Source organism: Bubalus kerabau, chromosome 18 (genome assembly GCF_029407905.1).
Source record: "Bubalus kerabau isolate K-KA32 ecotype Philippines breed swamp buffalo chromosome 18, PCC_UOA_SB_1v2, whole genome shotgun sequence".
Classification (NCBI taxonomy): domain Eukaryota; kingdom Metazoa; phylum Chordata; class Mammalia; order Artiodactyla; family Bovidae; genus Bubalus; species Bubalus kerabau.
Genome location: NC_073641.1, coordinates 17483567 through 17771924, shown reverse-complemented (window position 1 = coordinate 17771924; position 288358 = coordinate 17483567). Strand labels below are relative to the sequence as shown.

Sequence of the window (288358 nt, the reverse complement as noted above, 5' to 3'; positions counted from 1 at the left end):
CCTGCTTATTTGAAACCCTTTTGCCACATGAAAAATTTTAAACCATTATAAGGATATTATCTGAAAGTCTTTAAAATCTTTCTATAATTTAGAAGTAAATTTTATGTTAGGAAGTATTTCTAAAAATGAGGACCTTATAACAGCATTCATTTTAGACTCTCCTCCACCTCTGTTCTCAATGGTCTCTGAAGAATGATGACTCGCAAGACATCTTGCTTTCTGGGAAGCTGAAGCCATTCGCCTGATGCATTTAAAGCTGACTGTATTAAAGCTGAAAATCTAAACCTCACGCTGTCAGTTATTGTGCAAAGTGATTACTTATTACTATACTATTACCAACATAAAACATTTGAAGTCAAAACCCTATTTACAGGTTACCCTTATGAGCCAAAATTAATGTTTATCTTTTTGAGATTTTAAAATTCTTGTTCACTGAAAAACTATGCATTTTATGATGCTTCCATTAATTTATCCATCCATCAAATGTTTGCCACAAAGTCCCGTTATACATCCAGACCTTATGGAAATGAGAAACTGTTGCTTCAGCCCCTGATCCTCATGTAAGTGCCTCACACAAAATTGCTTAAATAAGGATTATTGGACAAAAAGAGGTGACAATGAGATGGGCACCATTAAATGTAAATCCAGATGTCTCTTGGGCTCCTTCTTTTATTTATGATCAAGGTAAGATTATCTTAAAATCCCATGTTGAATACCCTGTAAAATGTCTAATGCCATCTTTTTTAATAAAACTATCTAGAGTCTGAAGGTCTTATGATCATTTTTTCTGTCTCAAATTCTGGTCTTCACTGAATTCTCCTTCTCTGATCTGTATTGCAAAATCCAAAACTTGAATTTGGAATTCAGTCTCTAAACATGGTCTATGCACTCTGCTTAAATTAGTTGTCCATATTTAAAAATCAGGAAAGTTTACGTAAATACCATCAATTTGAAATTATTTTGAAAAATCATAATAAGAGTCTTCATTGAACTCTTATCTTCCAAGGCAAGAATCTGCTAGAGTGGATAAAGTTCTTTTCCAGTGAAGCGTCTTCTAAATCACCACTGCCTCTCTTATCCTGTCTACACAGGCTTCATCCACCTTTATTACCTCTCTGAGTCACAGAAGAAGATGGGTTTGCAAGTCTATTTATACCTCATCTAGTGTTGATCTCAATGTGCATATTAGTTTCCTCGCCTGAACACATTTACACATGTAGTATTTAGATAACCTACGTGTGTAAATATAGCATATTTACATTTACATAGCACATTTACATTTGCACTGCAGCAAGTGACCTAAACTTAGAAATTAACTTTTTAAAAAATCTTTAATTCATAGGCCATGGTTATCCCTAACTATGAACTCACAAATTCTTATTTGCTTTTATTTTTTAAAGTCTTTTTTTTAAATACTCTGCTAGCCTCTTCCCACAAGGTCTCACTCTACAGTAAAAGCAGCATTCAAAATTATTTTCTAAACAAAGGTGGTTTCCTTCCTAAGTGGAACTATCTTGTTGACTATAAAGATAACTTTTTTTTTTCATTCTCTACAGATACAAATGCTAGTTTCCTACTGGCTTTTTTTTTGTTGTTGTTGTTAAAGCCATAACTGAATCCCATAGTGTTGAAAGTGAAAGTTGCTCAGTCATGTCCAACTGTTTGCGACCCCATGGACTATACAGTCCATGCACAATACAGTCCATGGAATTCTCCAGGCCAGCATACTCGAGTGAGTAGCCTGTCCTTTCTCCAGGGGATCTTCCCAACCCAGGAATTGAACCCAGGTCTCCTAAATTGCAGAAAGATCCTTTACCAGCTGAGCCATGAGGGAAGTCCATAATGTTAAAGCCCAGGAAAATAGAAAGACTATTTTCAAGTTGGTGCATGAATTCTAAGTTCTGTAATGCATCCTTATTGCCATCTGACTAAACTTTGAGTCAGCCAACTTAGGCAAAAGCACCAAGAACAGTAACTCTTTTTCCAAGCCCTTCAGTTTAGAAGAGAGATAACTTAGTATATCAGAAACTATTATAATATAAATGATATTCCTGGCATTCATCATTCTAACTATAGAAAAGGTCAAGGTGGGAAGAGGGAGTTTTGCTAGTTTGCTCAGACCATAACTAAAGGAGTCAGATTAGATTAAGATCTGCCCTCATGACCTTATGTTAACTTGATTATCTCTTGAAACATCCTGTCTGGGGTCTAAATACAGTTGTCTTCTGAGATTCTGAGGGTTAGGACTTCAACATATAAATGCTAGGGACACAATCCAGCCCATTTCAGGAGTTATACATATAACCCTGTGTTCTTGTCAAAATTATTGTCAAATGGGATGGAGTCTGTTGTTATTTTCCTGAATGTGAATTTGATCAGAAGACTGACATTTTTATGACTTAGCTAAATAACAAAGCCAGAGTAAGGAAAGCAACAGCTGCGTTGAGGTAAATTTGGGGGTCATTGGTGAGTCACACAAGTACTCCAGGGCTCCCCACTTTGCATGACATAGTAGGATTGCCTTTTCCAGTTCAACACGATCATGTGATTTTCTTGGGACAATGATTGTGAGCAAATGTGACATACATACAATGATGTAACAGCCAATATGCAATTTTTCACATTCTTTTCACTCATTGAAGCTATCATGTTAGTTCCTGCCATGATGTCAAGAGGGTATGCATTAACCTGAGACCCTAAAAAGCCAGTTAACAGAGGGCCCTGCTGACCTACAACTAATATATAGGGTGAGAAAGAAATAAACTTTTAGTGTTAAGAACTGAGATTTTGGGGTTGCTTTTTATTAGAGCACAACCAGTCCATCTTGATCAGTTCAATGGGAAAAACACAGAATACAGTATCTTTAATAGCGATGATAAACCAGCCTCAGAAGCTTAACTAATTTCACTTAAGTATTTCAATATGAAACAAAGACTTCATCTATAATATTTCATTGTATCTAAAATGATACAATGGTAAAATACATGTCAATTTCAAAGGTATGAATGTATGGAAGCTTGCATCTTAGAACTGATAAAATGTAGAAAGCAAAAATAGAGGCATTTTTACATACACACTAAGTTGGTGTCTCATTGTGGCTGATGTACTTTTTATCATATGTAGGGCTGATAAAATCTTCATGTATATTTAAATCCAAATGAATTTTGCTTTCCCGTGATTTGTTCACATTATTTGCACAGCCTCCTATTGGGATCTCAGTGTTCTCAAACTATGTGAGTGTTTTATTGATTAAGGTTTATAGCAAGTTAAATAGATTATTAAAACTATTCAGTCCCAGTATTGAGATAGCAGAACAAAGAAGAAAATACCAAGGCTATGCATGGCTAGGATTGGCAAGGGGCGAAGATGCTTTAGCATCTTTGTCATGGGTGCTTTTAGTATTACATTTCTCTATCATTTGGTAAGTTAACGTTGTAAAGAACTCAGCATGTAAGTGATTCCACTTAATTTGTTTTATAAATTAGCAAATCTCTCAGCAATACGGGATGACCCTGTTACATGGAGACCAATGTAAATAGAGAACCTTTATTTACTTAACATTGTTATCACATTTAAATCTGGAATGTTAATTAAAATACACTTCACAATACAGCATGAATTTAATCATTTTCTCTTTGTTTTCTGTCTTGTTCTTGTCCTTTTCTCTTTTTATTTTGTGTCACCATTTACTTATAGATACAACATTCTACCATTCATTCCATCTCTCAATATCCCCATCACTTTCTTATAGTTATTTGTCTTCTCTTGTGGGTAGATCAATGATTAACTATACCTTCTATTCATTCTTTTACTTATCACCTCAGTAAATATTTTATCTCCGGGAGATCGTGAAGGACAGGGAAGCCTGGCATGTTGCAGTCCATGGAGTTGCAAAGAGTCAGACATGACTGAGTGACTGAACAACAAAGTATCTAATGAATCGATACATTTTCCTGCTAAACTCAGGTTCTTTTGTAGTCACTTGTTGCTCAGTCATACCTGTGAGTATGGCCACAGGTGAAGGTCCAGCTGAAAAAGATCACATAGTAATGGGAAGAGAAGACATAGGTTCTTAAGAGCCTGAGAACGAGTCACATAAATTCACATAAATTTTGGCTCTTTCTATCCTAATAGACACAACATTTAGAGAAGCTGATATAACACAGCCTTCCTAGCTAGGCATGACACAGACTATGTAAAGCAAGAATCTTACTTATGTTCTGTAGAGAGACAGACCATAGCTGTGTTACCTTTGAAAGTCCTGGCACGTAGACGTGTCTGGAAAAACAGTGAAAGCAACAAATATTCTCCTACTTGTCAGTGCCTACAAAGATGTATTCCCTGACTTGGTCTTGGGGCCTTACCAGTCAAATCGGCCAGTATATTTTGATGTCAAGCTACATTAGGATGAATGTTGTCGTCTCTATAGCCAGGACTTTTAAAGCTCAGGCTATTAAACATGGTCTCCATCTGTGATAATCCCTGGTGGTCCAGCAGTTCGGGCTCTGTACTTGCATTGCAAGTCTCACAGGTTCGATCCCTGGTTGGAAACCAAGATCCTGCAAACAGTGCCATACAGCAAAAACAAACAAACAATGGTCTCCATCTGTAAACAGCTGCCAAAATCACCTGTTATAATCCACCACAGTCTAGATGACTTTACTCACGAAAGCCTAAGAACTAAGCCACCTGCCCTGAGCAGCAGCAATTTCCTTTATCTCCACATTTAATCCACCAATTCCTTTTCTATTTCTGAGTGTTTTTAACTCATAAATTAAATGATGGAGTTCTAGGAGTCATTGAATAACATCCCAGACTTTACCACACAATTTAGAATAAAGACCACTGGAGTCTCAGCAGCAGGGATAACACATAGCCTCTGTTATTTTAATACAAAGCTCTTTGGATAATATATTTTATTTATAAATCAAATGGAGTGTCTAACATCTATTCAGCTTTACTGAAGATATTCCCACATGAGAGGATATTTGGGTTTAAAGATTGCAATTACCAAGAATTGCTACTTTGCAGTCACTTGCCATAGAAAAAAAGAAATAAAGGAGATTGAATACCAAGCACTTATAATCATTTATCAGTTAGCTGCACCAAACCGAGAAACATGAACCAATGGTCTTCCCTTCAGTAGTCAGTCCAGTCTTCCTCTTTGAGGAGTAGCAAGTAAGGAATTGGAAATGTCCTGGCTGATATCTTTTCACATGGAAACAGGAGGAGTGGGAGAAGCCAACTCCAACAATATCTGCATGGTTTAGGGTTATAGATATAACCTCGAGGGGCTGTGTATCACTCTCAACAATTAAAATCCAAGTCAGTTTGGGCCTTTTCTTCCATGGATATAAAGATATAAAGATCATTTTTAATGTTACTCCCTGTTATAATTGCCTTCTTTTATTTTTAAGAATAGCAGCATATACTGTAATTATGCTATAGTCTATTGCGGTAAAATACATTAAATTAACCGAGTTTTCTATTATTGACTTTACAAGTCAACTTTATAAGATGCGTTTATTTACTTTCCTGAAGTATCTTTTTTTTTTTTCCAGAACACAGTTATTTTGCTACTCTATCTATTGTATAAATTCTACAAATAAATATACACTTTTTAGTTATGAGCCTCTGCATATTACAGGATATTGTCAAAGTAGGAAATCAAGGTAAATCAGAGCTATATTATTCTCTAAAAGGGTATCTAAATAATATTTGTCAGCTATTTTTTTTAATACAACAGCATATTGGGATAATACATTGTACCCTATTTTGTGAGATCTGAAGTTTACACAAGTGTTTAAATAAAAGGAATACAGATTAGAAAAGATGAAATAAAGCTGTTTCACTTCTCAGATAGCATTGTCATCTATGTAGAGAACCAAAAATAACCTACCCAGAGCTCCTAAAACTAATAAATATGACTTCAAGTTCACAAGACTAAAGTCAACAAAATCAATTGCATTCTAAATACTAATAATGATGAATTAGAGCTTGAAATTTCTTTTGTTAAAAAAAGGAACATTTAATGAAACAAAATATGTGCAGGAACTATATTCCCCAAATCTCAAAACCATTATGAAATAAATCAAACTAGACATAAAATACAGAGAATTATAAAGTATTCATGTATTAGAATTCAATAAAGATTTTCTCAGCATAATTTATGAATTCAAAAATAATCCATATTAAAAAAAAAACTAGATGCCTTTTTTAGATATTGATGAGGCAAAACTATTTTGAAAAAGAAAAAAAGAATTGGAAGCTCACTCTATCCACTACAAAGTTATAATAATCATGACAATGTGGTATTTTTGAAAAGACAGAACACTGATCAAGGAACAGCATACAGTACCCTCAATCAAGTCTCACAAATACAAATCAAATTATTTTAAACACAGATATGCAGGCAATTCAAAGGGGAAAAAATTAGTCTTTTTGACAAATGTGCTAGAACAATTGAACATATATATTAAAATATATATACCTGGGTCTATAATTCATACCTTATTTTCACAAAAAGCTCATCATAGATTATGGATCTAAGTGTATAATCTAAAACTATAATATTCTATACGAAAATAGAAAGAATCTGAATGACCTTGGGTTAGGGATAGAGTTGTTTTTTGTTTTTTGTTTTTTTTTTGGGGATAGAGATTTTGATAGACATAAAGCCATCCTTTTCTCTCTCTCTCTCTCTCTCTCTCTCTTTATGTATGTGTGCGTGTGCATGTGTATGTTGCTGTTTAGTTGCTAAGTTGTGGCCGACTCTTTGAACGTGCATGGACTGTAGCCCACCAGGTTCCTCTGTCCACAGGATTTCCCAGGCAAGAATACTGGTATGAGTTATATGAGTTACCATTTCCTTCTCCATGGGATCTTCTATATTTAAGTTGGATTTTAGTAAAATAAGACCATTTGCTCTTTGAAAAGACACTTGGAAACAATAACAATAGATGCCACAGATTTTACAAATCTTATTTCTGACAAAGAATGTGTAACAAAGGTATAGAGGAAACACAAAACAACTAAAAAAATTAACAAAAGATTTGAACAGACAAAAGATTTTAACAGATCCAAATAAGATGCCAAATATGCTTATGAAAATATTCTCAGTATCATTAATCATTAGTGAGATACAAGTTAAAACCATAAATGATTTTGGCTTCAATTCAATATCTAAACATCTCAGAAGCCACTACTCCTAGCCTTACAATAAGAAAAATTGGAACAAACTGAAAAACATGGTTGTCTCTCAGAACCATCAGAGAATTGAGGTCACAGAGCAAACTTTCATACTGAAATTTGGAGAGAGGCAAACACAGAACTGCAGCAGCTGAGATCAGCTTACCCAGAAAAGAAGCCACTGAAACCATAGAGGGGCAGGGACACATAAATGGCAATTGTGATGAATTGCCATGGCTACATGTAGATGAGCATACAGTGAAAAACCAACCCACTGTGGGCACCACAGTCTTAGGGAGCTGCTCACACTTTCATGCATTTCATCTTCAGAAACACCATCAAGTGTTATGGTGAAGAACCATGAAAAACCTCCATGTGTCTCCATCAGGGGAAGAGGAAGAAGAACCAGTCTGAAGTATATCCGAGTATTCTCCTAACAAAGATCTACACTGAATTCAGAGGAAATATATTGTCAGAGCCTCATCCCACAAGTTGAGAGGGTGATTACCTAACTCCAGCGCCTCTAGCCTTGCTGTCATAAGATAGAGAGTAAGGAACACTTGGGAATTCGTAACCCAGGAACACAGGCTTATTAAATATGAATTAGCCATAAGATTATAAATAACTACCTTCCCTTACACTCTACCACCACCACAATAGAGCTCCAGTATAATAAAAGTGTATGAAGCTGAAATAGCTACTAGATGTCAACTCTCTCTGAGGAGAAGTATGTACGGAACAGTCAAGAAGAGAGACTAGTCAGAAAAAGAAAAAAACACACACACAAATAATATGTATTAACACATATATATGGAATCTAGAAAGATGTTACAGATGAGCCTGTTTGCAGGGCAGGAGTACAGATGTAGACATGTAGACGTGGACACAGTGGGGAAGGGGAGGGTGAGACGAACTGGGAGAGTAGGACTGACATATATATACTCTGTTGTTTAGTTGTAAGTCGTGTCCAACTCTTTTGCAACCCCCTGGACTATAGCCTGCCAGGCTCCTCTGCCCATGAGATTTCCCAGGTAAGAATATTGGGTGGGTTGCCATTTCCCTCTCCAGAGGATCTTCCTGACCCTGGGATCAAACCCATGTCTCCTGCATTGGCAGGTCAGAGCCACTGAGCCAGGGAACCTGAGTGTAAAGTAGATAGCTAGTGGGAATCTTCTGTAAAGCATAGGGAGCTCAGTTAGGTGTTCTGTGATGACCTAGATGGGTAGGATGAGGTTACTGGGAGGGAGGCTCCGGATGGAGGGGGTATATGTATACTTATAGCTGTACTTCACTGTACAGAGGAAACTAACACAACATTGGAAAGCAAGTATACTCCAATTTGAAAAAAAAAAAAAAATAAGGGTGACAAAAGCAAGGACACTAAAGGAATCTGGAGAATAGAATCTAAGGCTATGTATGTATGTGCTCATAGTCCAACTCTGCAACCCTCTGGCTATAGCAAATGTTAGCCACAGCCCATCTCCTAGTTAGATTAACTTAAAATCTTTTGCTGAGGGCCTATTCACCTCAATTTCAGCTATCAAATACACGAGGTCCAGCCTCAAGAAGAAAAAATATAAGCCATGATAAAAGAAAGAAAAAAAACAAAGTCTGAATAGATAAAACACACATCAACCTGACTCAAATGTCATATAGATTTTAAAATTATCAGACAAGGAATTTAAAATACGTGTTTAATAGTTTAAGGGCTCTAATTGCAAATGTAAACAACAGGCAGAAACAGATAAATAATGTAAATAGAGAGAAGGAAATTCTAAGAAACATTTAAAAAGAAACACTACAAATTAAAAGTTCTATAACAGAACTGAAGAATGACTTTTATGGGCTCACTGATAGATTGGACTTGGCATAGAAAATAATCAGTGAGCTTGAGGATACATCAATAGAAAATTTTCCACTGACTATACAAAGATATTTTTAAAAAAGAAGAAGAAAGAAAAATCACAATGTCTAACAACTGGGGAAAGATTGTAAAAGATGTGACATAGTACCAGGGGAAGAGAAGGAGGAAACAAATCACAAGAAATACTTGAAGTAATAATGGCTGAGAATTTTTTCAAAATAAAGTACAGACACCAAACCACAGATCCAGGAACTTAAAAAGCATCAAGCAGGAACAACAGACAGGTTCCAAATAGGAAAAGGAGTACATCGAGGCTGTATATTGTCACCCTGCTTATTTAACTTATATGCAGAATACATCATGAGAAACGCTGGACTGGAAGAAGCACAAGCTGGAATCAAGATTGCCAGGAGAAATATCAATAACCTCAGATATGCAGAGGACACCACCCTTATGGCAGAAAGTGAAGAGGATCTAAAAAGCCTCTTGATGAAAGTGAAAGTGGAGAGTGAAAAAGTTGGCTTAAAGATCAACATTCAGAAAATGAAGATCATGGCATCTGGTCTCATTATTTCATGGGAAATAGATGGGGAAACAGTGGAAACAGTGGCAGACTTTATTTTGGGGGCTCCAAAATCACTACAGATGGTGACTGCAGCCATGAAATTAAAAGACGCTTACTCCTTGGAAGGAAAGTTATGACCAACCTAGATAGCATATTCAAGAGCAGAGACATTACTTTGAGAACAAAGGTCCGTATAGTCAAGGCTATGGTTTTTCCTTTGGTTAAGTATGGATGTTAGAGTTGGACTGTGAAGAAAGCTGAGTGCTGAAGAATTGATGCTTTTGAACTGTGGTGTGTTGGAGAAGACTTGAGAGTCCCTTGGACTGCAAGGAGATCCAATCGGTCCATTCTAAAGATCAGTCCTGGGTGTTCATTGGAAGGACTGATGCTAAAGCTGAAACTCCAATCGTTTGGCCACCTCATGTGAAGAGCTGACTCATTGGAAAAGACTCTGATGCTTGGAGGGATTGGGGGCAGGAGGAGAAGGGGACGACAGAGGATGAGATGGCTGGATGGCATCACTGACTCGATGGATGTGAGTTTGAGTGAACTCCGGGAGTTGGTGATGGACAGGGAGGCCTGGTGTGCTGTGATTCGTGGGGTCGCAAACAGTCGGACACGACTGAACAACTGAACTGAACTGAACCAAAAGTCTGCATCTAAGCATGTCATATTCAAACTGCAAAAGAACTAAGACAAAGAGAAAAATCTTGAAAAAAGTCAGAGGAAAAATTAACACCTTATCTATAGAGGAACAAGCATGCTGCTGCTGCTGCTGCTGCTGCTAAGTCGCTTCAGTTGTGTCCGACTCTGTGCGATCCCTTAGACAGAAGCCCACCAGGCTCCCCCGTCCCTGGGATTCTCCAGGCAAAAACACTGGAGTGGGTTGCCATTTCCTTCTCCAATGCATGAAAGTGAAAAGTGAAAATGAAGTCGCTCAGTTGTGTCCGACTCTTAGCGACCCCATGGACTGCAGCCTACCAGGTTCCTCCATCCATGGGATTTTCCAGGCAAGAGTACTGGAGTGGGGTGCCATTGCCTTCTCCGAGGAACAAGCATAAGACTTTCATTAACCTTCTTGTCCAAAATCAAACAAACAAGAAGAGAGTAGTTAAATATTGAAGGTGTTGAAGGAAAGATCCACCCACCTAAAATTCTGCATCCAGTAAGACCATTCTTTAAAAGTCAAAAAGAAATAAAGACTTTCTCATTACAAACTAAAACTTAGGACTATTGACTATAGCACATCTCTCATATGTCCTCTCAACTGTTTCAAAACTAGTTGCTTCTCTGTAGACAGAATGGGATGGAGAAGGGTGGTGAGGGAAGTTCCCATATTGTTTTAATTTCCCACCACCTGTCCCTTTCCCTTGATGTAATTGCCCCCTCTACAGTCTTCTACTCTGTGTATTTAGATACACATACAAGTAACATATGTATATGTAGAGAGAGAGAGAGAGAGATATTTATATATCTGTATGTATTTTCAAAAATTGAACCCAAACTATCCTTAATAAGATTTTAATCCATTGTTATAATGCCATTATTCAAGTGAAGTTTCCTCTTGACTGTTTTATACTTTAAATATTTGTCTACTTTGCACTTTAACTGCCTCCTGAGAAATCTGTATGCAGGTCAAGAAGCAACAGTTAGAACCGGACATCGAACAAGGGACTGGTTCCAAATTGAGAAAGGAGTACGTCAAGGCTGTATATTGTCACCCTGCTTATTTAACTTATATGCAGAGTACATCATGAGAAACGCTGGACTGGAAGAAGCACAAGCTGGAATCCAGATTGCTGGGAGAAATATCAGTAACCTCAGATACGCAGATGATACCACCTTATGGCAGAAAGCAAAGAACTAAAGAGGCTCTTGATGAAAGTGAAAGATGACAGTGAAAAAGTTGGCTTAAGACTCAATATTCAAAAAATGAAGATCATGGCATCTGGTCCATCAGTTCATGCAAATAGATGGGGAAACAATGCAAACAGGGAGAGACTTTATTTTTTTGGGCTCCAAAATCACTGCAGATGGTGACTGCAGCCATAAAATTAAAAGATTCTTGCTCCTTGGAAGAAAAGCAATGACCAACATAGACAGCATATTAAAAAGCAGAGATATTACTTTGCCAACAAAGGTCCATCTAGTCAAAGCTATGGTTTTTCTAGTAGTCATGTATGGATGTTAGAGTTGGACTATAAAGAAATCTGAGCACCAAAGAATTGATGCTTTTGAACTGTGGTGTTGGAGAAGACTCTTGCTAGTCCCTTGGACTGCAAGGAGATCAAACCAGTCAACTCTAAAGGAAATCAGTCCTGAATATTCATTGAAAGGACTGATATTGAAGTTGAAACTCCAATACTTTGGCCACTTGATGTGAAGAACTAACTCATTGGAAAAGACCCTGATGCTGGGAAAGATTGAAGGCAGGAAAAGGGGACAATCAGAGGATGAGATGGTTGGATGGCATCACTGACTCAATGGACATGAGTTTGAGCAAGCTCTGGGAGTCGGTGATGGACAGAGAAGCCTGGCATGCTGCAGTCCATGGGGTCGCGAAGAGTCAAATGTGACTGAGTGACTGAACTGACTACTTTGTACCATTTTAAAATTAATCAAACATTTTAATTCTATTCTTTTAAGTTTTATTTTGCATTAAACTTATACCATGTTTAAAATATTTACTCTATTCTTCCTCTTCTGCTCCTCTTCTCCAGCCCATGAAGGCAACTGATCCTCTGTCTTCCCCTAAGCTATTGTGCTAGCTATTCCTCTTCAGTTATTCCTCAACCTGTAATGAATCATTCACTCTTTAGGGAAGGTCCTTAAAGTAATCCTTTCCTCAGATCCACCTAGCTTCCTTTGTGGCTCAGCTGGTAAAGAATCTGCCTGCATCACAGGAAGGTCCTTAAAGTAATCCTTTCCTCAGATCCACCTAGCTTCCTTTGTGGCTCAGCTGGTAAAGAATCTGCCTGCAACTTGGGTTTGATCCCTGGGTTGGGAAGATCCCCTGGAGAAGGGAAAGGCTACCCACTCCAGCATTCTGGCCTGGAGAATTCCATGGACTGTATAGTCCATGGGGTCACAAAGAGTCAGACACAACTGAGTGACTTTCACTCAGAGCCACAGTATACCATTTTAGATAGTTCCTTTGTTTTACCAGGGGAAAAAAAAATAGTGGTGCTTTGAGACAAAAAAGTTGCAAATCCATAAGTGAGGCCACAAAAAGAACATAAAAACAATCATGCAAGAAAAAAAAAATTCAGAGATTTAGACTAAATGAGTAGAAAATAGAAAGAATTGTGGCAACAATCAAAATAAGAATTTAGAAATAACTTAGAAAATAAACAGAAATAACATTGGAGAAATAAACCTAGAGAGAAGCAATAGACAAGAAATCCAAATCAGGATAAAAGGATGTTGTTGCCAAGGCAGTGAGAGGGGATGTGAAAAAACATCTATATTTAGGTCAGTGGTAGCTCTGTTTTTCCCTTTGGTTCAGATCTGATGGAAACAGGTTTTTCTCTGGCATATATGTTGAAGAGAGTTCGTATCTGTTGGTGATGGTTCACCCCGTCCAATCCCACATGTTTTAGCAGCCTTAGGCAAACAGTGTCTTTACCTGCTGGCCTCAGGGATGCTATATTGGCATTGCTCAAATATTCTGAAGTATATCATTTCATTATAAAGAATTACGGTCGTGTTTCTTCAGGGCTAAAAGCATTCTTGTTGCTGTACACAGCATACCAAGTCCTTTCTCCATATCTGGAGCTCTTACTTTAGGAAGATAGGCACAGACTTGACTAATGTTATCCCAAAACAAACAAAAAATATTACAAATGTGTTTAGGAGACAAGAAGATTTCTTTGGAATCAGAGATCTTATTGGAAATAGTTTAGTTGGTAATAGGTGTCCCAGGATCTACTTAATAGAAATCTCTGGTGAACACTTTGAAAACTAGTTTTTCAATCCTATGTAAAACTTCCAATTTCATTATTGCTTCAGTACTTATTCAAATATTTCTGTCCTCTTTTTATAACCTACTAGCTATTTTCATACACAGGGAAATAGTTTAGAGTATCAGAGTCCTTAGTATATATAAAGGATCATTTATTCTTTACATAAAAATTTTGGCATGTAAAATTAGAAATGTCCAAATCAACTAAGATGTCAGGCTGGAAATTAGGTGAAGGAAGAAAGGAACAGGCCGAGCTGACTCCATCTTAAAAAAGAAGGAAACTCCATCTTACATTCCCAGTGAACTTTGAACTATGTGCCTGGTAGCCATGGAGATGCCTATGGCGGAAGAGGCCTCCTGGACTGATAGACACCAGATTCCATACAGAGATTTCCCTTCAACAGAAAGAATGTAATAATCCCCTAGGTAGTCAATCACCTTTGTAATCTTTATGGAACCCATTGGTGTGGGTTACAATGTATAACCACTGGACTCTTCTGATTATGAATCATAGCTGTAACCTGACTGTGTCTCCCTTTAACATTTTCCAGGCTAGGTTTTGGAGAAGGCAATGGCACCCCACTCCAGTACTCTTGCCTGGAAAATCCCATGGATGGAGGAGCCTGGTAGCCTGCAGTCCATGAGGTTGCGAAGAGTCAGACACAACTGAGCCGACTTGCCTTTCACTTTTCACTTTCATGCATTGGAGAAGGAAATGGCAACCCACTCCAGTGTTCTTGCCTGGAGAATCCCAGGGACGGGGGAGCCTGGTGGGCTGCCGTCTATGGGGCCGCACAGAGTCGGACACGACTGAAGCGACTTAGCAGCAGCAGCAGCAGCAGCAGGCTAGGTTTAAGGAATTTGGGGATGTGGGCTTGAGCATGTAACACTTAAGGTATATAAGGTTTTCATAAAAGTCAGTCGAGGTCGCTGGCTAAAGAGGAAATTCTTCCTCGGACCCACCGGTGTAATAAACTGCACTCCACTATCCACACTGTCCTTCTGAGTGAGTTTGTTTCCTGGAGTGGCTATAACAATAGAGAAAATTCAAAATGAATTTTCTAATCAAAGACAAGTTCCAAATCTATCCTCTCTGTGAGATGTCTTAAAGAATCATATGATGAAAAATTAGTAACAACAGTTTTGGTCAATGTTTCAACAGTTTACTCAACAATTAGGTAATCCCTGCTGCTTCCCCAAAAGAATTGACAGATAGAGAAATTTAAATATAAACAACATTTAAACAGTTAATGTGACTTTCAATATGTCTAACTTACGAAGATCCCTTGTTAACATCCATGTGTTATGATATGAATTTATTAAAGATACATTCCTGAAAAAGTCACAGGAGAACGTTGTGTCTCATGGGTATGCATGATCAGTGAAAACATTTGGTACTTAGGAGAGTACTGTTTATCACATTTCTCACTAGAACCCACAATTACTCTTAGGGCTGACTTGATTATAAGAAACTCAGATGCCTATGGAATTTTTAAAATTCTATGCAGGAATCTCAACATCAAATACAAATGTTTTAAAGGTTTTGAGTCAGGACTCATTCAAATGTTTGTTGTTGATGGTCTTTAAGTCATGTCTGAACCTTTTTCAACTCCACAGATTCTAGCCTGCCAGGCTCCTCTGTCCACAGGGTTTTCCAGGCAAGAATATTGGAGTGAGTTGCCAATTCCTTCTCCAGGGCATCTTCCTGACCCAATGACTGAATCCATGACTCCTGCGTTGGCAGGCAGGTTCTTTATTACTGAGCGACATGGGCAGTCCCATTCAAATACAAACACTTATCAACAGGAAACTTCCCTTCCTTCTCTCTCTCTCCCTGTTTACCCTTCTCAGTTCCTTCCCTCTCACCTTCTTCCTTTCTACTTTGCTTCCTTTAATGTAAAATTAATCTTATTTTTTGCATATATGATAAATTCAAATAATAAAGTTATTACCCAGAAAGGATTTCTATCTAATGCATTGTGTAAAGTATGCTGGGTTAGAATTATGGTGCTGATTTTTTCTTCTTTTCTGACTCAAAATAGTCCGAGCTAGTGTGAAAGAAGAAGGTCTTCATTCTTAGCTGAACAAATAAGAATGATAAATTCACAGAACACTCATATTCAAAATTCTAGGCTAATGCATCTTTAGGGCCCTAAATAAAAAGAGATGGATCCCAAAATCTGGAGAGAAAATCATGTTTCACTTTCTTGGGCCAAAAATGGAAGAAAACTATCCACCTGCAAAAAATTACATCTGCTTTTACATGCTCCAAATAGAGAATTTTCCCATGTTTTTCTTTCCTCCTAGTATATTCTTGTTGGGTACATTTTAGAAATTAATTAATAAAGCATCTAAACATAAGCAGAATCCTACATTTATATATCAATCAGAAAGTACCTTAAACTCTTGCCCAAAACCAAGAGTTAAGGAATAGTTGTAACACTTTAGGGTTGTAATTCATGCTTCCACCAAACATTTATAAGTTATATAATATATTCAAAGTACTAATCTAGATGTCGCAGGGGTTTCGAAAAACAAGATGAATCTCTAGCTTCAGCATCCTTAGGTTTAGTAGGGGAAACAAAAAAGATACATAAATGTTATATTATATTTCAAGAATTAATAAAGAATTTTAGCTGATTAAAGAAAAAGAGCATATCTGGTGGAAGAAATCATGGAAAGCTCATTGAGGAGCTAACATTTCAACTGGTCCTTGATATACTGAAGTTGGAACTCTGAGATAGAAAAGAAGGTGGTTTCAAGGAGAGAGAATGAAGAACATTCTGTTGAGAAGGCTTCTTGACTCATCTAAGAAGGGTGCCTGATTAACTAATCATCTGCCATGGAATGAAAAAAGAGTGTTGGCATACATTATTTATCAAATTTGGACAAAAAAATAAATTTTTACAGAAGTTAACTCAGGGAGACATTTTTGGAGAGAAGGATGAGCAAAGTAGTAAATCCTGTTTCTCTGATTTTTCTTTTGCCTAATCCATTGGAATTAGATGAAAAATTGTTTTGATGAAAATGTCCAGATATTCATACTGAGGCCTTTAGTGAACTGATGTTAACATACCCCTACAGCCTCAACTCTTATCACCACAGTCTCTCATGACAAAGCCCCTGTTAAACAAAACTATTTCCTTTGGACAGCAAGTCTCCCATCATGCTTTGGATTTTTCAAGTGCTGTTGATATCAGTTATTTGTTGCTACATAAAGACCAATGTAAACTCTGTAACTTGTAACAGTGAAAATATATTCTTATAGTTCTCTCATCTATGCATTGGCTGGGGACCAGCTGATCTAGACTGGGTTCAACTGGTCTCAGTTTGGTGCAGTTGTGCATTTGCAGGTGGGTGGGGTATGACCTAGGCTGGGTGTGGCTGATGAACCTTATATGTGGTGGCTCTGTTCCATGTGTCTTTTATATTTGTTCTGCAACTAGTGGACTATTCTGGACATATCCTTCTCTCTGTGATAACAGCAGCTCAATATGACAAGCAAACGCTAAGGCTTAAAGCAAATATCAAGTCACTAAGTCACATGGCATTAGCACAGGGAGGGCTGAAGATCCGGACCCTGAATAGAATTGGCCAAACTGTTTTTAAATCGAGTACTCCAGTATAAGATAAACTGCTCAAACACATCATCAATGGTTTCCTTTCCTATTGTCTAAATATATACAAACACATTTCTGTCTAAAGGAGGCCAGCCATGTGTTACAGGTCCTGTGTGCAACACAGAATAAGGCAAACATAAAAAACAAAGATAGAATAGGATTCTGCAAAGAGAGAATGGGCAACAATGTGGACAAAGAATAGGTCAAGGGAGAAGCTAATGCAAAGAGACTAAAGGTACCAAACGGGAAGCTGTAAGGAAAGAAAGAGCTGTAAAGACCTAAGCTGAAAAAAGGAGAGAAATATAGCCAGTCCCACTTTACCTGAGAAGAGGAGATTAGGGCAGAACTACTTGCTAAGCTCAGACTGAATAGATGATTAATAACTGTGCAGGAAGAATTTTTAAGTAGCAATTTCTAGAGAAACAATGAACACATTAATAGCAACAACTATGTATTTGGTCTCAATATTTGCACACTCCACCATTAGCAAAGTCACTTACATTCTCAAAATGACAACCAAAACAGGAAAGAAACAGTAAAGAGGAAACTACATTGTACAAATCTTTTCAGAAAATATCCATAGTAGCAGCACATCCATGCCCCGGAAATATCCCTATGAGAAGAATTTTAACTACAAATTGAAATAGTGAAGTTTTATAAGAAATACTTTACTACTTAGATATCTACATCATTTTTCAGAAATGTGGACTTTTTTTTTTTTAGAGAAACTTGGCAGATTCATGTTGATGTATACCAAAACCAATATTGTAAAGTAATTAGCCTCTAATTAAAATAAATACATTTATATTAAAATAATTTAAAAAAAGAAAAAGAAAAGAAACTTGCCTGAAAAAAAAAAGAGAGACAAATTCAAGCTCTAGATAGAGATAATAGATATTGTGGCAATCTGAAAAAAATAATTGTGCCAAGCTCCATTCATCCAGAAGATGGTTAACTTTCCAAAGTACCTGCAACTCAGCAGCATGGATATATTACAAATCCAGAAATAGAATAAAGACAGAGCAATTGAAAAGCTGTGCCAATAAATTTATGAGATGCCTTTGAGAAAGAACAAGATATTTATAAGCCAGCATAATATCCAACTGTTTCATAGGAAAACTCTCTTAGATTTTAATACATATAATTTTTAATAGAAAATTATAGACAATTAAGTAAATACAATAAATAGAGCCCACATCCTTAGTGGTGATTCCCTTGTGGCTCAGCTGATAGAGAACCCACCTGCAATGCAGGAGACCTGGGTTCAATCCCTAGGTTGGGAAGATCCCCTGGAGAAGGGAAAGGCTACCCATTCCAGTATTCTTGCCTAGAGAATTCCTTGGACTGTATAGTCCATGGGGTCGCAAAGAGTTGGACATGACTGAGCGACTTTCTACATCCTTAGTGGTGCAATGAAATTTCAGGACACTTAGGCATGATTATTAATTCCATATCTGAAATCCCACAGAAGTTGTTACAGGATCAGGTTTGTCCATAACCTACTCACATAGTTTCTATCCCTTTGTGATATGTTACCACCCTCAGGATGAGTTCAGCAGTGGCAGAATTTTATTCAGCATGCCGCCTTTAAGAAGGTAAGGTGGGACATAAATGATAAATAGGTTTGGTTGTGGAAAAGTGTAACAAGCTGAACTCCCTGGAATTACCCCCTCCCTCTTTATAGAACCCCATTATGTCTTTATTTTTTATTCCATTACAAATTCTTGCTATTTGGTTTCAAATACATCTGCAAATATGCCTTATAAAACATTTCTTAAAATCTCTAGTAGGAGAACTCCCTCCATAAGCTGACTATATTTCCTTTACTAAACTTTTGCATCTATCTCTATTTTCCCTTTATGTAATTTTTGGCTACTCTCCCTTTATAACTTATCATCTATATAAATACTCATGTTGCTGTATTGATAGATAAAGCCTACAAAGCTATGGAGGTGCATTTTAAGTGGCCTAATAGTTATATCTAACAAGACATCTGGCACTTACTTCAAATGCACCAATTCACAGTAAAACTCATTTGGTCTCTCTACTTTTTAACTTATATCTGTACTGATGATTGGAGAAGGCAATGGCACCCCACTCAAGTACTCTTGCCTGGAAAATCCCATGGACAGAGGAGCCTGGTAGGCTGCAGTTCATGAGGTCGCTAAGAGTCGGACACGACTGAGAGACTTCACTCTGACTTTTCACTTTAATGCACTGGGGAAGGAAACGGCAACCCACTCCAGTATTCTTGCCTGGAGAATCCCAGGGATGGGGGAGCCTGGTGGGCTGCCGTCTATGGGGTCTCACAGAGTCAGACACGACTGAAGTGACTTAGCAGCAGCAGCAGCAGTACTGATGATACTACCTATTAGAGCAAGAAAACCATAAATACTTGAAATAAACATTTTTTTTCTTTTACCCCCTGAACCAAAGATTGTGAGGGTCTTTGATTCTACTTCTAGAATGGTTCTTTGGCCTTTTCTTCCTTTCTGGTCTCACTACCACCATGCTGTACAAGCTTCTGTGATTTCTTCTTCAATGATGTAAAAGTCTCCCAGTTAGCCTCTATTCCTTGCTTCTCCACTCCTGATAAATCCCGATACCAGAATAGCGTTTCAGAACTGATCTTATTATGCCACCTCCCTGAAAACCTTCAATGGTTTTTTCATCACCCACTCAATTATTTTTAAATGGTTTTCTTACCAAAGGCTTTGTTTCTTAAAAAATAAAGAACTTGAGCTACTCTTTTTGAAGTGAGTGTCTTAATCACCTGTTCCCTCTCCCTCAACTAAGGTAATTTCTAAAGTACTGCTGTGGAATCCATTGGCTCTATCAAATTTAACTTGACCTACAGAAAAGAGGTTTACTTTGGCAAGATGGCTGCATTTTTCCTTTCAAATGTGTTTTTACAGTGTTTCATGTCATGGATCCTCCATTGAAACAAACAGTATTAGCAAAACTTCCCTGGGGTTTCCTTCCCTCTTTGCTGTCTCTAATGCCAGTAACATTCTATTGTTATACTGTGGTGAACAGGGTACCCAAAGATCTTCATATGAGTGCCATAAGATGGTGATTAATGCACAAAATTTTATTTTTTCTCAAATGAGGATAAGTGCTTTTCATAAAATCTGTTAGACAGGACATCTTGTGCTCTTCAGTGTAGAAAGCTGAGAGTGAGAAGGAAAAAAATGGCATCACCACAAGATCTTACTAGATCATGTCAAAACATTTCTATATGAGAGAACATTCAGGAAAACAGAAAATTCTACTCAGTAGAGCCAAAGTACTGATTTGAAGGCTGATTCATGGGTACAATACCTGTGGATCGGTGTAAACCTTACAACTCTGCTGCCAAAATTTGAGCATTTGAAAATATGTTATATGTATAACAATTGGCTACAGCTGCCTTAAATGGTGCTCCCTGTTTCATTATACTTTCTCTAAGTATATCCATTCTGCCCCATTCAATGAAACCCATCTTATATGCTACTTTGATTCCATAAAGTCTCCCCTGATCACTTCAGCAAAATGTAAACTCTTCCTTCTCTAGAATTTTCTGGATTCTTTAAACTACTTTGTTTAAAAGGATCCCAATCTGTATTGGCTTATCCCAGGGTCATTCTTTCTAGTTGGTGCAGTGGTCAAGAATCTGCCTACCAATGCAGGAAATACAGGAGATGCAGATTTGATCCCTTTGTCGGGAGGATCCCTTGGAGGAGGTAATGATAACCTACTTCAATATTTCTCGCCCTGGAAATCCCATGGATAGAGGATCCTGGTAGGCTATAGTTCATGGAGTCCAAAAGAGTTGGAGAAAACTCAGTGACTGAGCATCCATGCATGATTGCATTATATTTGTGAACAAGACTGATACCCTTAAAGAAACTGCAAACATCTTGAAAAGAGTTATATTTTGATTAGTATTATACCTCCCACTGCACTTAACATTGGGACTAAGACAGGGGAAGCCCAACAATATATAGATAATAAATGATCAAATAAGGAAGAATGACTCTGCGGTGGTCAGGTATATAGGCTTCTCTAGTGGCTCAGATGGTAAAGAATCTGCCTTTAATGCAAGAGACCTGAGTTTGATTCCTGGGTTGGGAAGATCCCCTGGAGAAGGGAATGACTACCCACTCCAGGATTCTTGCCTGGAGAATTCCATGCACAGAGGAAACTGGTGGGCTATAGTCCATGGGGTTACAAAGAGTTGGACGCAACTGAGTGACTAACACTTTCACTTTCAGACAGGTATATGATTAATAACTAAATAGCAAACAAACTTAAGAGAGAAACCATTGGTTCAATCCCAAACAAATGATTTACTGAGAATTCTTCATGGCTTTTTTGCCCTACTTATTGCTATATTCACACCCTAAATAATGTAACTCCAAAGATGTCTAAGGGAGAGGTTGTAATTCACAGGCTATACTGCTCAGTCTGTAGCTTCAATATGGAACAGGAATGAAGTAAAGGCGCTATTAAAACCTCAGACAATCATTAAAAAATATAGATGGCTAATCTGGTTGCCAGGACTGAAATTGAATATACTCAGTTGGAAACTTGGGTACTTGTGAACAATTGTGTGTTTTGAACTCTGGCTTTCAAGTTCTTCCTTTATCTCCATCAAACTCTCTCTGCCAAATGCTGTGGTTTTGAGATATTGTAGCTTATCCATTCACACTAAAACAAGTCTATGGATTGTTTTTCCCTTTCTTTCTTTTCCTTTGCATTCAAATTCTTGGTTGAAAAAAAAAAAAGAAAGAAATGGATCCCACCGTGGGATTTTTGGCTTGTTTGTTGTGGTAACTGATCACGAGGAGAAAAACTTCGTCTTTCACCAACGCGTATGATGTTTTCTGCTGAGTTTTCACATACATTTTATCATGTTAAGGAAGCTTATTTATATTCCTAGTTTGTTGAGTGGTTTTATGTATTTTTGTTATGAAAAGGTATTGAATTTTGTCGTGTTTTTTCTGCATCAATCTAGCTTATGTTTTTGTTTTTTCATTCTATAATGTGGTATGTAATACTGATTTATTTTCATATTTTGAATCACCCTTCCATTTCTGGAATCATTGTGGATTTATAGTACAAACATTTTTACTCCCTTTCCAATAAAGTAAAAGTAAATTCATGAATTGAGTTTTTATAATTGATTTAAAGATAGGTTATAAGACATGGGTTTTTGCTATGAATTGTCAGAAAGTATTGAACAAGTTATTTTCTTTTTTTCCCCTTCTTTGTTTGATGGGTTTTCTCTATCTATGAAAAAATAGCTAATTAAATCAGCAGCTCTGCAAGAACACTTCCCAACTTTGACTCTCTGTGAATTTATTACTAGCATTCAATTACTAATTACTTTAGTAGTATAATCAATATAGTGTTGTGCCCAGAAGATCACTGCCTAAGAGTGAAATACTCAATTTAATTGGGCAATGATCAAATATAGTCTAAGGAAGAAAGTATTCTCCAGGGAAACTGTCTGCACCAGCAATGGTCTATGTGTGACAGCAGGAAGTTCAAGGTTGTGAAGGCAGCCTAGAATAACATATATTCCAAGGACACAACTTGTCCTGTGTTTCCAACATCATGCAAGGAAGAGACTGTGTTAGATCTAAGATGTGGCATCAGAGCTCAGTGACAGTGACTGTTACTATAAAATTAACTACCCTTGTACTAGATTCCCTGGTGGCTCAATCAGTAAAGAATCCACCTGCAATTCAGGAGACCCAGGTTTAATCCTAGGGTTGGGAAGATCCTCTGGAGGAGGAAATGGCAACCCTGTCCAGTATTCTTGCTTGGAGAACCCCATGGACAGAGGAGCCTGGTGGGCACAGTCCATGGGGTCACGAATCGGATATAGCTTCACAACTAAATCACCACCACCCTTGATCTGACTCTATGCTTATGAAATAACTATGTAATTATCATTTGGCCCTCATTTATATAGGCATGGGCTTCTCTGGTGGCTCACCTGGTAAAGAATCTGCCTGCAATGCAGGAGACTCCAGTTCAATCCCTGGGTTGGGAAGATCCCCTGTAGAAGGGATAAGCTACCCACTTAAGTATTCTTGGGCTTCTCTGGTGGCTCAGAAGGTAAAGAATCTGCCTGCATTGCAGGACACCTGGGTTCGATCCCTGGGTTGGGAAGATCCCCTGGAGAAGGGAATGGCTGGCTACCTACTCCAGTATTCTGGCCTGGAGAATTCCATGGACAGAGGAACCTGGCAGGCTACAGCCCATGGGGTTCCAAAGAGTCAGACATGATTGAGTGACTTTCACTTTATATAGGCATATGTGTTTTTGCATAAATATAAATATATATATATATCGGAGAAGGCAATGGCACCCCACTCCAGTACTCTTGCCTGGAAAACCCATGGACCGAGGAGCCTGGTAGCCTGCAGTCCATGGGGTCGCTAAGAGTCGGACAAGACTGAGCGACTTCACTTGCACTTTTTACTTTCACTCATTGGAGAAGGAAATGGCAACCCACTCCAGTATTCTTGGCTGGAGAATCGCAGGGACAGAGGAGCCTAAAGGGGTGCTGTCTATGGGGTCGCACAGAGTCGGACACGACTAAAGCGACTTAGCAGCAGCAGCATATACATACACACACACACACACACATATACTACACATACACATACACAAGAGAAAATCAGTGCTTACTGGAGTTAGCGAATACCTGCTTAGTGGGGTCTATTGTTAAATTTTTAAAAAATTTCAAGTCATCTGACATATTGGTAGATTGAAATCTGTTCTGATTGAAGTAATTTACACATAAAAATCAGTTAATGCTACAAATAAGTTCTTTCCCTCTAACCTCTGGAAAACCCAATTATTACACATTTATCAGCATACTACTTCTAAGATAAAACATGCTAGGTTTATGTACCTGCTGATAATTTCTGAGGACACTAAGGTAATTGAGATCTGTAAAACTGAGACCTGACACCACGTGTGAAGAGTCTAATAGAGTAATACGATAATAAAATTCACCACTTATCTAAGAACTATTATGTGCCAGGGCCTCAAGATATATTCCCTTTTAGTCAGCATAACCCAGCAGTTAGATGTCAAAATATCTCTACTTTACATCTGGGAGAGATAGGAAACTTAAACAATAGGCTACTAGAGTTCATATATTGTCTCCAAGAGAGTCCATGCCTGAACCATCAACAGGCCTCCATCTTTGACAATTCTGTCTTTCTTTTATTAAAAGAGTTAAGAGTAAGCTATAGGGAATAAAATTTAATCATTTAATATTGGTCACCATTTTGTTTCTTGGAACATTTATAAATTACCATTAGGAATATCACATATCTTTTCTGGTCTGCATTTCCCTAATTTTTCAAATGAAAATTTGGGCTAAGATAGCACTTTTAGCTCTAAAGGCAATATGGTTTTGTAATGGTAGTATGTGTATATGGGAATGCTAATTCCAGAGGGATCCTTTTAATATAAATATTAGTCTTAAAGATTCTATTTTGCCTTAGTTATATAACTTACTGGTCAAGAGAATAAATTTTAAAGTTAGATAACCTTCTATTTCAATATGCTCATTTCTAGTTAGATGGCTTAGTAGGCAAGTTGCTTAGTCCCAAAGACCTTCAGTTATTTTATCTCTTCAGTAACAATAATCATTAACATGTACCCTAATCTCATCCCAAGGTTGCTCTAAGGATTTAACGTAGTAATGAATTGCTCAACAAAGTGCCTGATATTGAGTAAATGTTAATTATTTTCTTAGTTTGACTATTTAGGGAAACACATTGTTTTTTCCAGCCATAGAACAAAAGAATATCACTTAGGTGTTTTCCTTATGATATAACTAAATCATATGTTTTGTCAGCAACTTAGTGTTTGGAAACAGCAGCATATACTTTTTAAATAATTTGGAACTTATCCAGCTAAAATGACAATTGTATATTGGGATACAATATAAAAATGACTGTTGACATGTTACAAATTTATGTAAGTAATAATTCAAAAACAAGTATGCTTTGATAGTCTTTTCTTAGTGCTTGAATGCCTCAGTTAAAAGGGCTTGAACTGAAATGTCTTTACAACAACAAGAAAATGATTAACCAGATTATTTAAAAAATACACTGCATATCATATGTTATTCTTGCTCTTATTCTTTCTTCATTACAACATAAATGCTTTGGAACATAGTGCTTTATGTAAGCTATAAAAAAGGCAGACTAAATATCTACCTCAAGAAGTGAGCTAAGAAGCTATATGTAATGTATTTGTGGCCAGTACCTCAATAGCTTTAATAGCTTGACAAAAGTATTTAGAGATACAGTAAAGGGCCACATTCTACCGAATTATCTCTGAATTACCAAATGAACCTAAGAGAGGATTTTAAAAGCTTTCAGAGAAACACCCAATATAGCTCTGTGTATTTAAACACCCACTATACAAACTGCAAAACTGTTTCAGCATAAAGCTGCTGTCTGAGCAAGAATATGAATAGAGGAATAATACCTTAGTATTATCACTAGAGTATACTCTTCTGATCCAGTACTCTTGCCTGGAAAATCCCATGGACGGAGGAGCCTGGTGGGCTGCAGTCCATGGGGTCGCTGAGAGTTGGACACAACTGAAGCGACTTAGCAGCAGCATACTCTTCTGAATCATATGCTCTAAAATATAGTGTAGACCAGTCTGCTAGGATCATGAGGTAGTTTTCTTAAGATTCATACCACATGAATTTCTCTAAAGTTAGGAATAGGCTGTATAGGTGATCCCCAGTCCAAAACATGAGAGCCAATAGAGCCTAATGGGTAAGCACGTGGATTTAGAAATCAGACAGATCTGGGTTCAAATCTGAAGTCTGTAACTCACCAGTTTTCTGATTTGGGGCAAATTGTTTCAGTGCTCTAAGCTTCAAGTTCTCATCTGTAAAATGGATATAAGCTATACTCTACCTCATAGAACACTTAGGATTAAATGTGATAATGAATACAGTATATAGCAAAATGCTTTTACAGATAAATGAGTTCATAAATAATGGTTACTTTTTAAAAAATATTTTTTCTCTCCATCTATAATAAGTCAATTTTGATAAATACCAAATTAAAAAAATAAACATCCTTGGGAGGGGTCAATATTAAAGCCCTTCCCATATAAGACTTTATTTAGCAACAATTCAGCAGATGGTGTGAAAGCTGAGACTGTGTAAACTGTGCATCTGAAAGATACCTAGCAAACAGCTACAGAGAAGATAGATGCATGCATGCGTGCTCACTTGTGTCTGCTTCTTTGCAACCCTATGGACTGTAATCCATCAGGCTCCCCTCTGCATGGGATTTCTCAGGCAGGAACACTCGAGTGGGTTGTCATTTCCTACTCCAGGGGATATTCCCAACTCAGGGATTGAACCCATATCTGTTGCCTCTCCTGCATTGGCAGGCAGATTCTTTACCACTCCACCATCTGGGAAGCAAAGATAGATTGGGGGACTGCAGAGCCTGGTAGGCTCCAGTGAGAATCTTGGCATATTTCACAATTTTGCTTGAGGCAAGCTTTGACAACACCTTTAAAATTTTCTCCACTTTTTATCTCTGGCTCACTCTAAATATATCCACATCTGAAGATCTTACGTCTTGGACTATCTGCAGAATCCAAACACCCGTGACATCCCTCACCACAGCCAAACACAACAAGACGATCTATACATATATAAGCCTAGATAAAGACGAGAGGGAGATGCATGGAAAACCAGCAGACTCTCTTCTCTACTTCGTGATATTGCAAATGCAAAGAAAGGAATGGATCTTAATGTGTTATCTGATGCACTGATACAATTGAATACCAGATGAATTACTGTCTAATGTAATGCTCAAAAACATTTAAAGAAATGTACGATTTAAATATAAAACATTAAGCATCAACCCAAACTAATGACAACTTTTGTTCTAGAAAACCAAGTGTCTCTAACTACATCACGGAGGATTACTGAATCTCAAAGTAAGGTATGTTTCTATTCCATTTTCCATTAAAAAAATAAATATACCCACTTGGAACATCACAAGTGGGTACTGCAATGTTCTGTAAACCGAGAACAGCTATAGTATAGCTCTCTACAAGCAACTCTAAAAGAACATAGCATTTGCATCCATTCACCAAGTAAATGCTCGGCATAAATCCATCATCAGAATCCCTGCTGAATGAAACAAAGACAGGCCCATAATTAGAATTCTTCTAGTTGCAAGCAATGGTCTTAATGAACTGTTGCTCCTTGCCCAGCAGTTCTCCATCCTGGCTTCTTGTTAGAGTCATCTGAGGTTCTTTGAAAAATGTTTCCATTCTCAGAGATCCTGTTGTAATTCTGTGTGAGTGGGGACACAGACATTATTTTGCACTCTTTTAGTTTGTAGGAATTTCAAACTTACAAAATAAAAGTGCTAGGAATACAAAGAAATCCCATATACCCTTCTTCCCATTTAGATTTTTGCCAACCATCCCAATAACATCCTTCATAGCAGAATGATCCAAACCAGAATGAAGTGTTGGCAATGGACTGTTCCATCTCTTTAGTTTCCATAAGTCTGGAAGAGTTCCACAATTCTTCTGTGCCCTTACCAACCTTAATATTTTTGAATCTATAACAGTTGCCCTGTAGAATATTTTTCAAATTGGATTTGTCTGTTTCCTTATGACTAGATTCAGGCTATACAATTTGGCAGAAAGATCACCAAGACTGTCTCTTCTCACTGTGTTCCATCACCATGATACACAATGTCAGAGTGTCCCATCACTGGTGATAACTTTGATAACTTGTTGGAGGTTTTGATCAGAGTCTACTAAAGGTACTGTTTCTCCACTGTATGTATAATTATGTGGGGAGAAACTCTGAGGCTATGTAAATATCCTTTTGTCATTAAATTTTCACCCATATATTCTATATCCATGAGTGTTCTTTGTTGGCCAAATTATTATTACATTAGTTTCTAAATTGTGATTTTTTTTCCAATTCTACCATTACTTTTACATTTACTGTTTGGCATTCTGCAAGTAAAAACTTTCTCTTCTCCACAGTGATATGCTCAGTTATTTCACCATAGATTGATTCAACACTATCCATCATTATTAGTATTTATTTAGATTCCCAAATTGTTCTAGATTTTGTAGTGGAGCCCCTTCAAACCGACATCTATATTTTTTGACATGACTCCATTGTTGTTTGAACACTTCCTTATTTCAATCACAGCAAATGACTAGAGATATGGAATACATACATCTTTTATTTTTGTATTTAATTTCTATATCTGTGCTTAGTTGCTCAGTCATGTCTGACTCTTTGTGACCCCATGGACTATAACCTGCCAGACTCCTCTGTCCATAGGGATTCTCCAGGCAAGAATACTGGAGTGGGTTGCCATGCCCTTCTCCAGGGGATCTTCCCAACCCAGGGACTGAACTCAGGTCTCCTGCATTGCAGGTGGATTCTTTACGATCTGAGTCATCAGGGAAGACTCTGTCCCTCTACATTGAGATATAAAAAGCGATGCATTCACATACATACTACTAAGTCCAATGCAAGATTACAGTGCTCATTTCAACTTTCTCCCATTCCATATTTGTAATTTCCTTTTCTAACAGTGAGAAATTTAGCTCCGGTGTCCTCAATATGTTTACTTTGTCTCAGTCTCCCTGAAACCTGTCTAGATCCTCTGAGGCTGCTGCTGTCCTCATTCAACCCTTCCTAATTTCTTATAGCCTGGAGCAAAGAAGGAAGACTCACAGGGATGGAGTTAAGTGGGTGGGGAAGAAAGGAAGTTATTAACATTTTAAAAATTCCTCAGGTAAAACTCATATCCAGCTTTGAAATCATGAATACTATTCTTTTTACAATCAATCGTGCCTGAATTTGGCTAACAGTATTTTCTTCCCAGATCTGCACTGGGAAATGAGATCAGATTTCAACAAATTTTACTTGTGATTATCACCTTGGTGACTTACTATAGTGTTCAATGCCATTATAATATGAGTCAGTAATAAGAAAATTTATTTTTGCCAGTAAGAATGTTCTACCTAAAGATAACCAGATCAGTGTCTTACAAATCTAAGAACTTGCTTTCTCTCTCTGGGCAAATGATATACAAATGGATACATCTCCAGTGAGCCCTAGCCTTTCTACTTAAAAGTAGAACAAATCTCTAAATGCAGATCAGGGACTTACACTCTTCCAGTATGGATCACAAGCATATCCTTCTTTTTCTTCTCTGATAAGTGGAATATAATTCTTCATTTCCCTGTTTCCAGAGAAGGATAGAGAACAAATTGTGACTTGGACTATAATCAAGACTATTTATTTTCTATTTGTTCCTCTTTAAAAAAAAAAAAAAAGCCTGACAAGCTAGATTTGAATTTTTACTCAACAAAATATATACAGGGTTAAAAAAATGTCATTTTCTTTTCACTGAAGACACAAATCCTGAAACATTCTGACATATTATCAAGAAAATATTTCTCTAAAGAAAACCTGTGTCCGGGAGAAAGATTCATAGCATATCTCAACTTTCTGAAAAATCAACATAGAGTTGAACAGATGCTAAACCACATCTTGCTTATTATAATCCACAAGGGGGATGCGGAACATTGATTTTCATTTGCAGTTCAAAACATTTCAAGTGTTATGTCAATAAAATATCTTTGCCATCGTGGTGGGTGTTCTGAAGCCTCAGAGCACTTCATGCTTCACAGCTCTGCATAGTGTCATAACTCAATGCAGGTGATGGCTAATGTTAGGGCATCGTTTTCTCCTACTGTTCCTGCCCAACCAGACTACAACTACTATTACATGACTCAGTTCTCTTCCAGGAGTGTCAGTGATTCTGACTCAATATTCTGTCAGTGATTAAAGGCTCCAATCAATTGTCATTTGCTCCATAGTCTCACCTGACCCTCCCCACACTTCCTACTAGTGGGCAGTGACCGGCCTTACTCGTAACTCTTTATCCTCAATTATTTTATTTGCCTCAATTATTTCATTTATAGACCCTCTAGATGGTCTTCTGAATGTTAGCACAAAATCTGGCATAGTGTTGAAAACAGTGAAAACCAACAGCTAATTCAGGAATAAAGATGGATGCAAATGCTGACAAGTCATTTTCCTCCCTCATCTCTGAGTTAAAGCAAAGATTCATAGTGTCATGATCTTTTATTTTTTTACAGTTCTAAACCAGACAACTGAAGGGAAGCAAAAAAGAGCAAGAAGAGTGCTGACAAAGAGTTTGGTCAAGTAATTTTCAAAAGAGATAAAAGTGTTGGGTGATATTAAGTTTCATTTTAACTTTTCTGTTTCATTGCCCAGTGAAGCATGAGGTGCTATGTAATAAGAAGTTTTAACCATCTCTGGTAACACCTGCCTGCATAGACAAAGAAGGCACAAAAGCAAGCACATTGCCCCAATAAAGGAATTTAAAAATATCACTTTCTAAAGGCCAAATCATTACTGAAATTTATCTAGTGCAGAAAATGTAAGATGCTCCCACAACCCTTCCTTCTCTATAAAGCCTTCACAAAATGATAAAAAAATGATGATTTCCTCTTATTTTGATGGACATGACATTCCCTCTTTACTGACTTCTCCCTGAGTCCTTATCTTGCCAAAATATGTTAGTAAATACAGCACTACCTTTGGGTAGCTCCTTAATATTTACCCATACATATTACCTCAGTCTCTGCCATTTAGAATTATACCTAGAGATCATGGCTACCTCATACAGAATGTATGTTTATAACACATGCACGCACGTGTGCACACACACATACAACCTAGTCAACAGCTAGAGTGCACAGAGTCACTCTCTGACACTATGGAGAATTTCAGTGCTCTATGGAAGTAGACTACAGTTTTGTGATGAATATAAAGCTAGACTTTGCACATGTATAGATGCTTCCACTGGGTGTTCCTCAATGAAAGAACCGGTACATGTTGATGCGACTAGCCCAGATTCTCCAAACAGGTAAGATGAATACACTGCAAGGATATAGAAGCTGCTGCTTTTTATTATGCATGTTTTATCTTTAATGAAAATGAACAATTAAAATGTATTCCCGAGATTATAAGATAATGTAAAACATTACTATATTACACTAACATCCATATAGCTGGGTAAACAATACACAAATTGAAAGGGTAGAAACCTATTCACTTCCTGCTCAGGTAGAAAATAGTAATGGGACGTGTGCAGGTGCAGGAAAAGTTCCTTGGGTAGAGACAAGCAGGCCTGGTGAAGCTTCGTAGGTGGCTGTGATGCCCTGAGTCTATGCCTCTGGGCCCTGTTACAGGACTGCAAGTGTCTTTATTTGTAAATCTATGGCTGTTTCACCTACTTCCACTCTATTTCATACCAACTCTCTGCCTTTAACTTAGGTACATCCCAAATCATTGTGAAAATACAGACTGACCTATGTGTTCATGTCAACAAAATCAGTTTGGGCTTAACAAACAGAAGACAGCATAGCTTAAACATTTCTCAGCACAAAAAGTATCTCATGAAGAAAAACATTGAAATCTTAGTAAACCTCACTCTGAGTCCCGACCCCAATTTTGACCTGCTGTGTTACCCTGGACAAGTCACAGTGTTTCTAACACACACTACCACAGTCTAATTTTTCATTAGAAAAGTGCTAGCCAGTGGTATTCTCATTTTATCCTACCACATGCTAATCTTATTCAAGTCTCTAACCTACTGAGGGAGATAATGTTGGGTTGGCCAAGGAGTTCATTCGTAAGATGATACAGAAAAATCCAAGTGAACTTTTTAGCCAGCCCAATATTTTAACTTGTAGATTTTATGTAAGAAGAAAATAAGATGTTGAAAGGTTTTATTAAAAAAAAAAAAAAAAAAAAACTTGACTATAGAGCTATTAAGGGACAGAACTCGGATTTAGAACTGGTGATCCTGTTGGGTAAGTCAGGGTGCTTAACTATTATACTAATATCAGTTTTCTCAGCTCTAAAGTATAAGCATTAAGCATAACAAATTCACCGGATTATGAGACACAAAGGAAAAGCACATGAAGGTGACTGGAAAATATTATTTGTTCAACAGAGCCATTGGTTACGATTCATTCTCCTTCATGCTCCTTGTGTTACATGTTGGGGTAATATATTTTGAGTCCCAATTACTAGGTGAAGGTGAAAAGTATACATCCTTTTATATTAATGACACAGGGGTCAGTACAAGAACACTGGGCCAAGGAAGCAGCTGATGTGATTACATGAATGACTGTCAGCAGGGCCAAAACATTTTACAGGCCTGTCAAAATTTTTGACAGGCTAATGATTTTTGAAAAATATCTTCAATGCCAACCTGAAACCTAGGACTAGTCTAATGACTGTTTTTCTGAAATCTAACTATGAGGTCATGTATTAGAGTGATTTAGGGTCAAATATAAATGAATATATAAAAGATCCACAAACATGACATTCTAATTGCACATTGCTATTTGATCAGAAACAAAAGAGCTGGGACTAGACATTGTGAAATGATTCTTTTTTCCTCTTAGGGTTCAATCATCTTATTTCATAGAAAATTTCCTATTTGATCTCCGAGAGAAAAATCAATTTGAATGTTGCCTATTTCTAGGATATATATTTCTGGTTCCTAAACTGCATTTAAATGTTAGAGGCTAATGAAATAGTTGAAGTAGTTTGAGGCACTTGAAAGGTAACTTTGAAAAACTCATGTAAAAGTATAAACACTCAATAGGTAATTGTATCTGTAATTCTCTTTGTATAAGTCACACAGATTTAAGAAGAGCTTCATCTCTGTCTATATAGTATAGATGCATTTCCAAAGATGTACTTTTTCTTTTGTGCAAGAATTGAGAACTGATTCCAATTTCTATGATACACTCCACCTCCAGAAACAATAAAAACATGCCTATTGAGTGAAAACACAAGGATTTAGGCATCAAGTGATGACAGTTTGTACCTGGAAACATTCTGTGGCTTTTAGGAGAAATACTTCAAAGAAACTTGGCTTTCTTTGTATCCTGATATACATATCAGTATATATCACAGTTCTGTTCAACTCTGCAAACCCTAGGACTATAGCCCACCAGGTTCCCCTGTCCATGGGATTCTCCAGGTAAAAACTGGAGTGGGTTGCCACTCCCTCCCCCAGGAGATTTTCCCAACCTAGAGATTGAATCCATGTCTCTTACGTCTCCTGCATTGGTAGGTGGGTTCTTTACCATTAGTTCCACCTAGGAAGCCTATATTATATGTATATATACACATAAAGTATATTTATAAAGAACATGTATACAATATAACAAAGTACACAAATTATATAAAGTGTGTGTATATATAATATTACAGAAATATTGTTGAGGACAAAATTATGTTTCACGAATTTTTGTATTCCTAATTAATTTAAGGTTTATTCTATTCAGTACCACCACACCTTGTGTATGCTAGTCCATGTCATCCATCTGCTTTTTCCACACTCACAAAGGATTTTGATTATGGGTTCCTCGCAACCAAAGCCAGTAACTGGCTTGCATCACACATCTAGCAGTAAAGGGTGCTCTGTCTGTGACCTATCCAGGTTCAAGTCAGCAAGAGAATGAATTGTGTTCCCCCAAAAGTCATATGTTGAAGCCCAAACACCCCAAAATGCCTGTATTTGGAGATAGGGCTTTTAAGAGGCAGTCAAGCTGAAGTGAGGTCTAAAGGGTAGAGTCTTTAGAGAATCCAGCAGGACTGGTGACTTTATGGGGAAGAAAGAGAATTCTCTCCCCCATCTCCATGTACACCCACTGGAGAAATGCCGCACGAACCCACAGTGAGAAGGTGGCCTTCTATAAGCCAAGAAGAGAGCTCTCACCAGAATCCAACCATACTGACACCCTGATCTTGGACTTCAAGCTTCTACAACTGTGAGAAAAGTCTATCCATCCTGTTTATGGTATTTTTTCATGTCAGTCCAATCAGATTAATACATCCACCATGTTAATGATATTCTTAGAAAAAATAATTAACATCTCTCTGCTAGAGTTTTTGTCACTTTAAAGTAAAGAATAATATCACCATCATCCGGAGAAGATAGCTGTGAAGACGATATGGAGCAATACATGTAAAACAGAGGATTTCTTTTTCTCAGCCTAGATACAACTTGTTATAATGATTTCTGGATCTGTATCTCTAGCCAACAATTATTTTCTAAGCTCTACTTCCCTATTTCTAAGCTCCCAACGATATCTTCTTTCAAAGTAATTCAAAGTCAATCTTTCCCCAAACCAAAATCCTTTCCCCTTCAGTTCAGTCACTCAGTCATGTCCGACTCTTTGCGACCCCATGAATCACAGCACACCAGGCCTCCCTGTCCATCACCAACTCCCAGAGTTCACCCGGACTCACATCCATCGAGTCAGTGATGCCATCCAGCCATCTCATCCTCTGTCGTCCCCTTCTCCTCCTTCCCCCAATCCCTCCCAGCATCAGAGTCTTTTCCAATGAGTCAACTCTTCACATGAGGTGGCCAAAGTACTGGAGTTTCAGCTTTAGCATCATTCCTTCCAAAGAAATCCCAGGGCTGATCTCCTTCAGAATGGACTGGTTGGATCCTCTTGCAGTCTAAGGGACTCTCAACAGTCTTTTCCAACACCAGATGCTATAAAAAAATTCTGCACATTGTCCCATTATCCTCTCCTGATTCAGAGTCTTGATCTGTACTGAGAAGAAAATTATTCTTGGAGTGGTGCTCAAAAGCGCAAGTAACAGGGAGCTCCATCTTAACTGTCCCAGAGAGACTTTACTTCATACAAGAATTAAAAGATCAAATTAGATTGACCCCATGGCCCCTCTCATCCAACAAATCCTGGATTCAGGTCATTAGCTTTTGGCAGGAACTAACAGGTGCCCATTCATTCACTTCTTGTTCAATGGCCAAGAACTATAATGTACAAAATTAAACTGTCCCATTTCATGTACTACTTAGAATTTATTTCCCCAGTGGCAGAATAGACCTACTTTTATATTTCCTTGAAGAGATGTAATTTATACCCTGTTTCCATGTTATATTACTTACAGACATTTCTATTGGTGGGCATTTTTCACCTCTCATTTGTAGTATAGTAATGTTGGGATTACAAATTGCTCAAATAAAATTAGTTGAGGCATTTTTTCAGACATACATTTTGTTAGATGAGAAAAATGTGTGCAAAAATAACTTGTTTTGCTTTCCTTCCTGTATCCAAAGAAATAATTACCTAATGGAGACTGAAACAGCATGAAACGTTTTAAAACAAACGGAATGAGTGCAAATACACAGGTACTGGATTAATATTGATTTGAAATGCAAATGTGAAGTGAGAAAAGCAGGGAGAAACTAGACTTGACACACAGAGAAAGAAATTGAAGAGAGCTAGATATGTATACACATACTTATTAACTGGTATATTCATTCATTTGTGCATTCATTTAAAATGAGCTGCTCACTGTGGTAGAAGTAGAGAATAAAAGAATAATCAGAAAGAAAACCTGATCTCAGGGACTTAAATGGTAACAAAATAGATACATACAAAAATTATCAGGGATAGAAGATGGTGAGTGCTCTAATAGAAGTAGACTATGTTGGTAGGATCTCAAATGAGGCAGAGTTATGGCTCTTTATCACACCAAATATAGTTATTTAAATCATCTTTGATAATCTTGGTTCAATTAAATTCTCTGAAGGTTACAGAAATATATTGTAATTTTCGAGGAATAGAAAATAAACCTAATATGACATTGTAAATCAACTATACTTCTATAAAATTTAAAAATGAAATAAATGTATTTTAAATCCCATTCAAACTGATCCTTGAATATTTTCTCCTACAACATGAGAATATCACATGTGCTGCTCTATTTACCAACATGGCTGAATACAGCATTTGCAGTGTTTGTCTTGAAATCATATATTGATTCACTGTTACACTATTTATCTTACTTTAGTTCCCTATTCAATTCATCTACTCATTATACCTTTAATACCCACTCTGGGAAAAGTTTGCAAAGATTTATAAAGGTGTTAAGAAGCAGTCCATTAGTTTTAAAGTCCTTTGGAGAGCTGTCATTCTGAATGTTGTTCCTCTCCTGGGCTGTAAAATTACATTGTTACCAATATCCTCATTCACATCAAATAGTCCAGTTAATTTAAGTGAGAGAGATAGCAGCTTCAGAATTGAACTGCATATACTAAGTCTTGCTATCTGTTGCAGTCTTCTAAATTTTATTACTGATTTTGTGTTGACTTATGTTCCAACAATATGAAAAACTGAGTTAACTTTTCTTGCATAGTTTATTTCTTTCAAATAATAATTTTGCTCCTTTTTAAAGATCAGCTGACAACATTTATGTGGATCTATTGCTTGGCTTGACTATGATGGCTACTCCATTTCTTTTAAGGGATTCTTGCCCACAGTAGTAGATGTAATGGTCATCTGAGTTAAATTCACCCATTCCCATCCATTTTAGTTCACTGATTCCTATAGCATATTAAAAAGCAGGGACATTACTTTGCCAACAAAGGTCCATCTAGTCAAGGCTATGGTTTTTCCAGTAGTCATGTATGGATGTGAAAGTTGGACTATAAAGAAAGCTGAGCGCCAAAGAATTGATGCTTTTGAACTGTGGTGTTGGAGAAGACTCTTGAGAGTCCCTTGGACTGCAAGAAGATCCAACCAGTCCATCCTAAAGGAGATAAGTCCTGGGTGTTCATTGGAAGGACTGATGTTGAAGTTGAAACTCCAATACTTTGGCCAACTGATGCGAAGAACTGACTCACTGGAAAAGACCCTGATGCTGGGAGGGATTGGGGACAGGAGGAGAAGGGAACAACAGAGGATAAGATGGTTGGATGGCATCACCAGCTCAATGGATACGAGTTTGGGTGGACTCCGGGAGTTAGTGATGGACAGAGAGGCCTGGCATGCTGAAGTCCGTGGGGTTACAAAGAGTTGGACATGACCGAGCGACTGAACTGAACCGATTGCTTGGCTCTCTTTCTGTTGCATTGATCTAGTTTTCTACTGTTCTACCAATATCATAACATCTTGATTACTGTAGCATTGAATAGTGAGTCTTAAACTTAGGTGATGTCAATCAATCAACTTTTTCCTCTTTCAATATTGTATTGGCTATTCTGGATCCTTTCCCATCCCATATAAACTTTAGAATCAGTTTGTTGATAGCCACAGAATAACCTGATATGATTTTGTCTAGGATTGAATTTCTACATCATGCTGGAAAAAACTGACATCTTGACAATGCTGAGTTTTCCCATCCACAAATCTGGAATATCTTTATTTAGTTCTGCTTTGATTTCATATTTCAGAATTTTGTAGTTTCACTCACATAGAAATTATCCATATTTTACTACATTTATACCTAAGAATTTCATGTTTGGTGCTAATGTAAATGGTATTGTGTTATTAATTTCAAATGCCATGCATTCATTGTTAGTATATAGGAAAGTGATAGACCTTTGTATAATAACTTGGTATCCTGCAACTTTGCTATTGTTAGTGAATCTTACTCTTCACAGGAATCATATAGGTTAGTATACATGAGAAAACCAAGGCACAGAAAATGAAGTACATTGGCCAAAGTAACAAAGGACTAAAACCATATTTTTCTGCTGCTAAAGCCTAAGTTTTTACTAGGTCATGTTACCAAGCAGCATTTAAAGAGTTCATTAACATTTCTTCAAAAAGAGTACTAAATTCATCATTTTGATGAGCTCAAATACATTAAATTCACACTAGGACACTACTAAGACTGTTTTATGCTAAGAACTATAAACTAAACACAATCATTGTCCTCAAACTTGTAGTACAGTATATGAGCAACAAATAAAGAAAAATTAAATGACAATGTATCATGTAAGTAAGACACATTGCTTATATCTATACAGAAATATGGATAGCTGGATAGATGTATTATAAAGAAAGTTTAGTAATTTTTTAAGAATCAGGTGGTTTTATACTAGATATTTGGCTATTCACTATAAAATTATCTCATCTTTTTCTCATTGATAGTAAAATTTTATAATAAAATTTGAGAAGTTAGTTTTAACATAAGTGATACTCCAAGTCATTGATGTCATAATAAAGATAATGCAAAATATTATTTTTTTAATGGAGATGATTTACCTGCTTACATTTTGTTGATTAGAGCAAAAATATTTCTCCTAGATTTTATAATCAGGGAGAAATATAACATCAAAAAATAAGAGATAAGAGAGATTATGTAAATACCCAGTGTGGATTCATGTTGATATATGGCAAAAACCATCAAAATATTGTAAAGTAATTATCTTATAATGAAAAAAAGTAAAAAAGAATGGATATGATTCAGATTAAAAAAAAGCGGAAGTAGTAAGATACAGAACTCACTTCCCCTCATGAACACATCTAAAACACATCTGCATGTGGAACAATTCTCACTGAAAACTAACTGGAGGCTGTCAGAAAGACACTCATACAACTGAAGGTGTATGAAAGATCCATGAGGAGTTGGATAGAAAGGGAAAAGAAGCAATCAGGCCGGGACCTGTGCTCCAGGGAGAGGACAAGGAAGAGAAGCAGCATCACAAGGGAGCTGAGATCCTCCCTGAGAAGGCAAGTTTCAAGCCACATATTGGGCACCCTGACCCTGGGGTCTGACACTGGGAAAATGAGTCCCCTTCGCTGGTTGGAAAGTGAGTAGGTAACTAGAAGGGATAAAAGAAACTTAGACTACGTTTGTGAAGAGCATACACGCACCTGTGCACCCTGAAAACAAGGAAACCACTAGAGGAAGTCATCAATTCACAAGGGAAGAAATTTAGAGAAGACAAGAACAAAGAAGAAATACAAAAATAACTGAAAAAGAAGTAACAAAATGGCAATAAGTATACACCTATCAATAATTAAGTGTCAATGGACTAAGTGCTCCAATCATAAGACATAGGGTGGGTGGGAGTCAAGATGGCAGAAAAGAAAGCTCACCCCTTCTCACGAACACACCAACATCTGAAAAACAACCATCAATAAAAAAAGAGTTAAACCTACCAAAAAAGATACTGTACAACTAAAGAGATAAAGAACAAAAGACTTGTGACATAGTCAAGTCACATAACCCTGGTGGGCAGCCCAAAAACAGAAAAATAATTATATTAAGACCTTTTCCCACAGGATTGAGACCTCTGAACCTCATGTTAGGCTCCCCAGCCTGAGTGTCTTGCACAGGGAAGATGAGCCCCCAGAATATTTGGCTTTGAAGGCTAGTGGAACTTAATTTGGAGAGGCCCACAGGACTGGAGAAAATAGATACTTCACTCCTGAAGGGCACACACAAAATCTCACATGTACTGGGACCCAGGCAGAAGCAGTAATTGGATAGGATCCTGGGCAGGCCTCCTGCTGGTCTTGGAGAACATCCCACAGAAGTGGAGGCAGCTCCAATTTGCCCTGGGGACATCACATACCCTGACAGGAGCCACTCATGGGAGCTTTCTACAGCATGGATGCTGGTGCAGACAGGTGCCATTGTGGGCTCCATCCTTTAGTTCTCAAGTACCAAGACCTGTCCCACCCAATAGCCTGTAGGCATGAGTGCTGGAATACCTAAGGTGAAGCAACCGAGTGGAGAAATAGCCCCACCCATCAGCAAACAGGCTGCCTATAGCCATCCTGAGCCTACTGCTACCTCTAGACATGCCTCTAGATTGCCCTCAAGGAGGTCTAGGACCCAACTCTGCATGCCAGTGGGCAGGCATCAGCTCCAGAATCCCCTGGTCTCTACCCTGCCCCCTGGAAAGCCTGCTCTAGCCTCTGAACCAGCCTTATCCAGCAGGGGGCAAACACAAGAAACAAGAAGACCACAATTCCACAACCTGAATACCCAACCAGCCCACAATAGACCAGACCATGCCCTGAGACCAGCTGGCCCTGGCCCTACCCACTAGCAAGCCAACACAAACTTTAAGATACCTCAGACTCTGTATCCATATGTTTCGATAACCTCCTCCTCCACCAATGACAAGGTTTCTTAAACCCTGCAACTAGACTCCAGGACCTGCCTGCCTGCCAGTAGGCTTCTGGATCCTGACTGCATCCACCAGTGAGCCAACATCAGCACCAGGGCCCCTGGGTTTCTGTAGTAGGTCATTTTGTGACTCAGGCCTGCCAACCAGTGGTTGGCAGCTTCCACACAAGGCAGACACTAGAACTGGGGCCAACCAAGCCTGCCAGACTACACACATAGTCATCATGCCCCCGCAGAAGGACCTATACAACTCCCATAAGAAACCTCTAGAACACACAGCTTGGGTGGTGAGAGGGGAGTGCCCTGCTGGGACATACGGAAGTCTCCTAGAAAAGACCACTTCCTCAAGGTCGGGAAATGTAACCAACCTATGAGAGACATAAAAATAAATATAGCAACTTATGTAAAATGAGGTGACAGAGAAGCATGTTCTAGACAAAGGAACAAAATAAAACACCAGCAGAAGAACTGAGTGAAGTGGAGATAGAACCCAGAAAAGGAGTTCAATCTGGGAGAAGAATGGATACACCTAGCTTGAGGTTATAAGTTTTTTTTTAGCAAAGTGTTAGAATATATAAAGAACAACCAAACAGAGATGAAGAACACAACAACTGAAATGAAAAATAAACTAGATGGAATCAACAATAGATTGAAAATAAATCAATGTGATATACCACTTTAACAAACTGAACAATAAAATCCATATGGTTGTCTCAGTAGATGCAGAGAAAGCTTTTGATAAAATTCAACATCCATTTAAGATAAAGATTCTCCAGAAAGTGAGTAGAGAGGGAACATGGCCTCAAAATAATAAAGTCCATGTGTGACAAATGCACGGCTAACTTCATACTCAGTGGTGGAAAACTGAAAGAATTTCCTCTAAGATTAGGAACCAAAGAGGATGTTCAATCTCACCACTTTTATTCAACATAGCTTTGAAAGTCCTAGCCACAGCAGTCAGAGAAGAAAAAGAAATAAAAGAAATCTAAGCTGGAAAACAGTAGTAAAAGTGTCACTGTTTGCAGATGAAATAATAATAATGAAAATGCTAAAGACACTACCAATGAATAGCAGAGCTCATCAATGAATTTGGTTAAGTTGCAGGATACATAATTAATATACAAAAACCTGAATTTCTATCCACTAACAATGAAAGATCAGAAAAAAAAAATTAAGGAAACAATTCCAGTCACCATCAAAAAGAATAAAATACCTAGGAGAAAACCCAGCTAAGGAAGCAAAAGACCTGTACTCCAAAAACTATGACACTGATGAAAGAAATCAAAGAATACAAATAGATGGAAAAATATACTGTGTTTTTGGATTGGAAGAATCAGTATTGTTAAAATGACCATACTGTCCAAGGCAATGTAGAGATTCAATGTAATTCCTATCAAATTACCAATAGCATTTTTCATAGAACTAGAAAAAGTTTTAAATTGTATGGAAAAACAAAAGACTCCAATAGCCAAACAATCTTGAGAGAGAAAATGAAACTGGAACAATCAGGCTCTCCCATTTCAGACTATAATGAAGTACAGCAATCAAAACAGTGTGGTGATGCCACAGAAATACCACAATGACTAGGATTTTAAAGCTCTGAGTAGTTTTTGTGAGGAAGCACATAAAAATAATTACCACGGTCATTGTCTTGCCTCTCGAATCCAAACAACTGTCATTGTTGCTGAAGCCCAGAGACGTTCAACGTTGGATACCCAAAAGTAGTGTCCATATCACCTGGGAACTTGTTAGAAATGAAAATTGTCTGGCCTCAATCTAGAAGCGCTAGATCAAACACTCACAGAATGGGAAAGCATTCTTTTTCACAACTACTTCAGTAATCCCAAGGGTTAATAAGGTTTGAGAAACACTGCTTTACATTTGGAGTCAACCACTTTTCAATGCAAGTTGGAGTGGTGGGAACAGGCAAAAACCCCATTGCATGAATGTTGCTCTTCTGCAATCTGCTTCCCACCCACATTAATTATGAGAAGCCAGCTCTTTTCATCAGCTATTACTTCCTCCTAGAAGCTACCAGTGATGTTTTCAGACACAAAGAGAGAGGATTTCATGACTAAGGATACCTTTTAATATTAGTGTCTAAGAAGTTTTCCTTTTAATGAATGGTGACAAAATTAGATGCATTTCCCTCTCTATTAATGTGCTATGATACTCTCCTTTAATCTATGAATGTGAAGAACCATAACAATTGATTTTCCAATGTGAAACAAACATTCAAACTTTGTTTTCCTGGAATAAAGCCAGGATTTTTATATTGGTATAATCAATATACTGCTGCTGCTGCTGCTAAGTCGCTTCAGTCATGTCCGACTCTGTGCAACCCCATAGACGGCAGCCCACCAGGCTTCCTGTCCCTGGGACTCTCCAGGCAAGAACACTGGAGTGGGTTGCCATTTCCTTCTCCAATGCATGAAAGTGAAAAGTGAAAGTGAAGTCGCTCAGTCGCGTCCGACTCTTAGCGACCCCATGGATTGCAGCCTACCAGGCTCCTCCATCCATGGGATTTTCTAGGCAACAGTACTGCAGTGGGGTGCCATTGCCTTCTCCAAATATACTGCTAGATTATGTTTGTTAACTTTGTTGAGGAATTTGACTCTCTTCTGTTGAGGAATTTGACTCTCTTCTACACTTGAGACTGGTAGTATTTCTTTCTCATACTATTCTTTTTACCTTTGTTATCAAGCTAGTTTTTTTTCCTACTGTCCAGACAAATTGTGTATATTGGAATTATTTCTTTATTTAATGATGTTTAGCTCACCAGTAAAGCCTTCTGTGTGGGGCATTTCCCTGTGTGGTTTTAGAAGAGGAAGAGCAAAGATCATTCTGATATCATTCCAGAAACCTTTCTTTCCCTTACCACCTGGGCCAGGTATGGCAGATTACAATGAAGTATATAAAAAGCATATGTTCTGAAAGACACATTTTCTATAGCACTGAAAAACAGATAATATGAGGCACTGAGAAACTTGGACACTTTAAAAATGAAAACTTAGCAGAAAGTGTTTTTGTGGCTTGTAATCATTTTTAATATCACTCTTCTAGAATTTATTGCCATGTAAGTATATGAAATACCTGCCTTATTTGGAATAATATTGGCATTCTTGCAAAAGAATTACAAACATATAATACATGATATATACACACTATACTGTGTCATTTGTGGAACTCTACCATCTGGGAAATAACCTGTCTCTCTCACTTGTGAAGATAGAAATCAGCAATTATAAAATACATGACTGCCAGTCTGGGTTATTACACTGACTTTCATCAAGGAAGAAAAGTATTAGTCATGAGAGGCATGGACAGGAGAGAATAGGGTCATATTTTTCATGATCAAGAGATTTATATTTTTATCTATTTTCTCAGTCCCTAAACCCTTCATAAATACTTACTCAAATGTCATCACTTGGAAATTATGTAACTATCACATATAGAATTTTCATTAGCTTAAAAATGACTTAAAACAAGAGTAATGCTCACAGTATATCTTTTAAAACTCTAAATAATACAGTTTAAAAATAGCCATTTTAAATTTTAACATTTGAAACATTTGGAGGGGCTTAATGCACTTGCACCTACTCCCTTTCAATACAAACTGGTATAGGCTAAGATCAACAATGTTTTCCAGAAATGAGTGAACATTTGTGTACTTGGTAAATTGATCAGAATGGCATTGTTTATCATTTCCAGACCTCCACAGTATATCACAGTAACAAAATCACACACACACAGAGTAAATACTAAGTAAGACTCCAAATGTTGCTTTTTTGCAAAGATGTTCTTATAAAATCCATCTAGCATCAAAAGTAATGATCAAGACACTGATTATTTATGGACTGATGTCCCTGAAACATGTACGAGAGTATCTAAAGATGGTCTTGAATATTCATTGGAAAGACCGATGCTGAAGTAGAAACTCCAATACTTTGGCCACCTGATGCGAAGAACTGACTCATTGGAAAAGACCCTGATCGGGAAAGATTGAAGACAGGAGGATAAGGGGATGACAGAGGATGAGATGGTTGGATGGCATCACCAACTAGATGGACATGATTTGATTAAACTCTGGGAGTTGGTGATGGACAGAGAAGACTGGTGTGCTGCAGTCCATGGAGTTACAAAGAGTCAGACATGACTGAGCAACTGAACTGAAAGACTGTCATTCATCTACATGAAATTCTCCTATCTGAGAAAAAGTAGGGATGTCTGAGGTCCCCTGGAATAAGGTAGATTCTTGAACTGATGCCCGAACTTCATTCCAAATGGCAACAATTCCCCATTGCAAGAGATAAGTACTGGTCTTGTCTTCCTTCTGGTTTATAATGTGTGGCAATCCCTGGTGCTGAAATGCTACTCTAAATGGAAGAAGCATTATCCATCTTTTCCCCACAAATCTCATAGCATTTGATGTAAGATGCTATGGTTTCAACTCTTGCATGAAATATAAAAGAAAGAATATGTCATGTTCAAGAAATGTGTCATATTTAAGAAATATGACATGCAAAGTACACTATAGAATTTTATACTAGTATTGTGACTTCCCTGGTGGCTCAGACAGTAAAGCATCTGCCTACGATGCAGGAGACCCAGGTTCAATCCCTGGGTCAGGAAGATCCCCTGGAGAAGGAAATGGCACCCCACTCCAGTACTCTTGCCTGGAAAAATCCCATGGATGGAGGATCCTGGTAGGCTATGGTCCATGGGGCCGCAAAGAGTCGGACATGACTGAGCAACTTCATTTTCACTATTGTGACCAGAAATAAATAAGCTCCATTTGAATGTCACATATTATCAGGAAATAATTCAAGCAACAAGAAAAAGGGAGGCATTATTTTAAAAGTCCAAAGCTGTACCTTCATATGTACTGCTTCCCATATAATCAAATCATCTCAGACACATCCAAAACATCTTTAAATGTTATTTTCTCTAGCAGGATGATCTCAATTATGTGATGGTAGAGCTTTCTCTCTCATTTGTTTATGATGTCTCAAAAATACTATTAGATGATAAGCACCCAGGATGGAGTGAGTCCACTTAGCCTATGTCTACCAATAATTATCACTAAAATTTCCAGAAAAAAATGGAAAAAACAACAAGGGGACACTGAAAAGTAAACAAAAGCAGGCCAACTAGGGACCTCGGTGCAAAAAATATATTAGGACAATAAAAGTACAAACTATAACAGAAAAAACCTACAATTTTAGGGGAAAAAAAAGATTTTACCAAATCTAAAACCATTTAGTCTTTGAAATGCTTAAGGAAACTCAAATGTAAGCCAGACTGGAAGGAAACATTCACAGTATCTAAGTCTGATATTAAGCTTGCATCTAGAATATAAAGAAATTTTACTGGTTAATAATAACACCAGTTAATAATAAAGAAAACTGAGTGCTGAAGAATTGATGCTCTTGAACTGCGGTGTTGGAGAAGACTCTTGAGAGTCCCTTGGACTGCAAGGAGATCCAACCAGTCCATCCTAAAGGAAATCAGTCCTGGGTGTTCATTGGAAGGACTGATGCTGAAGCTGAAACTCCAATACTTTGGCCACCTGATGCAAAGAACTGACTCAACGGAAGAGACCCTGATGCTAGGAAAGATTGAAGGCAGGAGGATAAGGGGACAATGGAGGATGAAATGGTAGGATGGCATCACCAATTCAATGGACTTGAGTTTGAGTAAGCTCTGGGAGTTTGTGATGGACAGAGAAGCCTGGTGTGCTGCAGCCCATGGGGTTGCAAAGAGTCAGACATGACTGAGTGACTGGACTGAACTGAACTGAATAATAAGACAAACAACTGAATAAAGATGGGCAAAAGATTTGAGAAGGTTTTCACAGAAGTGAAATCTACAGATAGAAAATAGTGCATGAAAAGATATGCATTATTAGGATCAGGGAAACACACATTAAAACTATCATGTGCTTCCCAGGTGGTGCTAGTGGTAAGGAACCCACCTACCAATGCAGGAGACATAAGACAGACGCATTTTGGATCCCTGGGTCAGGAAGATCCCCTAGAGGAAGGCATGGCAACCCACTCCAGTATTCTTGCCTGGAGAATCCCAAGGACAGAGGAGCCTGGTGGCTACAGTCCATAGGTTCACAAAGGGTCGAATACTACTGAAATGACTTAGCACACAAGCACGAGATAATACTACACACTGCTGCTGCTGCTGCTAAGTCGCTTCAGTCGTGTCCAACTCTGTGCGACCCCATAGACAGCAGCCCACCAGGCTCCCCCGTCCCTGGGATTCTCCAGGCAAGAACACTGGAGTGGGTTGCCATTTCCTTCTCCAATGCATGCAAGTGAAAAGTGAAAGTGAAGTCGCTCAGTCGTGTCTGACTCTTAGCGACTCCATGGACTGCAGTCTACCAGGCTCCTCTGTCCATTGGGTTTTCCAGGCAAGAGTATTCACTAGAATACTAATTTTTGAAAAAATCCACAATACTAAATTCAAGATGTGGAGAAACTGGAACTCTCATACACTGCTCAAAGAAATAGAAAATGGTGCAGTCCCTTTGGAAAACGATTTGGCAGTTCTATAAAAATTGAAACATACACTTAGTATATGACTCGGCCATTCTACATCTATATATTATGCAACAGATATAAAAAAATGCATATACACACAGAGACTCATTTATATTAATAAAAAAATCAGAGACAACTAAAATATCCATTAGCAGGAGACTTGGATAAAAAATACAATGGAATGATAATTACCAATAAAAGCCAATGAATGACTTATGTACACAAGCATACAGATGACTTTCAAAGTATTCATGCTAGTAAAAAGAAGTCAAATTAAGAGTAAACACTGTATTATCACTTGTATATACAATTCTAGATGATACAAGCTAGTCTAAAAGACACAAGCAGATGCGGGGTTGCCCAGGACAGAAGAAGTGATGGACTGAAAAAGGGCACAGAGATTCAGTCTGGGATGGCTGAAATGTTTTCTGTCTTAATTGTAATCATGACTTCAATAGCTATTTACAGCTCTTAAAACTCATTGAATTTTACACTTTAAATAAATGACATAAAAATTAACTGAAATTAAAAGACATTAGTGTAAATTTAATGCTAGGAAAGAAAAGTTGCAGTTTATTTCAATGTTATTATATTTGTATATGAGATTATGGATATTGTATAAAAAATACAATTATAGAATATCAAGAGAGAGAAAGATAACAATGAAAGTGTACATGTATATGTAAATTGAGATCAAGCATATTGACCATAATAATACACACAAATCAGATTAATTACCTTATAAAATAATTTTCAAAAAATTTCCAGATTACCTAGAGGAGCAAATTTATCCTTTAGCATACTTAAAGCTACTTTTAGTATGGGGTCTAAGTTTTTAATAAACCACTATACTATTTATTCAGTGAATACATCTGCATTTTGGTGTTCCAATGATTTCCCAAAATGTTTACTTTACCCTTAGTTAAGAATACATATAGCTAAAAATGCAATAAAAATAGTCTTTCTTGCATGGTCAACATTTTCTTCCCCCTGGGTATCTCTGGATACTATTTGCTTCTGTAACTGACAATCACACATTATTTTGTGCTCCTTCAGCATGACAGAGCAAGTTCACCGGGGAAAGAGCAAGCTGGGTTTCCTTTTCACCATATTTCAGTGAGAAAACTGTCAGCTCAAATCTGCTGAATTTTTATAACTGGTTCCACAGTAAGTTACAAAAAGAATAGAGAATGTTTAAGCAAATACCATGTTAACTGAATATTCACTGGTAGGGAAACTTGTAAAAAATAAGACATCTGTGATATTTAGCAAGATTCCATCACCTGTTATCCTGTCAACAAAAATGACTTGCAAGACATAGATCCTGTTTTCTAGTTTTATGAGAACAGGTCTTCTGCATTTGGTTGTATGTCCTTGATAGGACTGATTGTTCCGTTTACAAAAATAAGTACTATTAAAACTAAAAATGGCTGTCATTACAAAATAAATGATTGGTATTAGGGTGATGGTGGCCTCATGAATGAATCTGGAAGTTGACCTACCTCTGCAATTTTCTGGAAGAGTTTGAGCAGGATAGGTGTTAGCTCTTCTCTAAATTTTTGGTAGAATTCAGCTGTAAAGCCGTCTGGACCTGGGCTTTTGTTTGCTGGAAGATTTTTGATTACAGTTTCAATTTCCGTGCTTGTGATGGGTCTGTTAAGATTTTCTATTTCTTCCTGGTCCAGTTTTGGAAAGTTGTACTTTTCTAAGAATTTGTCCATTTCTTCCACGTTGTCCATTTTATTGGCATATAATTGTTGATAGTAGTCTCTTATGATCCTTTGTATTTCTGTGTTGTCTGTTGTGATCTCTCCATTTTCATTTCTAATGTTATTGATTTGATTTTTCTCCCTTTGTTTCTTGATGAGTCTGGCTAATGGTTTGTCAATTTTATTTATCCTTTCAAAAAACCAGCTTTTGGTTTTGTTGATTTTTGCTATGATCTCTTTTGTTTCTTTTGCATTTATTTCTGCTCTAAGTTTTAAGATTTCTTTCCTTCTACTAACCCTGGGGTTCTTCATTTCTTCCTTTTCTAGTTGCTTTAGGTGTAGAGTTAGGTTATTTATTTGACTTTTTTCTTGTTTCTTGAGGTATGCCTGTATTGCTATGAACTTTCCCCTTAGGACTGCTTTTATAGTGTCCCACAGGTTATGGGTTGTTGTGTTTTCATTTTCATTCATTTCTATGCAAATTTTGATTTCTTTTTTGATTTCTTCTGTGATTTGTTGGTTATTCAGCAGCGTGTTGTTCAGCCTCCATATGTTGGATTTTTTAATAGTTTTTCTCCTGTAATTGAGATCTAATCTTACTGCATTGTGGTCAGAAAAGATGCTTGGAATGATTTCTATTTTTTTGAATTTACCAAGGCTAGCTTTATGGCCCAGGATGTGATCTATCCTGGAGAAGGTTCCATGTGCGCTTGAGAAAAAGGTGAAATTCATTGTTTTGGGATGAAATGTCCTATAGATATCAATTAGGTCTAACTGGTCTATTGTATCATTTAAAGTTTGTGTTTCCTTGTTAATTTTCTGTTTAGTTGATCTATCCATAGGTGTGAGTGGGGTATTAAAGTCTCCCACTATTATTGTGTTATTGTTAATTTCTCCTTTCATACTTGTTAGCATTTGTCTTACATACTGCGGTGCTCCCACAAGGACAGAAATATAGATCAATGGAACAAAATAGAAAGCCCCGAGATAAATCCACGCACATATGGACACCTTATCTTTGACAAAGGAGGCAAGAATATACAATGGATTAAAGACAATCTCTTTAACAAGTGGTGCTGGGAAATCTGGTCAACCACTTGTGAAAGAATGAAACTAGAACACTTTCTAACACCACACACAAAAATAAACTCAAAATGGATTAAAGACCTAAACGTAAGACCAGAAACTATAAAACTCCTAGAGGAGAATATAGGCAAAACACTCTCCAACATACATCACAGCAGGATCCTCTATGACCCACCTCCCAGAATATTGGAAATAAAAGCAAAAATAAACAAATGGGACCTAATTAACCTTAAAAGCTTCTGCACATCAAAGGAAACTATTAGCAAGGTGAAAAGACTGACAAACAACTAATCTCAAAAATATACAAGCAACTCCTACAGCTCAACTCCAGAAAAATAAATGACCCAATCAAAAAATGGGCCAAAGAACTAAATAGACATTTCTCCAAAGAAGACATACAGATGGCTAACAAACACATGAAAAGATGCTCAACATCACTCATTATCAGAGAAATGCAAATCAAAACCACCATGAGGTACCATTTCACACCAGTCAGAATGGCTGCGATCCAAAAGTCTACAAGCAATAAATGCTGGAGAGGGTGTGGAGAAAAGGGAACCCTCTTACACTGTTGGTGGGAATGCAAACTGGTCAGCCACTATGGAGAACAGTGTGGAGATTCCTTAAAAAACTGGAAATAGAACTGCCTTATGATTCAGCAATCCCACTGCCGGCCATACACACTGAGGAAACCAGAAGGGAAAGAGACACGTGTACCCCAATGTTCATCGCAGCACTGTTTATAATAGCCAGGACATGGAAGCAACCTAGATGTCCATCAGCAGATGAATGGATAAGCAAGCTGTGGTACATATACACAATGGAGTATTACTCAGCCATTAAAAAGAATACATTTGAATCAGTTCTAATGAGGTGGATGAAACTGGAGCCTATTATACAGAGTGAAGTAAGCCAGAAAGAAAAACACCAATACAGTATACTAATGCATATATATGGAATTTAGAAAGATGGTAACAATAACCCTGTGTACGAGACAGCAAAAGAGACACTGATGTATAGAACAGTCTTATGGACTCTGTGGGAGAGGGAGAGGGTGGGAAGATTTGGGAGAATGGCATTGAAACATGTAAAATATCATGTATGAAACAAGTTGCCAGTCCAGGTTCGATGCACGATACTGGATGCTTGGGGCTGGTGCACTGGGACGACCCAGAGGGATGGAATGGGGAGGGAGGAGGGTTCAGGATGGGGAACACATGTATACTTGTGGTGGATTCATTTTGATATTTGGCATAACTAATACAATTTTGTAAAGTTTAAAAATAAAATAAAATAAAAAAAAATGATTGTCAATTCATCATACTATAGAGACTTGTCTACTTCTAGCCCTGGTGTATATGTTAAATTTTCAAGGTTAACAGTATGAACCTTTAAAATACTATTTTTATAAAATGTCAAATAGACTTTTAATTTCAGAGAAGTTCCTCCAGTAGAATATTACAAAGGTTTAGATATTTCTAGTCAAGTTTTTAATTTCTACCTTTCAAATGATTTGATATGAATGAGGACAAAATAGAAATAATACAAAAACAAATTCCAAATAAGGAAATTGGCTTTTAATTTTGACCAAAATTCTGGTGAGAGTGACTATCATAATATTTTCATAAAAATGCTGGTAATCCAAGAGTTTATGAGTGACATTTCATGCTTTTTGTTTTCCTGTACTTAAAATTGTTGTACTTGATTTATGTTGTAGAGTTATTTCATAAATCTTTAAAAGAATTCCTAAAAACTTGCATAATTCTGCATTGAAAGTGAAAGTCACTCAGTCATGTTTGACTCTTTGCAACCCCAGTCCATGGAATTCTCCAGGCCAGAATACTGGAGTGGGTAGACTTTCCCTTCTCCAGGAGTTCTTCCCAACCCAGGGACTGAACCCAGGTCTCCTGCATTGCAGGCAGATTCTTTACCAGCTGAGCCACAAGGGAAGCCCAAGAATACTGGAGTGGGTAGCGATTCCTTCTCCAGTGGATCTTCCAGACCCAGGAATTGAATCGGGGTCTCCTGCATCGCAGGCAGATTCTTTACCAATTGAGCTATCAGAGGGGTTAGATACAAAACAAAAAAAATAATTAATGTAATCACACTATTTGCAGCATCTAACTTTAAATTTCTCTCTCACATTTTTACTTCATTATAAATGAATAGCTTCTATATGCAAAGCACTTAAGTAATGGGGAATGTAAACTATTTAGAACAAAGTTCCTGTTTTTAAAAGATTATAATAATTATGAAATAACAGAGAGACAATAAATATGAAACTAAGCATTCTTTACAAAAATTTATGCATATTACATATATTAGGTCAAAAATTATACATACTACATAGAATCATAGATCATTTTCTTTCTTTCAAAGTGTGCTTTAATGATGAAACAGCCATAATAGGGTTTATGGCATTTAGGCTGATTGTTTCAATATATGTGATTCTGATGAGAGATATTAGAAATGCAATAGACTTCAAGTAGTAGTAATGGTATTAGCCAAGACATGGACATAGTTCCAGTTTACAAAGAGCATTTCAAAAGTGGTAGACCTTTATCACTCTGTTGAGACTGAGTAATTTATTTAGGAGAGAAAAGAAATGCAGGCTAAGTCTACAGGAGGAATCTGATACATGAGTAGTCTTTCCAGTAAAAAACTATTTAGATCATTTTCAAAGTAAGTACAAATTCTTTTTTGAAAAAAGTTTGATAAAATCCTAAAGAATACACACCACATTTCTGCATAAAAATACTATGGTAAATTTGCTTTACACTCTGCTTAAGAAATGATAGATAGCTCACACATTCTATTTAGGATATATGAAGCCTACTTATATCCTTGTTAAGTCTTGAAAGCCACTGGAATCTTATGATGTTTCAAAAAATGGTTCATAATTGATTAGGAAAGATAAGAGCATCAGCACAAAAATAATCTCTAAGAATTGTTGGAATTGTATGTAGGGAAAACAAAGACGTTATGTAGTTTCATGCTGACAAAAAAAGTGAGATTCATTGCAATGTGGTCTCTTCTTATTGAAAACTGAGTATGAGATGCCTATTTATAACTGCAATAGATAAGTTTACATCAGATCAACCCTTCCACCAAAACAACTAAAAAATAAGACTAAAAGATGTAAAACACCTGTTTAGAGAAACTGAAAAGCTAGAATAAAGGAAAACATCAAGTTGAGATTAACATTTTGTTGTTGTTGTTGTTGTTGATAGTTTTTTTTTTTTAATTTATTTTTAAACTTTACAATATTGTATTGGTTTTGCCAAATATCGAAATGAATCCACCACAGGTATACATTTGAATCAACGTTAACAAAAGACTGGTTCTAAAATTGCCCCTGAGATGTTTAGACATTGAACAGATCATTTAACAATCACACAAGACTGTGAAAATTAAAACTGGAGATCTAGATATGCCAAGAAGGAAAAGTTTTCTAAACTACAGTCATTCAGCTGGGATGTCCAAAGAGCTATGTGATAGAAACAAGAGCATATTGATACACATTAATGCCCACAAAAATTAAATCTGAAATACTTGGATTACAGTGATTTTCTACTTCCCTAAATATCCTCATACAAAAATACAAATCCTCTGTAGATAATATAACATTAAAGAAAGTCTCAACTTTTCTCAAAAACACTTTTACGTAAAAACCTTGGCTTTCATTTAATAAAAAATCAAAAAAGCAAAGAGAAGGGACCATTCTTCAAGAGAATAAAATAGGATGTAGAAAAACTTAGGAGATTTGAGTGGGTTTTGGAGGTATCGGACTCAGATTTTCTATGAAGCAGAAAAATAAATTTAAGAGATTATATGAATTGGAGAAGTCGTTAGAAAACTTGAACCTACAAAGAAGAATCAAAAGGAAATTTTATGACTAAATTATTTAACTAAAATTAAGAGTCCATTATGTTAGCTTAATAGCAGCTAAGCAGAAGGCTAGTGACATGGAAGTCAGAAAAAACTGCGAAATATTAATAAAGAAAAAATGCTTCAGCAAAGAAAAGAAAGAAGAAGGAAATAGTAAAAAGACATCTATAAGGTTTAATTGAAATCCCTGAAGGAGATAATGAAGAGAAAGGAAGAAATAATAGGTAAGATACTGTAAGATAGATTTCTAATATATTAAGTCACAGATTCATGAAGAAACATGAATGAAGCTCAATCTAAAAGCAAATAAATAAGGTAACGTTTAAACACATCAAATAAAGTTACTTAAAACTAAAACCAAAAAGAAAATCCTAAAGGTAGCCAGAGGCAAATGATATAGCTTTCCCAAAGTGATCTTAATAATTACAGCTATCTTCCGAAAAGAAATAATGAAAGTCAGTTGAGAGTGGAATGATATTTTAAAGGCTAAAAAAGTAACTGGGAACTCAGAATTTTATGTGAAGAAAAAATACCATTCATTTAAGAGTGAGATATAAAAATATTTTAAAAGAAAAAAGCTATTTAGCAGCAGAACTACACAAAAGGAAATACTAAAAGAAGTTCTAAGAAAAAAGAAAAAGGAAAAGAAGAAACATAAGCAAGGAGAGAGGGAGGGAGAGAAAGAATAAAAGAGAGAGGAAAAGAGAAAAACCATATCTACATATACAAAAAATTACATTTGTATGTTTATTACAACCATATGGGAAAGATCAGGAAAAATATATACATATATATAAGTATATGGGTAAATTTGAGTAAATGTTCATAAAAGCCAATAATATCTTGACACAAAAATTAAAGGGAAAGTTGTACTTTTCTAAGAATTTGTCCATTTCTTCCTTGTTGTCCATTTTATTGGCATATAATTGTTGATAGTAGTCTCTTATGATCCTTTGTATTTCTGTGTTGTCTGTTGTGATCTCTCCATTTTCATTTCTAATTTTATTGATTTGATTTTTCTCCCTTTGTTTCTTGATGAGTCTGGCTAATGGTTTGTCAATTTTATTTATCCTTTCAAAGAACCAGCTTTTGGTTTTGTTGATTTTTGCTATGGTCTCTTTTGTTTCTTTTGCATTTATTTCTGCTCTAATTTTTAAGATTTCTTTCCTTCTACTAACCCTGGGGTTCTTCATTTCTTCCTTTTCTAGTTGCTTTAGGTGTAGAGTTAGGTTATTTATTTGACTTTTTTCTTGTTTCTTGAGGTGTGCCTGTATTGCTATGAACTTTCCCCTTAGGACTCCTTTTACCGTGTCCCACAGGTTTTGGGTTGTTGTGTTTTCATTTTCATTCGTTTCTATGCAAATTTTGATTTCTTCTGTGATTTGTTGGTTATTCAGCAGCGTGTTGTTCAGCCTCCATATGTTGGATTTTTTAATAGTTTTTCTCCTGTAATTGAGATCTAATCTTACTGCATTGTGGTCAGAAAAGATGCTTGGAATGAACAGTGTGGAGATTCCTTAAAAAACTGGAAATAGACCTGCCTTATGATCCAGCAATCCCACTGCTGGGCATACACACTGAGGAAACCAGAAGGGAAAGAGACACGAGTACCCCAATGTTCATCGCAGCACTGTTTATAATAGCCAGGACATGGAAGCAACCTAGATGTCCATCAGCAGATGAATGGATAAGAAAGCAGTGGTACATATACACAATGGAGTATTATTCAGCCATTAAAAAGAATACATTTGAATCAGTTCTAATGAGGTGGATGAAACTGGAGCCTATTATACAGAGTGAAGTAAGCCAGAAAGAAAAACACCAATACAGTATACTAACACATATATATGGAATTTAGAAAGATGGTAACAATAACCCTGTGTACGAGACAGCAAAAGAGACACTGATGTATAGAACAGTCTTATGGACTCTGTGGGAGAGGGAGAGGGTGGGAAGATTTGGGAGAATGAAATTGAAACATGTAAAATATCATGTATGAAACAAGTTGCCAGTCCAGGTTCGATGCACGATACTGGATGCTTGGGGCTGGTGCACTGGGACGACCCAGAGGGATGGAATGGGGAGGGAGGAGGGAGGAGGGTTCAGGATGGGGAACACATGTATACCTGTGGTGGATTCATTTTGATATTTGGCAAAACTAATACAGTTATATAAAGTTTAAAAATAAAATAAAATTTAAAAATAAAATAAAAAAAAAAATTAAAGGGAAGTGGAACACAGGTGTGGGTTGCCATTTCCTTCTCCAAAAGGGAAGTAGTTGGAATTAATTTTTCTAAGGTCCTTACTTTGGCATTGAAATGGTTATTAAACATAATAAATTATGATTCATGTTTTAATCTCTATTGTGCCAAAAAACTAAAATGATTAATAGGCTAATAGAAAATAATGCAATAAAAAGCATTTAATTTAATTCAAAAGAAGTCAGTAAAGGAGAGAATGATAGACCAGATAACAAAATAGCAGATTTAGACAGTGATTATATTATATATAAACTGATTAGATATTGCAATTAGAGGAAAATATAGAATCTGGTTAAATAAAATTATAGCTATTTTTTATATTTTAAATACAGGGACAAAGACTGATTGAAAGTAAAAGGATGAGTGGGGATGGGACAAGGCTCAAACACTAATTAAAAAAAAAAAATAAGTATTACGTTTCAAAGGTCATAAAGTATCCAAAATGGAAAAGCCTGTTATCTGCCCACGGTGGAAATAGCTTGAAAAAAAATAAAAATTAGCTAGAAAGTTTCCAAATATTTGAAAATGAAACAAAACATTTCTAAATGGCTTATGAAGAAGAAATCACAAGGAAACTTAGGAAGTATTTTGTACTAAACGAGAGTGAAAATACAACATATCAAAACATGTGGGTCACAGATAAAGCCATGATTACAGAGATATTATACCTTCGTAAGTGTTTATTAGGTAAATATATAACATTCTCTAGGATTTCTCACATGTGAGGTATTGATCAATTGATCACACAGATCACAAAACACTTCTCAGCAAATTCAAGAAGACTAAAATCATACCAAGTATCTTTTCCAACTAAAATGGTATGAAATTAGAAATCAACAACAAGAGGAAAGCTGGAAAAGGTACAAGCATGTGGAAACTAAACAACACACTCTTGAACAATCAATGGAGCAAAAAAGCAATCAAAAGGGAAATTAAAAAATATTGAAACAAATGAAAATTGAAACACAACATCCCAAAACCTATGGGATGATGCAAAAATAGTTCTTAGAGGGATGTGGAGAGCAATAAACACATATATTAATAAAATAAAAATATTTAAAAGCACCAATCTAAATTTATATCTCAAGGAACTAGAAAAAAGAATGAACTAAGCCCAAAATTAGCAGAAGGAAGAAAGCAAAAAAGAGCTAGGGTAGAAATAAATGAAAGAGAGAACAGAAAAACAATAGGAAAGATCAATGTAACAAAGAGCTGTTTTTTAAAAGATAAACAAAATTGACAAAACTTTTAGTTAGACCAAAAAGAGAGAGAGAAAGGACTCTAATAAAAAATCAGAAGAAACAGGAAACATTACAACTGACACCATGAATATGTAGAATGATAAAGCATTATCGCACCCAATTATATGCCAACAATTAGATAACCTAGAGGAAATGGATAAATTTTTAGACTCATACAGCTTACCAAGATTGAATTATGAAGAAACAGAATATATGAATAAATCAATAAAAGTAAGAATTTTGAGTGAGTAATCAAAAATTTCCCAACACAAAAAACTTAGGACCAGATGGTATTACAGGTGAATTTTACCAAATATTTACAGAATGAATAACAAACTTTTAATAGCTTCCAAAAAACTGAAATGGAAGAAATACTCCCAAATTCATTTTATGAGATCAACATTAACCTGATACCAAAGCCATATAAAGCTGTACAGAAAACTATATAGACCAATATTCCTAATGAATATAGTTGCAAAAATTCTCAACAAAATATTAGCAAACCAAAATAAAAAACACATGGAAGGCATCATACACCATGATCAAATGAGATTTATCCCTGGGTACAGGATGACTCAACATGCAAATCAATAAATGTGACATCACATTAACAGAATAAAAGACAAATCATACGATCATTTCAATAAGATACAGAAAAAAGCATTTGACAAAACACAACATTTTTTTAATCATAAGAACCCCCAACAAATTAGGTATAGAAAAAGTGTAACTGAACATAATAAAAGCCATATAAGACAATCCCATAGCTAACCTACTTATTGATGAAAGTTTGAAGACTTTTCTTCTAAGGTCAGAGACGAGAGTGTCCAGCCTCACCATTCTTATTCAACATAATGCTGGAAATCCTAGCAGTCACAACATAAAATGCATCCAAATTCCAAATAAATAAAAATGTCTTTATTCATTGACAATATAGTTTTATATACAGAAAATATTACAGACTACCAAAAAATTGAACTAATCAACAAATTCAGTACAGTCACATGATATAAAAGTTCAATATACTGTAATCAGTTGTATTTCTATACACTAGCAAAAAAAAATGTGAAAAAAATTTAAAAACTGCCCCATGCACAATAGCATCAAAAATATAAAATACTAAGGAATAAATTTAACCAAGGACATGAAAGATTGGTACAATAAAAACTATTTCTTCAATGAAAAAAATTAAATAGTATACAAAAGAGAATAACTCATACATAGATTGTTAAAATGTCCATACCACCAAAGTCATCTATAAATTCAATGTAATTTTCTATTCAAATTAAAATGATAGTTTTTATTAAAAATATCTATTAAAATTTCAATGATATTTTTCACAGATCACACCCCCTGATTTCAAACTACACTATAAAGCTCTGGTAACTAAAACAGTATAGTACTGATCTAAAAACAGATACATTGACCAGTGGAACAGAATTGTTACCCTATATGGCCAATTGATATTTGACAAAGGGGCCAAGAACACTCAATGTGGCATGGATTCTATTGGGAAAACTAGATTACCACATGCAGAAAAGTAAATCAGAACTTAATTTTACATCTCACAAAAATTAACTCAAAATGAATTAAACAATTAAACATAAGTCCTGAGATTGTTAAATTCCTAGAATAAAACAAAGGGAAGAATGCTTTTTTCAATATGACATCAAAAGCAAAAAACCAAATTCAATCATTGAGACTATATCATATCATAAAGCTTCTAAACAGCAGAAGAAACAGTCAATAAAGTGAAAAGACAATGTAACAGAATGAGAGAAAATATCCACAAACTATATGTTGGATAAAGGGTTAATATCCAAAATATGTAAGAAACTCATATTTAAAGTCACTCCGTCGTGTCCAACTCTTTGCAAACCCATGAACTATACAGTCCATGGAATTCTCCAGGCCAGAATACTGGAGTGGGTAGCCTTTCCCTTCTCCAGGGGATCTTCTCAATCCAGGGATCAAACCCAGGTCTACTGCATTGCAGGCGGATTCCTTACCAGCTGAGCCACAAGGGAAGCCCAAGAAACTCATACAACTCAATATGATAACAACAACAAACGATCCAATTTTAAAATGGGCATAGGAACTAAATAGATATTTTTTCCCAAAAAGAAATCCCAAATGAACAACAGGTATATAAAAAAAGATACTCAATAGTACTAATCATCAGGGAAATGCAAATTAAAGCCACAAGGAGATTATCTGCCTAATCTGTTAAAGCAGCTGTCTTCCAGAAGACAAGAGATAGCAAGTATTGGCAAGAATGTGGAGAAAAGGGGAACCTGGTACACTGTTAGTGGGAATGAAAACTGGCACAGTCACTGTGGAAAACAGTATAGAGTTTCCTCAGAAAAACAATAATAGAAACTCTCACATGATCCAGCAATTCTGCTGGATATATATCCAAAGGAAGAGTACACTGAAAATACACCTCCTTTCCCATGTTTGCTGTGCTCTGCTTAGTCGCTCAGGGATATCTGACTCTTTTTGGACCCCATGGACTGTAGCCCACCAGGCTCCTCTGTCCATGGGGATTCTCCAGGGAAGAATACTAGAGTGGGTTGCCATGCCCTCCTCCAGGGGATCTTCGCAACCCAGGGATCAAACCCAGGTCTCCCACACTTATCATCTGAGCCACCAGGGAAGCCCAATGCTTACTGTATGTTTTTTGTAGCACGTTTATGGCAGCATTATTCACAATAGACAAGATATGGAAACACAAGCGTCTGTCAATGGATGAGTGGATAAAGATGATTTTATCTTTTATACATACACACACACACATATGTACAAAATGGAATATTATCCAGCCATGTTAAAGAAAACCATGCCATTTGTGAAAATAAGGATGGCTTTTGAGGGCATTATGCTAAGTCAGACACAAGTCAAATTGAGAGTATCAAATACTGTGTAATTAATTATAACTTGTATGCAGAATTAAAAAGCTTTCAGACAACAGAGTAGAATGGCGGTTATTAGTGACTGGGGGTGGGGGAATTGGGGAGTTGTTATTCAAGAGCACAAGCCTGTGAGTAGGAAATAAAAGGTTTTGGAGCTCTAATGTTTAGCATAGTGATTTTGGGGTGACGATACTATTTTATAAATGTCAAAACTGTTAATGAAGTATTTATTAATTATTTTCACTGCAAAAATTATAACTATATGACATGATAGAGCTATTAACTAGTGCTATAGAGATAATCCTTCTGCAATATGTAAATGCATTGTCAATATATTGTACACCTTAAACATATACAATGTTATGTATAGATTTATTGTTGTTCTTGTTTAGTCACCAAGTTGTGTCCGACTCTTTGAGACCCCATGGACTGTAGCCCGCCAGGCTCCTCTGTTCATGGGATTTCCCAGGCAAGAGTACTGGAGTTAGTTGCCATTTTCTTCTCTAGGGAATCTTCCCAACTTAGGGATGGAAGCTGTGTGTCCTGCATTGGCAGGCAGATTCTTCACCACTGAGCCACCAGGGAAGGACATTATATATCAAGTAAATCTCAATAAAAATAAAGATGATATACTATTTTCTAATAAATACTGGATGAAATTTCATATATTTCTTATCTTTTTGACAAAGAGAAATCAAAATGGAATTACTAATTCCAATCTCATACCAGCAGCTATGCAGGATAGTATAGTGAGTTGCCAAATAGGAAGAATGAAAGGAAAGAAGAGGGAGTAAGGGAGTCACTGGCTTCAAATATGAGTTTGTCTTTCAAATATTCAGAAGCTACAAGATGCCTGTAAGTTTAATGTAACATCTCAAAGAGCCAAATAAACAACCCTTACAATATAAACCAGAACTCTTTGAAGAGAATATGCCTTACTTTTAAAATATTAAGGCAGTTAGTCAACTAAATCATTACTCTTTTGTATATGCAAAATATGCACAGAATAATCCTCCAGCTCGAACACCCTTCTCGTTACTGTTTCTTTAACTCTTTTTTAATATAAGTTGGTTTTTTTTTAAAGTCTGTGTAGAATTTTATATTAGAACTTCAAGTAAATTCAAAATAACTAGAGAAGTCAGTCAGAATCTTTTCTATTCCCCATTTCCTTCAGATAATCTTACAATTAATATTTTGCATCATGATGTCTAAAGAAAGAACATTCCATGAATTCAACATACTGCTGCTGCTGCTAAGTCACTTCAGTCGTGTCCAACTCTGTGCGACCCCATAGATGGCAGTCCACCAGGCTCCCCCATCCCTGGGATTCTCCAGGCAAGAACACTGGAGTGGGTTGCCATTTTCTTCTGCAATGCATGAAAGTGAAAAGTGAAAGTGAAGTCACTCAGTCATGTCCGACTCTTAGCAACCCCATGGACTGCAGCCTACCAGGCTCCTCAATCCATGGGATTTTCCAGGCAAGAGTACTGGAGTGGGGTGCCATTGACTTCTCCGCAACATACTGCTGCTGCTGCTGCTGCTAAGTCACTTCAGTCGTGTCTGACTCTATGCGACCCCATAGACGGCAGCCCACCAGGCTCCGCCGTCCCTGGGATTCTCCAGGCAAGAACACTGGAGTGGGTTGCCATTTCCTTCTCCAATGCATGAAAGTGAAAAGTCAAAGGAAGTCGTTCAGTCGTGTCCGACTCTTCACAACCCCATGGACTGCAGCCTACCAGGCTCCTCCGTCCATGGGATTTTCCAGGCAAGAGTACTGGAGTGGGGTGCCATCACCTTCTCCAAACATACTGCTACATTCTTAATAAACTAGGAACAGAAGTATGTATTGTTAATATAGATGTCACCAAAAAGTTTCATAGGAAATATCTTCAATAATGAAACAATATTACTACTGATATTCTCAGATATTAACCATAAAAAAAAAAAAGTAAAGAATGCTTGCCACCTCAGCTAACTTGTTTAAGTGGCCATAGATTTCTAAAACATCTTGACTGGGGACTCAGTTTTTCTCCACTTGGTGGATGGGTAGGAATATCCTAGGTGGCCCCTTCCTTTTCATGTCTAGAGGCTGGGCTAACTGTAATTGCTTGAAGATTTCTTCATTGCTCTCTTTTCATGAGCCCTTCACATGGCTATCTTGGATTTCCTTACATTGTGAGCATCTTGGTGTAGTCACACTTAGGATGTAGCTGCTGGCTTCACCTAGAAAGAATGTTTCAAGAAATGTTTCAAGGCAGAAGTTGCAAGACTTAGATATAGCCTCAAGTGTTATGCAGCATCACTTTTGCCTGATTCAAGTACCAGAAGGTTTAATTCATTTATGGGCCATCCAAAGATGGTTAAATACTTTTTTTGGAACTTGGAAGTAACTTATTTAGTATCCAGTGCTTTTAATAAGAAATGTAATATGTCTGATTTCCTCTTTCTTCATAGAATATTCTTAAAGTTGAGTATTTTTTTCTAATTGTGTCTATGGAATTTAATACAGGCATCGTTATGAAAAAGTATCCAAATTTTGATGTACAGTTACAGTTGATTGCAGTTCTGCTTTTGATCTTCTTTATTTTAGACTGGGTACTTAAAAATTAATGTTTCAATGTCTCAATGATATTATTACATAATCTTGCTGTTTATTATGTTAAGAGCCACAGCATTTCAAACTAACCTTTTTTCTTGTTTATCAGAGTTGTCAGTCTAGCCCCCTTATAGTCTTTGGAGAAATATCATTTCTACTGGTTCTTCTGTTCAGGCAAAAAGTTCAAATTTATCTCTCAAAAAACAAAGCAGCATACCAACGAACAACCCTTTCTCTTGTTGACATTTATACTGAGGTCTGCTGTTATTGCAATCAGTTGTTCCAATTAAGTTTCCCAGGCTGTTGCTGGGTAAATGAGTAAACATCTTGCTTTTTAAAATGGCTTTAAATCTTTTAAACATCAACTGATCTGATATAAACTATAGTTGCTGCATTAAATTGTTTAAGCAGATATTTTTTCACTAACATGACTTTTATCTTAACTTCTTGTTTTACCTCATCCCATTCAGACTAATGTTACACCAATTACATTTTTAGTGGTTTTAATATTCAACCTATGTAATAAACAAATATGATTTTTTATATAATTTCATATGGTACTTTTTCATCGTAAGACATTAGTAAATTTAGTTATAAACTACAGAATATTTGAATAAAGTAAGAAAATTCTTGAAATAGATTTCCTTTTCATTTTGAAATGTATTTCCTCATTGGGATGCAACATCTCATTTACAGGAGCAGCCTGTTATAACCCACAGTGGGTGTTCAGGGGCTGATAAATTCATTCCAATAATTCTGTGCTCAAATTAGCATAAAAAAGAGCAATTGCAATAATTTAGCAGAATACTCTCTTTTGTGTACAGAAGCACCAAGAATACCAACATAGTTGTATAGTTCAAAAATATCATTTGAAAATAATGGCCCTTAGGCTCTCCTTAAGGTCCAAAAAAAAAAAAAAAAAAAATGCGGGCTGTCAAAAGAAATTAGAAATCCTCCAATGGAGGAAACTAAGCTTACAGGCTAAATAAATTGAAAAAAAAAAATCTGAATGCAGCTGATTATAGACAGAGACATTAAGAAGATTAGATTTTTATTTGTAAATAAAGAGAATTATAGAATACATAAAAAATATCCAAAGTGAATTCAAGTATCTCTGAGTTAAAGAGCTAGTTGTGGCCTTCAAGAAAGGGACAGGCTGGCTATCTGCTGAATTCAGTGAAATTACAAGAAGAGACAATAGGAAAGCATCTGCCTTCAAGGTGGGAAAACACCATCCACATGATCTACGATGTCTTTTTTGTTTCTATATGCCAAAGCTGAACACTAAAGTTTCTGGCATGGGTTCAAGTACACTTCAACAGGAGCAAAGCACTGTCATATTCATATTTTCATTACTGAAAAATAATAATGACAGACCTAGATGGCATATTAAAAAGAAGAGACATCACTTTGCCAACAAAGGCCCATCTAGTCAAAGCTATGATTTTTCCAATAGTCATCTATGGATGTGAGGGTTGGGCCATAAAGAAAGCTGAGTGCAGATGAACTGGTGCTTTTGAACTGTGTTGTTAGAGAAGACTCTTGAGAGTCCCTTGGACAGCAAGGAGGTCAAATCAGTTAATCTTAAGGGAAATCAACCCTGAATATTCATTGGAAGGACTAATGCTGATGCTGAAACTCCAATACTTTGGCCACCTGATGCGAAGAACTGACTCATTTGAAAAGACCCTGATTCTGGGAATGATTGAAGGCAGGAGGAGAAGGGGATGACAGAGGATGAGATGGTTGGATGGCATCACCAACTCAATGGATATGAGTTTGAGCAAGCTTCATGAGACGGTAAAGGACAGGAAAGCCTGGCATGCTGCAGTCCATGGGGTTGTGAAGAGTCAGACACGACTGAGTGACTAAACAAAAATAATATTCAGATAAAGAATTGAAGTTTTGTTTTGTTTTTTTTTTTCCTCCAGCTTTGGAAACAGTGGTCAATATATCATATGCTACCTAAAGTTACAAATGTTGTAAGCAGCAGAATTAGGACATAAACCCAGATATTCTGACTTAACTAAACTTTCTTAGTTCCCAGTAGTTGCATATAAACCTGAGAAATGCATGCCTTCTTGTCAAATGTGGCAACAGAGAATCCAGTGAAATTGGGAAATTGCCTCTTTACTTATTGAGGCTAAGTGGTGTGTAGACTATGCCTCTTAGATGCAGAAAGTCTATACATTTTGATCACAAGGACAAATTCTAATACTCATTATTCTTTATCTGCAGGATTGTTAGTCCTGGCAAGGTTCATGTGGATTGTCTGGCTTTTTACAACAAGAAAACTGAGATCAGGTAGGATAAGTTATCTGATACCACAAATTAGTAGAAAATCCTGAACCATAATATGTACCTAATTACTTCTCATTTCATCACACTTTTGTCTTGCTTTCATTCAGAGAAATTTAGAGAGTAAAACTAAAATTATAGTTCAGATAGTAACTTTTAAATTGAGAAGGAAACTTTTGTGACATTTTAATCTACGTAAATGAAAATATATCAGTCAGAGACATTTGTTCCAAGTTCTATGCTTCCTCTAAACAGGATGAACCTTGAAGCTTCATGACTACAGAGTTATTCATTATATGAGATAGACAACTATCTTTCTATCAACCATTCAACAATGATTAAGCATTTATTCTAATTGGAGGTTAATATAGAAAAGAGTGAAGGAAACATTTGAAAAACTATACTCTAAACCAGTTTTATAATATGTTTTCCAACAGCACAAATGAGACAGGAAACTCTCACTTGAAAAACATTAATGTGACAGAAAATTAATGTAATATTATTAATGTGTAATTTCTATAGGAAAGATGAGCAGATAAAATTTAAGATAAAATGCTTAGGCTATAAGAGGCAGAAATGGAAACCTGGAACATAGCCTTGCTGTAATAAGTGTGTATTAAAATAATTATTAACAAAAATTAAACTTTAATTTTAAAGTTAATTTTTTAATTTTAAAGTTTAATTTTAAAAATTAAACTTTAATATGACTTTAACAAAAATTAAAGTATAAAGCCAAGGATTGCCTCAAATTTCATCCAAAAAATAAGAACACTGACACATAATTTAGAAGGATCACAAAATGTCCTTAGCCTTTGTATACCCCTATTTTACTGATGCAGCAACAGGTCAAAAGATGTTATCAACATCAAGTATGTATGTGTGCCTATAAATGAATGAATATCATCAACATTTAGTCAAATTCATTAAGGTATTTGCCAACTTGGAGGACCTCTTGACTAGGAAAGCAAAAAGTCTGTTTCAGGCACAGCTCAAACTAGATTGCAAGATCGATCTATTTTTGAGCTCAACTTCTTCTTTGTGTCTTTAGCCTTAGGCAGGATGACAGAATCCTGATAGCAAGATGCGGTGGTTGCCTGAAATCCTGAACCACATGATCACTTGTTCTAGAGGAAGAAAGTCTCTTTTTATAGCTCCTCTGGGAGCCAATGAAGCTTATGTTCACAGCAACCCCAGCAAGTTTCTGCAAATTTCACTGTATCTCATTTTACACCCAGCCCTTCACAGTGGACAATGGGATAGGATATATCGATTAGCTTAATCTAATGAGGATCATTGACTGGAACTGGAGGTAGATCAATTCAAGGGAACCATGTGGCCAAAATGTTGTTTTTGTTCAATTACTCGTCATGTCTGACTCTTTGTGACCCCATAGACTACAACATGCCAGGCTTCCCTGTCCTTCATCATTTCCTGGAGCTTGTTCAAACTCATGTCCATTGAGTCAGTGATACCATCCAACCATCTCATCCAAAAATGAGGAATAGGTAAACTCATGTAGGAAGATGAGAATACTGTTGAAAATAAAGGGGGGAGAACAGTTAATGGGAAAACATTTAGCATAATGCTAGTAACTTAAACTTACTCCTTGGAAGGAAAATTATGACCAACCTAGACAGCATATTAAAAAGCAGAGACATTACTTTGCCAATAAAGGTCCATCTAGTCAAGGCTATGGTTTTTCCAGTAGTCATGTATGAATGTGAGAGTTGGACTAAAAAGAAAGCTGAGGACCGAAGAACTGATGCTTTTGAACTGTGGTGTTGGAGAAGACTCTTGAGAGTCCCTTGGACTGCAAGGAGATCCAACCAGTCCATCCTAAAGGAGATCAGTCCTGTGTGTTCATTGGAAGGACTGATGTTGAAGCTAATACTTTGGCCATATGATATGAGGAGCTAACTCATTTGAAAAGATCCTGATGCTGGGAAAGATTGAGGATGAGAGGAGAAGGGGGTGACAGAGGATGATATGGTTGGATGATATCACTGACTCAATGGACATGAGTTTGGTAAACTCTGGGAGTTGGTGATGGACAGGGAAGCCTGGCATGATTCAGGGGGTCCATGGGGTCGCAAAGAGTCAGACACGACTGAACGACTGATCTGAACTGAACTGGAGAAGGAAATGGCAACCCACTCCAGTATTCTTGCCTTGAGAATGCTATGGACATAGGAGCCTGGCAGGTGACAGTCCATGGGGTTGCAAGTGGCAGACGTGACCACCACCACCAGTAACTTAAACAAAAAAGTGCAACATGGCTCAAATCCACTCTAGTGTATAGAAGAACAGACAGGTGGGACAGCTCTCAGAGACCCAGGCCAGTAAAGACTGCCAACTTCAACACATGCTTCTCTGGCTGTTCCTAAATATCTTTTTTTTTTTTTTTTTTTTTCTATCACAGCCTACCAAAAGGGAAAAAAACTTGGAAAAAGGCCATGAAGAGAGATTTTTCATTCTTTCCATTGACATGTAATATAAAAAGATACATTTATAAAGCAACATGAATTATCACCCATATAACCAGCATTCAGGTCAAAGAATATCTTCAAGAATCATTCTTTTTGTCTTCTCCTTATTACTACCTCTTCCCTCTGACCCAAAAGCAACCCCATTCTTGACTTCTAATGCCATAGATTAATTTTGCCTTGTTAATGGACTTTAGATAAGTGGATATGAGAGCATTTTATGGCCAGACCTAAAGTGATGTTAGGTACTTTTGTTTGAACTCCATTAACATGTCACATGGCAGTCACATGGACATATTGTCCACTCAGATTGTGGTGAGCAGCTAGCTATAGGGGAAAGCCAGCAAATATCCACTGCAGTCTTTCTGAGTGGCTTCTAATCACCGCCCCTCACTGTGAGAATTTTAGCACGATCAGGGCCCAGGGGCCAAACGGTAAGAACACATCATATTCCTTACAAAGTTGCGGAAAAGATGTCTGTAAATATTGTTTTGGTACTTTTTCCCTATTAAAAACTGAGTTTCTTTTAGGTAAATCCAAGCAGAATCAAGATTATCTCTACAACATCACTCTCATACATTTTTCAAGAGAAAGGTGGAGAGAAAAGGAGAAGGGTGCCAGCTAATCTGCCCTGAATCACCCAGTAGTACTAGCCACATATGTGAATATCATTGCTTATGGGTATCTAGTCAGGAGACACAGGATATGGAATATTGCCTGAGCAATTTCCTTGACAATCTTGGCCAAACTTCTCTTTCAAGTGTTATATTCACCTTTACAGCTGTTTGTGTGTGTGTGTGTGTGTGTGTGTGTGTGTGTGTGTGTGTGTGTATGTGTGTGTGTGTTTAGTCGCTCAGTCATGTCCAACTCTTTTCGACTCCATGGACTGTAGCCCGCCAGTCTCCTCAGTCCATGGGGATTTTCCAGGCAAGAGTACTGGAGTGGGTTGCCATTTCCTTCTCCATTTACAGCTGTAATGGACTGAATTTTGTTCCCCTCAGATTCATAAGTTGAAATCCTCACTCCCAATGTTACTATATTTGGAAATAGGACCTTTAAAGAAGTAATTAAGATGAAATGAGGTTGCAAAAGACTGAGGCCCTAATCCAAAAGCTCTGCTCTTAAAGGAAGAGGAAGAGATAACAGAGTGTGCAGGCACAGAAGGCCACGTGAGGACTCTGCAGGCAGGTGGCTGCCTGCAAGCCAGAAAGGCCTTGCCAAAAACTAATGCTGGCAGCACCTTGATCTTGAATTTCCAGGCTCCAGCACTGTGAGAAAATCAGTGTCTGTTGTTTAGCCATACTCAATCTGTAGTTGCCTGTTTCTGCAGCCCAACATACTAATATAACAGTCCTCTGGCAAGATAAAGTGAAGTTACTATTTCTTTTTACTTCTCTTTAAAGACTTCTTGATGTGGAATATTTCTAAAGTCTTTATTGAATTTATTACAATATTGCTTCTGTTTCATATATACATATATATATATATATATATATATATATATATATATATTTCTTGTTTTGGCCACTAGACATGGAGGATCTTAGCTCCACTACCAGGGATGGAACCTGTACCCCCTACATTGGAAAGTGAAGTCTTAACCACTGGACTACCAAGGAAGTCCCAAAATTACTGTTTGACACATATTCACTCACCTTTTCCCCTTTCGCACCCCCATTTATAATTCCCTCCACTTTTCTCTTTGCTTACAGAAATCTTTCCCCATTTAACCCAAGATCTATTTGTGAAGCCTCCTAGAACTTGGACTTTACAGTTCACCATGAGCTTACTTGATATCTCTGCTATTTTATCAACATATTTTATGCTAAACTGGCCATAATCCCATAACTCTCCATGTCTACCTTTCTGTATATGAGCCACTCTAACCAGCTTAAGCTTTTTGAGTTCATGAACATTTTTTAATCACTAAAGGCAAAACAGATTCACAGAAATTCTACTTTAGTAGAGTAAGAAACATCATTGGACCTTGAAGGAAATAGAACTTTCAAAAACAGAGGCTTTTGGAAATAATAACTATCAGTCATACTATATTATTTTCTTATTTAAGACTCCAATGTTATAAGCTATACTACTTCAGTGTGGCAGACTATTTCGTATACCACACCGTCTCTTTTGAAATGTTTGCCAGACAAATAGAGTATATGGACCCTTCATTCTTTGCTTTGCCTTTAATGTCACTAGATTGATTTAAGATTAAGTGACAAATGGATTTATATATTTGTATATCAGCATTTTTAAAAACTTGGCAAAATAGAATTTAAAATAGTGGCTTCCCCAGGAACAGAACAAACTTATCCCTTAGTAAACAGAGTCTTTTTCCTCACTTGCTTGAAGTGTTTCATCATTTCACTGAATTATCAACAAATATCTTTATAACAATGTATTTTCAAGGTTCAAAATTCTGGTTCTTAACTAAGGATGCCCTAGGGAAATGGTCTCATCGTGGAATGGCTTTCATTAACACAGCCTTTCTAACTGTCTTATAGCAGAACATGTACACTGGGTTTTCAGTTTAAAGAACACTTTTCTTTAGGGAAAAAAAAAATTGCTAGTTGTGTATGATGTGGAATTGTAGACAATGATCCTAGGCTTAACTGAAATCGAATTTTATATTTCTGTTCAATTGATTTAGCTCACTGCAAGCAGAGAATTATTAGCTGCTATGCCTTTCAGCTTAATTTTGGTGGTGTGGGCTGTAATTCTATGGCTAGATTAACTCTCTATCCTAGGATAAAGGGAAAATTTGAGGAATTACATCATATTTTTCACTTCCCATGACTTGTACCTACAAATTTCCCTTTGATAAAAAAAAGACTCAGTGGCTCTACATTACAAACAAGGATGAAGGACATAATTGCAATGGTCTAGTCTAGGAGATCTGTGGCCAAATAGCTTCTAGATTACAAGCTTCTGCATTTGGAGTTGTATGGAAAATACAAGGCCAATATTTTTCCTTTTCCTTAAAACTACATTCTAACATTAACATTCTTCTTATTCATTTGACATTTGTCTATAAAAAAAACTTTCCTGCATCAAAAGACCACTTGGAAAAAATTGTAAAGTCTCAGAGCTTCAGAGGCCCATTAGTTTACAACTGTGCTATTTCTATCATGGCTGGTACTTTTGGCTTCTAAAATGTGATGACCCCAATTTCTTTGCACACCAAACTTTCCAATCCATTCAAAGCTCTCTTTGCATCTTTTTTATTCTACTACTATCAGTTATTGTCAGAGAGTTGCTGTTCCACTGAGACGACAGACAATTATATTTATTTATAAGAAATCAAACATTTGCAATGACAAAGAATGCTCAAACTACTGTACAATTGCACTCATCTCATACACTGGTAAAGTAATGCTCAAAATTCTCCAAGCCAGTCTTCAACAGTACGTGAATCATGAACTTCTAGATGTTCAAGCTGGATTTAGAAAAGGCTGAACATAGATTAAATTGCCAACATCTGTTGGATCATCAAAAAAGCAAGAGAGTTCCAGAAAAACATCTATTTCTGCTTTACTGACTATGTCAAAGCCTTTGACTGTGTGGATCACAACAAACTGTGGGAAATTCTGAAAGAGGTGGGAATACCAGACCACCTTACCTGCCTCTTGAGAAACCTGTAGGCAGGTCAGGAAGCAACAGTTAGAACTGGACATGGAACAACAGACTGGTTCCAAATTGGGAAAGGAGTACGCCAAGGCTGTATATTGTCACTCTGCTTATTTAACTTATATGCAGAGTACATCATGAGAAATGCTGGGCTGGATTAAGCACAAGGTGAAATAAAATTACTGAGAGAAATACCAATAATCTCAGATATGCAGATGACACCACTGTTATGGCAGAAAGTGAAGAAGAACTAAAGAGTCTCTTGATGAAAGTGAAAGAGGAGAGTGAAAAAGTTGGCTTAAAGCTCAACATTCAGAAAACTAAGATCATGGCATCTGGTCCCATCACTTCATGGCAAATAGATGGGAAAACAGTGGAAACAGTGGCAGACTTTATTTTTGGGGGCTCCAAAATCACTGCAGATGGTGATTGCAGCCATGAAATTAAAAGACACTTACTCCTTGGAAGAAAAGTTATGATCAACCTAGACAGCATATTCAAAATCAGAGACATTACTTTGCCAACAAAGGCCCATCTAGTCAAAGCTATGATTTTCCCAGTACTCATGTATGGATGCGAGAGTTGGACTAAAGAAAGCTGAGTGCCAAAGAATTGGTGCTTTTGAATTGTGGTGTTGGAGAAGACTCTTGAGAGTCCCTTGGACTGCAAGGAGGTCCAACCAGTCCATCCTAAAGGAGATCAGTCCTGAATATTCATTGGAAGGACTGATGCTAAAGGTGAAATTCCAATAATTTGGCTACCTGATGCAAAGAACTGACTCACTGAAAAAGACCATTATGCTGGGAAAGATTGAAGGCAGGAGGAGAAGGGAATGACAGAGGATGAGATGGTTGGTTGGTATTACTGACTCAATGGACATGAGTTTGAGTAAACTCTGGGAGTTGGTGATGGACAAGGAGGCCTGGTGTGCTGCAGTCCATGGGGTCACAGAGAGTCAGACATGACTGAGCCACTCAACTGAAGTGAAATATCTGTAAACAAAAAGAGTTGCTATTCCTTATATGTAATCCTGAGTTTCACAGTAATTCCCAATAGACTCAAAGATTGAGTTTTACTTGGATGCAACACTCATGTTCTTACCTGTTGCCTCTGGACTTTACCTATTTTTCCCATATAACTGCAATTTGCTCTGAAATGTTAAATAGATAAATCAATATCTGACAGTTCTAATTTAGTGCTTTTTAGCATAATAATTAACTCTGCCATAATCACATGTAAGGAATCTTTTTTCAGAACAATTAGTTTATGTAGTACTCTAGGAACTAATGCCACCTCTGAAACACATCTTGGCATCTTTGTTTGGCCCTTGGTTACAACTAAGCAGCCATATGCCTTTATTACAGATGAGAACCCTGTATGCCTCAGTTGTCCTTAATTAGGTTACACTGTCTCTCCAAGTGGCTGATTAAACATGACTCAGCTTTTCCAAATTGATTTTTTTTTTTTTAAGAAAAGCAGCTATTTTTTTTCATTCCCAAAATTATGCTGACCAACTTAAAAAAAAAAAAATCAGTTCTGTTCAGGACCACTAAATAGATTTAATCAAAATTTATTAATCAATTTGAACAATCTCATGAAATACAGACACAAAACATTTTTTTAAATTTTATCAGTAATTGCTACTAATGGTGCTTTGAGAATTTTCTTTTATTGTTTATGGTGAGTTTCATTAATAAAAGCTTAGAAACTTTCCATCACTTCAGGGCTAATTTGTTATTAAATACTTTAGTACAGATAATACTTTAATTTTGTATTGGATGCAAAGACCTCTTCATACTGCCTACCAATACAGGTTTATTAGTCTTGCTAACCTTCTTACTCACAAACTTGGGCTGAGATGGATGCAAATATAGCAGGATATTTCCCCTCCTAGCTGCCTAGGTTTGCCTCTCTGTCACTGTGGCAGAAAAGGAGGAATAACCCTTGTTAATTTGCCTGTCCTTTCTTGTAGTTGTAAATGCTGTTTCTTTACCTGAGCATCCTATATACTCACACATCATATGATCAGAGAAGTATCAAGGGAATTAAAAAAAAAAATCTACTTCTGCTTCATTGACTAAGCTAAAGCCTTTGACTGTGTGGATCACAACAAAATGTGGAAAATTCTTAAAGAGATGGGAATATCAGACCACCTCACCTGTCTTCTGAGAAACCTGAATGCAGGTCAAGAAGCAACAGTTAAAACCAGACATGGAAAACAGACTGGTTCAAAATTGGGAAAGGTGTACATCAAGGCTGTATATTGTCAGCTTTTGTATTTAATTTCTATGCAGAATACATCATGTGAAATGCCAGGCTGGATGAGGCACAAGGTGGAATCAAGATTGCTGGGAGAAGTATCAATAACCTCAGATATATAGATGACACCACTCCTATGGCAGAAAGTGAAGAGGAACTAAAGAGCCTCTTTATGAAGATGAAAGAAGAGAGTGAAAAAGCTGGCTTAAAACTGAACATTCAAAAAACAAAAATCATGGCATCTGGTCCCATCATTTTATGGCAAATAGATGGGGAAACAATGGAAAAAGTAACAAATTTTATTTTCTTGGGCTAAAAATCACTGTGGATGATTCATGTAGCCATGAAATTAAAAGATGCTTGTTCCTTGGAAGGAAAGCTATGACAAATCTAGATGGCATATTAAAAAGCAGAGGCATCACTTTGCCAACAAAGGTCCATATAGTCAAAGCTATTGTTTTTCCAGTAGTTATGATGTGAGAGTACAGATGTGAGAGTTGGACCATAAGGAAGGCTGAGTGCTGAAGAATTGATGCTTTCGAACTGTGGTGTTGAGTAGACTCTTTAGAGTCCCTTGGACAACAGGGAGATCAAACCAGTCAATCGTAAAGGGAATCCACTCTGAATATTCACTGGAAGGACTGATGTTGAAACTGAAGCTCCAGTACTTTGACTTCCTGATGCAAAGAGCTGACTCACTGGAAAAGACCCTGATTCTTGGAAAGATTGAGGGCAGGAGGAGCAGAGGATAACAGGGATGAGATGGTTGGATGGCATCACTGACTCAGTGGACATGAGTCTGAGCAAACTCTGAGAGATAGTGAAGGACAGGGAAGCCTGATGTGCTGCAGTCAATGGGGTCACAAAGAGTTTTATGTGACTTAGTGAATGAACAACAACAAATATACATGGTAGTAAGGTTGTTGTTCCCTTTCTACTGGTTATAAGCTCTTTCTAAGTTCATTATCTGCATGGGGAATATATCCCAAGTGCCTCTCAAATGCATTTTTTAACCTTGAGATTCAGCTTCATCTCCAGAATGAGAAATGATGCTGCAATCTCAGGTGAAAATCAATTTTGTTCATATTGTTGAAATTTCCAGTAACTTCTAAGCTCATCTGCTTCCAAAGCCCAGCTTCGAGTCTAAGAAAAAAATATATAGAATTTCTCAGCAACCCAGAAGCTGCAAAGTAGTTCTTTTCACCTCACTATATGACCATATCACCATGCCATCCCTCATTAGAACTTTCTCTAGAATCAGAGATTTTGGACAAGTTCAACAAGCTGAGATAGCATCCTTGGGGTTATGAGGTGTCTGTCACCCCAGTATTACGGAGTCCTACAACTCAGACATATTCTCTCTCTGTATCTCTTGTTCCATTAGAAACTATTCCAAATTCATCCCAAAGAGTAGTCATTCATTATCACTCACACAAAATTTTGGTCTAAATATAGTGCTATTTCCACTGTAATTTCTGCGTGATTTGCTAACTTTCAGTTATAAAAAACAATCTCAAACAGCATTTCACAACATCTTGTTGTAAGTCACAATGGAGATTCATCTAACTAGAACTTTTTCCTCTATTGAAATGATTTCTAATAAAAACCAAGACTACTAGTGATACAGATAAATATAATTTAAGATAGTGCTTCTCAAAATACTAATCTGTCATCACACATCATTAACGCTCCCCCTAGTCAAACACTTCTGGAATAGAGTTGATAAGATACTTCTCCTGTGTGAAGATTGATAAACCATAAATGTGCAGTTGGGCCTCTGAGAAGTCTTCTAGTGAAGACATAGAGTTGTACATGCTCAGCTGAATTCTTGGCACTACCATTCATTACCTAGGAATTCTTCAAAATCTTCATCTGTAAGACTGGTAATAACTTTTGCTTCATGGGAACATTGAAAATTAAATTATATATACAAAACTCTAAAGTTGACCTATACATACACTTAGTAAATGCTCACTAGATGTTCTGAAACTTATTTGACCATGGAAACATATTTTGAAAAGTTTTGGATTAAGAATATATTGTACTTAATGAAAAACAATACTGTGCTTGTTTTTCTTTGACTCAGTTGCTGCTGGACCGTAAACATGTCACTTTCCAGCCTTGCCTTGAATTTGAGGGCATTGAGATTGCTGAGAGGTCAAACATAATCTGCTTAATTGAAAAGCAATTTTTTTATGTAAGTGAACACAGAAGACTCTAAGTTCGCATTCTCAGATAGCCAATAATTATATTAAGTAAGGCTGACAGATAAAGTAAATACTCATGACCTCAGAAAAGAATAAAGGGGTAGCTGCATAAAAATTAGGTGATAGAATTTGGGAATTATATTAATGATAAGATGGTCCCAAAGCAGCTAAGAAGTAATATGGAAAAAAATGTTTGTGAGATTTCACTAACAAAGTCATCCATTAGTAATTTTTTAACAAATACATTCATTTTTAATTGAAGGATAATTGCTTTTCAATATCATGTTGGTTTCTGCCATTCAACTACATGAATCAGCCATAGGTATACATATGCTACCCCCCTCTTGAACTCCCTACCACCCTATCCCACCCCTCTAAGTTGTCACAGAGCATAGGTTTGAGCTCCCTAAGTCACAGAGCAAATTGGCTATCTATTTTAAATATGGCAATGTGTATGTTTCCTTGCTACACTCTGTTTGTCCCACCGCCTCCTCGCCCCACCTCCCTGAGTCCACAGGTCAGTTCTCTATGTCTGCGTCTCCACTGCTAATTAACAGGTGAATGTGGGCTTCTTTTCTTCCTTCTCTGTGTATTATCCTATGATAAACAAAAGGAAATGAGAGGTCTAGAAAGGATGCAATGGTACTATCTATTTATTCTAGGGTGACCATAACGTTGGAATGAACCTTAAAAGTGACAAATCCATATTCCTTGCCAGATCAACAGTTCTCCTTGCAATATCCCTGGCAGATTGTCATCCAGAGTCTAAAATATTCTCAATAACAGAGACTGACTGCTAGTGCAGACAGAGTTGCAGGATACTAATTATTTAGATTTTTTATGAAGCTGAACTCAGTATCCAATAACCTTCCACAATCAGGTATGGTTTACATACCCTCTGAAGCAAAATAAAGTATATCTAACCCTTCTTTCAGTGGGCAATCCCTTGAAAACAGATACCATGGCTCTCTAGTCTTTGTTTTTTTGTTTTTTTTTTTTTTTAATTTTTATTTTATTTTTAAACTTTACATAACTGTATTAGTTTTGCCAAATATCAAAATGAATCCGCCACAGGTATACATGTGTTCCCCATCCTGAACCCTCCTCCCTCCTCCCTCCCCATTCCATCCCTCTGGGTCGTCCCAGTGCACCAGCCCCAAGCATCCAGTATCGTGCATCGAACCTGGACTGGCAACTCATTTCATACATGATATTTTACATGTTTCAATGCCATTCTCCCAAATCTTCCCACCCTCTCCCTCTCCCACAGAGTCCATAAGACTGATCTATACATCAGTGTCTCTTTTGCTGTCTTGCATACAGGGTTATTGTTACCATCTTTCTAAATTCCATATATATGCATTAGTATACTGTATTGGTGTTTTTCTTTCTGGCTTACTTCACTCTGTATAATAGGCTCCAGTTTCATCCACCTCATTAGAACTGATTCAAATGTATTCTTTTTAATGGCTGAGTAATACTCCATTGTGTATATGTACCACAGCTTGCTTATCCATTCATCTGCTGATGGACATCTAGGTTGCTTCCATGTCCTGGCTATTATAAACAGTGCTGCGATGAACATTGGGGTACACATGTCTCTTTCCCTTCTGGTTTCCTCAGTGTGTATGCCCAGCAGTGGGATTGCTGGATCATAAGGCAGGTCTATTTCCAGTTTTTTAAGGAATCTCCACACTGTTCTCCATAGTGGCTGTACTAGTTTGCATTCCCACCAACAGTGTAAGAGGGTTCCCTTTTCTCCACACCCTCTCCAGCATTTATTACTTGCAGACTTTTGGATCGCAGCCATTCTGACTGGTGTGAAATGGTACCTCACAGTGGTTTTGATTTGCATTTCTCTGATAATGAGTGATGTTGAGCATCTTTTCATGTGTTTGTTAGCCATCTGTATGTCTTCTTTGGAGAAATGTCTATTTAGTTCTTTGGCCCATTTTTTGATTGGGTCATTTATTTTTCTGGAGTTGAGCTGTAGGAGTTGCTTGTATATTCTCGAGATTAGTTGTTTGTCAGTTGCTTCATTTGCTATTATCTTCTCCCATTCTGAAGGCTGTCTAGTCTTTGTTTCTCTAGGTTTAATGTACTCTGTAATCCAGTTTTTACAGAGTCCACATGAACTTCTAGATAATCACTAATCTGAATTTCATCTAGTGACTGCAGTGTCATTAAGTATTTCATTTAAACTTTTACATTGAGAATAAGTGTGATGTTGTGAATATATTTGCTTTTCTTATTTTGTACTCTATCATGAATTCTGAGTCTGTCTTCAGATATAGATAACAGAAATTTATATATGAGGATTTTACCACTGGACGTGAGTCAGAGAAGAATCTGAATATAATCCTTGATATTTGTCCCGGTTGATGCTGATTTGTGAATTTCATTTCTATATAAGTAGGTCATACAATGGGAAATTATATTTTTCTGTCTGGTACATAGAGTGCATGACAATCAGTCTAAGGCAGTGGTGACTGGTTTGCCCATGGCACTTACATCATGAGAATTTTCCTGACTTATATTGTGAAGACTTCTGAACTTTACTCGATTAGGAAAATGCAGTAATCTGAAGGACAAGATGATTTAAAAATCTAAGCAGACATGAATAGTTGATCATTAAGAAAAAAGAAGCAAACAGAAACATAACCATCATTTCAGTTTTGGTGCTAATCGGTCTTTGAGTCAATGAAGTCAAGGGCAAGGTAGGTTGTGTTGCCTTAACTCTTCGTTCACATATTTTTGAGGGCCTGACTCCTTATGCTCTAGCAAATAAGCATCAAAACAGTTAAAAGCAAAAGTCTATTTTTGTAGCTTTAAAGAATTGCAAGAGCAAATGCTCATCAACTCTACCTTGACCACACTCCTGAAATGTTTTGTCTCATTGGAAAGGGGAAAAAATTCCTCATAATTCAAGAACTCTATTGATAGCATGATTAGTGATTCAAAGATGAGTATTATGAGTTTCAGAATTTTTCAGGGAAAGCATTTTCCTTGTTTTTTTAATTGGTGATTCGAAAGTAACCATGACAAATTTACACACAGAATAATGCCTTTGTTTTTCAGTTCAAGGTTCGTACAAAGGAAAACTTGCTAATTACATGAGGATAGAACTAATATCACTGACATTTCTCTGTATACACTTGTATCTTTTAGCCAGAATGTATCTATCATGCTTGCACTGATTTTTTGTATTATAGAAAGAAAAATACTAAAACCATCACTAAAATCAGGCCCAGTCCCAGGTTCCATCACTCAGCAACACTTGAAAAACCACTGCTTTTCATATCTACTTTAGTCCTCAGGCTGCACTCAAGCTAAGCAAATTTCAAAGCCCTGTAAAGTACCTCACTAAAACTGAAAAACACATAAAGTGTACTAATAAAATGACCTTAACTGGAATATCTTAGTTTTCTGCTACTATCAAATGAAAAGGAAATTAAATTTCAAGAACGCATTTGAAAAAGACCTGAAGGTTCATTGTTGAATCTCGACTGAGGAAATTACAACGAGACTACAGTTTCCACAATATACTATCTTAGCTCCTTATTTTATTGGCAGGCTAAGGTTTCTCATGTGATTACAAAATTAATAAAAACTAAAGGCAACACAAGAAACTAAAAGCTAAAATTCTAAAAAAGTGAATAGCACAAAAGTTTACATTTTTCTTAAAAAGTTGAAGGGAAATAGGAGACAGAGGAACTATCTTATGTTACAGCATAAAATAGGGTTTAGAGATATATCCGTGATCAAAAAATGGAGGCTTGTCTATTTAGGAAATATTTACAGTTATTGGTTTTTTAACAAAGGTAGCATTGCTAAGAACTCTTTCATGTTTCTTTAGAAATGCTGCCAAGTAAAATGCTGTTGAATTTACTGGGTTTAAACTAGCAAGTATTCAGGGTTTTTCAGGCGCTGAAAAGATGAAAGCAAAGAAATTGTTGAGAGGCTCCTCCTGAGCATCAATTTCAATTCCTCTTTTTGACTGAATTTATTGCTTTATTGGTGTATGCATTTTTTTTTAACATAAGTTTTTCCTGAATGGTGATGTAAGTCTGTGTCTTTCTTGCACTGAACATGATTCTTTCTGAGCTTTTATGTGCCCCAAAAGGACCCAAAGTTATGAAGTCTAACAGATATGCTCCATTGGCTCCTGCTTATTGGTGCTACATTGCTTTCATCATGTTTAAGATCCTTGACAAAATAAATTTGGAACTTACAGCAGATTTCCCCCCATCCTTTACCTATCTGCAAAGCTGCAGAACTTTGTAATGGAAGTTTCCTTTCCAGTGAATAAGAGGTTAATAGCAGCAGCAGTAGGCACTGTTGACCTATTTGCTTATATACTGGGTGAGAGAAAGTCAGAAATCTTTGGATATATCTCCAACACACTTCAAGAAGTCACATACAAGAATATAAGAATTGAATGTCAGTCAGTAGGAGACCAAGGTGACAAAAGGAACAAAGTTCTGAAACATAAAGAGTGATTGGTCTGAAAAGAAGCATTGAAGATATTTGTTTATCTACCTCAATGTAAAAAGCTATTCAAAACATATTGCGGATTCTTGAAAGTCTACCAACTCTCAAAGATGTAGATAGTTTTCCATTCAGTTTTCATGAACTGAAAGACAAGTTTGTCAGGTCTGAAGAGTAGGATTTTAGGTATCTTACAGAGACTAGATCTTTAAAAAAGAAGTCCACTCAAATCTCTGAGTCATCCATAAAGTATACGCATTATTATTTTCATTTGCATTACCCCATGCTCACTTCAGCAGCACACATACTAATTTACATTATCTTGATGACTCATGATCTTAGGCATCTTTTCATATTATTCCACACATATGGTGCACGTGTGTATATTGCCTTACAGTACAATGTTGAGTAGAAGACATTATTACAAGGGTCATTTTTGCCTTGTTCCTTATCTTAGCATGAAAATATTCAATATTACCATTAATTATAATATGAACTGTAAGATCTTTGCTCTGATTGTCAAATGTTAAACAACTCTTGTATTCTTTGCATTAACCACAGCTATTCTGATGAATTAATCTTTATCTACATTGCTGAATTCAGTTACAAATATGTTGTTATGGATTATTGTATCTAAGTTCAAGAGCGATATTAGTCTAAATTTATTTTCTGTAATGTCCTCATCAGGTTTTAGGATCAATGTTATACTGGCTTTATGAAAGAAATTGGGAAGTGTTCTCTTCATTTTACAAAAGAGTTTATATATGGTTGAGAAGGGTTAAATCAGGTTTTTAAACATGGAATTGTAACTTTTAACTGACCTCATTGTATTATGTTTAGAATGGTTCCTTTTTAGATTAATATAATATTCTTTAATTTATCACCATCTGCTTATAATTAATATTATCTCTACATGTATAATACAAGAATCTTCCAACAGTGTAATTAAAGGTATCCCTCTTTTTTATAATTTCTATCCCACCTCCATTCTATGTGCCATATATTTTAATATATGCTATAACTCCATAAAAATAAGTTTTCATATCCCTTTTAAAATTTTACTTCTTTACCCATTATGTCTATTCATTGCTGTGATATATTTTTTTAACATTTTCATGTTAATTCCACCATAGTAGTCATCAATAGGTCTCTTTCTACTAACGTCTTATGAATGCACATGTATAATGAATTTTATATTATACTGATGTTAAGGATAATATGTTATAGCCAATTTTCTGTTACCTTCTTTTGAGAAGTATTGTTATGATCGAATGTGCAATTAAGTTACTGATAAAGTCATCTCATCTTATGGGGCTTCATTTTAGGTTTTATTATGAGAGGTCTATTATTTCTGTTTGCCCTTAGTCATGGCTGGTGCTATAGAGATAATTGTAAGAGATACATCTCACAGAGCTATTAGTCTATTATGAGAAATACGTGTTAAACAAGTGCTTCCACAAGGTATATAGTTATAATTGTGAGACAAAGCACTGTGAAACTATATGCAAGGAATACCAAATAAAAAGACTTTGTCATGTCTTCTGCCTATGCTTCTATTGGAGTGTTGTTTTTAAAATCACTTATAGCTTATTTTTCATGTTAAATTTGTTTTTACACTTCTATGCAATTATTCATTTTTAAAGGAAAAAATAAATATGACAGAAAATCAAAACACATAAATACTAGAAGTTACTGAACTGCTTCAACCACTGTGCCCTTTTTAACAAGTATTGAGAGTGTTGAAAATAAAGTATAACACTGGCTATTCTTCATTCCACTGACTTCTACCAACTCACTTGAGCTAGTGATTATTTAATAATCGCTTTGTGATTATTAATGGTTACATTGACAGCTGCCCCGATATTCTGTGTGTAGGATTTAAATATCCTGTTGAAGAAGTCTGGGGGATTTATAAGGAGAATCATTAACTAGTTGAGTTGCACAAAGGGGCACACAATTATTTGCAGTCCCATAGCATCCTAGATTATCTAATCAACAGATAACTAACACCTATACAGTAATCTAATCTTCATGGTCTTCTCTGCTTGTTCATTCTCTAGGAAAGATAAGTACCAAGAACTAAAGTATATATTACTGGAAGTCTTGCCACTTTAGGTCATATCAAAATATAGGGAAAACCTATTATTTTACATATTTCTTAACACAAAAATTTAGTTCTATGTGTAATTTGCTGCCAGAAGAGAGACATAAAAATGAATGATGAGCTAAAACTCAATTAACATTGCTTGATAGAGGCATCAAACAATAACACAGCTATTAAGAATAATTAGAATCATAACAGCCTAGAGGGACTACACACAAAGTTTAGAGAAGGACAGAGCTGCCATTTTTCAGAAATGCCAACTCACACTGCACATTAAAGGAAGCCTAGGATGTCAAATTTGTGGGAGAAATAGCCTGGTCCAATAGGCTACACCCTATTAATCCCATTAATCCACTGTGTTAAAATTTATTATGACATTCAATAAACATTCCATGAAGATTTTTTGAAGCACAAAACAGGCCAATTTGAAAAAAAAAAAAAAAAAAAACAGATGATACAATTTAGGTAACGTCATTAACATTGCTCTGTCTAAGCTTTCTTTCTAAAATGTTGACAAGTTGTGCCAAGGTGACTATTGACCAAAGACTCAAAACTTGAGGCAACCCTTGGCTTTGCCACCTCATTTCATTCCCGTGATAGGTAGAATTCTAGAGTGCATCTCAAGACTTCCCATCCATGGTGGACACAACCTGTATAATCCATGGGACTGAATGGGACAGATTCTACTTCAACTTTATGATCACATCATAAAGTTGAATTTGAAAAAAAGAGATTACTTAAGTGGGCCTGATGTAATCACACCAGTCTATTAAAGAAACAGTTTTTTTCCCAGTTGGTGGTAGAAGAAGGAGTTGTTGATTTCCAGAATCAGGATTTGGTATGTTGTCGCTGGACTAGAGAAAGAGAGAACCAAATAGTTGGGGATGTGGACAGCTTCCAGAAGCTGAGAGCAGCCCCTGGCTGACTGCCAGCAAAAGCAGAAAACAAAAAAAGAGAGCCTCAGTCCTACAAATTCAAGGAGCTGAATTATTCCAACTATGGATAAAACCCTAATGCTGGGAAAGATACAAGGCAAGAAGAGAAAGGGACAACAGAGGACAAGATGGTTGGATGGCATCACCAACTCAATGGACATGAGTTTGAACAAGCTCTGGGAGATGAAGGACAGGGGAGCCTGATGTGCTGCAGTCCATGGGGTTGCAAAGGGTTGGACACAACTGAGTGCCTGAACAACAACAACAACAATGAATAAGCTTGGAAGTAGATTTTTTTTTTCTCAACCCTTCGGAAGAAACGCAACCCAGTTGACATCTTGATTCCAGACTTTGAAGCTCTAAACAGAGAACCAAGTAAATGTTACCCAGACTTTTAACCTACAGGATTTTAAACTAATAAAAAGTTGTTTTAAGCCACTAAGTCTATAGTTCTTTATTACATAGCAAAGGAAATGAATAGGAGATCTGTTTGGGTCTGTGGGTCATCCTTGGAGAGGAGGATTAAGAGGTTATAAAGGGTCTTTTGAACTGTGGTGTTGGAGAAGACTCTTGAGAGTCCCTTGGACTGCAAGGAGATCCAACCAGTCCATCCTAAAAGAAATCAGTCCTGGGTGTTCATTGGAAGGACTGATGCTGAAGCTGAAACTTCAATACTTTGGCCACCTCATGTGAAGAGTTGACTCATTGGAAAAGACCCTGATGCTGGGAGGGATTGAGGGCAGGAGGAGAAGGGGACAATGGCTGGATGGCATCACTGACTTGATGGACATGGGTTTGGGTGAACTCCGGGAGTTGGTGATGGACAGGGAGGCCTGGCGTGCTGCGATTAATGGGGTTGCAAACAGTCGGACAAGACTGAGTGACTGAACTGAACTAAAAGCAATTTCATTTTTAAAGCAAGGCTTAAGAGAATATTATTTCTTCAGTTCATGTGGCTTTTAAGACCCTTGCTTCTGTTGACTCTCCTGCCTACAACTTTTGTTGATGTCTAGGGTGGGAAAGCTGAATTTCAGCCGACATATCTTAATGACTGGTGAGCTGGTTGTCCTTTGAAGCCTATCCCTGGTGGTGTTTCTGAAGACTGGATAGAAAAGCATTTGTGATGGTCATGCCATCAGGAAAAGAAGCTCTTTGGATATTTCCCAGGAGACCTCATAAATTGATAACTCACTGCATTCAGGATTTGGCCCTATGTCTTCCAGTTTAAGGAAACCAATGTTTATGGAGCCCCAAAATCTGAGCCATTACTCAAGAACAAATTCACATTAAATAAACCCAAGGAGACAGATGTGTATCTCTATGCTGCTGCTACTGCTGCTAAGTCCCTTCAGTCATGTCTGACTCTGTGCGACCCATAGACAGCAGCCCACCAGGCTCCCCCATCCCTGGGATTCTCCAGGCAAGAACACTGGAGTGGGTTGCCATTTCCTTCTCCAAGTGTATCTCTATAGGCAGAAGTACAGTTGACATGATTTTTAAAAAATCAGTTTTACTGACTAGTTCACTTTCTCTCCATAGTTGTGTCTAAATGTAAATGCAATATTAATCAGAAAATAACTATATATCAGAATAAAAAGAGTTAAATCTACGAGCCAATGATAAATAGCATAAAACTCAAAGTGGTATAGTATTTAAAAGTATAGACTCTGAAACCAGACTGATGGTGTTCAAACCCTGACTTTCCACTAATTAGTTATATGACCTTGACTTTATTACTTAAGCTACATGTCTTAGTTTCATCATATGTAAAATGTGTATGATAAGAAATACCTACCTTCCAGAGAACAGTCTTAGGTAAGGAGGATAGTGTATTGTATCAATGCATTTTTCTCCTTTCAGTTTCATCTAGTAAAATATTTTAAGCAGTTATAATTATGCCTTTTATATAGTAAGCTCTATTATATTATCCAGCTAGACAGGATGTGTCAGCTTACATTCTTCCTGTGCAATGTTTCAAGTGACAATACCAGCATCCCTCTACTCTGAGTAATACATATATTCTTTATTTAAATGTGGTAATAGGGTGGAGGAGATACCTCTCATCATTCAATAATAAAAGTAATAGCATTAGCTAATGTGCACTGGTTGCCCACCATGTCTAAATCTTTACAAATACTACATAAGTTATACCTCAAACATCCCTCTGAAGTAGATACTACATATTATCTCCATTTTAAAACAAAGTGACTAAGGCACAAAGAGGCTGAGTAATTTGCATAAAATCCCACAGCTAACAAAAGGCAGGGCTAGGATTCTATTTAATCTCTGCAACACTCAAAAAAGCTTCCTTGGCAGCTCAGCTGGTAAAGAATCCGCCTGCAATGCAGGAGACCCTGGTTCCATCCCTGGGTCGGGAAGATCCCCTGGAGAAGGAATAGGCTACCCACTTCAGTATTCTTAGGCTTTCCTGGTGGCTCAGATGGTAAAGAATCTGCATGCAATGCGGGAGACCTGGATTTGATCCTTGGGTTGGGAAGATCCCCTGGAGGAGGGCATGGCAACTCACTCTGGTATTCTTGCCTGGAGAATCCCCATGGACAGAAGAGCCTGGAGGGCTATAGCCCATGGAGTCACAAAGAGTTGGACACGATGGAGTGATTAAACACAGCACCAATCAAAACGTGGTCTGTGGAACAGCAGCTTCAATACCCATGGGAGACTGTTAGAAAGGCAAGACTGCATGCCTCAGCCCAGATCTATTGGATCAGGATTGTCATTTGAATAGAATCCCCTTGGGATCTATATACATACTAATGATCCAGAAGCACAGATCTAACTACATCCTGCCTTTCCACGTATTAACTTATTAAACTTTCACAATAATGATGTAAGATTCCAATATGCCTATATTATATATGAGAAAAAATTAGACCCAAGCAAATACCTAATATCTCATGCCTAGTGACTGGCACTGCAGTGATTTCAGACTTAGGTTGAGCCCAGAGTCTGAGCTCTGCCTGAACAACCATTCTGACACAAGTTTTGGGTTGTTGGTTTGTAGTTGAGAATTGATTGCAAATTGGTGCTTGCTCTTTTGTCTGTTTTGCTTTGGGAACATGGGCAGCCCCATAAGGCAGGTCCTGGGTAACTGCCTCAAGATATTTAGATGATGTTCATAAATACTTCAGTAGAAAAATTACCCAATATAGGAAGGGGTGCCCAACCCTCATGCAATTAACCATCTTGAGTTTCCAGCTTCTACAGCCAATTATGTCCTATGCGGGGAAAATGGCTTCCCTTACATTATGCTTGCTCTCACTTGGAGAGAGAGAGAAGCATACACCATTCACCTGAAAGCAAAAAAACTATAGAATTCCATTCTTAGAATAATCAGGTGGCCCCTTTCCAAACCCCATCCACCATACACAATCCTTATGTGTTCCTGAATTCTAAAGAGAAAGTTTAGATAAGCAGCAAAGAATTGTGCCAGAGTTCTTTACCCATTCATGTTTTACCTAAAGAAGGAAGCATAAAATGTTGGGATATATGAGCTGAGTTTAAGTTAAGTATGTGTATCTTCTTTCAAAAGACATTTATTTCCACAAAGGAAACAATTTACCCACTTTGCACAGTACTTTATGTGTATTATCCAATTTAATCCTTAACCAGGATGCTATGCTGCTGCTGCTGTTGTTGCTAAGTCGCTTCAGTCGTGTCCGACTCTGTGCGACCCCATGGACTGCAGCCCACCAGGCTCCTCTGTCCCTGGGATTCTCCAGGCAAAAACACTGGAGTGGGTTGCCATTTCCTCCTCCAATGCATGAAAGTGAAAAGTCAAAGTGAACTCGCTCAGTCGTGTCTTAGCGACCTCATGGACTGCAGCCTACCAGGCTCCTCCATCCATGGGATTTTCCAGGCAAGAGTATTGAAGTGGGGTGCCATTGCCTTCTCCAGGATGCTATGAAGGCCCTCTTATCATTGTAAATAGCCAGTAAGTGGGAAAAACCAGTTTAAACCCTCTTGCTCTTACTCCAGAACCCAAACTCTAAACCTTAACAACAGATTCCAGCTATGACCCCATTAACTTTTTATCTCTGTTAAGAACATGAATCAGATCACACTGGAAGGTAAATCATAATTGTGGATAAGCTCATGGGTTCTGGAGTTAGGCTTTCTGGGTTTGAATCTTGGTTCCATCTCTAATAGCTTATATCTTAGAAAAATTATCTCAACTGCCTATGTCTCAGTTTCCTTATCTGAAGATTTAGGATAGTAACTTTAGGTCCCTTAGATGATCTAAGTGAGACAACACATATAATGCCTTAGAATAATGCTGGGCAAATAGTAAATGTTCAGTATATTGTGCTATTGTTATCACTAATATTCTCTAAGCAACTACAGAATTAGAGTCACATTATTCTACTAACCAGTCTTTTGAGTAAATTGAGTGGTAACAATAGTAGAGTGTATCAGCATTGTCAAAAAGTACAGTATAATAATGGTTCCCAAACCAGCGGTAATAATTTTCAAGTGTCTATAAACGTAGCTACCCTAGGATGGCAGCATCAGCCAAACTGTACTGTGGGATCCTGGCACTGCAGCTGCAGAGAACAGTCTGCGAATCAGTGGTTCTGTGCTTCTGGATGCACATTACGGCACTCGGAGTGGCTTTTGAAATACTTTCTCTGGGTTAAGGCCTGGTTCATAAAGCTTCCCAGTTTAATTCTAGTGCACAGCGTTGCGAGTCATCATCAGGATTTCCCAAACATATGAATTACCAGGGTCTTTGTTAAAAGTACAAATTTCTAATCCCTTTTGCTGGAGATTCTGATCCACAAATCGAGAAAGAAGGCAGGAATTTGTATTTTTAAGAAGGACTGAAGTGATTCTTATGTTCTCATTACATTTGGGAAACTGCTAAGAGCAACACCTCCTGGCCATCTCAATTTGCCCTTGTTTTATTGGAAATCTATATAATTATATGCACTAGGGTGATAAAAGACTCTATATGATATTTTCAACCATATACAATATACAGTCATCATTTTTAACAAAACTTTTAAAATTATAAATGACACAAATTTGAAAAACAAAACGAAACCACCACAACCTCGGTTAGCACTCTGGATAGCAACATTTTCTTCTATGCAAATATTTTACGTATAGTTATGATAATTGTATACATTCTATATTCTGCTTTTTTTAAACCTAACTCTGCATCACCCTTTTAACTATCAATATCTTCATAACCATCACATTTAATGATTGTCTAATGATAGTTTAAATCATTAATTGACTTGAGGACAGGGCCTATGTCTTAGGCAACTATTTATCTCAAGTAACTTGTGTAGCATCTTTCATATAATAGGCTCTAATGAAGAGTTGATGGTAATATAGAATTCCCTCTGTGGTTCTCCAGTATCACAAAGTGTTCAAAGTGTAACTGTTCAGCAGTTATTATTAATATTCTCAGTACTTATAGGATTTGAGTCACATTATTCTACCTAACCAGTTTTCAGAGTTAAAATAGTTTAATGTTAAATTTTAATTTAACTTACATTACAAATGTAAAATCACATTTAGCAGTGTTTAAGATATTTATCCTTTGAGTATTTAGAATTAATATACTTCCTAATTATTTTATATGGGGTAATTTCCCAGAGATAAACTTACTGAACAAAAGTCAGGATGTTCTTATGAGCCAAGTGACTTTCCCAATTGTTATCTTAATTGTCATCATTATCAGAAATGTATTAAGAGATCCATTTTCATAGTACACTTAGCAGTAGTAGGTATTATCTTGTTAAACTATATATTTGGGTATTATCTTTATAAAAGATTTTAACTGGTAGACCAACAATATTTTAAACATCTTCCATCTTAACATTGGGCTTCCTTTCTGGTTCAGCTGGTAAGGAATCCACCTGCAATGCAGGAGACCTGGGTTCGACCCCTGGGTTGGGATGATCCCCTGGAGAAATCCATGAGCTGTATTGTCCATGGGGTCACAAAGAGTCGGACACGACTGAGCGACTTTCACTTTCATCTTAATATCCATCAGATTCATACTTTGTTTAGGAGCTATGTCCTTTAGAAGCAGCATCTAAAACTGGCTGTGCATGACCTCAAAGATTACTCATTATTGCTTTTAACCACTCAGATACAATTGAAAATAAAATAGTCTGGAATTAAAATCCATGGTCTTGTTTGCCCATTCTCTACCATTTCTGTCCCCTTTTCCCCAAATGAAATTTAGCCACTACCTAAGAGTGGCCTTCAGAGAATATAGTTTGTTAGATAGTGTGCTCATGAGACAGGTGTGAAAAGTGCAGAAAAGGAGGAAAGAGCTTGAAATGACCAAAAGATCTAAAGTTCCATAAATAACACAGTTCCATAAGTGCCATGGACAGAGGCAGACCTAGGATAGTATAGGGGCTTATACGAGGCCCACCCAACTTAAACTTGGCAGAAGTTGGACAAAGGACAAGACTATGGTTCTGTCTATAGTTGTGGAAAGTGTCATAGCAGAAGTGATGTCTGATTTGTGTATGTAAATATAAGCTAAAAAGTAACCATGTGAAGAATTAGATGTGCATATTCTTGCCTTTTCTTGTTCAAAATTAAAAAAAAATGACAACATTGTATGTTCAGAAAACTTTATTAATTCAGCAGCACTAAAGCACAGTGAAAATGGATATGGCCAGAAATGAAATTACACAAGCAGGCAAGGATGAAATTGTAAAAATCCCTCCACTCCATGCTAAGTTTGCATAATACCATGAAGGAAATGGGAAGCCATTAAATCATAGAAATGATATAACAAAGTTTTTGGTTTAGAAAAGTCTTTCTGTAACTACATGAGAAATGAGATAGAGGGAAGTAAAATAAGAGGCAATTTAAGTGAACAATGGCAAGAACCCCAAGAAAGAGTAACATACATCTTTTCAAATTGTTTTTTTTTTTTTTCCAGATATGTACCAGGAGTAGAATTATTGGGTCATAGGGTAACTCTGTTTTTATTCTGAGAAACTGCCATATTGTTTTCCACAGTGGTGGCACCAATTTACATTTCCAAAATTGTACTAGGGTTCCCTGTTCTCCACATCCCTTGCCAACATTTGTTTTGTGGTCTTTTTGAAGACAGTCATTCTAATAGGTGTAAGGTAATATTTCATTGTGATTTTGATTTGCATTTCCAGATGATTAGTAGTGTTGAGCATCTTTCCATGTGCCTATTGTCCATCTGCATGTTCTCTTTGAAGAAATATCTATTCAGTTCTTCTGCCCATTTTTAATTGAGTTGCTTTTCTTATGTTGAGTTGTATGACCTGCTTACGTATTTTGAATATTAACCCCTTGTTGTCATTCAGTTGCTAAGTTGTGTCTGTCTGGCTCTTTGTGACTCCATGGACTGCAACACACCAGGCTTCCCTGTCCTTCACTGTCTTCCAGAATTTGTTCAAATTCATGTTCATTGAGTCAGTGATGCTATACAACCACCTCATCCTCTGACACCCTCTTCTCCTGTTGCCTTCAGTCTTTCCCAGCATCAAGGTCTTTTCCAATGAGTGGGCTCTTCACATCAGGTGGCCAAAGTACTAGAACTTCAACATCAATTCCTCCAGTGAATATTCAAGGTTGATTTTTTTTAGGATTGACTGGTTTGATCTCTTTACAGTCCAAGGGACTTTCAAGAATCTTCTCCAGCACCATAATTCAAAAGCATCAATTCTTTGGTGCTCAGCCTTCTTTAAGGTTCAATTCTCATATCCTACATGACTACTTTAAAAACCATAGCTTTGACTATACAGACCTTTGTTGGAAAAGTGTTGTCTTTTCTTTTTAATATGCTGTTTAGGTTTGTAATAGCTTTCCTTCCAATCAGCAAGTGTGTGGTTTTTGTGTTTTTTTTTTGTTTTTTTTTTTTTATTTCATGGGTGCACTCACTGCAGAAACCATCCACAGTGATCTTGGAGCCGAAGAAAATAAAATCTGTCACTGCTTCTACTTTTTCCCTTCTATTTGCCATTAAGTGATAGGACCAGATGCCATGATCTCAGTTTTTTGAATATTGAATTTAAGCCAGCTTAAAAGTCATATTATTTATAAATATTTTCTCTCATTTAGAGGATGTCTTTCCTTTCTGTTGATCGTTTCTTTTTCTGTGTGAAAGATTTGAAGTTTAATTAGGTTTCAATTGTTTATTTTTTGCCCTTAATTCCTTTGCCTTAGGAAATGTCCAAAAGATAAAATATTGCTATGATTTATGTTAGAGTGTTCTATTTTCTTCTAGGAGTTTTATGGTTTCCAGTCTTATATTTATATCTTTAATCCATTTTGAGTTTTTTTAACATGTGAGAGAAAATGTTCTAATTTCAATTTTTTATATATAACTGTCCAATTTTTCTAGCATCACTTATTGAAGAGATTGTCTTTTTGCCATTGTACGTTCTTGCCTCCTTTGTCATAGATCAATTGGCCATGAGTATGTGTGTTTATTTATGGCTTTCTATTATTTTCCATTGACCTATATGTCTGTCTTTGTGCTCATAGCATATTGTTTTGTTTACTGTTGCTTTGTAGTATAATCTAAAGTCAGGGAGTATCATTCCTTCAATTCTGTCTTTCTCAAGATTGTTTTGGCTGTTCAGGGTCTTACGTATTTCCATACAAATTTTAAGATTATTTTCTATAGTTTGGTGAAAAGGCACATGCACCACAATGTTCCTAGCAGCATTATTAGCAATTGCCAAGCTATGGAAGCAACCCAAATGTCTATCAACAGATGAATGGATAAAGATGTGGTATATACACACAATATAATACTGCTGCTACTGCTAAGTCACTTCAGTCGTGTCCGACTGTGTGTGACCCCATAGATGGCAGCCTACCAGGCTTCCCTGTCCCTGGGATTCTCCAGGCAAGAACACTGGAGTGGGTTGCCATTTCCTTCTCCAATGCATGAAAGTGAAAAGTGAAAGTGAAGCCACTCAGTCATGTCCGACTCTAGCGACCTCATGGACTGCAGCCTACCAGGCTCCTCTGTCCATGGGATTTTCTAGGCAAAAGTACTGGAGTGGGGTGCCATTGCCTTCTCCATGTAATACTAGTCAGTCATAAATAAGAATGAAATTTTGCCATTTGGAAAAACATGGGTGGAATTGGAGAGTATTATGCTAAATTAAATAAGTCAGACAAAGACAGATACTGTATGATATCGTTTATATGTAAAATCTAAAAAAAAAAAATACAACAAACTAGTGAATATAACAGAAAAGAAATGGACTCTTAGACATAGAGAACAAGCCAGTGTTATTAACAGGGATAGGAGATTAAGAGGTACAAACCACTTTGTATAAAATAGGCTACAAAGATATATTGTATAACACAAGGAATAGAGCCAACATTTTATAATAACTATAAATGGAATATAATCTTTAAAAATTGTAATTGCTATGCTGAACACTTGTAACGTATAGTATTGTACACCAATTAAACTTCAATTTGAAAAAAAAAAAACAAAACAAAGAGTAACAGAGTACATGGCAAGAAAGGAACACACTTTTATGGTATATAACAGCTTATAGGGCTGTCGTGTGTTGAGCTGATTTTCTCCAAATCCCAAACTAGATTAGGTCTCCAGGTATATTCTTTCCTATTATCCTACACTATTTCTTAACAGTAGGAATTTTCCTAATGTCTATATAAGTCCTAATACATTTTCCTAAAATGTGTGTGATTAAATTATTTTATCATTTGCCTTCACAAACACTGTACAAAAATAAGAACTTTATCTTTTTTGCTTCCTGCTACATCTTTGGTACCTGCAGTGGTCCTGTAACATAGGTTTTCAATAAATGCCTTAATGTTGATAGTAGAAAGGAAAATCCTAGAAAACTCTCACTGTTTTGGCTTGGGATGCTATATGTCTTAAAGTTGCATTTGCCAAGACAGGGAACAACCAGAGAAGAAAAAAGTTTGTGGGGGACATAAAGTAGGGTCAGTTCAATTTTGGAAATTTTGAACTTGAGATGTCTGAAAAATACCTACCAAAAACTGCTTAGGCAAAATTTTGCTTTCTAGCCAGCTTTGTTGTAGAACAACCACCCCTCAAAAATCACAATGGTTCACAAAAATAATGTTTAGTTATTGGTCATATCACAGGATGGGCTGAGGCTCTTTCCAAAATGCAGTCAGAAGGAGCAGCCCCTTCTGAGACATACTGTTTTGTGGCAGACACTGGAAGCAAGGGAAGCCAAGCCAAACCACACTAGCAAATCTGAAGTGTCCACTTAGGCATTGTATATATCACATCAACTCACATTTCTTCGGCCAAAACAAGTCATGTAACTAAGCCTAAAGTCAGCAGGACAAGGGTGTATGACCTTGTTATGAGGGGAATAGTAGTACTACAATCTACCATACTTTGCTTAAAAACAGTATAACTGTGAGAATTAGCAACATATATGCAGTAGATAAAGCTATAGAGGGTGCGATATCACAGGTAGAATGGGGAGAGGGAGGAAGAGAACTGGGATAAACATGAGGAATACAGAGAAAGAGAAAAGCCAGGAAGGCAACTAGATACAGGGATAAAAGATGAAGAAGGAAACCCAGGAAGTACACAAGTCTCTGAAGTCAAGGTAAGTCTTATCTGTTCAAAAACTGATCACATTTTAGTCTGCTATGATGCTAAAAAAACAAAAACAAAAACAAAACAAAAAAAAACTTCATAGCAAGAGCAAGAGGCCCAAGAGAACTACTGATGTCTAGAGATGTAAGATCAGGTGCTAGCATCTGAAAGCATCCTAAAGTCTTCCCTCGTGGCTCATCCATTTTCCCAGCATGCCTCACCTTTGTCTACCTTCCTTCTGAAATTTTCAACTGTCAGAAGTCAATATGTGCCCTAATCTCTTCCTTTTCCCACTATCTGTCCCATTCTGCAAACTTTCTTGTTACTATTCATCCTTTCTAACTTTTTGGCCTGGCTAGCTGAGGATCTCATAGTTACTGTTCAGTTGCTCAGTCGTGTCCTACTCTTTGCAACCCCATGGACTATAGCACGCCAGGCTTCCCTGTCCTTCACCATCTCCTGGAACTGGTTCAAACTCATGTCCATTGAGTTGGTGATGCCGTCCAACTATTTCATCCTCTGTTGTCCCCTTCTTCTCCTGCCTTCAATCTTTCCCAGCATCAGGGTCTTTTCTAATGAGTTGGCTGTTAGCATCAGGTGGCCAAAGCAAACTTCTTTTCTGTTAAAGGGCAGATAGTAAGTGTCTTAGGTTTGGGAGGCCATGCAGCTTGCTTTACAACTACTTGTTTCTGTCTTTAAAACACCAAAGCAGTCACAAATGATAAATAAAGTAAATAAAGGAGTCATCTGGCCAGGTACCTAGAATTGCCAACTCATCTTCTGAAGAAATGATTCATTTCTGGCCATCTCTTGCTGCTCTACATTATTCTGACTTGACACACTATTTCTACACAATATAAGGATTGGAAATTATAGGCATAAATTCTACTAAATATCACCACTCATTTTTATGGAGTTGTCATAGGGTCTGAAGAAATGGTATTTTAAATATTTATCCACAATGCATGGAGGAAAATTCATTTCAGTGTCCACTTTGAAAGAGATGACACTAAAAAGTCTTCATCCATATCATAAATAAGGCTTATTGAGAAACAGCAAATCACCTCAATCGACCTCTTTATTCCAAAGCAAATCATCTTAAAATAGCATCAAAGTGATTGTGTTCCTTAGCCCTAAATCAGGTCAGTTTCACTATTTTTATTATTTTGATTGAAATAAGATTAAACCATAGCTATTCTTTTTCCCAGACACTAGAAACTTAAATATTTAGGTGCTTTTTTAAGAGAAGAAATACATTTATCCTTTTAAGTTTCAATTTAATAATGGAAATATAAACACTTCTAAAGGACACAACACATTACCCAGAATTTGATTGCTTTAAAAAAAATCTACAACCATGCCATTGAGCACTTCTAGAAAAAAACAAAAATCCATTTCAACAATTCCTTTGAAAAGCAGATTTCATTGAAGCACAATGTCAACTACCTAATTTCAAATGCTCAGAAAAATTTAACAGAAGTCTTCTTGTTAATTGCTCAGTGCTCATCATTCAGCACAAATCAAAACAGGAGTAAATTGTCTCCAAATAATAAACAGAATGTTTGGCTGTATATTTTCTCCTGCTTGTTTATTCCTTATTTGATTTCTCATGAGAAAAAAAAAGTTTTTCCTATGTACTTATCCTACATATTTCTCTTGTTTCAAAAAAACCCACAAAAACCAGAAAATAATTTTATTAAGGAAATTATTTATATTCTGTCTAGAGTTTACATTGATTATGAATAAAAGGACAGTTTTTTTTTAAAAAGACTGATATATAGACACTTGTTCCACAGAAGTAACTCTAACAATTATACACATATATTATCACATGTAATCTTTTAGATACCCTAGAAAAAGAAATTGCAGCCCATTTCAATATTCTTGACTAGAAAATCCAATGAACAGAAAAACGTGGTGAGTTACAGTCCATGGGGTCACAGGCAAATGTGACTTAGTGACTAAACAGCAACAAAAAGAGGGATTAAATAAAAAATAAGAGAAACTGAGTAACTTATCAAAAGCAATCAGCTAGAAAATGGCAAAGCCAAGATCTGCCTTCAGAGTGTGGTCCCCTGAGCATTTCAACTACTTCACACAATGACCTGGCAAACATCCTCTTATCTGGACTGTGGAGCTGACTCTCTCCTAAGTCAATGCATCCTTATCTCTACCCACTCTGCATGAAGCCTATGAAACATTACACTGAAAGTTCTGTATCTCCTAACAAGTAAGCCTGGTCAGGAAATGGGACAGTTTTGGAGTTCTTCACACCCTCCCCGCCATTCCATCACAAAGCCTTGGGGAAACAATGGGTTCTAAGTGGGAACTGCTGCAGCTTCTGGTGAATTTTTAACTCTACGATCAAGTCATTTAAATGTTCAAAAGGAAACTTGTCTAGCAGCAACCATAAATGATTTGTTCGATGACCTCCTGCAGATAACAACAACAACAAAAATACAGAGGCTCAAGAGCTTTACACTAAATGGCTAGTCCAGTTGATCCTTTGTACCCACAGATGTGGAACCCATGGATATGGAGGGCAGACTATGTAAGCATCACCTTTCCATCACTTTGCAAAGCCTTTCCTTATTCAAGTTTTCTTGGAAACAGGCAGGTATCTCATTCTCTAGAACATTAAAATAGAGTCCCCCATACTTATTATGTTTCCTCCATGAGAACAGAGGCCTTGTCTTTTGCTCTTTGTTGTAACCTTAGTTCTTAGCTCTGTAATTTTCATGTGAGAGGCACTTGATAAATATCTGCAGAACAAATGAACTCAACTTGTTTGTGAGCATTCACCTCTAGTGAATTTTCTGTAGTGTGGTCTCCATTCTTCATTTATTTTTGGTTCCCTTTTTCATTTGGTCACGTATGTCTGTAAGAGCGTTAGCCTCAGAATGGTTTCACAGGAGGGGAGCATTACGTATAGTGATCTAGTAGAGCGTTTAGGAACCTAAGACCATGGTTGCAACATAAGTATATATATGGAATTTAGAAAGATGGTAACGATGACCCTGAATGCGAGACAGCAAAAGAGACACTGATGTATACAACAGTCTTTTGGACTCTGTGGGAGAGGGAGAGGGTGGGATGATTTGGGAGAATGGCATTGAAATATGTATAATATCATATATGAAACAAGTCGCCAGTCCAGATTCGATGCACGATACTGGATGCTTGGGGCTGGTGTGCTGGGACGACCCAGAGGGATGGTATGGGGAGGGAGGAGGGAGGAGGGTTCAGGATGGGGAACACATGTATGCCTGTGGCAGATTCATTTCAATATATGGCAGAACCAATACAATATTGTAAAGTTTAAAAATAAAATAAAATTTAAAGCAATAAATCCTGGAGAGGGGTGTGGAGAAAAGGGAACCCTCTTCCACTGTTGGTGGGAATGCAAACTAGTACAGCCACTATGGAGAACAGTGTGGAGATTCCTTAAAAAATTGGAAATAGAACTGCCTTATGATCCAGCAATCCCACTGCTGGGCATACACACTGAGGAAACCAGAAGGGAAAGAGACACGTGTACCCCAATGTTCATCGCACCACTGTTTATAATAGCCAGGACATTGAAGCAACCTAGATGTCCATCAGCAGATGAATGGATAAGAAAGCTATGGTACATATACACAATGGAGTATTACTCAGCCATTAAAAAGAATACATTTGAATCAGTTCTAATGAGGTGGATGAAACTGGAGCCTATTATACAGAGTGAAGTAAGCCAGAAAGAAAAACACTAATACAGTATACTAATGCATATATATGGAATTTAGAAAGATAGTAACAATAACCCTGTGTACGAGACAGCAAAAGAGACACAGATGTATAGATCAGTCTATGGACTCTGTGGGAGAGGGAGAGGGTGGGGAGATTTGGGAGAATGGCATTGAAACATGTATAATATCATGTATGAAACGAGTTGCCAGTCCAGGTTTGATGCACGATACTGGATGCTTGGGGCTGGTGCACTGGAACGACCCAGAGGGAGGGTATGGGGAGGGGGGAGGGAGGAGGGTTCAGGATGGGGAACACAGGTATACCTGTGGCAGATTCATTTCAATATTTGGCAAAACTAATACAATATTGTAAAGTTTAAAAATAAAATTAAAAAAAGAACTGTAAGATATTAGACATAAAAAATTTTTTTTAATAGATAAATATCAATTTTTAAAGTAAAAAAAAATTTTGTCTTTATTTGGTGTGGCTGGAAACTGATTGGACATTACTGAAGTGGTAGGTGGAAGCTAAACTTCTCCAAGCCCTCTCTCAGTGGCACCAATTGCCCTTGTAGGTGAGGTTTTTTTTTTCTTCTTCTTCCCCCCTCCTGCCTAAACACCTGTAGATTATATATATGTTCTTGAGGTTCAAAACTTACTAGAGCACACTGAAGTATGGCTATTTATTTTCTTTATTCCATCATAGGAAACTTATTCTATTTCCATCTCAAAAATTCTGATTACATACCATTGTTTTTTCTCTTTCTTTTGTTCTGGCTCCCTTTAGAATCACAAGTCATAAGAAAATTGAGTCTTCATTCTCTCTTGTCCATGTCTGTGATCTTCTCACTGTTTTCATCTAAATGAACTTTCCCTCTGGCATAGTATGGATTTTTTTTTCCTTTACATTAATAATTTAGTTTTCTTCAGATGAACATCCATTTTTCACTGCCCTTAAAGTGAGTTTTAATTTATTTGTAAAAATGTTTACATGTAACAGTCATTTAATTTTGCAGTTTACCCTGATGATGTCTGTCCCTATTGGCCCACACTATTTAATGTTTACCATTTTTAAAAAATATGGTGCCTTCTTGTGTGCAGTTACAATCGCCAAATTTCCCAGTGGCTATGAATGATACTTTTCAGAAGAATGTTCTTTGTTTGTTTTTTCAAAATTCTGTTCCCTTTTCTATTATGAAGTAACTTTTAAATGATGCTCCCTTTAAAAAAAAAATGTATTTTCAGCATGTTTAGACTACTTTTGTCTCTGCTATCAGCCTGCTGCTGCTGCTACTGCTAAGTCGCTTCAGTCGTGTCCAACTTTGTGCGACCCCACAGACGGTCTATTGTAGCTATATTATTTCTTTTTCTGGTCCTTAGGCTAGTTAATATGTTGAAATCCTGATTTAATTTTCTGTTTCTAGGCAGTTTCACTTATGTTACCTCTGTTATATGTGGGCAGCATCTCTCTTCTAGCCCACTGGGTAGTTCTTTGATAATTCCCATGATCTGTTTCCAGGGTCCCTCTTGTATTTATGCATAGCAATTACAGTTGGAACGAACTCAGCATGTACTTTATCATCTGATTATGTCCATTAAAAATATTCAACAATCCTATTCTATATTCTAGTACATTATCTTGAAAAAATGTACTACATCATCATTAGTCTTTTTCTACCACTTGCTTGCTGCCTTTTTCCCCTGATATTAAAATCTTGGCCTGCATTTTTAAAAATGGGAGAAATAGGACCTCTCTGGTGGTATAGTAGATAAGAATCCACCTGCCAGTGCTGGGGACATGGGTTTGATCCTTGATCTGGAGGATTCCACATGCTGCAGAACAACTAAAATCTCAGCACTACAACTACTGAGCCTGAGCTCTAGAGCTCACGAGCTGCAGCTACTGAGGCCCAAGCGCCCTAGAGCCAGTGCTCCACAAAAAGAGAAGCCACCACGGTAAGAAGCCTGTGTACCACAATGAAGAGTAGCCCCTACTCTTAACTCCCAGAGAAAGCCTGCACACAGCAACAAAGACCCAGCACAACCACAAAATAAATAATTTTTTAAAAATTAAAATGGAGAGAAAAAATGGAAATGCTCTGTTTGCCTCATGAATTGGAACTCAAAAGCCATAGGGAAGGAAACCCAACTTTTTTTTTTTTTTCCATCTAATGCACACTTGGGTCTTAGGGTACTATATCTATTTGTTACTCACTTGAAAAATTTTCTTTTCTCACTGAGGTATGGCGCATATGAGAATGTGAGAAATTATTAAAAAAAAAATTGACCCTAGGAAACTAAGATTAAAGAAAATAGAGTAGAAAGAACTGAGGTTAAAAGGGCAGGCAAAGCCCTCTTGGAAGACTTGAATAATCTGGAAGAGGTTATTAAAAGGAAATCTGGAATTTGCATATTGAGATAGCACTCTGGTAACTACATAGAAAAGGATTACTGGAGTGGATAAGAATAGTTTGATCGCTATTGGAAAATGAAGACAGAAGAACTTTTCAACTAAAGGAGAGGCAAATATGTTGGAAGAGAGAGAGAGATGAAAGATATTTGTAGGTGCAGTTTTCTGGAATTGGAAACCTTATGGACATGGGCAAATGAGGGAGAAAGAGGCATGAAGGATACTCCCAGGTGTCTGCTCTGCAAACGTCAAAAGAAGAAATTCACAAGAAAATGCAGCTTCAGGACAGGCAGAAGTGCATAAGCACAGTCTTTAGAAACAGACATGTTAAGTTTATTTTGTTTTTGAAGATTGCAGTTGAAGATGTGTAATCACAAATAAAATTTGGAAGCCCAAGAGAGGAATATGAATTGAAACAAGATGAGCAAGCCAAGGAAAAACTCCCAAGGGATAAGCAGATCTCAGCCTATTTATTACTTCATATTTCAAGACTGTTCCTCATATCCTCTTGAACATATTTAGGCTGTGAGATTCAGCCGTTTTTCCCTGAGACAACTGTTCCAAGGTATCGATGTATATGCTCTGGCACACCATCCCAACCAACCAGGCTTTGAGTTGTAAAGGCAAGATTGCCAGCTTGAGATTGGCAGAGGCAGAGATGGAACCTGTGACAATACAGGTTAAGACTTGAAATCCCGGCTACATGAAATGGGAAAAAGAGTAAATGATAATAAACAAATGATTAGGAGACAAAGCACAATGGGATACCAAAAAAAAAAAAATGCATAAATTTTAATATCACTTGTTACCTGTAATCTTAGCAGAGGTATAGAAAAAGAAAACAATGTTTATACAAACCCAGGACTGTGGTTTTCTAATATGAAAGTAGACCAATAAGATGACATATTAAAAACCCTGGTGATACTAATTGAAATGATGCCAGTGGCCCACAACAGGTAATGAGGTTAAATCAGAACAGGCGAGAAAAATGTCAAGCACTTCATGTTTCAATGTGACTGAAAATTAGATGTAAGGGAGGAGAGCAAGATGATGGAATAGGAGGATCCTGAGTTTACCACCCCTGTGAACATATCAAACAGAAGTACATGTAGAGAAATTCTCACTGCAAACAAACTGGAAACTGGCAGAAAGACTCATATAACCAAGGCGGTAAAGAAAGATTAACATGGGGTCAGGTAGGAAAGGAAGTGAAGCAATCAGATCAGAACTCTTAGCCCTAGGAGAGAACACAGAAAAGGAGGGGGATCACATGGTCTCAGAGAGCCTCCCTGGAGACTGAGCAGTTGGAACCATGTAATGGGAAACCCAGTACTGGGGATTGACATGAGAAAGACGAGTCCTCTTAGCTGGCTTGAAAACCAGTGGGACTTACAGGTGGACTGTAAGAAACCTGGAATCCTCTCCTGAAGAGAATGCACATGCTTGATTACTCCCTGCAACAAGTAGGGGGACGCAGAATGAAGCTTTCTGAGCTCAGGCCAGTTTCCTGTGACCACCTCACTGCATGCCCAGATGTGCTGGGCTCCTGCTCCATACTCTGTAGCTCCAGATCCCTATTGAGATCCCTATTAAGGCAAAGGTTCCTGTTGTTGAGGAGAGTGTAGTTGTGGGAAACAGAGCTTGCTCACACCTGGCAATGAATCATGCAAGGGCGAGGATGGCCATTGCAAGCACTGGCAGAGGTGGTGGGTAAGAAACTGTCTCAGGCTCTGACTGGCATGCCAGGACTGTCGGTGTGCACCCTGGCCCACAACAGGAGACAGTGCTGGCCCCTTCTGCTCCAGTGCTGCTCCCTTTTGGGGTGAAGGTGCTATAGAAAGGAGAGTGGAGACCATAATCTTAAAGGGAAAAGAACCAGCTAAGACTAGACCGTTAGGGCTGCTGCTCTAGCACTTTGGGACTTGCCCTTTCCCCTGCCTCTGCCTATGATAGGTCAGTAACAACCACGGAGCACAGGAGACGCTCATGCTCATACCTCACTCTGGCCTTTAGCCCATCCATCTCCAGCCGTACCTCCTACCAGGGTGACAGCTGCTAGGAAACCCTGAGGGAAAACATGACCTTAGCTTACTCCAGATGAGTTCTCCAAATAAAGTCACTGGGAATACACAGACTGCATACGGATGTTCCCCCACAAGAAAACCCATACAAAACTGAGACAGGTAACTATCACCAAATTTAATAGAAAATGTTAGACAAAATGTGAAGACAGGAATTTGTCTCAAATGAAAGAAGAAAAAAACCCTGAGAAAACACAGATACATGTTTACCAAATAGAATTCAAAGCATTAATAATAAGAATGCTAAAGAAACATGGGGAACAAATGGATGAACAGTGAGAATTTTAACAAAGAATTAGAAAATATGTTAAAGAACCAGTCAGAGCTGAAGAACACAGTAGTTAAAATGAAAAACACACTAGAAGACATTAACGGTAGACTAGGTGATATAGAAGAACACAAGGAAAATCTGGAAGATAGAATAGTGGAAATGACCCAACAAGAATTATGATATATCATAATTAAAACTGAAGACTGCAAATGTTAAAGAGAAAATTCTGAAGGCAGCAAGAGAAAAATAAAGAGTCACATACAAATGATCCTTCATAAAATTATCAGCTGATTTATCTGCAGAAACTTTGCAGGTCACAAGTGAGTGACATTATATATTTAAATTATTGAATGGGGGGGAACCCTATAATCTAGGACATTCTACTCAGCAAGATCATCATTCAGAATTGGAGATACAAGCAAAAACTAAAAGCCCATCAATGAAAACTGACCATAAAAGAAATAGTAAAGCATCTTTTTTCAAGTGGAAAAGAAAAGACCAGAACAAGAAGAAATTATAGGAAAAGTTCCATTAGTAAAGGCAAGTATATAGCGAAAGCTGTGGATTACATTAATAAAACAAAGGATAAAAATCGGATGATCATCTCAATAGATACAGAAAAAGCATTTGACAAAATTCAATATCAATTTATGATAAAAACTCTCAACAAAGTGGGTATAGAGGAAACATATCTCAACATAATAAAGATTATTTATGATAATCCACAGCTAAAATCAAACCCAATGGTGAAAAGCTGAAATCTTTTCTTCTAAAGTCAAGAACAGAACAAGAATGCCCACTCTCACCACTTCTATACAACACAGTATTAAAAGTCCTAGCTACAGCAATCAGACCTAAAAGAGAAGGAAAAGAAAGCAAATGCATCTAAATTGGTAAACTGTCACCATTTGCAGATGACTTGATACTATATATAAGAAACCTTAAAGACTCCACACAAAGACTATTAGAGTTAATAAATGAATGCAGTAAAGCTGTGCAACAATAAATATTTATTCATAATTAACACTAATAATGAACTATCAGAGAAAGCAGAAATCAATTACAATTTTAATCAAAAAGAGTAAAATGCCTAGGAATAAACTTAACCAGAAAGGGGAAAGATTTATACTTTGAAAACTACAAAACACTGGTGAAAGAAAGTGAAGATTAAAAAAATAAAAAGAAGAAGGACATCTAATACTCTTGGATTGGAAGAACTGATACTATTAAAATGACCATACTAAGAAAAGCAATCTACATATTTAATGCAATCCTTATCAAAACACTCATGACATTCTTCACACAGCTAAAACTAATAGTTTCCAAATAAGTATGCAGCCACAAGAGACCCCAAATAACCAAAGCAATCTTAACATAAATAAAAAATCTGGAAGTATCAAGCTCCTAGACTTCAGACTACACTACAAAGCAATAGTCATCAAAACAGTATGGTACTGGCCCACAACAGATACATAGATCAAAGGAACAGAGAGCCCAGAAATAAATCCATGTACTTATTGGTCAGTTAATCTAAGACAAATGAGACAAGAATATACAATATGGAACACACACAGTAAGTGGTATTGGGAAAACTGTACAGCTACATGTAAAATAAAATAATTAGAACATTTCCACATACCACATAGAAAAATTAACTCATAATGGATTAAAGACCTAAATGTTAGGTCAGAAACCATGAAAATTCCTAAAAGAAAAAATACGTAGAACATTCTTTGACATAAATTATAGCAATTTTCTTGGTATATGTCTTCTTAGGCAGAGGAAACAAAAGCAAACAAATGAACCTAATTAAAAGTTGAGCACAGTAAAGAAATCATAAACAAAAAGACAACCTAGTGAATGGGAGAAAATATTTGCAAATGATATTACCAGTAAGTGATTAATATCCAAAATATATAAATACCTCACAGAAATCATTGTGGGAAAAAAATGGATTTAAAAAAATAGGCAGAAGATCTAAACAGACCTTTTTCCAAAATAGACATGCAGATAGCCAACAGGCACATGAAAAGATACTCAACATCATTAACCATCAGGGAGATGTAAATCAAAACTACAGTAAGATATAACCTCACACCTGTCAGAAAGTCTTCAAAAAGGCCACAGATGACCAGTGTTGATGAGGATGTACAGAAAAGGTGATACTTGTATACTGTTGGTGAGAACATAAACTGGTGAAGCCACTGTGGAAAACAGTATAGAGGTTCTTCAGAAAACTAAAAATATAATTACCATATGATCAAGCAGTTCCACTCCTGGGTATATATCCAAAGAAAATAGAAACATTAATTCAAAAAGATACATGTTCCTGAGAAAAAGATAGTACTAATATACTGTTATTTGCTTTTGGATAGTAAGTCTTAACAAAATGCTGATATTCCTTCTCATATTTTTCCCACAATATTAACCTAGTCAAAAACCTTAAAAGATTTCATTGGCAGGAGTCTGATGTTTTATTACACTCCTCAGTAAATGTCCATATTTAAAACATATTACCCACCTCCTAGAGTAATGAAAATAAAAACAAAAATAAATACATGGGACCTAATTAAACTTAAAAGCTTTTGCACAGCAAAGGAAACTATAAACGAAAAGACAGAACTATGAATGGGAGAAAATATTTGCAAATGAAGCAACTAACAAAGGATTAATATCCAAATTATACAAACAGCTCATGCAGTTCAATACTAAAAAAAAAAAAAAAAAAAAAAAACCAACCCCCAAATGGGCAGAAGACCTAAACAGACATTTCTCCAAATACATACAGATGGTCAACAAACACATGAAAAGATACACAAAGTCACTAATTATTAGGGAAATGCAAATCAAAATTACAATGAGATATCACTTCACACTGCTCAGAATGGCCATCATCAAAAAATTTACAAACAAATGCTGGAGAGGGTGTAATGTAAAGGGAACCTCCCTATAATGTTGGGGGGAGTGTAAATTGATACAGTCACTATGAAAAACAGTGTGTAGATTCCTTAAACAACTAAAAATAGAACTATCATATGACCCAGAAATCCCACTCCTGAGTATATACCTAGAGAAAACCAAAATTCAAAAAGATATATGCACCCTAATATTCATGGCAGCACTATTTACAATAGCCAGGACATGGAAGCAATGGATGGAGCTAGATGGCCATCAACAAAAGAATGGATGATGATGTGGTACATATATACAATGGAATATTACTCAATTAAATTGAGTCATTTGTAGAGATGTGGATGGACCTAGGACTGTAGTGAAGTAAGTCAGAAAGAGAAAAACAAATATTGTGTATTACACATATATGTGGAATCTATAAAAATAGTACAGATGATCTTATTTGCAAAGCAGATATAGAGACCCAAAGATAGAGAATATATGGATACCAAGAGGAAAAGAGGGATGAGGAGGGAGGAGTTGAGATTGGGATTGGCATATATGCAATATTGATACTATGTATAAAATAGGTAACTAATGAAAACTAGTAGCACAGGGAACTCTACTTAATGCACTGTGAAGACTTGAATGGGAAGAAAGTGCAAAAGGGAGGCAATATTTGTATATGTGTGACTGATCCATTATGCTATACAGTAGAAGCCAACACAACATTGTAAAGCAATTATACTCCAATGAAAATTAATTTTAAAAATAAAAGTAATGGAGTGGAATCAAGAGTGACAATGGAGTGTCTGACATAAATGAATACTTAATAAAGGGCCTATGAAATGAATTTTGGGTCCCGCTTCAAAGTACCTTGAGTATGAAATAATAAAACTCCAATGGGAAGTGTACCAGGAAAAGAAATAGTGTAGTAGAACCAGCTCATGTCAGCTTGTTGTTGTTCAGTCACTCAGTCTTGTCTGAGTCTTTGCAACCCCATGGATGGGGGGTTGCATGCCAGTATGCATGCATGCCAGGCTTCCCTGTCCTTCACCATCTCCCGGAGCTTGCTTAAACTCATGATCATTGAGTTGGTGATGCCATCCAACCATCTCGTCCTCTGCTGCCCTCTTCTCCTTTCACCTTCAATTTTTCCCAGCACCCTGGTATTTCCCAAGGAGTTGGCTCTTCTCATCAGGTGGCCAAAGGATTGCAGTTTCAGCATCAGTCCTTCTAATGAATATTCAAGGTTGATTTCCTTTAGGATTGACTGGTTTTATCTTGCAGTCCAAAGGACTCTTGAGAGTTTTCTCCAGCACCACAGTTCAAAAGCATCAGTTCTTCAGCACACAGCCTTCTTTATGGTCCAACTCTCACCTCCATACATGACTATTGGAAAAATCATAACTTTGACTATATGGATCTTTGTTGGCAAAGTGATGTCTTTGCATGCATATATGCTGTCTAGGTTTATCATAGCTTTTGTTCCAAGGAGCAAGCATCTTTTAATTTCATGCTTGCAGTCTCCGTTTGAGTGATTTTGGAACCCAAGAAAATCTGTCATTGCTTCTACATTTCACCCATCTATTTGCCATGAAGTGATGGGACCAGATGCCATGATCTTAGTTTTTTTTAATGTTTCCTAATTACATATTTTTGTAAATTCTGAGAGTTGTGTATTAAACATGTGCTTATGCTTAGTCGTTCAGTCGTGTCTGACTCTGAGACCCCATGGACTGCAGCTGCCAGGCTCTTCTGTCCATGGGGATTCTCCAGGCAGGCAAGAATATTGGAGTGGGTTGCCATGACCTCCTTCAGGGGATCTTCCTGACCCAGGGATCGAACCCAGGTCTCCCACATATCAGCTAGAATTTTTGCCATCTAAGCCACCAGGGAAGCCCTTGTTAAACATAATGATCATCAAATATTAGACTATATGACCTTACAATTAAGGTAGTAATATTAAAACCAAAGGTAGTAACCTCTCATTTTCTAACAGATTACATTTTAACTTAACCATACTCTTGAGGTTATTTCCACCAATTATGTCTATATAGTTGAAACATAACATAATGAGGGCTACTGCACATCCCTCTCCTAATACACATTCAGTAACATCATCCTGGTAGCTTGAAATTTGCTGTGATGGAGTTCTTACATCATAGGTGTGTGCTACATGTGTGCTAGGTCACTTCAGTAGTGTCTGACTTTGCAACCCCATGGACTGTAGCCTATCAGGTTCCTCTGTCCACAGAACTCTCCAGGCAAGAACTGAAGTGGGTTGCTATGCCCTCCTCCAGGGGATCTTCCCAACCCAGGGATTGAACTCATATCTCTGTCATTCCCTGCATTGGCAGGTCAGTTCTTTACCACTAGCGCCACCTGGGAAGCCCTTTTACACCACTGTTGTTCTGTGGCTAAGTTGTAACTGACTCTTTGCGACCCCATGGACAGCAGCATGCCAGGCTTCTCTGTCCATCATATTCTCCCAGAGTTTGTTCAAACTCAAGTCCATTGAGCCAGTGATGTCATACAACCATCTCATCCTCTGTCACCCCTCTCCTCCTTCCCTCAATTTTTCCCAGCATCAGGGTCTTTTCCAATGAATCAGCTCTTCGCATCAGGTGACCAAAGTATTGGAGGTTCTGCATCCATCCTTTCAATGAATATTCAGGGTTGATTTCCTTTAGGATTGACTGGTTTGATCTCCTTGCTGTCCCAGGGACTCTCAAGAGTCTTTCCCAGCACCACAGTTCAAAAGCTTTAATTCTTGTGTGCTCAGCCTTCTTTATGGTTCAACTCTCACATCTATACATGACTACTGGAAAAAACCATAGCTCCTACTATAGGGACCTTTGTCAGCAAAGTGATGCCTCTGCTTTTTAAAACACTGCCTAGGTTATGTCTTACACCATCGAAACTGGTAAATGCTAACAGATAAAGCCTTGATTTACTGTTATAGCAACTGTCTAGACAAACTCTTGCCCACTTATTGCCTATTTTTGTAAATAAATTCTTACTGGAATACTGCCAGTACTCAGTGGTATGTGGCCCCACTATAACAAGAGTTGAGTAATTACCACAAAAACTGTAATCCTAAATCTGAAATATTTAATACCTGGATTTCTAAGACAAAGTTAACCAAATCGTGGTTTAGATTTAAGGAAACTGTAGAGAAAATAATTCAGGTTAAACTTAAAAGTGTGTCATGTCCATTGACACTTTATTGCGAGTTGCATAAGGTAAAATTTAAGAAAATATTCTCATGGTATTTTAAACCACTATCTGATTCAGCAAAGAAGTCACTCACGTCATTGAAAAATGAGCATGATTCTAACATATGCCTTCATTGTTTCACTTTTACCCTACCTATCCATCCAAATGAAAGTATCAACCAACGTTCCTGTCAAATTTACATCTATTTGCAACCATTAGTTGGTTATCAAACTAATGGAGTTCAGCAAAAAATCTTGAAAATATTGTGTCAATGCATTGGGTATATAGAATTTTTAATAAATAATATCACATTATTTGCAAACAGTATGTTTCACATTATATTACTGAAAATATTAATAACTCATATGTGTGTGTGTATATATACACGTGTTTTTTTTCAGACAGCACACTGTTAAATATTTATCAGCACACCATTGAGTAATATGAAGATATTAAAGATGCAGGAAGGCAATCTATAATAGAACAGGGTTCCTAGAGGGCACCATGATTTTATTGCTGTGGAAGGTCAGCAGCATAGCCATGAAGCTTGGTAAGAATCACTGAACAGCATGGGAATTAAATAACAAAAAATATAGATGCTCAAAACAGAACTTTGTTTTCTGGAAGAGGCTGATCACTGCATTGGGAGGCACAGATGGCTTTGACTAGTCCTGACTCTCTAACGGGAACCTGGGCATAGATTGTTTTGGTGTCAGAAAAAGCTAAGGTCCTTTGAGAGCCCTATAATGCCTATAGTCGGCCTGCAGCAGCGGGCAACATGAACTCAGGAGGTCCAAGCTGAACTTTAATGAATGCTTGAAATAATCGTCACATAATTGAAAACCTAAGACCCTCAGTGTGTGCTGGAAGCAAGGGAAGCCTGGGTACCTGCTGTACAGAAAATAATTCAGCCCATTATTCAGCACTGTGTAGGAATTCTAGCTACTATTACCATTGCTCCCAGGCTGTTTCACATGGTTTCAAATTTCTATATTCCAAGTCTTTATCTACAAAGGATTATTATTATTCTACTCCTATCTCCTAAGGCAGTCGTGTATCTAAATGAGAAAGACAGTGACTGTAAGACACTTGGATGAAAGGCACAAGGTTCAGTTCAAAGCACTCCAGCCAAACAAAGTACTCAGCACCTTTGCCTGAAAATAAAATATAGAAAGCTTTTTAACTAAAGCCTACCTTCCTGTAGCTAATTGTGGGAAGTTAGTCACCATTTCCCAGCCAAATATTAAGATTTAGGCAAATAAAAATCTAGCTTACACATGAGAAAATTATTATTTGTATCAAAAATATAGCTTTTTCAGTAATTTAGTACTGTGTGATAGACTAGTTGCAAGCATGGGACAGGTCAACACATGCACTCAGGTTCACCCAGAGATTAGAGAGGTTACTACATATCATTGACCTCTACAACACGGTGAAAGCTTTATTGCTCCTGGGATTCTGATTGTGATTATCATGATTTTTCTGTGAAAGTAGGGTGTGAGCTTATGCAAAGGGGAATAATGTTCTAACCACATGTACGACCACTCCTGTGTCCACCACTCACTCCACAAATGTCCCGACCGCCAGCTATTTCCAGTAGCTGTGGGTGAAAGCTTCCTAATTATGTTGCCTAATTGCCAGTGAAAGAAAGACTTTTCTCAAAGGAGGAAAAAAAAAACTAGCAAAATTATTAAAAGAATATCAGTGGGCATTTATTTAAAAAAAATGGAAACTCAGATGATAATCACAGAGACACCTAAAGAGGCTTAAAGAAAACAAGACACAAGAGACACAATTATCAGCCTCACAGATAGCTGTTCAAATGTTGATCAGAGATAGTACGCTACAAGGGAATGAGTAAAAATGTGGAAAGCTTATCAAAATTCTATAAGAGCCTTGAAATGACCACCTTCATGTAGCCACATCCCATGGAAAGCATTTGAAAAATTAACAAGGTCCTAAACCACCAGATGGAACTCTCTTTTCCAAGAACCAAAGCATTCCCTTTTAAGCTTCAGATGTAGCTATGCCAGTGTGCAGGTGCGTATAGTAGGGAAAGATGGCACCCTACTCCAGTACTCTTGCCTGGAAAATCCCATGGACGGAGGAGCCTGGTAGGCTGCAGTCCATGGGGTCGCTAAGAGTCGGACACGACTGAGCGACTTCACTTTCACTTTTCACTTTCATGCATTGGAGAAGGAAATGACAACCCACTCCAGTGTTCTTGCCTGGAGAATCCCAGGGGCAGGAGAGCCTGGTGGGCTGATGTCTATGGGGTCACACAGAGTTGGACACTACTGAAGTGACTTAGTAGCAGCAGCAAGCTTAATGATAAAAGCTCAGAACCATGAGAAAGCCCTGACACTCTGTTATCAAACCATCTCTCTCTAGATCTGGAGTTGACATTTTTCTATTGTGACAAAGATTGGGTTCTTTGATTAGACTGACAACATCAGAATAAATCACCTCACTAGGAAGACGAAGTAGGCAGAGGAAAGCTTATGCTTCAGTGTCTTGGCAATAACAGATCAGCCAATAAGCAAAATGTTCTTTTGTTGCCTTTTTACCCTTCAAGTTTTAAAACAAAGTCAAGACGTTAGTGGTCATATAATTTTTAAAGAAGCATCAGTGTTCATTTATCTTCTGTTTAGCTGACAGTCACTTTTCCATGGCAGTGTGGGGTGGGGGAGCAGTTGTGTACCATGTCAGTACACAGACTGCCCATCTGCCCCCCAGGTCATCAGATATCTTTTGTCCCCAAGGCAGCAGAAGTAGCTCTCTTCTATGTCTCTCAAGAAGGACAAATGAAACAAGCAAGTAGAAATCCAGCCTAATTAAAGCCCAGGGCTGTGCACGAAATGCATTTGGAACAAAACTTTTATTTTGTTTTCCATACTCTTGAACCTATCTCCTCAGTCTTATCTACCCACTTCAATACAACGTATTAAGGGCATTACAAATGGTCTCAGGAGGTTGCAGAAGTTGTCACCTCCAAAAACGTTCTCATTACACCAACCTTGAGAGCACCTGGATGGGTAGTAGCCCTGTTTGGTTGCAAGTCACAGCAGCATGCCCACCAGGTACAGGACCAGGACGTCCCCACAGTAGCCCATTACCCCTGACAAGGCCCTGTCTGCAACCTCTACAGGGAGGGGAGTCTCCCTGTCACTACAGACCTTGGTACAAGTATTATATTCAGGAGCCAGTCTATACAACTACCCCATGGTGGCCATTTGTCAGCCCTCATGCTAAGTTGCTTCGGTCCGACTCTTTGTGAGCCTATGGGCTGTAGCCAGGCTCCTCTGTCCATGGGATTCTTCAGGCAAGAATATTGAAGTGAGTTGCTATTTCCTCCTTCAAGGGATCTTCCTGACCCAGGGATTGAACCCGAGTGTCTACGTCTCATGCATTGGCAGGTAGATTCCTGCCAATGCAGGTAGATACCGCCAATGCCACTTGGGAAGCAACCCAGGGATTGAACCCGAGTGTCTACGTCTCATGCATTGGCAGGTAGATTCCTGCCAATTGCAGGTAGATACTGCCAATGCCACTTGGGAAGCAACAACCTCATGGTGACCATCTGTCAGCCCCCAGTAGAATAAAAAGGATGACTTTGAAGATGAAGCACTTCAATGGGAATTTTCTCCTAAATATCAAAGGCATTATTTTCTTAGAGAGTCCACATGAATGAAACAATGTCCACATACCAGTATCCCAACTCAACTTCTTATCCTGCAGATACAGGTTTTTATTTTGGAAAGATTTTTAAATAAACACACAGAACTCTGCCTATGGAAAAACTGCTTTAAGTAAATAAAGAAACTATATACTGGCCCCCAATCAACTTATTACTATAAATTGCCTCCTTTCTGAGGAGTATATCTGAGATGATAATAGGTAGCAATATACCCTCAAGTACCTAAGAACGTTTTTCTACAGGACTTGGATGGCCAGTACTTATTTTCTTTCAAGAATATCTAGCCCCAACGGAATGGCATTGTGCCCACCAAGCATGTGGACCAAATATTCAGAAGACATGACAAAGGTAAACACTCAGAAGAGGCACTACATTAGGATCTCATTTCAAAAAGACAGTACTGGGATTACCTTCTTTGGTGGATAGCTGCAGCTGTTATAATAGAAATCAAGAGTGACTCCCAGTTTCCTTCCAAAGTACTATCTATATCTCAGATATGACTCAGATAAGCAAATAATGGTCTATCATCTGCAAAGCCAGGGTTTCCCAGGAATTGAGGCAGCTACAGCCGTTGCTAAGAGATAGGTGACTCCATCTTCCTGGCATAATAAGGAGTTCAGAGTGCTACCTTCAAGGAACTGCTTTCCCCTAACAGCAATAGGACACCTTTGTGAGAACAGGGTTCAATCTCCCAGGGGGAGCTGGTTTGAGCTGCAGTAAGAGAAGATGACCCCAGAAGCAACTTTGAAGGAATCAAGGTACACTTCTCCGGGCTTCACTCCCATGGCATCATGTCTGACATTCTTGCCCAATTATCAATGATTGACTCTGTCCTGGGAATTCTGACAGCAAACACTGCTTTTTCCTATGATTTGCCTGCCATTAACAATCTCAGTTGACTGTGGAATGGGTTTAAGGTATCATTAACAATGTAACATAGCCAACTAGAACACTTGTTAGTGTCGTTGTGACCCTAACACCAGGAAAAGAAAAAAAATTCCACGTCATGGATTACAATGTATTATCTTGGCTGGGCTATGGAGCCCAGTCATTTGGTCAAACATTAGGTATTTCTGTGAAGGTAATTGTGGACATAATTAACATTTATAATCATTTGACTATTAGTTAAAGCAAATTATTGTACATAATGGATGAGCCTCATCCAATCAGTTGAAGGCATTAAGAGGAAAGACAGAGACTTCCTAAAGAAAAAGCAATTCTGACTCAACACTGCAACATAAAAGCACTGTCTTAAGTCCCAGCCAGCTGGCCAATCTGGAGATTTTAGATTCAAGACTGTAATAGCAACTCTTCCTAAATGTCTAGCCTACTGGCCAGCCCTACAAATTTCACACGTAATAGCTCCTACCATGTCATAATAATTAGTGTTTAATACCAGTTAATGATAGTAGTCAATATTAGTAAATAGTTAATATTAATAATTATCAAGTTATCTAATAATAGATATTTACAGGTATAGATATGTATAGATATCTACATAGAGAAATTAAGAGCTCTCTCTTTTTCTCTCTCTTCTATATATTTAGATAGATATATCCCAGGTGGTGCTAGGGGTAAAGAACCCACCTGCCAATGCAAGAGATGTAAAAGACATGGATTCAGTCCCTGGGTCAGGAAGATCCCCTGGAAGAGGGCACGGCAACCCACTCCAGTATTCTTGCCTGAAGAATTCCATGGACAGAGGATTCTGGTGGGCTATGGTCCATAGAGTTTCAAAGAGTGAGATATGACTGAAGCAACTGAGCATGCACATACAGCACACATGGATACAGGTAGCTGGCAGGGGACGGAGGAGGGAGAGGGAAACAGAGTTCTCTGGAGAAGCAGAATCAATAGAATAGCTGTAACTAACATAGATGGGATCATACAGATTCCTGTCTTATTACACAGACCTGTCTTAATAGCAATGGCTTTTACAGGAACATTATAAGGTGCCTAGCACAGTATTTATGTTTGACATAGCCTTGCGAAGTGAAGTTAAAACAAATCTTTCTTTTTGTAAATAAACAGATTCAGAGAGTCTAAGTAATTTGCTCAAGGACATTCAAATTAAATGGATCTAAGTTATTTTAAAGCTTACGCTCTCTAAAATACTAACCTCCCTTAAAGTCTGAAACACCTGTGTCTTCAATGAACATCTTTCTTACTAAAAAGATTGTGGAAATATTAAGCTTACAGAGATGTAAGAAAAATAATCCTTCATTGTAAAGCATTTTAACAAGCAGTGCACAATGGAAAGAATCAGCATAAATAAAAAAGAATCATCCCATCTCATTGCAACCCAAATTTATTCCAGGCATCTGTATTGAAACAGCATTTTCTTTTGATTATAATAGAGCTCATCTTTAACATTAAAATCATGGCTCTTCAGTGTTAAACATTCATCATCTGTACAGTTACAATGAAATCAGAGTCACTGCATTTAAAAAATACACTTAGAAGTTAATCTCTGAAAATAATATACCACAGACAAAAGTTATATCAACAATATCAACCATCTATTGATAACATTTAAGACAAACCATTAAAGACAAAGTTTGCAGTGTAGAGGTTAATTTGTTAAGCTTAAAAGCCCAGAATTCTCTGAAACAGGGCTTCTTTTACCTTCTCTTTCTAAAATACTTCTATTATAAAATACCATTTTTAGCATAGAAGTGAGGGCATAGTTTTAAGAGATGTGCTAACACCTATTGGCTATGTGAATTTAGGAATATGTGAATTTAGGTCACAGAGTTGGACGTGACTGAGTGACTGAACTGAACTGATGTGAATTTAGGAAAAATTATTTAACTTCTCTATAGTGCTCTTCCTTACAAAATGAGCATTAAATAGTCCCTATCTCAGGGATTGCAGTGAGTTAAACAAGATGATGTATGTAAATCACTGAGCTCATGTCTGACAAAGGAAATAGCCAGTAAATATTAACTTTTACTATTACAATTCTGGATACCTATTTAATACATACTATAAACAAAGCATATTTATTCATTCACTTACTATTCATAATTTTGAGGTTTATAAAACATTATTCCCATTTTCCTGACAGTAATGCTAATGCACATGGAAGTTAATTGACTTCCCAAGGTCAAACAGCTAGTAAATGGCAAGTGAAACGTGAATTGCATCAGTCTGACACTGGAGTCTACCCTCTTCTAACTTCAAGGTGTTAGTAGTGCCTGACTTGTTCTCTATTCAATACCCAACACAAACCCATGAACCTTGTGCAAACTCAATCTATTGCACTAACAATGTATGTTTTCTCAGCTTCAGGCTGGCAAACTACTGCTAAAAAGCAAACCACAGGGATAAAGCTTTCCATTATCACCACACCCCAGCCGTGCCTCCTGACTGTCAAGAACATAGAAGGCAAATGATTTAACCACGAAGTGGCACACTGCCATAGGTATTTAGTATGATCCAAATTCTAAGATTTTCTTCTATATTTAGAAGCTGTGGAAATATGAGTCACAGGTTGTGTTCAAGGGGAGATTGTTTTAAGGGACTAATTAGCCTTAGATCCTGTCCCCTTTTAACCATGCACTTGTTTGGACCACATGTACCCTACTTCAAAAGAGTGTGCTTTGCTCTCAATTGTGACTTAACATGAACTTCAAACTTCAGTTTTCTTATCTGTAAAATGAATATAATAAAATATACCATGACTATTTTAAAAGGTTATCTCAAGGCTCAGATGAAAATATTTATATATTTTGCAAACTAGATGTTCTACTGTTGTGACATGCCTCACAATAGAAGCAAGTATTCATGGGATAAGATATTAAACTGAAATTTTAGTTTAATTTACTTTAGTCTAGAGATGTTCCAGATGATAATACACTAGATCACCTCTCTCTCACTCCAGACACATATTTTTACAGATGCAAATATGAAGTTTAAAAGAGGGTGAAATACAAAGCTAGTTAGTGGTAGAGCTGCCAATGGAATGAAAAACTGAGTCAAAGCCTGTGAATCCTACTAATTTAAGTATTAAATATTTCAGAAAGTTAATTTCCTTCTGAGATATCAAAAAAAAAAACCAACTTAAAGTGATTTTCATCCCGTGTGTGCGTGTGTGTGTGTGTGTGTGTGCGCGCGCACACACACACACACATGCACGCATACTTACTTGCTCAGTCATGTCTGACTCTCTGTGACCCCATGGGCAGTAGCCCACCTGGCTCCTCTGTTCATGGAATTTTCCAGGAAAGAATACTGGAGTGGGTTGCCATTTCCTCCTCCCAGGGATCTTCCGACACAGGGATCAAACCCACATCTCTTATGTCTCCTGCACTGACAGGCAGATTCTTTACCACTAGTCCCACCTGAGAGGCCCTTTCACCTCTGTGCTTAGTCGCTTAGCCATGTCTGACTCTTTGAAATCCCATGGACTCCTCTGGGAAGTCCTGAAATGCCAGGCTCCTCTGTCCAAGGGATTCTTCAAGCAAGAATACCGCAGTGGGTTGCCAAGCCCTTCTCAATGGAATCTTCTGAATGCAGAGATTAAACCCAGGTCTCCTATATTGTAGGTGGATTCTTTTATTGGCTGAGCCCCCATTCCTTCCCCTCCACTTAATAGAAAGCTAATACTACTATACTATACTATATACTTCCTTGGTGTATACTATACTATATACTTCACTATATAGTATATATATATATATATATACTATATACTATACTATATACTTCACTATACTACTTCCTTGGTGGCTCAGTTGGTAAAGAATCTGCCTACAATGCAGGAGACCAGGGTTCAATCCCTGTGTCAGGAAGATCCCCTGGAGAAGGGAATGGCAACCCACTCTAGTATTCTTGCCTGGAGAATTCCATGGACAGAGAAGCTTGGGGGTGAAGGAAATGGCAACCCACTCCAGTGTTCTTGCCTGGGGAACTGCCATCTATAACAAGGAGTTCCTTTTAATAAAAATTATCAGGAAAGTGCTACTTCAGAAATATAAGGGGAACCATGGATGACTTGGGGGAAACAAGGCAATGCATAGCTATGGAGGGCCCTGTGTGTTGATCATGTACTCTTTAACACTATGAAAAGAACAGGCACCCATTCCAGGTCTCATGAAATATTTCAGAGATCACTACAGTCATTAAACACTTCAACAAGTAGCACTAGATGATAAAGAAATTGCTGCCCAGAAATTATGCTGCCCAGTTATAGCAGTAGGTGAAAATGAAGTGTTATTTAAGCATTAGTATTTAATCTCCAATTGCAGTTATCTAGAGAACACTAACGGAGAAGGCAATGGCACCCCACTCCAGTACTCTTGCCTGGAGAATCCCATGGATGGAGGAACCTGGTAGGCTGCAGTCCATGGGGTTGCTAAGAGTCGGACACAACTGAGCGACTTCACTTTCACTTTTCACTTTCATGCATTGGAGAAGGAAATGGCAACCCACTCCAGTGTTCTTGCCTTGAGAATCCCAGGGACAGGAGAGCCTGGTGGGCTTCCGTCTATGGGGTCGCACAGGGTTGGACACGACTGAAGCGACTTAGCAGCAGCAGCAGCAGAGAACACTAAAGAAGCCAGTGTATTTGAGATCATTATTTTTTTTTCAAATCCATCCAAACTCTATTCTGCAAACTTACATGAAAGTTTACATGAGAAGCATGAGTGCTAATGGTAAAATGCAAAAGTTGGTAAAATGCTCTATTAAACTGATAAATGTTGGTAAATGCTTCTATTTCCTACCTGATCACTGTGATGGGAAGAAGGCAAGATGTCAGCAGGCTGCAGGACCAGTTCCTGAGTTCCAAGCAGTTATGGATGACTAAAACTGCTATTGTTTTCCTTATACCACCTGCATGCATATCTCCATTCTTGTAAATTCTGAAGCTTAGACTGTGAGCTATTCTCAAATTCTTACTAAGTATCATTACAATAGTCACAGTTACACACACGAAGCACCTACATTGTGGAATGAAGCTCTGATGGGAACAATGACGTCACTGGAGGCACTCTGTCAAAACTCCCGCGCTATTCAAAGGACATGGTCAGTGTAAGGGCGGTCCTACCTGTGGCACGTGGACATTTCTACTAGTCTATAATCCATCAGGGTGAATCCAGTGTTTTTTATGTGCTCAGTCTGTGTGAACAAGCACCATGTGGGATTAAAACACATAATACAGGACCTCTATTCAGAGTGATCATAACGTACTGAAGGAACATGGCTTATATCATGAAACAAAGAACAATGCAAATTAAACATTTAACACTGCAGTTAAGATGCAAAGGTGTCTATCAAAAACCACAGGGTAGGTACTCCAGAGACAAGGGAAATCTGCAAAGGCTGGAGAAGTCAAAGGAGGAAAATTAAATAAATCATAAGTGTGGATTGACCAAAAGTAAGAAAGAATGTCGATGCACGATACTGGATGCTTGGGGCTGGTGCACTGGGACGACCCAGAGGGAAGGTATGGGGAGGGAGGAGGGTGGAGGGTTCAGGATGGGGAACACATGTATACCTGTGGCGGATTCATTTTGATATTTGGCAAAACTAATACAATTATGTAAAGTTTAAAAATAAAATAAAATTTAAAAAAATAAAATAAAAAGAAAAAAAAGAATAAATGAAGGTAAAATAAAATGTTATTTTCTTATCTTTAACAACCTAAAAGATAGCTGTTTGTTTAAAGTAATAATAGCAACAATGTCTTGAGTGATCATACCATATGAATAAGTGAAATGTATGGCATCAATATTGTAGAGAGGACAGGGAAGAATTGGGAAATCTCTGAAATTTCCTGCACTGCATATAAGGCATTCCAGTGTTATTTGAAATTGGACTTAGATTAGTTTAATATATCCTAAACTCTAGGGTATATGTATATATATCCTAAACTCTAAGGTAACCATCTTTTTTAAAGTATAATAGTAGGAGAGAAAATTTAAATCTCATAAAAACTCAAGACAGAGTAGGTTTTAAAAAAAGGGAGGGAAAAAAAGATCAAGTAAAAAAAATTGCTGATCATAAGATGTATGCATCATTGCCTTTTAGACTTTGCTTTCAAATAAGTAGGCAGAATTTTGATGGCTTCTCTTGGTGACCCTACGTGCCAGAGTGTGGAGGATGTTGCTCAGATGTGCTGAGCAACACACTAAAACTTTACTTCTGTCTCGATCACTTGTTTAGTTTCTTAGAGGAGAGCTAGGGGTAAACCCTGAACTGATAGCAATGCAATAAAGGCATAGAAGCAAGTTGACTGCTACAGATGTTTAATTAAGTCCTTATTTCCACACCACTTCTTACTCTTTATTCCAGCCCTGATGTAATAGATATCATGTTTCTGGTTCCCAAATGAAATTACTATCATAGAGATCTGGGTTTGAGAATAGATTAAAAGTTGATAAAGAATCTGCCTGCAATGCAGGAGATGTGGGTTCAATCTCTGGGTCGGGAAGATCCCCTAGAGAAGGGAATGGCAACCCAATCCAGTATTCTTGCCTGGGGAATCCCATGGACAAGAGAGTTTGGTGGGCTCCAGTCGATGCGGTTGCAAAGAGTCAGACATAACTGAGTCTGAAATGACTAACATTTCACTTTGAAACAATTAACACTTTACTGGATTAGGCTTGAAGGCTCTTTCCAGCAAAGGATGCCAGAGGTGATAAGGCTTATTTTTTCAACTTCTAGTGCCCTCACAGAGGATGGTATAATGATAATTTTTTCAGAGTAAGTTTACATCAGGAGGTGGGAAGTCTCTTATACCTTCAAACAGGTACATCAAGAAATTCTAGCATAATGATTTACATAGTTGCAAAATGGTTTTAACAAGTCACATCATCTGGATCTCACAGTTGGGCTCCAGGTACGATTTCTTACTGTGTTTCCAAAATGACCTCACTATTTAGTCCTATCGCATTGCTTCTGTGTAATGATGGCCAGACAGCCATTTGCCTCCAGCCTTTCAAACTTTACGAGGAACCAAGCTGAGGATCCTGGCCAGGGCTGTCTCTCAAGCCAGAGCATCCTCCCCATGTATGTTTCAGGCTGCTGTTTCCTCCACGTCTCCCCATTCACCACTCTTTCTGCCTTTCATCTTCTAGGCCTATATTGGAACCTCTCATCTGCTGGGAACTAAACTCTCCCCTCCTTCCCCTTCAATATCAATAACTCACTTCTTTGCTCATCAATTCCTTTAAATTGTTCTTGATATAATATAATGGGGCTGTCTAATCTATTAGAATTTAAGTTCTATGTGGGTAGGAATATTGCCTGTTTTGCTCCTTAATGTGTCTGGAGTCTGGAACAGTGCTGGACACATAAAATGCTTTCCATATACCTGTGTTAGGGCTTCCTTAGTGGTTCAGATGGTAAAGAATCCACCTGTAAGGCAGGAGACCCAGGTTTGATCCCTGGGTCAGAGGATCCCCTGGAGAAAGAAATGGTTACTCACTCCATTATTCTTACCCGGAGAATTCCATGGAGAGAGTAGCCTGGTGGGCTAAGTCCATGGAGTTGCAAAGAGTCAGACATTACTGAGACTAACACTTTTATTTTTTTTCACACCTGTGTTAGGTAGATGAATTTCCAACATACTAACAAGAGTATCAATTTTTCCTACTCTCATAAACCTTATGGTGATTAAAAACACTTCTCCAAATATTTTCCTATTCCCTTCTTATACCACATATTCATACCCTACCCACAATCTCACTCCTGATAGCTGGAGAGAAAAATGCTAATGTATATTTTCAAATTCACCTGTAGCCTCAATAATTGTGCCAGATGCTTTGCATATATTTTGTCTATTCTTTACAAAATGTCTCATCATCATTAAAATTAAGTGAAAAGTGTCAGTCATTGAGTCATGTCCAACTCTTTGCAATCCCATGGACTGTAGCCCTCCAGGCTCCTCTGTCCATGGGATTTTCCAGGCAAGAATACTGGAGTGGGCTGCTATTTCCTTCTCCAGCAGATCTTCCTGACCCAGGGATCAAACCCATTTCTCCTGCATTGGAGGAAGATTCTTTACCATCTAAGCCATCAGGGAAGACCCTTTACAATTAGCTTAGGTGTAAAATTGAGGACATATGATGAAATGAGTGGGAATCTTGCCCAGAAGCCACAGCTGAAAAATCTCGAAGCCTCAATTCCAAGCCAGTACTAGTAATAGTTAGGGTGGTGAGGTGAGGAAGTGAGTGAGTGAGTGAGTGAGTGAGTGAGTGAGTGTGTGTGTGTGTGTGTGTGTGTGTGTGTGTGTGTATACAAGGGCTTCATAGCTAACAAGGAGTCTAGATATAGGGGAGTCCATAAGATTTAGGGAAGAAGACAGGGTTTGTGTGTAGGTGTTAACAGTCACAGCTGCTAGGCTGTGAAGTCAAGCTAGCTGTTTGTCATCTCTTGAAAATCACAGACACTGCTGGGACAGTTATAACAACATCTCTGCAGTGACTAAGCCAGGCTGAGCTAACAGGAGAGAGGATAATGTAGGTTGACCTGAACTGTTTCTGATTCACAGATACGGAAAATGAGAGGATAAATGGAAATTTGAGAACCCCATCAAATGATAAGATTCGTTATTTGCTTAGAAAAGAGATCAATTTTCCTTTATCGACTGTTCCCTCCAAGAATATGTTTATTAAACATTTCCATCAGGATTGTAGACAAATAAAGCTTTGTTTAAAATACATAAACAAATTTATTTTTCTGAGATGATCAATACTGCTTGCAAGAGGTAAAATATGGAGGGTCTTTAGCCTATGGGGGCTTCCCTCATAGCTCAGTTGGTAAAGAATCTGCCTGCAATGCAGGAAACCCCAGTTCGATTCCTGGGCTGGGAAGATCTGCTGGAGAAGGGATAGGCTACCCACTGCAGTATTCTCAGGCTTCCCTTGTGGCTCAGCTGGTAAGGAATTCAGAAGACATGGGTTTGATCCCTGGATTGGGAAGATCCCCTGGAGAAGGGAAAAGCTACCCACTCCAGTATTCTGGCCTGGAGAATTCCATGGACTGTCCATGGGGTCCCATAGAGCTGGACACAACTGAGTGCTTTCACTTTCACACTTTAGCCTATAGTATTTTTGCCATAATTCTCTAGTCCTATTACCTAATAATGCCAATAGCCAGGAATGACCCCAAATATTCCACACTTTGAAATAGTACTTAAACTTTGTGTTATGAGCTAAGACTGAATTTTAATTCAGACTCTTATTTCTTATTTGGCCTTAATAGTGAGATAAAAATGATGTAAGTGTTTTGCAAACTGTAAACTAAAACCTGTATTGTTACTTAAAAAAATAATAATTTCTTTGTTAAAGAAGGAACATCTTGAATAAAGATGGCATTTTAAAAACAGCTTCTTTTGAGTATCGGAAACACTAGGACATTTCTGCACAATCAATGTGTTTGGATTGAAACATTGAGAGAAAAGTAAAAATATATTCTTTCTCATAAACGAGGTTTGAAATCAAGACTTATTAAATACATGACATATGTACATTTTATTTAATCATCCTTACACAAGATACTGAGGAGCTATTACCCTCCCAGTTTTTACTAAGGAAACAATTTCAGAATGGTAAAATTGTTCAGAATCTCATAACTGGTTAAGCCAACACTCAAATCCATGATTTGATCCCAAGTCATACATTCTTCACAAACCATATATTATACTTAAAAGTGTAGATAACTATTATAAACAGGAGTAAGAGAAAAGATAAATAAACTAGAAAGCTGGTCATTTATTAAAGCATTTCTTCAGACTTTCGAGAAAAAGAAATGTTGAATCATTAAGGATTTCATGTTCTCTTTCTTCATTTGCATACAAGAAACCAAGCCAAAAACATACGTAAGTGGGAAAGTACTTGGGTAAAATTATCTCAGTTAGATGGAAAAATATATTGCAATCGAGTTTTTATAACCAAGTTTCTCTCTAAAAATGTCTGGATGTGTAATAGGTTGTTTATCAAAAATCAAATGAGCTGAAGTGTGGAAAGGAGGTTCAAAACATTTTGAGCTTCACAATTTTGAAAAGCGTATTCAAAAGAAATAATTTTTCTTATACAGTAAGCATAATATCCTAGGAAGTCTTCACCATACTAGAAACATGAAATTATCAGAGGTTTCTTGAAGCAAATGTCTTTGTTAGTTCTGTATTCACACATGGATATAATAGAACACCATGTTCTTGAAGGTCTATTGTATAGAGTACAAAGCTGGATGAGTTCTGATTCTGCTACCAAACTTTACCAATCTTAATTTATTATATTTTAAAAGAGAATGAAACAAAACGTGAGACTCATCCAATTTCTGATTGGATTTTTCAGGAGTGCTACATATTAAATGCCAAATCACTAAATAGCCCTAGAGAAACTAGGCTTGTCACTAGCTCACCTACAATACCCATTTTTATCTTATTGATTAGGTTGTAACAAAAAATACTAAAGGAAATAAGTAGTTTAATAATATCATACAGTATGGTTTCTTTCAATAAAATCAAATTATATGTATTTTTTTGAAGTATAGTCAATTTAGAAGTATAAGAAAGTTCAGATAAGCAGAAGCAGGGGTTCCAGGTTAGGTCCTGATAATGACATTACTACACATTACCATCCACTGTGGTGGTTCGTGCATCCCAGAAACATTTGCTATTGAGTTTGTTGATCAGAAAATAACTATCAACAATTTTTCTAGTAGCAAGATCTCAGCTGCATTCTTCATTGATTGGACATAAGATCTCTTATTCCATTGCTACAGTAACTAATTCAATTAAACCAAATATTAGTTTTTCAACACAAATCTCATGCATACTTGAAAAAATCCTCAGGTCCAAGATTAATCACTGAATGATTTAAGCTAATTAGCATATATTCTGACTAGGTTGATTGGTTCAGGGAGGGGGAGTTGCCCCACTTCAAGCTAATTAGACACAGGCTCAGAACTTCTACTTGACTGTTACGGGGAAACAAACATGAAAGAATGGGATTTCTGAAGCTACTATGGACATCCTTGGGACCACAGAAGAGGGTCCACTCAATAAAGTTAACACAATAAGATGGAGAATGAGATGAAACTGATAGAACCAGGTTCTGGTGACAGGATTTGAGCTTCTACGTTCCCTAAGATGGGCTTCCCCCCGAGTTTCCCAAATACTTCAGCCAATAAAAAACCCTTCTTCTTAAGCCAGTTGGGGTTAGGTTTTCTGTTAGTTGTCACCAATATCTTTATCATACTTACAAAATCTTTAGAAGGAAAGAACATTAAGTACAGGGAGACAACTAGGGAATTGCTAACTGAAATAGAGTAATTCTTGTGATAAATTAGCAGGAGAGTCCGTCTATTGAAAGTATAATAAAGACAGTAGGGAAAGTGTTTGAACTTACAATATCCACTGAGATATAACTAGGCAGGTTGTTGTAGGACTAGAGATTTGTAGGAAAAGAGAGTTAGTAGGGGAAAAGAGTTGGAAGAAAACACATAAAAGTATCTAAACTGAAGGACCAGAAGATCTAGTGAAGAAAAGAAAATTGAGGGAAAAGTTGATAAATTGGCAGCTTGATGACTTGATTGGGGGCTTCCCAGGAGGTGCAGTGGAAAAGAATCTGCCTGCCAAAGCAGGATATGCGGGTTCAATCCTGGGTCTGGCAGATCCCCTGGAATAGGAAATGGCAACCCACTCCATTATTCTTTGCCTTGAAAAGTCCATGGACACAGGAGCCTGGCGAACTACAGTCCATGGGGCCTCAAAGAGCCAGATGCAGCTGAGCACGCACATGCACACACATGCACTGAAGGAGGTGACTTGACTGAAAGTTGTATGCTGAGAATCAGAGTAAGAAGAGTAGGATAATAGTTGGTGTTCCAATAAAAAACATATGGAACTCTCATATTGAGCAATTATGGAAGAATTTAATACAACAGCTATTAACAGATATGTAAGGGCAGGCTGTACAGAAACCATGGAAACAATTCCCTGAGCATGACAGTGGCAGAACAGCTTGATCATGCCTAAACCTGAAGGGGTAGGTGGAAGGAGGATGCGCTAGACATAAGGGGGGATAACTCTTGCTATCGTATTGAAAGGGCCTCTTGATAGCAACTCCACATGGAGGGTGCAGGAGGACTGTTTCCTGACTAGATTCTTCTTCCTTTTGATCTGCATTCTCTATTGATTGAAACAAATTAAAAACTAGACAGCAAGAGAGCCCATTGATGGAGTCTAAGCAGATCTGTCTCTTGGGGCACAGACAAGGGTAGAGCAGATTGGATGCAACAGAATTAATGTATGTATCCCTACCAAATTTCAAATGTTGAAACCATACCCCCAAAGATGATGGTATTAAGAGGTAAAAATTTGGGGAGCTGCTTAAGCCATGAGGATGGAGCCCTTATGAATGGAATTAGTGCTCTTAGTAAAGAGCCACAGAGCTTCCTAGATTTTTCCACCATGTGAAGACACAGCGAACCAGGTAACAGACTCTGAGACACCAAGTCTGCTGTTGACTGTGAGCAACACATTTCTATTGTTTGCGATATTTTATTTTGACAGCCTGAATGGAATGAGACACTGGATGATGGATTCAAAGGGGAAAATACAGATTCTTCAAATTGAGGTTTAAGATGTAGAAACAAGGCGATTTTTAAGGATTCAGAAATTCTGTATGTAGTTTAGGATAGATGACTAAGGTGGGATAGACTAAACAACCATTGCAGTCAGAGAGGCCGGAGGACTGTTAGACTTGAGGACTCTGAGCATTCAAGTCACCAAAGATGATGATGGTACCCAAGCAGAGAACCCTCAAAACCCTCTCAGAATGTGGGCAAATAACAGGGGACCAGAAGTCAACAGTAATTAGCAAGGAAGAAGAGTAGCCCAAAGAAGTTGTTTTATATAATGGATGATGAGGACCAGTGGGGTCTGCTCCTTCTCCCATCTATCCCTTGTAGGAGAATATGAAGATGAACAGCTTTCCTTTAGAAGTCTCAATGCAGGTCTGTACTAGTGAGGTAGCAGCTTCTAGGGATGGCAATAGAAGGAGTTTAGAGCTATGATACTGTTTTAAATTAAACAGCAATATCTAAGATCTTTTGCATTGCAGCCTAGAGTGCAACACAGCTGAAGGACATTACACCTCTAAAAGCTACTGTTTAGAAAATTAACTTACAAAGATAGATCTTTGGGATGGAGAATAAATGGTATATGAAATTTCTAAGAAACTGTGTTGAGACTGACAACAAAATCCAAATAACATAGGCAGAACACTTTCTGACATAAATCACAGCAAGATCCTCTATGACCCACCTCCCAGACTAATGGAAATAAAAGCAAAAGTAAACAAATGGGACCTAATTAAACTTAAAAGCTTTTGCACAATGAAGGAAACTATAAGCAAGGTGAAAAGGCAGCCTTCAGAATGGGAGAAAATAATAGCAAACGAAGCAAGTGACAAAGAATTAATCTCCTAAATACACAAGCAGCTCATGCAGCTCGATACCAGAAAAATAAATGACCTAATCAAAAATTGGAAAGAACTGAATAGACATTTCTCAAAAAAAGACATACAGCTGGCTAACAAACACATGAAAAGATCCTCAACATCACTCGTTACCAGAGAATGCAAACCAAAACCACAATGAGGTACTGTCTCACACCTGTCAGAATGGCTGCTATCAGAAAGTCTGCAAACAATAAATGCTGGAGAGGGTATAGAGAAAAGGGAACCTTCTTACACTATTGGTGGGAATGCAAACTAGTACAATCCATGAATAACAGTGTGGAGATTCCTTTAAAAAACTGGAAATAGAACCCATATGACCCAGCAATCCCACTGTGGGGCATACACACTGAGGAAACCAGAATTGAAAGGGTCACATGTTCCCCAATGTTCACTGCAGCACTGTTTACAATAGCCAGGACATGGAAGCAACCTAGATGTCCATCAGCAGATGAATGGATAAGGAAGTTGTGATACACAATGGAATGTTACTCAGTTATAAAAAAAGAATGCATTTGAGTCAGTTCTAATGAGGTGGATGAAACTGGAGCCTATTATACAGAGTGAAGTAAGCCAGAAAGAGTGAATATACTAATACAGAATATATTAATACAGTATATTAATGCATATATATGGAATTTAGAAAGATGGTAATGATGACCCTATATGCAAGACAGCAAAAGAGACACAGATGTAAAGAACAGACTTTTGGACTCTGTGGGAGAAGGCAAGGGTGGGATGATTTGAAAGAATAGCATTGAAACATGTATATTATCATATGTAAAATAGAAGACCAGTGCAAGTCCAGTGCATGAAGCAGGGCACTCAGAGCTGGTGCTCTGGGACAGCCCAGAGTGATGGGGTGGGGAGGGAAGTGGGTGGGGGTTTCTGGATGGTGGGACACAAGTACACCCATGGCTGATTCATGTCGATATATGGCAAAAGCCACCACAATATTGTAATTAGCCTATAACTAAAATAAACTAATTTTTAAAACCCAATTAAGTCTACAATGATTGAAGAACTTTCTTAAAAAAAAAAAAAAATCCAGACAAATGAACATGCAAAGAAGTCTATGGCAAACGTTTCCCATTGCTATGGAACATGAAGAGGGTAGAGAGTTAAAACTGATTTTCTAAGCAATGCCTCCGTCTAATCCCTTGCTTTCAAAGATATTAATAGTGAAAAGTAGCCAAAACCGGTACACATTTGAAAAAAAAATCACAATGCAGTAGGTGACAAGGTGGCATAAGCAGTGTGGACATCTCATTTCCATTGCTTATCACAGTATGCCATAATTATATTTTCTGTCTTCTTGACATTGCTCAAGGTCAAAGATAGTGTTTCCTTTATCCCCAGAACAATACTGTGTCATGTGGTCAGCATACAGTTAATGATCAGTAATTAAAAGACTTGAGTCAGATGAGGGAGAAATCATCCCAAACAGGAGGAAGCCTCAGCATGGAATCTAAGGGTTTCTGTAATTTAGCTTCATCATAACTTGCACAACTGTCCCCCAATGACTTTAAGATAGAGTCAAACTGCCATAATGTAGGTAAAGCAAGGTTATGCCAAAAGAGCAGTAGGTAGTTATTTGAGATTCTGATAACTATCTGCCTCTCCAGGCTTCTCTCTTTGCATGTTCCTTATTTTGCTGAATTACCTGCAGTTTTCTAGGTCACATCATTGTGCTCCTTCTGTATCTTTTGTCTGGAATGTTTTTCTGCCTCCCCATCAAAATGTGTAAAAACAACTTTTAAGGCCCAAGCATCCTGAAGTCCCACAAAATCCATTCATAATAGAATGGACCATTCCCTCGTTGGGTCCTCTATTGGCTTCGCCATTGTACTATTTCTATTTCACTTACTTACAAGTCTGTAAAACACTAGTGGATTCCAGGCTCCTTTAAAGAATAGTTTTATTCATCTTGTATTTCCAGAGATTTTAGGGAAATAGATAGGTGCTTAATGTACACTAAGTAAGTAAGTGAAGTCGCTCAGTCATGTCCGACTCTTTGCGGCCCCATGGACTGAAGCCTACCAGACTCCTCTGTCTATGGGATTCTCCAGGCAAGAATACTGGAGTGGGTTGCCATTTCCTTCTCCAGGGGATCTTCTCGACCCAGAGATCGAACCCAGGTCTCCCACATTGCAGGCAGACACTTTAACCTCTGAGCCACCAAGGAAGCCCTAATGTACACTGGTTAATGAATAATAAATAAAATTCCACGTCTCAAACATATATTCATGAAACACAATGATAATGAAGTTTCCCTCATGTGAAAAGCAGGATAATGCTCCCACCTCCAGAGATATCCATGTTCTAGTCCCAGAACCTGTTAATATCTTAGGCTTCAAAGACAAAGAAGGTTACAGTTTGTTAAGGATGCTAACCAGCTTACCTTAAAATGATGAGTTTGTTCTGAATTACCTGTATGAGACCAATATAATCACACTAGGAGGCAGAAAAGTAGAGTCAAAGAGAAAGATATGTGATGATAAAAAGCAGAGTCAGGGAGATACTATGTTGCTGGAGATGGAAAGAGGAGGTCATTAGCCAAAAATGCAGGCAGCCTCTAAAAGCTGATGATAGCAAGGAAAGGAATTCTTTTCTAGAATCTCCAAAAAGGAATACATTCCTGTTGATATCTTGCTTTCAGCTAAGTGAGACCTGTATCAAAATTCTAACCTACAGAACTATAAGATAATAAATGTGTGTTGTTTTAACATGCTAAATTTGTGATAATTTACAAAATCAACAGTAAGAAACTAATACCCACTCCTTAAAGCTCTGTGTTTGACGTCTCACACGTCACCAACTTTTCACTACTTAAGTTACCGCCTGCTGCTGCTGCTAAGTCCCTTCAGTCATGGCGGACTCTGTGCGACCCCATAGTCAGCAGCCCACCAGGCTCCCCCGTCCCTGAGATTCTCCAGGCAAAAACACTGGAGTGGGTTGCCATTTTCCTTCTCCAATGCATGAAAGTGAAAAGTGAACGTGAAGTCGCTCAGTCGTGTCTAACTCTTAGTGACCCCATAGACTGTAGCCCACCAAGCTCCATGGGATTTTCCAGGCAAAAGTATTGGAGTGGGGTGCCATTGCTTTCTCTGAGTTACCACCTACTAAGTATATAATAGACCAAGCAATATACTGAGAATTTTAAAGACTTGTTTAAAGACATCCACAAACATCTTCCTCGGAGGAAGGTTATCCCCATATTTTCAGTTGAGAAAACAGAAACTTAAAGAAACTGACTTCCCCAAGATGACACAGGTAATAAATGCCAGTTTAAGATCCTTTAGAACAAAAGCCTTACTCACCTTTGTGTGATCCTGTGGTCTCCAAATTCTCTAATCTGGAATCACCCATTCTCCTGCATGTCACACAAAGAAGGAGGAGTCCAGTGTCTCCTCAAAATGTCTCATAGGCTCCTCTGGAATGTATGTTCTCTGTTATTCTACCACAACTAATTCTTCAAGAAGCAAATTTTAATCACTGCTCTTAACTGTTAATGAGAAAGCTTTACTTGACCTCTCTCTCCTCCTTGAAATGGCAACAATCCTTTAGGAAGGAGCAAAATTTCAGAGCATAATTTCGGCTTCTTCTTCCATCCTTTTTACTTACTCCCCAGCTAGGAGGAAAAGTAACCTTCCTGATGAGCAAAATTGATTTAATCTGATAGCCACTGGGTCACATGGTCTGGAGGGTGAGACGTAGGGCAGTGGGGGCAGGGTTACTGCATTGAAAAATAACGCAAACCTCTTTCACATGGGCCACTGTAATGGGGGTGGTTGATCAGCGTCACACTTCTAGTTTACACAAAGTAAATCAGCTGTTTTAAAAGTATAGACAACAGACCAGCAGTGTTAGCATCACCTGAGAGCTTGTTAGATATGCAAATGCTCCATTCTTGCCCCAAATCAACTGGACCAAAAACTCTGGGGGTGGGGCCCTGCGATGTATTTGAACAAGGTCTCCAGGTGATTCTGATGCACACTTAAGCTTGCAAGCCATTAGAGTAAACAAACCTCGCAGCCACCCCTACTCCTTCCTTGGCAAACCAGTTACAACCCATTTCAGCTTTACAGCTAGAAGTCAAGAGAAGAAAGTTGGTAGTACATGCTTTAAATCAAGCAGCAGTTTTCAGTACTATTGACTCTATAGCTTTGTGTTTTGGGGTTTAAGGATGCTTCCCTGTCATTAATAAAGCTAATATTTTGACCCTCTCTGCTATCATTATGTTTATATTCAGTAGTTAGAATCAAGATGATAAGAGGAATAAATGTTTCATATTATCTAACCTTTGTTACATGGGGCATTGAGCAGAAAACCTTCTGAGAACAAAAACAAAAACAAAGCAAACACCAATGACTGATAATTGAGATCAAGAATCACAGCGAAATATGGGGACTTTTGAACTGTGGAGGTTACAGCAGCTTGACCACAGCAAGTACAAACACTCACAGCTGTGGTAAGTTTTGTATTATGTAAAAGTGCCCCAAGTATCACTTAGAAGCAAAAATAAGCAGTAGTTAAGCATACAGATGTTCAATGGCCTAAGGAGATAAACCTTGCACTGCATTTCAGTCCAGACTTTAGGTCTCAAAGACAAAAGCAGATATTCCTAGTGACTAGGAAACCTGTCAACAGGCTGATAGATTTTTAAGAACCTCTGCTTCCCCCAAAACAATCACCGCTTGCCCTCTAAACTGTCTCTTGACAGTTTTTGATGAGAGGTACGAATTTCAGGTGGAAGTAGTGAGAGATTTCATCTTCTTGAACTCTAAAATCATCGGGTGACTGCAGCCATGAAATCAGAAGTCGATTGATTCTTAGCAGGAAAGCTGGGACAAATTTAGGCAGTGTGTTAAAAAGCAGAGACACTGATCTGTCAACAATGGTCCATATACTCAAGGCTATGGCCTTCCCAGTGGTCACATACTGTTGTGAGAGCTAAACCATAAAGAAGGCAGCGAGTTAAAGAATTAATGCCTTCAAACTGTGGTGCTGGAGAAGACTCCTGAGAGTTCCTTGGGCAGCACAGAGATCAAACCCGTCAATCTTAAGGGAAATCAACCCTGAATACTCATTGGAAGGACTGATGCTAAAGCTGAAGCTCCAGTATTTTGGTCACCTGATATGAACAGCTGACTCATTGGAAAAGTCCCTGATGCTGGGAAAGATTGAGGGCAGAAGGAGAATAGAGCATCAGAGGATGAGATGGCTGGATGGCATCACCAGTGCAATGGACATGAACTTGGGCAAACTTTGGGAAATGGTAAGGGAGAAGGAGGCCTGGTGTGCTGCAGTCCATGGGGTCATAAAGAGTTGGACACGATTGGGTGACTGAACAACAATGTATTTCAGAACTTCAGACTAACTCCAACCCATGATTAGTGTATTTTATCAATTAATAGTTAGCATGAGGGTAACAGCATCTCCTAAACAGGTGCAGCCAACTTAATGAAAACATTTCAGCCCCAAAGGTCAAGAAAGTTTAGAAATTTTTGTTTCTGGAGCAACTTCTCTAGGAGTTGAGACTTCTGAGAGACTCAAAAAGGAGACTAATCATATTAAGAACATACTTTGTTCTCATAGTCAATTCAGAATTAGTAGAAATGTAGGGGGAAAAAAACTGCCCATAGAGCTAGAAAAATAAGAATCTATCTCTTCAAAATAAAGGTTAACTCATTGAAGTACAGATAAGCAGGATATGATATGGAGAGAAAGACAAACTAGGGATTATGCATTATGGAGTATGACTGGAGGAAGAAATCTAAGAAGAAAGGTTCTAAGAGTGCAATGCAGTTCAGTTCAGTTCAGTTGCTCACTCGTGTCCGACTCTTTGCGACCCCATGAATCACAGCACGCCAGGCCTCCCTGTCCATCAGCAACTCCTGGAGTTCACTCAAACTCACATCCATCGAGTCGGTGATGCCATCCAGCCATCTCATCCTCTGTCGTCCCCTTCTCCTCCTGCCCCAATCCCTCCCAGCATCAGAGTCTTTTCCAATGAGTCAGCTCTTCGCATGAGGTGGACAAAGTACTGGAGTTTCAGCTTTAGCATCAGTCCTTCCAATGAACACCCAGGACTGATCTCCTTTAGAATAGACTGGTTGGATCTCCTTGCAGTCCAAGGGACTCTCAAGATTCTTCTCCAACACCACAGTTCAAAAACATCAATTCTTTGGCACTCAGCTTTCTTCACAGACCAACTCTCACATCCATACATGACTACTGGAAAAACCATAGCCTTGACTAGATGGACCTTTGTTGGCAAAGTAATGTCTGTGCTTTTGAATATGCTATCTAGGTTGGTCATAACTTTCCTTCCAAGGAGTCAGCATCTTTTAATTTCATGGCTGCAATCACCATCTACAGTGATTTTGGAGCCCAGAAAAATAAAGTGTGACACTGTTTCCACTGTTTACCCATCTATTTGCCATAAAGTGATGGGACCAGATGCCATGATCTTAGTTTTCTGAATGTTGAGCTTTAAGCCAACTTTTTTCACTCTCCTCTTTCACTTTCATCAAGAGGCTTTTGAGTTCCTCTTCACTTTCTGCCATAAGGGTGGTGTCATCTGCATATCTGAGGTTATTGATATTTCTCTAAGAGTGAAAACCACCATAATTACCCCTGACAGAGTCCAGATGCAGGAAAACTACACCCAACAATGCTCAGAAGGAGGGTGCAGAAGACAATGTTCTTGCTGTGTTGCAGTAGCATAGGTTATCCCTTCGGTCAGAGAAACTCCAAAACGGAGGAAAGAGAGGGTTTAATGGAGGGGCACTTGGCAGAAATTGTTGGTCCTGACTAAGCCTAAGGGGCTCCAGCTATGAAACAGCAAAGCAGCTTCATTTACTTCAGGAGCTTGTGGATGGTGAGTTATTGAGATATACAGAGATGTTAAGAAGAAACTTTGTAGAGGAGGAATCCATAGGTCTTCCAGCTGAAGAAAATTGTCAGTGTGGCAAGAGCATAAAAATTGTTTGGGTTCTTGATGGAGATGGAAAACTACAGACAGAAAGAGTGAGAAAGAGAAAGACATTCTCTTTTTCAAAAGAATTCCGATCTCCTTGATCTATGGACTGAAACTTCAGTTTTCTTTTATATTTAATATATTTTCTCTTTTCATTTCCCACTGTACTGATAGCATCCTTTATCTTGGGTTTGATACATGGATAGAGGAAAGTAGTCACAGAAGAGACATATTTTGGTTCATGAATAAATTTGTTGAAGCCTGTTAGAGAAAGGACAAGATGTTACACAGCTGACAATAGCTGGAAAGGATAACAAACCCTAGATGCTAATCTCTTCCAGCCTCTATCTTCTCTGCTATAGAGAAGGTGAGGGAAAATGTTTGTCTTTTTGAGGAGAGGAACATGAAAAGAAGGGCTTCCCAGGTGGCTCAGTGGTAAAGAACATGCCTGCCAATGCAAGAGACACAGGAGACATGGGTTTGATCCCTGGGTCAGGAAGATCCCTTGGAGAAGGAAATGGCAACCCACTCCAGTATTCTTGCTGGGAAAATCCCATGGACAGAGGAGCTGGCAGGCTATAGTCCATGGGGTCGCAAAAAATTAGACACGACAGTGTGAGCATGCATGCATGCACACACATGAAAAGAAAAAGATGACAATAACTTTTAAGGAATCCAAGTCACAGTGGCTGGCTATGAGCTGATATAGAAGTTTAAGACAGTCTAATTAAAGCTATGGAAGAATATTCTATTGGAAGAATAGCTGCGTCAAACCTAGACAGTGTATTAAAAAGCAGAAACATGACTTTGCCCACCAATGTCAGTATACTCAAAGGTATGGTTTGACTGACTCACTCAATGGATATGAGTTTGAAGAAACTCAGGGAGATAATGATGGACAGAGAGCCCTGGCCTGCTGCAGTTCATGGGGTCGCAAAGAGTCAGATATGACTTAGCAACTGAACAACAACAATAAAAAAATGAATTATCTTCTCAAGTTTTGGGTGGTCAATCCCCAGCCAAAGTCCTTTAAATGAAATAGATCTTATTGTGCCTGTGTTTTCATTCTTTACAATACTCTCAGTTATGTATTGTTTTGATGAGCCGTTTTCAATTTTCAGAGTTAATTTTTAATCTGTTCCTAATTAGGACATATCTGATCGTTTAGAGTCATAAGGAGTTTATGACATTGCCATATCACTCTAGAAAGCCATACAGGGTTTTTATTTGAATTTTATTATGTTAGCTCCCCTGAGTATTCATTTCATACAGTGATCTTACGCATGTACCAACACATACAATATAAACTTTGGAAAGAATGTTTTAGACAAATTTCCATGATAGCTGAAAATTATTTGAGATGATTGGAATCTTTAAGACAAATTATAGGAATACCCATGATCATATAGAAAGAAAAGAGAGAGGACCACAGATATGTCCACTAAAGTCACAAAATTTGTCATGCCAAATGGAAATATGAGTTGCTCTTTTCTTCCTATTACTTTGGAGCAAATATCCCTTAAATGACTCTTTTTACACAAATGTTCTTAGCTTTGTCAGAGTATGAGAATCACCAGGGAGCTTTACAAAGTACTGGTGTTCGGTCTTTTAAAAACACTGACGTTATTCCTTTGTCCCTAAACATGATTTTATTGCAGTAGTTATTACACTTTATGTCCTTATCTATTTACTGTCTTTGCCCTCCAACTCCTAAGCACCTTGAGGTCTGGGACTTATTGTCTTTTCATCTCTGATGCCTCTTTTATATAGTCTACTTTCTACTTTTTTATTATATGGATGGATAACATTCATAATGGCTTTCGAGATGCTTTTCTGTTTCTAGTGCAAAATTAGATGGTGGAGCTTCCTGTTTTCAAAATTGTTCTTACTCTGTTTACCTTCAAATAAGTATGATATCTTTCTCCTTTATCTCCTTAGCAAGCAAAATCAAACTGTTTTTTCCTTCTTAATGTCATTGTCCTGTCTCTTAAGTGCTCTTTGGACTCACAAAGAAGTCAACAGAAGAAAAGAATGTTTGTTTCTCAAACTTTCTTGAATATTCTAGCAGTTGTGATTTTCAGCCAACTGAATGTTAGTGGTCACTCTATACCTCAAATTTTAAGCTCTGCTTCTCAAGCTTCACTGGTTTGCAAAAATTGCAAATGCTTATGCTTTTATTATCACAAGATCACTAAAAATCAACAAATTCAACTTTTTTTTCACTGAGGGGAGCAATGTGATTCCCAGAAAAGCTGAACTTTTTACCTAAATAGGAGTTGCTTTCATAATATTAAGTCAATATTTTAAATGTATGTTTGTTTATACATTTACACATAAATATATGATAAAGAGATATTATATAATTTCAAAAACAAAGAAAAGGATATATGTTTGTGAATTCCAAGTCCATTGCCCATCTTATAATCAAAAACTGTACAGGAAAATCCTATTCAAATTTCTAACCAGGCATATAAATTCTAGTTTACAGGAACTTGGAGCTAGGAGCTCATCTAAATATTTTGTTTGTTTTCATTTCTGTTGAAAAACTTCTAAAATGTACTATATCCTGCTATAAAAAACAAACAACATAGAAATAAAGTTTTTTTATTATTTATTATCATTACACATATCTAAAAAATACCCTAAGTGATTATGGACTGCAGGTTCCTCGTTTTGTAGGGGAGACCTTGGTAGTTTAAGTGCAAGGTACATAGAAAGCAGGTGACAGAGCCTTGATTAAACCATTCTTCTGGCTCTAATTCTGCTGCTCAAAGACACTGATGTTAGAAAGATTAATATTTTAGAGCTCCGAGATATAAGTTCTTTTAATAATGTAAAGCCATATATTTATATTCACCCATATCTATAATTATTCTGGAAAATTTTGTTTCTATTAATCATTGTGTCATTTTTAAGGAAGAAAATAGGTGTGATTTTTTTTCTGAAATTTCTACTTCAGTGCAACTCCAGACTTACATTTCCCCAAATCCCTAACTCTTCATTAAAATACAGATGAAGATATGGCATGGGACATTGAGGAGGCTCTGAACAAAGGAAGTTGTCTATCAGAATGAATTTTTGATCAATACATGCAAATCGATTAGCATTGATGAATTTGATCATGACCTATTACAGGCTTCATTCAGATTTGAAAATGCACGGTAGCAGCATCTGTCTGGAGGTAAAAGAAAAGGCCGACCCTCTCTTATGATCTGTATCAACTGCAGAAGCCCATTGCTCAGCTGATGCTTCATTCTGAAGGAGTTTAAATTTTATCTAAAGGCTGCCTTTACCAGCTTCTTACTCTTTCCTTCTCCCTTTTCTGTATTTACCCAGGGGGTAAGATGACTAGGTCTTACAGGATAGGAAGTAGAGGAGATTTTCCCCCTGAAATAGTGAATACTAGAAGGCACTGGAAAAAATGTATCAGCAGAGTCCCTAAACTGTAATGAGGGCCTCCTGCATGAGAATCATTTGAGGTCTCCAGCAAAATCAGTTGTTTTGTGCTCATCTGACATCTTCTGGGAGAAGGCAATGGCACCCCACTCCTAGTACTCTTGCCTGGAAAATCCCATGGACGGAGGAGCCTGGTAGGCTGCAGTCCATAGGGTCGCTAAGAGTCGGACATGACTGAGTGACTTCACTTTCACTTTTCACTTTCATACATTGGAGAAGGAAATGGCAACCCACTCCAGTGTTCTTGCCTGGAGAATCCCAGGGACAGGGGAGCCTGGTGGGCTGCCCTCTATGGGGTCGCAGAGTCGGACACGACTGAAGTGACTTAGCAGCTGCAGCAGCAGACATCTTCTGAATCAGAATCTCTGAGACATTAGACTCAAGAGTCTACATTTTAATGAGCTCACAGATAATTCTAACACACCCTGCTGAAGAACCACAGGGACACAAAGTTTGACAAGGGATTTAAAATAATGTTACAGCAGAAATATGCACAGCTTCTAAGTTTACATCTTGATGAATTTTCAGAAATTGAACACATCCAGGAAACCAGCACCCACATCAAGAAACAGAAATTTCCCCCCAAATTTTGTCATAACATAAGTAGTCTCTGCATCAAAACCAAGAGGAATTTTCAGATATGAATCATTATATGGAAAAACTCAAAAAAATAAAAATGAAATTTTAAAATATATTCCAGTTGAGTAAAAAAATATTAAAATGCTTAGGCACAAAATACATCTCCAAGTATTAATTGCTTAACTGTATAGAAACAACAATCAATGATATAGCAAAAGATAAAACAAAAACTTATTCATAATAGAAACTAAGAGAATAAGATTTAATAATAACATAAATAAGAATATTATAGTCCTTTAAAAATAATATAATTTCATCTAGGAAAAATAACAAAAAATCTTGACTAAACATAAATTTTTATGTTCCTGAAATGCATAAATATTTTAAAAATAATGATTAAAAATAATAATAATGATTCAGTTGAACTAAATTTCTATGAAAATCTCAGTAAAATTTCACTATTTTAAGTTGAACTAAATTCCTATAATAGTCCAGTAAAATTTTCTTCTGACCCTGAGAAAATTATTCTGAAATTCATCTGGAAGGCCACAAAAAGCACATTTTGCAATTATAAATAAAAATAATTAAAATAAATCTTATTCTACTAGGTAAATAAACATATGAAAATGTCATGAATGGAAACATTGACAAATTAGCAAAAATAATATATAGGCAATGGAACAGAATACACCTCTTCAAAATAGTCCCAACTCTAGTAGTTTTCACAAACAAGTCTAAGAGTCACCTGGGGGACTAGGAAACATTGCTGACTCTGGATCCCACCCTAGAATTTGAAAATCAAGTGTATTCCTGCATGATCCAGCCTCCTGGATAACAATAATAAAAGAGAAAATGGACTGAGTTGACTTTCTTGATGTCTCTAATCCCAGAGTAACTCATAAAAGGAGATGTATACGGAGAGTGAGATGCTGCCTTTTCTAAGAACATGAATTCTTGGTACAGAGGAGATGAGGATAAGCAATTAGATGGTTAATAAACTACACTAAGCTGATGAAGGATCTCTCTAGACTTACATAATGCTGAAGGAGTGCTTGAATGGCTGTGGCTATACAAATCCACTGACTTGTGTCTGTTGTCTCTGTACTTATTGGAACATTACTTATTGGAACTGGACTGTACTTATTGGAACATTAAAAGGAAACATTTGGGGTCCTCTTTATATATATTAAAAGACGCTTATTCCTTGGAAGAAAAGTTATGACCAACCTAGATAGCATATTGAAAAGCAGAGACATTACTTTGCCAACAAAGGTCTGTCTAGTCAAGGCTATGGTTTTTCCTGTGGTCATGTATGGATGTGAGAGTTGGACTGTGAAGAAGGCTGAGCGCCAAAGAATTGATGCTTTTGAACTGTGGTGTTGGAGAAGACTCTTGAGAGTCCCTTGGACTGCAAGGAGATCCAACCAGTCCATTCTGAAGGAGATCAGCCCTGGGATTTCTTTGGAAGGAATGATGTTAAAGCTGAAACTCCAGTACTTTGGCCACCTCATGCACAGAGTTGACTCATTGGAAAAGACTCTGATGCTGGGAGGGATTGGGGGCAGGAGGAGAAGGGGACGACAGAGGATGAGATGACTGGATGGCATCACTGACTCTGTGGACGTGAGTCTGAGTGAACTCCAGGAGTTGCTGATGGACAGGGAGGCCTGGCGTGCTGTGATTCATGGGGTTGCAAAGAGTTGGACACGACTGAGCGACTGAACTGAACTGAACTGAACTTATATATATTAATCCATACTTTCATGTTTATTCCTATTTACACTGCTTTCCCATTAAGTAAAACACTAAGGCAGTTTTATGATTCTACCAACTATAGTCATATGGCTTCCAGGACTTTTCATTATCACATCATTTAAGGGACTGAATTATAATCACTATCATGGACTTCCCTGGTGACTCAGATGGTAAAGAATCTGCCTGCAATGAAGGAGATCTGGGTTCAGTCCATGGGTTGGGAAGATCCCCTGGAGAAGGGAAGGACTACCCACTCCAACACTGTTGCCTGGAAAGTTTAATGGACAGAGGAGCCTGGTAGACTATAGTCCATGAAGTCACAAAGAGTTGGACATGACTGAGCAACTACACACACATACATACGCACACACACACACCATGGGCTAAAATAACAGGCACTTACATAGTCCTTCCTTTGTAATAATTCAAACTCCAGTTGGATTTTTTTAAATGTATGCAAACCATATTAAGCATAGTAGTCATTAATATGCACAGAACCAGAGTTTGCTTTCTGCTTCATCATACTAATAATTTAAATGGATCAATCTAGATTTTTCAATACTTCAAATTGGAATAACTGTTTGGAATTTTAAAAATAATCATGTTATCATGCTCCATCAGACAATATACTAAAATTTTAGATAAAAAAGAGATCAATAAAAATATAGTATCCCGTAGGAAAACATGAAGTAAATATGAGTATCCTAAAACTTCATACACGTAATACTTCTGTCATCATAAAAACAGTGAAAGATCTTGCCAAAAAACAAGAGAAAGATTGGACTTCTTTAAAATCTGAAAAAAAAAATCATTTTAAAAGAAAGTAAACTATGTAAATTTTTACTTAAAACAGCATTGGCAGAAAATTTTTATTATAATTATTATAGAGTATATACTAATTAGCAAGAAAAGTCATTTGGCAATATGTAAAAAAATAGTTAATAGTCCCTCACTTGTAGCCCATAATTCCACTTCAAGGAATCAGAAGGAAGGCAGAATGCACAAAATTGTTATGTCCCAAACACCTTTTTAAAGCATATAGTATCCTATGGCCAGACAGGATTCCAAAATCACCCTGACAGTTAACAGGCTATGAAGCCAAGAGGGGTGGGGCTGAGCTAACAGGAAAATGATCAGAGAGTAAATTGAAATCAGGAACCAAGAAGATAGTCTAGTAGGAACACCCTAAAAAGGGTGTGATTTCCATCAAGTGGCAGACACCCATTGTGCTACTGGTTCTACCCTTGGAGGCACTGAGAATTTGATCTCCCTTACAGTGTTACCAGCCACACGCTCTTTCCCTGTTGTCAGAAGGAGAGCAAGGAGGGAGAAAAAAGTGAGATGGAAAATATGAGGTGTTGAGGTCCTTTAATGGACCGGAACCTGGTGGTCTGGAGTCAACCGATAAGAAAATAAAGGAGAGAGAAAGAGGCTGATATTCCTTGGTTTACACAGAAAGCCAATAAAGCCCCTGACACAGGACTTGCTCTGTTCACGGAGGCCTCAGGCGCTGTCTCAATGGGGTAAAGACGCAGGATGTGCGGGCAGAAAAGTGAACTCAGGGAGCCTCTGTGCTCCAGGGGATCAGCCTGAAAAAGGCGGGGGAGGGGTGGGGAGAGAGAGAGAGACAGACAGACAGACAGACACGGGGACCAGAGCTTTGATGGAGCAAAGGTGTTTTAATCAACATGGTGTGGGCATATATACCATCTTACAAGGTAGTTATTTTCAGCAAAGATAAAGATTAAAATTCCAGACTTACAAAACATAGGTGATCCATATTAAAGAGAGAGAGGGTTGTAAAGAATCACTTTTACCGTATGGTTCACAAGAAGGAAGAGGGTACTTATCACCATATAGAAACACTAATGAAGGAAATGCCTGGATTCTTCAGCCCTGGGGAGAGGCTTGCCTCTCCTCTTAATTCCTGAATATTCAGGAATTAATAAGGAAAAGAGAATTCCTGACAGATCCAAAACAGCACACAGGAAGCCTCCTGTTAAATGCTTCCTGACAATGAGGCACCAGGTTGATGCCTGTAGAGTCTCAGGCATGAGGGTTTTTAAAAGGGCCCTGTGATTTTGCAAAGGATGGGAGGGGAGGTTGGGGAGGCCCCTGGAGACCCTGAGCTGCTTAGAAGGAAAGAAGAGTTTAAGGGTATTATCCTGTTTGAATGGAACTACAAGGATTTTAATTTCTTCTTTCTACACTTCAAGGTTAAAGAAAATTTTAGCAATATCCATTTTATATTTTTATAATCAGAAAAATAATTTAATTTGTTTTACATTATTATTCCACATTTACCTTGAAATTTTAATTCTGCTCTGGTATTCCTTAGAAAAATGAATAATGTAAAATAATGTTCTGTTAGAGGTTAAGCATTTATACTACAAAAGGGCAATAAACCACAGAAGGATGATTTCTCTTTTTATCATATTCTGTGCTACTAAAAGTCCTATGAGAATGCCAGACATGAGGCAGTAAATATGATTTCTTTTCTATCTAAGTCCTATTCACACAAAAACCTTTCTGTTTGTATTTTCCAAGGACAATATTTGGGAAGGTAATAATAGAGAGGTAAGAGAGCAAATGCATATTTCAAATAGGATTATGAGAAATGTTTTGTTCAGTAAATACAAGCAAAAGAAAAGCCCCAAGGCACTGAAGCAATATATTGTAGAAAATGCAATGAAAGATCCATATATAACCCATAGTCTTTAGGAGCTAATATTTAAAATATTTTATTTTCTATATGTTTAATCAGCTAATTGAAACATTACTGACAAAGGTCCATACAGTCAAAGCTATGGTTTTTCCAGTAATCATGTATGGATGTGAGAGTTGGACCATAAAGAAAGCTGAGCACCAAAGAATTGATGCTTTTGAACTGTGGTTTTGTAGAACACTCTTGACAGTCCTTGAGCTGCAAGGAGATCAAACCAGTCAATCCTAAAGAAAATCAGTCCTGAATATTCATTGGAAGGACTGACATTGAAGCTGAAGCTCCAATACTTTGGCTACCTGATGCGAAGAACTTACTCACTGGAAAATACCCTCATACTGGGAAAGATTGAAGGTGGGAGGAGAAGGGGATGACAGAGAATAACATGGTTGGATGGCATCACTGAATTCATGGACATGAGTTTGAGCAAACTCTGGGAAATGGTGATGAACAGGGAAGCCTTGCATGCTGCAGTCCATGGGGTCACAAAGAGTTGGACATGACTGAGTGACTGAACTGAACTGAGACATTGATATTTCTGTAAATTTAACAGTGTAAAAAAAAGTAACATGAGATAAAGATTTCTTTGGGAGAAAATAAATAATTTAACAAAACAACAGAACAGATCATTATGTAAGATAACAATAAAAAGGTAGAAAAGTCTCATTTAAAATATATTGGCTATAAATTATTTTATAATTATGTTTAGAGAAGACTTATATGCAAAGCTTGCTTCTTTCTCACTGCTAAATGGACCCTAAATTGGCCTCTATGGTATTATGATTTATAATAAGAAATACACAGCTTTCATCCCATTTCTGGTACAAAGCTCCTAAAATTTTATGTGATAAGCACAATAAAGTATCTTTTAATATATGTAAGAAGCCCATCTCAACCACACCTAAGTTTATACTAATGATGTGAATTTTGGAAAGTACTTATGGATGGGGCTTCCCAAGCGGCTCAGTGGTAAAGAATCTGCTGGCCAATTCAGGAGTCGAAGGTTTGATCCCTGGATTGGGAAGATCCCCTGGAGGAGGAAGTGGCAACCCACTCCAGTGTTCTTGCCTGAAAACTCCCATGAACAGAAAACCTGGTGAGTACAGTCCTTGGGTTCACAAACAGTCAGACACAACTTAGTGATGGAGCACTTATGAATGGGCCCTGGGTGCCAGGGGAACCAACCATGTGACTAAAGAGTTAAAACTTTCAGGTCCACTCCCTAAACTCTGGGGAGGGAACAGAGGCTGGAAATCAAGTCCAATCACTGATGGCCATATAGTGGGAGGTAATATCATTAAAATGGTGGCATAGGTGTTCCTGACTTCCGTTTCTCTCATAAGAACACCAAATAGCAACTATCCATAGACAAGACACCACTGTGAAAATTCCAGAACATGATGGTTGAGGCTGAAGCGCCCGCTCTGGATTACAGAGACTGAAAAGGACCATATTAGATGAACAAGGAGAACAACTACTTCTAACCACATCATCCCTCTCCTAGACTGGCGGAGAGTGCAGAGAGAGGTTCCCCCACCCTCCAATCCCACTTCTAACTCCAGGATTTATGATTTCCTCTAGTGGGAAAAAGAGAGCTCAAGGTGAATATCCAGTTCCCCCAGAATTGCAGGTCTCAATTTGGGAGGCCCATTTGGGTCTTACCTCATAGAGATTACAAGGGCTTGATTTACTGGATCAGATTGGGTAGGGCCTACAGCAATCCATGCTCCAGTCTGGGTGGACTGAGTTTCTCCATCAGTGCTGAATAGATATCTCAGCCAGTGGATCTAGGTCCCAGTTACAGAGCCAATCCAGGGGTCCAATCTTGCTAGGGAACTGGGTGTACAGTCCTTCCTGATTCTTCCTGATTTAGGGCACAAAATAAGTCTAAACAAACTTAAGAAGTATAAAATCATATACACACTTTTTCCAACCACAATTTCTTGACACTAGAAATTGATAACAGAAGGACAACTGGAAAATTCACAAACTGAGGAAGAAGGAATACTCCCAAACTCATCTCACAAGGCTAGCATTTCTTTTGATGCTAAAGCTATGTGAAGATTCTACAGGAAAAGAAAGCTACAGGCCAATATTTCTGATGAATACAGATAGAAAAATTCTCAACAAAATATCAGTAAACCAAATTTAACAGTACTTATGATTGATCTATACCATGAACAAGGCATATACATTGCTGGGCACGGGATGGTTCAAAATATGCAAATCAATAAATATGATACCTTACATTAATAGGAGGAAAGATATGTTACATGATTATTTCAATAGATGTAAACAAGCATTAGTCTTTCAGTTGTGTCCAACTCTTTGCAACCCCATCACCTTTAGCTCACCATGCTCCTCTTGTCCATGGGATTCTCCAGGCAAGAATAATGGAGTGAGTTGCCATTCCCTTCTCCAGGGGATAGTCCTGACCCAGGGATTGAACCCGAGTCTCCTACATTGCAGGCAGATTCTTTACTGTCTTTGACAAAATGGCACTTACAAGTAGGATGGAGAAAGAAGAGATCAGGAAATTAATATTATAGGTCAAGAAAATGAGAGCAAAGAGTGACTTGCTAAGAAATGAAAGAACTTCATTTTCACAGAAGTGTGAGAAGTATTTATAGTGTTTTTATGGGACTGGCAAAAAGAGAGTCTGACAAAATTAACAAAAGCTAGAAGCCACATTTTAAAACATGTCAAGGAGTTTGACTTTATCTCAAGAGCAATGGAAGGTCAGAGAAACAATTTAAGAAGGAAGGTGTGATATAAAAATGTATTTAATGATAATAAAAGTAATAAGAGCTGCCATTTAATCCTTCCTGGGATAAACACTCAATATATATCAACTGCTTTTTTAAATTAATTTTTATTGAAACATAGTTGCTTTACAATGTTTTGCTAGCTTCTTGCTATGTATCAAAGTGAATCAGTCATATGTATAAGTATATCCACTCTTTTTTAGATTGCCTTTACCCCACTCCAGTACTCTTGCCTGGAAAATCCCATGGACGGAGGAGCCTGGTGGGCTGCAGTCCATGGGGTCATGAAGAGTCAGACACGACTGAGTGACTTCACTTTCACTTTTTACTTTCTTGCCTTGGAGAAGGAAATGGCAACCCACTCCAGTGTTCTTGCCTGAAGAATCCCAGGGGGCCTGGTGGGCTGCTGTCTATGGGGTCACACAGAGTCGGACACAACTGAGCGACTTCACTTTCCCATTCCCACAGAGCACTGAGTAGAGTTCCCTGTTCTATATGGTAAATTCTCATTAGTTATCTAATGTATATACATAATGGTGTATATATGTCAGTCTCAATCTCCCAATTCATCCCACTTCCCTGTTCTTCCTCTCGGTAAGCATAATTTTGTTCTCTACATCTGTGATTCTATTTCTTCTTTGCAAATAAGTTCACCTCTACCATTTTTTTTAGACTCCACATATAAGCAATGTCATACAATATTTGTTTTTCTTTTTCTGATTTACTTCATTCTGTACGCAATCTCTAGGTTCATCCTTGTTTCTGCAAATGGACTAACTTTGTTTCTTTTTATGGCTGAGTAATATTCCATTTTGTGTATGAACCACATTTTCTTTACCTATTTCTCTACCAATAGACATTTAGGTTGCTCCCATATCCTGGCCATTGTAAATAATGCTGCGATGGACACAAAGGTCCATGCATCCTTTCAAATCATGTTTTTTTCCCAATATATGCCTAGAAGTGGGATTGCTCGGTCATATGGTAGTTCTTGACTGTGTGGATCACAACAAACTGTGGAAAATTCTGAAGGAGATGGGAATACCAGACCATCTTACCTGCCTCCTGAGAAATCTGTATGCAGTTCAAGAAGCAACGGTTAAAACTGGACATGGAGTAACAGACTGATTCCACATTGGGAAAGGAATACGTTAAGGCTATATATTGTCACCCTGCTTATTTAACATATATGCAGAATACATCAAGCAAAATGTCAGCTGGATGAAGCATAAGCTGGAATCAAGATTGCCAGGAGAAATATCAATAACTTCAGATATGTAGATGATACCATCCATAAGCAGAAAGCAAAGAACTAAAGCACCTCTTATTGAAAGTGAAAGAGGAGAGTGAAAAAACTGGCTTAAAACTCAACATTCAAAAAGTGAAAATCATGGCATCCAGTCACATCACTTCATGACAAATAGATGGGGAAACAATAGAAACAATGAGAGACTTTATTTTTCTGGGCTCCAAAATCACTGCAGATGGTGACTGCAGCCATGAATTTAAAAGATACTTGCTCCTTGAAAGAAAACTATGACAAACCTAGACAGTATATTAAAAAGCAGAGACATTACTTTGCTGACTAAGTTCTGTCTAGTCAAAGCTATGGTTTTTCCATGAGTCATGTATGGATGTGAGAGTTGGACCATAAAGAAAGCTGAGTGCTGAAGAATTGATACTTTTGAGCTGTGGAGTTGGAGAAGACTCTTTAGAGTCCCTTAGACTGCAAGGAGATCAAACCAGTCAATCCTAAATGAAATCAGTCCTGATTATTCATTGGAAGGACTGATATTGAAGCTGAAGCTCCAATACTTTGTCCACCTGATGTGATGTGAAGAACTAACTACTTAGAAGAGACCCTGATGCTGGTAAAGATTGAAGGCAGGAGAAGTGGACAACAGAGGATGGCATCACCAATTTGATGGACATGAGTTTGAGCAAGCTCCAAGAGTTGGTGATGGACAAGGAGACCTGGCGTGCTACAGTCCATGGGGTTGCAAAGAGTCAGACACAACTGAATGAGTGAAGTGAACTGAACTTATGGTAGCTCTATTTTAAATTTCTTAATGAACCTTCATGCTGCTGTCCATAGTGGCTGTATGTAAATTTGTCCACAAATTTACATTCCTAACAACAGTGTAGGAAGGCTCCCTTTTTTCCCTACCCTCTCCAGCAGTTATTGTTTGTAGACTTTTTGATGATAGCCATTCTGACTGTATGAGGTGATACCTCATTGCAGTTTTGATTTGCATTTCTCTAATAATTAGCAACATTCAACATGTGCCTTTTACGTACCTCTTTGCCATCTGAATGTCTCTGGAGAAATGTCTGTTTAGGTCTTCTGTCCATTTTTTGATTGGGTTGTTTGTTTCTGATATTGAGCTACATGAACTATTTGTATATTTGGAGATTAATACCTTGTCAGTTGCTTCATTTGCAAATATATTCTCCCATTCTGAGGGTTGTCTTTTTTTGTTGCTTATGGTTTCTTTTGCTATGCAAAAGATTTTATGTTTAATTGGGCCCTATTTGTCTATTTTTGCTTCTATTTTCATACTCTAGGTGGTGGGTCTAAAAAGATCTTGCTGTGGTTTATGTCTGTCTATATTTTTCTCTAAGAGTTTTATAGTTTCCAGCCTTACATTTAGGTCTTTAATCCATTTCTGACATCAATTCCTTTAATCTCTGCTACAGTAATATTATTCCCACTTTCTGGATGAGTAAATTGAATCTTGTGGAGGAAGTGTGGCCAACGTTCACAGCTGGAATGTGACTTGGCACAACTCAAACCCAAATTTGTCTGACTGTAGGGAAAATCAGGGAGAACAGCAAAGTCCATATTAGGTCAGCCCATCAGAAATTGCCAAAAACTACATCAGATGGTTGAATCTAATTGTCTTATAAAATCCCCACATCTTCTGAAATTAAATTTCATTTTCATAAATGGAGATGCCAGATGCATATCTAAAGAACAGAGATGTCATTTGAAATTCTCAGTCCAACTTATTTTGGCAGTCTCATACTTTTGCAGATTTAAACCCAAAGGTCCCTGGCTTAATTCTCTACTTTCTCTGTTTCTGCCATTCCAAGTCTTTTTTGGTCTCTTGGTTTCTTCAATTCCCTGTCATCCAGGAGCCTGCTGACTCTCCACATGTGTTTCAGGACCTTTGATTTTCCTGCGTTTTCCCTGATGTCTCTATTCTCAGTTTGCTCTTTACAGATTGCAAAAAGTCTACTTGCAGAACAGATCTTAGCAACATTATGCCACAATCTAAAGAACCGTACAGAGATCCCATGGGGGGTGATGCTCTCCCACTGCATTTTTCAGAGTTCTACATGTTACAGCTTTACCATCTCTGTATCCATTGCAGATATCAGCATCCAAACCCAGATAAAGAGAATAAGAGATATGAGGGCATTGTAAGTTGGCATGTGAACCTCACTTTACTTCCTAAGCAAGACTGCTGACTACTTATAAATATCAGCAGATAATATTCCATTAGACTTTAATCCTTGAGACTCATTTGAAATTCTAAGCAAGCTTGGGCTATTTGATTGATCTGCTGGTAGATATCAATAGGACCTAAGTCTGGCCTTCATTTTGATATAGGCCCTTGACAATTAGATCAATAACCCTATTCTCCTCCTTCATTGTTATTCCTTTCCTTCATTTGTCCTCTGTCTCTGCAAAACGCTTCCACTAAGAATGTTCTCAACTAAAATATTCTGCATCAGTAGTTTTCAAACCTAGCCACCTCAGATAACTTCATTGTTTTGGTGAAACTTATACATGTTTATTGTATTGTAATTAAATCAAGAAATAGACATAAAGATAAGGAAAAAATTAACAAAGTAAGTGAAATAACATTACAGAATTTATATTAAATGCTTATCGTTCTAGGCATCTCTTGGTGAATATTGGTAAATCAAAGAAGGAACAGATAGATGAAGTGGATAAAGAAGTTGGTACATAGAAATATGGATAAGTGAAAAGATCAGTAGGTAGATAGATGGACTAAAAGACAAAGTAATTTTATAAAAAGTTGATCACCCTATACAGGCTACTTTTTTAAAGAATGTTAGATTTACCTTTTGCATTTAACAGAGAAGAAATCTAAAAGAAGCTGAAGAAACTGCTGAAACTTAAACATATGTTTCTTTGTTTCAATGCACAATTTTCTTACTTTTTTATGAATAAAAACATAGACATGGGCAATACTAAACATTCAGAGTTATGATTTCTTTTAAACAACATGTTTCAATTTTAGATGAAATAATTTACTCAGCTTTTAAATTAGCACACTTCAGTCTTCTCTTCCACCCTCCTTATTTAGGTTTAATATTTTATATTACAGGGTTAATAGCACTTATAGTCTATTCTATAACCATAGTTCCTTCATTTACTTAGTCTAAGTGTCTGTTTTAAGTAGGTGCAAAGATAACCCCCAGGCCTTTCAGCACACTTTTCTATAGTAATGTATTGATTGAATGGATTTAATCATTAACTTTTTAAAAAGAAGGACTCATAATTCCTGTCTTCTATGAATTCGTACGTGCTTGAAAATGTCAGTATGTTGCCTTTTGTACTAGAGAAAAAAAATGTTGAAGTGAATTAAGTTACTGGCTGAGTCTCTTTATTGCTAAATGCTGTAATCCTCCCTACCATTTCCCGGAATTGAGTGGTGGTTTAATCCTTTAGTGTTTTCTCCATTTCTCTTTTGGTTGGCAGGATTTCATCTTCAGAAGTTTCAAGAATAACCTATGAGTGCTTTGGCCACCGGTGCTGTGCCTGCACCTGGGAAAAGGTGCTCCTGACCCAAGCTCTGTACCATAAAGGAGCTTAGACTAGCTTATCCCAACTCATGTCTTTCCCCATGGAACAAAGGGTACAAAGTCCCCAGGGGCTCTGTGCTTGTGTTTACTCTAGATCACACTTGGATTTAGAGTAAGGCGCTTGGTGCCTGGGAGTCCAACACTCTGAACAGCCTTGATTCTGTTTCCAGAGCCTACACAGGCATTTTCCCCAGAGTTTGTTCTCCTGAATGTGAACTGCACCACTACACCCAGATCAAGGGTTGGCCCAGAGGTGACTTCTTTGTGAAAGTATGGAGAAAGCTTGGACATGTGTTCTAGGGTATCTGTACATATACTAATGAGGCCCCTCATGGTACCAAATATTTATGAGGCCATCAGGGCTGTTCATCCATGTTCCAGTTTGTAACTCAAAGGAGTTAAAAAACAATTACTAATTTAAACCAGATACCTCAGAGTATATTTATCAAGGTAGGTATATATTAGGCATAAAATTTTGACATTCAGTTCATCAACCTCTGTTTACAGTTTTGTTTTGTTTCCACTAATGTAAGATGCTGACAAAGTGACCTCTGGAAAAAAATGGCTTTTTTATTTGATAATTTGAGCCCATTTACTTAACAAATGAAAACAACCTGGTCACCTAAAACATTTTTATTTCTCTCTTAGAAATGTGTAAGTAAATTGCTGAGGAAATGTTCAAATAACCTGAGATTTTTTTTTTTTTCCATTATAGAAGGTGACTTGCACTTTCTACTACAATGTTTAAAGAATGGTGTATTTTACTTTAATGCTCAATAACTGAACTAAGGCATGTCTTGCTATTGATTATTTTATAAAATTTTACTAAGATATATCTTTCAATTTTCATATTAAGTTTTACTATCAATTCATAGAATTTTGCTTATTTTCTTTTAAATAATATTATGTTCCATAAGTTAGCAGAAAAAATTTTCCTGTTTGTGTGTTCTTTGTTGTGTATCTTATGTCTGTCCTATTGCTTTGATACCTTTGTTCATTTCTTTTGTGTTCATGGCAATTATATTAAGACTTTCTTCCTTGAAATAATTCAATTCCATTTGCATGCAATTTGTTTTGCTGTTTACTATCTGTAACTCATCATTTCAGTTCTCTAAAGTTGGATTTTGGATCAAAGGTTTTCTCCTGATTTTTATAAATTTTCTTTAGATTTTATTTTTGTGTTTTTTTTCCATTGGACCTCAATCCATTGATTTATTAAATTTGTCCTTTTAGTAACTTCTCTTATGATACAAGACATTAATTAGGACTTTTCTTTTGTTACTCAGTTCATTTCAGTTCAGTGGCTCAGTCGTGTCCGACTCTTTGCAACCCCATGAATCACAGCACGCCAGGCCTCCCTGTCCATCACCAACTCCCGGAGTTCACTCAAACTCATGTCCATCAAGTCGGTGATGCCATCCAGCCATCTCATCCTCTGTCGGCACCTTCTACTCCTACCCCGAATCCCTCCCAGCATCAGAGTCTTTTCCAATGAGTCAACTCTTCGCATGAGGTGGACAAAGCATTGGAGTTTCAGCTTTAACATCAGTCCTTCAAATGAACACCCAGGACTGATTTCCTTTAGAATGGACTGGTTGGATCTCCTTGCAGTCCAAGGGACTCTCAAGAGTCTTCTCCAACACAACAGTACAAAAGCATCAATTTTTCGGCGCTCAGCTTTCTTCACAATCCAACTCTCACATCCATACATGACCACAGGAAAAACCATAGCCTTGACTAGTTGGACCTTTGTTGGCAAAGTAATGTCTATGCTTTTGAATACGCTATCTAGGTTGGTCATAACTTTCCTTCCAAGAAGTAAACACCTTTTAATTTCATGGCTGCAATCACCATCTGCGGTGATTTTGGAGCCCTAAAAAATAAAGTCTGACACTGTTTCCACTGTTTCCTCATCTATTTCCCATAAAGTGATGGGGCCAGATGCCATGATCTTCATTTTCTGAATGTTGAGCTTTAAGCCAACTTTTTCACTCTCCTCTTTCACTTTCATCAGGAGGCTTTTTAGTTCCTCTTCACTTTCTGCCATAAGGGTGGTGTCATCTGCATATCTGAGGTTATTGATATTTCTCCTGGCAGTCTTGATTCCAGCTTGTGCTTCTTCCAGCCCAGCGTTTCTTATGATGTACTCTGCATAGAAGTTAAATAAGCAGGGTGACAATATACAGGCTTGACGTACTCCTTTTCCTATTTGGAACCAGTCTGTTGTTCCATGTCCAGTTCTAACTGTTGCTTCCTGACCTGCATACAGATTTCTCAAGAGGCAGATCAGGTGGTCTGGTATTCCCATCTCTTTCAGAATTTTCCACAGTTTATTGTGATCCACACAGTCAAAAGCTTTGGCATAGTCACTAAAGCAGAAATAGATGTTTTTCTGGAATTCTCTTGCTTTTTCCATGATCCAGCAGATGTTGGCAATTTGATCTCTGGTTCCTCTGCCTTTTCTAAAACTAGCTTGAACATCAGGAAGTTCATGGTTCACATACTGCTGAACCCTGGCTTGGAGAATTTTGAGCATTACTTTACTAGGGTGTGAGATGAGTGCAATTGTGCGGTAGTTTGAGCATTCTTTGGCATTGCCTTTCTTTGGAACTGGAATGAAAACTGATCTCCAGTCCAGTGGCCACTGCTGAGTTTTCCAAATGTGCTGACATATTGAGTTCAGCACTTTCACAACATTATCTTTCAGGATTTGAAATAGCTCAACTGGAATTCCATCACCTCCACTAGCTTTGTTTGTAGTGATGCTTTCTAAGGTCCACTTGACTTCACATTCCAGGATGTCTGGCTCTAGGTGAATGATCACACCATCATGATTATCTGGGTCATGAAGATCTTTTTTGTACAGTTCTTCTGTGTATTCTTGCCACCTCTTCTTAATATCTTCTGCTTCTGTTAGGTCCATACCATTTCTGTCCTTTATCAAGCCTGTCTTTACATGAAATGTTCCCTTAGTATCTCTAATTTTCTTGAAGAGATCTCTAGTCTTTCCCATTCTGTTGTTTTCCTCTATTTCTTTGCTATTGCTGCTGTTGCTGCTGCTAAATTGCTTCAGTTGTGTCCAACTCTGTGCGACCCCATAGATGGCAGCCCACCAGGCTCCCCTGTCCCTGGGATTCTCCAGGCAAGAACACTGGAGTGGATTGCCATTTCCTTCTCCAATGCATGAAAGTGAAAAGTGAAAGTGAAGTCACTCAGTCGTGTCCAACCCTCAGCAACTCCATGGACTGCAGCCTTCCAGGCTCCTCCGTCGATGGGATTTTCCAGGCAAGAGTACTGGAGTGGGGTGCCATTGCCCTCTCCAGCTTTTGTTACTAGATTATGTTTTATCTTCAACCAGGCATTCTATCTGCATTCTCTATTCTCTCTTTCTCTCTAAGGCAAAGAGATACTGATGTATTTACACTTTTTAGTTTGCTCATGCTAAACTGAGAAAATCTATAACCTGCCTATGTGAAACCTATAATTTAATTCTTAATTATAATATTGTTAATTATTCATCCATGTTAATATAGCCCATCCACTCTACTCTAGCTTGAGTTCATGAGATAAAAAAGATAAATGTCCATTCAGAGCTTGTATGAGATATTTAGGAAAAGTCCATTTTTTCCTTCAAAGATTTTATTAAATGTTCCTGGTAAGTAATTTACAATATGATGTGTTTGTGTGTGCTTGTGTTGGGCACAAAAACAGAATAACCTACTCCAAAATGGTAAACCTTCAGGATTTAGGTCATTCTTCTACTTCAATTCAGAGTTACAAGTTTCCTTCAAAGACACTTTTCATTTTCCCATTGTATTCACCTGTTTCCAGTGGTTCATTTTTTTAAATCAGAGATATGTTGTTCTTGTTTAGTCACCAAGTCATTACCGAATCATTGCAATCCCATGGACTGTAGCCCACCAGGGTCCTCTGTCCATGGGATTTCCCAGGCAAGAATACTGGAGTGAGTTGCCATTTCCTTCTCCCAGGAGATCTTTCTGACCTAAGGATCAAACCTGTCTCCTGCTTTGGAAGGCACTTAGCTACCTGGGAAGCCCACATCAGACACATAGGTCTACCCAATAAATTTGGATTTGTATACTGGTGGTGGAGAACAGAATCTGTACTTTTCATCAGATTTGGAAAACTTTATTCATTTATTTAAATATTTTTATGCCTCCTTTTCTTTTTGGGACTCTAATCACAAATATTTTAGCTCACTTGGTATTTTCCCATGTCTTTAAGCTCTGCTGACTTTTTAGTCTTTTTTTTTTTTCTTTTTATGTTTCAATATGGAGATTTTACATTGATATAGTTTAAAATCTACTGGCTTTCCCCCATAGTACTGTTTAATCTGCTCTCAATTGCATCCAGTGTGTTTTTCATTCAGGCAGTGTATTTCTAATCTCCAGAAATGTGATTTTCATCTTCTTTAGGTCTTCTGTGTCTTTCTTTACTGTGCTCACACTTTCTACTACCTTCGATAACATATATTTATCTGTTCAAGAGTATATTTAAATAAGTTTTAATGTCCTTGTGTGTTAAGTCTATCTTCTGTTACATTTTGAAGTCTCTTTCTCTTGATTGATTTTATCCCCTCATTATATTGCTTCTTGACTTGGGAGGCAAATTTTTTTAGATTCAGAAGTGTAAATTTATGGTGTTGGGCATTGGATTTGGTCATGGTTCTTTAAACATTTTTTTAGGGATTTGTTTTGGGCCACAGTTTAGTTAGTTTGAAATAATCTCAAACTTTTGAGGCTTGTGTTTAAGCTTTATAAGACAGGTAGAGATCAGTCTTTAGTCTAGGGCTAAATTGCCTCATAAATTGAGGCAATACTCTTCTAAGAACTTTACTTAACCACATCTATGTTAAGAGGTATTTCCATCTTTGCTTGTAAACTATTCCTGGCCCAGTGTGGTGTGATCCTTAGACATTGTCCGACATGTTTCTTTATATTGGCTCTTTGGCCAACATTGGGTGATTTCCTTACACACATGTTTTTGTCATCAATACTTTGCTGTTGATGTGAGAGAGGGATCTCTGCAGATCTCTTGAGAACTCTTTGTCTCTGCTTCTGTTTAAATTTCCTTCCCATCACCACAGGCTGGATATTCTCTGTAGACAGTGAGCTGGGACAATCACAAGGCTCACTTCATTTATTTTGGCTTCTCTCTGAAATCACTGTACTATGCTGGCTATTTTCTGATGTCTAAAAACAGTTTTTTTTTTTCATGCATGTTGGTTGTTTTGTCAGTTGTTTAAAGCAGGGAGGTAGATCCTGTCCTTAGAAGTCCTCTCATGATACATTTTTAACAAACTGTGCAAAGGGCACTTGTTTTGGACTGAACTATTGTGCAGAAATGATGACCAAGAGTAAAAGTGGTAGCAATAAAGAGAAAGGTAGCTGGGACCATCTTTACATCCTGGGGGTTATATAGGATACCTCCTAGCAGGATGATACAGCAGGGTATGCTATTTCTCCTCTCCACTCTGTCTTTATTTTTTCTCTTAAACCTCAGCATGTAGCCCTTACATATTTAACACTTACTATAACAGAGACTACCTATGCTTGGTAATGGAAACTAGAGAGGAAAGGAAAATGTCTTATTCCCACCACGGTAGGTAGGAGAGGGAACATGTGCTTGACTCCTGACTTTAGAATTGCACTGAGAGGCTTTGGGGTTCTTTCCTTTCTACATTATCCTATACATAACAGCTTAACTCAGGAATTTTAGTCTTAGCCTTTCTGCAATTAAACTGTTACTTTACACAGCATCCAATGAAAGCGTTTTAATTTTGTCATCAGTGTGGACATGCTATAGGAGCCATTTAAAGGATAGAGTCACATCAGAGCCTAATTTAAGCATAATTTACTTTCTAAAGCCATATCACCTTGATTAACTAAATTAGTAGTTCCTTTAGAGACCTCATGATTTTAAATGAGTCACTTTACTTGTAATGTTTTGCAATAAGGTTTAATTTACTGTCACCTTCTCTACAGTTCTGATTTGCTGCTGTTTTCCAAAGCCCAGTAGGATGATTGGTGCATGAGAAAATAGCACTGCTTATAAAATAAACTAGAACACAACTTGTCATTTTAGGTTCCATCTGCTCAACCATGTGGTTATTAAATTAGATTCTAGGAAAGTGTCTCGCTGTCCCTTAGAATATCATATTGGTCTCCTGAAAATAAAAATAATATTATTGCTTTGAACACATTTCTTGGCACTTTAGTGTCAAAATATGAAGGTCTAAGTTCTAATTAGAGAAACACTGACCATATGCTGTGCTACACTTGATATTTATAATGAAAACCTGGGTTGAGGTTATCATAAAGTCAGGCTTCTGAAGCAAGTTTATGTATGAATAAAATGTGGCTCACAGTGATGTGCAGCTCCACTCCCAAATTTGATCCATCCAAAGAGCAACCATGCAGTGAAATTACACTACATGACCTTAAAGTATGTTTGTAAGACACGGTTCATTAATGATTTCAACCATAACTTGTTTTAGGTAAGTGACATGATGATTAGCAATGTGAGTACTGATCCCTTGCTGCCCAAATCTAGGTAATATTAACACATTAATTCACTTCAAAAGACACATATAGACATGCCATCAGTGTGTCTGATCAGGAACAATTAAGAAATGAAACAATTGGGATTGCAGAGAAGAAAAGGTGAAGATAGAAAACATCGGTTTTTAGATTTATACTCAACCTTAACTTTAAACTGGTAATAGCCATTTTTCTCTTGGTAGACATTAATCAGTCTTCCAGAAGTTATCTATAATATGGCAGCATCATAGAGCACTAGGGCTAAAAGAAGTAATTAATATCATTTACTGCAATCTTCCCTCTTGACAAATGATATCCCAAGGCTAGCCTAAGGTCAGCCAGGTAAACGTTAAAATCAAGGGGCTAAATCTAGATCTCCTGATTCCCAATCCATTGTTCTCCCTACCTCTTCAATAATCTAGGATAAAAATACTTACTTAACAACATGACAGATTAATCATAGTGCTGATGATTTTGGCCATTCTAGTAGGTGTGCAGTGTTATCTCATTGTTATTTTCATTTACATTTCTCTGATGATATATGCTGTGGAGTATCTTTTCATATCCTTATTTTCCAGTTTGATACCTTCCTTGGTGGAATGTCTGTTAAGATCTTTGGTCCATTTTTTAATTCAGTTGTTTGTTTTCCTATTGTTGAGTTTTAAAAGTTCTTTGCATATTTTGGGTAACAGAAAATGTATTAGATATGTCTATTGTAAACATTTTATCCCAGTCTGTGGTTTGTCTACTTGTTCTCTTAAGCATTTGTTTTTCAGTCTGGTTGACTTACAGTGAACTTGAAGTAAACTAAAACCTCTACAGGCAACTGAACTCATAGAATATGAAGAACTTCTTAGCTAGAAGTCTTTCCTGGTATCCACATTTTAATAGATTTTTAGTACCATTCCCATATGCCAATTTTATATAAATCTGAGTAAGAGCCTAATGTCATTATGTAAGACTTGAATAATATAGCAAGATTTTAAATTAGGTTTTCAATACCCTATGAAGTTATAACACAAAATTAATACAATATTAAAAAATAAACCCCAATTCTCCCACTTGGAAATTCAGAAAGCTCTTGTTCAATCTTATGTTGATGGTGGAATTTCATGAATTAATCATAAAATTTGAAAGGAGTAAAGCTTTCTCCTTTTAAAAAAATATTTTCCTTTCTTTTCTGCAATAATTTCTTAATCAAACCATGCTCAGTTGCTCAGTCATCTCAAACTGTTTGAGACCCTACAGATTGTAGCCTGCCAGGCTCCTCTGTCCATGGGATTTTTCAGGCAAGAATACTGGAGTGTGTTGCCATTTCCTACTCCAGGGGAACTTTTGAACCCAGGGATCAAACCCACGTTTCCTGTATTTCTTGAATTAGCAAGCAGGTAATTCTTAAATTACCACTGTGTCACCTGTGGTTTTTAAATAAATAGCAACTTTTAAAATAGCATATCTACCACTGTCACATGAAGAAAAGATCATTTTCTGGAATGAAAGAAATATTTCATTATCCTTCTTAGGAAAAGGCCAGTCTTCAGAAAAGAAAGGAGCCAAAGATGAGTGACCCTTGTATTAGTCTGCTTGGGCTACTATATCAACATTCTATACCATAGGCTGGTTGGTTGGAATTTATTTCTCACTATTGTGGAGTGAAATCCAAGACCAAGGTGTCAGCAGGGTCAGTGTCTAGTGGGAGGACTCTCTTTGGATTGCAGATGGCCACTGTCTCATTGGCAGAGAGAGAAATTTGTTATAGCTTTCTCTTTGTATAAAGGCGCAAGCCTACTGGATTAGGGCCCCACCCTTATGACCTCATTTAACCTTTCTCATTTCCTCACAGGCCCTGTCTCCAAATTCTCCAGACACATTGGCAATGAAGGACTTTAATACATGAATTTGGTGGGGCAGGGTGGGGAGGAGACATAATTCAGCCCATAGATAAACCTTATAAACCAAAAGAGATTATTGAGAAAAGGTAAAATATAATATTTGAGGCCTTTTTTTCTTATAATTTAATATAAACAGATGAGAGAAAAAAATTATTCTGTAAAAAATAGTGAAGCAATTCAGGGTCAATCACTATCAAACAAAATTTAAAAAATTACACATTTAGAATATAAAACTGCACCACCATGGCTGTTGAGGTCCTTTAATGGACCGGAACCTGGTGGTCTGGAGTTGATGATAAGAAAGTAAAGGAGAAAGAAAGAGGCCGATATTCCTCGGTTTATGCAGAAAACCAGTAAAGCCCCTGGTATGGGGTTTGCACTGCTCACAAAGGCACCAGGCGCCCTCTCAAGGGGATGAAGGCACAGAGCGCCCTCTCGAGAGGGTCTCGGAAGCTCAGGCAAGAAAGTGAGCCCAGTGAGCCTCTGTGCCAGAGAATTAGCCTGAGAGAGAGACGGGGACCCAAGCTCTGATGGAGCAAAGGTGTTTTATTCAACACTGTTTGGGTATTTATACTGTCTTACAAGGTAGCTATTTTCAGCAGAGATAAAATCAAAACTTACAACTTATCAAGGAAACATGAGGTCATCCATATGAAAGAGAGAGGGTTGTAAATAATCACTTTTACCATATGGTTCATAAAAAGGAAGAGGGTTGTAAATAGTTACTTATCACCCTATGGAAAAACTAACGAAGGAAATGCATGCATTCCTAAGTGGAGTTTGCTACTCCACTTAATTCCTGAATATTCAGGAATTAATAAGGGATGGAAGATTCATGACAGATCCAAAACAGCACACAAGAAGCCTCCTGTTAAATGCTTCCTGACACATGGCTAAGAAGAGTATAATTGCAAAAGGCAGTATGCTGTGTGTGAAGAGGCTAGATGCCTAGCTATTTTCTATCAGAGTTTTATAGGTAGTTGAGTTACAGGTGATAGCTAATTATTTAGAAATCAGCTTTTATTATAGTAAACATACATCTACATAGATCTGTGTAAGATATTATACAATCCCTCAGTGCACATTTAGTTCTAGGGGCTGCAGGGATATGGAGGAGAGGAGGTTAGAAGGGAGAAAGAGAATGGGGGGGATATAAAGAGTGAGGCTTCACAATAGGTGAACCGTGAACTTCCAGATGTTCAAGCTGGTTTTAGAAAAGGCAGAGGAACCAGAGATCAAATTACCAACGTCCTATGGATCATCGAAAAAGCAAGAGAGTTCCAGAAAAACATCTATTTCTGCTTTATTGACTATGCCAAAGCCTCTGACTGTGTGGATCACAATAAACTGTAGAAAATTCTGAAAGAGACGGGAATACCAGACCACCTGACCTGCCTCTTGAGAAACCTATATGCAGGTCAGGAAGCAACAGTTAGAACTGGACATGGAACAACAGACTGGTTCCAAATAGGAAAAGGAGTACGTCAAGCCTGTATATTGTCACCTTGCTTATTTAACTTCTATGCAGAGTACATCATAAGAAACGCTGGGCTGGAAGAAGCACAAGCTGGAATCAAGACTGCCAGGAGAAATATCAATAACCTCAGATATGCAGATGACACCACCCTTATGGCAGAAAGTGAAGAGGAACTAAAAAGCCTCTTGATGAAAGTGAAAGAGGAGAGTGAAAAAGTTGGCTTAAAGCTCAACATTCAGAAAACGAAGATCATGGCATCTGGTCCCATCACTTCATGGGAAATAGATGGGGAAACAGTGGAAACAGTGTCAGACTTTATTTTTTGGGGCTCCAAAATCATTGCAGATGGTGACTGCAGCCATGAAATTAAAAGACGCTTACTCCTTGGAAGGAAAGTTATGACCAACCTAGATAGCATATTCAAAAGCAGAGACATTACTTTGCCAACAAAGGTCCGTCTAGTCAAGGCTATGGTTTTTCCAGAGGTCATGTATGGCTGTGAGAGTTGGACTGTTAAAAACGCTGAGTGCCGAAGAATTGATGCTTTTGAACTGTGATGTTAAAGAAGACTCTTAAAAGTCCCTTGGACTGCAAGAAGAATCAACCAGTCCATTTTAAAGGAGATCAGTCCTGGGATTTCTTTGGAAGGAATGATGCTAAAGCTGAAACTCCAGTACTTTGGCCACCTCATGCACAGAGTTGACTCATTGGAAAAGACTGATGCTGGGAGGGATTGGGGGCAGGAGGAGAAGGGGACGACAGAGGATGAGATGGCTGGATGGCATCACCTACTTGATGGGTGTGAGTTTGAGTGAACTCCACAAGTTGATGATGGACAGGGAGGCCTGGCATGCTGAGATTCATGGGGTCACAAAGAGTCGGACACGACTGAGTGACTGAACTGAACTTGACTGAACTGAACTTAACTGAACTGAAAGGGTAAGGGGGAAAGGACAAAAGAAAACTGATATGTCTTTTATGTATTCTGCTCCCCACAGCCTAAACAAAACCATTTCCTGAAGGAAGTAGAACTGTTCAAAATTATTAAATCATGTAAATGTGACCTACTAGGACCAGAACACAGCTGCAGTGACAATTGTTTAATAATGCTGAAAAAATATTTGTGTGTGTGTATATATATATATATATATATGTATATATATATATATATATATATATATGGAGAAGGCAGTGGCACCCCACTCCAGTACTCTTGCCTAGAAAATCCCACGGACAGAGGAGCCTGGTAGGCTGCAGTCCATGGGGTCGCTAGGAGTTGGACACGACTGAGCGACTTCACTTTCACTTTTCACTTTCATGCATTAGAGAAGGAAATGGCAACCCACTCCAGTGTTCTTGCCTGGAGAATCCCAGGGACGGGGGAGCCTGGTAGGCTGCCGTCTATGGGATCGCACAGAGTCGGACACGACTGAAGTGACTTAGCAGCATATATATATATATATATAATTTATCTTGACCCAAAATCAAATATACTTGTAATGGTTTTAAAATATGTCAACAAACTCTTTGATTCTTCTCTGAAAATATGGAGTCAAATTTCTCTTCCCTTTTTAAAATTAGGAAAAAAAAATTTTTTTATTGACATATAGTTGATCTATAAGATTATATTAGTTTCAGGTATACAACATAGTGAGTCAATACTTTTATAGATTACGTTCTGTTTAAAGTTATTACAAAATAACAGTTTCATTTTCCTGTGCTGTATATTATCCTTGTTCCTTATTTACTTTATACATAGTAGTTTGTATCTTTTAGTCTTATTCCTCTATCTCACCCCTCCCCTCTTCCCTCACCCCACTGGCAATCACTGGTTTATTCTTTGTGTTTAGTGATCCACTGCTAATAAGTGGTGGTGGAAGTAATAGCATATGGCTTCCAAGATTAACTCATAAAAGGAACTCTGGCTAATTTCTCACACTGTCAGATCATTCATGCTTAGGAAAACTTGTTGTCATGCTAAGAAGAGACACAAGCAGCTTCAAGAGAGGTTCATGTGGCAGGTGAAAGTGAAAGTCACTCAGTTATGTCTGACCCTTTGCGGCCCCATGGCCTATACAGTCCATGGAATTCTCCAGGCCAGAATACTAGAATGGGTAGCCTTTCCCTTCTCCAGAGGATTTTCCCAACCTAGGGATCTAACCCAGGTCTCCTACATTGCAGGTGGATTCTTTACCAGCTGAGCCACAAAGGAAGCCCTCTTGTGGCAAGGGATTAAGTATTTCTAGCATGGGTCATATGAGTGTGACATCTTAGAATGTCACACTTAGAATGTCACAACTTCCAGCCCCACTCAAACCTTCAAATGATACCCCAGCTGACAACTTTAATGCACCCTTATGAGAGATGCCAATTTAGAACCACTCAGCTAAGTTGCTTCTACATACTTCACCCAGAAACTGAGATAATAATTGTCCATCATTTTATTTTATTTTTATTATTTTTTTTATTTTGTAAATTTTATTTTATTTTTAAACTTTACATAATTGTATTACTTTTGCCAAACATCAAAATGAATCCACCACAGGTATACATCTAATTCTAAGCTGCTAAGTTTATTGAGTAGAGTAATATTTGTTCCTTTAAGCTGTAGTATCTAATATATATATATTTATATGTATATAAATATATTTATATATATATTTATGTATATAAATCTGATAACTAATATATATTAGATCTCCTACATAGCAGGTGGATTCTTTACCAGCTGAGCTATCAGGAAAGCCCCTACTTAGCTAATATAACATAACTAATATAATATCTGATATTCAAAAGAGGGAAGATTGATTATTGAATAGCAAGTACATTGATTAGAGTTCTATTTGTGTTCCTATTATCAATTCCACTTATGTATTTCACCGAAATCTTCTGCGTTAATCACAAGTGATGGAATCTGCTAGTAGATTTTTAAAAAATGACTGCTGCTACTGCTGCTGCTGCTAAGTCACTTCAGTCGTGTCCGACTCTGTGTGACCCCATAGACTGCAGCCCACCAGGCTCCCCTGTCCCTGGGATTCTCCAGGCAAAAACACTGGAGTGGGTTGCCATTTCCTTCTCCAATGCATGAAAGTGAAAAGTGAAAGTGAAGTCGCTCAGTCGTGTCCGACTCCCAGCGACCCCATGGACTGCAGCCTACCAGGCTCCTCCATCCGTGGGATTTTCCAGGCAAGAGTACTGGAGTGGGGTGCCATTGCCTTCTCCAAAAAAATGGCTAAATTTGACAAATCAATGGAATTTTTGTCTTCCATTTTTTATGATAAGAACTGTGGCCCACTAATTGAGAATCAAGTCCTAGAATAAAAAAGGTAAAAATCCATAATAGTGAAACAATTCTCTCTTGTTCACATTATTTTATTAACTGTAAAATAAACCTGTCTTCAGTTTTTCAATAACCTAATTCATTCAGCCCTTAGGTCAAGGAACTAAATTACTCCAACAAATAACTTCATGTTAGAAATTATCTGGATTTATTAAAAAATAAAAACCTTAAAATTTGCTTCATATGAACACAGCCTGTAATAGACTGATCATTTCCAAATATATGTTGGCCTAGAATGTTTTATTTTTAGTAAAACAATGTAAAGGAGAATAGAAAATTTAAGTAAGAACCTTCTCCCATCTACAGAATTTTCCCTGGGATGCTTTGGTGCCATGGAGAACTATATTATAATCTTTTGACTGCTCTCTTTATAAAGCTTGACTGAAGGTCTGGCATCATTAGATCTGTTTAACAGGTTTAGGGAATTAAATCTCATGTGTAGAGACTATTGGGCAGATAGAAGGATGAGAAAAGCCCTGTTCTAAGGACGAGTTACCATGTTGAAGGTTATAATATATGAATCATACCACATAACAATTTTAGAAGTACCAAAAGGGATAATTGCTCCCTTTTGCCTTTTATGGTACCTCAAATGTTAACTTGAGCTATTGCAGCTTCCTAAGCATCTTGCTCAATGTGAATAAGCCTAAGACTTAATATCCAAAGGTCAGATAATTTGTCAGGATATTTTCTAGCAGGCAGCAAGTAGAAAAAACACTGTGGGTGAACTTTGAAGGAAGCAATGAAAGAAGGCAAGGAAAGTGTGGCTTAACATAGTGATTAAAATCTTGCCACTACCGATCCAAAACCAAGTTTCACCTAAGCCATAACTAAGTGAGAAGCAAAAGGGCAAAGAAATGAATGTTTAAAGACAAAGCATGGAATCCATAATTTTAACAGTCCTTTAATATGACTTTATACTGTCCTCTGTCACTCTTGCATTTATTGTCAAGGCTGTATATTGTAACCTGACTTTTTTAACTTATATGCAGAGTACATCATGAGAAATGCCAGGCTGGATGAAGCACAAGCTGGAATCAAGATTGTCGGGAGAAATATCAATTACCTCAGATAGGCAGATGACACAACACTTATGGCAGAAAGTGAAGAGGAACTAAAGAGCCTCTTGACAAAGGTAAAAGAGGAGAGTGAAAAAGCTGGCTTAAAACTCAACATGCCAAAAACAAAGATCATGGCATCTGGTCCCATCATTTGATGGCTAATAGATGGGGAAATTATGGAACCAGTGAGAGACTACTTTCTTGGGCTCCAAAATCACTGCAGATGGTGACCACAGCCATGAAATTAAAAGATGCATGCTTCTTAGAAGAAAAGCTATGACAAACATAGACAGCATATTAAAAAGCAGTGACATTACTTTGCCAACAAAGGTCCATATAGTCAAAGCTATAGCTTTTCCAGTAGTCATGTGTGGATATGAGAGTTGGACCATAAAGAAAGCTAAGCACCAAAGGATTGATGCTCTTGAACTGTGGTGTTGGAGAAGATTCTTGAGAGTCCCTTGGACAGCAAGGAGATCAAACCAGTCAATCCTAAAGGAAATCAGACCTGAATATTCATTGGAAGGGCTGATGCTGAAGCTAAACCTCTGATAATTTGGTTTCCTGATGCGAAGAGCTGACTCATTAGAAATAAGATCCTGATACTGGGAAAGACTTAAGGCATGAGGAGAAGGGGTTGACAAAGGATGAGAAGGCTGGATGGCATCACGACTCGATGGACATGAATTTAGGCAAGCTCCAGGAGTTGGTGAAGGACAGGAAAGCCTGGCACACTGCAGTCTATGGGGTCACAAAGAGTTGGACATGACTGAGCGACTGAACAAAAACAATATGACTTTATATCTCTATTTGTTAGGAGTTTATAATCTTTGGGAAACCAAGTGATAATTTTAGTTGCATGGTTTTTAATTTTTCTTACAGTGTACAATAGTACCCTTTTGTGCTACTCTTCATAAAATGTTATTATTGGTCCATGAAATTGGAGTTGACAATTATAAATGAATTAATGAATGAAGCAATCAGTCCATGAGCAAATGAAAATGGTGATAGGGGATTAGTGAGGGTTGATAATGAGATCAGTCTTGGGCAGATAGAGGATCTATGTGTCAGGACCCTCTTAGAATGAAATGTATGAGGAAGAAGTCAAGTCAAGTTTTACTTCTGCATTTTTTTTACCTGAATCTAGTCTTCATTACATCTAATTATTTAAACTTATCTGATTATACGACTTTCTTTTGACCTGCAGCAAGGCATCTAAAAATTCAACCTGGCACTGTGCATTCCAAATCTCAAGATAGAAGCAGTCTTCAGGGTCTTTCCAGATCATTTACTCTCACAGATTTTTTTTTTAATTATTTTTTTATTGAAGGATAATTGCTTTACAGAATTTTGTTGTTTTCTGTCAAAGCTTAACATGAATCAGCCATAGGAATACATATATCCCCTCCCTTTTGAACCTACCTCCCATTTCCCTCCCCATCCCACCCCTCTAGGTTGATACAGAGCCCCTATTCAATTTTCCTGAGCCATACAGCAAATTCCTGTTGGCTATCTATTTTACATATGGTAATGTAAGTTTTCATGTACTCTTTCCATACATCTAACCCTCTCCTCCCCCTCCCCATGTCCATAAGTCTATTCTCTGTGTCTGTTTCTCCAGTGCTGCCCTGTAAATAAATTCTTCAGTACCATTTTCCTAGATTCCATGTAAATGCATTAGAATATGATATATTTATTTTCCTGACTTACTTCACTCTGTGTAATAGGTTCTAGGTTCATCCACTTCATTAGAACTGACTCAAAGGCATTCCTTTTTATGGCTGAGTAATAGTCCATTGTGTATACGTACCACAAGTTTTTATCCATTCATCTGTCAATGGACATCTAGGTTGCTTCCATGGTCTAGCTATTGTAAATACTGCTGCAATGAACAATGGGATACATGAGTCTTAATCAATTTTGGGTTCCTCAGGGTATATCCTAGGAGTGGGATTTCTGGGTCATTGATGTTTTATCATATATGGCCTTTACTATGTTGAGGTGGGTTCCCTCTATGCCCATTTTTGAAGAGTTTTAATCATAAATGGGTGATGGATTTTGTCAAAAGCTTTTTCTGCATCTATTGAGATTATCATATGGTTTAATTTTTCAATTTGTTAATATGGTATATCACAATGATTGTTTGTGTATATTGAAGAATCCCTGCATCCCTGGAATAAACCCAACTTGATCATGGTGTATGAGTTTGTTGATGTGTTGCTGAATTCTGTTTGCTAAAATTTTGTTGTGGATTTTTGCATCTATGTTCTTCAGTGATATTGGCCTATAGTTTTCTTTTTTGTGTGTTGTCTTTGTCTGGTTTTGGTATCAGGGAGATGGTGGCCTTGTAGAATGAGTTTGGAAATGTTCCTTCTTTTGCAATTTTTTGAAAGAATTTTAGAAGACTAGGTATTAGCTCTTCTCTAATGCCTGATAGAATTCTCCTGTGAAGCCATCTGGTCCTGGGCTTTTGTTGTTTTTTTGGGGGGGAGATTTTTGGTCACAGCTTCAATTTCAGTGCTTGTAATTGAATTGTTAATAATTTCTATTTCTTCCTGGTTCAGTCTTGGAAGATTGAACTTTTCTAAGAATCTGTCCATTTCTTCCAGGTTATCCATTTTTTGCCATATAGTTGTTCATAATAGTCTCTTATAATGCTTTGTATCTCTGCGTTGTCTGTTGTAACCTCTACTTTTTCATTTCTAATTTTGTTGATTTGATTCTTCTCTCTTTTTTTCATGATGAGTCTCGCTAAAGGTTTGTCAATTTTATCTTCTCAAAAAAAAAACAGCTTTTAGTTTTATTAATCTTCACTATTGCTTCTTTCATTTCTTTTTATTTCTGCTCAGATCTTTATGATTTCTTTCCTTCTACTAACTTTAGGGTTTTTTTGTTGTTCTTCTTTTTCCAATTGTTTTAGGTGTAAAGTTAGGTTGTCTATTTCATGTTTTTCATGTTTATTGAGGTAGGATGGTATTGCTATAAACTTCCCTCTTAGAATTGCTTTCGATGCATCCCATACATTTTGAGTTGTGTTTTCATTGTCATTTATTTCTAGAAATTTTTTTATTTCCCTTTTGATTTCTTCAGTAACCTGTTGTTTATTTAGAAAGGTATTGTTTAACCTCCATGTGTTTGTGTTTCTTACACTTTTATTCTTGCAATTGATATCTAATCTCATAACGTTGTGGTCAAAGATGCTTGGTACAATTTCAATTTTCTTAAATTAACTGAGGTTTGATTTGTGACCCAAGATGTGGTCTATTCTGGAGAATGTTCCATGTGCCATTGAAAAGAAGGTGTCTTCTGCATTTGGATAGAATGTCCTAAAGATATAATGAGATACATCTTACCTAATGTATCATTTAAGACTTCTGTTTCCTTATTAATTTTCTGTTTGGATGATCTGTCCATTGGTAAGTGGGGTGTTAAAGTCCCCTACTACTTTTGTGTTACTCTCAATTTCTCCTTTTATGACTGTTAGTGTTTGTCTTATGTATTGAGGTGCTCCTAAGATGGGTGCATAGATATTTACAATTACTATGTCTTCCTCTTGGATTCATCCCTTGATAACTTTATGCAGTGTCCTTTCTTATCTCTTGTAATCTTCTTTATTTTAAGGTCTTTTTTGTCTGATATGAGAATTGCTACTCCAGCTTTCCTTTGTTTCCCATTTGCATGGAATATATATTTCCATCCTGTCAATTTCAGTCTATATGTATCTTGAGGTCTGAAGTGGGTTTCTTGTAGACAGCATATATATGGGTCTTGTTTTTGTATCCATTCAGCCAGTCTGTGTCTTTTGGTTGGAGCATTTAGTCTATTTACATTTAAAGCAATTATCGACATACATATTCCTATTACCATTTTCTTAACTATTTGGGGTTGATTTTGTAGATCTTTTTTCTTCTCTTGTATTTCTTGACTATATAAGTCCCTTTAACATTTGTTGTAAAGCTGGTTTGGTGATACTGAATTCTCTTAACTTTTGCTTGTCTGAAACGCTTTCTATTTCTCCATCAGTTTTGAATGAGATCCTTGCTGGGTACAGTATTCTTAGTTGTAAATTTTTCTCTTTCAGTACTTTAAATATATCCTGCCATTCCCTTGTGGCCTGCAAAGTTTTTGCTGAAAGATTAGCTGTTAAGAGTATGGGGTATCCCTTGTATGTCACTTGTTGCTTCTCCCTTGCTGCTTTTAATATTCTTTGTGCTTAGTCTTTGTTAGTTTCATTAGTATGTGTCCTGGCATGTCTCTCCTTGGGTTTATTCTGTATGAGACTCTTTGTGCCTCTTGGACTTGATTGACTATATCCTTTTCCACATTGTGGAAATTTTCAACTATAATCTCTTCAAAAATTTTCTCATACACTTTCTTTTTCTCTTCTTCTTCTGGGAACCCTATAATTCGAATGTTGGTGCATTTGATACTGTCCCAGAGGTCTGTGAGACTATCCTCAGTTCTTTTCATTCTTTTTACTATATTCTGCTCTTCAGAAGTAATTTCCACCATTTTATCTTCCAGCTCACGAATTCGTTCTGCTTCAGACAGTCTGCTATTGATTCTTTCTAGAGTATTTTTAACTTCAGTAACTGTGTTGTTTGTTTCTGCATGTTTATTCTTTAATTCTTCTTTGGCTGCTCCTGCTGCTAAGTCACTTTAGTCGTGTCCGACTCTGTGCGACCCCATAGATGACAGCCCACCAGGCTCCACCACCCTGGGATTCTCTAGGCAAGAACACTGGAGTGGATTGCCATTTCCTTCTCCAATGCATGAAAGTGAAAAACGAAAGCGAAGTCATTCAGTCATGTCTGACTCTTAGCGACCCCATGGACTGCAGCCTACCAGACTCCTCTATTGATGGGATTTTCCAGGCAAGAGTACTGGAGTGGGTTGCCATTACCTTCTCCGTTAATTCTTCTAGGTCTTTGTTAATTTATTCTTGCATTTTCTCCATTTTGTTTTCAAGGGTTTTGATCATCTTTACTATGATTATTCTGAACTCTTTTTCAGGTAGTTTGCTTACTTCCTCTTCATTTATTTGGACTTCTGTGTTTCTAGTTTGTTCCTTCATTTGTGTAGTACTTCTCTGCCTTTTCATTATTATTTTTTTTTTAATTATTGTGTTTGAGGTCTCCTTTTACCAGTCTTCAAGGTTGAATTCTTTCTTCCTTTTGGTTTCTGCCCTCCTAAATTTGGTCCAGTGGTTTGTGTAAGCTTCATATAGGGTGAGAGTTGAGCTGTATTTGTTTCTTTGTTTGTTTTTCCTCTGATGGGCTAGGCTGAGTGAGGTGGTAATCCTGTCTGCTGCTGCTTAGATTTGTATTTTTGCTTTGTTGTTTAGATGCACAGGATGCTACTGATGGTTGGGTGATGCCTGGTCATTCAAGTGGTTTCCTTTGTGTGAGTTCTCACTATATGATACTCCCTAGGGTTAGTTCTCTTGTAGTCTAGGGTCTTGGAGTAAGTGTTCCCACTCTAAAGGCTCAGGGCTTGATCCTTGGTCAGAAATGAAGATTCCACAAGTGGTTTGTTATGGCATTAAATGAGATTAAAACAAATAACCAAAAATGAGAAACCAAGGAAGAACCCCAGACAAATGGCAGTTAAAAAATCAGGCAAATAATAATTAAAATAATGGAATATACACATATACATATACACCCATGAGCAAAGTCAAAACAGTCCAACAAAATTAAGTACAGTAGATTGACCCAGCAAACAAAAGAAATAAAAAATTATATTTACCAGTTAAGACCAAAACCAACTAAAGCACAAACTGGAAAACAAAACTAAAGCAAGGTGCCAAGTGGGGAATAAAGCAATGAAAACAAAACTAACACATATGTTGAGAAGAAAGGAAAGAAAGAAAGAATAGATTTGCAAACTTATACAAAGGTAGATGAAGATTTATATACAATAAAGATTACTGCAAGGGAAAAAGTAGGAAAGGCAAATAAAGGAACAAATGTAGAAAAAATATAGTTTTAAAAAATTAAAATTATAAAAAGGAGAAAATAAAAAAGAAAGAAGAAAGAAAAAAAGAAAATTCCACAGAACTGCAAAAGCCCAACATAGAGACAGAGGTTTATAACAACAATAAAAAGTATAACAAAAATAAAGTACAACAGATTGACCCAGCAAACAAAGGAAACCAAAAATTACATCTACCAGTTAAGAGCAAAACTAACTAAAGTGAAAACTTGGGGCGGAGGGAACTAAAGCAAGGTGCCAACTGGGGAATAAACCTATGAAAATAAAACTAACAAGTATGTTGAGAGGAAAGGAAAGAAAGAAGGAATAGATATGCAAAGTTGTACAGAGGTAGATAAAGACGATTTATATACATTAAAGATTAACTGGAAGGGAAAAAGCAGTAGGGAAAGCAAAGGAATAAATGTATAAAAATAATAATAGGTTTCAAAATTTAAAAATTAAAATTAAGAAAAGAGGAAAGTTTAAGGAAAAAAAAAAAGGAAAACACCACAGAAGTGCAAAAGCCTAATGTAGAGGCAGAAGTTTATAAGAACAATAAAAAATATGACTGAGGAGGAAAAAAAGAAACTAAAAAACGTAATTAGATTTCATAGTGCCAATAAAATTAGCTATAACAGTTCAGTTCAGTCGTTCAGTCATGTCTGACTCTTTGCAACCCCATGGACTGCAGCACACCAGGCCTCCCTGCTGCTGCTAATAAGTTGCTTCAGTCGTTTCCAACTCTGTGCGACCCCAGAGATGGCAGCCCACCAGGCTCCGCCGTCCCTGGGATTCTCCAGGCAAGAACACTGGAGTAGGTTGCCATTTCCTTCTCCAATGCATGAAAGTGAAAAGTGAAGTCGCTCAGTTAAGTGTCCAACTCTTCATGACCCCGTGGACTACAGCCCACCATCCATGGGATTCTCCAGGCAAGAGTACTGGAGTGGGTTGCTATTGCCTTCTCCAGCCCAGGCCTCCCTATCCATCACCCATTCCCAGAGTTTACTCAAACTCATGTCCATTGAGTCAGTGATGCCATCCAACCATCTCATCCTCTGTTGTCCCCTTCTCATCCCATCTTCAATGTTTCCCAGCATCAGGGTCTTTTCAAATAAGTCAGTTCTTTGCATCAGGTGGCCAAAGTATTGGAGTTTCAGCTTCAGCATCAGTCCTTTCAATGAATATTCAGGACTGATTTCCTTTAGGATGGACTGGTTGGATCTCCTTGCATTCCAATGTACTCTTAAGCGTCTTCTCCAACACCACAGTTCAAAAGCATCAATTCTTGGGTGCTCAGCTTTCTTTTCAGTCCAACTCTCACATCCATACATAACTACTGGAAAAGCGATAGCCTTGACTAGATGGACCTTTGTTGGCAAAGTAATGTCTCTGCTTTTGAATATGCTATCTAAGTTGGTCATAACTTTTCTTCCAAGTAGCAAGCATCTTCTGATTTCATGGCTGCAGTCACCATCTGCAGTGATTTTGGAGCTCAAGAAAATAAAGTCTGTCACTGTTCCCATTGTTTTCCCATCTATTTGCCTGCTGCTGCTGCTGCTAAGTCGCTTCAGTCGTGTCTGACTCTGCGCAACCCCAGAGATGGTAGCCCTCCAGGCTCCCCTGTCCCTGGGATTCTCCAGGCAAGAACACTGGAGTGGGTTGCCATTTCCTTCTCCAATGCATGAAAGTAAAAAGTGAAAGTGAAGTCGCTCAGTATCTATTTGCCTACAAGTGTGAATAAAATCGACAAATACAACGGGGGGGGGGGGGAGGGGGAGGAGAAAAAAAATCCAATATAATCTACAAGTCAAACCATAAGAATAATAAATGTTTTTCTTCAGTCACTGCTGTCAGAGTCCTTTCAGTCACTGCTGTCAGAGTCCTTTTCTTCGCTGGGAGTCACAGTCCACCTCACCTTCCTAGGATGCCATCCAACACTGTACTGATCTCTAGACCTGCTGTGGGGGCAGCTCAGATTCTAATTTGGTCCTACTCATGTGTGTTCTTGCCTCCAGTGTCTACAGCTCTCAGAACTAGTGCGATTTCTTTTGTGGAAGCTCTCAGTGTCCTTTTATATATTCCATAAACACAGAGTCTGCCTAGTTGATCGTGTGGATTTAATCTACAGCTTGTATAGCTGGTGGAAAGGTTTTGGGGTCTTCTTCCTTAGCCAAACTGCCCCTGGGTTTCAATTGTGGTTTTATTTCCACCTCTGCATGTGGGTCGTCCACTGCGGTTTGCTCCTGAGGCTGCCCTGGAGGGCTTGGGTTTGCCCTTGTGAGGGCCAGGTGTGAAGGTGGTGCAGCTGTTTGGGTTGCAGGGGTTCTGGCAGCACCAGGTACTCAGGGGAGTTGGCAGCTAGACCAACAGAAAAAATAGTGCTCTAGAAGGGTATGGCAACCAGTATTGGCCCATACACTCCAGTATTCTTGCCTGGAGAACTCCTTCTCTGACAGAGAAGCCTAGAAAGCCATAGTCTACAGGGTCGCAGAGAGTCAGACACAACCGAAGAAACCCTGCGTGCATGTTATTGCTAAATCACTTCAGTCGTGTCCGAGTCTGTGCGACCCCATAGATGGCAGCCCACCATGCTTCCCCGTCCCTGGGATTCTCTAGGCAAGAACACTGGAGTGGGTTGCCATTTCCTTCTCCAATGCATGAAAGTGAAAAGTGAAAGTGAAGTCGTTCAGTCGTGTCTGACCCTCAGTGACCCCATGGACTGCAGCCTTCCAGGCTCCTCCATCCATGGGATTTTCCAGGCAAGAGTACTAGAGTGGGATGCCATTGCCTTCTCCACCTGCGTGCATAGATGCAAGAATTGTTTTTGCCTGTGGCAGCTCTGCCCCAGTGAGAGCTGAGCGTGAAGATGGCACAGCTGCTTGGCTTTTGGGGGCCTTGGGTGGTGCCAAGTCTGCAGGAACATGGACTGTCTCCACCACAGAAGTTATGGCCCTATTAGAGTATTTTTTTAGGGGCCTCTTGTAGCGGGTGTTTCTTGACTTCCTACTTTTGCATTCCAGTCCCCTGTAATGAAAAGGACATCTTTTTTGGGTGTTACTTCTAAAAGGTCTTGTAGGTTTTCATAGAACTGTTCAACTTCAGCTTCTTCAGCGTTACTGGTTGGGGCATAGACTTGGATTACTGTGACATTGAATGGTTTGCCTTGGAAACGAACAGAGATCATTCTGTCGTTTTTGAGATTGCATCCAAGTACTGCATTTTTAGAAAAGGCAGAGGAACCAGAGACCAAATTGCCAACATCTGCTGGATCATTGAAAAAGCAAGAGAGTTCCAGAAAAACATCTATTTCCACTTTATTGACTATATCAAAGCCTTTGACTGTGTGGCTCACAATAAACTGTGGAAAATTCTGAAAGAGATGGGAATACCAGACCACCTGACCTGCCTCTTGAAAAACCTATATGCAGGTCAGGAAGCAACAGTTAGAGCTGAACATGGAACAACAGACTGGTTCCAAATAGGAAAAGGAGTATATCAAGACTCTATATTGTCACCCTGCTTATTTAACTTATATGCAGAGTATATCATGAGAAACGCTGGGCTGGAAGAAGCACAAGCTGGAATCAAGATTGCCGGGAGAAATATCAATAACCTCAGATATGCAGATGACACCACCCTTATGGCAGAGTGAAGAGGAACTAAAAAGCCTTTTGATGAAGGTGAAAGAGGAGAGTGAAAAAGTTGGCTTAAAACTCAACATTCAGAAAACGAAGATCATGGCATCTGGTCCCATCACTTCATGGGAAATAGATGAGGAAACAGTGGAAACAGTGTCAGACTTTATTTTTTGGGGCTCCAAAATCACAGCAGATGGTGACTGCAGCCATGAAATTAAAAGATGCTTACTCCTTGGAAGGAAAGTTATGACCAACCTAGATAGCGTATTCAAAAGCAGAGACATTACTTTGCCAACAAAGGTCCAGCTAGTCAAGGCTATGGTTTTTCCAGTGGTCATGTATGGATGTGAGAGTTGGACTCTGAAGAAAGCTGAGCGCCAAAGAATTGATGCTTTTGAACTGTGGTGTTGGAGAAGACTCTTGAGAGTCCCTTGGACTGTGAGGAGAGCTAACCAGTGCATTCTGAAGGAGATCAGCCCTGGGTGTTATTTGGAAGGAATGATGCTAAAGCTGAAACTCCAGTACTTTGGCCACCTCATGCACAGAGTTGACTCATTGGAAAAGACTCTGATGTTGAGAGGGATTGGGGGCAGGAGGAAGAGGGGATGACAGACAATGAGATGGCTGGATGGCATCACTGAGTCAATGGATGTGAGTCTGAGTGAACCCCAGGAGTTGGTGATGGACAGGGAGGCCTGGCATGCTGTGATTCATGGGGTCGCAAAGAGTCAGACACGACTGAGCAACTGAACTGAACTGTAGCTGGTGATCAGAAGGCCTCTTTGGCCAGTTTTTCTCCATTCAGGCACTTAGAGGGCTCCCTTGCCTGGGGTCCTTCTCTGTTGTTCAGTGCATCAGGCACATAGAGGAGCCCCCTTGTCTGGGGTCCTACTCTATAGATCAGCACCTCAGGCACTTAAAGGGGCACCCTAGGTGGGGTTCTATTCTGTAGTTCAGTGCATCAGGTATTTGATGTGCCAGCCTCTCTATTGTTCACCTGCCCCATGGTGGCATGTGGGAAGAGAGTCTATGGTGATGGTTCCACCGCCTACACATGACTCAGCAGTATCGTCTTGCTTCCATGGCTGCCCGGCTTTCCTCCACAGGCATTTCCCACCACAATCTCCTCCCTCACATCCCCTCAATCTGTCTCTCTACAGTCAACAACAGCCCTTTCCCTGGGATTGTTCCATAATTCCTAAAGTCCAGCTCCCAGCTACCGCGACTTCCAGGGGACCTGCATCCCTGTCCAGGGTATGTATGGCTGCAGCAAGGACTGTCTGATTCTCATTCCATTCAGGCTGCCACAGATCAGCTGTTTCACTCTTAGCCTTAAATGTTTCTCCTCTGACTCAGACAATTGCCCTGATATGGGGATTGGATCCCTGTTTCATTTCCCCCACCAGCCCAGGGCAGGTCCAGTCCTACTGACACTCGGGTTGTTCTCGCTAGTTCCTTCATCTTACCGAGATTTGCGTGGTTCTATACATTCTTTTCCGCTGGTCAGGTACTCCTGTCTGCTCTCAGCTGGTGTTCTGCATGCACTTCTGTGTCTGAAGGTGTATTCCTGATATGTCCATGGAGAGAGATGTGCTCCACGTCCACCTACTCTTCCGCCATCTTGTTCCTCCCTACTCTCACAGATTTTTGAGAGGATCTGCTGTGACTCACGCTGGCTAAGCCTTGCTTCCTTTCCAAATTGTACCAAACTAGATCCTTCCAAGGCATGAAGTCCTTAAAGAACCCCCTACCAGTTAGTTCCCTTTGTGCTTTCTTTCAGAAACTTTGGTAAAGCAGCATTTGCATGAAGAACTGCAAAAGAGTCATAGATTGATAATACTAACAGGGGTTAAGTTAACATATATTGAATAACTACTGTATGTTAGCCACTGTTCTAACACATTTAACTATCCCAGCCACCCAAACAGAGTTTCCCTAACCAACTTGGATATTTTTTTTTATAGCACAGGACTCTTAAAATAGATTTTCTCCCACTTTATGAATTAATTCACATAATGATGTTTATCTCTTTTCTCCTCTAAATTTCAAAGCTGGTGACACTTTAGTTGTTCTCATAAATTTAGCTCATCCCCCTCCCCAACTTGGAACAAATTCTGTCCGTGATCACAGGAAATTTCAGGAACTTTAAGGTCACAGCTTAGAGAATCAAACTCCAGGCAGCCTGATTTTTGCTTCTGCTCTGACCTTGGTTTTGAGCTCCAGGGGTAAGGCTCTCCTCTTACTCCTAGCAGCCAAAACCCTGGCCATCTTATTGCATAAGTCTCTCCTTTGATTTCTGGAGTGGTTCTTTGGTCTTTATGAGACTGAAACACCTAGAGCTCTGCTCCTGAAACCCAGCAACCTGTCCCCAGTAATTATTGCTGTCCTTCTCTTACATCAGCTTCTGCCCTGACTGAATTTTTGCCTGCTGTCTGTTCTCAGAACTCTCACTTTTTCTGCTCCAAAAGAGTAATTTACCTCACAAACCTTTCTCATTCCCATGTGACCAAATCTTGAATATGTGCCACTATCTCTTCTTTCCTTTCTTTCTCCTTACCTTAAGGCCAAAATCCCCAAATCAACAATCTATGAGGGATTCATTTACTGAATATGCACATTAATTTATTAATAAATAATTTGTCATTCTTATTAATTTGTCATTCTTTAATTTATGTCTGTCAATATTAAGCTTCATTTCAACTTTCTAGCACACTAGTCTCATGAGAAAGTTATGTCTCCCAAGGTAACTATATAGTCTTTATTACTCTTGTTGTCTTTGTTTTGATTGTAATCAAATTCAACACAATTTTGTGGTTGGCAGAATTATTGGAAAAGACAGAAAATATTCCATATATTGGAAATTAGGGAGCTTCACAGTAATAATTTGAACTATCTATTTCAAATTAATATTTATTACCTTATACAAAGTCATAAGATGGGTTCTACTGGTTGTAGATGCTTAAAGAAAAAACAGCATTGCTTCTTTCACTAATTTAGATTTTCTCCATTCAGGTACTCAGAGTTAATAGGAATATTTTTTATAGGTTTGTCTATATAAGTATGCATGCTAGTAAAGTGTGGATCAGCTTTTTTTGAAATAAGTTCTATATTTAAGTAAATGCTCAATCAAGGAAGACTGGAAGTCCATTTAGGATGTTTGTGACATCAAAATAGATTCTGGTTTGGCTTTGTCTCAAAGCAGCTCAGAATAGATTTCTGGCTTTTCTCCCCATGACTAATAAGTAATTTCTCAGTTTCAATATCTCTTGATTTAAGATGTTCCTCACCATTTATCCAAGTTATACCTGAAAAGGTGATTTTAAAGATAATTATAGACACAGAGGAGAAAGGATGAATGATAGGAGAATATAAGAGGCAGAAAGATAGGAAAATAAAACAATTACAGAGAGCAGTTTCCCAGGAGAAAGAAAGATGAATGAGGGGAAAGAAAATGAGGATGTTTACAGGAAACATAAGAAATTGAAAGAAAGAAGTATAAAGAATTAAAGTGACCTTTTAAAGAGAGAAGAAAATAAGTAAAATTAGATTAATTCATTCATTTATTGAGCATTCACTGTGATTATGTGCTAAGCACTGCTGTAGGTCTTCTCTATAAGGTAAAGGAAAAGATTATTTCAGACCTCAAAAGATGTAGAATTTGTCATAAATATTAGTTCTAATTAGAGATGAACCTGAAATATTCTGATTAAGTTGGATATATTATCTTCTCTTCAACTGGCCCTTTATATTATGTGGAAAAATTAAAGAATTGTGAATGACTAGATGTTTTTTAAAAAGGCAGGACAACAGAACTGCTTAAAATAATGATCACAAAGCATAGCAAATTTCTGCATATGAGATATAATTAAATGACATCAGTAAAGCCTTTAAAATACGACCTCTGCCCTTGGAAAGTGCCTCAATCTCCTGTGTTTCTAATCTTATTCTTATGGCTCAGGAAAGAAAGAGAAAGCATTCTTTTCCTGTCCCAACTTTCTACTGGTCCATGAAATAGGAACCTCTGATTTCTTCAGTTATATAATTGGTTAGGAGCATCCAAGCATTGGATGGTTTAAAGAAAAAACATTGGTTTAAACATCCAAGCATTGATTTTCCTATGTGAAAAGGCATGTTTTTTAATGATTGATGAGATGGTAAGAATATGACTTCTGTTAATTCCTATCTCTCTGTCAGGTGGAGTTAATTGCTGAATGTCTTTGTGTATGCATGGCCTCCCTGCCCTACTGTTGACAGGTGAGAGTTGAGAGGTGTTCTCCATGTACCTGGCTGGGTAAGTCTTCTCTGTAAATTGGCACTTCCCTCAGATGGGTCTGAAGATACGAACATGGTGGTATGATGAGGGGTAGAGAGTGGAAGAAGCACTAGGAAGTCAATTTTACCATCTTACAACCAAATTGAGGCCATATTCCCTAGTTGAGTTTTACCAGCAATTAAGTGAGTCCCTATTTGCTCTCTCTGTGTTATTTGTCAATGGTCTAGTGTGTCATTAATTATATGCCATTGATTCCTTGGTTAGAATGAGTATATTAGTTTCCTTTTGACAGGGGAGTGCAGGGGTTCTGCAGGTAACCTATCAATGGGGCAGAGGTAAGAAGAAGGCTGAGAACTTTTGGTGCTGTGAAGGGCATAATGGCCAGTTGTGGTGCTCTGGGCTGGAGGCAGGGTTGCTGCTGCTGCTGCTGCTGCTGCTGCTAAGTCACTTCAGTCATGTCTGACTCTGTGCAACCCCATAGACGGCAGCCCAGCAGGCTTCCCCGTCCTTGGGATTCTCCAGGCAAGAACACTGGAGTGGGTTGCCATTTCCTTCTCTGATGCATGAAAGTGAAAAGTGAAAGTGAAGTCGTTCAGTCATGCCCAACTCTTCGCAATCCCATGGACTGCAGCCTACCAGGCGCCTCTGTCCATGGGGCTTTTCAGGCAAGAGTACTGGAGTGAGGTGCCATCGCCTTCTCCGGGAGTCAGAGTTACTGAATAAGAAAAGGGAGACCTAAGAGAGGTATGAAAAGACCTTAAAATAGCAATTTACCATCATTTTTTTTTTCCTAAGAAGAGCTTATAAGTGCTAGCCAGCATCTCTATTTAGTGGACATTTGAGAACTTTGTGTCCAGAGAAATTCATAAGATCTGTATGTATCTCCAAACATGAAATATTTACCAAACTTATTTACTTATAGTCACATGGAGAATAGATATCACTATGGCTTAAAGCTCAACATTCAGAAAATGAAGATCATGGCATCCGGTCCCACCACTTCATGGGAAATAGATGGGGAAACAGTGGAAACAGTGTCAGACTTTATTTTTCTGGGCTCCAAAATCACTACAGATGGTGACTGCATTCATGAAATTTAAAGACGCTTACTCCTTGGAAGGAAAGTTATGACCAATCTAGATAGCATATTCAAAAGCAGAGACATTACTTTGCCAACAAAGGTTCGTCTATTCAAGGCTATGGTTTTTCCTGTGGTCATGTATGGATGTGAGAGTTGGACTGTGAAGAAAGCTGAGCGCTGAAGAATTGATGCTTTTGAACTGTGGTGTTGGAGAAGACTCTTGCGAGTCCCTTGGACTGCAAGGAGATCCAACCAGCCCATTCTGAAGGAGATCAGCCCTGGGATTTCTTTTCTTTTTTTTTTTTTTAATTTTATTTTATTTTTAAACTCTACATAACTGTATTAGTTTTGCCAAATATCAAAATGAATCCGCCACAGGTATACATGTGTTCCCCATCCTGAACCCTCCTCCCTCCTCTCTCCCCATTCCATCCCTCTGGGTCGTCCCAGTGCACCAGCCCCAAGCATCCAGTATCGTGCATCGAACCTGGGATTTCTTTGGAAGGAATGATGCTAAAGCTGAAACTCCAGTACTTTGGCCACCTCATGTGAAGAGTTGATTCATTAGAAAAGACCCTGATGCTGGGAGGGATTGGGGGCAGGAGGAGAAGGGGACGACAGAGGATGAGATGACTGGATGGCATCACTGACTCGATGGACGTGAGTCTCAGTGAACTCCGGGAGTTGGTGATGGATAGGGAGGCCTGGCGTGCTGCGATTCATGGGGCCGCAAAGAGTCGGACACGACTGAGTGACTGATCTGATCTGATCTGATAACAATTTTTACAGAATTTACCTTGAGGGTTGGAAAAATTAAGTGGTTTGCCTAAAGTTACACTTAAGGAATGGTGAACAAAGAACACCACAGCTTGCTCCATCGCCAGTTGAACAATAGATAACCCCATACCAGAACCACTACCATTGCCCTGGAAACTTGATGTGGTTGCCACCATTCTAGAATATATCATCTTCTTCTTTTTCTTCTTTGCCAAATGAGCTTCTATTTCAAAGACTAGAGTGAGTGCATCTTCTTGGTTGAGCCTAAGTCATGTGCCCATCCTCTCACTGCAGTGAAAGCAAGAAAAGCAACTATGGGAGACTTTTAACACTTCTAATGAGAGGCCAGGAAGATTTCGGATTATAGACAACCAAATAATGCAAATATCCACTCTAACTACTGAAAAAATTACAACCTTAGTCCTTCAGTTGTACCAACCACATTTCCAGTGCTCAATAGACACACATGGCTACTGGCTGCCCTATTGGACAGTTAAGATATAGAATCTTTCCATCATTGCAGAAACTCCCATTGGACAGTGCTGACCTAGCAACACCTCTCATTGCAGTAATGTGCAAACTAAGGCCCCTGGAGGTTAATGGATTCATCAAGGTCACAGAGCCAGCTAGTTCAGTTCAGTTCAGTCGTTCAGTTGTGTCCGACTCTTTGTGACCCCATGAATCACAGCACGCCAGGCCTCCCTGTCCATCACCATCTCCTGGAGTTCACTCAAACTCACGTCCATTGAGTCAGTGATGCCATCCAGCCATCTCATCCTCTGTCGTCCCCTTCTCCTCATGCCCCCAGTCCCTCCCAGCATCAGAGTCTTTTCCAATGAGTCAACTCTGTGCATGAGGTGGCAAAAGTACTGGAGTTTCAGCTTTAGCATCAGTCCTTCAAATGAACACCCAGGGCTGATCTCCTTCAGAATGGACTGGTTGGATCTCCTTGCAGTCCAAGGGACTCTCAAGAGTCTTCTCCAACACCACAGTCTAAAAGCATCAATTCTTTGGCACTCAGCTTTCTTCAGAGTCCAACTCTCACATCCATACATGACCACTGGAAAAACCATAGCCTTGACTAGACGGACCTTTGTTGGCAAAGTGATGTCTCTGCTTTTCAATATGCTATCTAGGTTGATCATAACTTTTCTTCCAAGGAGTAAGCATCTTTTAATTTCACAGCCACAGTCACCATCTGCAGTGATTTTGGAGCCCAGAAAAATAAAGTCTGACACTGTTTCCACTGTTTCCCCATCTATTTCCCATGAAGTGATGGGACCAGATGCCATGATCTTCGTTTTCTGAATGTTGAAATTTGAGCCAACTTTTTCACTCTCCACTTTCACTTTCATCAAGAGGCTTTCTAGTTCCTCTTCACTTTCTGCCATAAGGGTGGTGTCATCTGCATATCTGAGATTATTGATATTTCTCCCGGCAATCTTGATTCCAGCTTGTGCTTCTTCCAGCCCAGCGTTTCTCATGATGTCCTCTGCTTATAAGTTAAATAAGCAGGGTGACAATATACAGCCTTGACGTACTCCTTTTCCTATTTGGAACCAGTCTGTTCAATTAAAAACCAGATATCAAATTTCCTGCCTCCATTTTATTGCTCTGTCCATTACAGTTTAATGTCTTTCAACTTAGAGCTAAGTTTTTTCCACATTTCCCCAATTTGTCAAAAGTGCTTTTTATTCCAAATTCTATGGTTTATTGAAAAACTGGGAAGCTTCAGTGAGAATCCAGCAGAGCCTGGATATATTTTCTGACTTTCATCTTCGAATGAATTGTTGCATAGAACACTGAGAGAGTAATTTTGAAGCTTAGCCAGTCATGGGAAAGGGACAAAACTCATGGACAAGCATGACACCAAAGGTTATAGGAGAGTTTCTGTGCATCTTCAGTGATGCTTGTCTAGAGTTGGGAGAAGAGTCACAAAGAATCTGACATGACTGAGTGACTGTCATTCACTCACTCATCTCCAGGTTTAAGCCATCACCATCTCCCCTAGAATACTGAAACAGCCTCCCATAGCTGATCCACTTCTGCCTTTGCCCAGGTATCCTTCTGCTCACTACTGCCCACTGGTTTTCTATGTCACCCATGCTAAAACTCAAAGCCCTGACAATGGCCTACAAGCCCCTACATGTGTGGCCCACCCCCATTTTTGACCTCATTTCCATCTAGTTACTCTCTCTCTGCCCCACAGCCCTTCTTGCTGATTCTTGAACATACAAGGCATGTTTCTGTTATTGAGAATGTTACTTTATCTTCTCTTTAATTATGTTCAAGATATATCATTCGTCAGAGGTTTCTACCACTTTAAATAAATAACAAACTATCTTTCTCCCATGTCAGCCCCACTCCCATCTCTGACTATTCCTATATCCCTTGCTCTGTTTTATTTTTCTCCATAACACAACACCATCCAACATTCTGAGTATCTATTTGCTTATTTGTCCATTATTTATCTTCACTCACAGGCATATAAGATCCCTGTGCCCAGATTTAATCTATTTTGTTCTAGATAAATGCCTGTTGATAAATGAGTGAATGTTAAGAAAGATAAGGAAGAGAAGGTAGAGTTTTAGGACTGTATACTTGAAGCAGAAAGAGCTCATACTATAATCAGAGAGGAAAAAAAGATTATAATAATGGGGATGATGATAATGATGATAGTAACAACTATTATTTGCTGATTTTTTTTACTAGACAATGTCATTATTTGCAGTGCTTCATTTAATTCTCCCTCAACCACCGAATGCAGGCCCTATTATTATCTCAGTTTAATAGCTACAGAAACAGAAACTTTAGAGATTTGGATAACTTGCTTAAGAAGAACAGTTGGTAAATGTAAAAGCTATGAACTTTAACTCATATCTGTCTCCAGAGTCTACACTGCAAACAGTCTAACAGCTCCAAGATGTATACAGTTCTGTGTTAGGGTCAGGCAAAACAAAATGGCACACACAAAAACAGAAAGATTGCCTAGTGCAAATTCCAAGATTAAAACCAGATCCAGAGTTAAAAGACAGACATCTATTATAATGCTACCTATAATCTTCCTTTGGCAAGTAATAATAATTAGAGGTAAAAATACAAGCAAACGAAAAGTCAGCTAAAATATACATACACATATATATGTGTGTGTATATACACACATATATGTAAAGTAACTCTCTCAGTCAGTTCAGTTCAGTTGCTCAGTCATGTCCGACTCTTTGCAACCCCATGAATCGCAGCACACCAGGCCTCCCTGGCCATCACCATCACCTGGAGTTCACTCAAACTCACGGCCATTGAGTCAGTGATGCCATCCAGCCATCTCATCTTCTGTCGTCCCCTCTTCCTCCTGCCCCCAATCCCTCCTAGCATCAGAGTCTTTTCCAATGAGTCAACTCTGTGCATGAGGTGGCCAAAGTACTGGAGTTTCAGCTTTAGCATCATTCCTTCCAAAGAACACCCAGGGCTGATCTCCTTCACAATGGACTGGTTGGATCTCCTTGCAGTCCAAGGGACTCGTAAGAGTCTTCTCCAACACCACAGTTCAAAAGCATCAATTCTTCAGCGCTCAGCTTTCTTCACAGTCCAATTCTCACATCCATACAGGACCACTGGAGAAACCATAACCTCGACTAGATGGACCTTTGTTGGCAAAGTAATGTCTCTGCTTTTGAATATGCTATCTAGATTGGTCATAACTTTCCTTCCAAGGAGTAAGCGTCTTTTAATTTCATGGCTGCAATCACCATCTGCAGTGATTTTGGAGCCCCAAAAAATAAAGTCTGACACTGTTTCCACTGTTTCCCCATCTGTTTCCCATGAAGTGATGGGACCAGATGCCATGATCTTAATTTTTCTGAATGTTGAGCTTTAAGCCAACTTTTTCACTCTCTTCTTTCACTTTCATCAAGAGGCTTTTTAGTTTCTCTTCACTTTCTGCCATAAGGGTTAGCAGTCAGCAAAAACAGGACTAGGAGCTGACTGTGGCTCGGATCATGAGCTCCTTATTGCCAAATTCAGACTGAAATTGAAGAAAGTAGAGAAAACCACTAGACCATTCAGGTATGACCTAAATCAAATCCCTTATGATTATACAGTGGAAGTGAGAAATAGATTTAAGGGACTAGATCTGACAGATAGAGTGCCTGATGAAATATGGACTGAGGTTCATGACATTGTACAGGAGACAGGGATCAAGACCATCCCCATGGAAAAGAAATGCAAAAAAAAAAAAAAAAAAAGGCTGTCTGGGGAGGCCTTACAAATAGCTGTGAAAAGAAGAGGAGCAAAAAGCAAAGGAGAAAAGGAGAGATATAAGCATCTGAATGCAGAGTTCCAAAGAACAGCAAGAAGAGATAAGAAAGCCTTCCTCAGTGATCAATGCAAAGAAATAGAGGAAAACAACAGAATGGGAAGGACTAGAGATCTGTTCAAGAAAATTAGCAATACCAAGGGAACATTTCATGCAAAGATGGGCACAATAAAGGACAGAAATGATATGGACCTAACAGAAGCAGAAGATATTAAGAAGAGATGGCAAGAATACACAGAAGAACTGTACAAAAAAGATCTTCATGACCAAGATAATCACAATGGTATGATCACTCACCTAGAGCCAGACATCCTGGAATGTGAAATCAAGTGAGCCTTAGAAAGCATCACTACGAACAAACCTAGAGGAGGTGATGGAATTCCAGTTGAGCTCTTTCAAATCCTGAAAGATGATGCTGTGAAAGTGCTGCACTCAATATGCCAGCAAATTTGGAAAACTCAGGAGTGGCCACAGGACTGGAAAAAATCAGTTTTCATTCCAATCCCAAAGAAAGGTAATGCCAAAGTAACTCTCTAGACTTGAAATATTTAATTCTCAGTCTATTTTGCTATATTTTAAGATCATAGTAAACTGGTATTTTTAAAAACTTGTCCTCATTAATATCACTCAAGTTTGCCTTATTTTTCTCCCATATTCAGTTTGTTCATGAAATATGTCAGTTTGACTTCTGACTCAGTTGAAGTCCATAAGTAATGCCCCTTTACGACTGCCCCTTCAGTGAGAGATGTTGTTATCTATGATATAAGTGGCTTCACACTGAGAAGGTTAGTGTGATAAATCTAAAGGGGCAATTATTTTAATAAAATACTTTCTGCCTAGTACAATAGTGGTTTTTAATACTAAATGCTACTGGTGAGATGGAGCAAGATGTACAGTTTCATGCATTATAACTGTAAACATAAATTGATATAATTTATCTGAAAGCAGTGTCAAAATGTTCTTACCTTTTAATCTAACAATTCTACTTCAGCTCTAGTCTGAGAATAACTGTGAAATAGAAAAGATACATAAATAAACTCTATGCAGGTCAGGAAGCAACAGTTAGAACTGGACATGGAACAACCTACTGGTTCCAAATAGGAAAAGGAGTTCATCAAGGCTGTATATTGTCACCCTGCTTATTTAACTTATATGCAGAGTACATCATGAGAAACACTGGACTGGAAGAAACACAAACTGGAATCTTGATTGCCTGGAGAAGATGACACCACCCTTATGGCAGAAAGTGAAGAGGAACTCAAAAGCCTCTTGATGAAAGTGAAAGTGGAGAGTGAAAAATTTGGCTTAAAGCTCAACATTCAGAAAACGAAGATCATGGCATCCAGTCCCATTACTTCATGGGAAATAGATGGGGAAACAGTGGAAACAGTGTCAGACTTTATTTTTCTGGGCTCCAAAATCACTACAGATGGTGACTGCATTCATGAAATTTAAAGATGCTTACTCCTTGGAAGGAAAGTTATGACCAATCTAGATAGCATATTCAAAAGCAGAGACATTACTTTGCCAACAAAGTTTCATCTAGTCAAGGCTATGGTTTTTCCTGTGGTCATGTATGGATGTGAGAGTTGGACTGTGAAGAAGGCTGAGCGCCAAAGAATTGATGCTTTTGAACTGTGGTGTTGGAGAAGACTCTTGAGAGTCCCTTGGACTGCAAGGAGATCCAACCAGTCCATTCTGAAGGAGATCAGCCCTGGGATTTCTTTGGAAGGAATGATGCTAAAGCTGAAACTCTAATACTTTGGCCACCTCATGCGAAGAGTTGACTCATTGGAAAAGACCCTGATGCTGGGAGGGATTGGGGGCATGAGGAGAAGGGGACGACAGAGGATGAGATGGCTGGGTGGCATCACTGACTCGATGGATGTGAGTCTGAGTTAATTCTAGGAGTTGGTGATGGACAGGGAGGCCTGGCATGCTGCGATTCATGGGGTCACAAAGAGTCGAACACGACTGAGCGACTGATCTGATCTGATCTGATAACTGATTGATTAGAAAAAATATTAGCAACATTCTTACCTTTTGGTAACAGGAGAATGGTTAAGTAATTATAGGCATAACTTGTTTTATTGCACTTCCCTTTATGTGCTTCAAACATATTGTATCTTTTTTACAAATTGAAGCTTTTTGTAAACTTGCATTGAGTAAATCCACAGGCGCCATTTTTCCCATAGTGATTGCTCACTTAGTATCTCCCCATCACATTTTAGTAATTCTTGCAATATTTCAAACTTGTTCATTATTATTATGTTTGTTATGGTGATATATGCTTAGTGTTCTTTAATGTTACTATTGTAATTGTCTTGGGGCACCACAAACAGCACCTATATAAGACAGTAAATATAATTGATAAATGTAATGTGTGTTCTGAGTCCTCCATCAGCCATTACCTCATCTCTCCTCTTCTCTCAGTCCTCTCTATGCCCTCCCTGTATTCTTGTGAGGGAAGCCTGGCATATTGCAGTCTATGGGGTCGCAAAGAGTCAGACACAACACAGCGACTGAACTGAACTCAACTGAATAACCCTACAATGGCCCCTAAATGTTCAAGTGAAAGGAAGAGTCACACATCTCTCATTTTAAATCAAAGCCTAGAAATTCTAGTGAAGAAGGCATGTCAAAAGCCAAAGTAGGCTAATAGCGAAGCCTCTTGCACCAAAAAGCCAAGCTGTGAATACAAAGTCAAAATTCTTGAAGGAAATTAAAATCGCTACTCCAGTGAACACAGAAATGATAATAAAGCAAAGTAGCCTTATGGTGGTGGTGGTGGTTTAGTCACTAAGTCATGTCCGACTCTTGTGACCCTGTGGTCTATAGACTGCCAGGCTCCTCTGTCCATGGGATTCTCCAGGCAAGAATACTGGATTGGGTTGTCGTTTCCTTCTCCAGGGGATCTTTCCAACCCAGGAATTGAACCCAGGTCTCCAGCATTGCAGGCAGATGGTGGGTATGGAAAAAGGTTTAGCTTTCTGGATAGAAGTCAAACCAGCCACAACCTTCCCTTTAGCCAAAGTCTAATCCAGACCAAGGCTCTAACTCTCATCACTTCTATGAAGGCTGAGAGAGGTGAGGAAACTCTGGAAGAAAAATTGAAAGCTGGCAGAGATGACTCATGAGAGTTAAGGAAACAAGCTGTCTCGGTAACATATAGGTGTCAGGTGAAACAGCAAGTGCTGATGTAGAAGCTGCAGCAAGTTATCCAGAAACTCAAGATAGTTAATGAAGTGGGCTACACTCAACAATAGATTTTCAATAGAAACAAAACAGCCTTCTATAGGAAGAAGATGCCATCTAGGACTTTCACAGGTAGGGAGGAGAAATTATTGCCCGGCTTCAAATGACAGGCTAACTTTCTTATTAGGAGCTAATGTAGCTAGTGATTATACATTGAAGCCAAATCTCATTGACTGTTCTGAAATCTTAGGATCCTTAAGAATTATGTAAATCTACTCTGCCTGTCCTCTATAAATAGAAAAACAAAGCCTGAATGACAGCATATTTGCTGACAACATGGTTTACTGAATATTTTAGGCTCACTGCTGAGACCTCCTGCTCAGAAAGAAGATTCTTTTCCAAACATTGCTGTTCATTGACAATGTACATGGTCACCCAGAAGCTCTGATGGAGGTTACAGTGAGATTAATGTTGTTTTCATGCCTGCTAATACAACATCCATACTGTAGCTAAAGGATCAAAGAATAATCTTAAGTATTATTTAAGAAATACATTTCATAAGGTCGTAGCTGCCAGAGAGAGTGATTCCTCTAACAGATCTGGGCAAATCAGTTGAAACCTTCTGGAAAGGATTCATCATTCTAGATGCCATTAAGAACACTCATGATTCATGTGAAGTCAAAATATCCATAATAAGAGTTTCAAAGAAATTAATTCCAACTCTCATAGCTAACACTTTGAGAGGTTCGAGATTTCAGTAGAGGAAGTCACTGCAGAGGTGGAAATAGCAGGAGAACTAAAATTAGGTGTGGATGCTAAATGAAGTAGGTCAGACAGAGAAGAAGAAATAGTGTATGACATCCCTTATATGTGGAATCTAAAAATAAATGATACAAACGAACTTACAAAACAGAAAGTGATTCACAGACTTAGAGAATGAACTTACAGTTGCTGGCGGAAAGGATGAGGCAAAGGAATAGTCAGGGAGTTTGCGATGGACATATATACACTGCTATATTTAAATAGATAACCAACAAGGACCTGTTATACAGTACATGAAACTCTGCTCACAGTTCTGTGGCAGCCTGGGTGGGAGAGGAGTTTGGGGGAGAATGGATTCATGTGTGTGTATATATCACTGAGTCCCTTCACTGTTCACCTGAAACTATCTCAACATTGTTTGCTAATTGGCTATACCCCAACACAAAATAAAAAGTTTTAAAAAAATAAAATAAAATTACAAGTGGAACCTGAAGATGTGACTGCATTGCTACAATCTCATGATAAAACTTTAATGGATGAGGTGTTTCTTTTTATGGATGAACAACAAAAGTGTTTCTTGAGATAGAATCTACTCCTGGTGAAGATGCTGTGAAGATTGTTGAAATGACAACAAAGGACATAGACTATTACATAACTTAAAAGATAAAATAGCAGGTTTTGACAAAATTAACTACAAATTTGAAAGAAGATCTACTAAGGTTAAAGTGCTATCAAACAGCATGGCATGCTACCGAGAAATCATTCATTAATGCAGAAGACTTCACTGTTGTCTTATTTTAAGAAATTGCCACAGTCACTCCAATCTTCAGCAATAAGTACCCTAATCAGTCAGCAGACATCAGCATCAAGGCAAGACCCTCCAGTAGCAAAAAGATTACACCTCACTGAAGGCTTAGGTGATGGTTAGCATTTTTAATCAATAAAATGATTTTAAATTAAAGAATGCACATCATTTTAAATACATAATGCTGTTGTACACTTAGTCTACAGTATAAACATAACCTTTATGTGTGTTGGGAAACTAAAAATTTCATGTAATTTGCTTTATTGCAGTGGCTTGGAACTAAAATTGCAATATTACCAAGGCATGCCTATTTGATACTTAAGATAAAATACTGTACTGCTGTTGAAAGATATAAGTGGATTTCTTCCTCTGTACAGAGAAAGAAGTCAGCAGAAAAGAAACAGAAGATGGTTGTCTCTGGGTGGTAAAACTAGGTGATAGTTTTCATTCTACATCTTGTATTTCAAAAGTGGTTTACAAAGAAGCATTAAATATTTGCATGATTTAAAAATGCTTATATTTTATTTAATGAAAAAGAATGTTCAACATTGCTGAAATTCCAACAAACTATATGATCATAGACTTCTAATGAGCTAGGAACCAGATTTCAGCAGAGAAGTTTCTCTTTCTCTGACACTGAGATGAAAAAGTTAATAATGAACCATACTTATGTCAAACTGTACTGGTTTTTTCAAGTGAAAGAGAGAAGAATGGAAGGAAGAAATAAGAAATTAAAGAAGAGATAAGGAGGAGAGAGAGAGAGCTGGCAGGGAAGAAGGGAGAGAGGAAGGAATAATAGGCATTTCTGACCAAATGAAGTGTTCATAGATTTTTCCACTGACTCTGTGAATCTGGGAAAGAAAACAAATTTATTCGCACTTTGGTTTTGTCAAAATGAGAGTAGGGGTAAATTTTGGTGTAGTTATTAAGAGCATGAACACTGTGACTTGATTGTAAAGCCAAGACTCTGAGGCTATGTTGTGTGGGTTCAAATCCTTGCTTCACGATACAACTGTATTAATCATGGATTAATCTTGAAGTTAATTTCTCTATTTCAGTTTTCCTTTTGCAAATTAGGTTAAGAAAAAGAAAACACTGGAGTCTTGAAAGCTTTATTCTTAGAAATATGTCCAGTGCATAACAGTATAATAAAAATGTTAATTCTTGTTATTAACCCTACTGGATCATATTCATTCAACATGTCAGTTACTTTTTTCCAATATCCTTCTTTTCAATTCAGTTCAGTCACTCAGTCATCTCCAACTCATTGCAACCCCATGAATCAAAGCACGCCAGGCCTCCCTGTCCATCACCATCTCCCAGAGTTCACTCAAACTCATGTCCATAGAGTCGGTAATGCCATCCAGCCATCTCATCCTCTGTCGTCCCCTTCTCCTCCTGCCCCCAATCCCTTTCAGCATCAGAGTCTTTTCCAATGAGTCAACTCTTCGCATGAGGTGGCCAAAGTACTGGAGTTTCAGCTTTAGCATCATTCCTTCCAAAGAACACCCAGGGCTGATCTCCTTCAGAATGGACTGGTTGGATCTCCTCACAGTCCAAGGGACTCTCAAGAGTCTTCTCCAACACCACTGTGCAAAAGCATCAATTCTTCGGCACTCAGCTTTCTACATAGTCCAACTCTCGCATCCATACATGACAACTAGAAAAACCATAGCCTTGACTAAACGGACCTTTGTTGGCAAAGTAATGTCTCTGCTTTTCAATATGCTATCTAGTTTGGTCATAACTTTTCTTCCAAGGAGTAAGGGTCTTTAATTTCATGGCTGCAATCACCATCTGCAGTGATTTTGGAGCCCAAAAAGATAAAGTCTGCCACTGCTTCCCCATCTATTTCCCATGAAGTGATGGGACCATGTGCCATGATCTTCGTTTTCTGAATGTTGAGCTTAAAGCCAACTTTTCACTATCCTCTTTCACTCTCATCAAGAGGCATTTTAGTTCCTCTTCACTTTCTGCCATAAGCGTGGTGTCATCTGCATATCTAATATTTCTCCTGGCAATCTTGATTCCAGCTTGTGCTTCTTGCAGGCCAGTGTTTCTCATGGTGTACTCTGCATATAAGTTAAATAAGCAGGGTGACAATATACAGCCTTGACGTACTCCTTTTCCTATTTGGAACCAGTCTGTTGTTCCATGTCCAGTTCTAACTGTTGCTTCCTGACCTGCATACATACACAAGAGGCAGGTCAGGTGGTCTGGTATTCCCATCTCTTTCAGAATTTTCCACAGTTTATTGTGATCCACACAGTCAATGAGTCAACTCTTCACATGAGGTGGCCAAAGTACTGGAGTTTCAGCTTCAGCATCATTCCTTCCAAAGAAATCCCAGGGCTGATCTCCTTCAGAATGGGCTGGTTGGATCTCCTTGCAGTCCAAGGGACTCTCAAGAGTTTTCTCCAACACCACAGTTCAAAAGCATCAATTCTTCAGCGCTCAGCTTTCTTCATAGTCCAACTCTCACATCCATACATGACCACTGGAAAAACCATAGCCTTGACTAGATGGACCTTTGTTGGCAAAGTAATGTCTCTGCTTTTCAATATGCTATCTAGGTTGGTCATAATTTTTGAGTCGGACATGACTGAGCGACTCAACTGAACTGAACACAGTCAAAGGCTTTCGCACAGTCAATAAAGCAGAAATAGATATTTTTCTGGAACTCTCTTGCTTTTTCGATGATCCAGTGGATGTTGGCAATTTGATCTCTGGTTCCTATGCCTTTTCTAAAACCAGCTTGAACATCTGGAAGTTCACAGTTCACGTATTGCTGAAGCCTGGCTTGGAGAATTTTGAGCATTACTTTACTAGCATGTGAGATGAGTGCAATTGTGCGGTAGTTTGAGCATTCTTTGGCTCAAACTACTATGGTAGTTTGAGCATTGCCTTTCTTTGGGATTGGAATGAAAACTGACCTTTTCCAGTCCTGTGGCCACTCCTGAGTTTTCCAAATTTGCTGGCATATTGAGTGCAGCACTTTCACAGCATCATCTTTCAAGATTTGAAATAGCTCAACTGGAATTCCATCACCTCCACTAGCTTTGTTCGTAGTGATGCTTTCTAAGGCCCACTTGATTTCACATTCCATGATGTCTGGCTCTAGGTGAGTGATCACACCATCGTGATTATCTGGGTCATGAAGATCTTTTTTTGTACAGTTCTTCTGTGTATTCTTGCCACCTCTTCTTAATATCTTCTGCTTCTCTTAGGTCCATACCATTTCTGTCTTTTTTTTTACAGATCTACAATTCAAATCTCAACATGGGTATCACTGGGTTTAAAATCAAAGTAAAAACTGGGCTGTATTAATTTCTAAGGGCTCTACAGTAGAATTTTTTCCTTGTCTTTTCCATCTTATAAAGGCTGCTGACAATCCTTGGCACATCACTTCTTCCTCCATGTGTAAAACCAGTAACTAAAGGTTGAATGAGTCCCATGCTATTGTCTCTAGTTTAATGTAGACAAGAAGGATTCTCTGTGTTTAAGGACTTGGTTGATTACCTTGGGACCTCTCAAGTAATCTAAGATAATCCCTCCTTCTCACTGTTTTTAATCTTAGCCACATCTGCCATGTAAAGTAACATATTCACTGGTTCTAAATATTAATGCACGGACATCTTTGGGGGCCATTGTTATGGCAGCTATACTTTCCCTTTCTCTACAAATATACACATACACTGAATGATCTCACCATATCTTTCTTTTTCATTGTCACACTATAAAGAAATTTTATAATGCCACAGTTTTAGCTAAAATATTTTGTCTTAACCATTATCTGTAAGGGGAAGAGAGACTTCCCCTTTTTTTCCACAACCATGATTTATGGGAACACTAAGGGCTACATATTTCATGATCTTATTTCTAGGTATTATCAAATTAAAAGAAAAGGTGAACCTTGTAGCCTTCTCCAAATGAATGATAATGCCTTTGCTTTTGCCTCTTGAAGCAGGTAGCCAGGAAATCTCTAACGATGGACAGATGAGACTACTGCTTTCATTCCTGAGTGATACTCACTCCAAATATCTCCCCTGTTATTTATTGCAGAAAATTCACATCATGATATAGTACTCATTCTTTTTTTAAAAAAGATTGTTTTAAGAAAACAAATATGTTATTTGAGATGATTAAAATCATCATTAATACCTTGACCCAATTACCCTTGGAAAATGGGGAAATGGTGGTGAGGGATAGGAAATATTCTGGAAAGAAGTACTGCCAGAGTGTAGTTGAGGTGCAGGTTGAGGGTCATCTAGGAACTCAAGGAAATTGATGGAAAGAGGGGTCTTTAAAATATACACATCACAAATTCACTGTGTAGCCAGAGGAGGAGGAGGCTACTGGACACATTCGCCTTGTGCCTCACTAAATCACCAGAAGTCAGTGCAGTGACTGTTCCTAGGCATGAAATCCTCCTCATGGGGACTCTGCAGAGCATGAGACTGTATGAGCACCAACAAAATCAACAGCTCTATCAGTTCAGTTCAGTTTAGTCACTCAGTCATGTCCAATTCTTTGTGACCCCATGGACTGTAGCACACCAGGTTCCCCTGTCCATCACCAAATCCCAGAGCTTGCTCAAACTCAGGTCCATTGAGTCGGGGATGCCATCAAACCATCTCTTTCTCTGTTGCCCCCTTCTCCTCCTGCCTTCAATCTTTCTCAGCATCAGGGTCTTTTCCAATGAGTAAGTTTTTCACATCAGTTGGCCAAAGTACTGGCCACTAATTCTGTGCTAGACACCAGGTTAGACTTAGGTAAGTTGCTCTCCCTCTCTGATACTCAATTTCTGCAATTATATAAAATGGGACTAAGGTATACAAAGTACTATATGGATTATATGAGGTAATATGTGAGAAAATACTCTGAAAAATTAAATGTTTGGTATAATAGCAGGTGTTATATGTTTCCACCTCCATATTATGTCCTCAAACTCACTGTAAATGTAACAACTTATGTTCCATGGTACAGTGGCTTTTTATGGGCTTGAGAAACCATTATTACCACTAATCAGTCAGTTCAGTTCAGTTCAGTAGCTCAGTCGTGTCCAACTCTTTGCGACCCCATGAATCGCAGCACGCCAGGCCTCCCTGGCCATCACCAACTCCTGGAGTTCACTCAGACTCATGTCCATCAAGTCAGTGATGCCATCCAGCCATCTCATCCTCTGTTGTCCCCTTCTCCTCCTGCCCCCAATCCCTCCCAACTTCAGGGTCTTTTCCAATGAGTCAATTCTTCGCATAAGGTGGCCAAAGTTTTGGAGTTTCAGCTTTAGCATCAGTCCTTCCAATGAACACTCAGAACTGATCTCCTTTAGGATGGACTAGTTAGACTTCCTTGCAGTCCAAGAGACTCAAGAGTCTTCTCCAACAGTTCAAAAGCATCAATTCTTCAGTGCTCACCTTTCATCACAGTTCAACTCTCACATCCATACATGACCACTGGAAAAACCATAGCCTTGACTAGACGGACCTTTGTTGACAAAGTAATGTCTCTGTTTTTCAATATGCTATCTAGGTTGGTCATAACTTTCCTTCCAAGGAGTAAGCATCTTTTAATTTCATGGCTGCAATCAACATCTAATAAAAAATAGAAAAAAAGGACAAAAGAAAGAAAGGGAGGGAGAAATGACTAGAAGAAAAAGAACAAAGAAAACTATAGGTATAACAGCTAAATGGCATGCCTATTTTTTCCTTAAAGCAAATGTGTATACAGAAAGGTTTAGTATAAAGTCTACAGGCAGAAAAGTGGTGTTCACATTTTCAAGGATGGTTTCACATCAGTTTATAGCTCTCAATACTATTTAAGTTAGTACTTTAAGCAGAAGTTCTTAGAATAGTTGAAAGTCTTCTGCAGAGTTGTCATGGGTCATACACAATATGACCTGGAGAAGGAAATGGCAGCCCACTCCAGTATTCTTGCCTGGAAAATCACATGGACAGAGGAGTACAGTCCATGCAGTTGCAAGAGTAGGACACGACTTAGCAACTAAACCACCACCACCAAACCATATACAATATGATGTCCAAATTTGTGGCACATCACACACACACACACACACACACACACACACACCCTCATACACAAATATATAATTTTGGATGGGGCAATGTGAACCAGTGGAAAGAATGCTAGTTGGAGTCAGAATACCAATTTGTTACTTTCTCAGACAATAGATTTTTGTGTGTCCCTGAACTAGTCACTCAGTCTCTCTGGACTTCATCAATAAAACTGAGAGTTGGAATAGATCACCCTCAATTCTAAAACTGTATTAATTTCATGTCAAATCAATTTGTAAATTTAATTCATTTTTCAAAGCAAACAGTAACAATCTCCCAAGGTAAATATTATAACTGTAACTGAACTTGAGCAAATAATGAGGACATAATAGGCAATGAGAAAATAACAGACTTACACTACCCTTTCACATTTCCAGCTTTCTTGCCACCTTCAAGCTATCCTCAAAAGTGTAATAAGTAGCAACATTTGAAAAAAACAGGATGAAGGCACCCATTCCTTCCTCTCACTATGATACCCATGACCTACCTCAGAGAGGTCCATCTTCATCTCCATTATGTCCTTATAGACTACACAGGACAAGGGTTTCTGAGAATATCTAAGAATTTATCTCAGCGTTGCCAACACTAAAGCCAATCTAAGTCACCCACTCCTTAATAATATATATTTTGACCACTCCAAAATACCATGATTAGCTCTCCTTTTCTCATAATTAGTATTTTTCTTCATATTGTTAGACTCCTACAATATTAGATGAAAATCTAAAAGAATTAGATTCTTCTTTTTTTCAACAACAGAAGCCAGTATCTCCATTGTTTCATAACCCTCCACAGTGCTTCATGTATACTGAAAATTGGCTATTAACACACAAGTTAAATTCACTGATCAAATTGAATTGGTTAGAACAAAGCAAATCTATTAGTTTTTCTAACCCTTTCAGATTTGGCTGCAATTGCATATGCTAAGTTTCTCCAAGTCTGCCTTTGTGCTGTGCTTAGTCACTCAGTCGTGTCCCACTCTTTGCAAGACTGCCTTTGCTGAGTTACATTTCAGATTTCAAAAGGACACAAAATTTAATTAGATGCATATTATTTTCACATAGGCCTCTCATCTGGTACTTTTTGAATCAGCTTCAGAAATTTGTTGACTGTTATAGCTGAATATGAATTACAATTCTTTTATATTTGAGTTTCTTATAAAGATAAGGATTGTTGAAAATTCCAAAGTGAACAGGTTCTCTCTTTTAAAAGATATCCAGTAAGAGTTGCCTTCTTATCTAGATGTCTCAGAACTTGGAGGATAATGAAACTGGTTCACAGTGTGAGAACTGGCAGACACATCAAAATGGATTTGCCTTTGCAAACATGTGATGTGAGATTCCAGAAAGACAAACAGATACGAGGCAAATAGTGGGAGACAGGAACTGTGCCTATTCAAGAGCAATGATAATTTTGCCAGAAAAACAGGAAAAACAAACTTTTGCAAGCCAGAAACAGATGCAATGTAGACCTAGGAACAGACTTGAGAAAACTCCTGGCAGGTCAAGTGAGCTAGAATCTCAGTATTGCAGACAGATTCTTTACCAGCTAAGTCACAAGGGAAGCCCTAATATCATGTAAATGCTATGTAAATAGTTATAAATATAATGAAAATACTATGTAAATAGTTTCCAGGGCATTATAAATTTAAATTTTGGTTTGGGGAACTTTCTGAAATCTTTTTCAAATACTTTGATCCAAGGTTGGTTGAATCCATGGATGCAGAACCTGCAGATACAGAGGCTGATGGCATTCCCTATCATACTCTCTGTTGTCAGTCATCCAAATCATAAAGTTGCCTTAAATTAATGTCTTGCACAGAATTAGGTACTCATCAAGTGCTTTGTAACAAATATGAATGGGTGAAATATACATTGTATATAAAATTCATATTTTAAAAGGTCATTTAAAATTAATTTTAAAATTAAAAATAAGAACTAGAAAGTATCTTAAATCAAGTCTAGCCTAACACCTACACAGCTAGTTAGTAGCTATTGTTACTATTAATAGAACCCAGGTCATCTACCACTTGAGCTTGTGCTTTTTTGCATGCAATAATTATATTCAATATTGACAAAATAATGATCAATCATAAATATTTTTTCTTTTTTTTATTTTATTTTATTTTTAAACTTTACATAATTGTATTAGTTTTGCCAAATATCAAAATGAATCCGCCACAGGTATTAAAAATCATTATCATCTTGTCAAGTGTTCTTTCCACTGATTCCCTGGATCCTTTAATTCTCAGTTACGTCAATCAAGTTGGAAGAAAAATTTATTGCATTTCTACTCTCTAGTGGGCACTCATATATCTTTTGATTCCTACACCAACCCCACAATATAGTTTCTCTTTAACTTCAGTTTACAGGTTAGGAAGTGAAGTGAACTGCCTGAGGTCACAGTCTTGAAGTTGTGGAGAAGAACACAAACCACATACAGATTCTATTCTCTCGCTTTTATCCTCTGCAGTACCACTTAGCCCTTTTACCATAGTTCATCCTTACGCAGGACATGCTCTGTGATTTCTCAGAAGATATGTGTGCCTTTCTGGTTTTAAATAATTGACCCAACCAAAGTAAAACTAAGAAATGTGTTACTACTCTTTATTGTCCATTGTCAGAGCTAAGACCAGGTAGGAATTGTTAGTTGTTCTTGAAATTTCAACCAAAATCTCATAAGAAATTTAAACTCTCCATAGCAAGCTGGAAACTCTTTTAAAAACCCTGTAAGATTTCCAATGCAGCAACAAAATTCATTTACTGAGCATCAGATAAAAGTGTTAAATAAACATCTACCTAACCGACTCCAAAGCACACATCTGCCAAGCAGATGATTCTTCAAGATCCTTGAAGTCTCTCCCATTTGACTAGATGGCTCTTTTTTCTTGGTTAGTCTTCTCAAAACTTTCAAATTCTTTCTCTAACATAACTATACATCAAATATTTTATGCAAGAGAAAACAACTTATTTTTATGAAATTACAACTTTGCATGTGTCAGCTCTTTGTATTAAAAACTGAAGTTTTACAGCCTATAGTGAGCACTAATAGTCTTTTCTATTTAATTCACATCTTATTGTTTGTGGTAAAGCCAATTAATCTTTCTAGGGAAATCATATTACAATTAACTCTTTCATAAATTAAGTAGTAAAAGCTTTTCAACAATTTATTTTCCTTTTGAATGGCTATAAATTAATGGCTAGAAATCTTTGACTAGAAATGAATGTAGCAAATTCACAACAAGGTTGAAATTAAAAAAAAAAAAAAAAAAGCTGCTTCCCTCAATAAAGAGAAATGATTTTGAATCCACATTTCACTTTTAAATGGGTTAATTTTATAAGTTCAGAGAAAGAAGGAATATGATCATTCCAACTGAATGAAGAGTAGAAGAGATATAACACAATAATTTTGGATACTGCCAGTCCAGGTTCGATGCAGGATACAGGATGCTTGGGTCTGGTGCACTGGGATGACCCAGAGGGCTGGTACAGGGAGGGAGGTGGGAGGGGGGTTCAGGATGGGGAACACATGTATACCCATGGCGGATTCATGTTGATGTAAGGCAAAACCAATACAATATTGTAAAGTAATTAGCCTCCAATTAAAATAAATAAATTTAAATAAAAAAATAATAAAAATAAAAGTTCAGAGAAAGAGGGAATATGATCATTCCAAATGAATGAAGAGTAGAAGAGATATAACGTAATAATTTTGAATACTGAATCCTACACAGACAAAAAAAGCTGCTTCCTTCAATAAAGAGAAATGATTTTGAATCCACATTTCACTTTTAAATGGGTTAATTTTAAAAGTTCAGAGAAAGGGGGAATATGGTCATTCCAACTGAATGAAGAGAAGAGATATAAGGTAATAATTTTGAATATTAAATCCTACACAGACAATTGCCATTATCTTCCAAAACTGTATAATGTACTATCAATTTTTCTGTGTCTTTTACTGAATTATGAACTCAGTTCTGATTTCTTCTTTCGCCTTAGTAGTCTGCACTTACTAATTTCCCTGTAGTACTATCACTTGCTGCTGCTAAGTCGCTTCAGTTGTGTCCGACTCTATGTGACCTCATGGACTGCAGCCCACCAGGCTCCTCCGTCCAAGCAAATAGGAAACAATTAATATCCTCCTCTATGGAGTGGGTTGCCATTTCCTTCTCCAATGCATGAAAGTGGAAAGTGAAAGTGAAGTCGCTCAGTCATGTCCGACTCTTTGCGACCTCATGGACTACAGCCCACCAGGCTCCTCCGTCCATGGGATTTTCCAGGCAACAGTACTGGAGTGGGGTGCCATTGCCTTCTCCAACTATCACTTAAATTTATGCAAATATAGTTGAACAACAACAGAAATATCAAGCAAATAGGAAACAATTAATATTTTTCATCTCTTTCTCAGATAGGCAATATGGTGATGATGGGATTAGAGATAGATAGACAGATTTGAATCTAGGCTTTGCCAGCTGAAGAGAAGTATGACCTTGAGCAAGTTCTTGGTTTTTAGTCATTAAGTCTTGTCCAACTCTTTTGAGACCCCCTGGACTGTAGCCCCCCAGGCTCCTCCATCCATGGGATTTCCCAGGCAAGGATACTGGAGTGGGTTGTCATTTGCTTCTCCAGGGGATCCTCCCAACCCAGCGATGGGACTCCTGTCTCCTACATTGGCAGGCAGATTCTTTACCACTGAGCAACCAGGGAAGCCCAGGGAAATTCTTAACTTTTGTTAAATAACTGAAATGAGGTACATTAACTTGAGTTTTTCACATGTTAATGAAGCTTATTATACTATGAGAGTTAAATTATATAAAACATCTGGTACATAACTGATACTCAATTGTTACTAGTTTTATTCCCTAATTTCTCATTTATATCTCTATGAACAGAAACATGTTTATAGACTAAAAGCAGTGACTCTTAACTTATCATATCATCTTTGTGAGTTCCCGCCCTCTTTCTGATGGCAAAAAAAAAAAACTATATTACTTCTTAAATAAGCATTAAGAGCAGAAAAAATGTTAAAAGATTGCATATTATGAAACTGAATAAATTAATATCTTATCTTCCTTAAATAGAGAATTTGTAAAAAGAAAATTAAGGATAAACATTTTTGAAGCATTATCAAGAAACATTATATGAACATCAGTGCTGTGATGTTTGAATTCTCAGTGAAGCATATTGCCTTCTGTGGAAGGTTTTTCCTGCATGCTACTAAGTCGCTTCAGTCGTGTCCGACTCCTAGCGACCCCATGGACTGCAGCCTACCAGGCTCCTCTGTCCATGGGATTTTCCAGGCAAGAGTACTGGAGTGGGGTGCCATTGCCTTGCATAGCCTCTGTGTTTTCATTAAGCAAGCCCCTTAAAAATAATGTTTTACACATATAACCTCAAAATAACTTAACATACAATCTCTTTATCTCATCCAGACTTGAAGGAAGAAATCTAGTAACCAGCTGCAGACTACAAAAATACCTTAAAGGTCATTTACTCCAGTATGTCAAAGATGGTACCAAGATAGAACTTAAAGACAAACTTCACAGGCAGTCCTCCAACTTTTTAGGTAGGTTAGTTCTTTTTAAGTTCTAAGATCTTAGTTCTTTCTATTGAATTAAAATCCACTTTATAATTATTTGTTCTAATTGACTCCACTTCTGTCCTATGGAGCAATACAGAATATCAGGGCTCATCTTCCAAGTTATGGTAACCAGCCTCTCTTTCTTTCGCTTAGAATACACCACTTGGATATTTTTCTGGAGAACCACCCATCACAAAGTTTCAGTACATTTAGTTCTGGTGTTGCTGATGGCTACTGTCTCTTGGGGTGGGTCTGTGATTTAAACATGGATTCACAGTACTCTTATGATCAATAAAGGAATGAGCATGAGACCTACTTCACAACAGAACTTTGAAATATTGAGCATGAGGTATACTCAATTAATTTCAGCAGACTTGAAGGTGTAGCTCCTCTGCCCACCGTCTTGTCCAAAGGCATCAAGAGACTCTATGGAATGGGACCAACAAAGAAAGAGGAAGTGTAGAGAGAAAGAGTGACTGGGTCCCAAAATATGCAGCCAAGCACAACTTTCAGTTATATAAAGTAAAACATTCCTTTTTTCTTTTCCTTAGGTTTGCTTAGCTTGGATTTACTATCACCTGCAGCCAAAAAAATCTTGATTGAAATACTCATATCAACATTCTATGTATATTTGAAGATTGCTGTTACTTTCTCTCTATTATCTTCTATTATTTCAAACAAACATTCTCAATTCATTTCCATTCATTTAGAAAATTTTACCAACTTTCAATTTCCTTACTGTGCTGCTCAATACCTACTGAATAAAACACAAAAAGTTTGCTGTATATACTGATACAGCATATTTTTTTGTATACTTTTTGTATACAAAAGACTGTATACAAAAGAAAAAAAGAAAATTTTAATGTGCTTTAGGGGAAGGACAATTTTCAAACAACCTAGAAATGCTGTTTCATGTCAATTAATGTGCCAATGTCAAATTTGTTTGCTCATCAACAAGTTAGGTTTCCAAAGGACCTCTACTTGGTAACATTTAATTAGCAACTAAAAATCACATATTTCAATCCAACTACATTTGCTTGTTAATATTCCATTGTTGTACCTTTTTTGCTAACTTTAAAAAAATCACTAATTTAAGATTACACAATTTTTGACATAACTAAGTATATACTTGTGTACTACATGCATTTTTAATGCTACATTTGAAGCACATAAAAAGAGCTAAGATATAGTCCCTTAATTTGAGGATTTTATATTTGCTGCATTATAACACAGAACTCATCATGATCACCATCACCACCATCAGCCACCAGACTCCCATTCATTTACTGAGTGTTTAAATATGACAGGATTGGTGCAAAATGCTTTGCAGATATGGTCTCATTCAATCCCCTTAACCTCATGACATGTTATTATTATCACCAATTTATAGACAAGAAAACCGAGGGAAAGGTAAGCTAGGGCATCATGAGCAAGTTTGCCTCTGCAACACTAATTGGGATACATGCAAACTATGTTCTGAAGAGAATACGGTGGAAGAAACGAGAACCTCTTGGTGGTAGCACTTTTTTTTTAAATTAAGGAATGGTATTTTTTTTAATCTTTTCAAACTAAGAAAATTAATGAAGAAACAAGAAAAATAAACACATCAAATAAATGCTTAGAATTTATACTGAAAATATGTTGCAAATATTTATGACAATCAGAACTCTGAGGAAAGTCTTCTTCTTTCTTGGTCACCAAAGCTGATGGGTGGGCCTAGCCCTGAACAGATTGTGAAAATAGCTCTTTACCTCTGATCTCTCTTCTCTATGCCCTTATACCTTACAGATTCATACTCTATTAATTTCTTACTCCTTAAAATGCCTGCATCCTTTTATTTTTCTTCTTTTATCCCTTAAACGAACTTTTCCCCAGTATCTATCCTAAGGAAAGAATCCTAGTAATCTACATTATGGACTGCATTTATGTCATGATTACAATTCCCATGAGATATTAACCTTATTTCTGAGGGTGAAATAAAAGTCTTTAAAGTTTTTTCAAGGGTCAGCCAGTAGATAAAGACTTTTTAGTGTAGAAAGAGATGTCCGGGAACGCCTCTGAAGTCACACTGCATAACCAAACCACATACCCAGCAACTAAGCCCAGGGCTGATTACAGATGCCACCTACCTGCCTGCCTTCTTCCTGCTTTTTCTTCTTCTCCACTGGTCCCATTTTCAAAGAGACTCTTGCTTCCATTCCCATGGATAGCCTTTTCCAAATCTCCTGCCAATGCTATTGACAAAAAATAAAAATGAGAGAATTTTGTTTCATTACATTTTCCTACCTCCTCCGTGATAGAGGTATTAATGAGCAATGACATTGCCAAAAGGTATATAATGGGCAGATAATTCACCAACTGAATAAAAAGATATGTAATAAATAACATAATTTACAATTATGATTTTGGAAAGAAAGCAATCAGGGCCTCAAGTTATTCATTACAGAACATCCTGGAGTGAGGAATATGCTAAAATTAGACAAAATACAAATTTAAATATACAAATGTAGTATCCCTCAACTAAATGTGTTTAAATTCTCTCTCATTCTAAAAAAAAACAAACAAACAAATAAACAAATAAACAAGCATACATTTTTGGTCAGATAATTTCATCTTGTTTCTCCTTGACATTCCCTCTCCACAGGCAATATATTCAAATAGAATGCATGTTGTATGCTAAGTTGCTTCAGTCGTGTCCAATTCTTTGCTATCCTATGGACCAAGCCCACCAAGGTCCTCTGTCCATGTAATTTTCTAGGCAAGAATACTGGAGTAGGTTGCTGTGCCCTCCTCCAGGGGATCTTCCCAACCCAGGGATCTCACTGCTGCTGCTGCTAAGTCGCTTCAGTCGTGTCCGACTCTGTGCGACCCCATAGACGGCAGCCCACCAGGCTTACCCGTCCCTGGGATTCTCCAGGCAAGAACACTGGAGTGGATTGCCATTTCCTTCTCCAATGCATGAAAGTGAAAAGTCAAAGTGAAGTTGCTCAGTCGTGTCCGACCCTCAGCGACCCCATGGACTGCAGCCTACCAGGCTCCTCCGTCCATGGGATTTTCCAGGCAAGAGTACTGGAGTGGGGTGCCATTGCCTTCTCCAAGGGATCTCACAGGCAAATTCAAATAGAACAAAATAAAAGAGTCATTTTGGGGGAGTACATACAATGAATATCAATACCCTAACAATACCTGTCTCTGAAACTGAGTTCCATTTGATATTGTACTAATAGTAAGAATATAATGTTCCTTTAAAACATCAAAAAGATTAATGTAAGACCTAAGGAAAAGACTTTATATGTAAAAAAGAGATGTTATTTTAAACACTGTGTTACACCATGACCTGAAAATCTTCAGGAGGTTTTTCTGTTTGAAGATTTCTCACCTGCTATGACCCTTAGAGAAACCACAAACAAAACAACACAGGCATCAAGACAGGGGTGTAAATGTGTCCTGTCAAGCAAAGCATAGGTTTCTCACAAGTTTGATGTGTTCTGTGTGCATATGCTGCTTTTCATTTGGCAAGCCTTTTTTAATGTCCCAGCAGACGGCTAAGGAATAACAAGCATTCTTTATTTGTCAGATTTTAGGTATTCCAGAAGATATTTTAAAGCTATGTGGATTCAGTTCATTCCATTCCAAGTTGAAAATATAATACCTTTAAAAAGATCTGCTCCCTTTGATCTATGGACCAATAGTATGAGGGTCTTATCTGTCACTGGAGGGTGGGCCATTGTTAATGGGACTGACACAGTCAAATCCTGAGCTTTGTAATGGTTTCATAACCATGAAGCATAATGCTCCTCAGTCCTTCCCAGAGAAATTTGTTCAGAAAATGAATTTAATCTGGAAATTAGTCCTTCCTTCAGATTCCATAATATTTAAAGCCTAGAACATGACCCAACACATAATAGGGGATCAGAAAATATTAATTGAAGTAGCCCATTCCTGCCTTGGAACAGCCTGGGCCAAAAAAAAAAAAAAAAAAAAAAAAAGCCATTAGACATCGAACAGAGCAAAAAAATGGAAGAGAGAGACTAGAATCAGAGCAGAAATAATGCTCCTATAACCACTTAATTCTGGGTTTCAAAAATTCCTTGTAAAGAGAAACTAACACTTCATGTAAGCACTCTATTGGGTAGCATTTACAAGTCATGTTTGGCATGCTGTAAATGCATTCGTCCTTCGTGGAGCACCTCCCTACACAATGATGATTTATTAGAATGCTATTTGTCTCAAATATTTTTATATTTAAATATGCGAATCCATTGGAAGACTATCAGTAAAGCTCACATATGTCACATGAATGGTTCTCATGACCACTGAAACAGTACAGTAGAGCAAACACAAGCCAAAGCTCTCTGTCATCGAATATGGAGGCATGGCATTTTGCTCTTCCTACCTGAACTGACACTCGCTAATGCATTTCTTTACCCTATAGTGGTCTCATTTCCTGCTACTATTTCGTTTTTTTAAGAACATTTAACCCACAATGGATGACAAAGACAACAAAGTATAAACGTGCCTGAGAGACTACAAAATTTCCAAAGTACATGGTCACCCCTGGGTATTAAAAAATCCAAGTTTAATAACAGCTCTAGTCACTTCTAAGCAATGGCCAAGGAAAAAAGTAAACAATAAGTAAACAATCATGGACTGATAAAAGTTATTTGATATTATAAAAGGAAGTATAAACATCATTTCAGCCTTAAGTTGACAAACACCAGAGACTCCACCTGCCAATGCAGGATACGAGGGTTCAATCCCTGGGTTGAGAAGATACCCTGTAGAAGGAAGTGGCAACCCACTCCAGTATTCTTGCCTGGGAAATCCCAAGGACAGAGGAGCCTTGCAGGCTATAGTCCATGGGGTCGCAAAGAGTCAGACAAGAATTAGTGACTAAACAACAACAAGGAACAATAATTTGAACAAACTATAACTGGAGACATAAAAATAATCCAAAATAATTGAAGAGAATAGAAGAATGATGTCTGATTCTGGGAATACATCTACATAAGAACTGGGATAATACAACTCTGAGTGGCAATGATACAGTTAGTGCTTCCATTTTCACAACATATCTTATTCTTATCCTCCCAACACACACAGTGCTAAGACTTATAGTCTTAATTTCATAGCATGAGGTTCAAGGCATCTCAGTAAATCCTAAAGTTAAAAAAATCCTTCACAAAATTGCATGAAACTTGACTAACAAGGAGGCCTCTGGAAATGCTGGCTGATTCTTAGTCATAAATGTTATGTCCTGGTCATAAATGTTATATCCTAGTCATAAATGCTAGTCCACTGAGTAGTATGGTAATTATTTCTTTTATGCTTCCCTTGGTAATTTTGAAATGCTAACTTTTATCATGTGCTTTCCAACTTCAAATACCTTCCCACTCCCACTTTATTTTTTTCTGCATGATCAGGGCCCATGGTTTCACTCTGTCTATAGGTGAGCCCTAGTGCCCTAGGAATATATGAGTAGATTTGGAAGTCTCTCATGGGGCATGATTTTGTGACCCTCTATGTCATCTCCTCCAGTTATAGTCTGATGAGATTCCACACAGTGGTGCTTCGTAGTTGTCATGCAATTTTTTGTTATTCTCATATATACCATGCTATTTTTACCTCCTAAAATATCATACTTCTCTTGATGTGATGCCATTATTTCAGCCTTTTAAAAATATCTGAGAAAATCATTTATATCCTGTGATTTATCCAGAGAGTTATACGCTTCACTAAAATTCACACTGAACAAAGTTGCACTTTTTAAAAGCATTCTTCTATAATTTCCTTCAGCTTCAATTTGGCAGAGGGGAGGGCTGAAAACAATCCACAGTGTAAAGTTTATATTGCAAGAATAATTTTACTTCAGTTCAAAGACTTCAAACAAGTAGAACATGAACAAGACTGTTTTGAAACTGATGTGGCTAAGACTACATGAGTGTCTCTATCTACACATGATGAAAACAAAAGAAAATAAAGTTGAGTACAAACTGGGAATACTTCTTTTGAAACAAAACTAAAACAGTTTCAACAAAAAGTTTGCAGTTCCTAAAAAGAAGTTGTTTAAAAGAGCTTAAAATCATCAAACAAGAGATGGGATTATTTGAAGATAAAACTTTCAGAGAAAAATATCTAGCAGTAGTTGGTAACTCTCTCCACCATTGCTCCACTAGTACAGAATCAGGGCTGTTTCACCCAGCTGGAGAAACTCACCAGAAAATATACCCATGGATAAATAATACTACTAATGCACTTTGTTGTTTAAGGTCACAGTTTTTCAGAAGTTCAAATAAATATATTCCATTTTTAAATAATACATCTCATCTATATACAGAAAATAATTTTTACTATTAGAATAATTTCATTTATGTAGTCAAATTTTTTAATTATTAAACTTTTTTTTCTGTTTGGTAGTGTCTTGTCTTATTTTTGTAACAGCATTTTTGAAAAATTTCTTCTGCTAATAGTGTTCATAACCTATATGCTGATAAATAATTTTATATTTCTTGTAATTTTTTAATATTTTTGACAGCATTTTTAAAGTTCAATAAATGTCTTCTTATACTTGAATACAGTATGTGTTACATGTCACTGACACTTTAAAAATGCATTCTAGACACTTTAAAAACAAAATGTCAGTATTAATATCCATACTTTCATATTAACAGAGAACAAGTACTATAACACTGATACTACCATTTTATTTTGACTCTACAATCACTAGAAGTATATCCCTCCCATTCTCATTCTCAGCAATTTAATTTCAACAAAACTCTTTGTCTCAACTACCTTTCCACCTCTTCAGGGCTTTGAGAGATATCTATGATATCAGGGCTTTAAGAGAATGGGAAGTAATTCTTTCCCATTTGCTATAAAATAAATTTAATATAGAAGGACAAAGAAAGGCACAGACTATGTCTCATGGTAACCATTATAGGTAGGACAGTGGATAATAAGCCAAGAGTCAGACACATAGGCCATATTCCTCCAATTGACTCTACGATCTTCTAACTTTCCTATAAGAACAGCTTGGGAGGAAAAAGTGGCTGCTTGGTGCCATTCTCACACAGACTACTTGAAATGCCATATTTATCAGTGTGAAAGTCTCCTTTCTAGGAAATAAGATCTCCAGGAGATGTCACATCACATTTCATTCTTCAGAAAAAAATAGTAAGCATGCCTTCTGAGTTCTAGAATATGAAGTTGTATCAGGCAGGATCCTCAACTATAAGCAACAGACACTGACTCCAGCTATCTTAAACAGGAAAAATGTAATTGTGAGAAAACCATGGACCAGCTTACACAATCTAGAAGCAAGCTTCAAAAATAAGGATCAAAAATCCAGTGAGACTCAAAGGAGCCCAAGCAGCCTACATCACACCATAGAAACTCTTACTTTAAGATATTACCCAGGTCATAGCCAATGCTCTGCCAGTAAATTGTTCCACTGCTACTGTGCATGACTTCTAAAACACTCTTTTGGTTTGATGCCCCTTCTAAGTCCCAAGCAGAAACATCCAACTGATAAAGCACAGGTCAAGTGTCTTTAGCCTATAAATCTGAGACTCTGCTAACTACAACTAGGAAATTCCCTTAAAAAGGAAGAGTGTGAATGAAGCCAATCAGTATCAACAGCTGTCCAATGTACCAAGCTTTGGCCATGAAAGAAACAACAGAATTAAAGTAATCTTTCATTTCTTGAAGTGAGATACATTTCAAAGCACAACTTCAGAAGGAGCTAGGAGTGTCCATCAAAGAGGAAAGTCAAAATGACAATGGCTTTTGGATTTTAGGAATTGGTCTTCAATGTTCTCAAAATGTATTCAGTATCATGTCAAATTTCCTAGACACTTGAGATGTTTTTGAAAGATTAAATAATTTATTTTAAAAGCAGAAAGTAAAGAGAGGGAGAGAGAATTAAAAATCTATTAGCAAACATTTATAACAAAAGTATCTAAGAGTTTATTAACTAGTCTCCCAGCTTTGTTTTACATATAAATTCATTTTAAAGTAATTATAATATAGAAACCTCATTTTATTAGAAACTTCTAAAATAATTTACTTAATTTGTGTGTTTTAATAATGATCTAAAAACTTTCAAATAAATTAATCACTAAAATTATACTAATTTAATACTATTTTAATATTTTGACATATATTTTTATTTTTCTCTTTAAAGAAACTATAAAGATAATTTATTTAAACTATCCATGATGTAAAAACATCTTAAACTGCTATATTTTATCATGTTGTTTATATGGGCCAAATATACATTTAAATATAGATTGAACATTTATTATGGTTTTATTAATAGAATCAGAAGAAAATAAAATCTATTTTTATTATATGATACTTTAAATTCCTGTTCTCTGAATTACATTTCTAATTTCCATGCTTAGTTATTAAAGCATTTGAGAATATTTTTAGACTACAATCTGTAAGACCCTCTCATCATATAACTTATTGAATGTATAAAATGTGTTATCTGCTAAGAAATGAAAGAATAGATATAAATATAGCATTTATTTTTTAACAGTGCTTTTTGGTATACTAAATATATCATTAGATAGGACACAGAAATTTAAATCAGATGGATGCAATAGATCTGATGAAAAAATTATTTTATCCTATCAACGTGCATTTTCCCGTTAAGGTTTCTTTTGCTACCTTTGAACAATGTCCTATAAGTAATATAAAGATTAAGTAAATGGATAAAAATTAGAACTACTTCTAACTGTGAAAGTGAAAGTGTTAATTGTTCAGTCATATCCAACTCTTTGAGACCCCATGGACTGTAGCCTGCCAGGCTCCTCTGTCCATAGAATTCTTCAGGCATCAATACTGGAGTGAGTTGCCATTTCCTTCTCCAGGGGACCTTCCTGACTCAGGGATTGAACCCAATCTCCCTCATTGCGGGCAGATTATTTACCCTCTGAACCACCAGGGAAGCCCAATTATAACTTCAATGAGCTTGAAGAACAAAATCCAGCTTACTCTGTTTCACCAAAGGTGAAAGTCATTAATTTATTTAAAAATTATTTTCCAAAAAATGCCATTTTCAGCTACTTCAATCAATAAAATCTTGTCTGGAGGAAATTCTAGTGGAAATTCTGTTACTTCCTTCTATAGGTTCTGTATTTGGTTGTGGAAAGCCCCAAGTCAAATCCTTGAAAGTGAAAGTGTTAGTTGCTCAGTAGTGTACAACTCTGCAACCTGTGGACTAGAGCTCTACAGGCTCCTCTGTGGGATTCTCCAGGCAATACTGAAGCAAGTTGCCATTTCCTCCTCCAGGGAATCTTCCTGACCCAGGGATAGAACCCAGGTCTCCTGCATTGCAGGCAGATTCTTTACCAACTGAGCCACCAGGAATGCCCAAGTCAAATCCTGGTGTGCCCTAATTATTGGGAGAAGACATAAGAAATAACCATTAACCACTTTATCCCCAAATACAGGATTATTATTTGTTCCTTAGAATCCAGAAATTTATAAAATAAAATGCATCACTTGTTTGAAGTGAAACTTTCTTTACTCTTTTAAGAGTCTTACATATACTAGGAACTTCCCTGGTGGCTCAGACGGTAAAGCGTCTGCCTACAAGGCGGAAGACCTGGGTTCAATCCCTGAGTCAGGAAGATCCCCTGGAGAAGGAAATGGCAACCCACTCCAGTACTCATGCCTGGAAAATCCCATGCACAGAGGAGCCTGGTAGGCTACAGTCCATGGGGTCGCAAAGAGTCGAACACAACTGAGCGACTTCACTTTCACTTTACATATACTATGTGCCCACTCTTAACTGTTTTATTTCCATCCTTCTTTTGTCAGTAATTGCAGTATTAATCCTGAGTGCATGGAAAAATCCCATTCAACATGCTCTTCCAGAAAGGTCAATCACACATAAACGCCACTTCACACTTTCTCCAGCAATACAATGTAGGCAATTGGGATGACTTAACCTAATATCATACCAGTTATCAGAAAACTTAAAACTGTATTATTTGTGCAGCCAACCGCAGAAATGAGTCTACTGTATTTACCAACAGAACTGTGGCTGATTCTCAGACAATTAGTATATTTTCATCACATAACAGTTTAGACATTTCATGAAGTTTCTTTATTATTCCCTGTCATACTCTGGTGTCCAAAACACATGTTAAACTGGTTTTCCAAAAGGACAAGAGGAAAATAATGACAGCAAGTTAAATGTAAAGCTCCCAAGACCATGGGTACAGGAATATAGCAAAAACTTTGCTTGTGTTCAGTCCTGTTGCAGCTGTACTAATAGTCCCCCTGCTGTACTCAATGCTTTCTCTCTCCTCCCACTTCTAGTGGGAAATATGGTTTCAATTCCTACACATCTGAGCTTGGAAATGGTGGCACATATTTTAAGAGTTATAAAATCTGCTTATTTCTTATCCCTTTAATGGCTCCAGAAAGAAGGCAACCGTCTTTTGTTCTTCTGATGCCAGCTTTCTTTAGAAATGCTCCTGATCCTAGTAACAGGACCTTGAAAGTGATAGTCACTCAGTCATGTTCAACCCCATGGACTGCAGCTGACCAGGCTCCTTTGTCCATGTGATTCTCCAGGCAAGAATACTGGAGAGGATTGCCATCCCCTTCTCCAGGAGATCTTCCTGACCCAGTGATCAAACCTGGGTTTCCTGTATTGCAGGCCGATTCTTTACCATCTGAGCCACCAGGGAAGCCCAACAGGACCATGGGCAAGCTAAATCATTCCACTATGACATTTGTTATCAACAACAAGCCCTCTTCACATTATTCCAAAACAGGCCTTTCTAACACTGAATCTGAAATAGTCAATTGTTAAACATGTACCCATTAACTCTGGTTAGCTTAATTTCTGTGTTCAAAAAAATGCTAGGATTCAATAGGACAGATAACATGTCTCTTCTTGCTTTTTGTCATTCTATCTTCTATGTCAATAAAATGCCAATATTAAAAAAGCACTAAATAAACAGTGATCAGTTCAGTTAATGTATTAATTCATGGACAAATCATAGTTTTAGGCAGTGCTTTCACAGAACTTTCTGTGGTTATGGAAATGTTCATGCAATTTTTACCTGATAGTGTGTGTAATTGCTGGCCACAAGTGGTGACTACTGAACAATTGAAAAGTGCCTACTGTAACTGGGTAGCTAAATTTTTCAAAAAAATTTCTATCGTTTTAATTAATTAAGCTTAAATTTAATTAGCTACATGTGGCTAGTGACTACCATATTGATGTTAAGATATAAATATAATCAGGACACAACTTCTGCCTTCAAGGAGCTCACTGTCTAGAAATACAAGCTCAAAAGTCATCACAAGTCTTAATAAAAGAAAAGGCATTTGAGCTGGTTATGCAGAACAAATACAGAATTTAACCTATGTTGAGAATTCAATCTACTTCTTAGACATACACTAAATTGTATATCCGAGGGCTGAAGACTGTGTTTTCTATTTAACTTATAATTAATATGTAACTGTATAAAAAACAGACGATTTGAAAACTAAAAGATAATATATAGAAAGCATTTAGAATACAGTAAGAACTACTATATATCTGCTAATATCATTATTATTTAAAAGATAAATTTTGTCCTACCACTGAAGGCCATGATGCTCAGTATTAAAATAAAAATGAAACAGTTGTTTTCCACTGCCTTGCACCTATTTTCTGATTTTTGTTTTTGCTAGTACATTAGTATGGATTTCTTTAAATCTACCATTCCATGCCAGTTTGGTCAGTGAAACATGTTGATTCTTCAGGAAAAATAATGATTCAAGTAAAAAATGTTAGTATAAAATGTTCTTATTACTATTAGACCAAAGATAGAAGTATTTTTCTCATACCTGGGATTTACATGCCTCACTAGCTTTGGTGATAAGGAAAAAGGTAAAGAGAAGAAAGAAGTCAGGACACATGATCAGGAACCTCCAGCATCAAGCCATCTTCAAGTTGTGGCCTACGATCCTAAAAACAATGTTAGGCAAGTTCCTTTAATTTCATTGCTTATAGTTTTAGTTTATAAGAGAAAAGGTTAAATAGCTCCATCTAGAGATACTTGTGATAGATCTTAGAGATACACAGATCAAGAAAGCATGTGTGAAGTCCTGGACAAGCTTCTGTTTCTTCCTCCAAAGGGACCCATAAATAAATAGCTCCACAGATTCTAGATCCTATCTATGGTGAAGCTGAGGAAAACCAGTATAAATCAGTCAGTAGAAATTTATAAAATTTTATCTTGTAAAATATGAGATTGAATGAGTATAACTTTACTAAGAACAGCAAACTCTTACGATGAATGAGATGAAAAATTAGACAAAGCTTTACAGTGGCTCTCAAATAAGCTAAGTCACATATACAGATAGAACCTACAGAACCATGCAATGTGTTATATATAAAGCAAAGCAAATTGTAAGACAAAAATCAGCTTTGTGTTCATCACACTATACTGTGTACTAAGGACAAAATGGCATGCAAAGACAAATATTCTCTGACTCTAAGTGGCTTACATTCTGATGGAAGATAGAGGCATGAATCAAATAATAAAAAGTTTTAAATCACAATGGTATAAGAGCTATTAATAATATTTAAATGGTACAAGGAATAATAATTAAAAAAAAATCAGAAAGACTTCTCCAAGGAAATGACATTTGAACTCAGATATAGAAGTTGAATTAGAGCCAACAAGGTAAATAAGGGAAGAATGAGCTTTGCATGCAAAGGAAGAGAGTGCACAAAGTTTGTTGCAGGAAGGGACATTAAAAATCCAAGAAAGTGAAAGTGGACACAGGTGCATGGGAGTAAAGTGAGACAGCAGAGGATGATGTAGTTAGTTTCTGGGTGAACTCTAGAAAGTATCATCTTCTCTGCAGTATATTTTTGTTTCCCACTTCGCATTGACATTTACAGATACGTAATATCTCTATCTATCTGTATTTATATAGATGGATAGTATTTGTATTTGGTTTCTCTACTATAACAAGTAGAAATTCCTGACTCTTTCTTAAAAGGGGGCTCTACAGACATGTCACACAGGAAAAATCAAGGGATATATCATAGCTGAGTGACAAATGAAAGTTTCAAGGTTTCAGCTGCCTAGAAAAAGGGAAGCTTTCCTACAAACAAGATTAGCAAGGCTGACCCATGAAAAGGGATGCAGGTTCACTACATGGGTCAGGAAGATCCCCTGGGGATGAAATGGAAACCCACTCCAGTATTCTTGCCTGGGAAATCCCATGGACAGAGGAGTCTTGTGGGCTACATCCATGGGTCGCAAAGGATCAGACATGACTTAGCAACTAAACAAACAAAAAATATATATATATAAACACATACATATATAACACATTTTATTTATCCATTTATCTTTTGATGGTCACTTAAGCTGTTCCCATGTCTTGGCTATTGTTCATTTTTCAAACAAATAACTGTAGTATAGTTGCAGCCCACTTCATGACCTTTTGTCCTCAATTTTGCTAAAACAAACTAGCATGTGCACTTTATTCCAGATAACTGGTTCAGACAGCTGAATCTGGGTCAAAGACATAAAGAATAATTATGGGGAGAATTGAGATAGGAAGTAATACTTGTATTTTTCAAATTATAGTTTTTTATTTTAATGAAGATATATAATGAGCCCAATTATACATTGTTGATGATATCCTTCATTATCTTTTCACAGCCAGGCATGTTTATAAAAGATGGAATTATAGAACTGAAAGTTGAAATCTCTGGCAAGGACCTAGAAAGCATTATTTGGAGTTATCAGTGGAGGGTGAATTCATAAGCTTTAGAAGCAATATAATGATAAAATATATCAGGTTGGATTTTAATTTTGTCAATAAATATTTTATTTCAAAAGTTTCTTTTTTAATACAAATAAAATAAAAAATAAATTTATTTAATACAAAGCAAATAATTTGTTTTCAGTGTGGAAAATCAGTTCCTCATGAGTTTTTCAGATTTTCTTAAGCAGAAAACACCCACAAAGTAATTTATATAGTTTAAAATAACAATTTTTGTCCTCCAAATAAAAACATAGTAAGGTAAATTTGTCAGGCATTAACTCATTGTAGAGTACTCATCTTCTCTGTAAGTCCAGGGACTCATATGGGAAAAACAATAACAGCTTAATTGTTGGTAAAGACACATATTCACACTTCAGAAATATATCATAGTTGGTATAGGCAGTTCTAGTGCCACTCAGCACAGTCCTAAGTGGAATTTTCTAGAATACAATTTTCTCAAAAATCATCTTAACCCAAGAGATTAATTGAAATAAACAATAGTATCAGCAGTTTACAGAGAAGATACTTCCCCCAGCCTACCCTCCCTGCTCAAGTATGTTCAGCTGGCGAGGAGAGTCTAATGTATTACTGTCTAGTAGAGCTTTCTGATGAAAGTGTTCTATATTGCTTGGCCGCAATTGGCTAAATTTGTTTTTTGAGTTTTTGAAATTGTTTAGTGAGACTAAATTTTATTTAACATAACAAATGTATTTAATTTAAATAGCCACATGCAGCTGGTAGCTACTGCATTTGTCAACATAGGTCAAGTGGATGCTACTTATGATTTAACTAACTCAAGTCTTAAACTATTATAGACATCTTGCTATTTCCTTCTAAGATGGTGTCTAAATGGTAGAATCCTACCCGCCAGTGCGTTTGCTCCATGAATCTATCTTCTATGTAGGTAGAACAAAGACAAAATAGTAATAAATTATTACAGATATTTTATTGGTAAAAGATGTGAGTGATAGCACACTTACAATGATTATTGGAGATGACATTAAATTTTCATCTTCCATCTAGAATTTGAGTAATGAGAAAGCCCTTTATGGCCCTTCTATTGGTTCTCCTTCCTAAATTTTCATTAAAGAGCACCAACAAGAAAGAAAAAAAAAAACTTATTAAAGGAAATTATTAATTTTCAGGCTCATTATACCAACAGTTATTTTTCTCTGTTATGTCTCAATGAAATATGTGAACAAGTCTAGAAATGAGAAAGAACAAAATCTAAGGTGGGGGGAAGTGTGGGAATTGCAATAATTGCATCAGGACACCAAAGAGAGAGGTGACAGCCTCTCTCAAGCTAATGCCAAATTGTATTGAGTGAGGTTGAAGGGCTGCATATTGATATACAGAAGGTCGGGTGCAAAATGAGAATTGTGTTTCCAAGAGCAGGGTGATAGGACTGGAATATCTGTTAGATCCTCATCTTAGAGCTCAGGAATGCCAGCCATGTGACAAACACATTGTGTAAGAATTCAAAAGAAAATGGGTTCAAAATACTTTAGGGGGAAATTGTTTCAAAACAAGTATCACAAAATAAAAGGAAAAAAACTTGAATGTTATTTTAAGTCACAGGCTGCCTATAAAGCCATAAATTTTCCATTTTTTGTTAATGACCATGATACAAGTCAGTGTTTCTCAAAGTATAAATTTGAACTGCTGGTACTAGAATTATTGTTAAAGATACAGAGTCCTGGGATATGTCCCAGTTCTTTCAAGTCAGAATCTCTAGAAATGAATTCTAGGAATCTTTGTTTTTACCAATATCCCAAAATGATGCCTGCTGCTGCTGCTGCTGCTGCTGCTAAGTCGCTTCAGTCGTGTCCAACTCTGTGCGATCCCACAGACGGCAGCCCACCAGGCTCCCCTGTCTCTGGGATTCTCCAGGCAAGAACACTGGAGTGGGTTGCCATTTCCTTCTCCAATGCATGAAAGTGAAGTCGCTCAGTCCTGTCCAACTCTTAGCAACCCCATAGACTGCAGCCTACCAGGCTTCTCCGTCCATGGGATTTTCCAGGCAAGAGTACTGGAGTGGGTTGCCATTGCCTTCGCTGAAATGATACCTATGCAAACCTAATAAAGGTGATTTAAGGGATGACAAGGAGATTAGAAGCTCATATACTGGAAGACAAAGGAAAAGATTTCATAATTTGTTCAATAGATAGATGTCCAAGTTTTCAACCATCACCATAGGATGAAAAATAATAATTACCCAATATCTGTAATTATCATGAATAACTTTGTATATAACTTTGTATCTTCAATAAAATCAAGGTACATATCATTATTAGGAGCTAAGATTGCTAATTTAACGTGTCAACTTGATTTGGTCAAGGATGCCTAGATATTTGGTCAAACATCATTTATGGATGTGTCTGTGAGGATGCTTCTGGGTGAGATTAACAATTAAATAGGTAGGCTGAGTAAAGCAGATTGCCCTCCCCAATGTGAATGAGCCTCATCTAGTTTGCTGAAGGCCTAAATAGAATAAAAGACTGAGTTAAAAAGAACTCCTTTCCTTTGACTCATTGTCCTCAATTTGTCTTCTCTCGCCTGGTATGATCTGGCAATAGAGATACACAAAATATTTCCCAGTGGATGTTCCCAATCAACCACATAAAAAGGCAAAGAGTTGGGTTAACTGCCGGGAGCCAGCGTGAGGAATTCCGCCCGTGGCAAAGGTCATGAGGAAAGAGGCTCGGCATACGCAAAGGCGGGATCGAGCCTCAGGAGTCCCCCTGGAAATTCTCAAGCATCTACCCCCAAAACCAGAGTCTGCCTACTTTACTGCTTTGTGCTCTTACCTACACCTCTGACTTTATGGGGGGGGGGGGGGGCTGTCCTCCACCACTATCTCTCTCTCTGAAAAAGAGTTAACTTACAGCTCCAGTTAATAAAGTTCCTGGGCGTGACAAGAGTGTTTTAGTTCACAAACTCCTTTGGAAGTTCTCTAGCCTGCCTGAACAGGTTCTTCCGGCCATATGTGATTGTTCACAGCCTCCCAACCGTGAGAGGCACGAGATGTTCTAAACTTTCTAAATACAGATTCCTTTGAGCAGTTAGAAGATTATTAGTATAGTATAGTGGGTCAATCAGAAATTATATTGGTGAAGGGTTTTCATTTATTGGGCCAATGTTTGCTGCTAAGTTTCCATATCCCTTACCTACTGTGTCCCTGGGAGTGTATTGATTATTATAGTTGGTGTATAGGAATGTAAGTAGTAGCTTTAATGTTTGTAACCTTGGGCCGTTGAGTTAATTCTTTTCTTGTTATAGCCCACCACACCTTTGCCCTATAGGAATGCAACTTTATCTAATGCTTTTGGAGGGTGGCGCCTGACTTTAGAATAATCACCTTTAGAGAAAAGTAAGTTTTCTGAAGAAAGGGTCATAAAATGTTAACAGGCCTCCTGGCCAGAAGATGATGTAAATCGCCTAAACTTTTGCATATGATAAGTTTGCAGGAAGAAAGCCTGGCTTCGACAAGGACTGCTGACCTTGCATGACTCAACCCCTTCCCCCGTTATCCTCTATGCACAACTTCAGGTATAAAAACTACTTTGGAAAATAAAGTGCGGGCCTTGCTCACTAAAGTTTGGTCTCCCCATGTCGTTCTTTCTCTCACCTTCTGGCTGAATTCCCATCTGGAGCATGGAGGCTCACCAAGCCTACTAATTATGCCTGGGCTTCTAAGATCTGACAGAGGAGGCCTTAGTGTCTCCTCTCCTTCGGGAGAATGGGAGGACACCTGCAGCCTACATAGGTGGCACAAATTCCTTGTCTTGGAATTTTATTGGTTTTCCACGTAAACCAAGTTATTCAGCCTCTTTTCTTCACTGAATTTCTTCGCTGAGCTATCCCTATTTAACCAGTCTTTATATCTTTAATTCTATCGTATCCTGATCGCCGAAGCCGTCTCCCCTTCGAATTCCCTGGATCCACCGGGGCTGGGCCCCGGCAGTTAACTATGGGGTACTTTCTAACACTTTCTGAAATCTAGTAAATGTACCTGGTTGCTTCTAAATGTCACTGCACAAAATGTTGAAAGAAAAGGATACACTCAGGGATTTGAATTCCCAGTTCAAGTGCCACATAAGTGAATTGAATGCTTCATTATGTGCCCTTAAAGAGACCCTTACCTCCTGTAGCCACAGGGTTGACTCCTGAAAATCAAATGTAGAATATCATCCTGTGACTGGCTGAATTACAACACAAGTTGTATTTCACAAATCCAACTCTTTGACCTCATGGACTGCAGCAAGCCAGTCTTCTCTGTCTATCACCAACTGCCAGAGCTTGCTCAAACTCATGTCCATCATGTAGGGGATGCCATCCAGCCATCTCATCTTCCATCGTCCCCTTGTCCTCCTGCCTTCATTCTTTCCCAGCATCAGGATCTTTTCTAATGAGTCAACTCTTCACATCATGTGGCCACAGTATTGGAACTTCAGCATCAGTCCTTCCAATGAATATTCAGGATTGATTTCCTTTATGACTGGTTTGGTCTATTTGCTGTCCAAGGGGCTCTCAAGAGTCTTATCCAACAACACAGTTTAAAAGCATCAATTCTTCAGTGCTCAGTCTTCTTTATACTCCAACTCTCACATCCATACATGACTATTGGAAAAACTATAGCTTTGACTATATGGACCTCTGTTGGCAAATTAATGTCTCTGCTTTTTAATATGCTGTCTAGGCTGGTCATAGCTTTTCTTCCAAGGAGCAAGTGCCTTTTAATTTATGGCTGCAGTCACCATCTGTAGCCATCTTGATTTTGGAGCCCAGAGAAATAAAGTCTGTCAGTGTTTCCATTGTTTCCCCATCTATTTGCCAAGAAGTGATAGGACTGGATGCCATGATCTTCATTTTTTTGAATGTTGATTTTTAACCCAGCTTTTTCACTCTCCTCTTTCACTTTCATTGAGAGACTCTTTAGTTCTTCATTTTCTGCCATAAGGGTGGTATCATCTGCATATCTGAGGTTATTGATATTTCTCCCAGCAATTTTGATTGCAGCTTGTGTGGGCATTGATTGGGAAAATATGATGTACTATAAGTTGAAATGGGGACAGTGAGCCCCAAAATTTTGATGTGTTTTCTTTGGAAGACCTGCCTTTATTTAATGTAAAAGAAAAGACTTAAAGGCTTAGAGAGATTGCAACATTAGAGTTCATTTATCATTTAACATTTTCTCACCTCCACTGGGAGGTCCCAGAAGGCATGCCTTTCATCAATACTGTGAGAAGGAAATCTGTGAAGGGAGCCCAGGCATGTTTGAAGAGTTCTATGATAGCTTTTCTCTGTAGGTCAGATCTTGCAATGGAAAATGTGGTCACCAAATTGGAGAATCTAAATGCAGGGAGTGCAACAAGATCTTTTGGTGGCAGGGGCAAAGTGGCACCACTCAACTGCCAGGGGGAAGGTGGATGTGGTCGTCATAGTATAGAGCCGAGTCAAAGAGTCAAAGCAGCAATGAAAATAGTCTAATTCATGTAGATCTAGTTGATAATGGTGTTATTAGAAGTGAAGTATGATAGAGAGGAAACCTACTAAATTCTTACTTTAACTGTATAAGCACAAAATTTCTAGGTCAATTGAACAAAAGTCTAAGTTGAAAGAGAAAAACAAGAGAACCCGGACCCTTCAATCAGTTACCAAACCTGAGCCAGTTTGTAGACCCAGAACCCCTTAAATGGAGGGGAGACTAGGTCCCTTGAGGAAGGACCCATGAATACTATTAAAAGCTTATGCTGTCTTCGAGCCTTCCCCAAAGTGACCTATGGTCTTTTCACTAGGGTAACTATAGATTGGAAAGAAGAAAATAATCAGACTTTTCAGGTACTACTAGATACTTGTTCTGAACTGACACTGATCATAAGAGACCAAATGTCACTGCAGCCCACTGGCCAGCATAACCTTCAGGGCTTATTGGAGGTCAGGTAATCACTGGAGTGTTGACTCAGGTTTGTCTCACAGCGGGCTCCAAACACATCCTGTGATTATTTCCTCAGTTCTGGAATGCATAATTAGAATAGATATACTCAGCAGCTGGCAGAATCCTCATATTGGTTCCCTAATCTGTGAAATGAGGGCCAAGTAGAATGCACTAGAACTGTTTCTACTAAGGAAGATAGCAAATCAGAAACAATAATCCAGCATTCCTAGAGGCATTTCCAGTGTTAATTCCATCATCAAGGACTTGAAAGATGCAAGGGTGAGGATTCTCACCACATCCCCATTAAACTCATCTATTTGATTTGGGCAGAAGATAGATGGATCTTAGAGAATAACAGTGGCTTATTGTAAATTGTGAGGTGGTAACTCCAATTACTTCTGATCTACCAGATGTGGTTTCATTGCTTCAGTAAATAACAAATCTCCTAGTACTCAGTAGCAGTTATTGATTTGGCAAAAGCTGTTTTCTCCAGGAAACCCACTGTCCATAAAACCCCCCAGAAGCTGTTTGCTCTCAGCTGGTAAGAAAAGGAATACATCTTCACTGTCCTACCTCAGGGGTATATCAACTCTCTAGCTCTATGTCATAATTTAGTTCACAGGGATCTTGATCTCTTTTCCTTTCCATAAGATATCACACACTTTCATCAGATTAATGACATTATATTGACTGAAACTAGTGAACAAGAAATAGTTACTATCCCAGACTTATTGACAAGATATTTAAGTACATGTCAGGGGGTGGGAAATAAATCCAATGAAAAATCAGAGGCCTTCTACCTAATAAAGTTTCTAGGCATCCAGTGGTGCAGACATGTCAAGATACCCTTTCTAAAGTGAAGGACAAGTTGTTACATCTCACCTCTCCTCATACCAAGAAAGACAGGCAATGTCCAGGGGAGTTCTTTGGATGTGGGAGGCAATATTTTCCTAAATTTTCCTCATTTATGTATGTTATTCCAGCTTATTTACTGAGAGACCCAAAAAGCTGCTAGTTTCAATGGGCCCAGAACAGCAGAAGGTTCAGCAACAGGTCCAGGCTGCTGTGCAACCTGCCCTGTTACTTGAGTCATATGATCTGGCAGATCCAAGTGGACTGAAGATGTTGACAGTAGATAGGGATGCAGTTTGTATCCTTTGACAGATCCCTGTAGGTGAATTACACACAGCACAAGGATTTGGGGACAAAATCCTACCATCCTCCTCAAGTAAGAGAAGCAGTCCTTTGAGAAGCAGTTCTAACCCTGCTACCAGGTCTTGAACAGTTAACCATGAGCCACCAGATACCATGCGGTCAGAGCTACACATTGTGAACTGGGTATTATCTGAACTGTAAAGTTGGGTGTCCACCACTCGGCAGTGTTCTACCATGTGAGTGGGCTTAGTTGGCCCAGAAGTTAATGGGAAATTCCCTACCATAAGTTGACAGAGGAGGAGAAGATTCTTGCCTGGCTTACAGATGGTTCTACACAATATCTGGGCACCACCTGAGAGTGGATAACTGCAGCAGTACAGCTCCTTTCTGGAACATCCCTGAGGATGGTGATAAACGGAAATCCTCCCAGTGGGCAGAACTTCAAGCAGAACACCTGGTTTCTCATTGTCAGTCTGTTTGGGTTGTTATAACAAAACACAATAGACTGGATGGCTTATAAACTGCAGAAACTTACTGCTCACTGTTCTAGAGACTGTAAGTACAAGATCAGGGTGCTAGTGTGTCAGTCAGTCAGTTGAGTCACTCAGTCGTGTCCAACTCTTTGTGACCCTATGAATCGCAGCATGCCAGGCCTCCCTGTCCATCACCAACTCCTGGAGTTCACTCAAACTCACCTCCATTGAGTGGGTGATGCTATTCAGCCATCTCATCCTCTGTCGTCCCCTTCTCCTGCCCCCAATCCCTCCCAGCATCAGAGTCTTTTCCAATGAGTCAACTCTTTGCATGAGGTGGCCAAAGTACTGGAGTTTCAACTTTAGCATCATTCCTTCCAAAGAACACCCAGGACCGATCTCCTTTAGAATGGACTGGTTGGATCTCCTTGCAGTCCAAGGGACTCTCAAGAGTCTTCTCCAACACCACAGTTAGGTTCTGCCAAAGAGCTTCTTCTGGTTTGCAAACTTCTGTGTTCTCACATGGCAGAAAGGAGTAGGAAACTTTCTCAGACCAATTTTGAAATTGTAACATTTCTACCATGAAAGGGGAAACACTTTGTTTTCACTGGAATAGACACTGTGGATATGAATTTGGCTTCCGTGCATGCAGTGATTCTGCCAAAACTACTCCCTGTGGTTTCCAGAATGACTAATCCATCATTATGGTATTCCACACTTCATTGCTTCTGATCAAATAACTCACTTCACAGCAAGTGGAGAGCAGCAATGGGTTCATGCTCATGAAATTCAGGGATTTTTCTATGTTTCCCACCATCCTGAAGCAGCTGGCTTGATAGAATGGTAAAATGGCCTTTTGAAGACTCAGATAAAGTGCCAGAGAGGTGTCTTAAGGGCTGGGGCAAGGTGCTCCAGAAGGCCTTATCTATTCTGAATCTCAATTCAGTAGCTCGTGTTGTTTCTCCCACAGGTAGGATTCATGGGTTCAGGAATCAAGGAGCATAAATGGAAGCAGTATCAACTGGCATTACCTCTAGTGATCCACTAGTAAAATGTGTTTCCTGTTCTATGACCTTTGCTCTGCCAGTCTTAGTTCCAAAGGGAGAAATGTTTCCACCAGGAAACACAACAGTGATTCCACTAAAGTAGAAATTAAGATTGCCACTTGGCCACTTTGCACTCCTCACTCCTATGATCAATAAGCAAAGAAGGGAGTTACCATGATGGCTGAGTTAATTGATCCTGACTAGCAAGAGAAAATTGGATTCCTACTCCACAAAGGAAAGATGGAAGATCCTCTTGGATATCTTGTAACATCGCCAAACTCTGTGATTAAGTTCAATGGGAAATTATAACTGAACTCAGGTAGGGGTACTAATGGCCCATACCTTTCAGCAATGAAGACTTGGATCATTCTACCAGGTAAGAACTGTAACTGATTTCTTGCTGAAGGTAAAGGGAGTGGGTAGTGGAAAAAGGTAGTCATAAAATATCAGCTGTCACCATGTGATCAGTTATAGCCATGAGACTGTGTCTGGGTATTCCTTATTTTGTTATGAATATATCTGTGCATGTATAGATAAAATAAATAAATATATGTATATTTTAGACAAACATTTTTATTTTCTTTTTTCTCTTATTCTGTTATGTAACATAAATACAATAAAGTCAATTGTTTCCATATATTGTTATAAACATGTAAAGTCATTAAGTTGTATTGATTTTATGCCATACTATTTAAACATTGTTAATTTTACCTGATAGTTGGTAAGTTAGAGAATATCAGTGAGAAGATTAACCACTCAAGGACTTTGCCTCCTCTTCAAGGCAAGAGGTTAATGCACTTTCAGTTGTACACAGAATACGTATTTCATGTTAGATGAATTTTGACCTTATTGTCTTTTTGGAGATATATGATTTGAGGAGATGTGTATGGGTACCATAATGACAAGGGGTGAACTTGCAATGGTTGATTTTATGTGTCATGTTGACTGGGCCATGGGGTGCTCAGACATTTAGCAAAACATTATTCTGGATGTATCTGTGAAGGAATTTCTGGATGACAGTAACCTTTGAATCAGCAAACTGAGTAAAGCAAATTGCCCTCCATAGTGTGGGGTGGGCTTTACCCAATCTGTTGAAGGCCTAAGTAGAATAAAACTGGGTAAGAAAGAATTTTTTTCTCTTTGCCTGTCTTTGAGCAGAGCCATGGATTTTCTATGCTTAGACTTGGACTGAAACTTACACCATCAGCTCTTCTGGTTCTTTGACCTTCGAAATCTGTACAAGACAAGAATTATACTATCAGCTCTCCTGGGGTCTCCAGCTTCCTAACTTCAGATCTTGAACTCTGTGAAAACTAAAATCTCTTACGACAATTCCTTATGGTATATATATTCTATTGGTTCTGTTTTCTGGGAAACTCAGACTAATCTAATACAGGTAGTATGATCTTAAATGCTCTGGAGTAAATTGAGTATATATTTAAGAATCTGTTGTATGCTCAACTTGAGCTTGTCTTTTTTACAGGCAATCAACACTTCTGTCAACTACAAATTGGCACTTGCCAAGAGCATTTGCCAGTGACTGAAAAACAACAAGGGCATTTGCCATCTGCCTGTGCTGCTCCAGCTGCTGACCTTCAACACTCTCTGAAGGGAATTTAGCATGGAGAGTGAGGCACTCTGGGCTCCAGGGAACCTGGTGGAACAGGTCTTTAGATAGTTAGATATTTTCAAAAGCTGATTTCACGATCCCAATCCCTGCATTTCCTCATATCTAGAAAAGCACTCAATCCCTTCATGGTAATATCAGTTCCTAGTGACTAGCAGAAAACCTTTTGTAAAATAAGCCCTTGATGGCATTGACCTCCTTCTTCACCAAAATCTGATATATTGACCTCCCCCCACTCCTCTTTGGAGTAGTCTCTCAGAGCTATCTGAGGTACTGTCTCTTAGACTGCAGTCCTCATTTTGCCCCAAATAAAACTTAACTTGCAACTCTGACATTGTGCATCTTTTTAGTTGACACTAATGCAATTAAGAAAGTCTCATTACTGACTGAAGTGATTTGATTCCATGGCTGTACTGATTTGAAGACACATTAATATTCTGACATTAAGATTTACATGGTAGATTGGGTTAAGTCAGAAATTTTCAAAGACTGAAGTCAAGGGTGGTGGTGCTGTATTTAGTTAGGAAATACAGGCCAGGTAGCCCATTTCTACTATAACTAAAACAGCCCTAGATTAACTTGCAAAGAAGGCAGAACACCAAAGAATTGATGCCCTCTAACTGTGGTGCTGGAGAAGACTCCTGAGAGTCCCTTGGAGAGCAAGGAGATCAAACCAATGAATCTTAAGGGAGATCAACCCTGAATATTCACTGGAAGGACTGATGCTGAAGCTGAAGCTCCAATATTTTGGTCATCAGATGTGAACAAACAACTCATTAGAAAAGTCCCTGATGCTGGAAAAGATTGAGGGCAGAAGGAGAAGAGGGTATCAGAAGATGAGATGGCTGGATGGCATCACCAATGCAACGAACATGAACTTGGGCAAACTCCAGGAGATGGTGAGGGACAGGGAGCTCTGGCATGCTGCAGTCCATGGGGTCACAAAGAGTCAGACACAACTGGACAATTGAACAACAGCAACACTTGATTGAAGGTGATGAATACAGAAAATAATGTTTATGGGAACCAACATCCTCGCATAGTCAAATGAACAAAATATAAATATAAACATCCAATAAGACAGTTACTCATCTTTTCCTTATAAACACAAACAACAGCAAATAGACATCAAGAACTTCAGTAAAAATTTTTCTTTGGCTATTTTATTGGTACCACATAGAGATTTATAAGGGGTGGAAAGGGAGAAAAATTTTCCCTAGCCAACTTTTCAGAACCAAAAGTGTTAATTAAAAGAAGAGAAATGTAAAATTTCCTCATTTTTGACCCAATCTGTAAACTCCAATTCTTGTATGCATCAGCTTGTATTCTGTATCATATTGTGTATTCTTGTACTGTGATTAAAATTCCAAGTTTCCTGGCCCAAGAAAGCACATGTCTTCATTATGATTCTGTTAATCACCATTCCTAAATAATTAGAAGTATACTTCCACTTCCAGAATTAAACCATAGGCCCAGGAGTCTCAGAAAGAATCCAGAACAAGGCACAGAATATGAGAGATGCTCTTTATTCAACCTGGGGTTATAAATATAGACTAGAAAATAATCTTTCCAGGGGCATAAATTGATATCAGCATAGTTTCTCTGCCTCTGCTCAGTCACTAGGTAGTGGGGAGAAGTCTTCCCTGAAGCCTTAGAAGCAGAGTATTGTTTTGCACTCATTCAAGATTCACTCCCACACCATACCCGCATGTCAGAGAACCCAAAGCTGATACTTAACCTTAAAAAGTAGTTCTGAAAATTAGACTTTTGGCGAAAAGTTAGTTCTGGGCTCATAACCACTGTCTCAGTCTGGGTACTCCTGAAATAGGCACTGAGATAAGTATTTGAGTGACTAAGGGAGGGAGTAGGTAAGGCAGTAAAAGGGAGCAGCCAATATAGGCTGCATAATCAAGCAAGTTTCCCCTGAGGATGAATGGATCTTATTCCCACTGGGGAAGTCTGGGGCTAACATAGAACGTGTCAGAACTATCCCACCCCAGAAGCAAGGGAGGTGTTTGCACACCAGCTCCTGTCAGTCATTTGTCAAGGTGTGCAGCATTAATCTGTGCACACTTCTGGCTCACTGTACCCATGGTAAGAGTAAGTGGCCAAAGAAAACTCTTACGCAAAGAGATACAGATGCTGGCAGATGAATGTTAGTCCTGCATGCACAGAAATGGTAAGGCCTCAGAGAGTATTGGCAGAGCACCAAGAGGATTTGCTATAATCCTGGAGGGACTGAGTCATACATGAAACTTCACAAATTAGGCTGCACAGTATTATCAAGTTTAGGCCACACCAAACATGAGATTCTAGTCCAAAATTAGGACACATGGGAGGAAAGTCGGTACTAGTTTTATAAAAAATAAATAACAGAAGTTGACTCCTCAGAATGTCATGTGATAGAATTATATAGATCACAAAATCTGTGTTTAAAATGATTATGTTAAAAATGAATCAGAAGAATGAGAAAAACAAAAACAGGCAGATTTGAGGAAAATTTAATCACTGAAGTTAAAAATTCAATGGATTGAATGAAAAGAAGATTATACGAAAATAGATAATTAGCAAACTGGAAGATAGAGCTAAAGAAGTCACCTAAATTGGGGAAGCAAAAGGATGAAGAGTTTAAAAGTGTGATAGAGTAGTAAAAACATGTACAGAATAAAGTCACATGGCATATTGTATCTCTAAAAGACACTCTGGAAACAATAAATAAAGAAAATTTAGAGGGGAGGAAAAGTCAACATCTTAAAAGTTAGTAGCTTAGAATTCTTCAAATTTTGCTAAAGAATCCAATCCTCAGACTTAGGGAGCCCAGCAAATCCCAAATATAATTTCTCCTTGTGGTGCAATCCTTTGAGCCAATCCTTGCTAAAGTCATCAGCAACCTCCTCAGATAACGTTTTTTCTATCTTATGGGTCACTTCTTCTCAGTCTTTTTTGCTGAGTTTTCCAAACCTCTTAATGTTAAAATGTCCTTGCCCCCCCAAACCCCACTTTTCTATCAATTAGCAATTTCATCTAAACTTAGGGCTCTAAATACTATAATCAGCAATTTCCAAAATTATATGTGTCCAGACCAATTCTTCCATAAATGCAGATTTATATATAAAATATGCTACCCAATATCTCTGATTGGATGTCTTTTAACATCCAAGACTCAACACATCCTAAATTGATTTATGTTTCCCTCCCCCCACCGCCCTTAAATCCGTCACATGCAACATTTCACATTTCAGTTAATGACGACCCCTATCCTTCCAGTTGCTCATACAAGAAATTTGGAGTCCTCATTAACATCTCTCCCATAGCTCAATAAATCTCACTGGCTAAAAGCCTTCCCAGATGGCTCTGTGCTGTGTGCTCAGTCTCTTCAGTCATGTTTGACTCTTTGAGATCCCATGGATTGTAACTCTGTGAGGCTCCTCTGTCCATGGGATTCTCCAGGCAAGAATACTGGAGTGGGTTGCCATTTTATCTTCCAGGGGATCTTCCCCACCCAGAGACTGAAACTGTGTCTCTTACATCTCCTGCATTCCCAGGCAGATTCTTTACGATTAATGCCACCAGGTAAATAATCTGCCTGCCAATGCAGGAGACACAGGAGACTGGCTTTATCTCTGGCTCAGGAAGATTCTCTGGTGGAGGAAATGGCAACCTACTCCAGTATTCTTGCCTGGGAAATCCCATGGACAGAGGAGTCTGGCATGCTACTGTCCATGGGGTCTCAAAAAGTCGGACATGACTGAGCATGCAATACTCACTCATTCACTACCTATAAGTGTATTCATAATCTCACACTTCTTGTAACTACCATAGCTGCATGGCTGCTCTAAACCCTAAAATCTGAATGAACAACTGCAAGATACTTTGTGGTGGTGGTGGTTTAGTCGCTCAGTCGTGTCTGACTCTTTGTGACCTCATGGACTGTAGCCTGCCAGTCTCTTCCATTGAGGAGGAGGAAGTATTGAACCCAGGCCTCCTGTACTGCAGGCAGATTCTTTACTGGCTGAGCTACCAGGGATGGAAAGCTTCATATTAACCCCAATTATTTAGTCTTTTAGCCACACCTTTTCCCACCAAGTGACTGTTAAGATCCTTAAAAACAAAAGTGGAAGGGGATCCATGGTTGTCTAGTGGTAAGGATTCAGTAATTTCACTAATGTGGCTTGGGTTCAATCCTTGGTTGAGCAGCTGACATTCCACATGCTGAATGATGTGGCCAAGAAAAAACCCCAGGAATAAAAGTAGTATTTACTTCCCTAGCCCTTGACTTTAGTCATGTAACTTGCTCTGGCTAATGAAATTTTAGGAAAAATGACAAAGACTCTCACTGTATTTGTGTATAAAGAGTAAGTCTCTTGTGCTTTTGACATTGCAATGTACTTACCTGATTTGATGGTCCCAAGAGGAAGATGACAAATCTATGGAGCTCAGTGACCTCATTCAAGCCCAAATTAAAATGAAACATTCTTTAGCCAAACTACAGACAAGTCATGAGTGTATGAGCTCAGTTAAGATCCACAGAGACATCTAGCCAACCCAAAGATATATGAGATAGAAATTCTCACTGCTGTATGCTATGGAAACATTGTGATTTTATTATTATAGAAAGTATAGATTGATATAGCCTAACAGGTATCCCAACTTTTCGCCGTGACTCCTGAAATCTTGCCTCAACATACAAGGCAAGGAGATCTCGTTTTTTGTTTTTTAATTATTTTATTTTTTCTACTTTTGTAATACATTGACTTCCCATAGCATATGGACAATGTCAAAAACCAAAAATACAGATATAAGCATGTACTTATTTTAACATTTTATCCTATGTCACCCCATATTTTTGAATAGTTTTAACAACAGTAATGGAGAAGGAAATGGCAACCCACTCCAGTATTTTTGCCTAGAAAATCCTGTGGACAGAGGAGCCTGGTGGGCTGCTGTTCATAGGGTCACACAGAGTCAGACATGACTGAAGTGACTTAGCATGCATGCATGCATGCACTGGAGAAGGAAATGGCAACCCACTCCAGTGTTCCTGCCTAGAGAATCCCAGGGACAGAGGAGCCTGGTGGGCTGCTGTCCATGGGGTCGCACAGAGTCGGACACAACTGAAGCGACTTAGCAGCAGCAGCAACAACAGTAACAAACCTAAGCAATTGAAAATACGAAATCCAGGTAACTGGTTCTGTTCCCCAACTCCAATGTATAAGTAATGTCAACCCAGGAATACTTGAATCAGATGAGAATCACAGCTGATTCCTGTGCTTCTTTACATATATTAATCAGTGTTTTGAGTGTTGCAATACCAAAAACAAAACCATTTCAGCCTGTTGATATCTGAGCTTTACTTTTAGAAACTATCAATTCAGAGTTTCATAAAAAGGTCTCCATTTTTAAAAATAAACTCTAAGTTTACATGCTAATAATCAGTTGAATTTTAAAAGATTTACTTTCAACTTTGAAAACAAATTATCTTTCAACTTATAAAAATACCTTTACTCAGCTAATGAAAACTCAAATATCTATGTATCTTCTTGAAATCTGTAACTAGATACCTAACACACACCAAACTGCCTAAGGTTAATATTAATAATCACCAAATTATAAAAATGTGTTAAAAATTATGATGCAGAATATTATATAATTATACTATATAATAAAGAATATATAAAATTCTATAAAGAAATAATTCACTGATTCCTCATTTGTATTTTCTTTTTTGTAAATGAACTTGTACTTTTTTTAATGTATAGTATGCCAACACAGATATCAGAGATTTAATTACAGTGTTACTCAAATGAGTCAAAATAAAACCAATGTACATTCAAGCTAATAGATCAATGATTAAGGGTGCAATTAAAAAGCTTGATAAAATATTCAGTAATTTTTAAACGCTATCAAATACTTTTGTCCTAATTGTCAAAACCCATTACTTATAATGTTTAGCTATTTGTTTGACTTTTATGTTTTCATTTTTCCCGTCTTTTTTTTTTTATATTTCTCAAACCATCAAACACAGAAACCATCACCTCTAGCTTCTCTTCCATGGTTTCTGACCAGAGTTATAAGATCTTCTGTTTCTGCTTGCCAGAAGCAGATCTTTTTCATCAAAAGTATCTGCCGTGCAAGATTTCACTAGTTATTTACATGAGGGTCTGATACAGAACCATGCTCTAGGGAAGCTACCCAGATGTAACAGTCACATCCAAGTACAGCTCCAGTCTGAATTTTTCTGGGAAGAGACCGAAAGTAGTAGTTGAGACCATCTGAATTTGTACTTGCTAAGGAAGGTCACTGGCTTTGGAAATGTTTCACTTTTGCAATGATGATTTAGTTCATCCTCATCCACCTACATTTGGAGAAGGAAATGGCAGCCCACTCCAGTGTTCTTGCCTGGAGAATCCCAGGGACGGGGGAGCCTGGTGGGCTGTTGTCTATGGGGTCGCACAGAGTCGGACACGACTGAAGTGACAGCAGCAGCGGCAGAAACCACCTACATAACCTGAGGTGCTTTGCATTCACAATGGAGATTCCTAGGAGCCAACAGATCTCCTGAGGCTAAAATGTCAGGGTAGAGACTGTGAATATATATTTGAAGGAAAAAAAAAAGCTTACTAGGTGTTTGTGGCTCACAGACAATCTCTCACTTAAATGTTGTCAATGTCAATGTCAAATGTTTCCACTGACATGCTATTTAATAACGAAGCCCAGAGGAGATAGTCAGTGAAAGGTCTGTATCTGTACCAAAATAAACCCGAAAGAATTGTTAAAACTTGCAAACAAAGCACAAAAAGGAAGCTGGTGCTCTTTGTTATAGTGTATAATAGAAAACTAAAGAGTTTGACCAGAAATCCTCTAGCTGTGGCTATTCCTGCACAACTGCCTCCAGAATTACATTTATACTTTTTATACTTTTGTTCATGTTCCAGTAAAAATACAATCTATTTTATATGGCTTGCTGTTTTCTACAGTCTTGGATGGCTTGCTCAGGCTAACATTTTTTTAATTGAATAATTCAAGCATCTGACATAAAATTATAAACTTGCACTGACAACCAGCAAAAAAACCAGACATGGCATAAAATATTTAAACATAAAACCAATGAAGCAAAATATTGCAGGGCAAGATATACTCTCCCACCCCAACTTCCAAGCAGCTTAGCTTTTCTTTGCTGATTTCTTTTTTCTCTGTTTCTCTTTTTGGCACGCAATAAACACTAAAAATTAATTCAGAAACTATTGTGCATCTTTGAACTCAAATTTATTTGGCTTCTGTGTGCTAATATGAAGTTTCACCTATAAAATGAGAAGTCAGAGTTAATAAATAGCTATTGAACTGTGCCCAATGCGAGAGGCAAAGCTGAAGCTGATGGCTCTTATTACTTGCCACTAACACCAGGATTGATCTGAATGTCTATGATAGAGCCTTTGAGTGTGGGGAAATAGTAAGGTGTTATTCAGGTACAGAGCCAGTCTTTTTAATCCAGATTTCTGAGAGACAGTCTTTATGAAAGACCCCACTAAAAACAGAGAGTGGAATCCTCTTCATTTTATGCCCAACAAGCACATACAAGAACACACAGGCATCCATTTTACACCCCACTTTTAAGACCAGGGCTTTCTTGGTGGCTCAGATGGTAAAGCATCCGCCTACAGTGTGGGAGACCTGGGTTTGATCCCTGGGTCAGAAAGATCCCCTGGAGAAGGAAATGGCAACCCACTCCAGTACTCTTGCCTAGAAAATTCCATGGACAGAGGACCCTGGTAGGCTACAGTCCATGGGGTCTCAAACAGTCAGCATAACTGAGTGACTGCACTTTCTTTCTTTAAGACCAGGTTTCAATGTTTTATCTCCAAAACATATAACTAAAATAAAAGATGAATAAAAACATGCAAACAAACAAACAAAAAAACCACATTCAAATGCATGAAATTATTTATTAGATAACTCTAAATATTCAATTTTGAAATGGTCCAGCCATTGGTCTATGGGATCAAAGGCAGAATAACTTTGCCAGCAGGTGATGAAAAAAATTATCATCACCATGTATGTGACTGTACAAGCTACTTAGCATTTTCTCTTCTGTAAAATGGGAATAATCATGAGGAATGTTTAGCCTAGTGTGTAAGAGGATAGGAACGAGACTAAACAGTAATAACATTTTTTAATACTTAATAAATCCTAACAAGGAACAGGCAGCATTGTTGAATAGAGTGAATAGGGAGTAGGTACAAGGGAGAAAACAAAAGAAAATGATGAAGTATAGAATGACTCTAAATGGTGATTTTCTTCACTATTATCTATAGAATTAAACTTTAGTGTGTGAACCAGTACCTTAACATATTTCTTAAATTTTTAAAAATATCCATTTGATTCTTTTGAATATGTAGATTGGGGAATTGTGCAAAAGAAGAAGTAGGAGGAGTAAGAGATAAGGAAAGAAAGAGAAGAAAAAAAAATATTCTATTTTCTAATTTCAGATTCTCTGAAAACAAAGGAATATACATAACTCCTGATTTAAAGACCCTGAATCTATATGCCCCTATCAGAATGTCAACCATCTCTTCCCATTCAGGAGAATCTCCAAAAGCCTTAAGAATTATTTCCTACAAAATGGACTGTGTACTTCTTTAGGTAGAGACTGTATTTTGAACATTGCTGTATTTCTAGCACACAGTACAATGTCCAGGACGTAGTGGATACCAAAAACAGTGGAATAATTAAGACATTTATTAATTCAAACATTTATTTAACATCTACTATTTAGCAGTCACATTTTAGGATATCAATGTTGCATAAATTTCCAACTATGTTTAAGTGGCAATGTCAATTTCACTACTGTCCCAAGTGTGTTTGAAAGTGAAAGTGAAAGTCACTCAGACGTGTCTTACTCTTGGCAACCCCATGGACTATACAGTCCATGGAATTCTTCAGGCCAGAATACTGGAGTGGGTAGCCTTTTCCTTCTCCAGTGGATCTTCCCAACCCAGGGATCAAACACAGGTCTCCTGCACTGCAGGCAGATTCTTGCCCTGCAATGGAAGCTCAAGGGAATACTGGAGTGGGTAGCCTATCCCTTCTCCCGTGGATCTTCCTGACCCAGGAATCAAACTGGGGCCTCATGCATTTCAGGTGGATTCTTTGAACTGAGCTACCTTAACAGATTTTATTGATAATCTACATAGATGAACCACTTACAGACCTTACTGAAACACAGGCTGAACATAAACTGTTCTTGATAATTACTGTGTTCATGAAATCCTATTATTACTGGTGCTGTTGTGAATATCTGCTATTCTTCTCATGTCATCCACCCTCAAATCTAAGTCCTGGTTCATACATTCAGGTGATAATTAATATTGACAACTGAGATGAATCACAGTCTAAAAGGTGGGAAATATGTTTACTCTGCTTCTCTATATTTTAAATATAATGCTTTAAAAAACCACTGCCAGGGACTTTCCTGGTGGTCCAGAGGTTAAGACTTTGAGCTTCCAATATAAGGAATGTGGGCTCAATCCCTGGTTGGAGAACTAAGATCCCACATGCCACAGCCAAAATAAATAAATAAAAACATTGACAATTTTTTTTTCTCTATGGACTGAAGAATGAAGTTCAGCTGAGTGCATAAATCATTGACCAGTTCTCAATCTATTGCCTTTCAACACCAACTCTACTCTGCTATCTCTTTTGATACTGGAATGTGTCTCCTGATGACCTAAAACAAATAGACTGGTAGATATTTCTCCAGTAAATATGGATCAGCAAAGAATTGCAATTCAGGGTCTATAACCATGGCAAGTCACATGCAAGTCCCCACAGGGCAAAGGAAGGAGAACACTTTTATAACAGGTCAAAAAATGTTAGGAGGGCTATTGTGAAAAGAGTCCATGGCTCTTCACTGACTGAGCCCTTGACAGGAAATAAGAGGTGTCTTTCCTCTTCCTGTTGGTTTCTTCTATTGTCTCAGGGCATGAGCACGCCCCTTTCTGATCTCCTGACTTTATTTAATTGAAGGTTCTGTTTCTTAATTTTTTTATACTTCCCCAATTTGGTGAAGATTTTTTTCTGAATGCATCAATGATCAAGAGTCAGGTTTTCCAGTTTCATGCCTTTTTGTCCCTCAGTGCTAGGAAGGATATTTCCTGGGTATAGTGTCTCAGGTCAGAGGGAAAGTGCACAGGCTGCAAACTTATTCAAGTCACATTTATGTAAGAAAGAGAAGTAGGAAGGAAAACTCTCCGGTACTTTTTATCTAAATCCTATGTTATCATAAGACTCTTGATCCTTTGGATAGCAAGGAAATCAAACTAGTCAATCCTAAAGGAAATCAACCCTGAATATTCATTGGAAGGACTGATGCTGAAGCTGAAGCTCCAATACTTTGGCCACGTAATGTGAAGATCTGACTCACTGGAAAAGACCTCGATTCTAGGAAAGATTGAAGGCAAGAGGAGAAAGGGGCAACAGAGGATGAGACGGTTATATGGCAACAATGACTCAGCGGACATGAGTTTGAGCAAACTCCAGGAGACAGTTAAGGGCAGGGAAGCCTGGTGTGCTGCAGACCATGGGGTTGCAAAGAGTTGAACACAACTTAGCTACTGAAGGACTACAAATGTTATCAAGAACCTAGATGCTGGATATCAACTGAAGCATTACGTCATCCTTAAAGATTTGGTGAGAAACCCTACAGGTCTGATCTGGATATCTTAGGGAAACTATCTCATGTTGTCTGCTTCAATTTCAGTAAATTCTACTTATACGTCACCAGGGGATATGCAAGTACTCCAGCCAGGGTTTGTGCTTTCTTATCATGTGTCATGTGAATCCAAGAATATATTCCTTGGAGTTTGGCAGCACAGGGACCCTGATAGGGGCCTCTACAGCAAGGTTAAAAAGAATTCTATTGGAGATGCGTTTTTTCACAGACAAAATCTCCAGGTTGCAAAGTGTGATGCTTAATACCTTGGTCTCCTGAGAGTGCACTGTGAAAAGATTATCAAAACATGATTTTTTAAAATAAATATTGAAGTGAGATTATTTTACTGGAGGATACTTGCTTTACAATGTTACATTGGTTTCTGCCATACATCAACATGAATCAGCCACAGATATACATATGTTCCCTTCCTCTTGAACTCCCCTCCCACTTCCCACCCCATTGCACCCCTCTAGGCTGTCACAGAGCACCAGGTTGAGCAACTTCCTATTAGCTATCTATTTTACATATGGTAATGTATATATGTCAATGCTACTGTCTCAATTCATCCCACTCTCTCCTGTCCCCACTGTCTCCATAAATCTGTTCTCTATATCTGAGTCTCTATTCTTGTCCTGCCAATAGTTTCATCAGTACCATTTTTCTAGATTCCATATATATGAGTTAACATACAATATTTTTTTCAGATTGTTTTTCCTCTTTCTGACTTGCCTCACTCTGTATATCAGGCTCTAGTTTCATCCACCTCATTAGAACTAACTCAAATTTGTTCCCTTTAATGGCTGAGTAATATTCCACTGCGTATATATATATATATATATATATCACAACTTCTTTATCCATTCATCTGTCAGTGGACATATAGGTTGCTTCCACATCCTTGCTATTATAAATAATACTGCAGTGAACACTGGGGTGCCTGTGTCCATTTCAATTATGGTTTTCTCAGGGTATATGCCCAGTAGTGGGATTGCTGGGTCATATAGTAGTGCTATTCCTAGTTTTTAAAGAATTCTCTATACTGTTCTCCATAGTGACTGTATCAGTTTACATTCCCACCAAAATGCAAGAGGGTTCCCTTTTGGTCATAGCCTCTCCAGCATTTATTGCTTGTAGATTTTTTGATGATGGCCATTCTGACCAGTGTGAGGTGATACCTCATTGTAGTTTTGATCTGCATTTCTCTAATAATAAGGGATGTTGAACAATTTTTTCAAAAACATGGTTATTTTTAATAGAAGCATTAGGCCTTTGCAGTGTTAAAGTATCTCTTTTTAAAATCAGTTGTGGGTCAAAAGAAAGCAGGAGCCAAGTGCATTGGGCATCCTGTGATTATCTTAAAGGTTTAAAGTTTGTAAGTTCCAAAAGTGGTGGATTTGAAACTTGTAAGGATGAATAGCAATGTTTTGGGCCAAGATAATTGGAGAGTTTCTACAAATTGGGCCAACTGAGTGCTTATAATCATTAGTGTATTCAACTAAACCAGAGGATTAGGGGTGGCAAGCACAGTAGAAGTGTTGCAAAACTGGCCAAACATTGCAGACTTGTTGAAACACCTTGTCAGTAAAATGGGCTCCTCATTTACAATGAAGTTCGAAAAGAGTGCCTCAGGCAGTGATAATCCTTTGCAAAAGGACTTTAGCCGCAGAAGTGGCAGTAGCCTGTCTGCAAGGGAAGACTTCAGTCCAGAACAGAAAACATATGGGGCTTCCCAGGTGGCTTGGTGGATACACCAAGACTAAGACATATTCATATCCATTAAATGGAGGAAGTTATATGAAATCCATTTGCCAGACTTTGAAACATCGATTAGGCAGTTTGAAACATCCAGAAGCAGTTCTTGGACTTCCGTGAGTTGCACTTTGGACAAGTAGGACAGAGGAGGGCACATTCTGGGACCTTATTATTGTTTCCCCATCATTATTTATTAATGAATGCTATCATTTTTGTCAGTAGGTCAATGGCCTAATGTTAGTATAGTGGTAAGAATTAGGAATTTTAGAGTCTCCAACAGGACTGGGTTGTTATTTGCTCTAAACCAGAGCTTTCTTTCTTTGTTAAACCAACAGTTGAATTTCCAATCTTTTTTTATCTTTTTCTGAGGCCAACTGTTGTTTTTTTCTAGCCTGTTTTTCCAAGTTATTATTTGGAGAATCATTCTCTTGGACTGTGACAGAGGTTTGGCTGCTGTTGGTGTCTTTAAGGAAAGCATTCTTTGTAGAAATGTCAGCAAAATAATTTCCTTTCACTTCCAGAAAGTCAAGTATAGAATGCCCCAGAATTTTTATAATAGCTAAAGAGGCAGGTAAAAGTGTTTCACCCAACAATCCTGAACATAGGACCATTTTTCATTTTATTTCCACTGGAAGTAAGCAAGCCATGTTGCTTCCACAACATTCTAAAATTATGAGCTATTCCAATAGTATATCTACTATATGCATAACTATTAGTAATTTTCTCCTTAGCTAAAGTAGTAGCCACAAGTAAAGATGCTGCCTCAACAACATCAAAAGAAGTTGCAATAGAATAGTTAGCACAATATTTGCCACTATCACCTTTAAAATAAGAACTATCAGTGAACCATGAGAAGTCGGTATTATTCAGAGAAGTTTCTATACATCATTATGATGAGTCAGAAGGTGATCTAACAGCCTTAAGAAATTGTGAAGGACTCTGTCCGTGATGGAGATGACAAGAGTGACTGGGTTAAGATTATTACAACACTAAAGAGTTATGTAAGAGGCAATTAACAAAAGACTTTGTAGGAAGTGAGACAGCTGCGTGAGAAAAGTTGAGTGTGATGAGCATTCAGGAAATTATCTACTGCATAAGATACAAAAATGGCTAAAGGTAATTCTACAGTTAGATGTAGCTTTATCTAATAGGGCAGTGGCCATAACAGCCCTAAGGCAAGGGTCAAAACCCTATAGGTCAAGTGTTCCCTGTATTTGTGGATGAGTATACCAAGAGTATTTCCTTCCTTTTCATATATATATATATATTAAAAAAAAAAAAAAAGAAACAAACAAAGACAAAAAAGAAAATCTAACAATTGGGATGCCCAAGGGCAAGTGGGTGCATCACACTCTTCATTAAAAGCATAAATGTTATGTTGTCCAGTTTTTCCCATAAAATTGGATTGGGATTGTCACTGTTTAGTAAAGCATACAAAAATTTGGATATAAGAGAAAAAAATTGGAATCCAATTTCAGCAACAACCAAACCAAGGAGCCTCAGGAAACCTCACAGTTGGCACTTAGTTTTAGATTTTTGGAAATTTAGGAAGTCTATCTGATGACGTCTATCCAGATGACGAAGTCTATCTGGATCTAATTGTAGCCCTTGTTCTGATATCAGAGACCCTAAATGTGAAGCCTGTGTTAGGGTAAACTGCAATTTTACTCTGGCAACCTTATGTCCCTTTAAAGCTAACAGCTCCAGCAAATGGATGCTGCCTTCATGTGAGGAGATTTGAGAAGGAGAACATGGAAGCTAATCATTGACACACTGCAGGGAAATAAAATCCCTAGGGAATTTCATATCATCCACGTCAGGGTTCATGATTTGCTAGAAATGAGGACCCTCTGTAAAACCTTGAGGCTTTACTGTCCAGGTGAATTGTTGAAGGTAAAAAGGCATTGTGTATCTTCATCGACTGAAACACTGAAGAACGCACTACATAAGTCGGCAACGCTAAAGAAATGGCTCCTGGTGGGAATGGATGTTAGTAATATAAGAGGATTAGCAATAACAAGATGTCCAGGGATAACAACGTTGTTTATTGTTGGAGGTCCTAGACAAACTTCCACTCTTGGCTATTAGTTTTATTCACAGTAAATTATGAGTGTTATATGCCTGGTTGCTCAGTAGAAAAGAATCCACCTGCCAATGCAGGAGACATGGGTTTGACCTCTGATCCGGGAAGACCCCACATGCTGCAGAGCAACTAAGCCTGTGCACCACAACTACTAAGCCTGTGCTCTAGAGCCCAGGAGCTCAACTACTGAGCCCACAAATCACAACTACTGAAGCCCATGCACCGTAGAGCCCATGTTCTGCAACAAGAGAACCCCCATGCACCACGAGTACCCCATGCACCACAACTAAAGAGAAACCCCCACTTGCCAAAACTAGAGAGAAGCCTACACAGCAGCAAAAACCCAGCACAGCCATAAATAAATAATAAAATTCTTTTTAAAAGAATATTATATAAACTACTACAAGAGAAAATGAGGTCTTGAGCCTTGTAATCTTTTATTATGAGCTTTATGCCTTGAAGGGCTTCTTTACTCAAAGAGTATTGACTAATTCTGGGAAGAGGTTTTAAGAGATCTATTTGAATCTTGATGTAAGGTGCACTGTGATCTTGCCAATATCAGTTGGAGATTTTTGCCCATAGGAAGATGGTAGAAGATTCAAGAGGGGTAAGTGATTAGTGTTTTCAAAATCAGTTCCAGTACCGTCAGAGATGAAACAAAGAAAAGATGTCAACGGTCATTTAATTCACCTGTTTGGTTACTTTGATGACTATCATCAAATTCTAGAATTATTTTCTGTTTGGGGGAGAAAGAAATTCTGACATGATATTTCTCTGAATTTCAGCCTAATAAATTGATTGGGGTGGGAGAACAGAAAAGAAAAGGGTTTGTATCTCTCTAGGATGAAACAAAAGGAAACGTGATTAGAGACAGGAGCCTCTTGAGTTTCAATAAAGATCCTCTCCAACTTGAACTGTTTCAGTACTCCAACAAAGAGGCTGTTGTACAGTAGTGGGGTTGAGCAAAGAGAATATGACTCAGGCTAGAAGAGATTCACACCGAATCTGGAGAAATTTTTCTCCAGGCTAATTAAAAGGAAGGACTGGAAAGAGCCCCTGTATTTTCTTGAAGCCCACCACTGAAAATTAGGAAGATATTGGAAAGGTTGGTTAGAGGGTTGGAGATGCCTAAAGCACTTACATTTGTAACAACCTCTTTTCTAGTGTCCTGGTTCTTTCAAATAATAGCAGAAGTGTTTGGGGTGCCCTGGTAGCTCAGCTGGTAAAGAATCCACCTGCAATGCAGGAGACCCTGGTTCAATTCCTGGGTCAGGAAAATCCCTTGGAGAAGGGACAGGCTACCCATTCCAGTATTCTTGGGCTTCCCTAGTGCCTCAGTCAGTGAAGAATCCGCCTGCAATGTGGGAGACCTGGGTTCGATACCTGGGTTGGGAAGATCCCCTGGAGAAGGAAATGGCATCCCACTTTAGTATTTTTGCCTGAAAAATCCCATGGACAGAGGAGGCTGGTGGGTTACAGTGCATGGGGTCCCAAAGAGTCAGACATGACTGAGTGACTCAGCGTGAATGCACATATAGAGTGTAAGAGAACTGGTTTGCCAGATCAACTAAATCTGAAGTGGTTTTTCCATTCCATCTTGGTCCTTTCTACCAAAGGTCTTGGTTCAGCACATTAATATACATAAAGTTTGAGGAATCAATGTCGGAAGGAAAAGCAGAATTCTCCAGGCAAGAATACTGGAGTGGGTTGCCATAACCTCCTCCAGGGGATCTTCCCAACTCAGGGATTGAGCCCAGGTCTCCTGCATTGCAAGCAGATTCTTTACCATCTGAGCCAGGGATGCCCCAAATAAACTGAAGTCAGTTGTAATAGTCATGAACAGATTCATTCAGATTTTTGTTTATAAGCATGAATTTTGTTCCAATCAACAAACTTTGAAAAATCTCTGGGAATTGCTTCATGAAGTCACCTAACAATTGCCTGAAACTGATCATGTAATAATTAATGGACTGGTCTCCCAGTTGTAATTCTAGAGAAGCTTCAGGGTTTTCCCAACTTGTGATTTTCATCAAGTGCTGGGCTGGCCTTTGCTGACAAGCATACAAACTAGAATTAGTTGATATAAGTCAGAGAAACCAGGCTGACAAGTTTGAGTGATGTGTTAAGTTCCTTAGGAAATCTGTGGGGATCTTTGGTTACTTTGGGAAATTCTTTGACTATGGCTTGCAATTCAGTTTTAGTCCAGTTGTTGTTGTTCAGTTGCTAAGCTGTGTTTGACTCTTTGTGATTCCTGGATTGCAGCATGTCAGGCTTCTCTGTCATTCACCATCTCCTGAAGTTTGCTCTAACTCATGTCCATTGTTTCAGTGATGCCATCCAACCATCTCATCCTCTGTCATCCCCTTCTCCTCCTGCCTTCAATCTTTCCCAGCATCAGGGTCTGTTCCCTGTTGAGTCAGCTCTTCACATCAGGTGCCCAAAGTGTTGGAGCTTCAGTTTCACTGTTACTCTTTCAATGAATATTCAGGGTTGATCTCCTTTGGGATTGACTGGTTTGATCTATATAATGACTGGTTTGATTGACCAGAGTTTGAAAGTATCTATTCTTCAGAGCTCAGCCTTCTTTATGGTCTAGCTCTCACATATATATGAGAATATATATGTTTTATATATATATATAGTTTATATATATAAAACCATAGCTTTGACTATGCAGACCTCTGTCAGCAAAGTGATATCTCTGCTTTTTAATATACTGTCTAGGTTTGTGATAGCTTTTCTTCCAAGGAGCAAGCGTCTTTTGATTTTGTGGCTGCAGTCACCAACTGCAGTGACTTTGGAGCTCAAGAAAATAAAATTCTTAGTCCAAGGAATATAAGAAATTAAAGGTTTAACCTCTGGATTCTTAGAAGGCTTAATTTCAAAGGGCAAGGTTCTCTGACAAGCTCAGAGGAAAAGGGAGTGGAACAAATTTTTTTTAAAAAAGGAATTTCAGTGAGGTATTAGTATTAGTATTGGGGGAACTGAAGGTACAGGCGGTATGGAAAGGAAGGAGGTAGATGGCACTAGAGGCAGATCCTGAGACAAAGCCCAAGAAGAAGAGCTTGAGGCTTGGGAGCCATTTTATCTTTCTGTGGCTGTTTACTTCAGTGAATCTTAAAGTATTATTTTGCAGAGAGGCAATTTAAAACTCCTGATAACCCTGGGAAGCCTCAAAATACCCAGCAAAATAGGCATTTCCTTCAGTACTGGAAATTTTTGTTTTAAGAAGATTAATAATCGAATTCAGTTTTAAGAAAAATAAGTTTGGGGATTTCAAAAGCTCCCCATTGTAATGCCCACTGATAGTCTAAATACTCTTTGGTCAGGTAGGTCCATTTAGTTAGAAATGCCCATAAGGAAGGATCATGATTTTTAAACATAAAATAAGCCAAAGTTCCTGTAGTGAGGGATATCCTCAAAATATTTAGATAACTGGAATCCCTTTTCTCAGAGGTGTTTTCCCCTACAGTAAAAGAATAGTTCTCAAACAGCTTAAACACTTTAAAGCTCAAACAACTCAGTTCAAACAGCCTGCCACTCAAATAGCCTATAGTTCTAAGGAAATAGTTTACTTCCAGAGGAGCCAAACCAGTCTTTTTAGGCAGTTCCCATAAAACAGGTCTGGGTTAGGAAGATTTCCCTGGAGGAAGAGATAGCAATCCAATAATTTAGCCCAACTACTGAATGACTTCAGTATTCTTGCCTGGAAAAAAAAAAATTCCTATGAACCAAGAATGGGCCACAGTCCATAGAGTTGCAAAAAATTGGACATGACTGAGCATGCACGCATGCATTCTAAAGGCTACAATGCATCCCAATTTCAGTGAAGATTCCCTGGTCCCAAAGGAATGGACCAAAGATGTCTCAGCCAGCTTCTAATGGAACAGTCTGATCTCAAAATCAGACTGAAGTGCCATGTGAGTACTCAAATACAGATCAAGGCTAAAATTGGAAGCACAAAACCTTAAAATTTATCTCCCAACTAAAGTCTGGAGAACTTTAAACACAAAGCAAGCATAAGAACTTTAAACACAAACATTGCATCACTAGCAAGCCTCAATTCATTGACTTTGGATCAGTTCTGGTCCTGACAACTCAGCAAGCCAGGAAACCTCTCCACTACCCAGTGAACTGGAAACACATCCTTTTCAACAAAGTCTACATCCCACTCTCAGAGAGAATAGCTCTCTTTCCAAGTTATTTTCTTCCTTAGGTCCTCTCCCTCAGACCCATGGTATTCTGTGGAATTCTCTTTTATTCCCTCTTAGTTATAAGCAGATAGAAGGATAGATGATAGATAGGTATGAAATTTTAAAATAATTTTATATGTTAAAGTTTTCCTATTAAAATTACTGTATTGTTTCTGTCTCCTGATGGGATCCTGATTGAGATAGCATTTCAAATACAGCAGTAGAAGATTAATCCACTTTCTAAGGATTAAAAAAGAAAATTAAACTCATCAATTTAATCAATTTCATTAGAAGTAGAAATACATAAGTATGCCATTGTCATTATTTGAACAAAGAACTATGACTTCATATATGCATAAATTTTTTTTAAAGTAATAGAAATGCTTTTCAAGGTTTCAGTTATTTGTTTCCACCCATGATGTCAGTAGATCTTTCACAAACACAAAGTTCAAATAAAAACATTTTACAGAGTCAGCTTTCTGTAAGAGAGGTCCTAGAAAACTTCTACATTACGCAATTTGTATGCTACTGCTGCTAAGTCGCTTCAGTCGTGTCTGATTCTGTGCGACCCCAGAGATGGCAGCCCACCAGGCTCCGCCGTCCCTGGGATTCTCCAGGCAAGAACACTGGAGTGGGTTGCCATTTCCTTCTCCAATGCATGAAAGTGAAAAGTTAAAGTGAAGTCGCTCAGTAAGTGTCCAACTCTTTGTGACCCCATGGACTGCAGCCTACCAGGCTCCTCTATCCATGGGATTTTCCAGGCAAGAGTACTGGAGTGGGGTGCCATTGCCTTCTCCATATGCATCATACATATTTATGAATATTTCTCCTTTTACCTAAACACACACTATAAAAATTTACTTTGTTAAATGTACATATCCTGTAACCAGATCAGATCAGATCAGATCAGTCGCTCAGTCGTGTCTGACTCTTTGCGACCTCATGAATTGTAGCACGCCAGGCCTCCCTGTCCATCACCAACTCCCGGAGTTCACTCAGACTCACGTCCATCAAGTCAGTGATGCCATCCAGCCATCTCATCCTCTGTCGCCCCCTTCTCCTCTTGCCCCCAATCCCTCCCAGCATCAGAGTCTTTTCCAATGAGTCAACTCTGCGCATGAGGTGGCCAAAGTACTGGAGTTTCAGCTTTAGCATCATTCCTTCCAAAGAAATCCCAGGGCTGATCTCCTTCAAAATGGACTGGTTGGATCTCCTTGCATTCCAAGGGACTCTCAAGAGTCTTCTCCAACACCACACTTCAAAAGCATCAATTCTTCGGCGCTCAGCCTTCTTCACAGTCCAACTCTCACATCCATACGTGACCACAGGAAAAACCATAGCCTTGACTAGACGGACCTTTGTTGGCAAAGTAATGTCTCTGCTTTTGAATATGCTATCTAGGTTGGTCATAACTTTCCTTCCAAGGAGTAAGTGTCTTCTAATTTCATGGCTGCAGTCACCATCTGTGGTGATTTTGGAGCCCAGAAAAAAAAAGTCTGACACTGTTCCCACTGTTTCCCCATCTATTTCCCATGAAGTGATGGGACCGGATGCCATGATCTTCGTTTTCTGAATGTTGAGCTTTAAACCAACTTTTTGACTCTCTACTTTCACTTTCATCAAGAGGCTTTTGAGTTCCTCTTCACTTTCTGCCATAAGGGTGGTGTCATCTGCATATCTGAGGTTATTGATATTTCTCCCAGCAATCTTGATTCCAGCTTGTGTTTCTTCCAGTCCAGCGTTTCTCATGATGTAGTCTGCATATAAGTTAAATAAACACACAAGTTCTTTATTGCAAAATTCAGGCTTAAATTGAAGAAAGTAGGGGAAACCACTAGGCCATTCAGGTATGACTTAAATCAAATCCCTTATCGTTATACAGCAGAGGTGACCAATAGAATCAAGAAATTAGACTTCGTAGACAGAATGTCTGAAGAACTATGAACATATTCAGAATACTGACCTGGAGACAGTGAACAAAAGCATTGTAAAGAAAAAGAAATGCAAAAAGGCAAAGTGATTGTCTGACGAGGCTTTACAAATAGCTGAGGAAAGAAGAGAAACAAAGAGCAAGGGAGAAAGAGAAAGATATACCTACCTGCATGCAGAGTTCCAGAGAACAACTAGGAGAGATAAGAAGGACTTCTTCAAAGAACAGTGCAAAGAAATACAGGAAAACAATAGAATGGGAAAGAGTAGAGATCTCCTCAAGAAGATTGGAGATATCAAGAGAACATTTCATGCAAGGACCAGCATAAAATAGAACAGAAACAGTAAGGACCTAACAGAAGCAGAAGAGATTAAGAAGAGGTGGCAAGAATACACGGAAGAACTGTACAAGAATGGTCTTAAAGACCCAGATGACCAAGATTATGTGGTCACTCACCTAGACCCAGACATCCTGGGGTGTGAAAATCAAGTGGGTCTTATGAAGCATTACTATAAACAAAGCTAGTGGAGGTGATGGAATTCCAACTGAGCTATTTCAAATCCTAAAAGCAATGCTGTTAAAATGCTGCACTCAACATATTAGCAAATTTGGAGAACTCAGCAGTGGCCACAGGACTAGAAAAGGTCAGTTTTCATTCCAATCTCAAGGAAAGGCAATGACTAAGAATGTTCAAACTACCACACAATTACACTCATTTCACATGCTAGCAAAGTTATGCTCAAAATCCTTCAAGCTATGCTTTAGCAGTCCATGAACCAAGAACTTCTGGGAGCTTCTGGGAAGAGTTTGCACTATGCAGTAGTCCCCTAGGTGGAGGCTGGCTGCCTCTGGGGAGTTTAAGGGAGCAGCAGAATCAGTGGGGGTTGGCATGCATCTGACATCCTGATCCCTTAGGAATCCTCATTCCTCGGATGCAGCTTCTGGGCTTTCACACCAGATTCCTCCATGTTCCTCTGAGAGTATTTGGGAGGGGGGCAGGGCAACGGCTAGCACAGGTGGTGACTATCAAAAAGAAATAGGATCATGGCAGCAGATAATGACAATGGTGATGGAACAAGCTTATTTGATATCTTTTTTGACCATCAGAACAAGACCCAATTTCTGCAAAGTCAGTCTCTCCCATCAGGAAGCTTCCATAAGCCTCTTATCCTTATCCATCAGAGGACAGACAGAATGAAAACCACAATCACAGAAAACTAATCAAACTGATCACATGAACCACAGCCTTGTCTAACTCAATGAAACTATGAGCAATGCTGTGTAGGACTACCCAAGACAGATAGGTCATGGTGGAGAGTTCTGACAAAACATGGTCCACTGGAGAAAAGTGAGTTGCTCAGTCGTGTCCGACTCTTTGCAACCCTATGAGCTATACTGCTACTGCTGCTACTGCTAAGTCACTTCAGTCGTGTCCGACTCTGTGCGACCCCATAGACAGCAGCCCACCAGGCTCCCCCTTCCCTGGGATTCTCCAGGCAAGAACACTGGAGTGGGTTGCCATTTCCTTCTCCAATGCATGAAAATGAAAAGTGAAAGTGAAGTCACTCAGTCATGTCTGACCCTCAGCGACCCCATGGACTGCAGCCTTCCAGGCTCCTCCATCCATGGGATTTTCCAGGCAAGAGTACTGGAGTGGGGTGCCATTGCCTTCTCCAATGAGCTATACAGTTCATGGAATTCTCCAGGCCAGAATACTGGAGTGGGTAGCCATTCCCTTCTCCAGGGGATCTTCCCAACCCAGGGATTGAACCCAGGTCTCCCACATTGCAGGCAGATTCTTTACCAACTGAGCCACAAGGGAAGGTCCACTGGAGAAGGAAATGGTAAACCACTTCAGTATTCTTGCCTTGAGAACCCCATGTGAAAGTGAAAGTGAAAGTTGCTCAGTCATGTCCGACTCTTTGCAATCTCATGGACTCATCCATGGAATTCTCCAGGCCAGAATACTGGAGTCGGTAGTCTTTCCCTTCTCCAGGGGACCTTCCCAATGCAGGTATTGAACCCAGGTCTCTGGCATTGCAGGCGGATTCTTTACCAGTTGAGCAACAAGGAAGCCCAAGAACACTGGAGTGGGTAGATATCCCTTCTCCAGGGAATCTTCCCAACCCAGGTTTTGAACCAGGGTCTCCCACATTGCAGGCAGATTCTTTACCAACTGAGCTATCAGAGAAACCCAGGAACAGTATGAAAAGGCAAAAAGATATGACACTGAAAGATGAAATACCCAGGTCAGTAGATGCCCAATATGCTACTGGAGAAGAGAGGAGAAACAACTCCAGAAAGAATGAAGACACAGAGCCAAAGCGAAAACAATGCCCAGTTATGGGTGTGACTGGTGATGTAAGTAAAGTCAGATGCTGTAAAGAGAAATATCACATAGGAACCTAGACTATTGGTCCATGAATCAAGTTAAATCAGAAGTGATCAAACAGGAGATGGCAAAAGTGGACATCAACATCTTAGGGATGAGTGAACTAAAATGGACTGGAATGGGCGAATTTAATTCAGATGACCATTATATCTACTACTGTGGGCAAGAATCTGTTAGAAGAAATGGAGTAGCGTTCATGGTCAACAAAGAGTCTGAAATGCAGTTCTTGGGTGCAATCTCAAAAATGACAGAATGATCTCTGTTTGTTTCCAAGGACCATTCAATATTAGAGTAATCCAACCCCATGCCCCAGCCAGTAATGCTGAAGAAGCTGAAGTTGAACAGTTCTAGGAAGACCTACAGGACCTTATAAAACTAACACCAAAAAGATGTCCTTTTCATCATAGGAGACTGGAATGCAAATGTAGGAAGTCAAGAGATGCCTGGAGTAACAGGCAAATTTGGTCTTGGAGTACAAAATGAAGCAGATCAAAGAATGGGTAACAGAGTTTTGCCAAGAGAATGCACTTGGTCATAGCAAACACCCTCTTCCAACAACACAAGAGAAGACTCTACACATGGACATCACTGGATGGTCAATACTGAAACCAGATTGATTATATTCTTTGCAGCCAAAGATGGAGAAACATTATGCACTCAGCAAAAACACCACCATGAGCTGACTGTGGCTCAGATCATGAACTTCTTATTGCCAAATTCAGACTTGAATTAAAGAAAGTAGGGAAAACCACTAGACCATTCAGGTATGACCTAAATCAAATCCTCTACAATTATACAGTGGGAGTGACAAATAGATTCAAGGGATTAGATCTGATAGACAGAGTGCTTGAAGAACTATGGGCAAAGGTTTGTGACACTGTACAGGAGGCCGTGCTCAAGATGATCCCCAAGAAAAAGAAATGCAAAAAGGCAAAATTGTGGTCTGAGGAGTCCTTACAAATAGCTGAGGAAAGAAGAGAAGTAAAAGACAAAGAGAAAAGGAAAGATATACCCTTCTAAATGCAGAGTTCCAAAGAATAGCAAGGAGAGATAAGAAAGGTTTCCTCAGTGATTGATGCAAAGAAATAGAGGAAAACAATAGAATGGGAAAGACTAGAGATCACTTCAAGAAAATCAGAGATACCAAGGGAACATTTCATGCAAAGATGGGCTTGATAAAGGACAGAAATTGTATGGACCTAACAGAAGCAGAAGATATTAAGAGGAGGTGGCAAGAATACACAGAAGATACAAATAAGATCTTAATGATCCAGATAATCACGATGGTGTGATCACTCACCTTGAGCCCAACATCCTGGAATGTGAAGTGGGCCTTAGGAAGCATCACTATGAACAAAGCTAGTGGAGGTGATGGAATTCTAGTTGAGCTATTTCAAATCCTAAAAGATAATGGTGTTAAAGTGCTGCACTTAATATGCCAGCAAATATTAAAAACTCAGGAGTGGCCACAGGACTGAAAAAGGTCAGTTTTCATTCCAGTCCCAAAGAAAGGCAATGCCAAAGAATGTTCAAACTATCACACAATTGCACTCATCTCACATTCTAGCAAAGTAATGCTCAAAATTCTCCAAGCTAGGCTTCAACAGTATGTGAGCCAATAGCTTCCAGATAGTCAAGTTGGATTTAGAAAAGGCAGATCAAATTGCCAATATCCGTTGGATCATAGAAAAAGCAAGAGAGTTCCAGAAAAAATCTACTTCTGCTTTATTGACTCTGCCAAAGCCTTGGACTATGTGGATCACAACAAACTGTGCGAAATTGCTAAAGAAATGGGAGTACAGACCACCTTACCTGCCTCCTGAGATATCTGTATGCAGGTCAAGAAGCAACAGTGAGAACTGGACATAGAACAACAGACTGGTTCAAAATGGTAAAAAGAGTAAGTCAAGGCTGTATTTTGTCACTCTGCTTATTTAACTTATATGCAGAGTACATCATGCAAAATGCCAGGCTAGCTGAAGCACATGCTGGAGTCAAGACTGCCGGGAGAAATATCAATCACCTCAGATACGCAGATGACACCACCCTTATGGCAGAAAGTGAAGAAGAACTAAAGAGCCTTTTGATGAATGTGAAAGAGGTGAGTGAATAAGTTGGCTTAAAACTCAACATTCAGAAAACAAAGATCATGGCATCTAGTCCCATCACTTCGTGGCAAATGGATGGGGAAGCAATGGAAACAGTGGCAGACTTTATTTGGAGGGGCTTCAAAATCACTGCAGATGGTGACTGAAGCCATGAAATTAAAAGACATGTGTTCCTTGGAAGAAAACCTATGATCAACCTAGACAGCATATTAAAAAGCAGAGACATTACTTTGCCAACAAAGGTCTGTCTAGTCAAAGCTATGCTTTTTCCAATAGTCATGTATGGATGTGAGAATTGGACCATAAAGAAAGCTGAGCACCAAAGGATTGATGCTTTTGAACTGTGGTGTTGGAGAAAACTCTCAAGAGTCTGCAAGGAGATCAAACCAGTCAATCCTAAAGGAAATCAGTCCTAAGTATTCACTGGAAGGACTGATGGTGAAGCTGAAACTCCAATGCTTTGGCCCTCTGATGCAAAGATATGACTCATTGGAAAAGGCCCTGATGCTGGGAGATTGAAGGCAGGAGGAGTAGGTGACAACAGAGGAAGAGATGGTTGGATGTCATCACCTACTTGATGGACATGAGTTTGAGCAAGCTCTGGGAGTTGGTGATGGACAGGGATGCCAGGTGTGCTGCAGTCCATGGGGTGGCAAACAGTTGGACACAACTTGGTGACTGAACTAAACTGAACCAAGAATTTCCAGATGTACAATTTGGGTTTTGAAGTGGCAGAGGAACCAGAAATCAAATTACATACATTTGTTGGATCATGGAGAAAGCAAGGGTGTTGCAGAATAACATGTGTTTCATTGACTATGCAGAGGCCTCTGACTGTGTGGATCATAGCTGTTGAAAATTTTTAAAGAAATAGAAATAGCAGACCACCTTCCTTACATGCCTGCTAAGAAACTTGTATGCAGTTCAAGAAGCAACAGTTATACCTTGACATGGAAAAACTGTCTGGTTCAAAATTGGGAAAGGAGTATGTCAAGGCTGTATATTGTCATTCTGTTTATTTAACTTATATGCAGAGTACCTCATGCAAAATGCTGGGTGGATTAACCCCATGCTGGAATCAAAACTGAGGGGATATTTGGCAAAACTAATACAATTATGTAAAATTTAAAAATAAAATTAAATTAAAAAAAAAAAACTGAGGGGAGAAATATCAGCAATCTCAGATATGCAGATGATACCACTCTAATGCCAGAAAGTGAAGAGGAACCAAAGAGCCTCTTGATGAGGGTGAAAGAGGAGAGTGAAAAAGCTGGCTTAAAGCTCAACATTCAATAAAAGATCATGGCATCTGGTCCCATCACTTTGTGGCAAATAGTTGGGGAAAAAGTAGAAGCAGTGGTAGATTTTATTTTCTTGAGCTCCAGAATCACCATAGAGGATGACTGCAGTCACAAAATTAAAAGACACTTGCTCCTTGGAAGAAAATCTATGACTAACCTATAAAGAGCATTAAAAAGCAGAGACATTCCTTTGCTGACAAAGGTCCATATTATCAAAGCTATGATTTTTCCAGTAGTCATGTATGAATGTGAGAGTTGGATCATAAAGAAGGCTGAGAACTGAAGAATTGATGCTTTTGAACTGTGGTGCTGAAGAAGACTCTTGAATGTCACTTGGATTGCAAGCAGATAAAATCACTCAATCCTAAAGGAAATCAGTCCTGAATATTCATTTGAAGGACTGATGCTGAAACTGAAGCTCCAATACTTTGGCTACCTCATGCGAAGTGCTGACTCATTTGAAAAGACCCTGGTGCTGGGAAACATTGAGGGGAGGAGGAGAAAGGGGTGATATAGGGTAAAATGGTTGGATGGCATCACCGACAAAATGGGCATAAGTTTGTGAAAACTCCAGGAAATAGTGAAGGACAGGGAAACCTGCCAAGTTTCAGTTCATGGGGTAACAAAGAGTTGGGCATGATTTAGTGACTGAACAACAAAGAACAATTCCACGGAAAAATTAAAGTAAGATGTATACTCTCTCTTCATAAATTCTTTTCATTCCTGAAATGCAGGACCTCGAATAAAAATCCTTCCTTCAAATGAAAACACATGTGCTTTTGTGGTGCAGGTCCATTTGATATTCAACTTACTGAATTTGTCTCTAATTGTTATACAGATAAATATGTTTTTCTCCCCAGCTAGAACATGCGCACACCAAGAAAGTGGCCCTACTTTCCTTTTACTTCTGCCCAAGACATCTACTCAGAATAACACTATGGGGGAGCTTTTTGAAGCACTGAAAAGAAAAATGTCTCAAAAGGCAGAGAATTCTAAAGTCAAACCTCTACACTTTTACTTAATTGTCATGTGACCCTAGGAAAATTACTACTCCTTTGTAAACTTCAATTTCCGTATCTGGCTAATTGCTGATAATAATAATCATGCAATGGGTTCCATAAACATTTAGCGAAATAAGCACCTAGCCCAGGCACACAGTAAACATTTATAAACGGTTGTTACTACTGCTGCTACCACACACAGACACTGGGCTTAGCAAAGACTTTTTGAATGAATATAACTAGCTCAACATAAACACCAGCTTTTCAGTATGATAAAATGGAAAGTTTACAGAGAAAAATCCAGATTGCTTGGGAAGGATTTTTTTTTTTTTTTGCCTCAAAATTGCAGAATGTTTCTAAATGAGGTGGCAGAAGTAGATTATTGTCCCCATGGCCAGTTTCATTGTGGAACAAGGCAGGACACATCTTTTAGATCACAAGATCAGGAGATTCCTGCAGAGCAGCTTTCTGTCACACAATGGGGTGGCTCAGCTGATTTCAGGACTAGCCTATGAGCCAGTACGGCCGTTTGAGGTAGACCAGGTGGGTAAGTTGTCGGCCACGGGAAGGGCTCTTTCTCCTTCCCTCAGCCCAGCAGTGCTCACTCTTCTGTCCCGCTTGTCTCAACATGTTTTCCAACCATCCCGTAGCCCCGCTTCCCTTCATTCTGAAATTACACACTCTCATCCTCAGAAAAGACAGAAGCATCTTTTCTGACTCAAATGGATTATATTCAATTAAACCTGTGCCAGTGATGGCTCTGTCCCACCTATGATGAAAGAAAAAGGAGAGGAAAATGAAACAACCATCCTAATTTTCCAGAAATTAAAGCAGATAATTAGTAAGAGTTGTGGTATTCTCAGCAGATGATTTCAAATGAAAGCATTTAACTGTATTTAACCAAAAGATAAATAAGAGATAGTAAAAGGAAGACAGCTGTAGAGTATTTCTAGGGTTACTATATTTTGAGTAGCTTCAGGGTAAATTATTATAAACAGTACAGAGACTTTGTACCATACTCCGATGACAGATGGATTTGAAACTTAAAAATACCTAGGAAACAGAATAATTCTAAAAATAAGACATCTTTGGGGATACATGTCTGGATTTATTATTAAGATAGAAGCAGGTAGAACAAAGAAAGTAAATATTCATTTGCCTACTACTTAATAATTTCTTTGCCACTATTAGAGAAAGTACTAGAGGAAGGAAAGATTAACCTGCTTTCCAAGGATATTATAAAGAAGAAACTCAGCAAAGTATATCCATTATGGGAAACAAATTTTACAGAATATGGAATCTCAAAAACAAAGCAAGGGTCATAGCAAGAGTGGGAAGGGAAATACCCTATCAAGGCTCTTAATATTTAAAATTGTCTGGATAGCAACATGGGAATATGAGTCTAGCACCAGAAAATCAATATTTTGTCTAAAACTGGGTGTTTTTTATTTGAGGCAGAAATGGCCCACTCTTGTTACAAATGAGGAAATAAACATTTAAGAACAGAAGAGTATCAGAATTTACCCTGTTGGGCAGGTTTTCACTTTGGGAAAATACATTTCAATTTCTTAACATCATTTAATTTGTAATCCTTTTTGGTAATTACAAATGTACCTTGTTTTTATTAAGTAGATGTGTGTTTTTTTTAAAGCTGAATAAATTCAAAATGTATAAATTATATTTTTATAATTTATGGGGCTTCATCACTGGTTCAGCGGGTAAAGAATCCATCTACAATGCAGGAGACTCAGAAGATGTGGGTTCAATTCCTGGGTTGGGAAAATCCCCTGGAGGAGGACATGGCAACCCACTTCAGCATTCTTGCATGGAAAATTCCATGGACAGAGGAGCCTAGTAGACTATAGTCCATGGGGTTGCAAAGAGTCAGACACTACTGAGTGTGCACATACATATAATTTATAAATGATATTGCAATGTCTCTAGAGGGTTTATTACTTAAAAGATCTTTCTAGAATGAAAAACACTTTTGCAGAATTTTTTAAAAAGCAGATCCATCATTTGTATAAACTTAGTAGTTTGGAATGCTCTAAGGCAAGTTGCTTGTATCAGTACTGGCAAATAGTAGAACAATTTTAAATATTTAAATATAATTGTAGCTCTGAAGTCTTCTATGAAATAATTCTACTGTATAGCACAGGGAACTCTATTCAATACTCTATAATAACATATATGGGGAAAGAATCTGAAAAGAATACATGCATATGTGTAACTAAATCACTATGCTGCGTATCTGGAACACAATACCTTAAGTTAAATATATTCCAACATAAAAAATTTTAAAGATAATTTGGCATACTTGATTCCTTTGTAGGTTTTCAGTCATAATCCTGAAGCCTTGAGTGTGTTCTGCTTAGACAATGCTTCCTAATTTTTCTGAATTTAGGGTGTTTTTCTTCTTGAAGGAGAGAAAGAGAGAGGAAATGGGGTGGGGGATGGATGTACTTTATTTCTGAACCATCACTTAACAGTCCTTCGGGAATCTTTTTTGTTTTTTTTTGTAAGCAAAGGGTTTCACCAAAAGTACTTTTATCAACATTTTTTTCCTCAGCCCCTCAAATTCCTAATTACATTAGCCATTCTCAAATATGCCTCGCTCCATACTAGTTGAAAACTGAACAGACTTGGAACCAAACTGACTTTTCAATTTACTTATTGTGCTCGATTTAATTCTAGTAATTCTCAATAAGGTCCAATTATACTGTCTTTAGGATTGACTCTTACATATAGTAACCTCTTTGTAGATCAGAGAAAATTCTTCTATTATTCAGTTCAGTTCAGTCACTTAGTCGTGTCCGACTCTTTGTGACCCCATGAATCTCAGCACGCCAGGCCTCCCTGGCCATCACCAACTCCCGGAATTCACTCAGACTCACATCCATCCAGTCGGTGATGCCATCCAGGCATCTCATCCTCTGTCATCCCCTTTTCCGCCTGCCCCCAATCCCTCCCAGCATGAGAGTCTTTTCCAATGAGTCAACTCTTCGCATGAGGTGGCCAAAGTACTGGAGTTTCCGCTTTAGCATCATTCCTTCCAAAGAAATCACAGGGCCGATCTCCTTTAGAAAGGACTGATTGGATGTCCTTGCAGGCCAAGGGACTCTCAAGAGTCTTCTCCAACACCACAGTTTAAAAGCATCAATTCTTTGGCACTCAGCTTTCTTCACAGTCCAACTCTCACATCCATACATGACCACTGGAAAAACCATAGCCTAGACTAGATGGGGCTTTGTTGGCAAAGCAATGTCTCTGCTTTTCAATATGCTATCTAGTTCTATTATTAGCCTACCATTTTGGGGATATATGACTAGGGTTTGAGCTATCTTTATTTATTTAGAGATTCTTACTCCAATAAATCTACAAGAAGTTCCTAAAATAAGATGACAGAAATGAAGTTTCAAGAAACTGCTTAAATAGGACTCTACAGTAAAAGAATCTCTACTACATAAAGGGAACTAAACACACAAATTAAGCAAACAAGATAAATAATAAAGACCAGGAATGCTTTTGGTTACCTGGAATGACCATTATTTAATTCTTTTGACAAATAATGAATGAATACATAATTATTACATACAAGATGTTATGTTGGGAATTATGGCAGATAGAATATAATCAAATGGCCTGAATTCTTGAAAGAGTTTACAATTAAACTGAAGATACATGAGCCTTTCACTGAATGCTTATAATGCAAAGTGTCATTACCTTAGAAATGTGATAAACTAATTGGTTTGAGAGCACATAGGAGAATAGAATTATTTTAGCTAGGGAAATACAAAGCTACAGTAAAGCAGATGGTATTTTGAGTTGAGTAGCCCATAAAGGATGAAGGATGGAGAGACTCTATAACAAAAATAAAACAAACCAAAAAACATGTATAGATAGATACAGATAGGTAGAGATATAGATGGAGAAGGCAATGGCACCCCACTCCAGTACTCTTGCCTGGAGAATCCCATGGATGGAGGAGCCTGGTGGGCTGCAGTCCATGGGGTCACTAAGAGTCGGACACGACTGAGCGACTTCACTTTCACTTTCCACTTTCATGCATTGGAGAAGGAAATGGCAACCCACTCCAGTGTTCTTGCCTGGAGAATCCCAGGGACGGGGGAGCCTGGTGGGCTGCTGTCTATGGGGTCGCACAGAGTTGGACACGACTGAAGTGACTTAGCAGCAGCAGCAGCAGCAGAGATATAGATAGATATATAGAGGTAGAGAAAGAGAGAGCTTTTCTAGGATGGACTATCACAGAAAGTCTAGAGATAATAGGAGCAATACTTACCACAGACGGAAATGGAATATAATATTTGTGTCAGTATCAGTGTAAAATACAGGTTGTACTCAGGTGTTCAAGGGTATTCATTCATTCAATAAATACTTAATAGCAGTTTTTTTATGTGCAAGGCATTGTAGCTGGGGATACAGCAGGAAAAAATTTTAGACATGGTTCTACACACAAGGAACTGATAGAATGGAAGGGGTGTGTGTGTGTGTGTGTGTGTGTAGCTAATAAAATTTGGTAACTTGGAACATGATTTTTTAAAAAAAACAATCAAACATTCAAAAAACTTACCTTATTTCTAGAAAAGCTAAGATAGTATGACATAAGAGGATCTGCTTAGCTGTAGTATTTTCTCAGAAGACAGAAAAAAAGTTAATGTTCTAGAGAAGTTGAACATTAACAAAATCTCCTTTCTGATGTTCACTATGGGGAAAAGGAGTTGTAAATCTGATTAATATTTATTCTTTGAAATAAGCTTAAGGGATGACTTTGATCTGTCATTCAATATTAATTCTAAAATTATGTGCTCAGCCTATTTTTGACCAAGTATTGCTTTTGACATCAGAGATAGAGCAATTTTTTAACTGCTTTATTGGGATATAATTTGCATACTACACTATACTTTACCTGTCTGTAGTGTAAAGTTCTTGCCTGGAGAATCCCATGGACAGAGAAGCCTGGTAGGCTACAGATCATGGGGTCGCAAAGAGTCAGACACGACTGAGCGACTTTACTCACTCACAGTGTAAAGTTCAGTGCTTGTCACTATATTCCAAAAGCTGTTCAACCATGACCACAATCTAATTTTAGAACATTTCCATCAAAGAGAAATTCTGAACCCATTAGTACCCATTTTCTCTTCCTGCTGAACCCTTTCCCTTCCAGATCCTGTAAACCACTAATTTGTTTTTTTAATGCCTCTATCATTTGCCTATTCTAGACATTTCATATGAACAGAATTATACAAAAAGTGGTCTTTGTGACTGGCTTCTTTCATTTAGCATAATGTTTTCCAGGTTCACTCAAGCTGCAGCATAATTTTCTAAAAGGAGGAAATAAAGACAGAATCCTTATTCTAATGCAGCTTACAATATCATGAAGAGACTGATATTAACCACACACTAGAAAAAATAAATGAAATTCGCTTACTATGAAAAGTGTCATGAATAAAAGGCACACATAGCTAAAAGAGCGTATAAGCAAGGTTTTTGATGTGGTCAGAGAGTTTAAGGCAGCCTTTCTTGAGAAAAGCATAACTGATACGAGATGTAAATAATGAGGATGATATAACTGGACATAAAGAAGCAGCAGCAGCATTTGAGACAGAGTGATCAGCAAGGAAATAGCTCTTTGGCAAGATCAAGCATGACAAGTGCTTAAGACTGAAAGAAAACCAGGCATAAGCCAGGAGTGGACAGGAATAAACAAATAGAAATGTGTAGTCAAGATGAGAAATAATGGTGAATTGGACTAGGGTGTTGGCAGAGTCATGATGGACAGCCAGGTTAAGGATAGTGCTGTCTAATCAAGCCCTTTGTGAGCTGGCTCTGTCTTCTCTGTATTTCCAGTAGACCCCAAGTAAGCCACGGCTAACCATGGCAAAATTCATAGCACTACAGCAACATCCAGGACAGGTCAGGTGCAGTGAAGAGAATATAGATACATGAGATCAGTGTAGTGGTAGTCAGGGATAGGTCCCAAAGAGCTAGATGAACCATTTTTAAGGCATTTGTTGTTTTATTCTAAGAGCAATGAGAGTCAACAATAATTGTTAAACAAGATAATGTCATAAACAAATTATATCTTTTAAGATATATCTTGTTTGGGGAAAATTAATCTGACATTATGATAGTGTAGAGTTGCAGACTGAGAGGAATGTAGAAACAAGAGAATCAAGTGAAAAGATATTTTAGTAGTCTAGGAGTGAGGTAATATGTGATAGAAATAGGGTAGTAACAAAAATGTTTTAAAAGAATAAGGGCTGAAAATTCAAAGAGAGATCATTAATTTTTTCTTCAGAAGTTTACACAGCTATTTGACAAAGGGTCTTAGAATCAACTTATTAAAATGGGATCCTGATAACTGATAAAAATTAATATTTTTAAATTAAATATATGTCATAGAACTATATCAGTTTGCCACTATAAGCTTAAAAGTATGGAGTAAATGTTGTATCTTCATTTTTATTTTAAAATGAGAACACTGAGGGACTTCCCTGGTGGTCTGGTGGTTAAGACTTTACCTCCCGATGCAGGGGATGCTGGTTCTATCCCTTGTTGGGAAGCTGAAGTCCCACATGCCTCAGGGCCAAAAAGCAAAACATAAAACAGAATCAATATTGTAACAAATTCAACAAAGACTTTAAAAATGGTCCACATCAAAAAAATATTTTTTTAAAAAAAAAGCACATTGACATGGTTTGAAAAGTGTGAGGGCTGGTTAAGAAGAATTGTGGGAGAAGTTGGATTTCTGAGGATGTGGCACATTTCTTCCATGCCAGAGAAATGGGAACCCATAATTCAGGTAGAGGACCTGATGAAGTTGCTTTGGATTGAAGAAGAGCTTAATGAAGGGAGACCCGAGTCCAGTGACAGATACCTCAGTGCCTGCCAAAGGACTGCCTTCTTTACAGTACAACCCGTCTTCAGAAAACCTCCATTTGGCATTGAACGGCACCACCCCACACTTCAGAGCCAACCAGTAATTTGAAATTTGAGGCAACTGAGATGGCCTTTTGAGTTTCCATTTTAGAAATGCAGGTTTCCCCAAGCCCTACAGGAGCAGCAGAGAACCCCAGGGCTCTTAGAAATGCCCCTTTGCAGCTTCTTAGATGTTGGCCAGAGGAATTCACAGCCCTACCTTTCCCAGTGAGCTCCTTTCTCATTGCTCTTAGAGTAAAATAACAAATGCCTTTTATTTTATCCTTTCTTTCCCACAGCCAGTAGCCACCTGAGAGCCACGACACAACTTTACATGATGTCCCAAGAGCCTGAGAACTAGTCCCTGACAGAGCTGCCTTGAGAAGAAGCCCAGCGCAAAACAGAACAGCCCAGTAGTCCAATTGTGGCCTGTGGTTCCTATGTTCCTACCCACTGTTCCACATCAAAGATTTGCCTAAGAGGATTACCTTGGTGGGATTTCTCTTTGTTAGATATTTTTACAACTGTCTTTAAAGAAACATAAAATTATATTTGTGTGGGGAAAATTGCTACTCCATGGGTTCAGTAATTGCTATACATTTAAAGTGCTTTAATACCATAGGAACTCACCATCAAAATGACGGGGAATTCACTTCCAGTGGAGACTTGGATGAATCTCTTTTGCACTCTTTCTTTACTAAATAGTCAAACAAAGAGCATTAAAGCAACATTTTAGTGTAAGTTGGCATGCTCTCATTGTAAAATGGGAAAGAAGCTTCAAATGCCTAGAAAAGAGATTAACTTTTCCCAAGGATTATGCCAGCAGAGAAAAATGTGGCATTCCATGGTCAAGAACACTAAATAAATTCTGTTTGAGCAAGTTTTTTTATTTTAATGATATTTTTAGTGCAATATCTATTTAAAATGGTTTCTTAAATAACACACCAAATATGTAGCCTTTTTACTATTAAGTTTGCTGAGCGACTTCACTTTCACTTTTCACTTTCATGCATTGGAGAAGGAAATGGCAACCCACTCCAGTGTTCTTGCCTGGAGAATCCCAGGGACGGGGGAGCCTGGTGGGCTGCCGCGTATGGGGTCGCACAGAGTCGGACACGACTGAAGTGACTTAGCAGCAGCAGCAGCATGCTATATAAAAATATGCTTTCAGAGATATATAAATAAAAATTGTGTAACAGACATTCAATGCAACTTCTCCAACCATAGCTTTGTTTTAACAAGACTTTGACATTCATAGAATGAGTACTAACTACTCCCAGAAGACAGAATCTACTCAGAATTTCTCAAAGTCAGACCTAATATAAACCCTTTCCTCATAATCAGCTCTCTGATGATTCCCCACTGCCCCTCAAGTAAATGAATCTACTTCCAATTTTATAATGTAAGTACATGCAAAATAGAATTAAGTATATGTAATCCACATTATTTAAATTTTACTTCTAAAATGTATCAGTGTCAAAGTGACTGATGGCACTTAAGAGTGACAGAAATATTAAAGTCTCTGTGTGAGAAACAGATCTTAAAGAACCTTCTGGTTAATGATAAAATAATTAAGAGCTTATTCACAATAGACCTGTGTTAAATAGGACTGAAGTAAATCAACTTTGCCTTTTTCATACAGGGACTTGCTTTTGCTTTTCTCTTACAACAATTGCAATTAGAATAACCATCGTCAGATACCATTTATTCAATTGCTTCTCTTATATTGCAGTCACTAAAATATTTACTCTATGATTAAATAGCTATGGTATCTTCTAGTTATTTTGAACCTAATTTAAAGGAGAAATATATCAAAACTGTTCCAAAACATTGAACATTTTGTATTTATGTTCTTGACAAAGGTGAGATTGGAAAGAAGATTTTGCTGTCTTTTATAAAGTTCTAACTAAAAACAGAAGGAAAATTACAATGAGAGAAAACCTGAACAAGTTATTCTTCCAAAGGGAGGACAGAAATTATACTTTTGGATGACTTTAACTTCTTCTTTTGTCAGGTAATGATTAAAAATTTGACGGGAATAATGAGCTTTTGTTAGGTTTTGTGTTAATTTTAATAAGATGATCATTATTTCCTATATTCAGAGAAAAATAAAGCTGCTTCATGGAAATAGTGTTGCTCTAATATATAGCTTTTAAGGCTTCCCTGATAGCTCAGTTAGTAAAGAATCCACCTGCAATGCAGGAGACCCCAGTTCGATTCCCAGGTGGGGAAGATCTGCTGGAGCAAGGATAGGCTACCCACTCCAGTATTCTTGGGCTTCCCTTGTGGCTCAGCTGGTAAAGAATCTGCCTGCAATGTGGGAGACCTGGGTTCAATCCCTGGGTTGGAAAGATCCCCTGGAGAGGGGAAAGGCTACCCACTCCAGTATTCTGGCCTGGAGAATTCCATGGACTGTGTAGTCCATGGGGCCGCAAAGAGTTGGACATAACTGAGTGATTTTCACTTCACTAATATATAGCTTAGGCCTCAGGGGCACTGACTCAAAGTTCTTTAAAACTCAGACTACCCCAGCAGCACCAAGTATTGAGGAAAATCCATTCTGAGTCACTTCTATGCCTCTCAGGAAATAAAATCATCATGAATGTCCCCAAGGGACCTTTTGTTCATCCACCTATCCACACAGTCATTCAGTCAGAAAGGAGATCCGTAAGGACCTACACACAGTAATAGGCGCTGGACAATACAACAGCAATCAGGATACAGTTTCTACCCTCTAGGTTTATGGGGGAAGGCAGATGTGTGGAAAAACAGTGATCATATATTGTGAAAAGTACCTTCAATGGGTGTATACAAACTGTTGTTGGAGCACAGTGTTCTCTGTTTATTGGGGAGAGAAGACTTCACAGAGGAGAAATAACAAACTGAGCTGTCTTAAAGATTTCCCTCTTGCTTTCTATCATCTTAAAAAAGAAAAAAAAAAAAAAAAAAGATATATTCTGCCTTCCCAGAACTCACCAGGGGCAGTACATTTAAGGGCCGGCAAGAGAGAGGAAGAAGGAAATGGGAACCCACTCCAGTATTCTTGCCTGGAAAATCCTATGGACGGAGGAGCCTGGTGGGCTACAGTCCACGGGGTCACAAAAGAGTAGGACACAATTAAGCGGCTAAACAATAACAGAACAGCAAGAGACAGGAAGTCAGCAAAAGATATAAACAAGTGAAGCCCATATTCTATGGGACATTTCACTCTGAACGGTTCTCTTATAAAGAAAGGCACCTTTATAAATACCAGATCTCTCAGTTTTCCAAGAGAAACCCTGAAATCTGGATTTTTAAATCTTGGTTACCAATAAATATTGTTTAAAGCCTTGTGCTAGACAAATTAAAAACCTACAGGCAAGATTGGCCCACTGGACACTAGTTTGCAACCTTTAGTTTTCCACCTCAGATTTATAGCATGTGAAGGTGATCTATGGGTAAGAACTCAGGCACTGTATTCTGTAGGCTGCTTCTGTCACAGAACTCCTCAGCTATTCAAGAAAGTTACGCATTTGTTCCATATTTGTAAGAACTTCGTACAGACAGCCAATATGTTTCAGCAATGCAACTTTTGAAAATACATGGCCCGAGGGCAAAGAGTTATTACTGTCTTTTAGAGAGGTTTCCACCCTGTAATCGAGTACTATTCCACTTTAAAAAAAAAAAAAAGGCAGAACCAAAACCACTGTTTCGATGGCCTAAGTGGACTTTGCAAGGCACAAAGAGTAACTCCAAAACTGAGCAATTTACTTCTTTCAGAGCAGCAGAGGAGGCCCACTGGGAGCTGTTCTTGGAAGCAGCAGGCCAGGTCTTTCTTAGTCCTACACACCCACCTGATTCAGGTTTCTTCTCTGTGAAGTACACTCTCCTTGGAAATTTAAGCATGGCTTTTACTCAAGAGTAAGCAAGAAGCATATCATTTGCGGACAATACAGCTTCATGAGGAAAATAAATGACTTGAATTTTTCCCATCATCAGGAAAGTAGATGAAGTGCAAATTCATAATTGAGATACTCTTAAGTGCTCAGCTCTTTGAAGGGCCACAGTTTTGCTGTTTCAATCTTATTGCTGTTATTATTAAATTTTTAGTCTTTAGCGAGGCAATTTTAGGGGAAAAGAAAAGGAGAGAACTGGCATAGCATCAAATGAGGCACATTCCTAATGCGGGTTTTGCATAATACACTAGCATCCCACACACACAGATGTCACAAAGTAACCAGTCAACAGTGGAAGTAGGTTCTGCAATGATCCATATAATCAGTCAGGAACAAAATTGTACTAATGCAGAAAACAATTTCAGACCCAGTTATCACATTTTGGGAAGCTGGGAACATATTCAAAATTGGTGGTGCTTTAGAATTACTTTGTTTCCTTCTCCCATTACTTCTCAGGTTTTCCATTTAAATAGCTTTATGCATAAACAATTATAATTATTTTATTTTATTCTATGATACTCTCTTATTTCTGATTATGATCACTGGAAACTAAACTGATGTGTATTCCTTTGTGGTTGGCTAAGTACTTGGTAGACATATAGTATCCACTACATTTTGGGCAATGGTATGGGGAAAGAGGCATGCTGCGTATTGCTAGTATGACTCTGCATTGACACAAACTTTAAGAATTGCAATGTGGTAATGTATATCACAACATCTTTAAGTTTAAACTTTGGACATAAGAACACTTCTGGAATTTATCCTAAATAAATTTACCCTAAATAAATGACTGAATTATCTCTAACAATGGAAAACAAATTGTCCTCAATAGCACACTGCTTAAATAAATCACCGAAAGGTCCATATAGTCAAAGCTATGGTTTTTCCAGTAGTCATGTATGAATGAGAGAGTTGGACCATAAAGAAGGGCAAGCACCAAAGAATTGGTACTTTCAAATTGTGGTACTGGAGAAGAATCTTGAGAGTCCCTTGGACAGCAAGGAGATCAAAACAGTCAATCCTGAAGGAGTGAGAGAGTGAAAGTCGCTCAGTCATGTTCTACTCTTTGCAACCCCATGGACTATAGCCCACCAGGTTCTCCTCTGTCCATGGGGTTCTCCAGGCAAGAGGAAATCAGCCCTAAATATTAATGGGAAGAACTGATGCTGAAGCCTCAATATTTTGGCCCCATGATGCAAAGAGCCAACTCATTGGAAAAGACCCTCATGCTGGGAAAGATTGAGGGCAAGAGGAGAAGGGGGTGATAGAGGATGAGATGGTTGGATGGCACCACTGAATATTCAGTGAACATGAGTTTGAGAAAACTCTGGGAGTTGGTGATGGACAGGGAAGCCTGGCATGCTACAGTTAATGGGGTTGCAAAGAGTCAGACACAACCTAGCAACTGAACAACAACAACATAATGGTATATCCATACAATAAGGTGAATCCTTATGTTTTATAATAGGAAGAGTCTATGATGTGTTGCAAGATGTCAATCGTATATTGCAAAGTGAACAAGGTAGCTTTTAGAGTAGGATGTCTAGAAAGACTGGAAGATAGAAAGAAAGATAGATTAGAACAGCTCAATACAGTCAGCAAAAACCAGACCTGCAGCTGACGGTGGTTCAGATCATGAACTCCTTATTTCAAAATTCAGGCTTAAATTGAAGAAAGTATGGAAAACAATTGGCCATTCAGGTATGACCTAAAACAAACCCCTTGTGATTATACACTAAGTGACAAATAGATTCAAGGGATTAAATCTGGTAGACAGGGTGCCTAAAGAACTATGGACACAGATTCATAACATTGTAGAGGAGGTTGCATTGGGATGTAAATCATCCCAAAGAAAAAGAAATGCAAGAAGACAAAGTGGTTGTCTGAGGAGGCTTTACAAGTAACTGAGAAAAGATAAACAAAAGGCAAAGGAGAAAGGAAAAGATATAGCCAACTGAACGCAGAGTTCCAAAGAATAGCAAAGAGAGATAAGAAAGCCTTCCTAAGTGAACAATGCAAGAAATAGAGGAAAACAATAGAATGGGAAAGACTAGAAATCTCTTCAAGAAAATTGGAGATATGCAAGAATGGGCACAATGAAGGACAGAAACAGCAAGGACCTAAAAGAAGCAGAAGCTATCAAGAAGAGGTGGCAAGAGCACATAGAGCAATACTACAAACAAAGCTAGTGGAGGTAATGGAATTCCAGCTGAGCTATTTCAAATCCTAAAAGGAAATGCTGTTGAAGTGTTGCACTCAATATGTCAGCAAATTTGGAAAACTCAGCAGTGGCCACAGGAAAAAGTCAGTTTTCATTCCAAGCCCAAAGAAAAACAATGCCAAAGAATGTTCAAATTACTGTACAATTGTGCTCATTCCACATGCCAGCAAGGTAATGCTCAAAATCCTTCAAGGTAGGCTTCAACAGTACATAAACTGAGAACTTCCAGATGTACAAGCCAGACTTAGAAAAGGCAGAGGAATCAGAGACCAAATTGCCAACATCCGTTGGATCACAGAAAAAGCAAGTTAGATATATAGACAGACAGATAATATCTAAAAGTTGGGAAGAATATAATACAAACATATAAAGCATAGCTTTCCACAAGTCTATGGAGGAACAAAATAAGAACTGGGGAATTTTAGTTCTACTTTAGTGTTTGAATTTTTAAGCATGGGTAGCCAGTTTATTGAACATGCTGAAACTGATAAGTTATAGTAATAAAGCAATGTCATATTTCTCCTATCATTTCCTTTAAATATGACCTGTGGGATTTTCTACATCCTTTAGTGATAATTAGAGCAGATCTCACTGTCTTTCCCATCCCTTTCAGATATTTAAATGATTTTGTTTTCAACTTTTAAAAAGGTTCTCTCCTACTTAACTCCAAACTTTAGTCTCCCATCTGAATAAAGCTTCTCCCTCTCTCAGTATGTTTCTGATCTTTGGCTTGGGAAACAAAAATAAAGAGTCTACTCTGTTCTTTTATTCTCCTTGTCCCACTTGTCTTCATCTCTTCCTCAAGCTGCTTCTCTACCCTTCAGGATCAGTATAAAGGGAAGAAGGCTAAGACAAGAAGGGATAAAGCAGTTTTTCTTAGCTGCTACTGTGTGGATCTCTCTCTTGGCTATTCCATACTCTGCCACAGCAGGTGTTTGAATGCAGCCCTCTTGCACTGAATGCATTAATGCATTCTTCATACTCTTGCAAGGCAAAGACCACCATCTGCATCTTTGCACTGAACTCTTTGGCTAACCCTTGTGAGCCACCTTCATCTTGAGTCCTTGCTCCCAATTGCTTTCTGCTATTTCCCCCTCACTCCTGCAGTCAGCAGCTCTCTTGAGTGAGTTGTGTTTTTTTTTTTCGTTTTTGTTTTTTTTTTAATGTTATATATACAGAAAGAGCGGGGGTGGGGGACTTTCCTGGTGGCTTAGCATTAAAGAATTCACCTGCAAAAGAGGAGACCTGGGTTCGATACCTGGGTCAGGAAGATCCTCTGGAGAAAGAAATGGCCACCCACTCCAATATTCTTGCCTGGGAAATTCTATGGACAGAGGAGCCTCTCGGGCCATGGGGCTGCAAAGAGTCAGACATGACTTAGCCACTAAACAACAACAAATACAGAAACGGTGGTAAGAGGAGAATGGTAAAATAACAATAACCCAAAAATATCAAGCAAAAATGATACAGAAAGTATGACAAAATATTAACAATTTGTTAATTTCAGTGATGGGAACATAGGCGTTCTTTATGCTAGATGGCATATTTTTCAATAAGTTTTAAATTATTTCCAAATTAAAAGCTTCAAAGAATGGTTCCTCTGAGGCACTTTGGGGGCAATGAAGTAGAAAGAGAGAGAATATACAGGCATGTAAGTCCATGGATTTGCATCCTGCATCAAACCTGTCACTAATTTCATCCAAGTGACTTGGGCCACCTTATTTCTACAAACTTTGACTTTCTAATCTCTCAAAGGGAGATAATAACAAGGGTTCTGATGACATTCCTGAATGACTATGGAACTTATATTCATTAAAGAGTATACTAATGTGTGTAGATGATACAGTCCTGTATCATTTGCCTAAATCAGGGTCCCATTGGGTTCTCTGAACCCAAAGGGATGGATGCTCGCTCCTATAGTGAAACTTTATACCCCAAAACCTAGAGACCCAGGTTTGAACTCTGGGTCAGGACGCTCCCCTGGAGAAGGGAATGGTTATCCACTCCAGTATTCTTGCCTGGAGAAGGACATGAAGAGAGAAGCCTGGCAGGCTACAGTCCACAGGGTCACAAGGAGTCGGACACAACTGAGCAATTAAGCATGCACAAAGCCTAGAAATCCAGTGAACCATTCTTTACTCTACACAGGTTGAGACATAGTCAGAGATGCTCTAGGAAAGAACAAATACTTGGAGCTTTCTTCAAGTCAACTCACAACGGGAATAAAACCAATGAGACCTCTGAAAGCCAAGAGTCTAATAAGAATCTAAGTCTAGGAAAAGAACTGAGAGTTTCCTCAATGACTCAGTAGGTAAATAAAGTGAAGTCGCTCAGTCATGTCTGACTCTTTGCGACCCCATGGACTGTAGCCTATCAGGCTCCTCAGTTCATGGAATTTTCCAGGCAAGGGTACTGGAGTCGGTTGCCATTTCCTTCTCCACGGGATCTTCCTGACCCAGGGATCGAACCCAAGTCTCTAGCATTGCAGGCAGACACTTTACCGTCTGAGCCATCACAGAAGTCCAGTAGGTAAATAATCTGTATGCAAAACAAGAGACACAGGAGACATGGGTTCTATCCCTGGGTTGGGAAGATCTCCTGGAGGAGGAAATGGCAACCCACTCCAGTATTCTTGCCTGGAAAATCCCATGGACAGAGGAATCTGGTGGGCTACCCAGATGACCCAGTTCATGGGTTGCAAAGGGTTGGACATGACTGAGCGACTAACACTTTCTTCTTCACTTTCTACAAGAATTCACCTGAGATTCTGAGGGACTGCTTCCTAATTTATTGTCAACTTTTAGAATTATGAATAACAGCCAAGCAATACCCTAACAGATTAGAGTCCTTTCCCATATTCCCAAACCTTTCACATGTGCATTGTTTTGGAGAAGAGGCTATGAGAATGTGAGCCTCCTAAGCACCGTTTCTTTGGTCAGTACTCAGGGGTGGGGGGACGGAGAAGGCAAAGGCACCCCACTCCAGTACTCTTGCCTGGAAAATCCCATGGATGGAGGAGTCTGGTAGGCTGTAGTTCATGGAGTCGCTAAGAGTCGGACACGACTGAGCGACTTCCCTTTCACTTTTCACTTTCATGCATTGGAGAAGGAAATGGCAACCCGCTCCAGTTTCTTGCCTGGAGAATCCCAGGGATGGTGGAGCCTGATGGGCTGCAGTCTCTGGGGTTGCACAGAGTCGGACACGACTGAAGCAACTTAGCAGCAGCAGCAGCAGCGGTGGGGGGGAATCCTATTGAGTCTCTCCAGTCTCTAGCCCTGTCTACACAATGGCACCAAAGGAAAAAAGAACTACAATCAGAATCTGCTCTCTTAGCAAAACCCCAGAGATAGACTTTTGCTTTTAATATAATTTATCCAGGAACTGATCATATTGCCAGAGGAAAGAGCCAGGAGTACTCTCCCCAGCAGTTTGTCATTGTCAGCAGACATTTGATTGCCAGCAAGAAGGAGTTCTACCTCTGCTGTTTCAATTTCACCCTTAATAAAATTTAAAAATATGCTTCTACCCAAGTACTCTGAAGCAAATACAATAATCTTATTGATAAATACCAGTGTTTTTACCCTCTACTCCATTTTCTAACCTAGATTTTCAAAAGGAAATTCTACATCAAGACTAAGTTAGCTGTACAAATTAAGTTGCTTAGATTCCATTCAGAAAGTACAAATTTATATTTTTCCTTGCAGCTTTTTGAGACATAATTAACATATAATACTGTACAAGTTTAAAGTGTACAGTATAATGCTTTGACTCACATACATAATAAAGTGATTATCATAAGTCCAGACACCATCTCACATAGGTACACAATTTTAAAAAGAGAAAAAAATTTTTTCTAGTGATAAGAACTTCCAGGACTCACTCTCCCAAAAATCTTCACACAAAACATATAGCAGTGTATGAATGACATCATTGACTCTATGGACATGAGTTTGAGCAAATTCCAGAAGAAAGTGAAGAACAGGGAAGTCTGGTATGCTGCAGTCCATGGGGGTCACAAAGAGTCAGACATGACTGAACAACAACAAAAAGATGACATCTGATACTCATTTATCTACAACTGGAGTTTGTACCTCTTCACAACCTTCATCCTATTCTTCCGCCTACTTCTGGTAACCATAACTTTTTTTCAAGGGTGTATTATTAGTTTATTTTTTATTAAGAACAAATAAAGAATAAATCACAGGTCAAGGCTCTAGATTCCATCTCTGAGACACCAAGGACCTTACAACCAGTGGAATAACCTTAAACTGAAAGCTATTCAAAAAGCTTGGAGTCAATATAACCAAACTGACCCAGGAAAGAAGAGACTGGACCTGAGGAACTAGGGCAGGCAAGACTAAGAATCCTAGGGGGAAGAGCTTGGCTTTGAGACCAGGGACTGGAAAGTGGTGGCTAGGAACACACCTGTTTCTTCCTGAAGGGAGGGGCCACCCAGTCACTACCAGAGCCACTTAATGTCCCACCAACTTTAACATTTGTTTCTGAAGTATAATTGACATCAGATCAGATCAGATCAGTCGCTCAGTCGTGTCCAACTCTTTGCAACCCCATGAATCACAGCACGCCAGGCCTCCCTGTCCATCACCAACTCCCGGAGTTCACTCAGACTCACGTCCATCAAGTCAGTGATGCCATCCAGCCATCTCATCCTCTGTCGTCCCCTTCTCCTCCTGCCCCCAATCCCTCCCATAATCAGAGTCTTTTCCAATGAGTCAACTCTTCGCATGAGGTGGCCAAAGTACGGGAGTTCCAGCTTTAGCATCATTCCTTCCAAAGAAATCCCAGGGCTGATCTCCTTCAGAATGGACTGGTTGGATCTCCTTGCAGTCCAAGGGACTCGTAAGAGTCTTCTCCAACACCACAGTTCAAAAGCATCAATTCTTCGGCGCTCAGCCTTCTTCACAGTCCAACTCTCACATCCATACATGACCACAGGAAAAACCATAGCCTTGACTAGACGAACCTTTGTTGGCAAAGTAATGTCTCTGCTTTTCAATATGCTATCTAGGTTGGTCATAACTTTCCTTCCAAGGAGTAAGCATCTTTTAATTTCATGGCTGCAGTCACCATCTGTAGTGATTTTGGAGCCCCAAAAAATAAAGTCTGACACTGTTTCTACTGTTTCCCCATCTATTTCCCATAAAGTGGTGGGACCGGATGCCATGATCTTCGCTTTCTGAATGTTGACCTTTAAGCCAACTTTTTCACTCTCCTCTTTCACTTTCATCAAGAGGCTTTTGAGTTCCTCTTCACTTTCTGCCATAAGCGTGGTGTCATCTGCATATCTGAGGTTATTGATATTTATCCCGGCAATCTTGATTCCAGTTTGTGTTTCTTCCAGTCCAGCGTTTCTCATGATGTACTCTGCATATAAGTTAAATAAACAGGGTGACAATATACAGCCTTGATGAACTCCTTTTCATATTTGGAACCAGTCTGTTGCTCCATGTCCAGTTCTAACTGTTGCTTCCTGACCTGCATACAGATTTCTCAAGAGGCAGATGAAGTGGTCTGGTATTCCCATCTCTTTCAGAATTTTCCACAGTTTATTGTGATCCACACAGTCAAAGGCTTTGGCATAGTCAAGAAAGCAGAAATAGATGTTTTTCTGGAACTCTCTTGCTTTTTCCATGATCCAGCGGATGTTGGCAATTTGATCTCTGGTTCCTCTGCCTTCTAAAACCAGCTTGAACATCTGGAAGTTCACGGTTCACGTATTGCTGAAGCCTGGCTTGGAGAATTTTGAGCATTACTTTACTAGCGTGTGAGATGAGTGCAATTGTGCAGTAGTTTGAGCATTCTTTGGCATTGCCTTTCTTTGGGATTGGAATGAAAACTGACCTTTTCCAGTCCTGTGGCCACTGCTGAGTTTTCCAAATTTGCTGGCAGATTGAGTGCAGCACTTTAACAGCATCATCTTTCAAGATTTGGAATAGCTCAACTGGAATTCCATCACCTCCACTAGCTTTGTTCGTAGTGATGCTTTCTAAGGCCCACTTGACTTCACATTCCAGGATGTCTGGCTCTAGGTCAGTGATCACACCATTGTGATTATCTGGGTCGTGAAGATCTTTTTTGTACAGTTCTTCTGTGTATTCTTGCCATCTGTTCTTAATATCTTCTGCTTCTGTTAGGTCCATACCATTTCTGTCCTTTATTGAGCTCATCTTTGCATGAAATGTTCCTTTGGTATCTCTGATTTTCTTGAAGAGATCCCTAGTCTTTCCCATTCTGTTGTTTTCCTCTATTTCTTTGCATTGATCTCTGAAGAAGGCTTTCTTATCTCTTCTTGCTATTCTTTGGAACTCTGCATTCAGATGTTTATATCTTTCTTTTTCTCCTTTGCTTTTTGCTTCTTTTCTTTTCACAGCTATTTGTAAGGCCTCCCCAGACAGCCATTTTGCTTTTTTGCATTTCTTTTCCATGGGAATGGTCTTGATCCCTGTCTCCTGTACAATGTAACCTCATTCCATAGTTCATCAGGCATTCTATCTATCAGATCTAGGCCCTTAAATCTATTTCTCACTTCCACTGTATAATCATAAGGGATTTGATTTAGGTCATACCTGAATGGTCTAGTGGTTTTCCCTACTTTCTTCAATTTAAGCTTGAATTTGGCAATAAGGAGTTCATGATCTGAGCCACAGTCAGCTCCTGGTCTTGCTTTAGCTGACTGTATAGAGCTTCTCCATCTTTAGCTGCAAAGAATATAATCAATTTGATTTCAGTGTTGACCATCTGGTGATGTCCATGTATAGAGTCTTCTCTTGTGTTGTTGGAAGAGGGTGTTTGTTATGGCCAGTGCATTTTCTTGGCAAAACTGTATTAGTCTTTGCCCTGCTTCATTCCGTATTCCAAGGCCAAATTTGCCTGTTACTCCAGGTGCTTCTTGACTTCCTACTTTTGCATTCCAGTCCCCTATAATGAAAAGGACATCTTTTTTGGGTGTTAGTTCTAAAAGGTCTTGTGGGTCTTCATAGAACCGTTCAACTTCAGCTTCTTCAGCGTTACTGGTTGGGGCATAGACTTGGATTACTGTGATATTGAATGGTTTGCCTTGGAAACGAACAGAGATCATTCTGTCATTTTTGAGATTGCATTCAAGTACTGCATTTCGGACTCTTTTGTTGACCATGATGGCCACTCCATTTCTTCTGAGGGATTCCTGCCCACAGTAGTAGATATAATGGTCATCTGAGTTAAATTCACCCATTCCAGTCCATTTCAGTTCGCTGATTCCTAGAATGTCAACATTCACTCTTGCCATCTCCTGGTTGACCACTTCCAATTTGCCTTGATTCATGGACCTGACATTCCAGGTTCCTATGCAATATTGCTCTTTACAGCACCAGACCTTGCTTCTATCACCAGTCACATCCACAGCTGGGTATTCTTTTTGCTTTGGCTCCATCCCTTTGTTCTTTCTGGAGTTATTTCTCCACTGATCTCCAGTAGCATATTGGGCACCTACCAACCTGGGGAGTTCTTCTTTCAGTATCCTATCATTTTGCCTTTTCATACTGTTCATGGGGTTCTCAAGGCAAGAATACTGAAGTGGTTTGCCATTCCCTTCTCCAGTGGACCACATTCTGTCAAATCTCTCCACCATGACCCGCCCGTCTTGGGTTGCCCCACGGGCATGGCTTAGTTTCATTGAGTTAGACAAGGCTGTGGTCCTAGTGTGATTAGATTGACTAGTTTTCTGTGAGTATGGTTTCAGTGTGTTTGCCCTCTGATGCCCTCTTGCAACCTACCATCTTACTTGGGTTTCTCTTACCTTGGGCGTGGGGTATCTCTTCACAGCTGCTCCAGCAAAGTGCAGCCATTGCTCCTTACCTTGGATGAGGGGTATCTCCTCACTGCCGCCCTTCCTGACCTTCAATGTGGGATAGCTCCTCTAGGCCCTCCTGCACCCGCGCAGCCACGGCTCCTTGGAAGTGGGGTTGGTCCTCCCGGCCACCGCCCCTGGCCTTGGGCGTGGGGGCCTGGGGGTAGCTCCTCCCACCTGTCACCCCTGGCCTCGGGCTTGGGGTGTGGGGTATCTGCTCCCGGCCGCTGCCCCTGGCCTCAGACGCTGGGTATCTCCTCTCGGCCGCCCCCCCCCCCCCCGACCTCGGATGCAGGGTAGCTCCTCTCGGCCGTTCCTGCGCCGTTGCAGTCTGGTACTCTGGGCCACTGCCCCTGACCTTGGACGTGGGGTAACTCCTTTTGGTCGCCACCCTTCGGGCATGGGGTCCTCCCAGCTTCTGCCCCTGACCTCGGACGTGGGACATACAACACTGTTAGTTCCTATTACACAACATTCAATATTTCTATACATTTCAAACTGATCACCATATGAAATTTAGCTTTGACATGTCCCCAAAGATATTCCATAGTTATTGACTATATTCTCCATACTGTACATTTCATAATCTTTGTCTCATTTTGCAACTGGAAGTTTGTACCTCTTAATTTACCTCACCTATAGTTCTTAAATTGAGGAAAATTCCTCAACCTTTTCAGACTACTTCTATCCTTGGCAGCTGCCATTGGTAGTGTTTTTTATTGAAGATTAGTGCCACTGGCAAGACTAGGGCATCAGGGTGTTGTTATACTGTCATCTATAGAGTATCAGAATAGGTTCTCACAAGCCCTTAACAAAAATAAATGACCTCTTTTGTCTTTTTTCCCATAAAAGAAAAAACGAAGTCGCTTAGTCATGTATGACTCTTTGCAAATCCATGGACTATAACCTGTCAGGCTCCTCTGTCCATGGGATTTTCCAGGCAAGAATACTGGAGTGGGTTGCCATTTCCTTCTCCAGGGGATCTTTCTGACCCAGGGATCGAACCCGGGTCTGCTGCTTTGTGGGCAGATGCTTTACCATCTGAGCCACCAGGGAAATAGTCTTTTTTTCCCATAACGCACATACTATCTATAAGAGGCATTATGGCTTATGGTCAAAAACACAGACTCTACAGTGCAGACTGCCTCAGTCTCAATCCCAGCATCACATTTACCAGCTGTTGATGCTGGGCAAGTGACTTGGCTATGGTCATTTTCTCTGATTACTGAACCAGCATAGAATACCTGCTTGCTAATTCCCTACTGAGAGCAGGCTGATCTTGGAGTAAAATATTCTCTGATCTATTGTCCCTTCAAATCACTGCACTTTTTCATCACTTTCATCCCACTTTAACCAACAGATTGCTTTTAACTTTGTTTACTCCTTCTTATTAAAAAAAAGCCTCTTTTTGCCTAATCCTTGGCGTGCTGCGATTCATGGGGTCGCAAAGAGTCGGACACGACTGAGCGACTGATCTGATCTGATCTGAGGCTCAGAAATCTCATGATCAGAGCGTTCTTCCTACTGCAAAAGTCCCTTCTCTGTATCGTAATCATTTCTTTTCTCTCTTGAAACAATCTCTTTGAATGAAGTCTCTCCTTACCTATACCTGATTTTTTTTTAATTTGGCAAGTCATTGCTCAAATAATTCATGTTCTACCTAAAACACAAGCAAACTAAAAAACAAACACTATCATTGATTGAGTCTAGATCAAAATAAAGAATCCCAGTGAGCATAATTATAAAATAAAATTAAAATGTAAATTGTAATTCGACTTTTGCAAGTTCACTTTGATTGTTATGACTGTTCTTTTGTGTTTTGGAAATAAATGTTTCTTTAAGGAGGGATAAATGGTTAAGTACCTTTTTTTGACTTGTAAAATCCAAACTGAAAGATTTCTACTAGCTGTCATCTTCCTTTCTGTCATTACTGGGGGTTTTCCATTTTGCAATGTATTAAATTTACTGAGCTGGTTGAACACTAAGTAATGGATAAATTCCATTATATGCATCAAAATAAAATAACTTATTTGGTTTCCAAGAAACTTATTTTTTTAACATTTAAAGATGTAAATAAGTACTTTGCTACAGAAAAGCCATCAACTTCACTTCTTACAGAAAAGAGGCAATGTGTGTTCAATACCAAAGAAAGCATGGATAATGAAGAATTTTAGAGCAATTTTAACATGCATCTGAATCAACTGGAGGGCTAGTGAAAACATAGATTGCTGAGCTCTACCTCAAAATTTCTCATTTCGTAGGTTTTGTGGGGCCTGACAATTTGTACTTCTAACAAGTTTCCAGGACTCCCAGTGTTGCTGGTAAGGCTTCCACCCTACTGATTAGAGCATTTCTTCTTTTATTGATTCATTCAACAAATATTTATTGAGTACCTACTGTGTGTTATTATGGTTCTAGGTGGTAGGGATGCTGCATGGAACAAAATAGACCTACCTGTACCCACAAAGATATAAACTGAGGAAGACAAACAGTAAGCAACCTAAGTAAAATATATGGAATGTTGTTTGTAATTGCTAAAGAGGAAAAGAATACATAGGGTGATGAAGATAATTGTGTTGCAGTGAGTGTAAGGTTACATTTTGATAGGTTCAACAGAGAAACTATCCTTGATAAGATGCTTCTGATTAAAAACCTAAAAGATTTTCAATAAATAGTTCTGGAACAACTAAACATCTACATGCAACTAAATGAATCAAGGCATAAACCTTACAGGCTTCATAAAATCCACCCCAAATGGGTCACACATCTAAATATAAATGCATAACTACAAAACACTTATAGGATAAAATCTAGATGATCTTAGGTTTGGGTCATGACTTTTTTGACACAATACCACAGACACAATCCACTACACAAAGAATGGATAAGCTGCTGCTGCTGCTAAGTGTCTAACTCTGTGCAACCCCATAGACAGCAGCCCACCAGGCTCTGCCATCCCTGGGATTCTCCAGGCAAGAACACTGGAGCGGGTTGCCATTTCCCTCTCCAATGCATGAAAGTGAAAAGTGAAAGTGAAGTCGCTTAGTCGTGTCCAACTCTTCGAGACCCCATGGACTGCAGCCTACCAGGCTTCTCCGTCCATGGGATTTTCCCCACTCCACAATGGAGTGGAGTGCCATTGCCTTCTCCGAGGGATAAGCTAGACTTCACCAAAATTAAAAACTTGTGCTCAGTGAAAGACAATATCAAGAGAGTAGAAAGACAGGGGAAGGGGAAGGGCCACGGGCAGTACTTGCAAAAGGCGTATCTGATAAAGAACTGTTAAGCAAAATTTACAAAGAATTCTTAAAACTTACCAAAAAGAAAATAAATACTGATTTTTTAAAAAATGGTCAAAGAATTTAATGGACACTTTACCAAAGAAGATATACAAATGGTATATTAGCATATGAAAAGATGCTCCCATGATATTTCATCAGGTAAATGCAAATTAAAACAATGAGATATCTCTACACACCAATTAGAGTGGTAAAAATTCAAAACCCAGAACACTGACAATACCAAATGTTGGTGAGAATATGAAGCAACAGGAACTCTCATTTGTTGCCAGTGGGAATTCAAAATGGTACAGCCACTTTAGAAGACAGTTTGGTGGTTTCTACAAAACTAAAGGTATTCTTACCATACAATCCAGCAATTGCACACCATGGTATTTCCCTAAAGGAGTTGAAAACTTGGTCTACATAGAAACCTGCACAAACAGGTTTATAGAAGCTTTATTCGTAATTGCCAAAATGTTAAGTAACCAAGATGTTCTTGCATAGGTGAATGGAAAAACACAGATAATATCATTCAGTGCTAAAAAGAGATGAGTTATCAAGACATAAAAACACAAAGAGGAACCTCAAATGCATATTACTAAGAGGAAGAAGCCAGTCTGAAGGGGAAGAGAGATGAAAAAATAGAGCACAGAGGATTTTAAGACAGTGAGACTACTCTATAACATACGATGATATATGTATGACTAGACATATGTCATTACACATTCGTCCAAACCCACAGAATGTACAACACTAAGAGTTAAACCTAAAATAAACTATGGCATTTGTCTGGTTATGATATGTCAATTTAGGTTTCTCAGTTGTACCAAATGTCCCACTCTGGTAAGGGACACTGTGATGATAGGGGAGGCTGTGCATGTGTCGGGGCAGGGAGTATTTGGGAACTCTCTATACCTTCTGCTCAGCTCTGCTATGAACCTAAAATTGCTCTAAAAAATCAAGTATTTTTTAAAATCTAAAAGAAGTAAGATGTTTGTCTATAAAATACCTGCAGAAAGAGCAATTTAAGAGGGAAAGGAAATACCAAAACCTTGTTCAGAGAGAATCTGACATGGTCAAAAATTCTATTGTGGCTTTGGCATAGTAAGACTAATAAGGAATCTGGTCCAGAGATGCAGAGAGATGGAAATCATAGAGATCCTTGTAGGTGTTTACAGCACTGTGAGTGAGATGGAAATCCTTTGGAGAGTTTTGAATAGATTAAACCTAATTTATATTTTTCACACGATTACCCTGACTGCTGTGTTGAAAATAAAGAACAAAAGGAAAGAAAGAGCAGGGGAAGACAGACCAATGAGGAGGTTATTGTAATAATCATCTACTGGCGTTTACTTTAGTCACCATAGATATGCAGCATCTTCCAAATCAGTATGCTAATCTTTGCAGCATGTGCATAGTGATAGATAAACCTTATATAATGCTCATAGTGGGGATCAAAACATCAACTGCGTAAAACATGTGCTCTTATCACAAAGTTATTGAAAAAGATTTAAAAATTAGAAATACTGCAGCTTACATATAAGATTGCCTGCACCCAGAATTCAAGAAATCCCAAACAATCACAAGGCAGTTGCTTTCTAAGCCTCCTCTGGCCTCCTGCAGAAGATAAAAGCTTCAGCTCATTCCCCATCTGCCCACCCTTCCACTACCTCCTAACCCTACTAAGCAAAGGACAGAAACCAAATTGCTAATCATATTATAGCCAAATTTAATTTTCATGGGACATTACTGTGGAATATTATTGCTTTTGAAAATCTTTATGTGAGCAACAAACTCTTTTCTTCTAGCAAAGCAGGAACACTCTCAGTACAAACTGATCAGTGTGTTAAAGGTATGATGCTCTAAAACAAGGCCTTTAACAAACTTGATCAGGTCAATTACTTTCTAATATGCCACAGATTCTATGATCTCTATATCCTTTACGTACAAGCTACTGACTTCAACAAAAAATTTATCTACGAAAATATCCACTTTAAACTATCTTTTGATATCTTCATCAACCAGCTGAGTTATAAATTGGCTAATTTCATGATTGCCAGAAGACCTTGATAAAACGTCCATAGAGGATCTGGCCCCAATATTATTTTTTTTTTTCCATTTCCAGTGCCCAAGATTTTACTTATATTTTTGCCTACTACATGAGAAGTATTTTCCTAATATGAAATCTAGGGAAAGTAAACCTGTAACAAGGCTTTATAAATAGGTGGTTCAGATGGTAAAGAATCCACCTGCAGTCCAGGAGACATGGGTTCGATCCCTGGGTCAGGAAGTTCCCCTGGCGAAGGCAATGGCTACCCACTCCGGTATTCTTGCCTGGAGAATTCCATGGACAGAGAAGCCTGGCAGGATACAGTCCATGCGGTCACAAAGAGTCAGATATGACTGAACGACTAACACTTTAACTTTCAAGATATCCATGCTCCACTACATAGTATGTATTGCTGCTGCTGCTGCTAAGTTGCTTCAGCCGTGTCCGACTCTGTACAACCCCATAGTCGGCAGCCCACCATGCTCTGCCGTCCCTGGGATTCTCCAGGCAAGAGCACTGGAGTGGGTTGCCATTTCCTTCTCCAATGCATGAAAGTGAAAAGTGAAAGTGAAGTCGGTCAGTCGTGTCTGACCCTCAGTGACCCCATGGACTGCAGTATGTGTTAAGTATATTTTATTACAAGCTTTAATAATTATAAAGATAAATTACGTCTTCTCATTTTCCTTAAATACTTATAGTACTTTGTAATTTTCTTTGGCTCACCTCTCCCATTCATCTTCCAGAGTCCTACAGGATACTCAGTTAAACTTGAATTTCAGATAATGAATTCTCTTTTAATATGTTTGCCCCAAATGTTGTCTGAGACATACTTATGTTAAAAATGTATTCGGAGCAGTGCTGCATTGAGCCCCTCGATCTAGATGTCTTCCTACTGTCCCAGGCAGTGGTGGGATATCCCTCTTGGATCCTAGGTCCATAGCTCTTATGCTACCAACTTTTAGACTTTGAGTACTTTTTTTTTCCAGACTGTGTCCGGGAACTAGTCTGAGTCAGACTGGGTCTGACTTAGAAACCAGACTGGGGTCTGGTCAAACTAGGTCTGGGTCAGGCTGGGTTCTACTTAAGCTGGAGTGGATCCAGTGTGAGGCCTCTGGTAAATAAAATGATCTAAGGCTGGAGATAAGCAAGTTAACCTTACCAAAGACAGTCTTGAACTACAGTGGTAACAGTGGAGAAATTTTAACTTGGATAAGCTTATCCATTGATTAAATGCCCTACAGAAGAAGTGGTCTCAGCCAAGTACTCACCACTTTAAACTATCTTTTGATAGCTTCATCAACCAGGTGAATTATGGACTAATTTGATGAACTGCCAGAAGGCCTTGTTGATAAAGCTTCCATAGATGATCTGCCCCTAATGTTACTTTTTCCAGTTCCAATGCACAAGATTTTACTTGTATTTTTGCCTATTAAGGCAAAGAGTAGAGAATAAATTATTTTTTATTCTCTGTAGTTTCTGGTGACCAGGAGGAGACTCGTTGGGATGCCCCACTCAATGCTGTTCAGCTTCTTAAATCTCCTTTCTATCAGCTAGATTGGATGCTGGCCTGATTTGAATCATTTTTTGCTCAAATAAACTTAAAAGTTTTAATATGCTTTGGTTTATCTTTTAAAGCCACATAATGTAAAACTCTTCAGCAAAAAAAAAACAAAACAACCTACTGAGAATGTATTACAAAATGGATAAATCGCCAAAATATCAAGGCAAGTAAAGGGCAAATACAAGCGACTTCAGTATTTCAATATTTATGTAAAATGTTCAGTAAAAGTGAATCTATAAACAGGGAAAACAATGAGTGGTTGCCCAGAGTGGTGGGAGAGGATGAGAAGTTATTGCAAAGGGGCACAAAAAAGCTTTTAAGAACCATGGAAATTTCTAAAATTGGATTATGGTAAAGGCTGCACAACTCTGTAAATCTAGTAAAATTCATTGAATTGGACAGTTAAAATGGTTGAATTTTATAGTATGTAAATTATATTTCAATAAGGCTTCCCTGGTGGCTTACTGGTAAAGAATCCACCTGCCAATGCAGGAGACATGGGTTTGGTCTCTGATATTCGAAGAACCCTTAGAGAAAGAAATGGCAACCCACAGTATTCTTGCCTGGAGAACCCCATGGACAGAGGAGCTTGGTGGGCTACAGTCCCTGGGGTCACAAAAGAGTCAGACAGCACTTACCGGCTGAACAACAACAAAATCATGTTTCAATAAATCTGTAAAAAAATACTAGAAACAAATCTCACTAGTAGATATGTATTCAAAACTTCTAAGTAAAACATAAAGAAATGGAATCTAGCAGTGATAAAAATGGTAATAAATAACCAACATCTAATATATCAGAAACTGAGTAAAGTGTTAACATTACGTAATTACATAAATAGACACTGAAAAACTATTTGATAAAGTTCATCAGTTATTCCAAACTTAAAATAAAAATATAATTAATACTTGAATTAAATATGATAGACTGTTTACCAAAATTATGAAAGACTACAGTCAGCACTCCAACTGTGGGGACAAAACAAAGCTATTGTCATTAAAATTAAGAACAAAACAGCCATGGTTGTAGCTGTCATAACAATTCCACATTTATTAGAGGCTGTAATTCAGAGCAAGAAAATTACATTAGAATATTCATATTTAAATAGTGAAAAATAGTGACAAAATGTCTTTGAGGTATGACTGTGATTTTAAAAAACAAAAAATTCCAATGAAAATGGCATTAAAATTAAGAGAATTTGTAAAATCTGATTATAAGACAAATACAGAAAAGTTTATTACTGCTTTGCTAGCAATAAATAGATATAGAAATATGAAATATAGAAATATGAAAAAACATCTTCATAGTATTGAAAATATAAAATATATAGGGATAACTTTAACAAAAACACATGCAATCTTTCTAACCCTTTATAACCTAGGAGAGACATTTTTTTTTTTTTTTTTTTAACCTCACTGCTCTACTTGTAGGATTTTAGTTCCCCAACCAGGGATTGAATCCAGGCCGTTGGCAGTGAGAATGAGGAGTCCTAACCACTGGACCACAGGAATTCCCCATAAAATCATGCTTTTAAATAAAAGCTTTGAGAAATCTACTGATATTATTTCTTCAGAAATTAATTCATAAATGTAATGCAATTACATTCAGATTCCCAATTTTATTTTATTTTAAGCTGATAGAAAATAATTTTAAAGGTTATAAGAAAAAAATAAAAGTGTAAATAGCTAAAAAAATTTTGGAAAAAAAACAGTAGAAAGACTCTCTTCTTACTCAATATTAAATTAAACATTATTATGATACTATAATTATTAACAAAACATACTGATATTTGTGTAGACAAATAGATCAATAAAATACAGCAGCATAAAAAATTCCAAAAATATAAAGGAACTTAAGTATCAAATGTGGTATTTCACTTTAGTGGGCCACAAGTAATCTGTTTAGTAAATGGTAGAGCAGAAGGCTTCTGTTGCTGCTGTTGCTGCTGCTAAGTCGCTTCAGTCGTGTCCGACTCTGTGTGACCCCATAGACAGCAGCCCACCAGGCTCCACCACCCCTGGGATTCTTCAGGCAAGAACACTGGAGTGGGTTGCCATTTCCTTCTCCAATGCATGAAAGTGAAAAGTGAAAGTGAAATCGCTCAGTTGTGTCCGACTCTTTGGGACCCCATGGACTGCAGCCTACCAGGCTCCTCTGCCCATGGGATTTTCCAGGCAAGAGTACTGGAGTCGGTTGCCATTGCCTTCTCCAAGAAGACTCTGTACCCTATACACATTTCAAGATGATAAAATATTTTAAGGTTAAAAAAAAATACAATAAATTTATATGATGAAACTAGCAGAGGATATTCATACATTTTGGTATGGGAAACAATTTCCCAAGAAATTTAGGAAATTTTGAAACAATATAAAATTGATTACATAAAAGATTAATTTAAATTTTGTCCAAAGATAAAAAGCAGATAATAGACTGGGAGGAAAAAATGCAATACAATTTCATCAAAAGATTATTATCTCTAATATCCAAAAAGTATAAACAAAAATGGAAAAGATAATAGCTAAATTCTAAAGAAAAAAAAAGGAAATGTAAATATCAATTGAAATTGCTGGTTAATCTATTTCTTCTAATTCATTTGTCTTCATATCAAGATCATTTTAAGACTTACAAGTCTTCCAAGCAGCCTGTAGCCTAACAATAGATATTTTGGGCCAAGTTGTTTTCTAGGAACCTGGAAGTCAGCTGCGTCTAGTTCAAGCTGAGCAGGTAAAGACTGGAAGGACCACTGACCCTTCAGCTGGCCATGAACTGTGTGTGTGTGTTAAGTCTCTTCAGTTGCCTCCAACTCTGTGACCCTATGGACCTGCTGGGCGCCTCTGTTCATGGGATTCAGATGGCTGATATTTTGGTCTGTGTAATCCTCTTTGTGAGGAGCTGCCATGTGTACTGTAGGACATTTAGAATCATCCTGGCCTCTACTCACTACCTGTCAGTAGCAATGTCCAAGTTGTGACAATTAAAAATACCTCTAGAACTGTCCTCTGAGGGTAGCACTGATCATGGTTGAAAACCATTAAGCAGACTTTGTGAATTAAATATGTCTGTTTTGTGTGTTATGTAAAGCCCTTTGGACACTTAGTAAGGGGCCAGCTGGTCGATGAATTTATGGTTGTAGAAACCACCTGTTTTGATATTGTTAAAATGAGGCTTGCCTTATTTGGAACACATGCAATAGGGTATAAGCTGGCTATACTGTCAGCTTTCTATACCCTTTTGTAGCTTCTGCAGATTAGCCTACGAGTTATTCCATGGAGGAGCTCTGTAGGTGGGCAGTAAGGGCATGGGCTGGAGTGAGGGGCTGTGGCTTCTATGCACAGTACCTCTGCTGCTCCACAAAGTTTTCTCTTCTTTGAGCCTCAGTTTTATGATTTGTCAGTGTCAGTAATAGGGCCAGATGATCTCCAAGGTCTTTCCATGATTTAATAACTAACAATTTTCTTTTCAAATACTATGGCAATTAATTCTTTCTGAGCATATTATAATTTGTGACAATGAGATTCCTTATTCAATCGTAACCCAGCAGTAAATGCCACCCCCTCTGGGTTTTTTCCTGGATTTTTTTTATATCCTTTTCACATATAAATCTTAATTATTACTTGTCAGAGCCTGATTGTCAGTCCTGGAGAGGTCTCAAAGAAATTAGGAAAATTTTCCAGTTGGGCTACAGTTAGCCGAATGGAATGAAGAAATCCTTCCCCAAATCAGGTTTTTGCTTGTGCTTCACAAATTGTATCCAAGAAGATCTCAACTTTGTAAAAACAAATGAACAACAACAACAACAACAAAAAACCCCAGTATGTTGCCCTTCCCTTGCAGTATCCAGGTGGGGATATTCTGGTTTGTCTTATTTCCTCCACTACAAAGATGTAAAGAAGAGGACACAGAAAGGAGACCAGCACTACAAGGATTCTGTCACCTGGCCCCAGAGTTCCACTGGCTGATTCCATTTTTGTAAAAAAAGAAACTATAAAACTTAGTTTTGAGGCAGAAAAATACATTGTAACAAGGCAATGGGGAGGGCTGATCAGTAGCCCAGGTTTCTGCTGAGCACAGGTTTCTGGTGGCAGCACTCGGGGGCGTCAAGTTTGAAGATGCGCAGCTGTGCTCATGTGTGATTCAGGAAGAAAGACCATCACAGAGAATGAGGTTGGACAGACTAGGACACTTGTTACCAACGAGCTTCTAGGGGCTCTTCAGAGCATCTCAAACCTACAATGCCCCAAGCTCAGCTGACCAGGCGCCTCCTCTGTGCTACTCCCTCTGTGCGCCTTCACCACTGTTTGCCCCCCGCCCAAGCCAGAAAGCTGCATGAATTCTTGATTTCCTCGCTTTTCCTTTTCCTAAACAGAGTATCAGTTTTTCCTACTTGTTTCTCTCACTCTGGCTCACTTCTATCCTTCCCCACTGTGGATACCTAGTCCAGGCCGCCACTGCCACCTGCCTGGGCTGCTTCTATCATCTCCTAACAAGTGTCCTAACCAATAGTTCTCTCCCTCTGCAATCCTGACTCTTGGCTTAAATCACAGTGATTTTCCCTGAACTCCAAGATAAGCATGATATTCTCATGCCTGAAATACTGTGGTGGCTTCTCGTTGCCCTCAGGCCCCTCCCCATGGTTTTTAAAACTTATCTCAACCTAGCCTTGCTTCTGCCTCTGATGTTGCCTCTTACCACTTCCTACCTGGTACTCTGTGCTCCAGCCACGCAGTAACAATTTCTGTTCCTCTGTGAAATGGGGCTCCTGCTTACCTCCAGGCCATTTCCTATAAGGCTCCTCTGAGTTACCTTCGGAATGTGAAGAGGATCGTATCTTAATTACGCCTGCTCATAAGGAGGGTTATCGCACCTTTTTCCAATTACCTGTTGCCGCTCTCCCCAGGCCTCAGACCCATCTGTTATTTTATTCCTTATCCCTTAAATACCTCAAGCCCCTTGCTTTGGGGAGGGGGTCTTGAGATTTGTTCTTTCATGTTAGCTTGGCTGCCTTATGAATAAACTCTCCTTGCTGAAAACTTCCTCTTATCATTTTTGAAAGGAAGCCGTACTCTATGGCCTTGCGTCTCATGTCCTCAGTCTTCCATTTGTTTGTGGGAAAATTTTAGCCAAGTAATAAATTTAATCAGAGAAGTGAGAAAATGCAGAAGCAAAAGAAAACAGTCCAACAAGACTAAATAATAATAGTTTAGCCACTAAGCATAGTCAAGGACCTTTAGTTCCTCCTCAAGGACTATAGATAATATTCTGAGCCGTGTCCTGTGAGTTGTTTTATAAATAACTGAAACCCCAGGTGGACAAGTTAATTACATGATGGCCGGACTGTAGCCATGACATAAGCTACCACAATTCTAAGAATTGGCCTCAAAGAAATGAAAACAACCATCACTGGAAGTGAAGATTAACTGTACCTAAAACAATCAAGATGACCCTGGTCAGACCACTGATGACCAACTTCAAGATGACTATCAGAGCTGACTGGGCTGTTTCTGCATGTAGCCCCCTCCCTCTGTCTGTAAAAGCTTTGTCTTCTGATTGTCAGGAGTCAATCAGGGGCTCCGGTGAGGGGGGTGGGAGGAGTCGGATTTTAGATAGGCATCTGCTGCTCCTCCCCCTTATCCATTGCTGGCATCCAATATGAAGCAAACTTTGCTTTTCACCAACCTGGCTTCTTCAATGGCTTTTCAGCGGCAAGCAGCCGGACCCTATTTTCAGTTACATTTTGGCTTGCTGTGCTTTGGGTAAAACAAACCTTGTTTGGTAACACAATGAATACATGAAAACTCGCTCAGTATCACAAATAGCAGGGAGATGTAAATTATAACAATGCATATGATTAACAAAAACAGACAGAATGATAATACTCAGTGTGGGACATTAAATGAAGAAATAAAGCCCTAATATACTGCAAGTGGAGAAGGCAATGGCACCCCACTCCAGTACTCTTGCCTGGAAAATCCCATGGATGGAGGAGCCTGGTAGGCTGCAGTCCATGAGGTCGCTGAGGGTCGGACACGACTGAGCGACTTCACTTTCACTTTTCACTTTCATGCATTGGAGAAGGAAATGGCAACCCACTCCAGTGTTCTTGCCTGGAGAAGCCCTGCTGTCTATGGGGTCCCACAGAGTCAGACACGACTGAAGTGACTTAGCAGCAGCATACTGCAAGTAGAACTAGGAATTACTGCATTGTTTTTAGAAATAATCTGATGGTATCTGTTGAAATTTAAAATATATAATATTTGGTGTGCAAGCTGACTTAGGGTGTTTACCTTTAGAGATAGATAGTACAAGAATGGTTAGACAGTAGACTTGATTTTACTGTGGGGTTAGGCTGTTTGTAAGTGAAGTTCAACTGCACATACAAAAATACACTCAAATAATATCATAAATTTCTCACAAAAAAAGTTAACAGAATTTGGTACAGTGAGATGTTCACAATAAATCCACGCACCTATGGACACCTCATCTTTGACAAAGGAGGCAAGAATATACAATGGAGAAAAGACAATCTCTTTAAAAAGTGGTGTTGGAAAAACTGGTCAACCAATTGTAAAAGGATGAAACTAGAACACTTTCTAACACCATACACAAAAATAAACTCAAAATGGATTAAAGATCTAAACGTAAGACCAGAAACTGTAAAACTCCTAGAGGAGAACGTAGGCAAAACACTCTCTGACATAAATCACAGCAGGATCCTCTATGACCCACCTCCCAGAATATTGGAAATAAAAGCAAAAATAAACAAATGGGACCTAATTAACCTTAAAAGCTTCTGCACAACAAAGGAAACTATAAGCAAGGTGAAAAGACAGCCTTCAGAATGGGAGAAAATAACATAGCAAATGAAGCAACTGACAAACAACTAATCTCAAAAATATACAAGCAACTCCTGCAGCTCAATTCCAAAAAAATAAATGACCCAATCAAAAAATGGGCCAAAGAACTAAACAGACGTTTCTCCAAAGAAGACATACAGATGGCTAACAAACATATGAAAAGATGCTCAACATCACTCATTATCAGAGAAATGCAAATCAAACCACAATGAGGTACCATTTCACACCAGTCAGAATGGCTGCTATCCAAAAGTCTACAAGTAATAAATGCTGGAGAGGGTGTGGAGAAAAGGGAACCCTCTTACACTGTTGGTGGGAATGCAAACTAGTACAGCCACTATGGAGAACAGTGTGGAGATTCCTTAAAAAACTGGAAATAGAACTGCCTTATGATCCAGCAATCCCACTACTGGGCATACACACCAAGGAAACCAGAATTGAAAGAGACATGTGTACCCCAATGTTCATCACAGCACTGTTTATAATAGCCAGGACATGGAAGCAACCTAGATGTCCATCAGCAGATGAATGGATAAGAAAGCTGTAGTACATATACACAATGGAGTATTACTCAGCCATTAAAAAGAATACATTTGAATCAGTTCTAATGAGGTGGATGAAGCTGGAGCCTAGTATAGAGTGAAGTAAGCTAGAAAGGAAAACACCAATACAGTATACTAATGCATGTATATGGAATTTAGAAAGATGGTAATAATAACCCTGTATGCGAGACAGCAAAAGAGACACAGATGTATAGAACAGTCTTTTGGACTCTGTGGGAGAGGGAGAGGGTGGGATGATTTGGGAGAATGGCATTGAAACATGTATAATATCATATATGAAATGAATTGCCAGTCCAGGTTTGATGCATGATACAGGATGCTTGGGGCTGGTGCACTGGGATGACCCAGAGGGATGGTACGGGGAGGGAGGTGGGAGGGGGGTTCAAGATGGGGAACACGTGTATACCTGTGGCGGATTCACGTTGATGTATGGCAAAACCAATACAATATTGTAAAGTAATTAGCCTCCAATTAAAATAAATAAACTTATATTAAAAAAAATAGTATGTGGGAAACTGAACTCAACTAAGACATTAACAGATTTCCTGCCTATAGATGTATCTTCACCCTTGTTTTGAGGCATATGCTCATTGAATACAGTGGCAAGTGAAATGATCCACATTGTTTAAACTGTTTCTCTCCACTTTAACACAGAGATCAAAGTTAACACCACTAATAGTGGGGAAAGAATTACTAAGGTAGTTTGCCTCTCAGGTAATGCACTCAATAGGATATAACGTTATTCATGCAGTGCTCTAGCCAAAAATACATAACCTGAATCAAATCATAAGAAAAGCATCATCATGAGAGAAATCCTTGGGTAATATCCTACAAAATAATATGCCTTTCTCTTCCAAATGTTGGTGTAATAAAAGATAAAAAGATGATGAAGCAATATTTCAGAATAAAGGAAACTAAAGGAATATGACAAGGAAACTGAAAAGATATGATAACTAAATGTATTTCATAGTCTGAGATTGGATCTTAGTGTTTTTAAATTGCTATAAATAATTTGAAAATAATGAAATTTTAATAACAGTTATATTAAATACTTACATTAATGTTTAATTTTCTGAATTTGATGAGAAAGGCTAAAGAGCATTTATTCTTAGGAGAAAGAATGAACTATTTAGGAGTGAAAGAAATACATGCTGAGGAGTTTAGGAGTCTGCCACTTACTTTCAAATAGTTTTAAAAACCTATGTTTTTAGAACAGGCACATGTGTGCATGCTTAATTACGTCCAACTCTTTGCAACCCTTCTGACTATAGCCCGCAGGCTCCTCAGTCCATGGGATTCTCCAGGGAAGAATACTGGAGTGGTTTGCAATACCTTCCTCCAGGCGATCTTCCTGACCCAGGAATCCAACCTGCATCCCCTGTGTCGCATGCACTGCACGTGGATTCTTTACCCGCTGAGCCATCAGGGAAGCCCATAAGCATAA

At 38.2% G+C, this 288358-nt stretch overlaps 1 long non-coding RNA gene across 3 annotated transcripts; it reads right to left on the bottom strand.

Annotated features, from left to right (window-relative positions):
• Positions 1–168736: 168736 nt before the first annotated feature.
• Positions 168737–285494, bottom strand: LOC129633121 (uncharacterized). Of its 3 annotated transcripts, XR_008704902.1 has the most exons (5): positions 284197–285494; positions 202287–202391; positions 184710–184752; positions 184042–184105; positions 168737–169183 (listed from the first exon to the last, which is right to left on the bottom strand). It is a non-coding gene; the product is annotated as an uncharacterized LOC129633121 (long non-coding RNA). The 3 variants fall into 3 exon arrangements; XR_008704901.1 differs by lacking the exons at positions 184042–184105; positions 184710–184752; XR_008704903.1 differs by lacking the exons at positions 168737–169183; positions 184042–184105; positions 184710–184752 and adding an exon at positions 199183–200583.
• Positions 285495–288358: the final 2864 nt, after the last annotated feature.